The sequence below is a fragment of the Gymnogyps californianus genome, chromosome 5, assembly GCF_018139145.2.
Source record: "Gymnogyps californianus isolate 813 chromosome 5, ASM1813914v2, whole genome shotgun sequence".
Classification (NCBI taxonomy): Eukaryota; Metazoa; Chordata; class Aves; order Accipitriformes; family Cathartidae; genus Gymnogyps; species Gymnogyps californianus.
The window spans coordinates 27,532,964-27,795,999 of NC_059475.1; the positions used below are offsets into that span (position 1 = coordinate 27,532,964).

General features: G+C 46.6%; 8 protein-coding genes across 20 annotated transcripts; 4 read left to right on the top strand and 4 right to left on the bottom strand.

The window, feature by feature from the left end:
* Positions 1-326: 326 nt before the first annotated feature.
* F2 (coagulation factor II, thrombin) lies at positions 327-10,980 on the bottom strand. Its single transcript, XM_050897946.1, has 14 exons — positions 10,902-10,980; positions 9,797-9,960; positions 8,762-8,786; positions 8,504-8,554; positions 7,880-7,985; positions 7,670-7,800; positions 5,098-5,394; positions 4,605-4,718; positions 4,187-4,313; positions 3,510-3,677; positions 3,010-3,183; positions 2,665-2,843; positions 1,027-1,097; positions 327-613 (listed from the first exon to the last, which is right to left on the bottom strand). The coding sequence occupies exons 1-14, from the start codon at positions 10,978-10,980 to the stop codon at positions 470-472; spliced, it is 1,830 nt and encodes a 609-aa protein (XP_050753903.1). The 3' UTR covers positions 327-469.
* Positions 10,981-18,191: 7,211 nt separating this feature from the next.
* On the bottom strand, positions 18,192-21,269 carry ZNF408 (zinc finger protein 408). Its single transcript, XM_050897051.1, has 3 exons — positions 21,109-21,269; positions 20,653-20,951; positions 18,192-20,162 (listed from the first exon to the last, which is right to left on the bottom strand). The coding sequence occupies exons 1-3, from the start codon at positions 21,267-21,269 to the stop codon at positions 18,247-18,249; spliced, it is 2,376 nt and encodes a 791-aa protein (XP_050753008.1). The 3' UTR covers positions 18,192-18,246.
* A 5,158-nt stretch (positions 21,270-26,427) lies between these two features.
* On the top strand, positions 26,428-47,204 carry ARHGAP1 (Rho GTPase activating protein 1). Of its 3 annotated transcripts, XM_050897525.1 has the most exons (13): positions 26,428-26,734; positions 27,536-27,628; positions 32,996-33,025; positions 38,339-38,426; positions 38,670-38,801; positions 39,301-39,387; positions 40,021-40,119; positions 40,842-40,949; positions 42,191-42,267; positions 42,669-42,746; positions 43,298-43,426; positions 43,602-43,705; positions 44,394-47,204. In XM_050897525.1, the coding sequence occupies exons 1-13, from the start codon at positions 26,596-26,598 to the stop codon at positions 44,571-44,573; spliced, it is 1,344 nt and encodes a 447-aa protein (XP_050753482.1). In that variant the 5' UTR covers positions 26,428-26,595; the 3' UTR covers positions 44,574-47,204. The 3 variants fall into 3 exon arrangements, with proteins under 3 accessions (XP_050753482.1, XP_050753484.1, XP_050753483.1); XM_050897527.1 differs by lacking the exon at positions 32,996-33,025 and having other exon boundaries at positions 26,428-26,749; positions 27,548-27,628; XM_050897526.1 differs by lacking the exon at positions 32,996-33,025 and having other exon boundaries at positions 26,430-26,734.
* Positions 47,205-50,998: 3,794 nt separating this feature from the next.
* On the bottom strand, positions 50,999-75,175 carry ATG13 (autophagy related 13). 6 transcript variants are annotated; one of them, XM_050897045.1, is made up of 18 exons: positions 75,094-75,175; positions 69,153-69,234; positions 68,235-68,315; positions 67,461-67,580; positions 66,971-67,017; positions 66,253-66,393; positions 65,139-65,179; positions 64,505-64,601; positions 64,057-64,155; positions 63,420-63,510; positions 60,905-61,003; positions 59,674-59,784; positions 58,452-58,585; positions 57,124-57,241; positions 56,334-56,411; positions 55,911-56,027; positions 55,320-55,448; positions 50,999-54,085 (listed from the first exon to the last, which is right to left on the bottom strand). In XM_050897045.1, the coding sequence occupies exons 2-18, from the start codon at positions 69,219-69,221 to the stop codon at positions 54,008-54,010; spliced, it is 1,650 nt and encodes a 549-aa protein (XP_050753002.1). In that variant the 5' UTR covers positions 69,222-69,234; positions 75,094-75,175; the 3' UTR covers positions 50,999-54,007. The 6 variants fall into 6 exon arrangements, with proteins under 6 accessions (XP_050753002.1, XP_050752997.1, XP_050752999.1 ...); XM_050897040.1 differs by lacking the exons at positions 60,905-61,003; positions 75,094-75,175 and adding an exon at positions 74,858-74,938; XM_050897042.1 differs by lacking the exons at positions 60,905-61,003; positions 64,057-64,155; positions 75,094-75,175 and adding an exon at positions 74,858-74,938.
* An 818-nt stretch (positions 75,176-75,993) lies between these two features.
* HARBI1 (harbinger transposase derived 1) lies at positions 75,994-78,224 on the top strand. Its single transcript, XM_050897828.1, has 2 exons — positions 75,994-76,841; positions 77,432-78,224. The coding sequence occupies exons 1-2, from the start codon at positions 76,172-76,174 to the stop codon at positions 77,806-77,808; spliced, it is 1,047 nt and encodes a 348-aa protein (XP_050753785.1). The 5' UTR covers positions 75,994-76,171; the 3' UTR covers positions 77,809-78,224.
* A 3,047-nt stretch (positions 78,225-81,271) lies between these two features.
* AMBRA1 (autophagy and beclin 1 regulator 1) lies at positions 81,272-220,333 on the top strand. 6 transcript variants are annotated; one of them, XM_050897088.1, is made up of 19 exons: positions 81,272-81,332; positions 92,304-92,559; positions 92,814-92,872; positions 93,609-93,792; positions 94,460-94,632; positions 95,420-95,486; positions 96,070-96,216; positions 96,439-97,523; positions 114,860-114,946; positions 122,316-122,498; positions 135,983-136,063; positions 136,623-136,723; positions 165,436-165,546; positions 174,085-174,273; positions 174,727-174,881; positions 191,688-191,827; positions 208,231-208,323; positions 209,948-210,141; positions 218,735-220,333. In XM_050897088.1, exons 2-19 carry the CDS (start codon positions 92,425-92,427, stop codon positions 219,223-219,225), a joined length of 3,675 nt encoding a protein of 1,224 aa, XP_050753045.1. In that variant the 5' UTR covers positions 81,272-81,332; positions 92,304-92,424; the 3' UTR covers positions 219,226-220,333. The 6 variants fall into 6 exon arrangements, with proteins under 6 accessions (XP_050753045.1, XP_050753047.1, XP_050753042.1 ...); XM_050897090.1 differs by having other exon boundaries at positions 97,369-97,523; XM_050897085.1 differs by having other exon boundaries at positions 96,070-97,523.
* A 30,989-nt stretch (positions 220,334-251,322) lies between these two features.
* On the top strand, positions 251,323-253,411 carry CHRM4 (cholinergic receptor muscarinic 4). Its single transcript, XM_050897296.1, has 2 exons — positions 251,323-251,367; positions 251,934-253,411. The coding sequence occupies exon 2, from the start codon at positions 251,939-251,941 to the stop codon at positions 253,409-253,411; it is 1,473 nt and encodes a 490-aa protein (XP_050753253.1). The 5' UTR covers positions 251,323-251,367; positions 251,934-251,938.
* Positions 253,412-255,315: 1,904 nt separating this feature from the next.
* On the bottom strand, positions 255,316-260,819 carry MDK (midkine). Its single transcript, XM_050897297.1, has 5 exons — positions 260,737-260,819; positions 257,030-257,113; positions 256,768-256,929; positions 256,498-256,659; positions 255,316-256,070 (listed from the first exon to the last, which is right to left on the bottom strand). The coding sequence occupies exons 2-5, from the start codon at positions 257,106-257,108 to the stop codon at positions 256,045-256,047; spliced, it is 429 nt and encodes a 142-aa protein (XP_050753254.1). The 5' UTR covers positions 257,109-257,113; positions 260,737-260,819; the 3' UTR covers positions 255,316-256,044.
* Between the last annotated feature and the right edge of the window lie 2,217 nt (positions 260,820-263,036).

Consider the following 263,036-nt stretch of genomic DNA (forward strand, 5'->3'; position numbering starts at 1 on the left):
GTATTGGTGTTTTGTGTAATGTCACAGTTACTGTAGGGTGATTATCTCCAGTACATTCTTGGCTCAATTTCTAGAACAGAAAATGAGTTGAATTGCAGGGAGGGAATGGACAGTGCCTGAGGGCACAATCGTGCTTACTGTGACTGACTTAAGGCCATCATCTGAGGTCTAAAATCTGTTGATGATTATAGCTGATAGAAGGGAGGAGAGTGTTTGAAGCACAACAGGTAATTAGCAGTACAACTAGTGCCATTCCACTCGTACTCCTGGCTACTGTGATGGCTTAGATTCAAGTGCAGCATGAACAAAAGGAAGAAGATGGGTTTGAGAACTTTTATTTTTCAAGGGAGAACACTTTCCTTTGTCGAGTTGTACGGATAGAACTTTTACTTCAGGATCTTCTATCCTTATGTTTTTAAGAAGTGGAGCATTGTAGCAAAACTGAGAGTAAGCAAGGTAAACGCTTCCTCTATCGCCCGTGTTTTTCAATGGCTTTTCGCATCCACTTTTTCAGGCGGAATACATGGGTATAAAATCCATATTTGCCATCTCGGTCACAGCCTTCTCCCCATGAAACTATTCCCACTTGATACCAACGGTTGTCGTCTGGGTTCTAAAGCAAAGAAAAATGGGATTGGCACAAGGAGCAAGAGACTTTCAGACGTAAGCCTTTTATGCACCCCAGCCTGTTTAGTGATGGATATTGCTTTGGAATTCAGATTGGCATCCACTAGATAACATAGCTTGTTGGAGTAATTTTGTCTCTACTCTTAAACCTGTAAGTGAGAATTGGCCATCACTCATGCATTCTGCAGCTGATCTCCATATGTGCTGAGAACTTAGTACGGAAATGGGGCTGGATGACTGCAGGATTCATCCCTGTTGCTCAGCTTGGGCATGGGATGGGTTTGCTTCAGCCACTCAGCAGTCTCCATCTCTGCTGCCGTTTTTTAGACTATTACAAAAGTTCAGCATAGCACAAACCTAGCTCCATATGTTTTACGAGCTTGAACTTGTTGAACATACCTTCATTACAAAAGGTCCCCCACTGTCCCCTTCACAGGCATCTCCTCTCTTTGAGTCTTCAGGACTGTAACCTACAGGCAGGAAGAAAGTCGGACATTTGGCTGGTGTTGGCCGTCTTTTCCTTGAAGTATTGCTGCATAAATTTTCTGAGAGCTGTGAGATTTGCTTACTGCTTCTGCCAACTTATTGGACTTAAATTTAGAAAACTGCTTTGTTTTTATATGTAAAACAGCTAACTCTGCTTCTGTCTTTGCAACATTCCTGAATCCACCATATTCTTCCACCCTCTGCTCTCATTCTTCTTTTCTTTCATGAGAATTGCTGTTAGTGTCAGCTGCCACTGTGTTCAACAGCTATAGTTTGAGCTACTGTGCCTTTCTCTTGTCTTAGAAACTTCTGTGTGTGTAATATTCCATGTATGTTGTTCTTTCATTCTATTTATTATAGAGACACATTGCCGTCCTCACTTTCACCTTCCTGTCATTCTGCAGGCTCTGCTTTCTCTCCCCCAACTGTCTTCCTACAGTCTTGCTATGAAGAGGAAAGGGATTTCACTTTAATTCCTGATAAACTAGACAGTATCTTTGCATTTTGCCATCACTTATCTCCCCTTTTCTGCTGTATGTCTGCATCTCAGCTGTTTTTCAAGAATGTTGTCTAGAAAAAGAAACCGTAAGAACACTACATTGTCAGTATACTCATTAAATTGGCTTCCATCCTAACTCAAGCAATCGTATGCATTATTAGATACAAGCAGCACAAACTCAGTCAAAAAATCATTGGAGATTTGTGTGTAGGAACTGATAAAGCCTGCACAAATGAAGAATACAGCAGAAAGTATTAAACCGGTACATAAATCCGTAGTATCTTTGTATCTTGAATTCTGTGTTCACTTCTACTCTCTCTCAAAAAGGGTATAGTGCCAGAAGAGATTTAAGAAGGTACAACAAGGATTATCAGAAGTACACAATGCCTTCTATATTAGGAAAGATTAAATAAATGCTTCTCAGCTTGGAAGAGCAATGACAGAGCTGTAAAGGGTCCATAAAATAGCATATGACACGGAGAAGAAATATTTTTTCTTAAGTTATGAGTATAGAGTTTATGTCTTCAAATTTATTAGACAGGAAATTTAACAGAACATGAGGAATTACATTTTGCACACATGCCTAACTAATCTGTGGAGCCTGTTGCCGCGGAAGTTGTGAGCGTAAGTATGAATAGGCTCCAAACAGTTGAGACAAGCTAGTAGAGAAGAAGGGGTGGTTTGGCTACTGCATAGGATAACTAGTGTGCAGCCTTGAATTTAGGAAGTCACTGAACTGTTCCGTATACTGGTGAAAAGATAATTTTATATGTGCTTGGTTCTCACACAGCTGTTGCTGATACCTAGCAGAGTGGTGCCATTAGGCTAGTTAGCCTGACATAGCACGGTGTTACAAACTTTATTCATAGCTTTAAGTTCTCCAGCCTTCATGTTTTCTGAAAGCTGAAAAAGTTCTTATCATAGGAAAGTTATTCTTTATGGAGGGCATTTGCAAATGTATCAGAAAGTAACCTTGCTGCATGAGCCCCACCAGGAGCTCAGAGCCCTTGTCTTCTGTGGCAAGTTGGCCTTGTCTCTCCAGTGCTACTTACCTGCACAGAACATGTTGTCAGTGACTTTAACTTTGGTGGATGCCTTGCAGATATCTTGGTCTACAATGGGCACATTAAGCTGTTGCAGAACTGTGGGGAGGTTGCTTGGGCTAGTGGCCCATGTTTCTTTCAAATTTCCCCAACCAGTTACCCGCCCTTTGTAACCTGCCAGCATCAGCCTGTGGAAGGAAGCATGAGTATAATTAAATGTATTGTAACAGCTTTCTCCTGCCTGGCCCTCTTGCTGCAAATAGCCTAAATAAGGCATCTTTTTCTGTCCTTTTTGAAGGCACAAAGGAGGCTTTTGTAGCCTGTATTTTTAGGAATGTGGGACAGTCTCCTCACCTCTGCACGACCTCTTTGGTAGGCAGGCAGACAGGATGGATGTAGTCACTGAAGATGATGGGTCTCTTCAAGTGCATGAGTGCAATGTCTCGGTCCATGTTCTCTTTCCAGTTGTACTTGGGATGGATGATGATTTTATCCAACAGAGCAAGCCTCTCTTTATTCTTCTCATATCTGAAATAGTCATGAAGGAAAGAACTCGCTGTACAGTAGCAACTGAGAGTCATCTGGGGTTCGTGATACTCTCGGGTGCTTTGTACCCTCTGAGACAACAGTCTTTACACTGGAGCACCCCTTTAGATTTTGCTTGCTTCTGCCCTCCCTTTCACTTTAACCTTTAGGATCAGCAAGAGCAGCAAATGATGGCTCCATTAGATCCCATTATTGAGAGGCATGTGACCTTGGCTATGTATGTTTCTTTGGATACTGAATGATAGCCCAACCTCGTTGTATCTCATTACTCCAAGAGGAAGGTGAGTTCACTCCATCCAGGCTCTTACTTTGCCCTTATGTGCTTGCCAATCCGCACCAAGATGTCATTTGTAGTTAAGTTCTTGTCCCAGGGTGGATAATAAAGACAATGAGCAGCAGTCAAGACCCAGCTGTCACTGATGAGGCTGGCACCACACAGCAGCTCTTGAGGACTCTTTTTGTAGAGCATCACCTGCCTGAGAGATAAGGAGGGAGGAAGACTTAGCAGGACTAAAGGCGTGGCCGGCTGAATGTGTCTTGGTGTCATGCAGAAAGAGCAGAATTTGCAATGAGCAGGGACGAGTGTTGCGGTATACTGACAAAGACAACTGTATAAGTGGCTCTCTAGCAAAAGTCTTCCCTGGACTTCCAGGGAATATACACGTAGTAGGCCATTTACCCTATTTCCTTCACCTGGAGAGGTTTCTCATCCTCTCTGCTCCAGCAAAGCTGGAAAGAGGAAGAGACAAAGATGAAACGTGCCAGCACTCTTGCTTTCCCAGATGGTTGCATACTTGGCTCAAGAGGAGAGTTTCTTTCTAGCTATTTTAGTACTGCCCCGTCAGCCGCTTGGAGAAGCTTTGATTAGAAGCCATGATGCCCACATGCTGCCTGAGATGGGAGAGCCCTTTTATTTCCCCCTGCTTGAACTGAAGAGAAGGGAGATACAATTCCCTATGAAGGACTATGCAAAGATAATGCTTACCAGGGGGAGCTGCCAACTTCTGCGTCGTCCCCATGGACAACTCTGCCTCCTCTGTAGGACTCCAGCAGCTCCTTCTCACTTTTGTCCGTTACCTTTTTCTTCTCAAATAAAGGACGAGTGCCGCAGTCTGAAAAAATAGGCAATCTGGCTTTGTTACTCTACCTGATACTCTGCCAGTGGAGAAATGTTGTCTGCAGTCAGCATGCTAAGCTGGAAGTGCCTAGGAAGGAAGTGCTTACTAGCTCCATGATCATAACTGGCGATTGACTTCTGAGGGTCCTTCAAGGAATTTAAATATCTCCCCCTGCTTTTGACAGCATTGGGCAAGCTGGTGTTTCTGAGGACCAGTGAGTGCCCTGTGGGAAGAAGCTGCAGCCTTTCTACAAACTGTGATGCTGTATCTAGTGTTTTTGCTCACCTGCTTCACCTGAACCAAAAGTTTTGTCATCAAAGAAGGTTTTAAACTCTTGAGAAAGGGTAGTACGTCCTGATAGTCCCTCCAACTGTTCGTTCCCATCCTCTAGCGAGCTGTCTGAGAGAGACAGAAAGACAAACATAGTAAAAGGCCGAGCTGCTGTTTTCCATAATTATCAGTAATGTAAATGTTCCTTTCCACACACAGTGGGTCTGATGAAGGAACGATGTTTTAAAACCACTGCTTTTTTTAATGCTCCTTGTCCACCATTGTGAGTTTTCAGGGAGAAGAGAACACCTGAGAAATGTAACAGGTCTATACATGTACGGCAGGTTAGTACATATGATATTTGGACAAACAGGACTTCCATATGCATGGTGCGCATACTTCCTTGTCTATGTGTCCCAGGCCAAGCACTTCACCCTAGTTGCACATACTGCTTTTGTTTGCCACTGCCTCACAAGTGTGCCTGCCCAAACCAATGCAGGCTTCTCACCACAGTAGTGCAGATCACAATATTCAAAGTTGGGTGGTTCATCTGTGACACACCAGACACCCTCGTCATCTCCATCGGGATTCCGACAGTAATTCTCCAGCAGCTTCACCTCTGGGTCAATGTGTTTTCCGTGGAGCACCTCTTTGGCTTTTTCAGAGTTCCACGGCAGGCACTTAGCTCCAGACACGGTGACCGAGAGGGTCCCAGTGTAAAGCATGCCTTTCTCTTGTTCACAGGGCTCCACCGGGGCTGGTGGTATGACCCGTGGAGTAAATTCAACTGTCGTCCTTTCTTGACCTGGAAAGACAGAGAGCTGTGATTTAAGTCATAGCTTTGCACTCAGAAGTACTGTTAGCAAATAGCACCAGAGCCCCTTTACTAAAGTCCAGAGTTCCACGGGGCATCTCATTTGTCATGGTTTAACCCCAGCCAGCAACTAAGCACTACGCAGCCGCTCCCTCCTCCCCCGTGCCAGTGGGATGGGGAGGAGGATTGGGAAAAAAAAAGTGAAACTCGTGGGTTGAGATAAGAGCAGTTTAATAACTAAAGTAAAATAAAATATAATACTAACAATAATAATAATAATAAATAATAATAATTGTAATGAAAAGGAATATAACAAAAAAAGAGAGAAATAAACCCCAAGAAAAGACAAGTGATGCACAATGCAATTGCTCACCACTCACTGACTGATGCCTGAGCAGCGATCCACCCCTCCTGGCCAACTCCCCCCAGTTTATATGCTAGGCATGATGTTCCATGGTATGGAATATCCCTTTGGCTAGTTCAGGTCGGCTGCCCCGGCTCTGCTCCCTCCCAGCTTCTTGCACACCTGCTTGCTGGCAGAGCATGGGAAACTGAACAATTCTTAACTTAGGATAAGCGCTACTTAGCAACAACTAAAACATCAGAGTGTTATCAACATTATTCTCACACTAAATCCAAAACATGCTCTACCAGCTGCTAAGAAGAAAATTAACACCAGAAACGGCACCATTATGTTTGGGAGCTCCTACCATGCTCCCATGCACGTGGTGGCCCTCTACAATATTGCAGTGTCAGAGGTGGTTCTATCAACAGGAGGTAAGGTGCGGCTGGCACTATTCATCACACTTCTCTTTGCCACTAAGATGTGAGGGACAATATTGTGTTCCTTTCTGGGGTATCTTTGAGAACCAGCTCAAGGGAAGGGTAGGTGCCTGAGGCATCATAATGCTGCTGTGTTAGAGCCTCCAGTGCCTTTTTCTCAAATGCGTAACTAGACCATATTTGGGGGAGCCTTTTACCATGATATGCTACTGAAATAGCAAATTTAACTTTTGCCAATGTTTCTGTATCTAATGATATGAGAAAAATTTTCCTACCAGACTTTCCACGCTTCTTCTTGCAAGTGTCCTAATGGCTGCAAGCTTTAAGCAGCATTTCCTGAGTGGGCACCAGATAATCTGTTGTGCAGCAGTTGCTTGGCCTCAAGCTGCCTTCTCCTTGTGCACTGGGGGAATCCCCATGTGAAGAGACACCCTCTGTTTGACTGCTCACCCTGGGGCACAACAGCCACTGGGCAAGCAGCATTCACCTGAATCGGTGAGGCTGCTTCGGTGTGAGATTGACTCGTGTCAACACGATCGCAAAGGAACTGTGCACAAAACCAAGGCTTTTCTAGTCCTGCCATATCCATGCACGTGTAAGTGTAACAGTAAGCGACTGTAGGTCAGAAACTAACCAGTGAACAGAGATAGTACAGATGCCTGATCACCCCAAAGCAGAGCAGTATCTCTTTCCAGTTTGCCATATTGCAGACCAGGGTTATGGTAATGATTTTTAAAACTTCAGAACACCCTGTGGTCAAAATGGTTGCTGACCTCTCTGACTTTCACTTATAAGAGTCGTTGCCTCTAGTCTCTGCTTTTGGAAGAGAAACTTCTGCTGTGAGAAAATTCTCTGCTTTCTACCAGTTCTTCTGAGATGGAGGCCAAGCCCCAGGGGAGACAGCTCTGTATTGTGGAGAAGTGGGAAGGTACAAGTGTAGGGGGATGGTTCTCCATCCTGTCAAGTGCAATGACGAGAGAAGGGCATGTTCTCTTTTCTTGAGATTGTGGGTATTAAACTGCACCCCTCCGTATGAGTGAATGTTAAAGCAAGCAGTCAAGCACAAGCTGTAGTGGTTTTGTCCTAAAGGTGGGAATTCAAACCAAGAAAAACAGTATGACTCATTGCTGTCACAAATTAGAGGCAGCTGAGCCAGGATTTTGGGGTGCTTCTGACTGGCAAAACTGTAGTAGATTCCAGGGGACTGCTGACACTGGATTTAATATAGATCTAGATTAGTGTAGTCTAGAGAACACAGAACATTAGAGGAATTTAGCCAAGGTAGCTGTATGGGCAACTCAATGACTTTTCCTCCTCAGCTCCTTTACCCTTTAAGACACAGCTCTTCTACTCTGACTGACCTCTGTTCATGTAAGATGCCTCCCTCCTAACCCTCTCCCCTTCCTTGACACATTTAGTATCAGCCTCAGTGCAGTGTTCCCTGCCAGTGGAGGGTTTGCTGGGGCGTAGTGCTGAGGCATACCACACACTGGGATGGGACACTCCTCCCGTTCCACCGTTGGGTCTCGGGTGTAGCACCATGGGCCTTCTGAGTTGTTGTCTGGGTTCCTGCAGTAGTTCTCAATGAGGTTGGGATAAACGGTGGCATTAAATCTATGAGAAAAAGCTGGTTAGGCTAGGAAGGAAGGACACCCTGGAGAACCCTTCAGGGGTATGCGGGAGATGAACTTACTTAGGTATATGTGGATATTTGCTTGTCCACACTTGACATTCAATCCCTGATTTGGTGTAGCTAATTGTTCCCTGATAGTTCTGGCCAAGCCCAAGAGAGCAGTTACCTGTGAAAATCCCAGCACGGTGTAAGCCAGGGCCAGTGGAAATGGATGTTGCGTTTGTCACGGTCAGAGGTACCATGCCCCAAATCCCTTTAACTTTTGCTGCACGTATGAGCCTGCACAAGCACAAGCATTCTCTTCATGGGGTGGGAAGAGCACACAGCTTAAGCTCTGTCTGCCTCATCAGAGGGAGCTCGCCCTGAGGCTCGGTGCTTTGCTTTGGCTGTAGGCGCAGGTCAGAGCCCTTCTGAGAGGCTGGCCTTGGGGACACCTGACTGTGTCACAAGGAGAAAGACATCTACCCCATGCTGTTCCAATGGCGGAGTTAGGCTGTTTGTGAAATGGTTAGTGGAGAAATAAAGAGGAAGAAAGGAATTTCAAACTCCCCCTCCTGCTATTTTTCTTTCTAATCAGATGGCTTCACCAACTTTAGATTATTTTTTTTCCTTACAAACTCTGCAGGAAGCAAGTTCCTGGCACTCACTGTATCTGGGAGATAGAGGTCAACATGAATTTCTTACCTTCTAGACAAGCGTCCAGAACTGCCCTGGACTGTCTCAGGCCCTGACATACTAGCAAAATAAGAAGAAAGAAACACATTATATGAAAGGAATCCACATAAGCCTCATAGTTTGAACCAGTTTATCATCTAGGGACAAAACATAAGTGCTTTGTCCTGGAAAGTGAGCTCTTGTAAGAGGGTGGGGAGCCATCTCTCCACAATGGGATAGTGCATCCTAAGGGATAGCATAGCACCTGAAGGACTTGAAGCAACTTACCTTGGTATTTTGACCAAAATGCCTCCTGTAAAAAAACAATTTAAAAAATTATATATTTAAGAGTAGAGACACAGAACATCAGACCTTGCTTAGCTGCTGCAATTCAAACCAGTAGGAGAATGCCCCATCACAACAAATGGAACAGACTAACCTAGCTCTGTTGATATCAATTACTACAGAGTCCAACAAAGCAAAAAATCTGATATAAACCCACATTCCCACTCATCAGACTCAGGAATCGAGAGAGTACTGTTGTTTCTAAAAAGCCCAAAGATGCTTACAACCTTCATCAACCTGCAGAGGAAGCAGAGCCTGGGCTACAGTGGAGAAGTCCAAGGAGCTGAACCTAGAACTTAGGCCACAGATCACATGTAGGTATTGCTCAGCTCTTTGGATCTACATCTCTGCTGTGCAGCCTTGGGGTGATTGCTTTAGAAATACCCCACAGAGGTTGTATCTTGCTGGCTTCGACTCCTAACTGTTTATCTGTTTACTGTTGTATTCTTGGGTGTGGAATTCAGCATGGATACTGGCCTTGGGGCTAGGAGCAAATCCCAAAAGGATGCAGAACAAATTTAGCAGAATGAGTGAGTCTGGAAGCCAGAAAAAGGGACAGACTGTGCTAAAGCTTCAGCTCAAAGGAGCTTGAGGCACCTGCACTCAGTGTTTGGTTGCTAAGCCAGCTCTTCTCTGAGTGTCTGGGACTGCGACAGTTCAAATGCGTGTGGCACCACGCTGAACTAGTGGAAGATGCAATTCAGGACTGATGGGAAGACTCTCTCCTTTTCACTTCATGCTTAAAATAGAGAGGGAGGGAAAAGAACCTGAGCTTTGAGCTGCATTCCCTGGAGTGGCTCCAGGAGGGAAACTCCCTAAGAAAGCCTGAGCTCTCCCTGAGGCACACACCCATCAGGTTCATCTTTGGTTGACAGAATTCAGTCTTACGACCCCAGCCCCTGGCTGTACGTGCGACCTGCTGGTCTCTCACTACAGGGGTCGGCTGAGGGAATGTTTCCTGGGAACACCCGTACGTACTGTGTCAACGTTGGATTCCAGGGCTTCAAAAGCCTCCTCGTAACTGCATGTCTCCTCCAGGCACTCTCGCTCCAGGTTTCCGCGAAGCATCTCTTCCAGAAATCCCTTGTTGGCACGTCGTGGGCGCTTGAGCACTGACAGTGCCTGCCCCTTTTCCAGGAAAACTACCGGGTCAGAACACTGCCAGTCAAAGGGGTGCTCGCAGCAGGAGGGCCCCTTTGTCTCCTCTTGCGGTTTCCAAAAATCACACAGCTGACGTGATGATCCCACAGCCCAGCCTCCCCCAGCGCACCATACAGAGAGGAGAAGCCCTGTCAGGTCTACACCTGGTGATCAGAGCAGGCTCTCTACAACTCATCTGTCGGGGCTCGCATCACTTAGGCAACAGAAGCAACAGGAATCCTCTGCTATCCTCGGCAAAGCTGCTCTGCTCATTTGCAGTTAGGTAGAGGCTTGTTTGCTTGGAGCCTGCTACTGCTCCCTGCCAGTCATTGTATTTCTGTCTTGCCAACCTCAGACCACTGTGACAGGCACAGCTTGTTTCCATCTTCGTGTTCAGAGACCCTGATTTGAGACCTGTAGACAGGTCTTCCCCTACACAGCAGTGGGTCAGAGAGGACCTAACCTCATATTAAGAAAAGATAGATGAATAAGAGGCTCTGACAAGAGAAAAGGAGCAGTGAGCAGGAAGGTGGCATACTGCATATGACCTAAAGTTTGGATAAGGGAGAGCTGGGGAGGCAATGGAGAATTGCAGCCACCCAGGTCAACTGAGGAACTCTAGCCCAAAAAGGCCCACAGTTGTGTTATACATGGTCCTGGACTGAGCCACATTCCCCTTCCCCACCGTCTCCCAGGCGACACACAAAATCCACTGAGCTGTTGTCACCAGCTGCTGGATGCTGCTGCGTCCTCCTGTATAGTAAAGCCCTATGCTGTGTTCACTCTCAGCACCCTTTCACTCCCAACTTCAAGCTTGTAGAAGGTCCTCCTGCCTTACCAAGAAAACCTGCCACCAGCTTTACCCCTGGAAAGAAATAGCCCCATCTTTCTTCCTCCTGTCACCCACCAGTACTGTCATTCTCCCTGTGCCATTGAGTCTTACCTCCAGCATGGCTCAGTGTGAGGTGCAGAAGGCTGAAAAAGAGCAGGCCCCTCAGTATGCTGGTTTTGTTGCGTGCCATGCTGTACAGCCCTGGCTGCAGGGGAAATGCAAACGGAGCAGAATAAGCGGAGTCACAGCCCCGCTGGGTTAATATTGAACCAGAATGAAGAAACAGGACTCCAGAGGTCGTGGTGTGTCAGGGACAGTGGGACTGAGGCTCCTCTTATCCCTCCTCTCTTGGCATCTCTCCCTCCCTTCAGGGCATCTTCATTTTCTTACTTAATTGGTGGAAGCCAAGCACAATGTCTCCGGATCCCCACAGGACTAAAATTAGCATCCCATTTCATAACAGGGAAGATGGCATGAGGTGCGAGAGGACAAGCTTGTCCCAGGGCACAGGGAGAACTCGGGCTGGCACGGAGAGGTCTCTGCCAGCTCACAGCCACCCCAGCCAGAGCAGCTCGCTCCTTTTCCCTCAGTGCCACTCCGCTTCCATCCAGCTCTTGGCACCATCACTGCCTCCCCACCATGCTGGCTCGGGTCCCTGCCACTAGTTCTTCTCAGAGGCTGTACTCTAGTAGCCTCGCACGCAGCAAGACTTTGAGAGCTCCTTAGCCATTCCCAGTCCTTATCCTCTTTTTAGCTGCAAGCCCCCCCGCTTTTTCCCCCTGGAGTCCAGTTGTCTTTTCTCCGTGCAGTTACCAGCAAGCTCAGCCCCAGCTATTTTGGCACCAGAATACACAGTTTAAGTCTCCTCCTTCTCCCTTGGCCCTGCCAAGGAGCAGAAGGGGTGCCTGCGACAGCCCGTGTGGAATTTAAATTTTCCTCCCAGTTAGGTCAGCAATGCCATTGGCAGTGCATACTTCCCACTGCACTACAATTCCCAGCAGAGTGGAGGAGGGTGAAGTGGCATGAAGTTTGGGTTCCCCCTTTTGTTCACATCCCAGTGGAACATACAAAAGTACATCCAGAAGGCAACAGAAGCTCTGATGAGCAAGGAGCTAGCATGCCAAAACCAGCCAGGAAAACAAGGGCTTCCAGGAACAGGGAGGCAGGAATAGTCTGAATGTCATGACATCAGCTAATAAGTCAAGAACTGGGCTACCAGAGCTGGGAAAGCTCTAATGATTCCTATAGCAAGCAGAAAATTGGCAGAGTGAGAAACCAGCAGAAAGCAGGGCAGGGTGGGGGTAGTCTCAGGAACTGCCACATGGCATGAAAGGGCTTTCTGCCAGCAGGGAGCATGTTTTGTGCTGTGCCTCTGTGCAGCAGATACATCTGTAATGTTTATCTCCATAGAAGGAGTGCAAATATTAGCATTAGGGTGGCTGAGGAATGACTCTGTGGCCACTGGTACAAAGAGCAGTTCCAGAGGCTCCCTCCCTCATCTAAGAGTATCTCCTGTTCTCACCCACACACAGCTCCGGATTTTGAAGAGACACCTTTAGGAATGGCTGGGATGCCCTGGGTGGAGATGACCTGGGTGGAGAAGTGCGTGCACGCAGCATTAGGCACAACCCTAGAAACACCCCGTGTTACTTAGCAAGGAGAAGCAGTGTTTAAGCGGAGTGCGCAGGCAGGGACAGGAAGGAGGCATAAGGGCACAAACAGGTTTTGGAAGAGTGGTGAAACCAGAGCCGCTGCCATCCCACGCAGCAGCCACCACTGCTCCTCACTGTGGGAGGAGATGCAAACAGCCCCACATTTGAGCAAGTCCAGCTGGCAAGCAGAGGGCCTTGCTCAGCTGATGGGGAGAAGAGGATAGCAACAAGGACAGTTTCTTTACTCTCTGTATGATAATTTGGTTTTGGTCTCACAATGCAGGTGGGACAAGGGACCTCAGGGCTGCTTTCACCAGGCATAATTGAGCAAGCCCATATGGATGTGCATGCAGGGAAGAAATACCACTGCAGGAAGACTGCCGCCCACCCGCTAGTTGGAGTGATGAGAGAGACAGATGCTGCTGTGTTTTATGGAGCTGTAATGCACCTGTGCAAGTGTTCATTATGGATCCCAATAAGAAAGGCACCCAGATTCTGTAAAGTATTGATTAAAATCCCATTTGTTGGGGATAACATTAGAAGGCAAAATGGGATAGCATTAGATAATCTTACAGCCCTTCAGATGCTGGGAACACCAAGTAGTACAGCATCAGCCCATGCCATGCTGCACAGATAGTGCCTGTGCTGAAATTCAGCAGTGTCATGGTCTTTAGGGTTTTTACAGGATTTTCTTGGAAGTAAACAACTCTATTTGTCATTTCTGCTGTCAATCAAAAGGATGTTCACATAAGAATACGCTGCTTCACTCTAAAATAAAGACAAGGACACAGTGGTGGCATGATCACCAGGTGCCAAGCGGAAGCAACCTGTAGGCTCCCCAGTTAGGTTTAGACGGCTAAGCTAATCCTGTGGCCAAGTGGTATGTGCAGCACTGGCCTGCACCTTCTCATGTCAACTTGTTATGTGGATCACCAGAGTATTTCTCTTCATAAGAGCTTCCACTATTCTCAGTCACTTCTTTTTTTTTCATTCCTGCATCTCTGTCTGTTCTTTATAATAACCAGGCAGCCTTTACACTGCAGCTTAAGTCAACATTGTTATATTTATGCACAGATATTTACCATCTTCTTGTCTTTCCTTTAAAGGAAAGGTGTTAGCACCTTCCATGGTATCATGCATTATATAGGGTTAACTTTAAGCAACACTAGAATACAGCAGTTAAGCTTGGTTATCAGACAGGTATGAATATCCTGTAATATTTACCTATGCCATCTTCCTTTAACGTTACTTCTGTTCTGGTTCCTACATTCATTCTGTTGCTTAAGCACTTGTTTAAAAAAAACCTTACTGAAACAAACCATTCTGTCACTATGTCTGGCTGCTTCTTTTACCTCTGTGGAACAGGACAAACCCACCTACCAGGGCCATTAGGTTGTCAACTGTAACTGCTGAAACCTTTTATCTCAAGATTACTCAAGGTTACATCCATCACTTAAGTTTCAACTATTTCTTTACATTGGTTTTGCTTTATAATTGGAGATTTTCACTACATCCTGGGACATTTTCCAGCCCTTTCTGGTATCTTACAATAATGTTAGTAATTAAAGAAGCTGGCTCTTCACATTATAGCCTTTTCTTGTTCTGTAATGTGCTTCTAGGGCTCCTGTTTCTCCCATTCTTGTGGTTAGCCTCTGCAACAGGACAGTGTGCATCAGCTATCGCCTCTCCAGGGGCTTTGACTTCCACCCTTCAAACATTTAACTCTTCCATCTGTTCACCATTCCTGTAAGCAACTTTTTATCATTTCATTTTCTTTCTGCCTTCACCCACCCATGAGCGATGGATGCTATTTTCTTTCTTAGGGTAAGAGAATTAAGATTCATACCTTTACCCTCCCAGAGTTATGGCTTTCAACACAGCTGGGAGTTTTGATCTCTTTCCCTCTATGAGTTGACTCTTCTTTTTAACTGAAGAAAGCCTTTGGCAATTGTTTATTTCCTATGTAACTATTTTTCCAACTTCCAGGGAGCAGAGTATAGAGGGTTTGGCCTTGGCCTGTTTTCTTGGGCCTTTGTCTGCTCTGTGACAGATACAGTTTGCTGGTTCAATAGTTGGGGTATTTCTGAATATGTTCCTGAAGCAAGTTACACAGTTTGATCACCAATTGTAACACTTTGGATACAATCACAAAGGATGAATCCCCCGTCCCCTCACACAAGGTTTCCGCTGTCCCTAAGGACAGGGGAGCCACCGAGCAGGGAGGACTTCAGGACCCAGGGAATCATCCCCTTCCCTCGCAGCCTGCTGCTGCCTTTTCATTCAAGCACCTTGGTCAGGTTTAAGCCAGTTTACAAGTTGGCCGAGGGTTGAACCCTGGCCGTGGTGTGACGTTTAAGTGTAACACTTAAGTCTACGTGCATGCCTGATACCTGATGAGGCCCTGCCAGCATGAAGGACCCCAACCATCCGACAGATCTGTGCGCTTGTCACCCCGGAGCGTTGCAGCAGCACCCCGAAGCCCTGGTGAAGCCCTGCCAGCATGGTGGAGCCCCACCAGCCAGGAGACCCATGTGCTTGCTGCCTGAAGCTGTAAGGGTAACAGCTGCACAAGATCTCCAGCCAGCCAGGTGGTCCACGTGTCTGCTGCCCCAAAGCATAATGATTATCAGCATTATAATGCAGCATACTGTGTGACCATTCCCCATGCCAGCGTATGGGACCAGGCAGGCACCCATCCTTTTCTTCGCTATCCTTCTTCCAGTAAGGTGTTTGTCACCAGGATCCTGCCAGCTACACCAAATGTAATGCAGTGGTGCAAGTGTTTGTTATGGATCCCAGTAAGAAAGGCACTCAGAGCCCATAATGTATTAATTAAAATACTGTTTATTGGACATAACACAAGAAAGGGTATAGCATTAGATAACTGTCGTGGTTTAACCCCAGCCGGCAACTAAGGACCACACAGCCACTCGCTCACTTCCCCCCCCACGGTGGGATGGGGGAGAGAATCAGAAGAGTAAAAGTGAGAAAACTCGTGGGTTGAGATAAAGACAGTTTAATCGGTAAAGCAAAAGCTGCGCGCGCAAGCAAAGCAAAACAAGGAATTCACTCACCACTTCCCACCGGCAGGCAGGTGTTCAGCCATCTCCAGGAAAGCAGGGCTCCATCACGTGTAAGGGTTACTTGGGAAGACAAACACCATCACTCTGAATGTCCCCCCACTTCCTTCTTCCCCCAGCTTTATATGCTGAGCATGACATCATATGGTATGGAATATCCCTTTGGTCAGTTGGGGTCAGCTGTCCCAGCTGCATCCCCTCCAAGCTTCTTGTGCACCCCCAGCCTACTCACTGGTGGGGTGGTGTGAGGAGCAGAAAAGGCCTTGACTCCATGTAAGCACTGCTCAGCAGTAACAAAAACATCCCTGTATTATCAACACTGTTTTCAGCACAAATCCAAAACATAGCCCCATACCAGCTACTATGAAGAAAATTAACTCTATCCCAGCCAAAGCCAGCACAATAATCCTACACCCCTCCAGATGCTGCAAACACCAAGCTGTACAGCATCGGACAGATACCTAGTCAGGCCATGGCACGCTGCACACATCCCATCCATGTTGAGGTTCACCAGCATCGTGGTCTTCAGGGGTTTTATAGGATTTTCTTAGGAGTAAACAACTTTATTCATCGTTTTGCTGTCAAGCAAAAGGTTGTTTACATAAGAACATGCTGCTTCTAAGATAAAGACACGGTGGTGGCATCATCACCAGGTGCCCAGTGGGAGCCACCTATGGGCTCCTCAGTCAGGATTAGCCAGCTAAATTTATGCTGTAGCCAAGTGATACGTGCAGCACAGCACAGACCTGCCCCTACCTACTCAGATCAACAGTTAGGTGAATAATGTTTCTGTGAAGACCTCCTAATTCATAATTGCTCCTACTTTTTCTCTCCTGTTATCGCAGAATAAAGAAGGTAGTCACAGGTCAGCAGATTAAGCAATAGGGGCCTGGATTCTCCCCTTCCCCCAGTTGCTCCCCCTTCTCTCCTGGTTCTGCTGTGACAGAGGGCACATGCTTCAAACACAGCACACGAGCCCAGCTCCAGTGAGAACACTTTGCAGCTGTGTCAATATTTGAAAACAGCAAGAGTTAGGATAGGCACCAAAGGGAGAGCAGTGGGAAGCACTGCGGCTTCAAATACAAGCCCCCCTCATACGTCTGTGCTCCCACTGGTCTGTGTCCAAGCACTCAGGGCTCATCTGCTGACTGAGCTCATCTGCCCCCTGACTTTAAAGAAAATGGCTAAAAATAAGGACACTCAAAGGTTTATTAGCTGAATTCATCTTCTATCCTCACTTCCCATCAAAGTGTCATGGATCTGACTCTAGCACCTTGTCTGCAAACCGGTTGTAAAAGTTTATGGAAAAAGTTGAATGCAGAAACCGCAAAGAGTGGCTTTTCAGGTTGTCACATTACTATGTTCATAGCACCCCAAAAGGGAACTGTGCTACTGATGATTCCCCAGTGACACCATGCCCTCCTCCTCTTGTGCAGTGGGCATAAAAAGCCCAGAGAATTTAAGACCCTAAACAAAACTTTTTTGGGGAAATGTAGATGTTAAGAGAGGCGCAAGACAGAGAGCAAGAATATCTAAAAATGAGGATGCAGCAAATGAAAGCGGTGTTTGTATAACACGTGAAAACAGAGTCCAGAGCGGGCAAGTCTGAAAGACCTCTGTTAGGTCTGGTATTGTTGGTCTCTTCCTATGAGGTCAAGTTCATGTGGCACTGGGAACTGTGCACTTCCCGAAATGGGACCAACTTCCTTCAGCGTGCCTCAGTTGGCAAATGAGCACTGAAGAAAACGGAGCAGTGGGAATATTGGGGTGTAGTTGTGGTGGTGCTGTCTTTTAGCTTTTTTGTGCGGGAGCAGGAAAGAAGTGGAAGAGAGGAAGCAAGAATGTGAGAAAAAGAACAAGGCAAACAGACTAATGAACCCAACTTGAACGTGCAGAGGAAAGGCAAAATTTTCTGAGCATACCGAGATGAACTGTTGAACCCTTACCTGGAGAGGTGAGGAGCCTCTCAGCTGGGGACAGTGAAAATTGCACTGTACAATGCTATTCGCATAGTGAGACATGAAGCTATCCTTTCATGTCCTCAGACAGACCGTCCGTAAGGCCAGGAAGCCGACAGCAAGCAAAACAGGTGACAGTGGAGAAGGAACGCTCAGCCCTAGCTCCAAGGCAGGACTTTGCTTCTGCTAATTGTGAAAAATGCTCTTCAAAAAACCCACAACAGAGACACCTTGTAAACACTTGGGAAGCTGCTTCCCAACAATGTCTGGCATCAGCATCACCTTCAAATGATCAGAAGTGCTGCTGATCTCCAAGAGTAAGAGCCCAGGAAAGTGCCTGAATAGCAACAATTAATTAGAGAAAGAAAAACTTGAAAGGAAGGTGTTGTTCAAAGCCGCTGCTTTGAGACTTTTCCTGCCTTCTCCATGGTGCGCTGTCACCCACTGACAGCGTAACAGAGGCAGAGCAGAAGCACTGCTCATTAACGCTATGGGTTTCTTCTCTAAGAAGTTATTCCCATCAACAGCCAATGCCTTCCCTGCACTAAACCCAGCATGTGGCACGTGTAGGCTCATAGCTCCAAGGAGCAGCTACCGAAAAGACCCAGGTCTACACAGGCAGTTACCTCCAAGGCTGCTAATTCTGCCTGGCGCTGAGCCACAGGGCCTCACTGCCACAGAGAGACAAGACAGCTAGGTTTTTTGTTGTTTTTTTACCCCATTTTAATAAGTACAGAAGAAGATCAGCCACGGCAGGCTGGGATAGTCAGGTCCCAGTCTCAACCTCCACCACTTCTGCCACTGCTCCGAAGCCCACCCCCTCCTGGATGATGACCACGTCACTCGGTGAGCCCTCATCCTGCACTATAATGCATTTGTCCTCATGCTCGGAGATGGTGATTTCAATGATGTCCTTTGCCGACGGCAAATGCCCAGTGGGCTTCCCGTGTGCCCCAGGATCTGGGGGGCTGCCTTGAGACTGGTAAGTAGCAATGCAGTGACCGCTGGCTGTGATCAGCAGCTCAGCCTCATTTGCTGGCCCTGGCACCTCCACCATGAGCAAGGTGGGCTCTGCCGCAACCTCCTCCTGGTGGCCTTTCCTCTGAGGCTTTTTCCTTGCTGCCTGGGGTAGGTCCACAGCAAGTGAGGCCACTGCAGTGGTGAGTTCCTCAGGGTCCTTTTCCGCCTTGTGGGTGAGCACATGGCGCGCAAGGCTCTGGGGAAGGGTGTAGCCCATGCCACAGAGCTCGCACTTGTAGGGCTTGCCTGCCAGGTGGGATTTCTGATGGCGCCGCAGCTTCGTGGCCAGGGTGTAGGACTTGCCGCACTGCTCACAGCGGAAAGGGCGCTCGCCTGTGTGCAAGCGCTCGTGGGCACGCAGCGTGTGGGGGTCCCGCAGCGCCTTGCCGCACACGGTGCACAGGTGGGCCTCACCTGTGTGGGAGATGAGATGTCGCCGCAGCTCCGGCAGCTTGGGGAAGGCGTCGCCGCAGAAGCGGCACTTGTAGGGCTTCTCGCCCGTGTGCAGCCGGAGGTGCTCGCGCAGGTTGCTCTGCTGTCGGAAGTCCTTGCCGCAGTAAGGACAGGCGTAAGGGCGCTCCCCCGTGTGCAGGCGCATGTGGTTGCGCAAGGAGCCGGGGTTGGCCAGGTGGCGTCCACATATGGCACACTGGCATCCCTTGGGACCAGCTGGGCCAGTCCCAGTGGCCAGGTGGATCTTCCTGTGAATGCGGAGAGAGGGCCGGCGTGCAAAGGCCTTGCCACACTGCTCACAGGAGAAGGGGCGCTGGCCGGTGTGCAGGACCTGGTGCTCCTGCAGGTCTCGTTTGGTGCGGTAAGCCTTGTCACACTGGGTGCACTGGAAAGGCCGCACACCCCGGTGGGCCAGCACGTGGGCCTTGAAGCTCTCCTCTGAACTATAGCTCTTGCCACACTCCGTGCACAGGAATGGCTTGTGGCCAGCATGGACAAAGTGGTGCTTCTTGAGGTGGCAGAGCTGCAGGAAGGCTTTACCACACTCCCCACAGCGGTACCTGCGCTTGGTCATCTCCTTCTGGGACAGAGCTTTTGGTGGGGGGCCTGGGCTGCCAGAATGACCCTCCACCAGCTCCATATACTCCTCCTGCCCCTCAGGCACCTCCAGTGGGCCCTTTCCCCCATGCTCTGGGGATGCCAGTCTGGAGTCTTTCGAAGCTTTGCTCTCTTTCTCACAAGTCTCTACACTGTCTCCTTCAGAAGGACTGGGCTGCTGCGATTCCTGCCCAGCTGTCCTGCCACCACAGTCCTGCAGGCACTTCTGGGGCTGGCTGGCCAGAGCATGCACCTTGCATGGCTTGCCAACCAAGTGAGCACTGAGTCGAACCCTGCCTGACGGCGACAACAGATACAGGTCTCCTGGACATGCCTCTTTATGCCCCATCTCCACTTCTTCTGCTGCAGATCCGGGATCCACACCCTTGTCCAGTTCTTCCTTGCACCTGCCATTGGCCTTAATGGTTGAGATGGTCTGGAGGTGCTGATCCTCAGTCCTCAGCACCTTGGCATGCCATGGCTTATGTTCGGAAGCTGTGCTTTCCTCTTCTTGCAGCCTGTGGAAATGTTTGGCGGCCAGCCTGCTAATCTCAGCAGGGACATCAAGGACTGTGGTTTCATCAGCTGCCACCTTGGAGACACTGGGATCCCCTGCACAAACACAAAAGCATAGTGGGTGAATTAACGCTAGCTGTTGTTATATGACACGATTGCTGCTGGATCAGAGGAACGTGAACGTTGGAGACATGCTCTGCTATGCAGTAATCCCGGGGCTCTGGCATGAAAACCATTATTTTTATGACCTTTTTTTTCCTTTTAAACTGGGGAAGATGGGGGGAATCTCTGTTCTCTCACCACAGACAGTATCCGTGCGGTATTTCTAGTATTTCACGGGCAGTATTTCTAAGAGATATCATCATGACTGGCATAAAACAGGGCGGCATGCTCCTTTCTCAGCTGGTAGCTCTTAAAGGCGACGCAAGGTCAGGACAGCCATCTCGGAGGGGCTGCGGGGCCAACACGCCAGGGCACAGATGCCGGGGACAGCTGAAGGCGCCGGGTCGCCAGCACCCGCAGCCCGGGAAGGCCAGGCCGCTCATTTCACCCAGCCTGGGACGCGCCTCCCCGGCGCGGCACCTACCTGCGAGGGGCTCCGCCGCCGTCCCGCCGGGAGAGGCCCCGTCCCCCTGCACCGCCACCGCCGCCTCCGCCTCCGCGGCGGCCGCCAGCCGCCCCCTCGGCCCGGCCTCCCGCGGCGCCGCTATCCCCTCGCCTCCGTCCGGCCGCCGCTCCTCCGCCGCGGCCCCGCGGGCCTCCTCGGGCCAGTAGAGCAGCTCCGCGCCCGCCGCGATGGGCAGCCGCGCCCGCAGCTGCAGCCGGCCGCCCGCCCGGCCCAGCGCCACGTTGGCCTCCGCCTCCTTCGGGCTCCGCTGCACCAGGCTGCAAGGCACGGCCACAGCGTCGGCCGCGGGCACGGCCGCCCGCCCGCCCCGCCGCCCCCGGTACTCACCTCCTCCACCCCAGCCCCGCCGCCTCCTCCCGGGCCCCGCCGGGCGGCCCCAGGAGCGCCCCGGCCGGCAGGGCCCGGCCCACGCACCACACGCCCGTGCCCCGCGCCCGGGACAGCGACGGCCCCAGCGCCAGCCCGGGCGGCAGGCTCCGCAGCGCCGGGCAGACAGCGCCGGGCGGCTCCTCGGGACCCTCGGGACCCGGCCCGCCGCCGCCCACGGGGGACAAGCCGGCGCCGGGGCGCTCCATGCCGGCGGAACGGTGCGAGGGAGCGGCGGGCGCGCCCGGACGGCGTCCGGCGGCGGGCGGGGCGGGGCGGTGTTCTCCCGGCGGCGGGCCGCGCTTCCGGCGGGCGGCGGATGCCGGCGGGGGGGTTGACAGGCGGGCGGGCCGGGCGGCGGCCGGCGGCGGCGGCAGGTACCGGCGGCAAGCACCGGCGGCAAGCGGGGCGTGGTGCCGGGAGAGCGCAGCCGGGCCCTTCGTGCAGCAGCGGCGGCAGCGGGGCCCGGGGCGGGCCGCGCCGCGGGGGCACGGCGGCCTGTCGTGGCGCTGCCGGGGCGGGGCGGGGCGGGGAAGGGGCCCGGCGGCGGGGCTGAGGCTGAGCGGGCGGGTCGGGGCTGGGCCCGGAGCCCCGACCCCCGATCCCCCTGCCCGGGTGTTGCCGAGCCCGGGGGGCGCCGGGCTTGCCCCGTGCGGGGAGGCGGTTGTTTCTGCGGGAAACGCCGAGCCCGGGTCCTCGCTGACCGCCCCGCGGGAGGCTGCGGGGCGCGGCGGGAAGAGCCCGTCCGGTAAAGCGCCGCGGGCACCTGGGCGGGGAGAGCAAGGGCTCGGAGTCCGCGGAGTTTTGGTCACTTCTTTGGTGTTGGCGGGGTAGCGTACTGCCGGAGCCGGGGCACGGGGCCGGGCCGGATCAGGCTCTAGCCCTCGCTGCTGGCTTGTCCCGTCCCCAGCGGCGGGCACTGGCCGGTGGCTGCAGAAGACGGTGTAAGAGCGCTGCGGCAGGGGTGGGGGGTGGCTTGCCATCCCTTTTGGTGCCTAACGGCAGGGGCTGTGAAATGTCCCTCCGTTATGCAGTTGGCATGTACTGTGGGAGCTTGGGATTTTCTTTTAACAGCGTAAATAGCAAATCTTGGAGTCTCTTATTTGAATTTTGAAGTTGGCTCTGGGTGGTCACAGGAGCTCAGTCTAAGGGAATGGGAGAGAATCAGATGTATGGTGGAGAGGAGGAGGAGGAGAGGTGCAGCCCCTGTAGGGCTGTGCATGCCCCCGTTTCCTCACATGCTCTGCATGTGATGGGTGAATCCTGCACGGCGCTGATAGCAGCCTCTGTACTTTGTGCTACGGCTCCAAGAGAGGAAGCAGAGCTCAGCACTTTTGCTCTCAGACCCTGCAGAGAACCACTATGAGGAGGTTAATTGCTAGCTGGGATGGATTTCCAGCAGGCACGGAGGTGGCCTTCAGCAAAGGGTTTGACATGACTGGGGAAGGAAGGCTGCTCATTTAAAAAGCTGTTACAATAATGAAGGACCAAAGAGTTTCCCCAAGCAATAGTGTGTCTGTCCTGAGTTAGTTGGTCACGGTGAGCCAGGCAAAGCTGGTCTGGCTCTTGACCCTTCGGTTCTTTCAGGGTAGTACCGGGGTAGTGATGCTCTTGGTAGTATCGTCAGTCTTGATGTGAGGGAAGACTTGGGCTGGACTTTATCGGTGAGTCTCAGTCCTGGAGCTCATTCACGCGAGTGAGTACTTTGAAGATCTGCTGCTGAGTAACCACTTCCTTTTTTCGCAATGTGCTTGATATTAAGACTATAGCAAAGTGCAGGGACTTGATTGACGTGTACAGAAAAATAGACATTTGTGCAAATGAAACGAAACTGAGAGGAGGTGTAGATGGCAGCAGAGTCAGGAAAATAATGTAGCCACCCCAGAACTGGGATTCCTTTGGGTCTGAGCATTGCTTATTAATCGGGCAGGGAAGAAGAGGCCACTTGGCTTTTGTAATTCTTTATTGTGTGTAAGTACAGGCCCAGGGCATGGTAATACATGCATGGGCATATTTTGATGTGTAGATTTACTTCTGAATTAATAGCACATCTGGAGGAAAAACAGGAAAAGGAAACTGCCGAATAAGTGCAGCTTAGAAATAAGTGATGGAAACTGGAATTGCAGAAAAAAAACAGTCTGTGTGAACAGCAGCCACCAAGACTTCATAGATACAAGTGAACGGTCTTCCCTGGGTAAATTCTGGTGGGATCTTGTATAAGGAGTCTCCAGCTCAGAATTTGTGTGAAAATTGTATTGTAAAGGGCTGAGGTTTCTCTCCTTCAGCAGAATGTGCCGTTCTCCAGCACGTGTCTCTGTTACCAAGAAAGTCAATTTTTATTAGACAGCAAGTGTTCAGGTCAACTAGTGTAGGTGCAGAAAACATACTTAAATGCTTGGGAAAATGGAAACAGTTGGCTCTTTAGAGTCTCGCAGTAAGTAAATGCTTCTGATGTCAAGTGTGATTCTTCAGTTTTTAAATGTTTGACTAGGCTTTTTACTTTTTAAATCTAGGTAAGTCATTTTTCTTACCTTATGATTGGCTATACAGGGTGTATCACTTGCATCTTGTCATGACATTCATCTAAAACAAGTGGGGTTCTTAAATTGTGTTAAGTCTAGTGAAATGCTGTTTTTTGACAACCATTTCACCCTTATACTGATACAGATGGACTTTCTGTTCAATGTCAGGTCCTGCTTACGGGTCATTTTTGAGTACACAGGGAAAAATCTCATGCAGCTGCATTGTCAGGAAGTGAAATGTACACCCTTATACTAAGATTCCCAAGTGGTTTCTTACATCCTAACTCCAGGTCTCTCTTTCTCAGTGCCTGCTAGTTCCCAGGCATTTAGAGGATTATATTTTTCTAAACTGTTCTAGGGTTACCTGATATGAGACCCTGTGCTTTTGTCTTTTGCACTGTTGGGAAAGGGCTGGGGAAAATTCTGCAGAAAACCACCTGGGGCTCTCTGGGAGCTACAGTCTGGTTCACAAGAAGGAACCGAAATCTAAGAGGTCTTTTGCTCTGGATCCTGCTTCCATTAACATTTCTGCCATGGAGCCCTAACCTAGAGCCAAGGAGTGGAGCTGCCTGCCTGGCTGTGGAAAGCACGTGGAGGTATCTGGGGAGTCTGGTCTTCCTTCTTCCACATGGTACCACACTAGGATTAATTTTATGCCTGAGGGGAAATCCTCCAGCGCTGTCTAATAACCAGTTCTTCTGCCTCTTATCAAGTGCTGCAAGTTGACTGTGAAGCCAAGTCGTGATCCGTGTACGGACAAGTGAGGACGCTTGGTGTCTTGCTGGCCTATGGCAGTACCATCACTGCTCTGTGGGAGGATTTGGGTTGGTCCCTAAGCACTTCAGGACCTCGCTTTGGGGACACTGTTGCTACTGGGCATCCCCAAGAATCTCACATGAAAGGCATCTCAGTGGATGGCAGCAGTTGAACGTAGGTCCTCTGTCCCCACCGGGGCCAGGAAGTCCCTGGGAGCTGGGAATGCTGAGGGGCTGCCCTGGGGGGCTGTGGATGCTTCCTCAGCGTGGGCTGCTGGGTTGTGGGGCTGCTGAGCTGCAGTGAGGAATGCTTTAAGCATACTGAGTCATCAGAGTTGGTGCCTGGCGTTACCATAGAAATTGGATCAGCTGCTAGGGGTGGGGAGTCCTTGTCCCTTGGCTCCGCTGTGTGGTTCCAGCATGAGCTCACGGTGCAAGGGAACCTGATTTCTTGCTCCTTGTCCCTTCAAGATCAGAGGAGGTCAGGCAGCTCTCGCAGCCCTCACCGGAGAGCAGGGAATAATTTTGCTTGGGTCTCTGCCTGGGTGCAGTGGTCAGACCTTGTGTGTTTGCCGTGCTGTCTTGGTGATCTGCTGCCCATATATATCTTGCTCTTACATAGTTTGGGAAACTTATTTCATTTGCTTAGCAATAGCTCCTAGCCCTTTGGGAGCCCCAGAGAGGTGAAAACTGGTTGTAAACTGGTGAGTAGCAGATAAGGGAGGAAAGGAAGTAATAAGCATGGAGTGATCCAGAGGGAGGGGACAAACACTGAATATCCAATTTCCTGTACTCTCAAAATGCATCCCCAAGCTTGGTCATGAGTGTTGCCCTGAGCATGGATGTGATGCCTTTGAGTGCTCAGTCTCTCACATGTTTTGTCCTCTGTGCTCACAGCCGAGTAACTGTTTCATCATCTTCTCTGGATAAATACACACATTCAAGCTCTAGGGATGGAAGATGCAAAACATCGTTGCCCCCCTCCATTCTGCTAAAGGAAATAGCTTTACTGTGAATATAATCTTTCCACACAAAGGCGTTGTGCCTCCTCAGATCATCTTTGAACCCTTTGCTCTCCTCATAATGCAAAACAAGCACAAGCCTGTCTGAGAAACAGCGTTACAGAGAGTCTTGCTGATGCAAGGTGTCATTGTTTTGCTACAGTTCCTCTTGGCTTGCTGCCTGTTGGCCACTGAACTACTGTCCGTGTGGTCTGTCTGAGCAATCCAGATCTATGTATTTGTCCTTTCCAGTGTTTCCTTGCTTACTTCCAGGACACTGACTTTAGAGGATAACAGCTGTTTCCTAGGGGTTATCCCTAAGAATTGGTACCCTTAGGAGGTGATGTATGCTGTGCTATCTCAGTCCTGGGTTTGACGTATCTTCTGCTCCAGGTGAGAGTGAGAAATATTTGCAAGCAGCAGCAAACACACTGAGCTGTCTGTTTCTTGGACCCTCTTAATTCGTTGGTCTCCTCAGTATTATGGCATGCTTGGTGAAAAATACTCATTCTAGCAATATGGCTTTAAATTAAAGAGGTGATTCCTTGCTGCTTGCTGTCATGGAGGAGAAAGGATTTGCTGGGTGATGCTGAACGGAGATGAGGGTTGTATGTGTATTGTTCTCCCTGTCTTACTAGCTCAGCCTACGAAATCCTGTTTTAAGAAGCAGTTCACTTCTGTGTTCAGATCCCAGCACACTAAAGCACCCACTTCAGTGTTGTTGAGAGCTCTGGCCCTCCCTTATGGGGAGAAGGGGGGGTGATTCCTGGGAAAGCTTCCAGGACTGGGCCAACTGTGGAAACAGCTGGGCTTTGTGCCAGCCCTTCGGAGGGAGGGGGAGCTCAGAGCTGGTGCAGTGAGTGTATCAGGCAGGGGCTGGTATAGCCTGTCGCCTTCCTCAGCGTCTTGCTGCTGCTCCTGTTTCAGGAGAGAAACTACTCTGTACAGAGCTGTGGTCAAGCAGAGACTCGCTGAGAGGGTTGGTACAGGCTCCTGATGGCCTTTTGATAGCAATTGGCGCGAAAGAATCTGACATATGTTGGTGCTCCTGGCTTGGAGGAGGAGTTCCTGCCTGCGTTAAGGGGGAGGGGAAGTATGATCTCTGGATAAGTAAAGATAAGGGAGGATTTGGGGACGATCAGTGAGAAGAGGAAGAGCCTCTATGGGGAGGTAAACTTGTGATCTCTGTATCTCACCTAGCAATCTCTGCAGTCTTCATTCTAGACGCTGCAAAATAAACTGCGGTATTTGGGGACCATGGCTACAGACCCACTCTCGGAGCTTCAGGATGACCTGAACTTGGATGATACCAACCAGTCGCTCAGCCAGCTCAAACTGGCCTCCATAGATGATAAGAGCTGGCCAGCAGATGAAGCCCCTGCTTTTCCCAAATCAGGTAAGTATCCTGCTTGTTTGGGGTCTGGGTTTTGGCCAAAAAGGAATTGTTTGTCCTGCAGCATTGTGGTCATATCTGCATACACAGAGAGCCCCAGCTCCATTTGAAAGCTTTATAGACGCATTAGTCTTGCACCACACCCAAGTGAATTAGCCCTGCCATTGAACAGCACTAAAAAGCTCAGAGCCAGCTGATGGAAATATACTCTTCTCAGTCCTGTGGCTGGCTGCGCTTTGGTGCTGACAGTACAGACATGCTTTAAGTCCTCGAACATCCTCTATTATGGTCTCTTGCAGGATAGTTTGGTCTTCCTGAGTGGAAGGGTCTTGAACTTCCATGTGGGAGGTGGGGCTGGAGATCTGAGCTGTTGCTCTGAAATCCTGTGCTATGGACTGCTGCCCAAAGAGGTCAGGGAAATTAGCTCAAGGGCATATAGGACTGCCATCCATCAAGGGACAATGTTAAGATTCTCCTGCTCTAAAAAGCCATGATGGTGCCCTTGGGCACTTGGGTTTTGGTCTTTGTGAATGTTTGTGACACATCTGAACAGTCATTTTTGAGAAGGTGTACAGTCTGAGTGACATGTATGGACCTCATAGGACTGACAGGTCTCTTCTGAAGTCGTTGCTGCTCTTGCCCACTCAGAATTTCAAAGGTAGATTTCCAAGGTGGACAGGTGCATACATTAGTCCCTCCCATGTTGAAAAGCCATTTTTTCTCATCCCTCTATCTCTATTTTACCCCTCACCAAGGTGCTCCAGATCCCTTCTTCTAATTGCTTGTTCCTTGTGTTTTGTGCAGAGGACTCCAAAGGCTCCCCTGAGCCCGTCACTCACCTGCAGTGGGATGATCCCTACTATGATATCGCCAGGCACCACATTGTGGAAGTAGCAGGTAGTGGTCTTTCTGTTTTCTCCTTTGATGTCTTTGTAGCTGGGCTGAGGAAGGGTCTTTCTAATAGGTTTGTGGGGTCATCTGCTGTATGCCAGGCCCAAGTGGCAATGACAGCTGGCACCGTAAAGAGAAGGAGCACCAAACTTCTTGAATGTTTGCAATATGTGTAATTTTCCATTTACCTCGGTTAAACTTGCATTCCTTCTTGGCTCTTACTGTCTTGATTATATTATTAGCAGGATGTGGTTGCTTTTGCTGAATTGTTTTAGGTATGGTCCTTGACTATATCCTAATCACAAGATGTGATTTTTGCATGATAATGCCACAGAAATTACCTAGTTATGCAGTACAGCTGCAAGGTCCTCAGGTGACTGAGTAATCCACAGTAGGTCTGGCAGCTCTCTTACATCTGAATGGCCAGAGCTTGCCATCCTGTCCAGAAACAGCATTTACAGAAATCTGAAATAGGGGCAATAAGCTCATGGCCCACTGCAAGGAAAGACCTGATCATTCAGGGTCACAAGCATTCGGATTTTCTCTGTGTGGTCGTCTTATCCATGTTATTTTAATTACGCTAACCCTCAGCGATTTACTGATGGGACGTCCATAAGAAAGAGTTTTGGGGGTAGTTTTTAGGTTGCTGTGGTAAGTCTGAGGGAAGGGTAATCCCAGTTTGTCTTTCTTTGTCTTTCCTTGTTTTAAAAAAAAAAAAAGGCACCTCTTCAACCTGTTGTGACTTGATTCACACTTCCTCCTTGATTATCTGTAGCCAGCTCCTGCCCCTCCTATTGCCATTTCTCTGTGCCTTGGTCCCTGCCCCACATGTGCATTTGCAGTGAAGCAGAGGCACAAGCTGGAGTCCTCCTGATTCAGGGTTGTTCTGCAGCAGGGTTTGACCACAGAGGGAAGATTCTCAGGCACTTACCTTGGTAAGAGTTGTCCTGACATCATTCTTTTCTGGGCTGTGTTCTAGAATGAGCCTTCTTTCTCCTAACCTCTCATGTTACATCTTTTTGGGAACAAAATGATAATGGAAAACTCAAAACTTTGTTGTCCTTTGTCTCCTGTGTGCCTCTGGCTGCTCAGGTTGACAGGCCAGGTGTTTAGCATTTGGGCCATTATGTCTTGTAGATTTGCCACAAGTGCTTTCATTTGCAAATGTGTTACTAACCTTCTTTCCCGTGGGGCTGGAGTTTCAGGACTGGGGTTTATAGAGGTCTGCACCCTGGTCTCCGTACTGCTGTAACTGGGAAGGGACAGATATGTGGACTCCACCATTTCAGTGATAATAGCTAGAATATTTGGAATGCGAATGGCAGAAGTAACTGGTGTTTCTGGACTCTGGGAGCTGGTGAGTTAAATGATACTGTTGTTCACTTCAGACAAAGTGCTTAGCAGAGAGTTTAGATCAGAGACGTTGATAAGACTGGAATGTCAGCCCAAACCAAGGATATACTTTGTGTGCTGCCTACTGACATAAGCACCAGTCTTTCTGCGGGATTTCTGTTCTGAGGTAACATGATACTTTTTTTCCCAAGCTCTCTGAATGGAGTATCACTCCAGTGGAGGTGTGTCTCAGCGGCTGTTGGAATGCAGCCATTTGACGCGTTGTCTAGGATAGCAAATGAAGAATTATCTAACTTCGTGAAAGGATTTAGGGGTGGTATGATGGCTGACTGGGAGGTGTGCCTGAATTCTGAAAGAGATCTCTTCCCCATCATGGTTTAAATTTGTGTTTCTAGTGAGCGCTCTGTCCCTGTCGTGTCTCTCTATAGTGCAGAAGCCGCTCAGAGAAGCTTCCTGGCCAATTTTCACCAGTAGCTGGTTTATCTGACAGCCTTTGATGGTCCCACGCACAGAACGTGGTGCAATGCCTTTCTTGGCATTGGAAGAGCTAATAGCGCAGCTCCAGATAGTCGGTTTGCTGCCCCGTAGTTTTGAGACTCGCTGGTGTCTCATCTCCTGGAAGCAGGATTTATGAAGTTGATCAAAGGGGTCTGAGTTGTAATCTGGGCTCTGGGGTGAAGCTGTTTGTTCAATTTTCTTGGTCAATAATTAATAACGTTAACTGTTCAGAGAATCAGACAGCGTAATGTTCTCTGGGCTGTTGTTGGAGGCAAACAATTTGGGAAAATCTGGAAAAATCCTACTAGAAGTAGCCTGGAGAATCAAAATCTCACTGGAGGATTAATATGAAACTGTTTGGATCTGGCTCTACTGACAAGTTGTGCTTGTCAGCACCTTCAGGTGCAATGAACGCTTACCACGCTAAGCCTGAAACAAAATAGCTCCACCCCGGTTCTCTTGTAAATATTAGCAAACGGCAGCAGATTAAGGGTAGTTTTATCCATTCTGCTGATTTATGAGCTTTCTCTTCCGTGTCCTTCCCTGTTCTGCACTTCAGAGCAGAAAGCATATGGCTAAGTCTGTTCCTGCCTTCCCTGAAATATATTCTGGGATGATGATGCTATTTTGAGACAAAAGCAGAATGCTAGTTCCCATCCTCGGGCTGAACTCCATGATCCCAGGGTTATCCTGTGTGGTCAGAAAAGTAATTGCTTCTTGCGGGATGGGTGCATGGTGTTAATAACTTATTAAAAGCCCAGTTTTGATGACAAAAAGTTAGCGCACTCATTTTCTAGCTGACCTTAATTTCTGATGCAGTTCAAGGCATGCTGGATTTGAACATCCTGGCTATCTGGCCTAAAGAGGGAAAATAACATTGAAAAACATTGTGCAGAATTTGCTAGAAAAATAAGGTTTTTGGTTTTGGTTTTCATTTAAAAATAGTGCAGCAGTTTCATGGAGACTCTCCTCTGTGCCCTATGCTCCTGTCTCTTCTGGGGACTGGGATCTTCCTGGAAGAGGCTGTCCATGGGGAAGGAGCAGGCATGTCATTGCTGTCCCGTGTGGTGGTGTGTCACAGGAAGATGGCAACAAAAGGCATCCAGGCCGCAGTTCCAAGGGATTACCGTGGCATTGTTATGCATCAGAATATTTTAGTTTTGGGAAACCTTCTTTTGGTTCCGGGATTCAATGCTTTTCTGAAGGAAAGAGATGATACTCTGCCTATCCTTTCAGACCTGCCTTACAGTGTGTGTTTCTGGAGTGTTTTATGTAGGCTCTGGAGAGGTCTGCGTGATTGTGCTCTTCTTGACTCCGAGTTCCTCTTTTTGTGAGCATTGCAGCAGAGAAATTTGTCTTTACGTGTGGCTAGAAGTTGGAGCAGAGGCAGCTCAATTTCACTGCACAAACCACTTCTGCAAAGTGTGGTTTTTTTCCTTGCTCACATCACATAGCGTTCGGAGGAGACACAGGCTTCTGGTTGAAGACTGTTGAGGAACTATCCCAAATTTCTGTTATGTTTAGGAGTTTCTGTATCCTCCTGCTAATTCTTATATGGCAAAGGTGCTGCTTCCATCTCCCTTGGGGTTGAGGCAGACTAGGGTGACATAATCTTGGCCCTGAATTTCAGCAGAGGCTGAATTGCAAGAATATGGCAGATAATTAATAACAGTCTGAAGGAGGTCTCTGGAGATTGCAGTGCCTACTGGAAACCTGGGGCTGTGTGGGAAGAGCAGGGCTCTTGACAGCTCTCTGGCAATGTGTTCCTTCCTTGTTCTTCTGCCCAGTCCGAAATACTGGTCTTGCCTTTGTGGTCAATGTGCAAACCTATAGCTATGAGGTGCATCAGCATTCCCATTTCACACAATAACTGTCTTTCTTCCTTTTGGGATAAGAAAACTGGGGCTTAACGTACGATTGGCATATGAATTTTCCGCTGCTGTGGAGGCTAGAAGTTGGTGTAGCAGTTGTCAGGAGAGTGGCCATCACTATTTACTTCAGCTATGTAGTCCCTGCCCAGTGACTTCAAAGCATTGCTGAAGCTCAGAGCATGTTTCTGCTAGTTTTTGTGGGAAATCTGCTGCTTCACACCATTAATTGGCAGTCTGCAGGGCTGCGCTCGCAGAGAAGGCGTGATGCTAGTGTGTGTAAGACCTGTGATTGAAGTGAGAAAGCAAGGTGGAGAGCTGGGGGTGTACCTTCTTGCGTGTTACTAGATTGAAACTGCAGTTTCAACAGTATCTTTTTTCAATGGTGAATCTGGTACCACACCTACCTGAAAAGCATTGTGGCTGGCTGTTGGCTGCAGGTTGTGGCTGCTGTTGGCCAAAGTTGTTAACTAGTGCTGATGATTTGCTGTTGCTGTCAGTGATTGATATGGGGAGGCAAAATGAATCTTGGAGCACCAGTAGCTGTTGTTTCACTAAGCAGGCAAAGGTAGAAGTTGCAGACAAAACTTGTGCTGAAAGTATGTTGCAGTGTGACTTTGGTGGCGAACTGGCTCGGCAAAGGCCTCTGATAACAAGGGTCCTTTTCCCTTCCAGTATGGTACATTATTATTGGCTGCATTAATACAGGGTGCCTGCATTTCTGTTGCTTTTGGATCTAGTTTCTGGCTTTGACTTTTTTTTTTTTTTTTTAAAGAGTATTTGCATGATACGGAATGATGAGTTGCTTCTGTAGAACTGGGCCCATCCAAAGCAAGCCCAGCTTGTGCACCATGTTTTGACATGCGAGACCAAAGGAATGGAGTTTCTAAGGGATTCTAAGTTTCTAAGGGAGACCAAGGGAATGGAGAGTTTCTTTCTAGAGCCCTGCTCTGCTCAGGCTCCTGTCTTGATAGGCCCATGTGGATCTCTTGAGTACATAGCTGTGAGAGTGATGGAAAGGGGCTGGGCATGGCAATAAATGCCTCCATAGACCCCTCCCTGCCTAGAGAAACCTTTTTTCTTTTTTCTACTTGGCAGTTTATTTTTTTAATTCAGAATCTACTAAATTTTTTTTTTTTAAAACCTATGGGTGTGTTGAAGATCTAAATTGTCCCCATCTTCAGCTTATTAGTGAAATTTAGCTTGTTGCAAAACAGTCTGTTGGATGTGTTATTCATACGGTGTGATGCCATTCTCTGTATGCTTCTGAAGTTGTTCAAAGGACCTTGACATTCAGAATTAGTTGCATTTAACCCTTTTAAAAGTGGCAGTATGGCAGTTGCCATTTTGGTGGTAGGGGAAGCGTAACAGTAAGGGCCAGAAATTTGACTATGATTACAGAAAATTAGTTGCAAATTCAAGAAAGAGATTTGGGAATCATGGGTTGCTGTTACTGCCTCTAATTGTTAGATAAGGTTGCTTTGGAGAGGAGCATGGGAGAAAGATGAAACAGAAGGAGCTTGACTGCTGCAAGACAGGAACTAAATGCATCCCAGCAGCAATCTGGCTAGACTCTGAGACTTTATACTCAAGATTACTTTCTGGGAAAGGGTGCGAAGCTTGGCTTGCTATAACTTTGTTTCTGTTCCTCCAGACCAGGGTGCACTTGATGGGGCCCAACCAGGTAGGTAGATTTTTTTGTGGCACTAACATTTGGTACTGTAGATCATGGTATTCCTTTAGCATGACTGTGGCCTGTAGCTGGACTGTCTCAGGGGAGCCCAAACTTTGCTCAGCCTTAGGCTGCACTGGCAACTTTTCAGGAGTCCAAAGGCTGCACAAAATTGTCGTCTGAGGGCTGCACCTCTGCCTCAGGCACAGCAGAATCATCTGAGCCAAATTTGGCATGTGGGCTTTACTTAGGGTACTTTGGGGCTCTTGGGTCTCAGTGTAAATCCTGTTCTTCTTCTGTCATGGTGGTGGCCTGCTTGGACCAGTTCCGTTTGAACTCAGATTTGCCTCGTTGTCATGTGTGCTTTGGAAGTTCATCCTAGGATTGCTTCCTTTCCTTCATATGATCTGCTGCTGTGCTCATGTGCGAAGCAGCTGGCGCTTAAAATGGATTCTCCAGCTGAAAGCAACTGTTATCTATTTCTTCTCCATTTGGCTGCAGAGATGTTGTGTTTCGGTAACTTGTTCCTCATTCTGGCCTGAAGCTGTGCTAGACTGCTCTGTGCTTGCTGAGCATTTGTTAATACTCTCTGGACTTCAGTCCCAAGCCTTAAGAATTTGGCTGTCGGTGCTTTCACACTTCTCAATGTAAATGAAAACTTCTTTTGGTGTGAAATTCTTTCTGCTGTTTCTGAACAGCAGGCCAAGACCTTCACACAGTCCATGGAAATGCTGATCCTCACTGCCTCATTAGGTGGGCTCTTCTCCACCATTTGCCATGCTCTCAGGCATCCTCCCATTTTGCATTCTTTAATCTGACCCTCTAGTATATTTTGTATCAGTTAGAGCTGTAGTCACTTGGTAAGGCTTTATGATTCTGGCAGTGTTTGGATATTGGGAATATCTAGGTGGAAGACGTCATGTATTAAAATACTTCTACTTTGAGCTCCTTATCTTCTTTTCCTGAGGGGCTAAATCCGCTTTGGAATTCAACAGGCAACTAAAATCTACTATGCTTAAACACTGCCCAGCTGTGTCATAAGCTTGGCAGGAACCTGAAATTACATTAGAGAAGTTTTTTACTGACAGTGGCTCTGATAAACATCCTAAGCTTTGTGAAACTTGTGTAGTAATGTTCCAGAATTATGTAGTGGTGTCCTCTCCTTGACCCTGAACTCTGTTAACTTTGCTGTTTTACCAATAACACTAGCTTTTGGTGGCAAGTTTTATCCGTCTGCATTTGCTAACTATCAAAGTACCAGGATATTCCCATTTGAATCTTTCATCGAGGTGGGCCCTCATCCTAGAGTAACTGATGAACGTAGGAATGAGCAAGGTCCCTGGACTGCAGTTATGCTGCCAGTGAGTAGTATGACAGCCTCCAATCATGGCATAAAGGCTGATGGATATATTTCAGGAGAAATACCTAGAAATACATAGCAGGATTTGCAAGTCAAGCATGTATTTTCCACGTTGGCTGTACAGATTCATTTAATAGAGTGTCCTGTCTCAGGACAGTACTGCTACCTTGATATGAATTTCTTCTGTGATATGTTTGTATTGCTGCAGGTTTCAATCTGCAACATTAGCCTCACTGTTTAAACTTCAGCCCCTTTAGAAGTATGGTCCTGCACTGATGGCTTGGAACCACAGCAATGATGTTCCTTGCCCCTTGTCTCAGAAGTGCACTGGAAATGCTGTTCTTCAGGTGAGAGGAAAAGCTGAGTTTGGGCCTTAAAAGCACCATAGCAATGTTCAGGAGAATTAGCACGTCCGTCAGTGCTACTGGTTAATATCTCTTAGATGAGCAGCTGTCTTGACTGGAGAGACTTTGCATATTGGCTACTGTCTTGCTCTTTGTTGTTAAACTAAAAATAATATCTGAATTACATCCTATAGGGAGGTAGTTTAATTCCAGTGTAGACTGAAAATATTTTTATGTATGAACTTACTCACAAAGGTATGCACATTGTTGGGGTGCTCTGTGAGTACTGATGGTATATAATTGCTTCTTGGTTGGTTTGTTGTTAACTATTGAGCATTCCTCATCTGGGAGAGGTAGGAGATAGCCTGAGAAGCTGAGTGGTTACTTCATGGTCTATAGTTGTGTTCAATGGAAACTTTAGCTATTTGCAGTTGCAAACAAGGGGTGAAAACCTAGATACATAAGATTAATATTGCAAACAGGAAAGCAAATAGTACAAGGGATGGAGCATCTGGGAAAGATCAAACGCGATAAGAATCTGTTCGGTCGGAGGCAGAGAGGCCACCTGCAGGCAGTTTCCTCCGACAGCCAAGAATGCATGAAATGGGCTTTAGGTTCTTGTTTATAAATTGAAACAACTGATTGTTCAGCTTTGATGCTGAATTTTGAATTTTGTCATGTATGGAGGAACCAGACTGATCAGATATATGTCAGGCGGAAACAAGATTGGCAGTTGGTTGTTTTGAAAGTGTCTGTGTTGACAGGGTGAGCTCAGTGTGATGAAACTGGAGTGAAACCCAGAACTCAGTAATGGGCATGCTGGTTCCTGTGTAGGTCTCATGCATAAATTCATTCTGATTTGGAAGGCAAAATGGGCCACTCCTTTTTCAGTCATCCAGGGGACTATAGGTTATCTTTTGGTGTACTTGACCCTGGAAATTATCCAGGGGAAACATGCCGTCTCCCCTTTGGCAGAATCATGGATTGTCTGTTTTTTCTTTACCAGCGATCCCAGACCTTTTCACGAAGGCTATATAAGGAATGAGATTCTAGACTTTGCACAGGCCCTGCCATAGGCTTTCATGTCATTGCAGAGGAAGATGTGGTTCCTGACTTGTGATTTGTCAGGTCTGGAAATCAGTGCCCAAGAGCCTGAGCTGAGTGTGTGGCCACCCACAACCTCACTTGAACATGATGCTGTACTGCAGTTCTTCACAACCAAGGCCTGCCTTAATCAAGCTTGCAATCTGCTTCTGGCCCTCAGACCATCCACTCTGGTGTGAAATGCAGCCTCTCAGTTAACTGAAGATAGCACCTATTCTGACTTTAGCACAGAGCTATGATCTGCAAAGATCTGTAGTCTTTCTGACCATTCTCTTTCATTACTACAAAACTCAACAGATTCTCAGATGCTACCATCTTCTCTGTGCAGGCAGGACCCTTTGTCTTCCAGATGGAGACATACGAGTGGCTAAAGACCACTGGGAAAGTCACAGTATGCCATATTCCCTGCCCAGGACTTTGTAGCCTGCACTTTTGTTTTATAGACAATGTAAGTGCTTTAGACCCAGCCCTAAAGCTCATAGCAAGCTACCAAGAAACTCTGGGCTAGGCAGAGAGTGGGCTACCGTGGGATATGCAATGTCATGTTGGTCTTGTGGCCTGGCTGTGACTGTATCTAGGTGTTCCAGATGAGCCTTGCATCACTCTCTCCTAGTCCTGCATTCTGGGTCATGCATCCTCCCTAATTGCCCCTTACTTCCGCATGTGTATGTCAATGTGATGGCCTATGCCGCCCCTTTCCTGGTCTGTACCTAGTGCTGCCTCAGTGTCCCTAGCTTTTGTAGAGGTTCTGGCTTGTGTGCATCAGTAAATTCTGTCTCTTGTGTTGTCTGGTGAGTGACTTGAAAATGGGACTTGCGAGGGAAAAATATAAATGAACAAGTAGCAAGAGAATCTGTTCTTCTGGCCAGGATGGGGGTAAAAGAGGGTTAGTGGCACCTTAATGTCATGGCTGGTGTATGTGAGTTCTCTGGCTGCCATTTGCAGCACTAAGTGGTCATCTGTTACTAACAGGCAGTGTTCCCAGAAACCTCAGGTTTGCTGTTCTGGGGTTCAGTTTGAGATCTCAGTTGCTGCACAGCAAGTGTAGCCAAGTGGTAGTTGAGGGCCAGAGCCCATGCAAATGTGAGAAAATGGCTGCATGCTCTGAATATTGTAAATCAGTGTGGGGAAAAGGATATATTTCAAGAGGAATGATGTGTTGCAGGGCTGTCCTGCATAAGTAGCGATCCTTGCTGCTTTTCTGTGCTGTGGTCTGTACAAGGTGGTTGTGCTGTAGGGGAGGAAGGAGGGTGTTGTTGAGTATAACCTCAGTAGCCCCTTCCACTGCTCCATGCTCCTCCTGCTTGACAAGAAAACATAGCTCTCGGAGCAGGGTGAGTAGCAAGAAAGATGGAAGACTTTAACCCTTCACACTAAAGGAACCATTTCATCTCCACTGGTGCTAAAAAGCAAGTCATCCTTATGGAAATGGATTGGGTGTTGTGTCTGGGAGAGAACCAGAGTCTCCCTCAAACTCCGTATGTCCAGAAGATTTGTGACCTGGTTCTTAGTTACCTAAATCTCTCAGTTCCCCTAGCATGTCTGCTAAGCTTGTCCATGCCCATCTGCTCAGGCTTTGTTCATGGGGCTGAGATCGCTGCTGGCAGAAGTCCACCGACGTATGAAGACTTGCTTTGGGGAAAACTTGGCTTGTTGTCTCTGAAGCCTCAAGTGGTGGCTGGGAGTGTCCTCCCCGAGATGAGGGTGTTTTATGGGTTATTTGGCTCCAGTGTGATGGGGACTGTTTTCTGCTGGGTTTTTACACAGAATGCTTTGTTGTGCCGCACTTTGCAGCTCCTTCCAGCTCAGGCTGGAGAAATATCTCTGTGGATGGAAAATCTAGGAAGCAGTGAACAGCTTATTCTGCAATCCCCCTGGAGAATCCAGCAGCCCTACGTGGTCCATCTGTAGAAGAGGCTTATGATGATGCTTGCTTCTCATCTCTGGGATGTGGCTGGGACTGCCCTGTTTCTAGGAATTTCTTGGTTTCTTGGCTTTGTTCTGTGTGCAGGACTAAGCTTCAGGTGAAGCAAGAAACAAATGCACCAGACCACAAGCAGTTAGTCTGGGACTGTGTGCAGGACAGAAGGAGTGGTTATTGTGCCTGTGAGGGGCTGTTTTCCCTGTGCCTCCCTGGGCACACGTGCATCAGGAGCAGTGACCAGGGGCAGTGTTGCAGGATTAATGCTCTGAGCACTCTGCTCTGTACTTGAGGCCTCTATCCCTATGTGCCCTGAGGCATCCTAGCTTCCAATCATTCCACTTCTTTCAGGGCTGGAGCATGGACTCTGTTCTCCATTTGCATTGTTGACTTACCAGGCCTTTGGTGTTCAGGTTTCTGCTTCCATACTAGGCCCGTGGTAACTCTGCTGAAGATCAGGTTTAGCTTTGCTGGCAATTGTGGCAATCCAGACTCCTGCCTTGTTATGGCGGTTTCCCATTCTCTGTTTACCACTTGCTGCCAAGACCGCAATGTAGTCCTTAAACTCCCTGTAATCTCTGGTATTTCATCTGCAGGTGATGACAAATATGGAAGGAAAGTCATCTTGTTCAGTGCCTGCCGGATGCCCCCAAGTCATCAACTTGATCACGTGAAACTGCTGGGGTGAGTAGTGTCTTAGGAGGCTGCTGTTAACTTCTTAAGCCTGTCATAATTCCCAGGTGCTGGATTCCTGGGGCCAGATATATCTGCAGTAACTCTTTTAGCTGGATATGTTCTCCCAAAATGCTTACCTCCATTGCTGGGGATGCAAATCCTCTGTTGTGGCACACAAAAATGAGTCTCAAAGGGAGGAAGAGCCTCTCTGTGGCAGAGCATAAAGTGAGTTCAGCAGTTGTCTCTTCTCAGGTACCTGAAATTCACACTGGACCAGTATGTGGAGAGTGATTACACACTGGTGTACCTGCACCATGGCCTGACCAGTGAGAACAAGCCCTCCCTGAGCTGGCTGCGGGATGCCTACAGGGAATTTGATCGCAAGTGAGTAAGGCTGCAGCAAGCAAGGATATAATGTGCTGTTCTGTAGCCTAACACAGATGATCTTCCCCAGGCACCCCATGTAGCTTGGTGATTGTAATTTACTATCACTTATTTCTGCTGCTTACGGAGGTGAGTTGTTGTTTAATGCAGGCTGAATCATGGGATAAACAGCTCCTTCTGTAGGTACATCCTTTAGGCCAAGAGGCAAGCAGCAAAACCAGGACCCAGTGCAAGCATGTCAGCCCCATGGTATAATTGTTGCTTCCTGGTAAGGCTGCTCACTGCTTCTTGGTGAATCTTGGAATACAGTAGAGCGTGCCCTTAGGCTGCTGAGTGGCCTGACACAGCTACAAAGCATGGGAGAGCAGAGGCTGTGGGTGCTGGGGAGTGGTGAGGCTCAGTGCAAAAGAAATGGAGCACCCAGGGTGCCGTAATCTTGTGGAAAGCTTGGTTCCTCTGCTTAAAGTGCAGCTCATCCTTACTTAGCCTCTCTTGGCAGGTACAAGAAGAACATCAAAGCCTTGTATATTGTGCACCCAACCATGTTCATCAAGACCTTGTTGATTCTCTTCAAGCCTCTGATCAGGTAGGAAGCACTATAGGAGGCTCACCCACATCCTCACACTGCAGGGGAATAATGGAGCATTCTCAGTGGGGCACAAGATGAGCCCAGGCTGCTAAGGCTACCCTGGAGTCTCTCACGCTATGCTATCTCCTCCTGTTTCTGAGCTCAGAAATATTCCGATACAGGAAGTACTGCTTTGGGAACCTACAGAGTTTGCAGCTCTGTGCTGCTCCCTTTCTGTCCAGCCAAGTAGAAGTAAAGTGTTGCAGGCTCTGCTAATAATGAAAAAGGAAGCGAGAGATCAGTCCAAATTATATTTAATTCATTGTGTTGATGCTGAAATCCTAACTCTGTAAAATAATTGAAAACAAAACTTTCTCCAGCCTACTGCTGAACTTAGGAAGGAGAAATCCAGCGTTTTAGGGAGCCTGCTGCTGCTAGGGCTTCTAATTTGACTTGGAAAGTCTTGGCATCTTCTGGTAAAATACATGGAGTTGGAGAGCTATGTGGGTGACATCTCTGTTGCTCAGCCATACCTGCCCCTTTGCCCCCTTGATGTCTCTTGCAGACCCCTGCTCTCCTTGCCTGTAAGAAGTCCGTTCTGATACTGAATTTCCTGATTCCTCACATACCTACTTTTCTCTTGTTTTTCAGCTTTAAGTTTGGGCGAAAGATTTTTTATGTGAACTTCCTTAGTGAGCTGGAGGAGTATGTGAAGCTGGAACAGTTGGGGATCCCAAGCCAAGTGCTGAAGTGAGAATGCTGCCTATCTCCCATTTGCTTAGGGCTCTGTGAGAGGGGGACTTCTTGGAGGAATGGCAAGGGGAGGAGATTGTTCCACTCAGGCAGTGGTTTTGGAGGGAGTGGTGACAAATCGCCTTAAAGACTATTGTTTCTCTCCATGCTCCTTCCTGTGTGTCCTTGGCCCCAGTGCCCAGTTCTGTCCTTGAGTTAAAAATCCTCCTCCAGTGGAGCACCAATCCTGCCTCTCCCACTCAGGGGCTTTCTGCAAGCTGCTGACCTTAACACTGACCTGGAGCTCGTGGTGCGTGTCTGCTGCATCTGAGCACCTGCTTTGCTCACTCTGCACAATTCAGCTTGTCTTTGGGGCTTCTCACAGTTGCCACAATCTCGGTCCTACCAGATTGATTCCCTGTCCCTCACATACACATGCAACTGTCTCATCACAAGCATGGCTGTCCTGCCCTCCTGCCCACGCTGTCTGTCATCCTCAGCTACTCCAGCTCCTGATTCCAGATAGATATTCCTTTCTCCCTGCTTTTTTCTGGCAACCAGATGTTTGTTCTTGTTGTCCCTGTGCTCCAGAGCTGCCTGTCCTGTTTTTGCATAGGTGGAATCAACTATGCTAGGCTGGAGCTGTTACCAGTGGGTGTGCAATGGGTCACGTGCAGTGCTGGGTTCATGCTCTTTCCGGGAGGTGGAGTGGCTTTTTACTAGTCTGTGTTTTGCCACAGATACGATGAATATCTGAGATCCCTGCAGAAACCTTCACAAGTGCCCCAGAAGCCAACACCCCCACGCCCACCACTGCCAAACCAGCAGTTTGGAGTCTCGCTCCAGCAGTGAGTACCTCTGGATTGTGTTGCTTTTGCCCTGACTTGCTTGATATGAGGTCACTGTATTTATATCTGAACAGCAGCAAAAGTGGCTATAAAATTTCTTGCAGTTCAGATTTCCTGCAAAGCTTTAATCATTCTTCTGAGGAGCTCTATGCTCATGTCCAGATCCCGGCTGACTCAGTTCAGTTCCACCCTCTTGATTCCCCGGCTAGATGGTATTTAAATTAGGATGAGATTGTTTCTGCAGCTAAGGGTCACTAAGGGAGGAGCAAAATAAGGGCCATGGGGATGGCTTTATGCCACTAGAAACTTCCTTTAAGCAAAGGAAGTCTGTAGGAGGCTGATGGAGGTGTCTTTAGGGCTATGCTATTTTGATTGAGCAGTGCTGCAGATCTGTTTCTTAGTTTTTTCCATATCATAAATTGTATTTTAAAAGCACTTCTATTCATCCTTGTACTGATTCCCACCCCCCATTTCTGCACAGTGACGCAGGCAAACACAGATACTGGCAAGGGCTAGTGATACTGGCTAAGTGTTGAAGGTATTTTTAACTTTGAGTGTGGTTTTGCCTCCCCAGGGAATGAGGTACGAGCCAGTAGTGTGGCCAGACAGATCCTCTGACGCAATCTAGGACCACATTCCCCAGCTTCAACACAACATTTCCAAATGTAACCCCCGTGGTGCTGTGTGCCTGAGCTTGTTAGCTCTCAGTAGCCTGAGAGCGGTGAACAGCTCCATGCTATCAAGTGGTATAGACAATCGAATGTGAGGGTGGGAGCGAACACCTTGGCATCACTAGGTCTTCCCTGACAGTCATTGGGTTGATATATCTTCCGTTACAGGAGTGGGGTGGGTAAACTTCTCCCATATATATTTCTCTCATGTGTCAGCTTCTTTCTGCCCTTCCTCCTATGGGGAAGGAAAAGGGAAGCTTAACCCTTTTCACCCGATTCATAACTAGCAGCCTTGCCTTCTGGGAACCCCTTTGCCCTGGCATCTACAGGCTATGATTTTTACAGAAGACAGAGAAATATTCCTGTGGTGTAACAACGAGCTCATACTTGCTCCAGTGAATGATGTAGCAACATGGGTGAAGAGCAGAGAAGGCTGGAATAATGGCTAAACCAGGGATTGGGATAGCAAGGTCCTATGTGGTAGAGCTTGTGTGGGCAACTTCAAGACTCAGGGGCTGCATGTAGGGCAGGGAGGATCAGTCATTTGTAACCTTCTGTCTCTTCCTGCAGTCTCAGGGAGAAGAGCCCTGATCAGCCTCCTGTTCCTCTGGTGGTCAGAGACACCATTGCTCATTTGCAGGAGCATGGTAAGTGTTCAGGGGAAGCTGCAGCCCCTCTTAATTCCATGTCAGTGGCCTCTCCTCCACCCAAGTTCCCATCCAGAGTGTAGTAAGATAAAGAAGAACAGCAGTCTAGACTAAGGTGTAAAGGCCTGAACTAGGTGAGTTAGCCTTCAAGAGAGGTTGTGCAGGGCTTAGGAGACCTCTTTCTTCCAGTCGTCCATACTCCCACTTGTATAAGAGTAGCAAAATGCTCCTTGTGTCCTTTGCCTGGTAGTGGAAGCAGAAAGGATTGCCATACTCTAAAAAAGGGACTTGTTGATGTCTGTCTGAACACACCACAGCATGGATTTATGATTGTTAAGACCAGCATTTTTAGAGACTCTCACATGGCTGATCTTTCTTCTCCATCTGCTCTCACTTCACAGCTCTTGCTACAGAGGGGATTTTCCGGAGATCAGCAAATACACAGGTTGTCAGGGAGGTCCAGCAAAAATACAACATGGGTAAGTACCCAAACTCAGCAGAGCCCCTCTCATTCCCTAACTACTACTGTCCAACTGGAACTGTGTTGGAACTAGTCCATCATGGCTCCTCTCCTTCTCTGATAGGCCTCTAGGTGAGGCCCCATCAGGGTATGACCTGAGTTGCAAGGGAGAAGCATCTGATACTTCTGCTGTGTGGAAAGCATGTTCCTTCCCACTCACCTTCCCCTTGCTGCCCTTTTCCTTCCTGAAAACTTCCCTGTTTCTCAGGGTGGGATATACCATCTTAGTCTGGTTATACTGGAGGGACTGAAGATGACCAGGAAGAAACTTGGTCATCTGTTTCATTTGATGACTTCTAAAGATGTAGTGCTGGATTCAGCAGTGCTTTGCATATGCTTTTGGGACACATTTTTCCACTCTGCTAGAAGATGTGCTGCTTCAGTACCCTCTCTGTGTTCTTTAAAATACTGCTTCCCTGTTTCTGGGCTCTGACCACCATGTCCCATTCTTTGTCCAGAGGAGGTCCTGCTTTGGCCAGTGAGCACTGAGTGTCTGCTCTACTTTCTCAGGTGTGCCTGTAGATTTCCAGCAGTATGAAGATGTCCACCTCCCTGCTGTGATTCTCAAGACCTTCTTGAGGGAGCTACCTGAGCCCCTCCTCACTTTTGGCCTCTACAGCCATGTTGTCAGCTTCCAGAGTGAGTTGTAACAAGAGCATGATACTCCCTGAATGTTGCACTGGCTAAGGGCAAAGATATCTTCCGGGGGAGCAGTCCTGCATGGGATACCCTGTGACTGCAAACAGAGCTTTCATCAGGGTGGGTGCTGAGGATTCCTCATGGACCTGCTTGTCCTGTCTCTCTTGATTTTTAGGTGTGGAGGAAGTGAATCGTGTGGATGTTGTTCGCAAAACACTCCAGACTCTGCCAGAAGAAAACTACGAAGTGCTCCGTTTACTGACAGCCTTTCTGGTGCAGGTGAGCTGCTCCAAAGGTGGGCAGTCGTATTCTAGTTCAGTTGCCAACGCCTTGCATCGGCTTTTTGACTGCCTGCTCCCTCTTTTCCTTTGAGAGGAAATGAGTCTCAAGCTAGGAAATGTCTTTGCCTTATGTTCTTGTTATACAAAGATCAAGAATGATCACGATGAACTAGCCTAAGCAGTTGCTTCTTATAATGCTGAGAGGTGCAGGCGGGCATTAAGCCCATGTGGTCTGTACCACGGAGGCTGAAAGCTCCCCATGGTGGAGGTACAACTGCAAAATATCTGAGTAGAAGATTAGACTAGAAGAGCGGTCTCGGATCCGCCCTACAGAACTTTCTGCTGCCAGGGAAGCCACTGCAAGGCTATTCTAGGAAGAGGGAAGATCACTTTGTTCTGAGTGGTGATCTGGACTGTAGAGAGATTGGCTGACTGTGCTCTTGGTCCTATTATTATGATATGTCCTGGTGGTTAAGCCATAGTGGCAAATGGCAAGATATTGCTCCTTACCTCCTGAATGCTGGATATCATGTGTGTTTCCCCCAGCTGCCTTCTGGCGTTTGGCCTCCAGCTTGTCTCCTCCCATTTGCCCTTGGGAGTCTGTCAGCTTTGGCTTTGGGGAGGGTAGAGGGCAGCTGCTGTGTTGTTCTGTAGGATTCACAATTGTCTCTGTCCTTCCCACATAGGTCTCTGCTCACAGTGACAGAAACAAGATGACAAACACCAACCTGGCAGTTGTGTTTGGCCCAAATCTGCTGTGGGCCAAAGATGTAGCCATCACCTTAAAAGCCATCAACCCCATCAATACCTTTACCAAGTTCCTGCTGGACCACCAGAAGGAACTCTTTGAGGATGTGGAGGCCTGAATCCAGGCCAGCCCACAGCAGCACACTGTGCCCACCTTCCCACCTTCTTTCCCACCTTGTCTTGGAGCTGTGACCAAGCTGTCTCCAGTGCAAAGGGACCATTGATCCTCTGGGTGATGAGCAGAGCGAGGGCTGTGGAGATGGTGGAGAAAGGGTGTAAGTAAGTGAGCAGGAGACCTGCTGCTCCGGATGGGGAGGGGAGCTGGTCTCCCAGCTGCTGAGAGTGGAGTCCTAACCCACTTGCCAGTCTGTGCAGCTCCTCCAGGGCTCATCACCAGTCTGCTGCCCTATCAAATGACCTGCCTTCCTTTCCTCCTTCCCTCACATGCAGTTTTTCTGCCCTTCTGGTCCCTTCCTCAGCAAAGATCTTTTTTGTTTCAGCTCCCAATAGCCCCAGCTCACCCCCCTTGCCTCAGCTGGGCTGTCTGGGCTAGGGCAGGCTTGCTGGGTTTTGTGGCAGAGATGTTCTTGCTGCGAGTGCCATCTCTCAGCACTGAACATGCATCCTGCCTTTCCCCAGAGGCACCTAAAGCAGGGAAGGGAGCCAGGCAGCCCTTGTGCTTCAGGTAGCAGCATGTCCTGCACTTGCAAACACCACTCTAGACCCCATGCTTTTGACAGGCAAGTGAAGGACAGGCTCACGGCACGTGGGCTGTATTACCTGTCAGACTCCAATACAACGAAGCTGAATTTAGCCGAAACCCCTCTGGGGTCACCCACTCCAGATACTATTCAGTGTTTGCTGGGGTGTAGTGGGTGAGGTGCCTCCCATAGTTACCTAGCTCAGGCGTGTTTGTCCCTCCAGCAGCATTTCCAGCCCAGCTGGGAAGGTTCATGCCAGACCTGGCTGTGCGGTGGGGCTGGCTGGGGCCCTTGGACAGCTGGTGAGTCTGAATGGCAGGGAGTAAGTGCCCTGGTGGGACTGAACTGCTGAACACTATGAGGATCACTGCCTTTCCCTGTGGCAGCAGCACAAGGCCTCTTCTCTGTCAGGCATGTGTATCTGTGCTGACTGGCACAGACCACCTTGGCTAGTTGTCTTTTTGAGCAAAACTTTCCCCAGCACAGTATAACAGAGACCATGGCCTTGAGGGAAGGTCTAGGGACTGGGGCTGACACTCACCCTGGAGTGTGCCAGGCCTGGATTATGAATTTCTGCCCAGGTGCTGAGCAGTCATGTGCCAAACCTGTGAGAGAACAGCTATTCCATGCCAAGGGCCTTTGCCCCGTCTCCTCCTCGGTTCATACCTTCCTTCCATCCTACCATGGAAGCCTGCATCCTGTATGCCTTGGGCATGGCTGGAGAGATCGGGTTGTCCACAAGGCAGGCTCAGAGCGGGGTGGGCCTAGCACCTTCCCAAAGCAGCTGCAATACTGTTAGGGCATCACTGTTGGTTTTGGGTTGCAGCATTCCCGTTACCTGAGCTAAAAGAGGTCGCTCTCCTTGGCCTGGGCCCAGCAGGGTGTTAGTAGGGAGCTTCTAGCCTTACTTCACTGATGTATTATATCTTTCTATCTTGTGCCCTGTGTGCCTGGGCCAGTCCTCCCTGCTGCGTCTGGCCACAGCGACAAATCTTTTGGACCAAGCAGAACTAATTTTTAAAAAGCTACTGGATGCTAAATGGAATTTGCTTTTTCATATTTTAGCCTGTGTTTAAACACTGACCAAAGGTCGGTACCCCAGTTGTAATCAAAATAAGTGACATCTGCTGCAGGAATTACGGAAATTGCTCTTTTTGCTAAGCTCTGGAATGGGGATAGGCGTGAACATAGGCAGCTCTGCGGGGCAGCGCAGGTCCAGCCAGCTGGCTCGGAGGAGGCACACCAACACGTGGGTGGGAACAGTGAGCAAGAAACTGGGCATTACTAAGGCTGGAGCAAGAGATTTTCTAGGAGAGGGCTTGGTCTGATCCCTTCTAGATACTGGGGGACTTTGCCTTATGGAGGCTACAAGGCTGCTTAGTCTCCCTCTTCCAAGAGTAGGAGTCTTCCCTGTTTGGCCAGGGTATGAATTGTTTCAACCTGAACAGTTCACAGCAGTAACCAAATAAATATTTTGGAGGTAGAGATACTCGGCTCCTAATTCACCTGTGATCTCTGCTAGAGTAAGTTAGCAGGGCTGATGTGCTGTGGAGGAGTAATCTCCTGGGATGGACAGCGTGGAGAGAGGTGTACTTGCCCCAGTGTTTAAGAGGCAAGGCTTTCTGGACAGCCTGGGAGGAGCGTGGAGGCTGAGGGAGCCCAGTGCAGCCTCTCTTTCCCTGCAGGCACCCGGCTCTATGTAGGCTTCAGTATGGGAGGAGACTTAGTGTTCTGACTGTATCTGCAGCTGACACTGGCCTCGCTTGGACCCCCTAGAGGAAAGGCAAACCCCGCTAACTTCTCCTGGGACAAACAAGCCCAAGGTCGGCAACTTGGAACGGGAAGTGCCTGTGTGCTGGGGCACAAGGCCTTGGCCCTATGCGCAGCCCCGGCTCCCTGGGGAGGGTGGCGCGTTCCAGCCCTGCAGAGCAGCAAGGACTGTTCCCTGCCCAGCAGTGAGAGGAGCAGTGCTGGGGTGGCTTAGCTCCTTTCCAGGGGGAGAGCAGGGATTGCTGCAAGCATCCATCTTCTGGCTGGAATTTTTTTGGTGGGTGCTTTTTTTTTTTTTTTTTTTAAGTGAATTCTTGAAATAATGTTTCCTTTTTTAGCAAAATGGAGACTGGTGCATCCCCTGCAGGCAGGGATAAAAGCCTGCTCCAGTTCAGTGCCTGCAGGGAGCAGATTTGGAGGGTGTTCAGGAAGCTGCTACTGCTCATGGTGGGGAAAATGCTTGCAAATCCTGGAAGGGACCCAGTGTAAATATCCCCTTTCCTCTGCTGCTCCTCATGCTGGAGCTGCCAGGGGCCCTGGAGCAGGCACAGTAACCAGGGTTGCTTTTGCTTCTGCAGTCTGCTCTCCTGAATGCCTTGTATTGAGATATCCCTCCTGTGACTTGAGCAAGGAACTGGCCTGAGCCTGCCTGCAGCCTGCGCTGGGTGGGTGGCCACCAGAGCCTGCATCTGCCAAGCCCAGGGGGTTAAATTCCCTCCTCACCTGGTCAGCCTCCTCACACAGGCAGGGCAGGGCAGGGCACTGGCTGGGGTGGGTTTCTCTGCCATGTATAGGTGGGGGGCAGTATCTGATTAGGGTGCTGGTCTTTGTCAGTTTTCTCCTTGCTGTAGAGCTGCCCAAGGGTCTCTTCCCTGGCTCGTCTTTCAGGTTAGCTATTCGCCATTTCTCCCTGTGGGGGTACTTGTTCCATTTCAAACCCCTGCTTTTTAGCACCTAGACCATTCCCCTCTGCTAAGCCTCCTGCTGTCTTAATGGCCTCTGATCACTCCCTGCTCCCTGGCCCAAGCTACATACTGACACTAGAGCTTTTGGGTGGTGCAGGGGGGGCTGGGGCCATCTGGATGCCTTGTGGCAATGTTTGCTAATTTGGGAGAGAGCTGAGGGCCCGTTTGGTCCCTGTTTCCTCTTTTATGCACAGGGGCTCCTGTGCAAAATTTTTGGCTTTGCTTTTGTTGCTGGTGTTCCCTGCCTTCTTTTCTGTTGATGTTCATCAGATGCAGGGCTGGGGTTTTCATGGTTCACATTGTTTATTTCCTTCTAATCTGCACCAATCTTGTATTTCACAGTTTGCACTTTTTGTATTTCAATAAAAATCAAAATGTAATCCCAGATCCAGGTGTGTCTGTCAAGTGGCAGCAGCTGTGGCACATCTACAGGAAACAGAAGTAAGGCTGGCTACACTGCCAACCAAAACCATGCAGAGAGGGAGGAAAGTGAGTATGAAATGCCTCCTGTGTGAGTAACTCTGGGAAGAAATACTAGTTTGCCGGAGCCTCAGGCTGGAAACAGAATTCAAACAAAAATGAAGTATTGCAAGTTTGGCTCTTTCCTGAACAGGGCTGGGCTTCCATGTTACCGTCTCCCCGTCATGATGAGCAATCTGCCTAGGATTGCCCTTTCCCAGAGGCGGACCCAGGCAGCTGCACAGGTTGTGGTATCACCAGGTGCCAAGTGGGAGCCACCTGCAGGCTCCCCAGTTAGGATTAGCTGGCTAAGTTTACCCTGCGGCCAGGTGATACACGCAGCAGAGGCCTGCACCTTCTCATCTCAGCTTATGTGGATCGCTAACTCCTTGATGTACAGTAGTCTTCTGGTTAGGACCACTACACTCCACCCCTTGATCCACATACAGTTAACTACCTTTTCCTAAAGATGCTTTTATTTGCTGGTTACATCAGTAAGCTTTTTGACTAGTAGAAAGGCTTTTATATGCAAAGTGATTACTACAATTAATAATACAAGTGTAGCAACAAGTGAACCCAATAGCAGGTGCGAGAATAGGAGTAGAACAGAGAGCACTGAAGCTAAAAGCATCACCATCGGGCAGTAGCCTGAGCCCTGGCTACGGGCCTTGTCATCTGGATGATGTGTTAATGCTGATGTTAACACCTGCATTTCTAAAACTGCGTGCTGCTTTTCAGTTTTTATTACTGATAAGCCGTCCAATTAAGGGCTTCCCAGTGTTGCCAATTCTTCCACATGTTGACATTATTCAGCGTGACTTGTGACAAGCTGTCAGCCATATACCAGAAGGCGGAGGTATTTTTGGCATCTGTTCACAGGTAATACTTTGCATATGGTCCTTGTAGTCTGATTTATTAATTTATTTACCTGCTGTAACTTACTGGACAGTACTTCAGTTCTAGAGTTGAGAGGTTTACTACTTATTATTTCTCTGGGGCTTTTTCATGTGGATGGTGCTTTTGGCTATAGTCTATGATTTTCCACCCCTTGGACTGTGTTGGCCCCTGGAATGGGGCCAGTGTGGTTAATATGCTGACTATACAGCAATATCTCAAACCTCCTTTGAGTGCAGCAGTTGGTCCCATCTCTGGGCTTGGTCACAGTGACCTGCCGCTGCTGAGGCTGTGCTGTGGCAACATCTGCTCTGGCCTGCGAGGAGCTCGGGAGCAGGTGGGTCCGTCCCTGACAGGGTGCTGCAGTCGGCAGGACGTACGCTATGTGCAACCACATGGACAGTACTTAACACAGCGTAAACACCATTGCAACTGTATGTGTTTCCATGTGTAGCTGCCCTGTGGCCTTAAGGACATTATTCTGAGAACACTTTTCTTTTTATAAATACATACAATAGGCTCACAATTGGATGATATTTGATTGTTCATGACCTTGGTGATTAATCATCCTTCTATGACTCTTTACTACTTCACTTATTTGCTGATGGTTTTTCCAATTCCTTGTCTTACTGGTGACATGGTGAAGAGGGCAGATACTACAGGGCCTTCAGTAAGGCCCAGATCCCACAGGACAGTTTCTGGGAGTTGGCCAGCAGTTCATCTCTCCCACACTGTGCAGTGTCTTTTGTAAGTGCATGAAACGATACTCAAATACACACACATATACACGCATGTAATATAGATAGATCAGTATCTATAAGGTTGCAATGGGATACTCAGTTTACTATGTTACCTCCTGAAGATAAGATTGCTTTTAATAGTTACCCTTGTTCCCCAAGCTGGAATATTTCCCTTCATAGAAGCTTCCAATATATGCAGTCATTCTTCTTTTTTTTTTTTTTCCCATTCCTGCCATTTCATCCACTGTCTCTTCTTTATAATAACCAGACACTCTTTACACTGCAGCTTAAATCAGCAGTTGTTATATTTACACAAGATTTTTACCATCTTGTCTTCCCTTTAAAGGAAAGACATTATTAGCACCTTACATGGCATCGTGTGTTATATAGGCTTAACTTTAAGCAATACTACAATACAGCTGTTAAGTTTGGTTATCAGACAGGCATGAACTACATGCTGCAAGCAGCATGCTCCTTCACCAGTATTTTTTGCTGCTGGGATACCCACACTAGTTCTTTCCACGTCTTCTCTTCCAACTCTTCTATCAGATCAAAACATTCCCATGCTCAAGCATGTAGTAGCAACCCAGTACAATGCAAATTCTGCTGGTGTTTTTTTTCCCTTTTCCCACCCCTTTCTTTTGGAGACAAGTTAGTATTTCAGCTGGGGCAGGACATCCAGATAATTCAGTTTCCCAACTCACTGGGGAGGTCACCAGGGCCAAACACCGTGTGACTGTTCCCCACGCCTGCATTTGGGACCAGCCAGGCACCTGTTCTGTCTCTTCCTTGCTATCCTTCTCCCAGTAAGGTGGTCTCACCAGGATCCTGCTGACTACTCCAACTGTAACACACCAGTGCGTTTTACCCTCTCTGTTGGGAGCAGCAACCTGCTCCATCCTGCAGTCGCTGACAGGCAGCGCTCTGACTATCCCGTTTCCTGGAGGAGAAAGAGTGCGAGGTTGGGACTGCCCCAGACCTGTCAGTACACATGGAGAAAAGCACAGTGTTGCTTACGTAAAAGTTTTATTGGAAATTCTTTGAATACTTGAAGTACATTGAAGACTGTTTCCAAAACAATACAATTTAGGAGCCTTCACCTTCACCCAAAGTATCTGTAAATCAGCAGCTACATACATACTGTCCTTAAAATAGAATTGAGCAGACAGCTGCTAAAATAAACAGCCTTCATAACACAATCTGTGGCAGGCCACAGCAGCAGCTAGGTCTTTCCTAAAGCAGAGCATTTGTGCAGTGGTCAGGGAACTCAGAGCCTAGATGTAGCAACTACGTGTTGAAACTGAGGAATGTCCAGAAAAGAGGCACATAACTCAGCCCTAGAGAATCTCTTTATTGCTATGGCCATCCAGCTCAACACTAGCAGCTTATATAGGCAAATTTCCAGCCTTTTGAAGTAGAAAAAAAATGTGCCACACTGATGTTTTGCCTTATGAGATGTGGGAGCTGTAGCCATGTTAGGAACTGCATCAACAAATGAGCATAAGTATTTGGCTCAGGGGACCTTCTGGACAGGATCAGCAAGAATGGCGTGCTTTCTGCCAACTCCACAGCTTGTCAGTGTGAGAAGAAGACAGCAGTAGCACTGGCTAGATGAAGTTCAACCTAGTCTATTCTCCGTGAATACAGTGTGAACCACCTCTGCTGCTTTGCAGCCCAGATCGTATGTATCACCTTCCCAAGCACAGCCTGTACCTTAAGAGAAAGGTGACAGCAACCACCTGTCTGTGGGCCACTTCCTACAAGGTGGCAGAGACCAACTTCCTGAGCAGAGGTGAGAGCCAGCTGATTCATTAATTCCTTGTGTTCCTGCACCCTTCTGCGACCCTTTCCACCTGTAGAACAAGGTGGCTCTGGCTGCGGGGATCAAGTATTTGTTAAAGCCCATGTAACTTAAGCCCTCTTGTGAGCTGTTTATCTTGGAAGCTTTCTTAAATGTTTGTGCATCTTATTTTGCAAAGACTAAGCAATTTCTGTGTGAGGTTGCTGAAAAGCTGAATAAGCTAAAAAGGTTCTGGTGGGTAGCTTTCCTTCAATAAAGCTCTTACCTAGAGTTTTAGAGCTCGCATGGCCTCCCACCGAACACATCACTCAACAAAAAAGCTGGTAAACTTCGAAGCATTGTGTTGCTCTGACCCTACAATAAGCTCTATTCTGAACTTGGTTCCTTGCTCTAGCAGTGGCACAGAAATAGTGTTCTAGAGAGGAGGTGGGGTTCCCCCATCAGCTGCTAGCAATCTCTTTCAATTAAGAAAGCAGCTAAGTTGAAGAAGCTGCCACATATTGCACTAACTATAAGTGGCAGCTTAAGGAAATTAAGCCACTCTAAGGAAATTAAGATGGTTCCTCAGTACTGAGGCAACACAACCCCACTTCTGGAGAAAAAAAGAAAAAAAAAGTGGTTTAGGACAGTAAAGGGTCTTGCAGTTGCTCACTCTAGTTACACATGGGAGGAGGAGAGAACCACAAGAAGACCTACCTTATCTAAGTTTCTGTTTAGTGTCACTGTTTCTCCTCCCGTCCTTACATCAGGCAAAAGACACGCAACAGCCAAATCAACCATAGAGCACTGCCAGCCAGTCACACTGTTGATAGCCAGATCATTACAAAAATAAAATTTCAGCTAATCAAAAGCCAGCTGATTAAAAAGTACCATAAGCTCCCCAAAAATGTGCTTCTTTAAAGAAGCTGCCTTCTGAATGGCTGAAGAACACTGCAAATTCATCCATGCCTATCAGAAGACAGCTTTTTACCAAGTCCCTGCCACTCCACTACACTGATGTGTGCATTTCATTCTATCAATGGGCCCTGACTGGATGTAATGGACACATAGTCCCCAAAACAGAGTATTATATTAGAATAATCAAGTCTGTCTTAGAAAATAAATATCTTAGATATTTTCCTGCAAAGAGAGACCAGTCTCACTGGCCAGGGTTCCATGGCACACTTGCTGTCTGCAGTGATCCAGGGCAGAATGACCCGCACTACTACATGAAAACAGAACATCTTTTAAATATAGGTTTCTTTAAAAGCAATAAATATTTCTTGATTCTTAAGATCATCTATTAACCATAAAGCAGGAGGGTTTGCAAGGGTTAGAGGAAAGAATCTTGGACTAAGACTCCTGGTTACATAACCCTAAAGAAATAGGATTCCTAGTATTTACAGTTAGTTACATTTCAGAAGCAGAGACTATGAATTCAGCATCATCACAGCTGCTACGTGCAGGCTTGCCAACAGTCAACACTGGTAAACTCAGCACGGCCAAGTGTCAGTACACTCGGGAAGGAAATGTGGAAAGCGCTTCTGTAGTTTCATTCCTGCTTATCAGCCAGCATAACAGAAGGCCTCACACAAAACGACTGTGTACAGACCCAGTTTCTTAGAAGCAGGAACACAAAGGTAACTTGTATTACACAGGTCCCAAAGCTGATGTCTCTCCCTGGGCTCCAGGAACTCACACTGAAGTCAGGATGAAATGCCCCGTTCTGCGGAATGGATGTCCTGGACTTAAAACTGTTGAATCTGCTGAACTCACAGACCCTGGAAATGAGCCAAAGCTTTCTATGCTCTAACAGGATCGGAGACTGTAGGAAAAAGTCTATTAGCAAGAAGCTATACCTAGGGAACTTACACCATAGGACCTTTGGAGGAAGCATATGGCAACTTTTCACAAAGCCCCTCCACACAGAACAGAGACTGAGGAGAAAATAAGTTTCATACATTGGAGTTTGACTTCCTGTGTCCCTACTGAAGTCTTAAATTCAAAACTGACTGTGAGCAGGAAAAGCGGTCCAGAACTATGTGGTGGTGTAGTTGAGGAAAATCAGCAGACGAGCTGTACCTGCTGTTGAAGAGAGCAATCGAAGAAAGCTCATTTGATGGAAGGAACTAGTCAAAGTGAGACAAAAGGCAGAGCAGGGGCGATGACAGAGATATTTGTTGACATCATTCTCCAGGATGCCTTGAGGAGGAAGAACTGCTGCAGCAAAACTGGAAAACAGCTTCACTGCAAGGTTTCCACAAAGGCATCAAACTCTTTGACATTTTTCTCATGGACTGCCAGCTTCTCTGGTAACGAGTCCTGGAAGGGTAAAGAAGGGTGCAGATCAGGGCTCATTCACAGCAGATAAAAGGAAGCTTTAAACATGCACTCTAAGGTAAAAATCCTGTTTCTGAGTCATGCAACCCCTCTCCGCTGCTCTGGGCTCCCCTTCCAACGTGCACAAAACCAGGAGTCCTGTGGCAGCATCCAGCAAGTGACCCTGAGAAGGGCACTCTGCCCAGAGTGTGTTTGTTCTGCAGGAACAGTAGGTGCACTGGGGCCTCGCCTTGTGCAATTCCCGCCACCAGCTGCAGCACAATAACCTGCTCATGTCACTGCCTTCATTAAGTCACTTGCAGCTCTTAACCTCTGGTATTCATTTTTCCCCACAGTATGTTATAATGCCTGCGAGCCCAATACAGCACTCACCCAGGCATGACTTTCACTAGCCACACCAGGATTTCACCTCTGCTCAGGCTGCAAGATCAGGCCTAGTCTGCCGCTAAGTTTGACACACCAGAGGTAGGATTAGTTTTGGGGGTTTCAATGACAGCCACAGCAAGCATGCGGCAGCAGCTTTCAGCTTGAAGATAAACACAGCAGTTTCAGAGGGTCAGGTGTGCCACAAACAAATTTGCATTTGTCTGGAACATATGAGTGAGGGACCCCTTGGGGCAGGGTCTCTCTTCTGAGAAGTACAGGAAAGACATGGACCTGTTGGAGTGGGTCCAGAGGAGGGCCACAAAAATGATCAGAGGGATGGAACACCTCTCCTATGAGGACAGGCCAAAAGAGTTGGGGTTGTTCAGCCTGGAGAACAGAAGGCTCCAGGGAGACCTTATTGCGGCCTTTCAATACTTAAAGGGGGCTTATAAGAAAGATGGGGACAGACTTCTTAGTAGGGCCTGTTGTGATAGGACAAAGGGGTATTGCTTTTAAACTAAAAGAGGGTAGATTCAGACTAGATATAAGGAAGAAATTTTTTACGATGAAGGTGGTGAAACACTGGAACAGGTTGCCCAGAGAGGGGGTAGATACCCCATCCCTGGAAACATTCAAGGTCAAGTTGGACGGGGCTCTGAGCAACTTGATCTAGTTGAAGACATCCCTGCTCATTGCAGGGGGGTTGGAGTAGAAGACCTTTAAAGGTCGCTTCCAACCGAAACTATTCTATGAAGATCTGACTAGAAATAGTCATATTTCAGACTAGAAATAGGGAGAGCATTATAAAGTACGTATGATTCCCACAAACAGAAATTTCAGGGTTCCATACCAAATCCTCTGCCATGGACTGCGCTCCAATGTCAATGGAAAGGCTGCTGAGTTGAGGGGGGTTCTGAAACTCACGGTAAAATGTCCCCAGGTCCATTGGAAGAATGTCATCTTTTGAAAATGCTGGTTTCTAGAATCAAAGATACTGCTGTTAATTGCCATTCAGAGACATTGGCTTCCCTTTTGCCATAATCTCAGGTAAAGTCATTACCTGCTATCAGTATACATCTTGGCATTACAACTGTTGCTGCAATAATGCAGATTAAATAACTGAAGAACAGCCAAGATCTGTGCTTGGCCGAGCACTTGCAAGAGAGCATTTCCTTGGAATCTGGCTCCTTTAGGCATTAGAGAGAGGATGCCAAGCCCAGGTGTTGGTAGGGAACTGAAAGAATATTTAATTTGTAGCTGTTGGTTGTGAGTATCAGTGTCTCTGCAGTTTTGGGACCGTCAAGCTCTAGTTTGGAACCATGAATCATGGGTCTTTTCCACCCCCATTGAAAACTACTCTTCTATCATTTGCCATTGTACCAGCACCTGAAGCCCATCTAAGATGCAGGTGTTACGTGAGAGCACTGGTGAGGGCACTTACGAAGTCAATCATAACAAAGTCATCATGGGTGTTCCCTGTGCTGCTGCCACTGGAGCCCTCCGAGTGTAAGCTGCCTTGTAGAGGAGATTCAGTTTCTGGGGAGTCAGGAGGATTAACCTGCCCAAGAAAGCAAAGATGGTGAGCAGTGATCTTATGATCACATCTGTCTGTGTATTTTGACAGTGTGGGGGCAGTTAGGAGGTTGGACAATAGACACATGCTACAGCAGGGGCAGCAAACACATACTGTTATCTGCATGTCTAGAGAGCCCAAGACTCAACACGGGAGACTTCTTGAAACCAAACAAATCTGAATAACTAGTTCTTTGCTCAAAAACCAAAGTGTATTCAAGGTAGGGAATAGCATGGATGTTGCACAGGTGATGCTGAGAAGGCACATATTATACCTCTGGAAGAGGCTTACCATGGGGTCGTTATCTTCCAGCTCAACGTTCTTGGGAGCAAACATGGCAAAAGGAATGTCTAAGTTGGCCATGGTCACCTGAGGAGATTCAGCAAACAGAATTTCACTAAGATGCTCTGCTTACCCAGCACAGAAAAGGATACTGAAAGTCTTTGTCACGCCTGCTAAAAATTGCCCAAGATCACGTCAGCAGTTAGGCACGAGGCTGACAACCTCATTTAAAAGGCATAAAATAGAGAGATTGTACTCAGCTGACCTAATGCAGATACACACCCTGAGGTGGGATTGCTTATATACATCTATATATAGGCAAGGATTAACGAACTGCTACAAATTCAAGCAATTCTCCTTCATGCATGGCCTAGAAGAGCAGCCCTAGGAACTGGGCAGATCTCTAAGCTGCCCTAGCTGAGCTTAAATGCTTGCTTACTAGTAATGAACTGGTCTACTGCATGTCCCTTCAAGGAAGGGAGGCTTGCTACCAGCTTCCCCAGTTTATAAACCTGTGGTAGCGGCAGATGGTTGTGAAACCCAAATGGAGTATCAAGTCTTCCTTACCAAATTGGGTGTTGGCAAAGTGGGGCAAATTCAATGGCTGTCACATCCCAAAAGGATTTTATGAAAAACAAGTCTATGACAAGATCTGGTAGGGAAATGCAGCAGGCAGGAATATGCGCTCTCAGTCTCCAGCGTTGCCCTGGCATTAGGGTGCTTTTTGCTCCTCTGTGTAGGAACAGATGGGAGAAGCAGGGTATTATGGTGCCCTCTGAGAAGATCTACTGCTAGTTACCTGGTTAATGGGTTTGTTGACAAAAGCTCCCACCTTCCGGATAAAGATGGTCTCCAAAAGGTCATGTGGGGAGCCACACTTCCCGTCGCTGCTGTTTGATACTGTTTCTGTGTCCTCGCTGGGGGAGGAAAATAGACTAATTAGTGACTCATGGCACAAACAATATAGACAAATCACATGCCTTACAAGACTCCTTCATTTTTCTGGGTTTACTCCTAGTATTAGAAGAAGGGCAACAGAAATCTCTGTCCTTGTAACCACACTTTCTTCCTCAGTCATGAGCACAAAAGGGGAGTGGGGCACTTGTGGAATGAGATTTTTGTTTAAAGCTGGACAAAAACTATTTAGTTGAATGAGAAGTTGCTGCCAACTGAAACAGGCTTTTCTTTTTGGAAATGGACTTTTAACTTCACAATGTGCACATTCACAGCAATTCCTGTTCATCACTATTATTTTTTCAGTAATACAGTAGTCACAGATCTGTCAGGAGGTGAGGGGAAGAACCAGAATTGTATCTGTCCCTCAGGTTACAAAGGCAGCAGTCTAATACATCACAACAGCCACTGCCAGTATGATTGATTCACTGCGTGGCTATTAGTTATTTCTATGACCTGTTTTTCTTCCTACCACAGGTATTCAGAACTTTAAAACAAAAAAAATGGTTGAGTCTTCTGGAGAGAGGACTACTTAGATAACATACCCAGGAAAGTTCTAGTGCAACTATGATTTTTGGTCTCCTTATAGCAAAACCTCTGCTTAAGATATTTGACTCAGAACTATGTGACCCCAAGAGAGACTTCACAGGAAATAAATATGGTGACCAAAAAAAAAAGAAGTATTTAATTAGCTGAGAGGGGGGTGATTTAGGACAGTTTGAGCTTGCATTCTTTCCTTTTAAGTAACTTTGTGCCTAAAGTTTCTTAATAAAATAGTGAACAGATATGCGGTAACTACAACTGGTTTTGGTAACAATTCACATTAAGTCTCTGGAGAATTTAAGACTCACTTGTGAACTTACTTCATCTTGTTGTTTTACAATCAGCAAAAACAGTAGAGAGATTTTAAAAAGACAAAACTGATAATAAAGTTGACATAACAGAAGTTGCAAGGATGTTACAGTGACTAGTAGGTCTAAGTAGATGGGCAAGATCATTGTTTGGAGAGAGGCTGAAAAAGCCCCATCAGAGAAAGCTGCTAGTTGTTTTGGGGGGTGGAAAGACAGTAGTTATGCTACAAACAATAGATAAAAAGGGGAAAACAGAAAGTTTTATCTTAACAGGATTATAAATGGGCTAGCACAAGTGGTGGATCATCTAAAACCAACCTACCTACTAGAAGGAGTAGCTGCTGAGTAGTGGACTCCATCCAGTGGGGTGCACATCCTCTCTTGGTCAGCTTGAGTGCCATGTGCTGGCTGGCTAGGGATCGGGGGAACTCCCCCCTCTTTGCCTGGACCAATCAACTGATACGGAGGGGAACAGTCAAGTTAGAGATCTCAAAATCAGGCCAACACCACAGTGCAATACAGAGCAGATTCCATCATATTGGGACTAAGTTGTGGGGGTTTTGGCATATGACTGGGCTCTAGCCCCCATGGGGCTGAGAGAGGTGTCAAGTAGAAGGTGATCACCACAATACAAACTCCTCTTTATTCCCTTCCTGCTCCACTCCACTTCAGGCCTGTTTTACACTGCAGAGCTCTCTGGCCATAGGTCTTCTGCTTCGAGGACAGGAGGGGAAAAAAAAAATAAAAATCATATCCTCTTGCTACGACCTCATTGCTCCAGCTTCTTGAGGAGGGGAACTGGAGAGAGAGGTGCTGATCTCTTCTCCCTGGTATGCAGTGATAGGACATGTGGGAATGGTTCAAAGCTGCACCAGGACATGAGGAAGCATTTCTTTACCGACAGGCTTCCTAGAGAGGTGGTCAATGCGCCCAGCCTGTCAGTGTTTAAGAGGCATTTGGACAATGCCCTTAATAACATGCTTTAGCTTTTGGTCAGCCCTGAATTGGTCAGGCAGTTGGACTAGATGATTGTTGTAGGTCCCTTCCAACTGAAATAGTCTAGTCTAGTCTACCATCACTGTGTCAGCAAAACTCTGGTGTAGCAGCAACATCACGGGCAGAAAAAGACTTCTGTCAACTTTGCTTATTTGTCTAATGAACGGATGCAAATATTCCGATACGGACTGTCAGTGTATCCTATGTCTAGGCTACAGTGCTGTGCTTGGACAGCTACAGGAGCAGCAGCTCTGTAAGACAGCCAAAGTTTGGTATCAGTGACATGCTGGTGCAGGCAAACAGGTCTGGTGCCTGCTCTCTTGGCGTAGTTTTTACTGGGGCAGGGGTCATGTGGAAAGTGAGGGATGCTGAGGAGCCAATTCCCAGCTCCTGTGCAAGTTGTGCTTTCTCTATATTTACCTTACATTCTTTTCATTCCTGACAGACAGGATACCAATGCATGCACTAGTTTCAAGGCCTCTCTCAGATGTACAAGTGACACAAATGGTTCCAATACCAGCCATGCTTGTTCTACCCTCTACAAGTACCTGGTGAGGGTGTGCAGCATTCAAGCCACCAGCAAAGACCACAGGATACCCCATGTCAGCTGATCCAACTCCCAGGGCAGCAGGCTGATAGGAAAGACGAGAGCTGGAAAGCTAAGAAAGAAGAGAAAAAACAAGAAGGGCAAAGGGAGAGGAGAGAGGAAGGGGAAGGGGAATGCCCCACAGTCTGAATAATCATCAGTCACTGAAGAAGGAACAGGAAAAGTCAGAGGCACGGCACAGCATTTCAGGCTGGCAGAAAGATGCTAGATTTTCATTGGAATCAATAATGACGGTTACTTTAAAAAGTTCTTATTGCAGGGGACTAAGTCTGGGCCTTGACAAGAAAACAAGACTGCTTCCCTACACACACAGGAAGAGGCTGTGCAAGGTATGACTGACATCCAGTCACAGGGAAGCTCTGCTCTACAGGCCTGTTTCACATACTGGAAAAAGCATGAATGCCATCATCAACTTACTAAAGAGCTAATATTTAGTATTTTTTTCCCCAAAGCAACTGCATTATCAACTATTTGAACCCATTCCCATTGCACATTAAAACAGCTGATCTTCAAGGCCTGTTCAGATAGCTTCAGCCAAAGAATACAGAGTCCCATAAATGTGCTAGGTAAAGAGAATTGGGAAGCTAACCCTTGTGAGATTGCTTTAGGAATGAAGTGCTGGAAGCAGTGAAACCCAGGAGAAGTTCCTTACACACCCCAGGCAGAAATCTAGCTGGTCGGATTACATAAAACTTTCCTGTTTTAGCTTGCTTGACCTAAAGAGGAACACTTCTTTCAGCACTCTGTGTGTGATACTCCAGCAGCGCCAATGCTGACATCATTTACGGGGGTCTGAATGATGAACAGCACTTTTATTCACATGAGGCTAGTTAAGCTGAATGGAGCACTAATGACTGTGCAGGTTCTAGGGACGCTGGGTGTGTTACGAGAAAGCACTCAGCACTGTGCCTTACTACTTGTGTCTTTCACTAACAGTCCTTGCAACAGCTGTTGTTTATTTAGGGGTGCTTGTCCTGTCTTTGGGAGACCTTCATCTACAAAGGCATTTAAGCAGCCAGTCTCAGTAACGTGCCTGGCCCATTTTGGGTTCACCAGCCTTTCCCATGCACAACAAACATTCCACATATTGTCAAATTTGTACTTTCCTGTATTTGTTCTGTCATGCCAGAACTACATCTGGCCATGTATAGGATATTCTATTGACAACTCACTTGATGTGAAAAGGCCAGTCCCATCACTGGGACCTTCAAGGTGTCCGTCACCACAGGAGGAGGGGTCTGAAAATGTGCCTTTGTGACAGTAAAAACACACTGTGCACAGACACAGACACACAGAGGAAACAAGGAAAAGAAAGAGAGTGAGAGAGGGGGAGAGAGAAAGAGAGAGAAGGACTTCAGAGAAGAACTATGAAGAGCTGGATGAACTGAATGCTAGTGAAGAGGTTTTGGCTGCAGCAGCCACACCTACACATAGAGCAGAAGTCTCAGTATTGCCAGAAGCACATTCATTTTGTAAAGAATTGACCGTTTTCCAATCTCAGTGAACCACTCAACACAGGTAATATTTTAGACTCTAGTGAACACTGACAGAAAGTAACTGCCAGAGACTCTGTTCCACAGTTAATTAGAATTGGTACCAGCCAATTAGCAAGAAGAAGGCTGAGCGGATGCCAGAAAAAGCCAACAGTAATTTTTTTTCGGAATGTACAAGTTACATGTATTTCAATACATACTCCTAATCTTCCAGCATTCTGAGGGATCATATCTTGGCAGGTCTGTGCTGCACCCTTAGAATAAAGGGGACCCAGACTAAGGTGCCGTTCAAACACATTGATGTGAAGAGAGAACTCTGTCAACAGGAGTGATGCTCCAGAAGTAAACACTGTCTCACAGAGAGTACTAATGCAAAAAGGGCAATCCAAACATGGTTCAGCCCCATACCTTCTCCCAGTCATTCTCCTACCAACAGTTTTCAGTTTTAGCAAAGCTTCATTTCTGGGTATTACCCACGGCCAGACTTTTTCCTGAATTTTGGGCTACTCCACAATACACACAGACATGCTACGCAAGCTCACAGAGAGAAGGTAACACCTATTCCCTTGTACCATGCAGGTTAGGCCTCATTTCTACTAGGAAGGCAGGCAGAGATTTGAACAATTCGCCTACAGAATCACACAGTTCCCAGTATTTTCCTACACATTAAGTTGTATATAGAAAGCTAGAGAAGAATTAACTTTTTTTTTTTCCTCTTTCTAATTTACTTTAGAGGCCACTCTGTCAAGACAGCCTTACAATTCTAACTGTGGTAACAAAGACTGGCAGTTGCTTTATAAATAAGCGCATAGCATATGGCAACTATGAGCCACAGGAAAAGCAAGAATGTAGGCTCCTACTTAATGTGAATCCTCAAGGTTCATCTGGTTTCATAAAGCTTTTCCCCTCAGTGACAGCAAAGCTTCATGTCCCCTGGGGAAACGTCAACTTCAATGTATTTACATACACTATTACTGTTAAGTAACACTGGCACGAGCAAGCCAGTGGAAATTTCCTTATGAAACCTTTTGCATTTAACCCGTTTTGTGAAAAGGCAGGACACAATTCGGCCACAAACTCATCTCCTGAGCTGTGTATCGCAGAATAAGAAAAGCTTTATTCCATCAGACTTACCATGAGTGCTGGCTGATTAGTTCAACATTGCCTGATGCCCTGTCACCCAAAATCCACTTGGCACAAAAATGCTTCCTAAGAAAAGCTCATTTATAGCTCATTCATACAGTAGAATACATTCTGCTAAACCAGTCATACTAATTTCCCTGAAGCAGTGGAAAGACCCATAGCAAATTCTTTCAGTTTGGAACAGCATTCCAATTATACTTCATTCTATGTTTCACATCAACAGCAAAAGGGATTTAGAGTCTTTAGATCGTCTTTAAAAATCAGTAGAGCCATCTGCTTGGCTGGATAACAAGGCAGGACATTCCTGAATATTTAAAGCTATAGGACAACGGCAAATCTGGCCAAGTCTTCAAAGTACAGAATTGTGGAGTCAGATATATAAGGACAGTAAAAGAAGGACGAATTGGAGTTTCTCGTTTTTGATATTCAGAAGGAAACCATTATCTATTTATTTTAAAATTGAAACTTAAATGAAATTCGCATGGGTAGGTGGAATTACAGAGTATTAAGTCCCTAGTTCAATACTATGACCCAAGTTGTTTGCTGATACTTATTCCTGCTGCCCCAACTGGTTTTAGATGGTCTAACAAATACAGCTTTTGTCTTTTTCCTGCTTTTCCATTCTGCAATGCAGAAAATATGACTCTGCTATAAGCATTTGCCTGATATTTCAGTGTTTCTTTCTCAATATCAGTCTATTACCTCTACTTACGCTGCCTGGCATCAATCTCTTGAATTCCCCTTCTTGCAGTATTGGTATGTGAATGTATAAGTACACTGCTATCCTCTTCAAGCACATCTCAGCCCAGCTACAGGAGTAGGTTCGTTTAACCTTTCTCAGTAATTCAGTCTTTCTAGTCCCCTAGCATTTTGTTGAAATCAGTATCTAACTAGGTTTTACTCAGAGTGTAATGATATAAATAACTCACACATTAAATTTTAATTAGCAGCAGGAGGCTGCCTGTTTGCACAGTAGTTGATATAGGAGTATGCACACTACCCTAACACTGATTGTTCTATCTAGGAGTAAAAAGAGCCTGGTTCCTCTTACCTGAGATGGAGGAGAGGTGGAAAAAGACGTGGTACACACTTCTTGGGAATCTTCTACTGAGGGGTATACTGCACCATTGTCCTCACCAGCTCTAAAGCAGCAAGAAAAGAAAAGCTTTCTAACTGGAAATATTCCTTAAAACAAACAAATAGTAAAACACACTGGGACAAACACTGCAGGGAGGTTGAGAGTATTTGGGGGGAGTTGAAAGGAGAATTATCTGAGTGCTCTCACATGCATTTTAGAGAGGACAAACCTCTCATCTACAAAGAGAAACTAAACTCTGGTCTTTCCCCAGTGGAAATATCTGGACATGCATGCCTCTGGACACATAGTTCTACAGCAGGATTAACTGTTACACTTTCAAATTCCCAAAGGCAGCCAAGGTTAAACATCCTTTGTGTCCAAGTGCTTCTGTAAGACATTTGGGAAAATACTGGGGCTTGCTGCACTCAGTCTTCTAGATGTGAGGAGAAAAATGTCACCCTTCCTCATATGCTCAACCATGTCAATATGATTGACACTAATCCTCCAGTCTCCCTTCCCATGCAGTCAGCAAATAGTGGAAAAGGCTCTGTATTTGGGCATAATTGATGCCTTCACCATGGCCCATGACTTCAACTCAGTATTTCCTCACCTGTAATTGCAGGGATGCATGGGTGAAGAGCTGGGATAGGGACGGTCCACAAAGTGATCAATGATAATCCCCATGATAGGAGGGGTCCTCTCAAACTGCCTGCAAGGCAACAAGCAATGGTGTTATTGGCTTTTTCTCTCTGTTCTCATCCCAGTTCATGGTGCCCTCACAGAAAACGCTTGTGTCTGTTCATGGGACCAGAGCATCTTTACAATTCAGCCCTGCAGCTCCAAGCATGCATCAACAATTTGGAGTTCTAGAGTCTGGCTCAGGGCTACCCAAATACTCCCCTTGCTGCAAGACTTAAGCATGAGAGAGAGTATTCTCCATGAAGGAGAATCTCAGCAGGAAAGGATAAGCAGAAGGGAAAGATTTAGGGGCTCATAATATGAGGGGTTTAATAGTACATTATTGTAAAACAGTTTCTGGCATGATCACATTTTCTCACCTGGTTGACATGAAAGCGAGGTTGATTCTGTAGGCACAAGACAAAGTGATGGTGCCCACTGGGGTACCCACTGTCCCAACACGGACTGACTGGAAACCTATAAGGTTAAGGAATGATTATTAGCTTCACTGATTATTTATGTTCCATACTTTTCTATTTTGAGATTACATTATCTTATTTCTATAGTGTTTCCGTTATCCCTTGCAATCGAACTCCAAAGACACACATAGAACCCATGACAAAACAGCAGCACTAGGTTGCCTTGCTGGTAGGCTCCATCTACAAGAATTCTGATGTTGCTTCCTATCTTGGTCTAAAACATTGCTCTGAAGTGCTTCTTTTTCCTGCGTAGATCACGACCTCCTTTACCAGTCCTGCCCCTTATCAACATACTTCCATATTCTTATTTCAGTTCTGGATCACTAGAGTCAAAATGGCAATTACCCTAGATTTTGTCCAAGTACCACCATTATACCTGTCACCTTATGACATGACCCTTCACTGGCAGATCCAGATAAAAAGCATATGTAAACCTCAGACGTAGTTTTCCTTATGGCACTTAGGAACAGTAATAAATGGCTAGCCAGTGTGGAAAACAGTTCTGCTCTAGTTTGTGTGTGTTGCCTAATCATACCTTCTCCCAAGCCACTCAGTTGCACTTCACCAAAATATATCCTGCAGGAAAAGGAAAAAGAAAAGGTATTAGGTCCGTTGGGGACATAATGCTATACATATCCTTATTCCTTATTTAATTGTATGAGTTGAAAGGCTGGAACTAGTTTTCCTCTTTAGAAAAAAAACAAAAGTGGCTAGAATGCCCATCTAAAAAAAACCTTCCAGCTACTTCAGAGGAAGACACGTCATGTAAAAAGAAAAAGGAAGAGAAAACAGTAGTCTAATCAGAAATTTCTCTTTAAGTTTTTTAAGCCTCTGTGGCAAGTTTACAGTTCAGAGCAAAAATGTGAAGTGATATAAACTTCACGGACAGCTCTGAGTCTAAAAGCTGATACTCATCACACAACATAGAAGATTAACTGTGCTGTAAAGAGACCTGCTCTTAGGTATATGCCAAACCAGCAATGGAGGCAAAAATGAAGAAATTGCTGGGATTTCTTTTTAAGTTCTCAGCTGTGCAAATGATAACAAACCTGAGATTTAGAATCATCTAAATTAGCTATGCAAACATGTCAAAGATTTTTCTCAAAGCCAGAAACAAAGACCGGAAGGTGATAACCATGAACCACAAGCCAGTCAGAACTCACACGCTAATGAGAGTTCAACTCAGTATTTGGATGAGTAAACTGCAAGACCTACCGGAAGTGGAGCTGAGGATGCATCTTTAAAATGGAATAGCAGGAGAGTCTGAATCTATACTGCAAAAGTATGCATTGCAGTTATGTGCAAGGTAGACAGGCATTTATCAAATACAGGCCAGACACTGAACAACTGGATGCTAATAAGCAATTTAACCAGTGCTTGCACGTAGGGTTTTTGTACTCTTTCAACATGGTAGGCAAACACCAATACTTCACAGCCTGTGCTTAGTTTTCCTTTCAGTGGCTCAGATGGAGGCTATAAGGTGATATGTAGCCCAAAGTTCTCTTCTGTCACTGATCAGTAGTATTTAAATCCAAATAATTTGAATTTATTATCACTCATCCCTTTTTACCACATTTGCAGCTGCACTGTGCAAGTCTAGAGTCTCTGCTGTTCATATTTCAAATGGGGAATTTCATATTCTGCTTTACCTGTACAATATTACATATTCATGGCCTTGTTTCCTTGAGAGTCTGTAGGCTGGAGTTACCCTGGTTATAGCAAGCAAAGACTTCAGCAGTAGAGACAGCCTGTTGTATACAGTGTATGAAACTTTGATTTCTTTGTCACACCTATAGAACACAAAGGAAAAAAATAAGTCTTTTGTTCCCAACTAAGTTTTTTGGTTTTGTTTGTTTGTTGTTGGTTTTTGGTTTGGTTTTTTTTTTTTTTTTTTAAAATCAAAATGAGTCCAGGCCATTTGTTTAATGTCAGTTTTATTGCCAAAATGATAAAATAAAGCCTTGGTGTGGCTACCTGTTATTGACCAACCAGCTAAGAGTCCCACTTCAATCTAGTCACCTGTTGTAGAAGTAATTGCTGAAAAATGCCATGCAGCCTTCTACTAGACAGAAACATCTTTTCAGTATTAAAAACATTTGTCATTACTGAGTACATGAATTCTTGTATCTGGGAAGCATACTAGTTGTAATGGAAGAATGAAGAAGGAATAAAATTACTCGTTTATTTTCCTGATACCAATATTAAACAGTTTGACTACTGCACTAGACAAAGAGGGGACTTCCCTCTGAATGGACCCAGGCCACACAGCCAATATGGGCTCATTCATCACCATGGATTGAGCATGCTTCCTCATTTCATCAGCTAAAAACCACACACACACAAAGAAAGTGTGAAGAATGCACTTACTTTTCATTCATTTCTAGACACCAAATTTCCAGCTCCATGGAGTCCCCCTGGATCAGAGAACGGATGGCAAACAAAGACTCATTTCAGAACATAAACCTTTTCACATCTCATTAGTGATCAGCAACAGCCACACCTCTCAATGAAGATGTTTCTCCTGGCTCCCACTTTCTTGAAATGCAACAATAGAAAAAGGTGCACTGGAAGTCTCACTGCACAATTAGATCACCTGAGGGAATACCTTCCTCAGAATGGCTAAGCTTCTTCATGGTCTAAGATGCTAGATTTTGCTACTCTATCATTTGTGTGTTTGGCCTCAGATATTTGCAGTGAATTGCTTCTGTTAAACAAAACATTTCTTTTCATTAGCATACTACCTAACTTCATAAATGAAGATATTTTCACATTGTCTTGGACTAAAGGCCAGGAGCTCTGGTAGGTGACCTTAGATTCAAGTAAAAAAAAATGGCATCTATTTTGACTCAGTTCTCACCTCTGAGGTTTTGAGAGAAATCTCCACACACATAGACCGTCCAACAGCAGGTAGTTGTCCTGCCAGGGCTTTCTTTGCTTCATGAGTAACCTCTGGTATATCTTTGATTGCCAAATTGAACTGCAGAATGAAAGAGATGATTCAATTTTTTTATTTCTTTGAAAAACTGCCTAATGGTACACTGCAGACAGACTCATAGACCCATATATAACATACTAGGTCAGTGTCCACTGAAATATTTATGAAACAGAAAATTTCCAGATGGGCTCAGGCTTTTCATATTTGCAAACATTTCCTTGGCTGCTAATTCAAATGTTTTTCTTGATCCTGCCATAAAAATCACGTTCCTTTTTCCTCACTTGAGTCCTATCTTCACCCACACAGTATTTGAGTCTCTTCAGTTTTAATAAAGCCCATTACTACAAAGTCCTGAACTGCAGAGTTGCAAACTTCTGGCAGAAAAGAACTCATCACCCCACCCCCAGCAGATCTTGGAAATGCGCCTTCGCTGGCAGGAGTTGCTGAGAGGTATCATTTAGCTCTCCTCTAATCAGCCCTTTAGAGCCCAGAGTGACATGTTGCATGTGAACAACAATAACAAGAAAAAAAACCCCAAAAACATCACCAATGAACATAATTGAATATAGTAGTTATTCTATGGATAGTTGTTATAATCCGCACAAGACTGTAACTACCACCTTGTGTTCTCAACACACACACACACACAAACAAACCCCAACAGTTATGGAGTTGCTTTAAAAAACATGACTTTACCCAGTCAGAGCCTGTTGGGGAGGATGATGATCGGGTACAGATTTTCTCTCCAAGTCGGGCCTGGACAATTACTTGTACCGTCTGGAATAGAAAGGAGAAGATACACACTCATGTTTTGAGCTCAGGAGAGCCCTCAGTTCAGAACCTGAGGCAGACGAAGTCCACGTAAAAAAAATGAAAAGGCTGACCAGGATGTAGAGAAGTCGAGTTTGCTATGCTAATCTTCAGGTCTAATAAATTTAAATTATTATATGTAACAGGCAAATGTATTTCAGGCAGAAAATAATTTTAAGCTGACCTTTCTCTGCAATAACATGAAGTGACTAAGTCAATTTTGCTATCAGGAGTTGCAGTTTTCAGTAATACTGAAACAAAATTTACAACTATATCCTGAACCTGGACACCTAAATGAAAGTCAACTGAATCTGTACATTTATAACATAGCCATTGTCAGAGTATCTACTTGCATCTATGTACCAAGAGAGGCCAAATTTTGTAATTACATATGAACATAATTCAAAAGAACATTCTGGTATTATTGCTTTTGGATGCAATATAAAAATTTAGCTAGGCTGAAAAGAAAGAGTGGAGTCTAACAGAAGATACTACCTAGCAGCTGGATGGTTAGATGTGTTGATAGGAGCCCAAAGCTGACAGAGGTGTGAAGTACCTATAACTGATTCTACAGCAGGACATTTCTGGGGGAAGGAAGAGGATTTGAAGGTAGAAAAAAGGGGAAAAGGTGTTTTTCTAGTTATTCTCAGGAATCTCCTAAATTTGACATCAGCTTTTTTTGCTTTGGTCTTTAGCAAAACAAAAAAAAACCCACAAACCCCAACCTTGTTACTCTAGCCACAGCAAGTATGGCTTTTCTTAAACAAGAAAGAAGAGGCATTTTACCACAGAAGAAAAAGTTACCTTTAAAGCAAAAAATTTGATGAACTTGTCCAGGTCCTTCCTGTCCTGGGAACTGAGATCAGTGTCCATTGCATATGGCAATCTGAAATATAGCACAGGCGTGGGAATGAAGTCTTCCTTCAGCTTTCTGTTTTGATTTCAAGATTTTGAAATATTTTGCCATTAGAGACTACCTGAAAAGAAATTATAAGCACCAAAGGCCTCTGCCTGTCAAAATCCTAACATGCTAAGAACTTTGGGGGGTCAATGTGAGAGATAAACGCGCATGAATAGTTTATCTGGTCAGTGCAAAAGATACTAGAAAAGAAACAACAAAGGGGGCTCACAATTAAAACTGGGTACAAGTTCTCCAATTTTGCTAGCTTAATTAAAAAAAAAACAAACAAAAACAAACCCAAAAAACCCCAAAACACCTCAACACCACACTGACTGGATTCTATACCAAGCTATCCATCAGACACGGCAGTCTCTGCTTCAGAAATAATATATCTTCAGTTATCAGCACTGATCAAAGCCAAGCCAACTTGTTTTCTTGAGCCTGAAATTCTAAAACCAGTATTCCAGTGGTATTTCAGCAGATATGAAATCTATATAATAAACCATTGCTGGAACGGGCTACACTGCTTCTTTACTTCCAACAAATAGTACTTGCAGTAAACCTGTACAGCTACAAATTTACCTACAACCAACATTTTTGCCAAGGGGTAGACCAAATTATCTGTTCACTTCTCTTGAAAGCTCTGTCAACAAATACTTAGCTCCCACATTCACACTGCCTTGTTTTTCAAAACACGATTGTTTCTAGCAATACAATGAACTTGCACAGCGCCTGAAGTGAGGCAGGCCAAGGCACTACTCAGATTTCTGCCACCATCATGTCACATGGCCTGGGATAAATCACAATTTTTCTGTCTCTCAGTTTCTTCATGTGTAAGTTAATAATCATATAGAGACCATGGGGAGGAATGCTTTAATTAGCAGCATTAATTGTACTTTTTGCTCATAAGCCTTCAAAGCATTAATTCACTCTTACTTCCTGTTGCTGTTTTTGTTTTGAGACAGCTAATCAGCCTGAAGCAGCTTGTCAAACATCATGTATTTATGGAACGTGCTGCTCATCACAGAAACGTTGGCGGTCTAAGGTCAGTGAGCACGAGCAGCTGCCATGCACAAGGTTACTCTACTCAGTGGTCAGTCTTTAAGCAAAGACTGAACTTGCAGCAAGGTACGCTATTCATACAAATTAAAGCTTAGCAGGACAAAGGGGCTCATAGCCCTGTTCACACAGAAAATATCATATAATCTTTAATGACTACGCACATCCAGAACTTCTATTTAAAATATCTCACTTAATAGCAGTAAATGCTTATTTTAAGTAATGCTTTAGGAGCATCATCCAAGAAGGGCTGCTAGATGAGAGTACTGCAATTTACAGAGCATTTTATAGAGAAGAGTGCTGCTTTCTGAATGACTTGATAAAAAGAAAGCTGGACATCTAATATGGCTGAAAGTTCCTAGGCTACATTCATACTGCATCTCCTAGCGCTGTACTATTCTCATTACAAATTATAATTTAATTTGAGAACTAACAACACAAGCGAATCAACATTAGATGCATTATCAAATTATCCTTTGGATATTTTAACCTCCTCATCAAAAGTATTATACTTTCTTTCCCTGACTTGACCTCCACTAGACAGAGATTACAGATCTTTTCTACTGTGGGGGGAATGCAAAAGGAAGTCAGCACTTACAGCACTAGATGTTTAACTGATGCAGCACACTAACTTAAAAAAAAAATTAGCTTTTAGAATAGACACTTCCCACTACAAAAAAATACGCAAGAATGACCTGTTATTATTCTTTTGACTTAAGTAAGTAAAGCACTGTAAGGGCTGAGGGGACCCCGAGATCTACAACAAAACCTGTCTGATATGGGCAATAAAATACTGCATTAAAAAAATACATCTTTTTCTCAGCAAAGAGAATGCTGACATTTAAATACCAAAAGAAATCAAATTAGCTTTTAATGTGAAAAGAAGTGAGAGGGCATTTCTATGCGACCCCTGGAGAAAGGTGCAAGGAAGTATATATCCTGATGTTGTAGGAGAGCTGTCAAAGAAAGCACCTACATTTGCCTTATGGGGCTGGGCAAGAATTCTGTTATCGACTATTGCAAGACATTCGGGAACTAATGGAAGGTGTTAGGCTCACTGGTCTGTTAGGAAAGGAAACAAAGCAGATCATCAGCATGGTTCTCTGTGCAGCATAGGAATTAGTTCTAATGACTACATACCCAAATATCTCTAGAGAGGAGAGAAACAGCCACCAGAGCCATGTCTTAGATTCAGGGTTCAAAGAATGAGAGCTTCACGGTTCTGCCCTGCTGCAGCAGAATTGGGATTCTTCCTGCAAGATCTCAAACTACCTGTAACATTCATGAAACATTTGGAGATTCATACTCTTACCTCTCAAGCTCCAAATGCCAGCAACAGTTGACTCACCAGAGCCTAAAGTAGAGCAGAAAGTATCAGGCAAGGCTTCCTGTCACGAATCTGTAATTTCAGGGGGAAACTGGGACCTTGGAACTCAGCTCCTGACATGTCTAAAGGCTGTCATCTCACGACCACCATCTCCTCATTTTTTCAGGAGGGCCTCTGGTGATTACCTGAGATCTGCTAAAGCTTAGGACAGTGTTCCCCTTTAGAATAATTCTTGATAAGAGTCAATATGGGCCTAGACTTACAGCAAACATTTTATTTACAAAAATGCCTCAGTACCCTCAGGTTAGCTGACACCAGCTGACCTGAACAGGAAGGAAATTCTTTAAACTTAGTTTCACCAAACTCATTCAACTTCTCAGGTACTGTAGGTTGCAATGCCAGCATGGCTCCTTGTGAAGTGCCAGTATCTGCGCATATGCTTAGCTCAAGGAAGACGCTGTCTAATTTTACACTGAATAACAACTAGAAGGAAATAACCTTTGGTCTAGGTTAGAAACCCACAGATGACTGATTCCCCCTCAACCAAGTAATCCCTTAAATAAACTGATACCTCACTGCTTTAGCCTTACACATAGGCTGTTCACAGGTAAAAACAAGCATCTTGGCCACACGGCTTTTTGCTTTGTCTCCCTCTTCCCGCAACATCCATTTTCATGCAATTGCCTTTATTTGCATGCCTTTGTCTCCACTTTCCTCTAAACAGAAACGTCAGAGGCAGATGTTCAAAGGAGAACTGCCACGTGTGGCTCTTTTGACTAAAGCCTTATTCTTTCTCACAAGGTTATGAGGCAGAGAAGAATACTAGGCTTATCCAACAGTCTAACATCTAAGCATTGTGCCTTATACACTCTACTGGTATTTATACTCTCCTTCTCCAAGGAGAAGGACACATCAGCGTAAGCTGATGGCACCCTATTTGCATGATGCAACGAACTGCAAGAGCCCTCCCCTTCATGCCTTGGTACAGCCCAGAGAAACTACAGCTACCAGCATGCCATGCTCCAGTCCGACAGCAGCAGCCCCGCTGCCTGCAGATACCTGTAACCCGGGCACACAACTGGTGCACAGTAACACCTGTGAATACTTGCATTACAGTATATGTTTCATACCTGGGAATTTAGTGTGTATGTCTGTTTGACACTGACGGACATAAATGTGAAAGGAGCCGAAGCACCTGACACATATCAGGCATGACTATTGCTGCTGGGGAAAGTATATACAGGCTGCTTCCATCACCTCCCTCCTCTGAGATTTCACTCTGAGCTATGGCTGCTACAACTTAAAGTCATCGTGCTTTCCTTTCAAACAGATATTTACCAATGCAAAATAATTACTCATGGTTCCCATCCCAGAGTGAAATTAAAAAGACCAGACGGAAGAAGCAAGAAGGGCTGTCATTGTAAGGAGAGGGCTGTGGACAGCTCTCATCCCAGCTGTATGTTCCCGGTTACCTGCCTGCGCCCCCCAGACCGGGCTTCTTGTCCCTACCACTCTTCCAGAACTTCTTTGTTAATACAGGACCCAAATCCAATCTCTGAGGATGTCCTGTGTGAAGCTCCAGAAAAGCCTCGTTGAATCATGCAGGTAAACAAGAAGCACATGGAAGTTTTTGAAGCTTTCAATAGAGTGCCTTTGATAAATAGGCTTGACTGCCAAGAAAGCTTTCCTAGAACATCCTCTTCAATGACTAAGAAGCTTCACTGCAAGCAGGTATTTTGAGCACATTAATAAGCAACTATAAAAAGACGTCCATAAAGACAGCACTCTGTTTCAAGGCTGGGCCTACAAGTCAAACTCCAGTATCCTACAATTACTTAAAATTAATCTCCATTTTGCCTTCTTAGTAGGTTAGTCAGAAACCTGGGGAGAGGGAGAGGGAGGAAACAGTTCTAAATTTTAAGGTGTGCCACTCTCATTCTTTAAAGTTTATGGATATTTTAAAGAGAAGACTAGAGTAGCTTCTAGCAGAAAAACTGTTTCACATAATATAAATATTCTGATGAAATCAAAGGCTCTGTAGTTCACTATATGGTTAAGTTTTGACTGATAAAGAGGCAATTTTTCCTGCTGATCAGGGAACAGATTTACTTCATAACCGATAAATGACTTCCCAGCTTAGGAAATATCTTACTAAAGCCAGCACTGCCAGCTCCACTGGCTTAAAAACAAAATTAAGTAATTCCTGTTGACCGGCAGTTACATTGTGTACTTTCCTAAGGTCTAAAAATGGTGTCAGTCCAAAGGTCCATCCTCTCATTTTGTTTGTCAGGCCAAAGTATACAGACTCAACCAGAATCTGCTTCTACATACCCTGTACTACAACCACCAATATAATCACCACGTCTCAACTTTTGTGTGAATACATGTTCAGAAAAGTTGAGATTATACAATACCATTTAAGCAAAATAAGGTGATCCTGTATGATCCTTCCGGACATCTAAACACAGCCTGGCTCATCTGAATGACTTATTTCTTGCCACAAGAAGGAGGGTTCCACCAAGTCAGGCCACTCCTGCAATAATCTGGAGATGCTCTAAACTTCATTTGCATAGCCAACTAATTTTCAGCTAAGGCAGTAATTTACCATGTTTTTCCCCCTTACAATGTGCCTAGTCACACCACTTTTGAGATTTTTAAGTAGGCAGTTTGTAGGCTTAGTCCAAAGTCTCCCTTTTCTACCTGTTCACTGACATGGAAGGTGTCTCTGCTCCCACCGAATCCACGGGAATGACTCTGGTGGTGCCCTAAGAGCCACAGCTCTAACAGGAACGAAAGATGCGATCAATTGTAAACCCCTCATCTTTCCTAACAGACAGCAAACTCACATGTTACAGCAAAACCATACAATGGACCGTGGGGTCTGAAGTTCTAGGATTTCTAACAGGCTCTGAAACATTTTGATTTTACAAGACACCACTTGGAGAGATTTCGGCGGGCCACATCCTTCCCAGTCCCACTGGCAGTCACCAGCCGTTAGGAAAACAAAGCCCAGCCGCCGCGCCCCGACACGGCTGCACCAAACCCTGACTTCAGCGAGCAGCGAAGCGAAAGTAAAACGGAGACACGAAGCCGCAGCCGAAGGCTTAAGCCCCACGTCCCGATCCCCTCCCCTCGAAGAACCGCCCGCAGGCTCCCGGAGCTCCCACCCCCTGCGAGGCCCTCCCCGGCCCCGGGACCCTCGGCCCGGCCCGGCCCCGGTACCTGCGCGGGGGCGGCAGTGCTGGCAGCGCGGCGGCTCATCCCGCGCGGAGGCCCGGCTGCCCGAGGGGGGCCCGCCGCCCCGCTCCCCCGCCGTGCCCCGGCGTCTCCTCAGCGCCCCGCCCGGGCACGGGGAGGGATCCCCGCGGCCCCGGGCCCGCTACCGGCGCCTCCAAGCCCCAGGGGCCCCGCGGCCGCCCTAGGGCTCCGGCCAGCGCCCCTCCTCCTCCACCTCCTACTTGGTCCGGGGCCCCGGCGCCCGGGCCGGCGGGGGTCTCGCAGCCGGTCGGCTCCGCGGCGGCTCGCCGCGGGTGTCAGCGCCTGTGGGGGTGCGGGGCCGGCGGCGGGGGTCGGCCTGCCGCTGCCCTCAGAGCCGCGGCCTGCGCCGCGCCGCCGCCATCGCCGCCGCTGTTTGTTTTCATCCGCTACGGGCGGGCAGGGGGAGGGAGGGAGGGAGGGAGGTGCCTGGGTGTCCGCGGCGGCACTTTCCACACGGAGCCGCCGCCGCCGCTCCCCGCCCACCCGCGCCACACCGGGCCGGCGGGCCGGCAGGGGAGGTAGCCGGGGCCGAGACAAGAGGGGCAGCGCCCGCCGCCGCTCCCGCCGGAAGCCCCTTGCTGTGGTGAATCTGCCGCAGCGAACGTGGGGGCCTCGGCGGGGTGGCGGTAACGGCGCCGCCCGCTCCGGGGGCCGGGCCGGCGGGCAGCGCGGCGGCGGCGGCAGGCTCCTCGGGGGCGGGGGGCCGCCTGGAAGCGGCCGCAGGCCGGTAAGGGCCGGGTCGGCGCCTGGCGGGGGCGGGGAGCTGGGCGCTGCCAGTGGGGTCGTTCCGCTGCCCCTCGGCGCGCAGGGTTGTCCGGCAAGGGCAGGGCCCGCCGGGCCTGTTTCACCCGCCTGACGGCGGCGGGGCAGGGGGACACACACGGCTACCGGCGGTTCGTGTCTCTGCCATTCCGGGTCTGAACGTGGCCGGGTCGGCGGTGACTGGGGACGGTTCCCAAGCCCGGGAAGCGGGCTGCTGTGATGCACCAGCCCCTTCCCCGTCACGGAAAGTAAATTGCTGTCAGCGCCAGGCAGGGCTGGAGAGTTGTCGGCTCCGCAGTGAGCCCTCCTGCTTCGACCCCCGTGTTTTTAAAGGCAGATACAAAGAAGTAAAAAGATTTGCTGGATAACCTGAGTAAAAGGAAAATGGTAACGGAGTCTGAAAGGCTGACCAGTAAAAACTGTTCTGAGTCTCGTTCCCCTTTGCTTTATGCAGGTGAAGGCTCTGGGAAAGCTCTGTAACAGAAGAGCCCCAGAGGACCCCCCTGGCCATTAACCATGGCCGTACCTATTGCAGTTCTTGACTGCGACCTCTTGCTTTATGGCCGTGGACACAGGACTTTGGATCGCTTCAAGCTGGAGGATGTCACAGATGAGTATCTAGTATCCACGTACGGCTTTCCCCGACAGTTCATTTACTACCTGGTGGATCTCCTGGGAGCCAGTCTCTCTCGCCCTACACAGCGGTCCAGGGCCATCAGTCCAGAGACGCAGATACTTGCTGCATTGGGTTTCTATACCTCCGGGTCCTTCCAGACTCGCATGGGGGATGCTATTGGCATTAGCCAAGCCTCCATGAGCCGCTGCGTTGCCAATGTAACCGAGGCATTGGTGGAAAGAGCCTCACAGTTTATTCACTTTCCTGAAGACGAAGCTACTGTACAGAGCCTGAAGGATGACTTTTATGGGCTGGCAGGCATGCCAGGAGTGCTGGGGGTGGTTGACTGCACCCACGTGGCAATCAAAGCGCCAAATGCTGAGGACCTGTCCTATGTGAACCGAAAGGGTCTCCATTCTCTGAACTGCCTGATGGTGTGTGATGCCAGAGGAGTCCTCCTGAGTGCAGAAACGCACTGGCCAGGCAGCCTGCCTGACTGCACGGTGTTACAGCAGGCAGCCCTTACAAGCCAATTTGAAACTGAGCTACATAAAGATGGCTGGCTACTTGGTAAGTCAATTTTTCATCGTTGTTTTCTGTGGAAAGTCTTATATATTGGCTCCTTATTGAGTCTAGAGCCTCTGGGCACAAGTGATACATTTACTTTTGATTGCTTTCCTGCAAATTCCTTGAGATTTGCGATTCAGTTTGGCGGATCCTTCTCTTAGAAGTCTAGAACAGTAACTTCCAATCTGTGTTTTATACAGTCTGATTATTGTATGTGTTAGTTTACATTCATTCTGTTAACAGCTTGTTTTCAGTATCCTACACCTTTCTAAGCTGAATTATGCAATTTTTAATTCTATGTAGGGTCTTAGTCCAGCTGTCTTTCACTGTATTATGTAGTAAATGAATTCTCTTAAAACTCTTCGTGTTCTTCCAGGATTTCCCTGTGTAAAACTGAATGCCTTTATTTTGTTGTTTGTCACATTTGTAAACCTGAGTTATTGTTGCTCTTCCATGCTTTCTCATGCCTTCTGTTTTAGCCAGAGAAATAAGTTATTCTGTATCTGCAGTACCAGAAAACCAAGGGTCAAGAGCTGAAATCTGTGGTTAACTGTAGGTATCTAACCTGTCCTCCTCCTTTTCACTGCTAACAGGTGACAGCTCCTTCTTTCTCCGAACATGGTTGATGACGCCTCTGCATATCCCGGAGACACCTGCTGAATATCGTTACAACATGGCGCATTCTGCCACTCACAATGTCATTGAGCGGACGTTCAGAACCATTCGGTCACGTTTCCGCTGCCTGGATGGGTCCAAAGGCACCCTGCAGTATTCTCCAGAGAAATCCAGCCACATCATTCTGGCCTGCTGTGTGCTTCATAACATCTCCCTGGAACATGGGCTGGACGTGTGGTCTTCGCCAGCCACAGGACACATGGAACAACCAGAAGAAGAGTACGAGCAAATGGAATCAATGGACTCGGAAGCCTGTCGTATTCGTCAGGAGCTTTTACTCACTCATTTTAGCTAATGTTGTGACAGAGAGAAGGCTTCTAACTGTTCATCTGGGAAGATATACAGAGCAAGTATGCCCCTTCCTCTTCTTTAAGTCTGTAAAGACTAAGCAGATGTGAGACCAGGAGAAATTTTACTCTCTTCATTTCAGGCAGTATTCTGAACTTCTCTTAGTCTCTCCAGAGATGCAATTTAATTGCTAAATTTTTACTGTTGTGATGCTTAGAGACTCCCCTTTCACCTGACTTAGAGAACAATGACTAATGTGCAATCAGTGGAGAAACTTGGGAAATTGTCTTTGATAATGATGAAAAATCTGTAAGCCTTGCACTGTTTTACAAAGCAACAATTCTATGCCACTTTGTAATCCAAAACACTTATGATTGATCTTTAACGAGTATTTCACACAAATTAAACTTCTGTGTGGGCTCATGTCTACCATGAATTCATGAACAGCAAAGCAAACATTTATCTTTTTGTTTGCAGGTATAATTTCTTGATTAAATACCATTTTGCAGTTTTGCACATCTCACAAAACCCAGCGATTTCTCTGAAAGCTGACAGCTGTGTTCTGGGACGGGTCTGGCTTTTTGCTGGGTACACACCAGTGCTTGCACGTGCCTAGAAGGTCAAGAAGGGTTGAATGTTTCTTCCTTCCCAAACAAACTGGAGAAGATGTTAAGCTATGGTTGACTCTGTCAGTTACTTAACAGATACCAGGAAATGGGCTAGTAGTGAACGCAAGTCTAGTTCTCATTAGGTATGTCTGCCACAACAGAAAACTACTCGTCTCGTTGGCTGCTGTAAAAGAAATGCCAGGGACTGGCTGGGTCACAAAAATTGAACTGATTGCAAAAGTTCTCCATTTAGATGAGAGCTGAGGTACGGAAAGGCTGCTCTATCACTGCTGGCAATCTGCCTATTCAGTGGGAAAAGATGACTAATGCATGCAGTTGTTGCTGGCACAAGACTGGGAAGTTTCCTGGCAATGTTCTCTTTCCAAAAGATGCAAGTGTTTCCAAGGAACTCTGGACAGCAGTCTGAGAAAATTTTGTTTCTTAGATTTTATTTTTTACTGGGCAGTAAATGAAACAAAAGTGGTAGGGAATGCAGAATGCTGCAAAAATGTAGCTAAAGTAGCAGTGCAGCCATCTGGCATGGCAGGTCTGTCTGTTCTTTTAGAGGAAATGAGCCTGGATCATGCCCCACATTTGAAGAATAAGAAAGTATGGGACACGTTCCTAAGTGTAGGATGGAGATGCAGGATTAGGTATAGTTCTGTCATGTTTGCAATGGCAGTAAGCATTTACTGGCTTACAGAAAACCAGGCATGCTTTATGATGCATAAGCAACATGTTTTCATAAGCCTTGATGAGAACTGTAAAATATTATGTACAACAATCTGAGATGTAATTCTATTTTCTTTATACATCTTCCCATGAGGTATCACGTAAGAACTGCTATTGCTCACTGTGGCAAAAACCCTGCTCCTTTTACCTAGGAAGAAGCATACAAGCATTGTTTTCTAAAAAAAAAAGCATTTTTAAGGTACGAGTTGCTGCCGTATATGGTGCCTGATGGCTCATAATCATATCTGACGGTCTATGCTAAAAATACTGACCTTTAGACCTAAACACCAGCAGACACTGAATGAGCTGCGTGGGTGACGCTAACGTCGAGTGAGACGTGGACACGTGTAGGTACCAACACTGTCATGTAAACGAGCTGGAGTTTCTCCACTTATGCTATGAATAGCTCTTCTCAGCGTGTGCAGAGACCAGAGTGAACTCAAAGTGGAGGCACTTCCCGGAACACGTTTGCTGCTGGGTTTTGTCTTCCTTCAGCCACTGTCACCTTTGGTAGAGTTTAATTTGAAAACTGATCTCACTGCTTATCAGTTTGGGCAAAAACTGCATCAGGCCATACCAGACAAAACCAATCCACTGAAAACTACTATTCTTCCTTGAGTCAGATGTCAGTACCCTTCAGTTCACTTGGAAAATGGAACTTCCTCATCTAGATAACAGTTTGCCCCGTGTACTCCTAAGCAGCTTCCTTCAAAACAATTCATCGAGACTTTTCTCTTTTCCCTTGGGTTTAGACAATATTTAAATTTGGCAGCTGAGACTCATGTTTCTTTCCTGCTTTCCGGCTCCTCTGTACTTTCACCTCATCTTGCCAGCTGCATTCTGGAGCACTTACAAGTTTGCGCATTGTCAGAGCTTTCAAAAGTCAAGTCTACCCTGACCATATAATGTCTGATAAATCTCGGTCATCTGTTAGAGGATGACAGTGACTGACTGTCCAAGGTATTGCAGTTTTCATTACTTGACTGAATTCCGTGTAAAATGTCATCATCAGCCCTTTTCAGTTTTCCTGTAAAATACCTCCTCGAAGACTGTCTAGGTATGCTGCAGGCTGCCTTTGCTCCCTCCAATCCTATGTATTACAGCAAACCTCAAGCCCTAAACTTGACCTGTCCAGGCCTTTTGACTTTTTTTTTTTTTCCCTTGCTGATTTACTGGTGCAAAGTGCCCTGGTTTACTTGGATTTTCCTTCCAACATCCAAGTCCCTCCCGAGGCTCTCACTTCTCCAATACAGATGAGGCAGCAAGATAAAGCAGCTTGTACTACTGCCTCCCTGGGGCTTCTCCTTGCAGGGTGCCCCTCTTCTGAAGGGGCTACGCACACGTTTTGTGTCTTCGCCGTCCATGATGTTGGAGATTAACACGTAACAATAAATATTAACACACTGCTATTTCAGGACAAGAATCTTTTCAGTTACATCTCATCTGATACTCTTATCTTTCTCTCTCTAAACGTGTTTCACTCTGATACCCTCTACCTTTTCTTGCCTGTTTTTAATGGCATTTCTATCAGTCTTGGGGTGGGGGGGGGGGGAAAGACACGACTTGCGGAGAACGCGCTGTAGGGCGAGATGTAAGAAAAACAGTCCAGGCGAAAGAGGGAGCGGGGCGCTGCGGGCCCAAGAGGCCTCCCCATCTCGGGGTAGCAGGCGAACACCCGCGGTGCAAGGCCCAGCCGCAGGCCGGCACAGTCCCGAAGGGTTTCGCCGGGGCAGGCCGGCACACCGTAATTTTGCCCTTGACGGGGTGCCTGGTACAGCGCGACTCCCGGCCCCGCTGGCTGCCCGCCCCGGCCTCCACCCGCAGCCGTCCTGTCCGGCGGGGAGGCGGCCGGGCCGGGCCAGGCCAAGCCAGCCCGGCCGGGCAGCGGCATCTGCCGCCCCCCCTCCTCCGGGCTCGACTCGTCTCGCCTGCCCTCCGTCGCCCCCGGGCGGCCGCGCGCAGCGCCGCACCGCACCTCACCGCGGTGGAAGACCTCGTCGCTCGGCTGGCGCGGCCTGGCGGCGTTCTAGCTTCGGCTGCTCGGGCCTTGGTACCGCTCTCGGCGCCGCTCTTCGAGTCCGGCTCGGCGCTCGGCTGGTTCGCCTGGCCGGAGCTCGGAGCGGCGGCGGAGGCGACGACCGAGCACTGGGGGCTGCTCCTTCCGGGCCCGGCCCCGGCCCTTCCGCACCAGGTAGGCTCCGGGCCTACGCGCTCGGTCCGGCTACAGGCCAGGGCCGCGCCGCCGTTCCCGCTCCCTGGGCGGGCGAGCGCGCGCGGCCGTCCCCGCGGCGGCGCCCCGGAAGGTGGCGGGCACCTGCCCGCGCGGCGTCGCCGGGCCGCGGCGGGCGGAGCGGGGCCGAGGCTCGCTGCCGGGGCCTTTGTTCGGGAGTTCCGGGACCGCGGCCTGCGACGGGGGGAGCGGGGAGGCCGCCGCGGCGAAGGCGGGCCCCGCTCCCCGCGGGCCGCGCTGCCCCGGGCCGGCCGCGGCCGGCGGAGGGCGAAACCCGCGGCGCTTGCCTCCCGCTGGCCGGCCGGCGGGGTCGGGGCCGGTGACCGGGAGGGAGGGGAGGGCTCCGAGGAAAGCGGCTCCCGAGTCCCGGGGAGCTGCCGGTGCCCGTGCCCGTGCCCGTGCCCCGCCTGCGCCGTGCCCGCCCCGCCTGAGCGCTCTTAAAAACCGGATTTTTATATCCGAGCTTGGGTGCCTTGAGCTTCCCTCTCCATCGCCCCCTTCCCTCCTGCTGCTCCCACGGAACAGGCCGGGGCTTCCAGGCACCCGCGGTCTGGGTAAGGTCAGGCTGCATTTTGGGGCTGCTGTTTTGAAATAATAAATATTTTTGTTGTTGTTGTTGTTTTCCGGCCTTAGCCAAATAAAATGTGAAATGTTGCTTCCTCTATCTCTCCTTCTGTTTTTCATCGTGTGTTGCAGAACACTTGCTTGTGTAAGTAGTATTTTGCATAAAATGCATTCGTGTGTGCCTCTGGTATGATGACACTTGATTACTTCTTTTCTTGTGAGAGAGCATACACAGTTAATTCACTAGTTATAGAAATGTTCTTGTTTCATCTACAATATTCCTCCAGACAACACGTAAATTTTTGTGGTGTTCGTTGAGCTTTTTGAGATTACTTCTGATAGTGCCAGTACCATGCTTTCTGCTGCCTTTGGAAAGCAATTTTTGCAACACAATTCTGGCACTAAAACAATGTTTCGTCTTCAAGAGATGTTTTAGATGGTTATGCATAATTTTTCCGAATACATGCTTTTACAGTATCATTCTGTTGTAAGAGACCGATTCAAGAGTAGCTATTATCTAGGTGCAAGCTAGTCCTCAGGAAGATCAGCTGTATGAATGTAGAGTCCGTATAAATATGTTCAGGAAGAGTGCTCAGTGCTGCTCCATTTTTTTCTCTGTATGAAACGTTCTTAGATCTTTATATAAAAACCCAATGTGTTTTTCTATATTTGTCCTTGTTTACTGCTCCACCCAGTTTGGTGTCCTCTGCAAATGTCATCTGGCTTCTTTGCCTTTGCCACTCCCATCCTCTTTCAAATTGCTAATGGGAATGTTAAAGTGGGACCTAAGAATGACCTGCTGGTAATGTACGCTTACTGCCGATCCATTACGGGACTGTTTGGTTTTGTTGTTGGGTCAGTTTTCAGAATGTGCTATGGGGTTAAATCCAGGCAGATTTGAATGCCTTATGGGTCACGTAGGCAACAGTACCTGAAATTCTCTGCTAAATTTAAAATCTTTGTTTGTAGTCTGAAAGGCTACTGTAATGCAATTTCTAACATTCATAACTCTTCGGTGTAGCTTGCTTATTAGTTCTGTAGTCCACAATTGGTGTTACTGTAGATAAATAACTTTTTTTAAAAATTGGTCCATTTGTGTTTTGATGGTAACAAATAAGTCTCTTGTACTTATCTGTTGGTTTGTGGCAGCGTGAATGTTAATGAGTATGGCAGTCCATTAGCATTTATATTTTTTCTAATACTTGGAATGAAGAATATATTTGGATCCAAATATCTGGACTTGCCTTTTCAGATTTAGTTACTGGGGAGTTTACGCAGAATGTTTACTTTGCTGACAGCCTCGTCTTAGTTTTCTTTCTTTTGCCCTTTTCTGAGTCATAACTGACCCTCTGGATTCTTGTTTGGTTATTTCCTACTTTTCCATTTTCTGTGCAGCACTTTTAACTTTTACGCAGCTGTAACAACCAGTTATAAAGAAGGCAAGCAACGATACTGTCTGCTAGTATCTCTTTGCCATAAGTTAGGCATTTGAATACTTACTCCTTTTTTTGTGTCATAATTTTTATGAAACTTCTGGAAAGTAACTTTAGTATCTTTTATGCCATGGTTAGCAAATTAACTGAATTCAAGGCTCTTACAAAGGTATTGTTAATGTTAATACTTATTAGTACTATTAATATAAATAGCATTAAGGTACTTTTTTTTTTTTCCTTATTGAGTTTGTGTTATTGGATACCTGATAAAGGGCATAGTGCATGTTAATAGTTACCTTGTGTGTTTTGTGTTAGGAGCCCTGCACTAACCTAGCAAGGAGGGTGATAGAAACAAAATATTAATGAGGTGAGGACAAAAGAATTGTTGTTTTCAAAAGTGAATAACGAGGTGATGTGCAGTGGAAGAGGATTAATATTAGAAATACTTTAATGGAAAATTGTTAAATGATATAATAGTCGCTTAATGAAAGACCCATTGACTGGGTTGCTTAAAAGAAGAGGAGACCTACTTGTCTGTTTCTCAGGATTTGTTGGTTGTTAAGAACTCTGACTAGGATTGTTGTCTAATAACTGTTTGTTGTCTCCAGTTTTTGTAAACTGTTGAAGGTGTGCAGGATGATGAGGTGCCAGGCCTGAGCGTGGAGAAAGTCGTCTTAATCTGTGTGCTTGCACAGCTCCACTTCGAATGTTCTCAGTGAGGTCTTTTGGGGTGTCCCGGCAGAGCGATTCCTGCTGCCCTCTTGCTGGTATGTAGCACTAATTCTCCACCTTGAGCAGCGTAGAACTGCTCAGAGGAGTCTCTGACCTGTGTTTCAGACACTTTCACCCCTCCCTTTATATTTCTCCCACAGTCTCAGTCCAAGGCCAAGAAGGGAAAGCATGTCAAGAATTGGCTGTGTTTCTTTGTTCAGAGTCTAAATCTTCTTTGTCTCCCACCTCTTCTTTAGTTCTGATACATCTGTGCGTGAAGACTTCAGCTTCTGTGTAGATCATTTTTGCTTTTTGACTTGTTACCTTATTTGATTATTTCCATGTGAGCAGGAAATTATATGAACTGCACTTTTAAAAATATGTTCTTGCTTCCAGTTGCTTTTTCTTTATTACTTGGATAACGTGCACATGCCTTAAGTGCAGCCTTGAATGCATAAAATACTTTGTCTTCGTCTTGTGGATACCCTGTGCTGTTTCTGCTACTCTGTAATGTTGGTGCTCCCAAATTTCTCTTGCGTGTATGATGTCACTAGGGGGCACTTGGCTGTGACTCTTGAGCCTGAGGAACCTTGATGTGACTTTTAATGTAAATACTGGGATTTTGGATTGAAAATTCCTTTACTTTGCTATCTAAATGAGAATAATTCTCTTAGGGGGTTAATCTGAATTGTGTGTCACTCTATTTGTTTCTCTCTGTGTTACTCTAGTTCTCTCTTCTCTCTGTCCCTCATTTCCTGCTGTGTATAGTACTTAGCAAAAGATGCCATGGTCTGAGAATGGAATTGGGGAAACCAACTCTTAATCTTCTGGATCTCAGTTCTGCTGTTTGAGTTATCTTACAGCTTTGTGAAATTACATTTATTCTCTTCCTATCTTCTGGATTGGAACTAATATCTCTCTTCCCAAGAATTCATTAAGTTTATGTGGAAACTGTAATAATAGTCATGAAAGTGCTCCATATTCTCATTGGTAAATGAAAGTGTCAAACTCCAGACACAGCTGATCACTTTTATTTTTATTACTTCCCTTTTTATATTTACCATTCATTTTCTGACCTTTAGGAGTTGATATCTGCAAGCTTCTCTTCCACTTCCTCATCATTTTGCTGTAAATAACTAGCAATTTAATGTACTACTTTTGACTGAAAAGTTCTCTTAAGAGTATTATAGCTCATTTAATCCGGACTGGGAGGACAAATTAAGATTCTAATGGCAATCAATTCCTTGTTGCAGTCACATAAGATCTGACAATGTACTATTGACATCTTTGTAATGTAAGTGAATCTCCTGAGCTGTTTGTAGTTTCAATTTAAAACATGGCATTGAATTTTTTAATCATGAAGCAAGTGAATCTCCTGAGCTGTTTGTAGTTTCAATTTAAAACATGGCATTGAATTTTTTAATCATGAAGCACTAATACAAGTTATTTTTCTTTAGGAATCCTGTTCCGATTTACGTGGAAGCGCTCAGAGCTGTGGATACAACTTAGAGCAGTGTATCTAGTGCATCCACAGAAGATGTGCTTTGGAATTACTTTCCAAATCTCTCTGGGCTTAATCAAGGGAAAACTTCAGCTTACAAAATAATACTTTGGGGAATATCTTAAAAACTTTGAAGACTAAAACCAGGGCCATATAATGAAAGTGCCTTCATGGTATTAGTTTTGGACTCCATTACATAGTTGCATCCTAAACTTACTTTCTCTCCTCCTAAGGCTTTTTTTGGTGGTTTGGTTTTTTTTTTTCCATATTTAGGGGCACTTAGTTGAAGACTGGCTCTGTGCTCTAATGGCAGGAATCTACATGATTCTAGTGTCTTAAATTAAGCTGCTTTTGTTTTTTTAAAAGCATAATCAAGGACACAGAAGTAGAAACAGAGTGAAAGAATGGATTCCAGTTTTGCTTTTTTCATTGTTTTGATTTATCATGCTTAAGATAATTGTTTGTTATACCTCTGTGGACTACTTTTGTTTGTGGGTTAGCCTTGTTTAAAGATTCCAGTGCCATGTGACTTTATTTCCAATTTAAATTTATTTCCAGTTTTCTCTTCATTTAGATATTGTTGCAAGATAACTTGAAGTCTCTATGCAAAACGTTTTCTGGGTTTTTTTGTTTGTTTGTTTTTAACTCACGAAGAGCTAGAACCTCTGAGAACGGTCATAAAGCTCATATGGAAGTACCACAAATGGAGTTAAGGGAAGAAAAATCATGTTGTTTGAGGAAATTTTAAATATGTAGTTGATCAGGTACATTGTCAGAAATTCATGTGGCCCTGTTGCTTGATACTGAACATAGTTCCATTCCTCCAACACTTGTCTTAAGTTTTGATCCGTGGAACTATTCTGGGTATGAGTCATGTCACCCTTTTTTTACTGATTTTGTTGTTGTTATAGCATTCTTCAAATTCCAGTGCTACGTAGTTCAATTACTTACCAAACTAGGACTCTTTGAGCTGTCTTGTTTGTTTAGCTGAGTTGATGCAGTGCAAAGAGGGCAAATCAGCTTTTTTTTTGGTTTTGCCTAAACTTTTAAGATTTTTCTCAGTCTTTCAAGTGGAGATGTGAAAAGGGTTAGTGGGAATGGCACTACACTTGGTATGAATTGAATCAATATTTTTAATAAAACTGCTAGTAGAATTCAGGTCTTCTATCTGGGATAGCATTTCTGAGGCTTCTTACATGGTATAGTTTCATGCAACTTAGGAAGATGTTGGCATCATAATCTCCATATTGCAGAGGTGGGGGAAAACTTGGAGTGTAAACAAGGAAGGGAACTAGAAAGTCCCTGGAGCTGTGTGATTGCTCGCAGGTATTCCAAATGATGTTTTAGGCACGTGGTTCGTTCTTGGAGATCTCCTGTCTGTGGGTCTCAGAACCAGGTTTTATTGCTTTATCAATGAAGCTCCTGTAAAAGAAGGAGGGGCTGTGTAGTCTGTAGTCATTGGCAAGATGATCTCTGACTGTCTTCTGTATGCACAATGTTTTCTTCTTTGCTCTTTTGAGCTTTTGAAAGACATAGGGGTCTTGATAAAGCAATTTGCCTCAAAATTAAACTGTGTAAAGTACAAGGGAAACTGATTTGTTGTAGAAAATACTTTGAGGAAATAGCATGTCTTGTGACTACAGCCTATATGAGGGTCGCTGGCAGTGAAGATAAAGCATTTGGGCTGTACCGCTGCATACACTGTTCTCATGCCTATCTGATCATCTTCTGATCGTTCTTGGAGAACCCACCCACACGTGCAATAGTGGGAATGCTAAATTATTACTAATATTTATTAAATTACTAGAATTTATTAAATACAATAAAAAATACTCTGGAACTCTTTAATATCTTGCTGATATTCAAAGCCTGAGATGCTGCAGTTTAATTTGGAATAAATGAAATGGCATGCTTTATTGTTAGCGCTGGACACTTCATGTTAAGAACAGACATTTTGAAAACAGAAGTTACTGGCTTATAAGATAGGTAGGCCCATGGCCAGAGCTGGGATAGTTCAGAGTACTAATAATCTGTTTCTCCTCTTTTCTAGAGACAAGTTTGCTTGTGTTTTTGCAGGTCAGTGACATGCCTCATTGTTCACAACAGTTTTGTTTTTTGTTTTGTTGGTGTTTTTTTTTCCCATCTGTGTTCTTTTAATACAAAGTATAGTATACAGGTTGCACAGGCCCATAACCTATGTGGATCATATCCATTTTACATTTAATGCATTCTGGAAGTCTTAAAACTTGACAAAGGGACTTTGAGACAGAAACTACCAGCACATGCTTTTTTCCTCTCTGGTCTTTTCTAGGGAAGCTTATACATGCATTCTCTCTGTGGATCCCTGATCGCAAAGCCAGAGAAAGCTTTATATTTCACCTAATGTTGCCTCTTTCTTCATCAGTCACTTGAGACGTCTTTGGGCAGCAAAATTGTCTGAAATTATTTGGACATTTGTATCTTTTGGATAGAACTCCCATTATAAATAGCATTTACTGATTGCAGCTGTTTTTTCAACACTGGTAGAGCTGTTTACACTGTTTCTGTATGCACACATCAGGAAAGGCTTTTAGTGTTGGGCTCAGCACACAACCAAGAAGTTCTTTGGAGTGGTAATAGATTTGTAGTCTGAGAGCTGAAGGCCACATGAAATAACTTTTTCCCCAATGGAGAATTGAATAACATGAGGTAGTAGTCCAATATTCTTCCTTGTATCAAAGCCAGCAGTGCTCCCAGAATGGTGGTACTGGAATCTCCACAAAATTAATAGCGCCAAAGATGTTGGGGGGGGCAGGGCATGTTAAGAGATGGGACCATCATCTCAGTAAAGTGCTAAAGTTTCTAATTGGAATGGTAAACCGCTGCATAATGCATAAAATATCTTTGCATCCTTTCTATATGGCAATTTGAATGCGCTTCTTTCTATTCCTCTTCTCTCCCTACCTTTTTGTCAGTGTTTTCATGGGGTCCTGTACCACTATGAAGTATTACCAATTTGCTGCTTCACTTTGGTTTTCTAGAAGTTCAGCATCGGTAAAAGTGACAATTGCAAGTGAACTTATATCGCTCTGAGGCTGGGAATTCTTAAGGCTTCTTTGAGGACAGCTGGCGCAGAGCAAGTAAAAGGCTTGGGGTTGGGCTATGTAATGCTCTTTCCAAAAGTGTAAACAGCCCAGCATGCTGTCCTGAAATGCCCTGAAGGGAGAAAACTGTTAAGGAAACAAAGCTGCCAATTATAGAAAAATTTCTGACTCTCCACTTTCAGAATTTCTGTGGTGCCCTGGACCACATCCAGGGCATCAGCTAATCTGCCAGTTGTTGAACTCCGCTTTTGGTCATCCTGATTAAAAAAAAAAAAAAAAACCAACCAAAAAATCCCCCAACAAGAAGAAAACAGAAAAATACCAATCCCTGAGCAGTTCCTTATTTTGGTGGTCAGCTGTTTATCAGTTGTGATAGCATGAGTATTTGTAATAGAAGCTGTTGCTCAATCAGTCCACCACTTGCCTGGACATGTTTGATCCAGTGAGCTGCAAGTTTTCTTTATGCTAAGGCCCGAGAAGTATTTTCAAACCCACTGCGTTTCATTTAAACTTCGTTAGTCAGATGGCTACTGAGTAGCTATAAATATCGTTGGTACTTCCATGGTCTATCTGCTAATGGTATTTAATAACATGCTGTCATTATTTGGCTTCTTATATTTGAGCAAAATGTTTGGAGTTGATGGGTATCTTTACTAGATTAGAGAAGGAACTGGCTCCTTTAAAAAAAACCCAACAGAAAAAACCCAACAACAAAAAAAAACCAAACCAAAACTGAACATATGATCCAATAATAAGGTTAAAAGCTTCCTGCTAAAGTGAGTGAAGGTAATGCCCATGTCTACACTGCATCTGTTTCTCCATTTGAAGGCTCTAATTTTTTTTGCCAGTCTGAAATGTTGCTGGATGTGTCGCCAGCTAGTGGAGAGCCGTTACTGTATTCAGGCTAATTCAGATAAAGGAGTAAACTTTCCCCTTTTGAGGCATGGATAAAACTTGGCCCCCAAAGGGATCCAGGGTAACACTGGAGTGCCAGCCCCACTCGAGAAGGATGTGTTCAGTGTTTTCTGAAGAGATCCCAACTTTTTAAAAATGTTGAGCAGGTTAGCAGGGTACTGTGTAGGCATTCGAGCCCTGAGTTGCTTTTGTTTTCTTTTCAAATGGGATAAAGAGGTGAGTCCGAAGAAGCTGAAAAAACGAGGGACAGTCCCTGAGGGAAAAACATCAAGTTCAAACATGCTTAGGAGGCTCACATATGAAGTGTTGGTTATAGCCAGATTAGTTCAAGAAATTAGTACACATCTGCAAAGATTTAGATAAGCTGTCTTAAGGTAGTGAGGATGACTTGGTCTTTCAATAAGGTGAATACAAGAGGTTCACTAACTGCAGTTGTAGGTGTTACCTGTTTCTTTATTTTACAATATATAAACTTGCCCGTGGCATAAATAAACATGAAGATGTTTGTTAAACCTCTTGATTTCCTTGTTGCTATTGTACTTCAGGGAACATTAGTCCTTCTGATAGGACTGAAACATTCCCAGGTTGTTAGAGCTTGTTCTTTCTCATGAGTAATTGGGTTATCCTGCTTGTAAATTATCAGGATCTCTTAAGTTATTTAGGTTGTTTGTCCTTTACAGCTATCGAAAGGCTATTCCAAAGCTTAATGTTTGAGATCTCTTCAAACTTCCAGCTTATTCCAGCTGCAAGTCTGGTCTTTCATTTGTGTCTGGTTTATATGTTTATTCTTGGGTTATTGTAGTCCTTCCTTCTTGAATGCACCCATATAGAATGTTCAGCTACTGTTTTCTTAATTTTACTAGACAAAACTACACTTACAGTTTCCTCCTGTAAAATAGGCTTTTTATTGCCTGTACCGTTCTGAGCTGTCCTTCACCTCCATGTTGCTTACCATCTGAATCCAGTCATTTCTGAACATGGGTGACTGGGGCTGTTTGCAGAATCCAGATGAGGATTTATTAGCATTTAGTGAAAAAAGATTTTTTTGGTTTAGTGATTCCTGTATTATACTGTGCTTTTGGCTGTATCTACTCCAGTTATCCTTGTTCTAGCTTTTTTGGGTCTGGGTTTTTTTAATCTCTACAGTTGCTTTTAAGAATCCGCTTGCAGCATGACCTCTTTAGTTTTTGTGTTGCTTTCCAGTAAGGCTTTTATTTTGTAGAATAATTCCTACCTAATGTTTGGCTGACTTTCATAGATTCTCGAAGGAAGGCTTATTTTACACTGCGGAGTTCAGCTTCTCTAAAATAGATGATCCCCATGCTGTTCACATTAAGCATCAGGGAATTTCCAGCTAGCTTGAATTTCTTTGTGGTGAATTTCTTTTCTAGGAAGATGGATGCCTTTTCTTGTTCATCACTTCAGTATCCTTTGTTGTACTTTTCCAAATGAAAACTGGTCTGCTTTATTAGAACTCAGTTTCCTGGCTTATCTCTTCAGACAGCTCCTCCCTGTAAGCAGCAGCTGTCTTAAATCATCTGCTCAGGACATTTTTTTAGGGAGAGTGGGAGGAAAGAAAGGTTTGCTAATGACCGTTCTGAGTTCTGTCATTTAACAATACATCCCTTCTTCTCTACATGAACCCTTTTTCCCCTGTATGTGTGTTTTTTGCTTTAAGTTGCCACTTCCTTCTCTATTGAATATTGATGGATTTGTTCAGTGTAACATGAACTGTGGAGGATTTATCTTTAGATCTTTACGTTCTAAAGAGATGACAGCAGTATGCGCGCTCTGCTGGGATCAAAAGGTAATAGCGTTGCAGCAGTGTTTCTTGGTTTATGTATTCTAAGAAAATCCTTGTTTCTGGAGAGCTTTTGGTGGCAAATTCCAATGTATGAGACCATTCAAAAGCCGTGTAACTTGGTTGCTATTAGGGTCGCTATATTTAGTTCTTTCAAAGAATTAACTGTTTTTCTAGAAAACAGGGATTAATGCTTTCCTTAACAGCTCAAAGTGTACTAAAAGCATTAATCTTTGTCACTGTGCATTACTTGGGTGAACTGTTGTTCTAAGAGCAATGTACATGGAAAGATGATATGCAGACAGGCAAAATGAATCGTCTTGATGGACTTGGCCAAGATGCCACTGCAGTGTAAGGTTTTGGTCCGATACATGGTGGTTTTCATACGTTGTAAGCTATTGTGATGGAGTTGCAAGTAATTCGGACCTGAGGTCTATCAATCGTCTGACCTTTGCAATGATAGTAATTACTATTACTGAAATTTGAATAATTCCCCATAGACTCTTCTGTCATGTTGTGTATTTTTTAACACTATTCCTCTAGCTATCAGTCACCCTTCGCAGATAGGACCTAAATCTTCAAGGTGTAAAGACTGTCTCTTCATAAATCTTTTTTTCTTTATTATATACGGCAAGAGATGGAGGGAAGGGAAAGAGTTTCAAGGCCAATTTTTCATTCTCTTTAGATGTGGTATGCCTAGGGCATGTGTACAAGGAAAGGGCTAGATGCTTTCAAAAACCTTTCAAAGTAATGTTTGGCTGCAGAAATGTCAAAATTGGGCCTCAATAGTGGAAGAAGGTAGCAAAGGCTGCGGGAGAGCATCGATTTTTCTCTTAAATCTAGTCTTTTGGGATTTAAAGCTCTTACTTTATCTAGGTGATCAAGGTAAAAGCTGCCTTCCTTATCATTCTCTTCTCTTTCTAGGTTTCCATGAAGATAAACAATTGAAATGTGGATAGCCTATTTGTAATTTGGTGGTGGTTGTCATCTGGAACCTGCTGGTGTCTCCTCCCAGTAGTTGGTGTAACGTTGGCTGCTGAGAGCCATGAAGGTTGTACCGGAGAAGAATGCTGTCCGCATCCTGTGGGGTAGGGAACGGGGTACCCAAGCCTTGGGTGCTCAGCGGCTCCTGCAGGAGTTGGTGGAGGATAAAACTCGATGGATGAAATGGGAGGGCAAGGTAAGGTTGTGCGATAGAGGTGCATAGCTTGATCTTGAAGTGGGGGAAGGGAGGCAGGGATTTGAAATAAATTGTCTTGTGATTGTACATTTGATGTGTTACACTTGATATGCTCTCTGGCTCTGTTCAGTTCCTGCAGTGATGTGATACTAGATATGTTCCTGCAGCGGGTTGCCCTTGTTGTCTGTGTGGCTTACAGTTTAAGTATGATCATATGACACTTGCAACACTTCCTGCTTTGTTGGCTTTTTCAGAAAGTTGAGTTACCAGACAGTCCACGCTCCACCTTCTTGCTGGCGTTTAGTCCAGACAGGTAATTAACTCCTAGTTCGTTCCCTGTTTCAGCAGTCTCCTTACACTTAAAAAAGTGATGGAGGCTTGTGCCCGTTGAGTTGTCCAGTCCTGAATAGCCGAGTGAAACTTCTGGTTCCTGACATGCATGGATGGAACGTGCGCACCTTCCTAATCTCACAGCTTCGAGCATAGTTGGTGTTTAATTTCTGAGGTACCCAAGCAATGCATAGTTCTAAGGAAAAAGGATCTGTGCGGCCACTGTGGGATTTCATAAGAAACTTGAGGGAGTAAAGGGTGTTTTAGCACAACATACCAAGTGATGTGGCACACCCGCTGGGATATCTAGGACTAAAGAACAGAGCAGAATCATGCGTGTATTGGAAGCAGAAATGGAGGTGGGCTCTCTGTTAGTATCATTTGATTTGACAGTGGTTGAGATGGTGTGGAGAATTGGGAATATTTGTTTGCCCTGAACTGTCACTCAGAAGTTCCTTCTGAGCTGCATGTTCGCTCTGACTTTCAAGGTCAAGTTTGTGCTTGCAGATTGGATGAGCTCATGTTTGCATGGACCCTGAAATCTGGCTACAGGAAGCTTTATGGCCATTGGTGAAACAGTAGCCTCTTACCCTTTGAGCTCTGTGTGGGAGAGCTGCTGGGTTAGATGTGAACAGACCCTGTTGAGATGAAGCTAACCATGGTCTGGTTTTGCTGTACTCTTCTCATGCTAATGTTTGCCCTACCTTCTGCATTCCCAGGACCCTAATGGCTTCCACACATGTGAACCACAACATCTACATCACAGAGGTGAAAACGGGCAAGTGTGTTCATTCCTTGGTTGGACATCGCCGCACTCCCTGGTGTGTCACGTTCCATCCCACCATCCCGGGCCTCATTGCTTCAGGATGCCTAGATGGGGAGGTTAGAATTTGGGATTTACATGTAAGTCTCTCCTGAAACATATGTGCCTTTGGTATTTGGTGGGTGGTGACTTTTTTGTCTGAGTTTGTTTCCCAAATGTTGCCTGGTAAGAGAGCTGTTTGGAAGCTTTGCTGGGACCTGTCTCTAAAAGTGTAGAACAGATCATAGCCATCCTCTTCTGTCTAGAGAGGAGGTGACAGATTCTTCATTCAGTCCCGCCAGGTAGGTCGTGCTCCTTAGCCGTGCATGTTTGAGTGGTACAGATAATGCTGGAGAATTCTGTGCAAGGTGCCTGTTTAGCTTATGTGAAAGATGTGCCATTTTTCATTCCACTGAGCATATCTGAACTCTTTCTTCATTAGAGAAGCTGCTACTCTGCCAGTTCTACCTAGTCTGGTGATTGGCACTGAGACAAAACATGTATACTTACCTGGTCACTTTGAAATACAGCGTTTTTACAGGGTGCTTGAGACACACTTACCCACAAAAATATATCTGTGGTCATTGTTGCAAGTAGTGTTGTGTTCTAGACATGACATATGACCTTGTATGAGAGCAGCTGTTGTTGCCAAGAAAGCATGTCACTTCTGTGCTCTAGGGAGAGTCTTGGAGAGATGGCACATACCTGGAAACCTAATGATCTCAAACTTTGTAATAAGCTGCTTGTGATTCTTGACTCCTCACTCAGGGTGGAAGTGAGAGCTGGTTCACAGATAGCAACAATGCCATTGCATCGCTTGCTTTTCATCCTACGGCTCAGCTCTTGCTGATTGCAACTGCCAATGAGATACATTTCTGGGACTGGAGTCGTCGGGAGCCTTTTGCAGTGGTGAAAACGGCTAGTGAAATGGAGCGGGTCAGGTGAGTTCCTGTTTCCGGGGGAAGAGAACACTTGTATGTGAAAAAATGGTCAGATTTGGGGAATCTGGGGGGTTTCTCTGGGATGCTGCACCCTCTGCACTGAGGCAGCGGAGGGAAGCGTTGCTTGCAGCTCCTTGACTCAGCTGGTAGAAAAACAGTTCTGTGGGCAGGAAAAAAAGCAATTGGAAATAATAGATCAGCTTGGTGGTTTATATTTGTAATCAGATGTGTGCCCAATAAATGCTCAGAATCTACTTCATGTTCATTTCTAAGCTTAGTAATTAAACTTGTCAGCCATAAGGATGAGAGAGCCCAGAAGTTGCTCACAGAGAGTGCTGAGCTATTACTTTGGTGTGGTTATAGAGGAAAATGCATCGCTGGAAACTTGATGCCTTCTTTTGAGTGATTTAAAATAAGACAATGATGTAACATTCAAGGCAAGTTAATCTCTCCCTTTGTACCAAATTCCGATTTGTAATATATATGTACATATTCCTTAAAATTTCCTGGCTATTTCAATTGATACAACAGTACTTGTTTCCAGCTTTTAACTTCTGTATAGTGTTGCTGTGGACTATAAAATAGCTGCAGTATTCAGCTAGACAAGTATGTTTTCTTCTTAATCCATAAAATTTTTTAACATCCTTCAGAAGAAGATGATGGTAAAGTAGTAATGTTCTCATTGCACATATTTCACGTGCGGTTTTCTTCCCTGCTGTGTCCAGCTTCCTGTGTCAATGTGGAATGTGAACTGATGATTGATACTCTGGCTCTGCTTTTGTTTTAGGCTGGTACGGTTTGATCCATTGGGACACTACTTGCTCACAGCAATTGTTAACCCTTCTAACCAGCAGGTAAGGGAAATGTCAGTACCTGAATTGACTGGCTAATTACAAGATGGTCTACATACATTAACACTAGTCTGTTCCTAAGCAGCCTTGTGCTTTTCTGAAAACCTGAAGTCCTTCTAAGCTGAGTTCTGTCTCACCTTAATTGGTCACATGAATATTCCTGTTATGTGCAGGGCTATTAAAGAGCTCTCCAAGGTGTGTTTGTTTTGCCCCCACTGTCTCATTAGTGGTGGGACAGATGTCCCAACGGCCCTGCTCTTTCAGTTCTGTTGTGACATTCTACTGGATTTGAAGCTACACGAGGTATTAACAATACTCCCCACAGCTGCTGGCCTTCAGGTGCTGATGCTCCTGTTTGTATGAACAGTGTATTGTCAAAGCTCACTGGGCTGTAGGAAGAGGTTGTCTGGATCTGTAAAATGAACTTTGAAATAGTCTCAGCTGGTTTCCTGCAAGTCAAGGCCTCTAGGACGGGACTTATCACATCCTTTCATCTGTCTGGGATGGTAGCTGACTTTCTGCTGTTTATTTGGTGGTGTAGGATTTTGCTGTGAGGTGACTGAACTTTGACCGCTTCCTTCTGCAGAGCGATGAGGAAGTGGAAATCTCCGTGGACAGCACAGAGATGCCGCATTATCGCCAGCGCGCTATCCTTCCGTCTCAGCCTGTGAGGCGCACACCCCTCCTCCACAACTTCCTGCATATGTTGTCCTCCCGCTCCTCTGGCATACAGGTGGGAGAGCAAAACAGTGTTCAAGACTCTGCTACCCCATCCCCTCCACCGCCTCCACCACCTCTGCCTCCAGCCAGTGAGAACACAAGGGCATCTGTCTATAACAGGCTCCGGGAGCGTGTCAGCTATCCCACAGCAGAGTGCTGCCAGCACCTGGGGATGTTGTGCCTTTGCAGCCGATGCTCTAGTGCAAGACTTCCTTCTTCTCTCTTCCCACACCAGGAAAACGCACCCTCCACGTCTTCTGGGGCCACTGGCACTTCCTTCTCCTCTGTGCAGACAGAGCCTTATCAACCCCCAGAGCAGGCATCCGTAGTGCAGGAGGAGCAGGGGATACTTAACAGGCCCTCTGCTTTCAGCACAGTTCAGAGCAGCACTGCTGGCAACACCCTGCGCAACCTTAGCCTGGGCCCCACGCGGCGGTCCCTCAGCGGGCCCTTGGCAGGCCACCAGTCCCGGTACCAACAGTCTGCGAGAGAGATGGCTTCGGGCTTAGGCGGGTCTGACTGGTCCAGGACAGTGCTGAACATGAGCTCTCGGTCAGAGCTGGAAGCCATGCCTCCCCCTAGGACCAGTGCCTCCTCCGTGAGCTTGCTGTCGGTGCTGAGACAGCAGGAGGGAGGTTCCCAGGCATCGGTCTATACCTCTGCAACAGAAGGGAGGGGCTTTCTGGCCCCAGGGGCTGAGGCGGACAGTGGTAGTAGCACTGGCCCGACCAATCCGGCTAGCATCCGTAATGAGCTCCAGTGTGATTTGAGGCGATTCTTCCTGGAATATGACCGGCTTCAGGAGTTAGATCAGGGGATTGGTGGGGAGCCCAGCCAGTCGCAACAGGCTCAAGAAATGCTCAACAACAACATTGAGCCTGATCGGCCGGGTCCCTCCCATCAGCAGACTCCACACAGCAGTGAAAACAATTCCAATTTGTCCCGGGGTCACCTGAACCGCTGTCGTGCTTGTCATAACCTGCTGACCTTTAACAATGACACGCTGCGCTGGGAAAGAAGCACGCCTAGCTACACACCAGGGCAGGTCCAAAGCACGTTTGAGGGTGTGCCTCCAAATACCAGCCAGGTGCAGCCTGCAGAGAGAACCGAGGGCAGAGCTCCTGCCTCTAGCAGGCTGCAGCTGGGCAGCTCTTCCACCCCGCAGGAGGAGAGGACCGTGGGAGTGGTCTTTAACCAGGAGACGGGGCACTGGGAAAGAGTTTACAGCCAGTCGGCTTCAAGCAGACCTGGGAATGTATCACAGGAGGCCTTAAACCAGGAAATGCCTGAGGAAAGCTCAGAGGAGGATTCACTCAGGAGGTAAGAGACATGCTCGGCCTTCCTCCTCTATTTTTTCTTAAACCTTTCCCATCTAGTCTGGGTTTTTCCATATTTTCAGAGTTAAAAACCTTTTCTCATGTGGTCATGTGCTGTTTATGTAGATGTAAATAGAGACGTATCGATGGTCTTTTATAGCTGCCATTGTCATGCTGCAGATAGGTTCTGAAGATTGTAAGGACAGAGACCAGACCTCTCAATGGGAAAGGAGGATGATAGTATAGACAGGCAAAAGGATGGGCTCTGGCAGCAGATCTCTGGGGTGAACTGTGCTCCTGGTGTTTCCCAGACACTGCAGAAGGGTGGGAACACAGGATGTGCTACGTTGTCCTTTGTGCCCCATACCACACACATGCTGCACACAGAGAATCTGCCCAGGGTAGGTGTGGAAAATTGGGCACGAGTAGCGAGAATTGCTTTCTTGAATGCTGTGTCTTGTTAAAGTTGTAGTTGTTAAGTTGGAAGGGTTAACAATCATTTCCTTAGTGTTGCCATATAGGGCAAAAAAAGTCAAAGCGCCGTGTCAGTGGTTTGGGCATATACCTTAGTTGCAACTGTTTGGTCAAACCCATGGAGTTTGCTTGCCTTTGATAAAGAGGTAAGTTTTGAAAGTGGCTCCCATTGACCCGAATCTAGGGTGAGCTGGTTGGGGGCATGCTGATCACTGAAAATTTTAGACTCTGCTGTATTCTTTTTTTAAGAAGGTGATTCTCTTTTGGAAGGATTTTTTTTTTTTTTTTTTTATACTTCAGATGTGTTACAAGAAACAGAATGAGCCAAATCGAACTTGCACCAGGAAGGACCTGTGCTTTGTGTGAAAGTGTCTCCACTGGCTTGTATGGACAATTCAGCTACATTGATACTTTGGATAGGGTTTCTCTACTGGGTTTCAGTTTGACATCCTCTCTGTCAAGTGATTTGTGCTCTTGTCAGAGGAAAGGTCCAGTCTTGCTGTTTCTTGGAAATGGATGCTTTGTGCTGTAGGAAAGCAAAGTTTCCAGATTGGATGCAGATGTAACTGACTGAGGAGGCTGTGTACACAGGAGTGCCTGAGGAAAGGGAATTCTTTCCTTCTTCCTGCAGATAAGCTGATTATACTCAGGCTGGAACAGTGGCTGCCTTTCTTGTTGCTGTAGTTGCATAGCAAATAAGCAGTGGTGGTCATGAAATTATTCATCTGCTTCTAAGTCCTTGCCCCAGTTTTGTTTTTTTTTTTTTTTTACAGCCTGCCATAAAAAGAGTCTGAAGATGGTTACATGGTAACTACTTCTTTCTTGGGCCTGAACTTAACCTGCCTTTAATTTAAATCAGTTATCCTCTAGTCCCCTATTAAAGGGCAGAGAGGTAAGAAGGAGCTGACAAATTTAGCTTTAAAATGGCACTTGAGTAAGTCTTGCATTATCTTTCTTTTGAAATAGCTGTACATGCTCATGTCATCTCCACTGTGTAGCTTGTTCTCTGGGCCGAGTCACTGTAGTGTCAGAAATAACGGGGGCAAATAACCTTTTTGTTGATCAGGCAGTTGGCACATATTTGGACAATGAGGTGTGGTGGGATCTGTAGATATGATCTGTTCTGTGGGAGTTGTATAATTTAAAAATGCCCTGAGGCATATAACTCGGTCCACCCCAGCGTGCAGGAGCGGTACGGGTTGCTGTCTAACAGCTGGAGTCCTGTGACTAAATCTCTGGGTCACTTTGCCTGTCGCCCATGGTGGTTGCTGCTGACTGCTCAGTGGCTGTAGTATCTGTGCAGGGTTAGTTGCCTACCTGGTTGCCTGTGCAAACAGGTGCTTTTTGCTGAGGCATTAATTTGGAGTGTGTAGTTTGATGCATGAGCTTAATTCCAGAGGAATTCCTGTAAGATGAAACCTTTAGTGAAACCCTTCTGGCAGAGGTTGCTGAGAAGCTCATAGGGACTCTTTTGTTTTCCCAGTCTCCTGCTTCTGTTATCAGACCTTTCTGAAGAACAGGCATGGCAGGAGTTTCTGCTTCCCTTCTAACTGAAGTTAAGATAACTGTGGAGTACTGAGGTAAGGAAGTTGGAAGCAGTGAGCAGTCTGGTATTAAAAGCTCATGGCAATTTCCTTGAAGTAAAACTTCATTTCCTTTCCTGTTAAACACATTGAGTGGACTTGGGAGCTTTATGAAATCTTTCCCCTTGAAAGGAACCCTGCATGTGGGATAGCTGTATCCTGCAGGTGTAATGTTCTGCCCTTCTCAAATTAGCTGTTACATTTTTCCTTATAGAGCAGTAACAAGTCAGCAAGCACCCACTTACCTAATTTTTGCATAGAATGAACATCCTCACATCCAGCCTTCTTGTCTCCCAGACCTAGGCTGTGCTTCCACAATGGGAAGTACTGGAACCACTCCTGCACAGCAGAGTCCAAAATGTCTATTAACCTTTGCAGCTGCCAGAAGCGTGCAAAGATGGTGGCTAAGGGTCATGAGATGTAAGCTATGTAATGCTGAAAGTGCTGGGGAAATAGAAGAGGGGAGGGTAAGCCTTCAGGCCTGAGGGTACAAGTCGATAACTGCATACACACTTTCAATCAATGTAATTTTGTGCCTGTGGACCTCAGGTTAGTTCTTGGCGTTGAACATCCATGTATTTGCTTGTAACCTGTCTTATATTCTGTTCTTCTTTGTCTCTCCATTAGATGTCCTCATCGGGCAACTGAGCTCTGTATTCAAAGGCTAGCTGAAAAACTTAAGCTAAAAATTGCATCTGGAAACTGTGTGTATATTCTCATTCCCTGTCCATGGGCAGGATCCATTCCTTGACCTGTGTTGCCTGGTTGAGAAGTAGGTTGCTGGGAAGACATTGCCATAGAGGGTCAATTAAGTTAATAGGTAGTTTAATGAAGGCTGTTCTTTGAATTCTGTTGATGCAGCTGTGTCAGCTGGGTAGGGAGAGAATTCTGCTCTTTCTAATGGTGCTGCGCTAATTATCTTGGGCTAATCACGAAGGCATTAATAAGCATGTAATGAAGCTATTCCTGACTAACAGCTCTGGCACCTCTATTAGGAGGAACTTGTCACTGGGAGCCTCGGCAGTACAGCAGTCCTGTCATATTCAGCTTGGCCTCAAAGCAGCATGGGCGTTGAGCTGTGTGCTTCTTGAAGCTGTGTCAGTGAGGTATGAAATTGGGGAAGGTTTATGGTCTACCTTAAGCAGAAGTTGGTGAGACTGAGCTTCAGCTTTTCTGAGGTTCTCCAGGCTGATCTCATTAATTCAAATGTAAGGTTTTTTCCCCTGTGGATCTATCTTTGCCTCACTTCCAACATCAAAGTGAAAAGAGCCTTAGAAATCCCTGAAGTTGCCATGTGAAATGTGCTGCATAAAATTGGTGACAGAAGCTATTGGCAAGATCTGGATGAAGGAAAGATAACTGAGCAACAGATGATAGCTAGTTTAATTTTTCTGTAACTTCCTGTTAATTAAAAAATGGGTTGAGGAATCATTGTGTTATTACTGTAATCTTAGTGAGGGAAAAGATCCTCTAAGTACTTTAAGCCGTTGTTGCTGCGTGGGCCAATTCAGGTTGATAATGAAAAGTTGAACAGGCAATGAAAGAGGATTCTTCCAGTCAGCTGCTTGTTTGAGAGGAGCTAGTGCCACCTTCTTAAGAAAAAGATATATAGAATCCTAGCAGTGGTCTCCACTGAAATATATTTCAGCTCATCAGTTAATGACAGGTACAGTGCAGTGCTGACTAATAAAACTGATCCAGATCTTCAAATGCCACCTCTTTGGCTATTTTAATATGACACAAGTGATATCTACAGAACTAATGTGTTATTTCACAAAAAAGAAAATCCTCTGGTTTTAAATCTAGTGTTGTTTCTGAGTTCTGGCATGTTACCCCAGGCCACAGTCTTTCTAGAATGGCTGCAAAGAGTAAGTAGTGCCATGTGTGTCCCTGTTGACATATTTCAAACCTTATCCTGTGAAACAATCCCTAGAAAGGGGGAAAAGGAAGATATACAAAGGGAAACTTGTCCTCTACGCATTCAAGATTTAGCTGCTCATAATATACTAAGGGGGCATTTCTGATATTGTTTACCTGTCTATTTTGACTAGAGATTTGAATGAATTACTGCAAATGAAGGATGAGCCCTGTCGTATTGCCAGGCAGGTTTGCGTGAAACCTGTGTTTCATGAGGAAACGCTTATTATCCTTATTCTTCCATTAAGAAGCTTTGTCTGGCAATTATGTTAAACTTCTCTAACCACTCCATTGCACTCATTCCAGAGGTCAAATTCTGTAGGCTGTGGTATGAGTAACTTCTGTGCCTGTGTCTTATGAATGCATGTTTTCACCTTGCCTCATCTATTTAGTTTGGCAGACAAGGTAGACTATTGAAGTTATCTGAAAATCTGAGAAGTCTTTTGACCTGTCCTGGGTGATGGTTTTGCCATGCACACAGGTAGGAAGGAGTGTATGTGAGGTGGGGGAGTTTGTATTGTCTGGGGACACTTGTATAAACTTCTTTATTTTGTTTGTGCATGTATGAAAGTGCAGAGTCCACAGTGCTGTGCAAATAATTGACCTGCCGAAGTTGCACAGCTTACTACAGGCATTGCTTGTTGATGTGTGTTGGTCTGTTGGATGCACTGTGCACAAGTGACACGTGCAGACCAGCTTCCCTGGAACCATGTAACAAGGTCCAGGGTCAAATTTCTGTCTTTCATTTTTTCAGCTCTTGTCTGACGACTGTGGTCCCTCGTGCCCGCATCTTCCTATGCGACGTGAACCCAGTCTTTTTTCCTGAGCTAAGATTATGCTGCACTCAGCCTGGTTGAGAAAGCTATATATAGGATTGTGAATGTGATCCGGGTGTCAGTGCTATACGTTGCAAGTGAGTTTGGCTGTGTTGTTTTTCCCTTAGAAAAGTTTAAATGCTCTACCTGTGGTTTCGCTTGTTAGCCAAATGTGGACCTTTGTGCCCTGCTCTTGTCAGGCATGTAGAGGCCTGACATAACACCAGGTGCAGCAGGGTGGAAGCAGTGGTACTGTTCTCACCTGCCTGGGCAGTTCATATCACGTCTCTCTTCAGTCTTGATGGCCTTTCTGGCAGCACATAGCTCTCCATACTTACAGCAGGTATGAAAAGAAACACCTAGTCTGTTCCCCTTTGAATTTCTGAGAACTTATTTCCATATTGCTTTGCTGCCACAAGGGGGTAATGTTGCTTCTGCTCCTTGCTTTCACCGTCTCCTTGCGGAACCAGAAAGTTTCTGAGTTCTTGTATAAAGAAAACAAGGTAGCTTGAGGACACGCCCCCCAGTCCTAAATCGCAGCTTACCTCCTTAGTTACCATACATTTGCAAGTTCTTCAGTGTTTGGGGAAAGGCGTGAATGGGGATCCAGAGGGGAAATGGCTCTGATACTGAATGCAAGCAAGGGAGGAGCTTATCCTCTTGGCTTTTGTAAGGGTTTGAAAGTGATAGATGTGGATCTGAGGTGAGGCAGGTATTTTGTTTTTCTGATATGCAAATACCCATGAGTTAGAGCTGTAAAGGACCTCGCCAACTTTGGAGAATTCATCTCACTTCTGGCTCATTGCCTGCCAAGCCTGGAGCAGACCTTTCTTTGCAGTCTGCCTTCTCAAAGGTTTTGTTTGCATTTAAATGGTTACTCATCCATCCTCGGAAGACTTCCCTAATATGGGGCTTATTTTCTGGAGGAATGCTTGGCAGATGCTGACTGGAGTCTGGGAGGTCACCTTTTCCACGGGGCTGTGTTTATTTTCTTGTTCACGTATGCCTTGAGCTATTACCTAAATTTTTGGGCTTTTCCATAAGAAGGCTGTGAATATGTTTGGGTTGGTTTTTTTCTGGTGCAAACAGGCATGGCTTACTCATGGCCTCTTCTGGTTCTAAATTGTAGATATGATGTTGACTTGTCATCAAACTGGGACCAGTCTGTGGTTAAAGTAGATTGACAGGGTAGGAACACCCCCATTCCTGCCCAGCATTGGTGAGTGCTGTATGTAAAATGGAAAAGAGTGCAGTCACTTTTACAGCTTGTTCTTGAGTTCGTGCTGGAGCCTGAGCTTCTGATGTGCTGCTCTGGTTTTTGATTTAAATCACCAGGCTGTTCAGGTCTCTGCATATATTGGCTTCTGGTAGCTTTCTCACTGTGTAAAGCACTGAATGAAAAGGTGCATGTCACTCATATCCTAGCCTTAAAAACAAAACAACCAGAACACTTCCTTGTCCCCTGCCCTGGGTACAGAGTTGCCTACTAGGAGACAGTTCTGTGACTGAAATTTACCATCAAAATAAGAGAAGAGGGTAGCGCTACTCCCTTTACTTTTTTTTTTTGGCGAGGGAACTAAAGCAGGAGGGAATTGCCATACCTAAAGCTACAAAATGCGTCTTGTGGTGGAGACAGAACACATACCTAGTGTATTCCATCTTGTTTTGTTTCTTATTTCACAAAACCCGCGTTGTTACTATTTTTTTCCTAATTGCTTACAGCAGGTGTGGCTTGCTTATTCAAGTATTTAATATCTATTGCAGCAGCGATGTGTTGAGTTCACTGCAGAAGGGGGACTTGAGCAGGAGGAGGGCACACCTCTGAGCTGTGGAGAAGAGAGGCAGCAGTACAGTGCTGGCTGCTCAGACTGCAGATCAGTGGGAATGTGGCCTGTGCCAAATCTGAATGGACCTATCCAATATCATTTCTCCCCACCCCTTATGTTCAGGCCTGTTACTTGTGGAAACCTTGCTAGCCTAGAGTCCTGGCATTTGTAGTTTGGGCTCAGCATTTTGTTTAGACTTATGGTGTCTGGACCTTACCTGTGCTATGGAAAGAAGGATTTTCTGGCAAACCTTGTAGCTTCCATGTGTAGTGTGATGGTTTTGGAAAAGTTTATGCTGTGCTGTTTTCAGGCTTGGTAAGAAATAATTCCAAAGATGCTTGTTACAATTCTTGAAAATGATGGTGATAGAGATAAGTAATATCTCAGTAGTTGGTGAGGAACAGTGAAGTAAATAGAAGTTACGAAGGGATTTGCAAGGAGAGACAAGAGCTTCAGGTTTGTGGTTTGGAAGAGGTGCTTGAGGGGAGAAGGCCAAAACGGTGGGGTGGGGGAACGATTTCTGGAAATGTTAGCCTGAACGCATAGGAATGAACGAAGACCTAATTTGTCAGTGCTGAACATAAAGTGAAGTGATAATCTGAAGGTGACATGAACATTTAGGCATGATAATTAGCTGTGTTTATGGGTGAGATGTGCAGGCTGTGGGCAAACTTGGCAAGTATTGTTTGTATGGCCTTTTCTAAAAATGGAAAATACCGATTAGCTTTATCATGAGAATGTAAACACAGCCTGAACTGTAGGAGAGGCTGCCATGATATTTAAATGGTCAGTTGATGTCTATGTGAGCTCGGAGGTTATTGCTGCCACCCTTCCAGCTTTGTGGTTTTTTCCAGACCGAGCCTGCTGTTTCTGTGTGGGCAGGAAAGACTTTGTTTTACTGATGTAGAAGTTTGAGCTCTTGAATGTGCTGCTTGTTGTTACGTAGAAGAACAAGTGAAAGAGGTGCCTGTTTTCTTGCACAGATGTTCCTCCCCCTGCCTTTGCTGGTTTCCTGATTTAAGAATAATGTAAGGTTGCTGGAGCCCTTTTACTTCATTACTGAGAGTTGGTGGGGGGAAAAAATGATGCCTTATGCTTTCCCTCTTGCAGTGACTAATAGAGGTCACTCCCTGCTGCCGAGCTTCCCCCAGTACTTCGGAAAGCTGAGCATGTGCAGTCTTCACCAAACTTGCAAAGGCTTAAGCCTTCTTTTCTTTTTCTTGGCCTGAATTTAAATATACAGCAATGACTGTAGCACACAAAAAGGGATTCTTTTCCCCATGTTACTCTTGCAGCAGCCTGGCTTGCAAATTAAGCAGGTATAGAAATAACTCTGCTTTCTCAAATACCTTCATGGTGTTTCCCCTGTTGAACCGCTGCCCTTCTCCCTCCTCTTTTTTGGTAGTCCAGGCCTAGCAATGAGGAGTTCACCTAAAAAAGAAATAGGCAAACTTTGTTTCTCTGCAATCTCCAGGAAACAGAGACCTGTTTCCCTACAGGCGTGTCTGTCTATGGGATTGTTCTGGGTCTTTGCTTTGTATTCACCTGCTCCAGCATGGCAGCAAGGGAGCTTGTTGAAATTGGATTCCAGTGATGTTTCTTAATGAGGATGGAAGAGGTACATGCTTCCAAACTGGCTTACTTTTTTGCTTCTACTGAGGAGTAATGAGATCTAGAGTTGGGTGGGTTGTTTGGTTTTTAGGGTGTTTGGTGTTTGTTTGTTGTTTGTTTGGTTGGTTGGTTTTTTTGAGGAAGGCCTGTATGAGATGACCATACAACAAAGATCTTAGGTAAACACAGATTGCTTAGAAGTTGAAAGACAACTGACTTCAAACACATAGCTATTTGAGGATACCATAAAACATATCCGTTCTCAGCTTTCCTACAGACAGGGAGGAAGCGTGAATAGGTTCCCTCTCTTGAAAGCTGTCCTTTGTTAGGCTGGCTGTCTCCTGTGCTGTCTGCACATGGCTTCCCTGCAGCCTTCTGATCCAAGTGCTGCAGGGTGGGCAGCATGTCCAGACAAACTCACTTGACCTGCAACAGTTGCTTCTGTTCCCATTTTTTACTTATGTGCATTGAGTTCACGTGCGTGTAGTATTCTGTCTAGGGGATGATGCCCAACTTATGATTAATGGTGGTCTTTGACATGCTTAAACTATCTAGCTGTGATTCCTAGGGCTTGTTGTCTGGCTTCAGATAAGTAATGTTAAAATAATCTCTTTTCTTTTGGTTTTGTTTTCCTTTTGCCAAGAAACAAGTTATGGGCAGGCCCTCAGACCTTCTATTTCAGGCCTGCTTGCTCAACTAAGAGCTCTCTGTAGCTTTCATGAGTGTGGGGAGGAGCTGGAGATGCTGGCAGTATAGTGTGCCTCTTATGCTAATACAAGCCCTTAATCATTAGATGTGCAGTCACTTACATATATTGTGTGCGTGCACTCATTCTTCACGCTCTTTATAAATGCACACAGCACAGTGTGCCTGGGGACAAAGTGCCCTCATCCAATTATTTGCTCCTTATTACAGAATCTGGGCTGGAGAACTTGCAGTACAGCAGCACACATCTACTCTCTGGGCCTGGAGCAAGAGGAGAGAGAGGGACCTGTGGTCTGACTCAGTAATACAACTGTAACCAAAATAGTGATGACTCTAGATTTCTCCACTTGAGCCGTTCTGGTCTGTTGAATAGCTAACATGCATTTTAAACATTTCCCACATACATATTTAACTGATTGTGCCAAATGGCTGTTTGTGTGATGATGTAACTGACCCCCTCCCTTGCTCTTCTTGAGAAAGCACCTGCTGGAACTGAAGGCTGTGAATAAACAGAGTTCATTATCTGCCAGGAAACTGACTCATTTTTCTGCTTGAAATGCATTAGTATCAAATCATTCCCCTGTCTTCCTGAAGTGGGAGGGCTGGGGTAAGTGGCTGAACTGCCCTGCCAGTCATCTGTTGACCTGACTCTCTTCATGACTCCAGCCTGAACAAGAGCATTTTAAAGGAAGTGATTGATGTGTGGTGAGACCTCTGTTTTTGTAGCCTTAGAAGCCTATGGAGATAACAGTACGGCTTCTGCCCCCTCAGGAAAGACACCTCCTCTTCAGTTCCCTATGGAGAAGCAGGAGCCCTATGTAATTATCCCAGAAGCTGACGCAGTTCTGCGTGCGTGGGTAAGCAGAGATTTCTGCTGTCCACACAATCTGTGGTGTTGGGAACTCCCAGAACAAGGAGAATTTGAAGCAGACATTATACATATGAAGGTAGGTAGAAGAGCCCTTAGAAGAGTAAAGTTGTCTGCAGGCTTGAGGGAGTTCAGTGTGTTGGCTATGTTCTGGCCATGCTTTCAAGCCTTTTATCATAACCATGATGACTAGGAACCGATGCCCTCTAGCTGAATTTCTGATATAATCGCACGTTGTTAAGGGTCTAGGTGGAGGAATGCGATGTCTGTCTTCAGCTTGGCTGAGGTGCCTGCCCCATTCTGACCACTGGTATAAAACTGCCACTGTAGAGCAAAATAGCACATGCGGTAGCTTGAGCTGATATATATTTCTTCTCCCCTCCCCACCCCTCAAGTTTTGCCCCTGCAAAATGAAAGTGCAAGATCTTTCATCGTTCTTTTCGTGTTGGAGTTGTTGCCAAACTAATCAATGCTGCCATAGCTGCTCTTGACCCTTTTAATGTCTGTCACGGATGTGTGCTTCCTCTTGCCTGTTGAAATAATGCATTAATCATTCCCTGGGTGCTGTATGATGAGGACCTCTGCATAATGCTCGCTCATCTTTTGTTCTGATGCATGGCCTTTGTCAGCAGGTGAAGTAATAGATTAACAGTGTGACCTTGGGCCCACTTAAAAAAATCTGTCATTTTCCTCAGAGCCATTGACCTTCCCTATGATGAGCTCCACAGGTGCTGTGTAGGTCCTGCAGCGTCAAGTGGTAAATGGAAGTTGAAGTTCCTAGTCCAAGAGCAGAGATGCAGTAATAGCACAATTCATCATGTGGTATTACTTTCTAGTTAAACTGAAGAAGGTAAACTTTAAAGGGTTAACCATGTTCTTCTTGAAACTCTGCTCCCTGCCTTGTGATTAGGAGAACTCAAATCCCAATGCTTGTTTCTGCTGTTTGAACTCTTACCTACAGTTCTTTGTTTTGTGTAACTGTGCTCCTTTTACCTGTACTCTTTCCCAAATGTACTCCTTCCCATCCTGGCTGAAGACCTGATGTGCTGTCTGTTTTCTGACTGAGAAATCCTTACAGCTTGTTTTCTACAGGATTCTTGCCCAGAATCAGTGAAGGGGGAAGAATGTTTTTTGTGATAACTTTTGTCGTATATCAAACCTGCTTCTCTGACAACCCCACACTTCCATCTGGGAAGGATGTCTTCTCTGTCCCTGGTTGCCCTTCAGAGTTAGCACAAGTTCTTTCTCACAAACAGGCCAAAATGTTCTACAAAGGCCACATTTGGAACGTATCTGTGATCATGTATTGCATCTTTGCTGTCACTGCTTTCCCTAAGGAAAGGAAATTTTCTTGCAAAGGGTGTTCGTTATGTGGAATAACTTTAAAAAAAAAAAAAAGGTGATGAAAAGAATGCCTAAAGGGCTTGGATACTCATAAGAAAGGCAGCCACCAACTCTCGTTCCTCACAGAGGATGAGTTGTATGGTAAAGATGTGAACAAGGGGATAGAGGAGCTAACTCAGAGAACTGCAAAAGTGAGTGTTGAGGTTTTCATCAGTAGTGGAGTTCTCAGGGTATTTATCTCTTGTAGATGGTTACAACTGTCTTAAAAGTTTGACTGTTTTGTTTGACTGTTTCTTTTCTTCTAATCATCTGCTTCTGACCTGTCTTAATTCAAGCTTGGTGCCAGGCTAAATATGTCAAACCATAGCCATGTGAAAGCTGAAACAGTCTAGAAATGTTAGTTTAGAGGTATCATGTTAAGGACTTAATTTTAGAAATCATCTTTTCAGGCAATCTTTAGAACTGCATACTGATTGCTTTTTTTATTTTAAGCTTGAATATGAAACTGGTGATAGCAATAGCGTTTTTCTGTTTGACAAGAACTACAACACTTTTATGGAAAATGAAGCTATGGAACAAAATGCTTGATGGTTTCTGCCTACATGATTACGATGTGCTCTTAGAAGGTAGGCAACACAATACAGAGATGTCTGAAATAATTTTTCCCTATTCTTCTGAGAAAAGGGAAGGGGAAAAAAACCAAAGCCAGTGGATTGGGTTGGTTGAGATTTTTGTTTAGAATAGTTTTCTAGTGTTTTATTGAGGCTATAAGTGATCTCCAAGACTGAATTGGGCTTGTTAACAGTTAATAATTGAGCTTAGGATTTGAGGGAGAGTAGCAGTGTTATTGGGCAGCTGGAGAACATTCAGCTGTCTTCATGCTTCGGCTTTCATGTTATCGTTAGGTTAAACATTGCCTTGCTGTAAGAGGAAGATGACTGAAGGGAATCTAGTTTTAAACTGTTGCTATTCTTTACATTCATGTGAGGAACTACAGGAGCACATCTGTAGGGACGAGTGCTCAGGAGAACTGACTGCTGGCTGTAAATCAGAGGGCTGAAAAAGGGATGTAGTATGAACTAGTGTGGTAATTTCACTTCCAAATGGGCAATAGGGAGTATAAAAGCCTTTCCAGGGAAGATACAAAACCAGAAGAGGGAACTCACAGAAGCTGCCAGAGTTGTCAATATACTTCTGCCTCAAAGGATAACTATGAATTGCTCTGTCATAAGCTCCCTTCATAGCTGAAGGCTGGGACTATGGGAGGGGTAGGTGTGCTTGCTGTCCTTAGAGTGCTTCATTTTACTGGTTTACTCTGGTTGTTGGTGTGCAGCAGCAGCTTAGGAGGATGGCGGCTGACTGAACACCCTTTTGATTTTAGAGGAAACTAAGCCTCAGTGCTGTTTGTTAGCGCCTCCCTTATGGATGGGGAGGAAAGCCCTTCCCGCAGTGTCGCTTGCAGTAGCGCTACTCAGTAATGCGCGTGCGGTGACAGCAGATGTAAGATGTGGTGTAGGAATTGCATATCCTTAGAAACTGCTACTGAGAAGTTAAATTTGCTGCATTTAAGTATCTTCTCAAAGCCTGCCGAGATGAATCACTCTGTCCCAAGAGGCTTTGGTGGTGATCCTCGCCCCCGTGGGGAGAGTGTGGGTATAGTCCAATGGCTGACGTGCTGTGAGGAGGTTTCTTAATGACTCTTTCCCCCTCAAGCTGCAGCTTCTGGCATTCAGCTGCCTCATTCCTGAGAAATTTCCCTTTTCTGCTTGTAGTGTCTTGTGTGTGTGCACGCTCTCTTTCTCTCTCTCTTGTCTAAAGCTGTCCTGTAACTTGGACCTTGCTTCCTTACCCCCTCGCTAGTGATTGCTGCTGTTTGCAGACCCAAGGTAAGAGAGTGAGTGTTGAGCGGCAGTTCCATAGCTACTGATGTCTCACAGAAAACGAGTCTGCTGAGATCTCAGTGCTGCTGAACAGAGGCAATTTATATCTTCTTGTAGTAGTTTTAATAAAAAAATAAACCAACAAAAAACTACAGTCCCCCTCCTCCTGTTTTAGCAAGCTGGGCCAGAAGCATCTCTCGGGGTGAGCAGAGTTAATCTTCATCATTGCGGCATTGACTGACAATCTGGAGGATGATAATGTGTGATATTTTTTTTTTTTTTTTTTTCCTGGTGAGCGGGGGAGGAGAGTGGAAATTGCAGTTTCTCTGCTAATTGTACTTTAGATGTCATTTGTGACAACTTCATATTGTCTAGACAGAGATAGTGGAGCAATTGTTTCCACAGAGCCTAGTGTTAGCCTGTTATATATATGGGTAGCAAAAATGGGGGGTGTGGGAGAGGAAGAGGGTGCTATAAGCTCCAGAAAGGATTCAGGAGTCAAGCATGATCTACTGAAATGTTTCAAAAGGAGATGCAAGCAATATGCATTTCTGTTCTCTCTTTGCATGCTTCTCTGTTGGAAACTTACATGTTTAGTGGCTAGCAGTTCCCTTTAACAGAGCTGCTTCTATTCATCCATGGATTATGTTTATCCTCCTTAACAGAATTGCTCCCAACCTCAGCATTTACCGTGGTAGGATTTTGGGCTACCTTACACTTTGAACTTACTGAAAACAAATGGTCTGTGTCTCTTCTGGGACTTTGGGTGGCAAAAGCTATGAATATGGCACCTAAGACTTGATAGAGTGCAGCATGACTTACTTCAAAAACATTTATCTGCGCCTTTCTGGGGGACAGTACGTTACACTGGTAGTGTCACAGATGGGACACTTTATTGATGGTTATAGCAGTGTATCTATTATTGAACCCATTTGTCAGTACCAGATGCATTTGGATCTGTAACTTGGGCCTCAAGGGCTCAGTCTAGAATGAGTTAGTTAAATAATAGATTTTATTTGTGTTTAGTACTCTGGTTTCAGTACAGATACTGTTATTCTCTGGAGCATTAAGCACGGAGATGGTCCGTCTGGATCTCATGAGACTGCATATTGCCTTGTTTTGTTTTTTTGTCTACTATATGTATTTATATCCACCTGTTCATTGCTCTGTGATCTGAGAGGGCACAGTTGTAGGACAATTAAGAACTACCAATCAGGCTTAAAATCAGCTATAGCTTTTAGCAGTTACTGTTAACTGAATTATCTTTGTCCATCTGATCTGAATGTGGCCCTAGTAAGTGGCTTGTGTGCCTCAGTGTGAGAGGGTACAGGGGCTGAGTTCGGCCTTGGCAGGCTTGAAAGGCTCTGCTGGAAAGGCCATATGAGCTGAGACTGTTCAACTTGGACAGTGCAGCCCAGCGCAGTGTCCTGGGGAGTGTGTTTAATGGAGTGCGTTTGTCATCCTGCTCTCCACAACCCCGTAACTACTGGTCTTCCTAGGGAGCCGTCCTGGTGAAGGAGGTGCTCCTAAAGCAGCAGCAGCTCCCGTTGCTTCATGGGGTGCAGTTGCAGGTTTTTCAGGTAAAATGACAGGGCCATGAACCCTATAGGAAGTTTGTTTGCCTGGGTACCTGGCCATCCTGTGGCTCAGGCAACTGAAGTAACACATATCAGTTCTCATCTGAGGTGCCAGGTACCTGGTAGAGCAAGGCTCGTCAAGTATTTATTTCAAGGATCAGATGGGATGTGGTGAGAACTGTAGATTCCTCGAAGGGCTATTCCCAAGTCAAGCAGAGGGACTCCTGGCAGACCCACACCAAGTTATTACGATGTGCCCTGCTCCTGCTTCCACACCCTTCTGGTGTCCTCTGGTTGGTAGACTTTTTGATTTCCTTCAGCGCAGCTGCTGGCTGCTTTCTGAAGGTGGTCCCTCTAAGTCAATGCTCTTAGGCAATTGCCAGCCTTTCCAACAGTGAGAAGAGAAATATGACTGGAGAATACCTGGAGACTCCTTTGTAACAGAGCCTGCTGGGCCATGCAGCACGTACTGGTCATCTTCCCTTGCGGCTCTGATTTTGCTGTGTCACTTAGTGAATAGACCCTGAAAGGCTGGGAAAGAGGGTGGCATGTGTAGTGTATAGGCGCCAAGACTTTTGACAGGGATGATGAGTTTGATGATTATTTGTGTGTGTGCACGTTATCAGAACACTGTAGGCATTGCAGGGAAATGGCATCAAACAAGCCACTTGTGTTGTGTGTAGGTTGCTCACATCTGTAAGGAGGCAGCTGCTGTTTCTAGGGTTGTGGCCCTGCCAGGATCTGTGTGCTGTGGGAGCTCTTTCTCCCCAATTAAGTCCAGTGATTAGGCAGGATGGTGCAGTAGGGTGGCAGCCTCAGCACATCCAGGCTGCTTGCAAACTGCTCTTTTTAGAGTGCTCTGCATAAGCAGCTCCGAAGAGCAGACTTCTAAAAAGCATATTGGCATTGCAGTGGCAGTAACCCAGTCTCTGAACTCTGAGGAAGTGGTTTAGAAAGGGGTTAGCTGACTGAATAGGTAGAATATCCCTTCTGCTAATTTTAATCTGTCTACCTTTCCCCCCAGAACGAGTAAAAGCAGTTTATATATGATGCAGGTGATATGAGGTATACCTCATAGGTATAGGACTTCAGGTATGCATCATAAAGCTGTTGCACCGTTTGTTCTGATTAGCTGCTTTTGCATATATTGACTTACATATTTGGAGCAGGAGAGAGGGTTTGGTAAGGCGGGATTGAAGTATGATAACTTTCTGCGGAGCCAAGGGATTCCTAATATCTAGCAGTGTTGAAGGTTAGAGCTTTTGACTCAATAACCTGGGGAATTAATTAATCTCAAAGTTTAAGAGATTTAATAACTGTTCTTGAATAAGACAAATGGTTGCCAAGCAACTTCATGCCAGAGCGGACAGGATTTCTTGCCTTCTGTAGAGTCCCAGTGCTTTGCAGAAAGTACTGAGTCTCTCGAGCTGACACATGCCTTTCCAAGTAACTGGTGCGATTTCTTGCTGTTTTCTGTATTCTAGATTTATAATGTAAAATTGAAGTAATTTTTTTTTTTTTTAATTGCTGGAAGGCAGTGAAAAGTTGTCTTGAGATCCTGATGGGGGGGCTGCTGCTGGAAAAAACATGGGCCATTTGCATTTCTACTGTCTGTCTGGCTAGAAATGCGAAGTTGGGCGTGGATTATATCTGGTCCTTCTTCCTGCTGCCTGTGTTGACGCTTGCTGTCCTGCATTGCAAATGCTAACTGTGAATTAGGAGTGTGGGGCTAAGACTGATAGGTTCAAATCTTTCTCGCCAGTTGTGTGGGGGGGTGAACAGAACAGATGTGGTGTTGGACCTGTTTGGCTTTCAAGCCACAACAGTTTTCATTAAGTTACAAAGACTGGAAAACAAAACTTAGCAGGAGTTCCGAGGCAAAAAGACTTGAAAAGGAACTCAGCAGCCTTATGAACTTTGGCAGTTGATTTTTCCACTTTCCACACCCGCCCCAAATCATCTCTCTTGTGTTAATCTAATGGCTGCAACAGGCTTGAATGAGTCAGTCTTGAAACAATGTCATCCTCTGCTTTATGACAAGAAGCTAGATAGAGGTGCACGTAGAAGCCAGGGTGGAGGACATGTTCCTGCTATATACTGCCTTCCTGACTCAGACTCTCTTCTCACGTATTCAAGCTGTCTGGCTGCATTTGCATACATTTACTTTTTGAGTGAATATTTGGTGTCTCTCCCTGTGGCTGATTTAGATACAGAGGAAACAAACGTTGGTTTTTGTAGCTGAAAACCTCTCCTCCTGAGCCTTGAGACTAAGATTGAATAGCTTACTGTGAATAAACACCAGCAGAGCCCTTAAAGTCCACATGTCGAGGTGTGTTCTTTGTCCCGTGCTCCTTGGCCCATTCCCTGTGTAGCCACCTTTGAGTAGGTAAGAATTTGACAGATGGCCAATGCAGCGTTAGTGTTTATGGACCTGACAAATTGGGATGGCTTGTCTCCAAAGGAGAAGTAGCATCTGCATCTTTCTCTTGAAACTTGGAAGTGGGTTTGGGTCGACTCTTCTTTCTTACTTGAGGTGTTCTTTCTCCTGTGCAGTGAGAATATTACGCTTTGAATAGCTATGTGGTGAAAACACTTATGCCATCAGTGAGTGGTTCAGTATGTTGCAGAATTCTCTGCACTGATGATGGAAATAGTCTTAAGAGGTTTCAGAAAGTAGGGCATCAATAGGGGGGATGTTCCTGAATGGTCTTTGACTTAGGTATTTGTTTTTCCTTTCTAGGAGGTTGCTGGAGTCTTCCCTCATTTCATTATCTCGCTACGATGGAGCAGGGTCCCGGGAACATCCAATCTACCCAGATCCAGCCAGGTAAGAGCTAAATGCAATCTAAAGGCATTTAAGTTTCATAGGCAAAAGCATGACTTCGGTATAACTCACTGAATCCTTTGGGAATGGTTCTAATATTGGGCCCATCTCCTCCTCAATGACTTGCCATGGGGGCAGGGTGCAAACCAAATGAGAAGATGCTTTTAAGTCTGGGAGAGAATGAGGAAAAGAGGAAGAAATTGCTGTTGAAGTAAGCACATAAGGATTCTTGAAATCATTTGGGATGGAGAACACTAGGTGGCAAGCAGGTCCAACAGTAAATGAGATGATATCAATAAATTCAAAATCTCTTTTGAATAAATTGAAGAAAAAAATAGTCTGTTCAGGAGTAAGGGAGAATGCAGTAAAGGCAGTTAGGAGCTGGTGTGAGCAGACAGCGTGCTTGGAAGAATAGAATGTCTCCATAAATGTATCCGTATGAGAGAGAGAGAATAACCAGGATGTTATGTATACTTAACTAAGAACAAAATACTGACAGTTATTTCTGAAGAGTCATGAATCATTGACATTAGACATAGAAACACCTGTAGTGCTGCTTAATCTCCAGAAGAAGTGGGAGTGTTTCAGAGGACTAGAAAAAGCAAACATGGCAGAGTTATAAAAAATGGAAAGGAGTGATCTTTGCAGTTTCTACTTGGTGTATTAGGAAAGCAACAGATGGGATAATGTGACCCACAGACTCTGTCAAAAGAAATGATAGAATAGTGAACAGCAAGCAGCTTTGGGAGCTTTCGAAGAATAAATTGTGACAAATAAGCTTTCTTTAGATGGATTTAACAAAGCTATGAATGAGGAAAATTCAGTAAATGTAAAATATATCTGATTTAGCCTCTTAGGGAACCTCTGGCATAGCTATCTGAATTGAAGGCTACTAGGATTTATCATAAAGGAGAGTACAGGAATACCAGTGTATGAAAATTAAATATCTAAGTTGCTGAAGGAGGTTTGTTGGTTTGTTTTTTCAATCTCGTTCTTTTTTACATCATTAACAACAAAATCTACATTTTTTATACAGATGATGTTCTATGTATAAGTTCTGAAATAAAAGGCTATGTTGCAAACGGGCCAGACAGTATAATTATGCTGGTAAATAACTCCTTGCTAACTATCTCTGTAGGTAAAGCCTTGTAGAAGTGAAATCTTATATTAGGCTTTTTTTCCATTTATTGTGAAGAAAGTTGCTTTATAAAGATAATTCAAAGGCTTAGCAATGATATAAATAAAACTGTTTGTAGTGAGGTGAAAGTAAGGTGGAGTGTGCTACCTATATGTAAGGTCATTGGGAAACCAACCTAGGTAGCTGCAGAAGGTCTTGGCAGCTGCATGTCAGAATGATGCTGATAAATGTAAAAGCTTTCTAAATGGCAATTGATTAAATGACAGGTAAAAGGGATTGATTTACCTGGAAAGATGAAAATGATATTTTACAAATGTTAATTAAAAGGTATTACTACATTCAGGTCAATTTATGAATGCCAAGAGCTGCTAAATGGCTGGAAGTGCACCATTCCTTATTTCTGGAATGCGTAATCCAAAGCAGGCAGATTTATTGAGCAGAGATTGTAAGAACTGATTCTGGCTCTCTGGGAGCTGCCTTTTAAAAAAGAAAAGGAGGAGGGCCTGCCTAGGTTACTGAATCCTTTTTTCTTCCTTCTGTCAGATCTCTGCTATGGTGAAGCTCAATAAAATGTATGAAAAGGGATCAATGCCTGAGACATTTCCTAGCATAAGGAGCATTGTAAAAAATATTTTTCTACTTGAAGCCATTTTTGAACTGATATGATGCTCTTCATGTGACAGTTCAATTGTTTTTACGTTGTGGTAGAAGCTATAGTAGCTTGAGTTTATAAGGAGCTTTGGAAGAAAAGTCCAGTGTTGAAACTTCTTCTAAGATGGTTAATTTGTTCTAGTAAGCGTCACTGTCCTTTTCAGAGGATGAGATTCATAGATGCATAATCAGCACAAGCTAGAAGTTTGAGTGGGGTAAGATTAGAGTCTTCCTCCATAAACCTTACTGGTATGCTAGGCTAAAGGGTGTTTTTAACTGTCCCTTTAACTTGTTAGAAATTGGGGATGTGATTAAAAGGAGTGTTATTGCATTTTAAGTTTTTTTTTTTGTAGCATCATAAGTTGTAACAAAGTTATGGCTTTCCCAAGTTCTTAAATAAAAAAGTGGAAAAAAGGTGAAATAAACGTATGTCTATATATGTCTGTGTGTGTATGTGTGTTTAAATATATATTAAAAATACGTATACCTCCTTAAGACCAAGCTGTCTCCAGTGGAGCCTTTTTTTTATTTTTTAAACTGCATGATCTGAAGAATTTATTTTTGAGAGCGTGTGTGTGTGTGAGTTTAGTTTCTGCATCTACTGTCTGTAATGGTGCTCTATTTGAATACCCTAGGTCAGGAGTGAGGCAGGGAGAACATTTTTTGAAATTCCCTCAGATTTAGAATGAATATTCTGATGTGGACTGCAGCAGTCTTTCTCAGTGGCCTTGCTGAACTTCCCTAAGGTCAGCTTGGCTGTTCTGTCATTCTCCACAGTTTCCATATGTACTGAGCTCAAAAACAATCTGCAGAGGAATCAAATAAAGCTGTCAAAGAACACCTATATTAATTTTTTTTTTTTTAAATAGAAATACTCAGAAAGATGCTCCCAGACTGTATATCTAAAGCATCACAAAAGTATGTGGTCGGTAGGTCTCTAGAAAAAATATCTAAGCTGCTAGAAAGTTACTGGGAAAGAGACCTTCAGGCCAAATGTTGCCTTTGAGTTGGAGGCTTAAGTGGAATGGAAGCAACCAAAAGTTGGTGTCCGCTACCAGCATTGCCTTCAGCTCAAGAATTGGTGGTATGTATGCCACCGTAGATATCACCAAGGAAATTAATGACACCAGTCAGGTAACCCCTTTAAAACATGTCTGCTGGCTGAGAGACATTTAGATGTGTGAGCTGTAATAATGTCAGTGAACATCAAGGCAGGGTTGATGAGTGGTGTCACTACTTCTGAAATGTTAGGAAACTTGGGGGTCTGCACAGCAGCATAGTGCTCTTGGATGCAGATATACCAGTTCTTGTGACTGTCTTAGGGAAACGGGTCTAGACGTTCTCCAGTTGATGTTCTTGTGATTTTTTTTTTTTTTTAAATTTACTTTCTTAGAAGATACTAAAATGGGGGAGGGTGAAGAGAAGCAGCCTTTGTGTAAAAAAATTTTCATGTTGTCCATAAGTACAGACAGCTGGTTTGAATATCTGGCTGTAGCTGAGGACACTGTGCTGTGTAGTAGCTTGCTCTTTAGTACTCATGGTGCCATTTAGAGTAAGATACCTGAACTTGACTAATGCTAGCAAAACATTTCCTTCCCTCAGTTCCACTTCTCACTGGCCAGCCAGTAGCACTGGGTGCCTAGAGAACGCGCTGCTTCTTGATGACATGGTTGTTGGATGAGACAGAAGCTGTTTGGTTCTGGTTTTTGGACTGCAGCATTTCTCCCACTCAATATCTTGTTCTGTGGTGGTCATGTGGCAGCATAGCCTCTCCTCCTCTGAACCATCTGCTCCAGTAAATGGGGTCCAGTCACCTCAGAGACTAGGTTAATTTAGCTCCTGTGGTGTTATCAAATACAGCCTACTGTCCTGTGGACGCAAACTTGGTTTAAGAATTACTGGATAACCTCTATCTGTGTTTTGCCGCTGCCGTATTAGAAGCACAGGGAAGAAATAAACGTACTAGGCAGCCTGCTGTGACTCGTGTGTGTTTAGCCAGCTGGTAGACTAACTTTGGTCAGGGACTGATTTACAGTTGTGTTCAATAGCTGAATGAACTGAAGAGTGATGTTCAATGTTAATTGGTGTTTCTTACGCTGCTTTGCAGCCTTCTCCTCCCTCCAGGACAGCTAAATCTCTTATGCTGGCTCTCAGCTCTGGTTCTGATTTATGTCATAACTGTATTCCAAAGACAGATACAGCTTGACAATTTCCGCGCCCCGCCCCCCCCCCCCCCCCCCCCCCCCCCCCCCCCCCCCCCCCCCCCCCGCATGGACTCGTCTGCAAAGATTCATTCTTTAGCCTATGGATTTTAATATGTTTTTCCCCTGCCCTTCTGTATTTTATCCCTCGCACCTTTCTCTCTGTCTATCAGACTTAAGCTTCTTGTCTTCTCTTTGGAAATCTTTTTCACAGTCTATCCAGTCTACATACCATGTGCTGTCAGGAAGCTGAATCTGGCATCTCATCATCCATTATGGCCAGTCTTTATTGCCTACTCTTTCTTGTTCTTCTAATGAACATCATTGTGTTTTTTTTCTTGTGATGTGCTGCATAATTTGAGAAGACTGAATGTCTGCAAAACTCATTCTTCACATTCTTCTGTAAAACTCTCCCTTGGTGTGATAGTAGCAAAGAAAAAAGTATCAGTGGTTACACTGCTGGACTGCTGAGACCACTGTTCATGTTTTCCAGTGTTGCCTTGTTTCCATGTTCCTTTCTTTCTCTATGTGCACATATTATGCCGTAGACTTATTTTTAGGCATACACAGAGGCTTTGACTTATGGAAAAGGCCAAAGAAGAGAACAGCTCCTCATTTATGAGTGCACTGCTGTAATGCCTTGCTTTTTTATACTTGGCCTATTAAGTCTTCAGGGGAGTAGAGAGAAGTGCTGTGTTTGTACAGCAAAGCCTTCTACGTTATATAAGCATGAACAGCTTTAATTCATCAAACAGTGCATAAAAGATCCGGGAGGAATCCAAAGCAAACTGAGTGTGTGGTTTCCCTTACCCTTTTGCTGCTTATTCACTAAGTTTTCAGACCCCTGAGCCTGTAGTCTCTCCTAAACTTGCCTCTTTACCAAGATGGCAGCCTAGTAGGGTACAGGGAGTTTACCTTGGGGAAGACGCTCTCTCTTTGTGTCTACATGACTTCTAATTCCTTCTTTCTTGCCACCTTCTCTTTTGCTTATATGCCCTGAATGTATGGCGGAATGGGAGATTGAGTGCCCTTGATGGGTGTCTGCAGCCAAAACAACATTAATACAATCTAACCCTTGAAGAATTAGTACATTTTTTTTTCGTGCTGCTCCAGGAAGCAGTCTCTAGAAATACTATTAAATGTAGTTTTCCACTGAAATATGACCTTAGGGATAGTAGCAGAGCACTTATCAGACCTGGTCTGACTGTTTGCTGCTCATGCTGTTGTGGATGTGAAACTTATCCATATGTAAGCAAAATCTTATTCCCAGTACATTTCCATAGAATCAGCACAGCTCTGGAAGGGAGTAAAAATAAAAAGTCTTCTAACAGTCATATTATCAGAGATGATTATGGAGTTGCATTTTTGTCCCTGGTTGTAGTGTAACGCAGTGAAACTGTGTGGTATTGGTCACTGAAGTTAAACGTATCCTTAAGAGTCTTCATGGCTGACGGTGAGGTCCACTGTAAAACAAATTTAGCTTGAAACTGTTCTGAAGATGGGTAGCATTCTGTCCTGATTTTGGCTGGGATAGAGTTAATTTTCTTCCTAGTAGCTGGTACAGTGCTGTGTTTTGGATTTAGTGTGAGAATGATGTTGATAACACTGTGATGTTTTAGTTGTTGCTAAGTAGTGCTTATCCGAAGCCAAGGATTGTTCAGTTTCCCATGCTCTGCCAGCAAGCAGGTGTGCAAGGGGCTGGGAGGGAGCATGGCCAGGGCAGCTGACCTGAACTAGCCAAAGGGGTATTCCGTACCGTAGAATGTCATGCCCAGTATAAAACTGGGGGGAGTTGGCTGGGAGGGGCGGATCACTGCTTGGGCATCGGTCAGCGGGTGGTGAGCAACTGCATTGTGCATCACTTGTCTTTTCTTGGGTTTTATTTCTCTGGGGTTTTTTTTGTTATATTCTTTTTTATTACAATTATTGTTATATTTTATTATTCTTAGTAGTGTATTTTATTTTACTTTAGTTATTAAACTGTTCTTATCTCAACCCATGTGTTTTACTTTTTTTTTTTTCCCCGATCCTCCTCCCCATCGCACTGGGAGAGGGGAGGAATGAGCGGCTGCGTGGTGCTTTGTTGCTGGCTGGGGTTAAACCACAACACACTCCTATAAGGCAGACAGGCCACCTCTCTTTGTGATTGCAAATTAGTATATTTTCATCTCTAGACTATCACCTGGACTTCACTGTTCATTTGAGATATTTTTTGTTTTATTTTTCTTTGTTTGAAACTGTTCACGCTTTCATTTGTAGACTAAAAATTAGGACTGCTCTCTCCATTATTGGTCTCTTGCCTGTGGTGCCTTTGCAGGAAATGAAATTATATTTTCATCACACTGGGAAGTACCAGTCTGGTAACTTCAGTTGAATAAAAAAGAACAAAATCAAACACATGTATGGAATGGGGGGTGGAGGGGGTGGGAAGCTAGAAGTTAAAGGAATAGACATCTTAACGTTTAATTACTTGAGGGGGGTTGTTGTCATCTCCCCTCCTACCCACCAAATTAGAGTTCAAGCCTAATCCAAAGAAGGCTAAAGAAATGATTATTCAAGTATCTGAGGTGTCTGGACTTTAATACTGCGTAACTGTGTCACAGAAAGCATATGCTAGGAGCTGTGGATATATGCAGGGTAGGAAGAGAATGTGTTTTTTACCTGTCTAGCATCAAGGAAGGAGGTAACACAGGCATGTGATAGCTGATGCAAACAAAGGCCAAGTTATGCATGAGAGAGAATTAAGAGTTAATTGCAGAGGAAGGTTTTCCTTTCAGGTGGGATGCAAGGCTTTTAATGCTCCTCTTAACATACATCTAGTGGATCAGATGAAATTGCCACTATATGAAAACTCTACCATTTGGATTGCAGAGTAGTTAAACCTTTTTTTTTTTTTTTTCCTCCTGCTTGATACTTTATGGTGCTCCGTAAGTACCCTCAAAACAACAGCACCTTCCTTCAATGTTTATTTGAACACTGCTGCTGTTTGGCATTGCAGGCAGAGTTCACATTGGGGGTGGTCCTGATTCTTATCAGGGATGCTTGCTGGGGTTAGTTGTGTGAACTGGTAATAAATGAAACACTGAGCTCCAAAGAGTCCTGAGAAGCAGACTTCTCTGTGCTGTGGATAAGCTTTTTGTCCATAGGTACTGTGTAGTGCTTCTGTTTGCACAACAAGGGAATCATGTGGAAGTGTAGCGTATAAAGGGAAAATTACTTCTTCTTGCTTGCTTTATTTACTCTGTCTTACGGATAAAATGCAAACAGCCAATTTTGTGATATGCTGTTACTGTCCTGACACTTGGAGCTCAAAAGGAAAAATAGGACTGACTGTCATTCAGTACTTGTGTAACGAGTGTCTGTATATCTCTCTCTTGCTCAGGTTGTCTCCTGCTGCATATTATGCTCAGAGGATGATCCAGTATCTTTCCCGGAGGGACAGTATTCGACAACGCTCTATGCGATACCAACAAAACCGTCTCCGCTCTTCCTCCTCCTCTTCTTCCACTTCAGAGAACTCAAGCCCATCTGTAGAGGGAAATGATCTGGAATTTGAAGATTTTGAGTAAGTGTGCATGCTGCCTTGCCCTCTTGCTTGAGTCTATTGTCAGCACAAGACTGTTTTGTGGCTTCCTACTCTTTACCAATCAAAGACATCTCAGGCTTCCTGTAGGAACAGGTTAAGTCATTCAATCAATAATTAGAGCAGTGATTGCTACAAATGGGTCTTATCATTTCTGTTATGAAGATTAAGGATGCTTTAGGCTACCTTCAACACATCAGGCTATCTCAACCAAATTTAAAAGACTGGTTAAATAAAGAAAAGGAGAATCTTCTCCCATGGAACAGATGGGGAGCCAAGAGTTTATTAGAGCCTTCAAATCTTGAGACAGAACAGGAACCACTAAGAGGCTTTGCATGACTTAGTTCTTTGATCTGAGGCTGTAGGAGACAGCCAAACATGTTCTGTTACTTTTACGTGTTCTATCTGTAGAACTTTGTCAAAATAGCTGAAGTTCCTGGGATTGTTTTTTTGGAGACTTGGTGATTGTGCATCTGTGTTAAGTTAAGGCTTAGTTTCCTCTAAGGAGAGCAAATGGCCGCTTGTGTCAAAGTGAGGAATGACTCTGCATCCAAACCTTAGAAGAGCACTCCTGTAAGCCACTGTATTTCCTTCTGAGTGGTTCTCCTGACAAACTTTTAAAGTCTGCTCTCCAGCATCTGCTTTTGGACTTCTAGTGATACCCAGTGTAATCCCAGCAAACAAATTTATTGCAAACCCTTTCCAATAAATGGAAGTATAGTAATAGATTGTTTAGATGACCTGGAGACCAAAAGCTCAGGAATTTAGATTAAAATCCATTTTAGCAGAAAAGAGAATATGACCTTTCTAGTCTGTCTTCAGTAATTCCCTTTTAAATATGGGATTTTCCCGGGGTACTTCAAGTATTTCAATGAATTTTTTCCCCCTTTGTGTATATTGTGGTTAAAACATAGGATGATTCTGAGCATGGTCATAGTAGTCGTCTGCAGTGGTAGTTTAGTAGGGAGCTGTGTTTGATGGGAGCTGTGAACTCCTCAAAAATCTGGGCTTTTGTGTTGCTGCTGCCAGTAGAGGATGCTGTCAACTTTGCTACTATCATAACTTTCATGTTCACTTGCTGCAGTGGCACATACTTGAGATCGCATATTGTTAAAGCTCCATGTCCTTTGTGTCAGGGTGAAGTCCCTTTATGAAGGACACTGGTAATACTAGCTATTCCCAGAAAAGCAAGGTATTAATCCCTTTCTGACTTTAAGTGGTGGTAGACTTTTTTCCTTAGAATGTTGTTCTGTGAAGCTGTCATTTCATGCTCCAGCAATTAAATATTCAGAAGTACAGGGTGAGTGAATGTCTTCCCCTGTCATTGTGGCCTTGTTTGTGTAAGATGTAAATGAGGGGAAATAATGCAGAAGAGTCACTGTCTAGTAGCTTTTCCCAAGCAGCTTTTTGGTCTGGAAGAGCGGAAATATGGTGGCTGCTGGGCCCATTTTGTGAGGCAGGTGCATTGCAAGCATAGACCCTAATATTTCCATTATTCCATTTCACTTGTCTGGGGCGGCTTGTTCTGCTGGGAAAATAAAAGATGGTAAGCTCTTCATTGACAGAGCCAGGCAAATGCCTGCGGAGAAGTGTGTTCCCCTGCAGATAATGTTCACACAGTAAGAGCACCCAGTCAGGGAAGCAGTTCAATCAGCCATGCTAAGGTTGTCTTTCATTTCGTACTGAGCAAAAAGTGTTTATTCCTTACTGTGCAGTGGCTGAATTTGTTGGTTGAATATTTCGTATTGAATTCTGGTCTGTGCATTTAAGACATGCTGTCTTTTTCCTTCTCTGCTTCATTATTTCTCCTGGCTGATTAGAGGGAGCTGCTGTGCGGGGGTCCTTAGAGCTGGAACTTGTCTCGTGACTCATTTGATTTCTTCTGCTGACACGTCACAATGAAATCTCTTATACAGAGTTCTTGCTTCTCCTTTTGGCTCCTGTATCCCTCCTTCCTTGCTTGCTCACCTGAGCAGAGTTGTGTATTTCTTCATGTACTTCTTTCTTGCCCTGATCTACATGCTCTGGTCTCCCTGCTTTTCCAGATCTGATGCAGACAGCGAGTTGCTACTGTGTCTAGCTGTCTGCGGCTCATGCTTTTCTCCTGGAATCCAGTGAATTTTTTTTTAATGTAAAAGCCATAGCAAATTGCCTTGATGCTTTATCTTTCTAAACTGGTTAATGTAATTGGTAAATATTCTCTCTTCGTTCATTTTCCTAGAGATCAGGAGAAAGATGTAAAGGGCGTTGAACACCAGTTGGTTTTAGTATACATAGAGCTCTGGGCAAGGAGTGAGCCCTGTGCTTGTGCAGGGTGCCTGGGAGACAAGCCTTCCTCAGCTCCATCTTTTGTGGGGTTCTGAGGTTTTTTCTCCTCTAAGATTCATTTTGTATCTTTTCAGCTTTGCTTACCTAATGACCTAGTAAGAGGCATGAAAAACTTGGCCTCTTCACTGTTTGTGTGGATATGGCCTCTAAATTTAAGCTAAAGCCTCTCCTCCTGTGTGTCAGTCTAATGGTATCATTTTCTCCATGCAGTTTCCCCAGAATCTCATTTGAATTCATTCATAAATACATTTAGTTTGTGATAGCAATAGCAGTAGTGTTGGTCTAAGAATGTGAAGTAGAGTGTTTTTTATAGGTATTGGTAATATCCTTCTATTACAGCACCTTTTATGGACAGGGGAGGAGGAGGGAGACACAAGCTATACCTGTGTTATTTGGTCTAATAAGATGTTATCTCTCTACATGTGCTGCCTGTGTTTAACCTGTCACTGTTGTCATCTTACTGCTTATTGAATACAACTGACAACTGTAAACTTAGTCATGCCTGCATGAAAGCATTTAATACAGTTTGTAATATATATACAGATTGTAATATTAGGTTATTAACAGATAAATTGATATGAGTGGGTTTTAAGGTTAGCTTTAGCAGAATCCTAAGCTAAAATGAAAAGGCTTGTATTCTGGGATAAGAATCTCTGAATGGAGAATGAAGTTGCTTTAGTCTTCCAGTATAACTGGTAAAATAGATTCTTTATAGACAAGTCATAGATGTTGAACTTTCTAATTTCAAGGTCTTTTTTGAGTGTCTTATGTTTGGATCACATCGTAAATTTTGATTTTTAGAGCTAAACTATCTTTTCTTTTGACTTCTTCAGGTTTGACTGGGTCTCTTCTAGAGACTTCCTTTAGTCTAGAACAGCTCTGATGCTGGAGACTGTGGGTGATGCTTCTAGGACTCCTTGGGTAGTGCAAGCTACTTTTTTTTTCATGTGTAATTCTAAATCTGTCACCATAATCAGAATGTTAAGATGTTTCTGCAGATGAATTCTGGCCATCTATGTCCCTTTTTGTCTGCAGTAAACATGGGAAAAAATACATGTTCGTTTTATCTGTCAGACTGAAAAGCAGATATATAGGACAGTGCACCAGCTCGCTGTCTGAAAGCCTTGCTCAAATCCTTCACTACAATTCTATAAAGGCTTTCAAGCCCAGGCTAAAGGTGTGACTGTGACTGACTCCTCTGTCTGCTTTTTGAGAGTGGGCTGCCTGGTAGAATATAGATATGAAGGAGCTTGGAGATTACACTCTTTAATGTCTGTAGCTTTTCCCCTTCCTATCCTCTCCTTTTTCCTTCCTCTCAGGAGGATCTGTGCTGAGGTGGATCCATTCAGTTGTGCTATTGTCACAGACTAGGAAGGTCTTTATTGTGTCTCTACAACAAGAAGGGCTTTACCTCACAGGCCTGAAATCTTGTTTTCGTGCTTTATCTCTTTAATTTCTTTTGAGACACCACTGAGCACCCAGACAGAGAATATGAGCACTGTAGGCACTGTTTTACTGAGACCATAATGGGCATTCTGGTTTTGTGGAAGCAAGCTCTTGCTTTGCAGAGTTGATGAATCACTTACGGAAAGCTTACAAGAGTCAGGGTGACATTATTTGGCTTTATTTGTCAACTTAAAATCCTTTCATTTAAGGCATGTTCTGGACCAAGACTTGGGGTTTCTTAGATGGGCATCTTCCAGGAGTCTCTTCATAAGTGCATAAGATACATGAGTGTACACCATGCCTGTCTTCTGCCATTTTTGATGCTTTATTGACACTGTCACGGTAAGAACTTCCAACTGTAAGTTCCTCCAATAGCCTCTTGCCTTCAAAGGGTCTAAGATCGCAACCTGCCAGCTGACTGCCAGTGCGTTAAAGCTGCAAGTCTCACTTCCAGTTTCTTGAATATGATTTTCATTTATTGCAGAGAATGGTATGGTAGATTCTTTTTGGCCTCTTCCATAGGCGAAGTGTTTGGTTTGGGAGTCTGTTTTGTGTCATAGTCGGTGCTCCACTTCAAGCTGGCATTTTGGTTTAATTTTTTTATGTATTAAGGAGAAAAGTGCACAGCTGATTAGACATTCATGTGAGATATCCAGGCAATCACCCTTCTTTTGGAATGTCTTCATTTAAAGCACCTTTTCTTGTTAGCTTCTTTAAGAACCTTGACTTGTGCATTGGTACCTGAAAATATTAATTGGAACTGGCTGGAAGCAATTGTGTCTGAACTAACATTATGCAATGAGAGAGAGAAGGGGAGACAATGGCTGTGGCAGTGTGGTTACTCAGTAGTGTGCACTTGGGTAGTAGGTTTGGTTTTGGATTCTGTTCTCCCTATTGCTTCTCAAGTGGAATGGTGGAAGTGGGTTTTGGGGAGGGAGTTGTGTGTCATGGTGAGAATAAGCATGTGGTTTGCTTAATGGCTGAGGCAGAAAGAGATTTTGGAAAGTATGAGTGAGGGAGGAGAGAGGTTGGAGATTACCAGTTACTGAAATAACTTCTTCCTTACCCTTGTGAAGGAATTCCATGCTTGTGTTTAAATCCAGTCTCTACCTTTTCAGTCTGACTCTATATCATTGTTTGCTAGAGAGACAGAGCAATGGGAGCACTGATCTGCAGAAATGCAATCAATTCACAATGCACCCGCTGTTTTTCCTTAGCGCACCAACTACTAAGAGCACATGAGTAGAACTCGGACTCTTTGTACAGCCAGTCTTGGTCTTTACTGCCCTCCTTCCCAGCTGTTCATTGTGCATTCGTGTATTTCAGAGTGTTTTTTCCTTCCTGTGATAACCTTCAACTTCTGCAAAAGAAACTCCTTCAAATAGGAGCCAGGTTTTCTTGGCAGGAGAAAGGAGAGACAGGAATGGCTAAAGGTTTTTGTGAGACTTGAAATAAGTATGGAGCTTTTGATCTACAGCTCCAGAACAGCGAGACAAGTTCTGTCATTGTGGAGAGAGAAGCGTAGGGAATCCCAGAGGTAAGGAAAGAGGTTTACTCTGTAGGGTGACTACACCCTACACCTCAGTTGTCAAGTTGACACCTCAGTTGTTGGCACCTCAGGATGGATGGGATGCCCAGTGCTAGGTTCTGATAGGGCATAGTGAAGGTGGGTGAGAGAGATGACTTGATCAATTGTAGCCTTTTGGTGTAGCGGTAGAAAGATAGCATATCTGAACTGCAAGGTGTCTAAAAGCAATTAGGCTGGGTTTTTTCATTTTCTCTGTACCATCCTGATGTTTACGTTTGAGGTTAACAAAAGACATGGTAGGAGATGTGAGAATCTATATGGGCTCTTCACGTCACTTAAATGCTGATGGAAATGGATTTTTAGGATCCATGAAACATCAGTATACTGCAGAAAAAGCAGCAATTTCTTTCTGGAAGTCTTAGATGGGACAGTTTGTTGTCTGTCTCTCTTGCTTGAGCAGCTACAAATAATATTCTTGTTAGCAATTTGTTATTTGAGTTTAGATAAAGACATTAAAAGCAGGATTGCTATTTGTTGTACGTACCTGCCTTTGTTTTCTTCCCAGAGCCCCTTTATCTGTGGTTTTGATGCTGTTTCCTATGCCTATGTTTCTTGGCTCATATGACTCTGTGTCATTGTTTTTGATGAAGATGGACCTTCTCAAAACTGGCTTTCATGGCAGACCTGAATTTTGTGGAACTTGGTGGTCACTTTCTGCCTTTTTTTCCCTCTCTCTTACAGGTTTCTGGAGCAGTTAGCACTGGGATGTTGTTTCCAGATACGCAGCAATTTATGTTAATTATATTCATCATCTTAAACACAGTTGCAGGCTAAGAGTGCTAACAAGTCCTGGATGAATGGGAATGATTTTGAATCTACTCTTTGAACTTCATTTTTCAAGGATTAGTGAGAGTCTTAGCTTGGCTTGTGATCTACTCATAGTAGCCTGCAGCTTCATTTTCCCTATTCTTTTTATCTTTATCTTTTGTGACAGTCTTTTATATTCTCCTTATCTTGGTCTTAATGCTTAATAATACTGCCTGGATGCAGTGACAGGCAATGACTGTTTCCTTGCAGCAGTGCTGCAGGATATTGCTAACCTCTCCAGCATAATGTTGTTTCACTATTAAGTCACGTTCCAGCAAGGCAAGTATCTTCATAGCAGGGCAGTGAAAGAATGAATGCCTTTTGAAAGATGACAGTTGCCAGAAAAGTTCACATCATATTCCATAATGTTGGTTGACTGGGCTTGTAGAAACAGTTTTGATGTCAAGATGGTATATCTGAGTTTTTCTGCTACTTATGAACTGTGTTCATTGTTTTGCTTTTATTTTGTGTCTGTGAAAGTCAAGTCAAACTAGGTCACCTAGTAGGTGATGTCTGGTGTTAGTGAGAGTGATTAGGAAGGAAGCTGTTTGTTGCTGGCCATGCAGAGCAGGCAGTGGTTAGCATTCTTCATGCCTGTAGGTCTAACAGATTAGCATTGTTTGTGCAGTTATGTTTTCATTTCTGTTTCCCTTGGAAGAGCAGTAGCATAACAGTGCAATATATTAAAAAAAAAAAAAAAGAAAGAAAAAAGAAAAAGTTGGTGCTTACTTTTGACACTTTATTCCAGTCTTGAAGCCTGATGGGGCAGCCGATTGTATGTTTGCACTATGAACTGTGTTCAATGAGCACCAGTTGTGAAGTTTCCAAGTGATTACAATTAGCCATAGTGATGTTTTCCCTAGTCATGCTTATGTTTGGATGAATGTTTGAAAATGGCTAATTAAGGGGTCTCAAAGGAAGGGTAGGTGTAGTGCTGGATGCCCTGTTTTTTTATAAAACACTGAATACAGTGGTTTCCTTAATACTCGTGTACCAGGTCTAGGCTGGGGAGTAGTGATTCTCTACCTTTGTCTGGCCTTTGATGTTTCTGTTTTCTAATGATTCACTGTAGCTGTGGAGTGTATCAGTCTTATTCTAAAATGTGTCATCAATTTGTGAACCCACCACACAGTGAGGTGATTAAAATAGAGACAACTGGATACTGCACCTAGATAAGAGCGAGTGCTGCATTCTGGCTCCAAATCTGTCTTTCTCTGAAGCAATTAATCCTTGGCATTTAACAGGCAAGTGCTGCTGTTTCTCTTGACCAGGTGATAAATCCTCTCTTACGTGATGATTCTCTGAAACACTTGATCTTCTGAAGTGCCATTTTTAATCTTGTAAATACATTTTGCCGTGAACAGTCCTCTGAGAGGTAATCAAGGCTGGGGGGTTTGTTTCCCTCTGGTCAGGAGAGCCATTAGTAACTCAGCAGTCTGCTGTTTTATAGGAAGTTTTAGCTGATAAATAGGTATAAGTTTTCCCTGGTGTTCCTTTGAAAAAGCTGCTAGTGGAAGACTGGCACTTTAGCCTTTAAAAGAACATAGGAAGATGGAAAGGCACCATGTCTTGGGTGACTTACCTAACTTCTTTATCAATCACTGTATTAAGTAGCTATGCTAAAATCTATTCTTCTAGTTCCTGTCTCTCCAGCTGGGCAGCATTGCTCTTTGCAGTTTCTCTAATATTTTTATTCTTCAATTTTGTTTGGCTTCCAGTGTTATACTTGAGAGTTTGCTCCATGGTCCGAATACATTTAGTGCCAGGAAAGGCTTTTTGTGTAGCAGATGCTTCTTTTTGCTTAAATTTTCTTATTTCTTGTTGTCTCCTTCTGTTCTGCCTTAAGTACTTCACCTTCAGTAATGGTCATATCCTTCAAAGATGGGTAGATAAATTTATATTTATACCTTTCATTTTTACCAAATTATGTATATTCTTTTAAATCAGTGTTTTCGTTATTTTAATGTCTGTGAATGTCAATACTTGTACCCTTTTTGATAGGACCAGTGCTCCTGACTTGCTTATTTCTATCTGCTTGTGGAAAAAAGTCTCTCCTCAGAGATAAGTCAGTTGTCTTGAATCTTTTCTCTTAAACATAATCTTGTTTTTAGGTGAGATACCCTTGTTTTCAGAGCCATAAGTAGGGTGGTCCCCTTTTCCTGGGTTGAGTTTACAACTTCTCCGAGACCTAAGGACTGTGAGTAAAGTAGCATATACTGGATAGAACCTGTATTTTTTGATTAAGAGACTAGTCCTACTGATCCAGGAGATGTTACTCCAGCTACTATGTCTCTCTGCGGAGTTACACCAACTTGCAGTGTGGCTTTTCCCTTTGTCTTCTAGGATACCTGTATCTCACTGAAATATTCAGAATATCAAGTTTTTATTTATTTCATGTTTACCTCTCTATTTTGAGAGGCTTATTTCCTGGAAACGCTCCCAGTTTTCCCTAACTTCATTTGTAGATGCTCAGGGTCTTGCAGGATCAGACAGAGGAAAAACTAAAGTTTTAACATCTTCTGGTATTTGCTGCTCCTCTCAGTTGTAAAGCTAGTAGTTAACTTTATATCATAGTGTTCCCAACACTGTTATGTCCCTTACTCATCAGGACGGTGCTGGAAAGTGATGGACACGTTCTCAGAATCTCCAGCAAACTTAATGTTCCCCTCACCACCTTTTTTCCTACTACTATACCCTTTGTAAAACATAGTACACACTTTGTCTTGTAGTCCTGTGCAGCTCCTGTGAGTACACCCTTCTCAGGATGTATGTCATCTGTTTTCATCTAAATCAGCAGTGAATCCTGTGAAGTGAATTGCAAGATTTCAGGATCTGTTTCTTTAGTATGGCCAGTTTAATATGACATTCTCCAGATGCCCTCTTTAGAGGACCTGGGGTCAGACTTGACCAGCCTCTAAAGCCAAATAAGTTTGCAGTTTCTGGTAACCTCCTCTGAGCTCCTGATATGATCTTTGTGCTACTCCTGCTGCTCTTGCTTTGTGCTACTCCTGCCCTCTGTGCTATTTCCTCTGAAGTAACCTCCTGCAGTCTTAAAAAATTGATAGCAAGTAAGTGGAGATACTTAATCTTTGAAGTACCGAGAAAATGTTACTGGTTGGTTTGGTTTTTTTTTTCTGTTACATCAAGGTGGTGCAACTGAATCCAGTGCCAAGCCTTAAGGATATTAGTGGGTACCACTTAACCAATTATTTAGCATTTCTATTGTATGTAAGTGTCTAACCTCTGCAATAGAAATTGATTTAGCATTTTAAATTGGATCACATGAAACACGATAAAATGCTGAAAATATGGAACAATTGGCTTGATCTGATATAATTTGATTCTTATGAACTTGCATGGCTTACTGGTGCTGGCTCTGATAATTAAATGGCTTTTCAAAGTGGTCATTGTTGACCTAATTCTATTGGCAGTGTAGTCAGTGGGAGTTTTAATATTGACTACAATGGGAACAGTTAGACCAACAGATTGCATTAGAAATCCCATGCTGTGTGTTTAATTTCACTTCCTGATACAACAATCTCTAAATATTAAAGACAATTCTTGCCAAGATAGAAAAGCAGAACGTAGCTTTTTTCCTTTCTGGCAGTCTTGACTATCTTCTGTATCCACTCAGTTATTAATGTGGTAGCCAAGTTACCAGATGAAAAAGCAAGCCTTTTTCTCCAAACTTTAGGATGCAAAGTTTTGCATCTCCATCTCTGTTTTCAGAGCTGGCGTTGCCGCTCCATTATATTTACATTGGTCAACTTTTCTCTCAACAAGCAAACAAAACAATAGCAGAAAAATCCAAGGAGATTTGACTGTCTTATCCAGTTTGGGATAAACTTTCATCCTTCTTATGCCCTATTAAAGGTCCGTAAATCTCCTGAATGTTTGGGAATTGCTTTCTTTTCCTGCTCCATTCTGTGTTAGTGTTAATGCTATTTTTCCCCTACCAACTCTTATTCTCTATATCACCGTTTTGATTTGTCCCACACTGGTATCTGAACAAATTATGAATAACCTGAATTTTCAGCCAGACCCTTAAAGTTGTTTTGACCATTTATTGGTTCTTGCAATTTTCCTCCTGAGACAAATTAGTCTGTTAATAATTATAGTATTAAGTCTCCCATGTCACTTTACATGCTGATTCCTTCTGATTCTTTCCCTGCGTCTTGCTCAACGGATTGCTTAGTTCCTTCATTATTATTTTTTCACTGCAGAAGTTTCCCTGTGCTATTCATATTTGCTGGTGCACTTAAAGAGCATTGCAGGACACCTTTTTAGCCCTGTTACAGCACTTGCTGGGGCACATTTTTATTTAATTTACTTTTGCAAGGTTATTGAGTTGCTTTATAGAAGAGGCTTTTTTTGTGCAGACACACACACTCTGAGGGGTCTGCTTTTGCAGGTTATGTTACTTAAACTATCCACTGCAAATCATTACCTAATGAGCCTGTAGGTAGTTGACACTAAATAGAAAGTAGAGCATTAGATCTTCACCAGTACTTTCGAGAACTTTGGAAACTTTTCATTTCTTGCCGGAGTGCTTCACGCTGGCACTGCAGTCATGCTAACATCTGCTCTCCTCCCTCTGTCAGCAGGCTGTATGTGGTACAGAAATAACACAAAGTGCCACCCATCTTCACTGATCTGTAGGGGTTTTTTTTAATTTTCCTTTTTAGAAGGTGCAGAAATAATCTTCAGCTGGCACCAGGGTAATATCAGCTGTTCTAGCTTTTCAGCACTAGATGCTTAAAAACACTCTTACATGTAGTTGAGCATGGGAGTTTAGATATAAATGACTCTGTAAATTAGTGATTCAGAGTAATGTTTAGTAATATTCCTCTTTAGCACAGGGGAGTGTATCTTACACTTCCATTACAGTAAATAGGAAATCTAGCGTTCTCAAAGGACAGTCACTGTTTCTCATTCCCAGTTCTGCAGTTTGAGTTACAGGGCAGTGGCAGTTGGGGTGTGGTGGTTTTAAAATTATTTTTTTTAAGGGGATGTTAAAAATAGATTGCTGTCTCTTGAATCAGTAGAGGCTGTGTCTGTCATGGTGAAAACTGAAGAAAAGTCTAGTCTATATTTTTTCCCTTTTAGGCTTTTTGTATTGGAGGAGGGTTGTATGCACAGTGAATGGGACAGTACAGGATGGGGTTCTTGCTTCAGAAAGTCTCATTGATTAGAAAATTTGTGTGCTGAAACGTTTTTGTGGATGCTAAGAACATTGGCTAGCTCTGGGTAGCATTAAAATGCCAATAGCATTGGCATTTTAAAACACTTGAACAATTAGTTGCTTAAGGTCTCTTGATTTGGACTGCAGGAGACTTTACGCCTTTATTTTCTTTTGTTTGCTGGAGCTAATTCCTTATTCCTTTTGAAACCTGCTGCAGAGATTCTCTTCAACTGGAGAGTTCTGCAGGGTGTAAGTCCTGCTGTTGTTCCTCTTGCTGATATTTGTCCCTTTCAAAAGCATCTTCTAGTAAATGTCCAAAGCAAATGCAAACCCTGAAAACCATTTTGCTGCTTTTCTCCCAGGGCTGCATATCAGCATCGTTTCAAAAACTGGTACACGGGCTTTTAGAAAGTGTATTTCTTGTCTGACTCTCACTAGCTCTTAGTGTGTGTGGCAAGATCTGGAACATGACACTTTTCCCTTTGGCCTTTTCTCTTTAGCAGGAAAAGTTGGTATGTCAGCACTGGAGTTCGCAGGATTCTTTCTGTTATTGATCCGCATCTTAATAGGCTGGAGGCCTCTGATAAAAGAACAGTAGTAGCTTTTACTTTGCTGATTTCAGGAACCTTGCTGGTTACACAGAAACCTCAAGCCGAGGTGCAGCTTTGGCTGTGAACTGCAAATGCTGCGTCTGCAGTGGGAGGAGAAATGGAAGCTTTGAGCTTGGATTTAGATTTGGTTTTGGTGAAATGGCTTGAAATGCTAACGAGCTTTGCAGAACAACCTCTGCTTTTGTGTTCCTGGTTGCTCAAGTGTGTGGGAAACAGCCACGTAATGGACTTTCTTCGCATCCCACGTTTCTTGCTCACTGACTTTAAAAAAGCAAAACAAAACAAAAAAAAAATGCACAGCTTGCTGGAGTGGGTTAGGAGTGTGCTGCTAGTGTGTTGCATAAGCAATATTTAGTTTCCTAATGATTTCAAGGCTCTGCAAGTAATATTCTCCCCACAACTGCCCGGGAGGGAGACAAGTAGGGCTGCAATTACAGATGGGGATCTGGAATCCAGGGAGAACAGACTTGCTACTTGTGCAAGGTCGTGCAGAGAGTAAATTTCTGAACGGAGAATAAAGCACTGCGGAGGTCTGTTTCAGAACTCCAGAGTCACTAATGGAGTCTCATTATTTTCCTTGCAGTTTTAGGGCTGTATAATTACAGGTCCTCTTGTGACCTATGAATACAGTATCAGGAATTTTGTTTGCTGGGGACTCTGGAGGTTCTCCAGTTTGGCCTCCTGCTTGTTGTAGGGTTGTTATTGCCAAAATCAGACTGGGTCAGCCATGGCTTTGTCTAGCTCCTGTCTTGAGACTTCCAAGGATGACAGCTCCGCAGCCTCTCTGGGTAACCTGTGCAGTGTTGCACTGCCCTCCTGGGGAAGAAGACTTTCCTTTGTCTGCTGTAGGACAATAGATGCTAGACCCTTTCCCCTCATTCCCCAAGGCCCAGACATTTATTGTGAAACAGAATGAGAGGTTTTTGAGGAGGTACAGTTTTGTCTGATACCACCTAACATTTCTGACTTCACTGGAAAAGCTTGTGAAAGGTGAGATTATCTTAAGCTGTGATGGCACTTAAACTGGACCTTGAGCGAAGGAGTGCAAAAGAATAGTCTGCAGATTATGCTCTTTTGCCTGCACTTCTGGGAATGAAAAAGTGAAACTTAACAGATCTCTTTGACTAACAGAAAGTTCTCAACAGGACTGTGGTGTGCCTGCTTTTGCTCTCCTAGTCCAAATTCTAAGGTTTCTTGTTCATTTGCTCAGGTGCTGACATCGGTTCATTGACTTTGTGGTTTTGTTAATACTTCTGAGACATTGTCAAACAATGAAGAAAGTGGACATTAGGCTACCTATGTGTAAAACTGTCAGGAGTCTTTGGTACAGTAAGTTGTATGAATTTGGAACATTAGAAGCATGTGACTTATGCAAGACAACCATTAAGTCTTAGTGGCATACTCAGGATGACTAGGTGATGTTGTTGGGTTTTTCTTTTCTTGGAGAATACTTTATTACATAGTATTTTTAATGTACAATAATTTTTTTTTTCTTTTGCTGAAGGGACAATGGAGACCGATCCAGGCACCGAGCTCCCCGGAATGCCCGCATGTCTGCACCATCGCTGGGGCGCTTTGTCCCAAGGTAAGGCTTGTACATGTAAGAGTAAAAGGGTGTGGAAATCCTGGAGGTACCAGTTGCAGTACAGTTCTCTGGTGCTTTCAGATGGACTCCTTTTCTTGCACAGGGCTGCTGTATTCTTGGTTTGCAATTTGTGGGACCCCTGAGATGGCATGTTAGTATGATCAGCTCATCCTGTGACATTTGAACGACAGCATGGTCTTAGTGCTTCTTGCCTGCAGTTTGGGGCTAGGGTGTGAAAGCAGAATAGGAGGAGAAAAGAATCTGATTGGAGATTCTCAGCACAACGTGCTGGTTTGAGATTAGGAAGCTGTTGTGGGAGATAAAGGGTTTGCTTAATGCTGATCTTCACAGCCACATTGATCAGAGGAGGATCTAATCTGTAACTTGCCTTTTGTTTGAAGCAGTGAAGTGGTTGGCTAAGCGGAGGAGTCCAGCCTTCCCTCTACTATAGTCTGCTGGAATATAGTCATGTTTCCTCAAAGTAATTGCAGTTGCTGTCCGGGGCTGTAGTATACTGGGATGTCTTTCTCCATGTAAGCTTACTCTCTTTGTATTGCAGACGCTTCTTGCTGCCAGAGTACTTGCCTTATGCTGGGATTTTCCATGAACGGGGACAGCCTGGCTTGGCCACCCATTCGTCTGTCAACAGGGTTTTGGCAGGTAATGAGATTTCCTTGTTTGCAGTAGTCATGTATATTAGTGGTATTTTTCTTGTGAATCTGAGCAGAGGAAGATTGATGAGGAAAAGTCTAATTCCAACTTTCGAGGTTCTATTTAAGTTGCCTGAAACAAGAGAAAGGACTGTTGGAGTGAGGTGGTAAGCTGTCATTCAAGTGCTTGGGCATTGCAGATTCCACACTTCAAGTATGTGTATGGGAGTCTCTGCATGAATTGGGGAGGGGTGCTGTTAACAATTCTCCCTTTGTTTAACTTCCTCCCCTATTCCTAGATGTCTTTTTCTTAACAACCTGACAGACTAATGATCAGCTTGCTGCAGGTCCTTCTAATTGAATTACAGGGTGCCTTGTTCGTGTTCCGGCTGGCAAGACGCACACAAGGCAATGCGGGATTCAATTAGGATCTTAATAAGTGCATATTAAAAAACTCAGCTGCCACCACATACAGCACACAGGCATTTGGGAGCCTTAAAGGGCAGGCGGAGGTGGGAAGGGAGGTGGGGGAAAGAGGAGGAGTATGGCACTCTGGCAGTTCATGAATGAGATGGTTATAGATGACACATATTTTGAGGGTGGGTCTTTTTTGGCTGGATCTGAGTTGCTCTGTAATTAACCCCAGTGCAGGCGAGTCATCTTGGAGCTTGGGAGAGAACAAGGGATGATGGGGAAGAGAACGAGTGTTCTCTTCCTTCCTGTAGGTAATCACAGGACCACCACTGAAAGGAGTGCTGAAAGGTTTCTCAAGAAGCTGCATGACCCTTTTCCTTATCCTAAGGCATGATTAACTATGCCTAAACCATTTTGGACAGGATTTATCTAACCTGTTCTTAAGAGTCTTCATTGGAGTTTTCCCAACCATTTTGGGGTGGAACTGTTGGTTTTCCATGGCTTATTTAGTATGGCAGCGGTCTTGTCTTTGATAACAGATTTCTGGCATCTCCCGAACTTTTGTCTCCGTGGACATTTTGGTTTGAGTGCATGGTTCATAGACCTTGCTGTGGCAGTAATAATAAGAGCTCAGTCAAAGGCTAGCCTCCAAAGCACCTCTGCTTTTTTTTCCTCAGGATAGAGTGGAGCTAGCCTGTAGCTTTAGCTGACGCATGTACTTTCCCGTGCTTGCTGCCTGTGTGGGCTTTGGCTGTTGGCACGTGGAAACAGCACACTGGCAGATAATTACTTGCTGCCAGGCAACACTGCAGAACTCTTGTGTGGCCCTGCTTTGCTGGAGACACCTGCCTTCAACCCTCCTCCAGCTCTCCTCGCAGTTTGCCTGTTCCTTAGTGGCTGGGAAACAGCCTGGCTTTTTCTCCTTGCACGTTTTAGGGAATTTGAGTCCCAAAATACACGTGCTTGCTGTTTGTTGTGTGTACGCCAAGATGAACAAAAGAAGGCAGAAATTGTAATCATCTTCAAAAATTCAAGATCAATCTTTTCTGTATGACGCTGTGCTGAGCCTACTTAAGGCAAGGTTTGTTGGCTCCTACAGTGTCATGGAACCTCACTCTGGAATGGCTGGGACTCCACAGTAGTAAAGGCTTTTATTGACTTAAATATAAAATTAATTCTCCTAATGCAGCAGCTGCTTGTGATACGTTGTTTTAATATTCTGTTTATTTTAGTCTGTACCTGTGCTTTTGGCTTTCAAAATGTTTTTTTTTTTTTACATTTATGCTCAAAAACATGTTAATGTGTTGCAGAAACCAGGAGAGTTGAAGTAGATGTTAGGTGGAGGCATGAAAGATGAGAACTAGAAAATGAGGTTGCAATTGTGGAATAGTCAGAGAATTTCTTGTGTTCGTTATGTTGGCCAGCAGCATTGTCATTTTCAATATTATATTTCAGAGCCATTGAAAGTTGCAGTGCTGATAGTATGCTTTCCTTTTTAGTTAGCCTGTGCCAAAGCTTGTGGTAGTTCTTTCTTCACTATCAGTGAAAAACCTCTACTCAAGCTCAGAAGTACTTTAACCCTGGCCTGGTAGTTATGGGTGGGGTTGCCAGCCTTGACTGAGGGAAAAATCAATCATCTGTCTTCCTATTAACACAGGCTAATCTAAGCTTGAGTGCCTTAAATTGCTTTATGTATCCAGACTGTCATTTCTGAATTATGTTTAAATGCATAAATGCCAAATGTATTTCTTATGTAACCTGTACAGCATTTGAGAAAAGATGCCAAAAAACCCCCATATTCCGAACCTGACAGCTTTCTAAAAACTGACAATGGACTTCTGTGGTCAAGTATGAGTGAGAGCTGTTGTTTGGGAAAATACACCCAATTACACTTCTGCTCCTGTTCCCTGCCCGACTTACTGCTGTATGCAGAGAGGAAATCAAAGCAGCAGACATACAGCTTATGGGTGTGTGAATTATTGGCGTGCTGACTAAATTTCTTAACGTCAAAGCTCTTGCTGCCAGGTTCTGTCCACGTTTACTTTCAGCTGCTTTATATGAACAGCTCTCTGTTGTTTAAGTATTGTTCTCATGCAACAATTGTAGACAATAGCTCCATGCTAGGGAAGAGTGCCTTGTGAATAAATTCTTAGAGCAGTCTGGTTTAATGAACCACTAAAAATTACAGGTTATCTAAGCAGATGCGCTAGTACAGCAACACAGTAGGTTTGACAGAATGGCTTTGACATGCTAGGCAGGGCTTAGATCAGAATTAGAGTCCTTTGTACTAGTCAGGGACTGGTGGCCATCCCTGTGCCAAGGCACTTCCAGGCGAAGTATAGGAAAGGTGGCAACAGATGGGTAGAGTAGGTGGGAGTTCAGGGGGAGAACAAAGCGATACTAGTCAACATGACAGACAGAGATATCTCCATGCCAGCAGCCTAATTTGCATGTAGCACTGGAACAACAAGTCCCAGTAGCACCTTCCTGCCTGACTCCTCATCTACTGGTGCAGTTTAGACCTATCAGCTGATACAATATGCTGCATCACTGTGCTTTCTGGCACCAAGTAAAACATCATGTGAAAATATATTACATCAACATTGCTACCGTTAGCGTTCAAACTTGTAATCACACCAAAAAGTGTTGGTAGTTTGACAAGTTATATTTTCCTGTAAAGTCTATGTTGATTGGCAGTAATTACACTGTCCTCCTTTAATCCTTTATTAACTGAGTCTTATATCAGCTTTTTCATTATTTTGTCTGGAATCAATGTCAGGCTGACAAGACTGACATGTCTCATCCTATTTCAACCTTTTAAAATACTGGTATAACACTAGCATATTTTTCAGTCTTCCACATTCCCCTTTTATTTCAAGACTCATCAAAAAACCTGAGAGTTCATTTGGCAGCTCTTCTAAGGCTCTTGGTAGTGTGGGCTGTAAGCTACCCTCTGGACTCTCTTCTCCTTGGTGAACTGCCCTAAGTGATGGGGTTGTGGTCTCGAAGGAAACGTCCATACAGTGAAAGCTGGGTGAAGCGGTTGTTTGCTAAAGTGATGATGAAAGCAGTAAGTACATTTTGGCTTCTCACTTGATAGGACTGGCTGGCTGCATGTGGCAATACAAGTGGAATACCGCATTTTGGGGACATTTCAGTCTTCTAGTTTCTTGGGTTCCCTGCCATTTGCAGGCCAACAGAGTGGGGTATCTTCTTTTTTTTTTTCTTCTTCTTTTTTCTTTTTTTTTCCTGTGCTTCCCAGGAGATACCAAAGAGCTGTTCTGTGGGATGAGGTTACACCTTTTGTAATGGGAGTTAGCACTGCTGCAAAGTCCAGCAGTGTTAGCATGCCTGGCTCTGAATCCAAGGAACACACAGCTCAGTATTGTGTTAACCACCTCCTACTGCTTTTTTTTGTTTTTCTTCAAGCTGAATATTTCTGCCCACTGTTTTGTGGTTTGTTTGTTGGTTTTTGGTGGTTTTTTGTTTGGTTGGTTGGTTTGTTTGTTGGTTTTGGGTTTTGTTTTTTTTTTTTTTATAAATTTCTTTGTCCTAAGTCACATTGAGCAGGACACTGCTAAGTAATTTGAGGGCCAAGTCATGGATATTTTTTGGCATCTGGTAGTAGACAGATGTACATTTTAATATCTTTTTAAAAATCAGTAAATACATTTAAAAAAAGATCCACTTCCTTGCCACTGAAGTGCTTATGACCTCTTGTTCGCCGAAGTGAACTTTTCCTTTAGGCTTTATAGTAATTGACTACTTCAGGATGGACAGACATATGCTAATGGTATAGTGGAACATACCACAGAAGGCTTTAGTTTCAGTTCAGTGGAAGTTTGGAGGAAGAAGAAAATCAGTGTTTGCCAAGGAACTTTGCAGGAGGCTTTAAAAATTGACACAGATGCCAGTTTGTTGACATTCCTGTTACTCAGCAGGAGACCTGCAGATGAAAGTTTACTGGTTTATGATAGTTACCTAGCTTTGTGAAATGCTTCTGTCTCACCTCACTTTGTTTTAATAGGCATCTATTCAGTTATGTGCATCTCAACAAACAAAATATTTTTCCTTGCATGAACACAGATCGTGTTTGTCTGTTCTGTTTTTGCCACCAGACTTCATCTGTTTAAATGCAATCCAACAAAGTTGCTCTGAGTCCTCCACCTCATGGGGAGATCCAGACTCAGCATGGCTTAAGGGCTGAGTGATACAACACTCTACATTTACAGTTTTTGAGTGATTTCATTGCTATTTCAGGGTAATAGATTCAGACCAGAGACTGAACACTTACATGTATTCAAAGAACGAGCTTGATATTACAGATTTTTCCATAGCCCACGCCTATTCAGAGTATGACCTGCTACAAGAATAATAATGGTGTAGCTTTGGATATCTCCGCTGGGGTTGCGAAAGCAAGCTGTCTGTGGCCTTGTTACACTGGGGTAGGGCTGAGGCTATAGATGAACCTAAGAATCAGTTGATAGCCTGCCTTTAATTGGGATGTAGGATTTCAAAGTGTAATGTTCAGCTGCTGTTTTCCCAAAATCACGTAAGCTATCCCATTCTTCAAAGCTTGGCTCCCTGGGAGAATTCTAGGTCACGTGTCTGAATTTCTATACTTCAGCCACAAACTGCAAACACACAATTGTTAGAGCATTTGAAGTTTCATCAGGATGAAAATTAGCTAAGATAGTGCATAAATGTTGTCCTCCTTCTGTGACAGGAAGATTTATTTGAGCATGTGATAGTTCCCCTAATAAGAATTAGGGCGATGACCTTGAACCAGACCCACTAGCTAAGGTGCCTCCTGGTGCATGTTCCCAATCTGTTGATCATTCTAGCTGTGTTTAGGCCTAATGTTCAAATACAAGTGAATGGCTTTAACCTAAAGCCAGTTAAAATGAATGTTGATGAGCCTGTGATACATACAATTGGATAGAGTATTGGTTGCTGCTGCAACTAGAATTAGCCCAGTAACCTTTCACTTCTGCTCTAATGATGAAAGTGATCATGATAAGAGGCTGCTTTGGTTGCCTTGGAAACCATATTGCAGGCAGATTCTCCAGTTCCTCTGGCATTGCAGGTGTGATTGCCTCCCATGGCTCAAGTCGTCTTGACCTAGTCCTGTTCTGTCGCGTACAGTGTCAGTGAGCTGTGAATTCTGTTCTGAGATGCCCCATCCTTGAAATGTGCTTGCAGTGATGAACAACTGTACAGAGTAGGACTAAGATGACTTGAGAGCTCCAGAAGGCCAGCAAAAGTTGATGGGAAAACACATCCCAGTTGTCTCTGATGTACCCTTGTTTTTCTCACTATTAGTAGGTATGTATTCTCTGGCAAGGCTTTCTGTACAGTTGCCTGAGACTTGAGTGTTGTTCTGAGTCTGTACCTTCAGCTATACATTATTGGCTTTTTGCTATTAGCTTGCTTCTGCCTTTTCATCTAAGACAACTACATGAATTTAGATTAGTATCCTGATCTAATCCTGCTTTTCACAATAGACAGATCTGTAGAGTAATATGATCAATGAACATAGCTGTGGCTTTCTGTGCAGTGTGTTTCTGTTATAAGTCTGTTGGGTACTGCTTAATATGGAAAGATATGAACCTTTGAGTAACCTCGTTCTCTGGTCTTTCTGTGATCTACATCAGTGGACACTAAATGACATAAGAGGCTTAAAATATGCCTCAGGTTCTTCTGCGACTTGAGAGCTATAGGTATCTGTCACCTTCATCACAGACTTGAGAACTGTTTATAATTTCTGTGAAAGTGCAGCCTTTCATGCAGAAATGTAAGGAAGATAAGAGGCTGTAGTGCTGGATTGCAAATGCACGAACTCATTACAGTGGGGAGTGGAAGGTGTGCCTTTATGGAACTGGTGACGTTGTCCCAAAAATCAGAATTCTTTTACCTGGTGTGCAGAAAAGCCAATTAACACACAGAGTTGAGATATTTGTTTATTTCATGTCTGCGCAGAGATGGGTGCTAGGTGGTAACTCCACGAAGCTAGCACACTCGGTTAACACACAGTGGACATTTTATACTGTTTGACCATTTGTTATCAGGGCAGTACTGTTTACATGTAATCTTTTAAGATTCTTATTAGTCCCAGTAGTCTTTGGTTTCATTTAAAGGTACAGAGTTTCCTTTTTCTACCACGCATGCTCAGAGAGGAAGGGGCTTCTGTGAGTAAGGGGCTTCTAGGTTCGTGGGTGTGATTCTAAGTATTCTAATGAGACAGTTCATTTAAAGGGTAACTTAACTCCACAATACTGCCGAGTCTGTTTCAAAGTTATCTAAGTAATGTTGATTAACTACTGTCAGTTTGCATCCTCCTTCAAGATGCATCAGATATATTGGCCTTCAGAACATCCTGAAGTGATCAGCTGTCCTTTTGTAATTCTCTACATATATAGAAGATAAGATTACTTTACATGTGACGGCTTACGTATTACAGAGGTATCCTCGGAGTTGCTGATTTCCTCAACATGGTACTTAAGCTTCTGAAGACAGTAGGATTTTGGAATTGTAGAGAAGACTTTAATTGTGTGACATCCATTTAAGTGTTCGCTTACAAACTTGCTTCATGTGTTCTAATAACACACTTGCAGCCCATGAGCTTTCATGAAGGCTAGCTGCTGGACCTCAGCTCTCATCTGCCTTTGCCTCTCTCCAACTGCTGTTTCCCTAGCGCAGCTTTCGGCTATGAACGTTTTTAATGTTGCTGCTCGATCATAGTGGAGTATCTCATAAATAAAATCTCCTGGTAGCTTGGTGTCGTAGATGGATTGGATGAAGGCAGAATAAAGTTGTATACTGTGAATTAACTTCATCTTAGTATTAGATCCATTGTTGACTTCTACTTCATAGATTCTGTAGCTGTGGCTACAGGGTTATACCACATCATGACTGTGGTCAGAAGGTGAACTTCTTAGCAAACGTTCTTCAAATTAAATCCCTCTCCCAGAAGGCAGAAATCAGTTTGTTAATGCTTAAAAAACCCAAGCCTAGGAACCAACTGGTAATACATAACTGCTTGTGGCTACACAGGGATCGTATAGCTGATCCACAGATGCTACATTCTCACTAGCAGGTCCATCTTTATAGTACATCAGTTATTTTTCACTGTATTGCAAGACACCAGTGAGTTTGGTTTTTTTCTGGCTCTGTGCTTTAACTGGCAGTCCGGCTGTCTTTTCTCATGCTGTAATCTGTATCATCCTGTAGCATTGTACCTTGGCACAATGAAGGCTGATAGGTAGTTGATGTCATTAGCATTTGAATGACCCACAGGCCATCTCTTCTGAAATACTAGTCCTGTGCAAAGACCCCACAAAAGTTCCCAAGCTGGTGGCATTAGTTTTGATGCAGATAAATGCTCCTCTGAGCTAAAGAGGGTTTAGTTCTCCTGTCTAGGTAGATGTCTCCTGAACATGGATGGTAGGTAGTGTTGAGAGAAAGCCATTAACATATGCATTTATGTGATGGAAAAGGTTGTGTGTGTTGTTTCTAGTTAGCCTTTCCCTCCCATCCAAAATATCAAATTCTGCAGTGAGAATCTGTGTGGTTACTCATCCTCGTTTTGATGTCCGCTCCTGCTGTACACTGTCACATACAAAAAGCATAGACAGCTAGAAAGCGTCAGAGTACTTTGTGTGCTGGAATGGAAGAACGTTAATCTGACTCTGCTTATAAAGTCTTGCTTGCTCTATGCCTCTGTTTGCTTGCTTCTTCCATTTAGCAGCAAAGGTGCTCTGTGGGCACAAATGCTTCTCTGTTGTCAGCTGTGAACAGATCCAGTTTGAATTCTTTGACTGGGACACTAAGAGTGCAAAGCACTAGAGATTGAAGGGCAGAGGGAATGAACTTGCATCAGAACCTTTGTAAGATGCTATCCCCTATTTGATTCCAGAGACTAGAGTACTCTCAAGGCTTGAGTGACTCCAAAACCAGTTTAATTTCTAAAATAAATTTGTAATAGTATTTTGTATATCAGTGTCTTTATATGGGAAGAGCTGCCTCTTCACACCTAAGAGCTGGAGATGGTCCAAAAGTCTCTTAAATATTGCACAATAAGGGTGAACTAGAGAGTCAAAATAGTGCTATTAGCGCTTTAAAGCCTGCTCTTGCTCAGTCCTTTTTGTTCTTGTCTTTCCTTTATGCTTTTGCAGCTCAAGCCTAGTTCATCTCAATCTGCTAACTCTGGGAATGTGTTAATTGAGCGGGATGTGAGTCAACTGGAAATAAGAATCCACAGCTATGTGCACTATGGGGGGTATTTACACTGTAATTTTTGGGGCATCTGACTTGGGAGGCTAAGCTTCCTGTATAGTTAGCAGAGAAGAAGCAGCTTCTGCTCTGATTCATCACCTGAAGTGAGCTGAATTTTGGTGCTCTGAATCTTCTGTGGAGCTTCCGGTCTATTTATCACTGATTATATAGGGAGCTTTGGAAGAGTACCTTTCTGCTGTGGATACCTTAGATGCCTAAAATTAGGCAGGTTGCATCCTGCCCTGATGGTTGAGTGCAGAAAGGACGATACCTAGAAGAGGAGCCTGAGCAGAAGGGATGAAATGAAAGCAGCAAAGGTGGTATAAGAAACTAAGAAACCAGGAACTCTGAGAGGAGGAAAAGCAACAGCTGTTTGGTTTGTATGGAGGGTGTTCTTTGCTTGGAGGGTTACTTGCTTCCAGAAGTAAACGCTGCTTGGCAGAGTGGCAGTGCCAACAGCTTTACTGTTGATCAGTGCTGCTCACCTGCTTTCTTTATTTTCTACATTTATCCACTGAAAAGGTGGAGTTGCTCTCCATCTCCCCCCCTCCCAGTACACAAATCCTACCGCTGTCTGCAGCAGGTAATCAAGTTTTCTTAGGAGGGGCTGTACCCTTTCTCTCTTTCTGCAGCTCTTTGTTCTGGGTTTTTTGAGAATTTTTTTTTTTAACTTATTCTGGACTGCAAGTATTAGTGGATATTTTGAGACCAGTCAGACAGCACATGCTTAACTCACTGCTCAAGATAAATGAGCCTTGTGTGATAGGGATTTTTTTTTTCTTGTTACTGCCTGTGGACTTTGAAGCTGGTATTGCCACCATCATTTGGTGTGCAGCACTGTTGCAAATTTAATTCTGCTAGCCAGGAGTATGGAACTTGGTCTTATAGTGTGAATGAGTGTGCCTGCTGCAAGAGCCCTTTCTCGGACCACATCAGTCTCAGATACACAATAAAGACTCGTGTGACTTCCTCCTATGTTATGCTCCTCAACGTTTATGCTTCCTATGTAGCACAGTGCTGTGATCTGTTTATTAATTTCTTGCCCTTCCTACTCCATGTCCCTTCTTGCTGTGTGTTGTGCATTGACGTGACAGACTGAAGACCTGTCAACAACCTGTATTTAATGGAGTAGGCAAGAAGCTCTGGTACTCGATCAGAAGCTGTGCTAGATGTGATATACGAGGAGACTCATTGTAGGTATGCTCCTTGTTGCTACTTGGTGCTGTGTCTTTTCCGCATTTCATACTCAAAACATGCCTACAGGACTCAGCAGGTAGGGTTTTGGTATTATGAGAAAAAAACCTTAACATCTTGATTTCCTATATGTAGGAAGATAATGCAACAGTTTTGTTGATGCAGCAGAGTTTTTTGCAACTGTTTTGCAGCTCCCGGATCCATTTAAAATGCTGTTTCTTGTGCCTCACAAGCTAACATGTTAGCTAAGCGAATGCACAAGTACTGTAAACAAGTTTTATTTGTAAGTGAATTAGCCTTATGTCTTGTAACTGGATGTTTTCTGCATCTTTCATCATGCCTTGCTCTTTTGGTTTCATGCCTCAGAATGGGTAAAAGGGGCCCACTTCGAGCATATGCAGATAAATAAGGAAGTATCTACAAGACAGCATTATGGGAAAAGCTCTTCAGGAAGAAGACTTTAGCCTGTTCAGGGATCTGCCTGGGGCCAATACATACTGTTTAGCATCTTCATTCGTCACCTGGGTGATGGGTCAGAGTGCACCCTCAGCAAAACTGGGAGGAGTAGGTGATGAACCAGAAAGTTGTGTTGCTATTCAGAGGGACTTTCATAGGCTGGGAAATGGGCCAACAAATCTCATGAAGTTCAATGAAGAGAAATACCAAGCCCTACACCTTGGGAGGAATGACCCCATCCACCAGTACAGGCTGTGGACCTACTGGCTGGAAAGCAACTTTGCAGAAAAGGACTTGGGTGTCCTGGTGGGCAACAAGTTGAACATGAGCCAGCAAATGTGCCCTTGCAGAAAAGAAGGCCAACAGTATACTGGGTTGAATTAGGAAGAGCATTGCCAGCAGATTGAGGGAGGTCATCCTTCTCTTCAGCCCTGGTAAAGCCACATTTGGAGTACTTTTTCCAGTTCTGGGCCCCCAGTGCAAGAAAGGCATGGACATACTGGAGTGAGTGCAGCAAAGGGCCACAAAGATGAGTGAGGGATTGGAGACTCTGACTTGAGGGGAGAGGCTGAGAGCTGGGACTGTTCAGCCTGGAGAGGAGAGCGGGCTCGGGAGTGGATCTTGTCAAGGTGTATAAATAACTGAGGGAATGAAGACAAGAGAGCCAGGCTCTTCTCAGTGGTGCCCAGCGAAAGGACAAAAGGCAATGGACAAAAATTGAAATTCCGTTTGAACTTAAGAAAACTTTTTTTTATTGTGATAGTGGTCAAATGCTGGAATAGGTTGCCCAGGGAGGCTGTGGAGTCTCCATCTTTGGAGGTACCCAAATTTGATTAGAGATAGTCCCCCGTAGCCTGCTGTAATTCACTCTGCTCTGAGCAGGGGGGTGGACTAGAGCATCTCCAGAGGTCCTTTCCACCCTCAGTCTTCAATGATTCTCTGAATTGTGTGAGTGCACAGGGGCAGTGACATGATGTTTGGGTTCAGTGTAGGTGAGAGTGGAGTTTGTTTTAGCTGAAGCTATGTTAAACACTGTATTTCAGCAGTAGGTACAGCTGCTTCTGGTTGCATGTATTGGCATTGTCTGCTAAGTCTATTGTAAAACCTTGTGATGGCTGTTACTGCAGAGGACTTCTGGCTCTTTCAAGGTTTGTCTGAGAGAGCAGATGTTACTGGAGAATGCTTTGTTACTAGCTTTCCATGAGGATACTTATTTTGTGCCTTGAGTCTCTCATTTTCAGTTCCTTTTGGTAAGCTGAACCGAAAGCTGAAAACCCCTCAGTCACCTACTTAGGTAGCATAAGTGTCCATAGAAGGAGTTGGTGTGGATTAGTGGCTGTACGTTATGAGCATAATTTACAACTTTATTCGCAAGTGAGATGAGACTGAGCACAACTTTCCTGGTCAGAGTGAGTGCAGACCACTTTGTTTTACAGGATATGCTTGATGAGGTCTGAGGTGTCAGGGGATTTTTGGCTAGTATCTGGAAATGTGACTGCACTGAGATTAGCAGTAGTTGGAAAGATGTGCATTTACTCAAGTGTGCCAGACACTGTCTGTGACTGGCTGCATTTCAGGAGTTGTGGAGATGTTTGCAGTACTGCGGTACATTGTCCTTGGTTGTGCTGCCCCATGAGAGAAGTTCGTTAGAGGAATGTGTATGACTTTGTCCTCCACATGAGAAAGCCCTATTAAAGGGTTAAGAGGTCCCAAATACAGAGCCTTGAAGTGCTAATTACAGTTTTACCATTGTGTTTCCCAGAAGAGATGATGGTACAATTGCAGGGTTATTGTTGCCAGCCCTGGTACATAGGCTTCCATATGCATTTGTGGAAGACTGTTCAGATGGGAACAGAGTGGTACTCAAAGCCTTGAATTAGGCTGAAACAATAGGGAAGATTTTGGACAGTTAAAGGAAGCAGTTTTATGGAATGACTCTGGGCCAGAGGCAAGATGTATTTTAAATAAGCCAGCTGTTAAGCACTCTTAAGAGCCTGGAGTTCAGTGTTTACCACTCTATTGCTGTTGGCCTTTCAAAGAACCAGGTGTTTGGGGTCTGGGGTCAATCCATTTGTGTCTGTAGATAGTAAAATATGGAGTTGGGACAGTGGCAATCTCAATCTGTTTATTTGGAGGGCAGATCTTTCCTGCAGTTGCTTCATTCCCAGTGATGATCCAAGCAATGGTACGTTGTGGATAAGCGAATATTATTACAGCCCAGAGTGAGATTAGGTACCTTGGGACAAGTAAGGTGTATCCCATTTGCAGTTGTGAAGGCTTGTTTTGGGCAAAGTAGTGACTCTGAAAATGTCTTTGGGGAATTGCACTGTGAACCAAGGGAACATGAATTCCTGTCATGATGACATAGCTCTAAGACCTTATATAGGCAGGCAATATCAGGGAGTATGAAACTGCTGTTATCTTTTTATATGGTCTTATTAACACCATTCCAGATGGCGTGCAAATCCATGTGCGACTCTTGTGTCTGCACTTCAGAAGGGTGTAAAGTAGCTGAAGGAAGAATCAGCTAAGGAAAACTTCAGCTATAGAATGACGTAAGCTTAATGTACTTAGCTCATCAAAGAAGCAGTAGGTAGTTGTCGTTACTTGATTGGTCTAGATATATCTATGTGGGGGAAAGATTTCTGATAGAGCACCCTTTAATTCAATAGACAAAAGAGATAGAAAGATGCAGAAGCTGATGTCAGACCAATTTAGACTGGAAACAAATGGCAGATAGTTGAGTGGTGTTGTTAGGACGGTTTTATTTCTTGAAGTCCTGCTGCATAAAGTTCACCACTTACCTTATGGTAGCTAATTGCTGAAACAGTTGGGTTTTTTCCAGTACATGGAGTGTTTAAAGTAGCAAAATTGTTGTCTGGGCTCAAGGGGAAGTTTATGAGCATAGTACTGGTCCCACAGTTCCGGGTGTATGTACAGGATGGGATGTCTTCAGTGCTCCCAGTGCAGGAGAGGTCCTGCTAGTCATTTGCATCATATCACAAGCTGTAGTCTGTTCCAGTGGCACATGATGGAAGCGAGCACTGAATCTGAGAAGGCTTGTGTATTATATTTGCTGATGCAGACTGTCCCAATAAGCCTTTCTTTGTATTGGTGGCTGGGAAGCTAAAGCTGGCTTTGAGATTCAGAAAGGCATTGGAGAGAGACGATGAAGTTCTTAAAAGTGAAGGGTGCAGGCTGATTCCTTTTGTGTGCATTGTTAAAGCGATGAATTTCTAGATATTATATTAGAAGGGGTAAGGCTTTGCAGAAGTGCTCATCATTTTGTGGGCGGTGAGGGCCCCTTGGGGACCTGTCTCTTTGTGGGTGGTAAAGCTCACTTAGCCACGAAAGTATTTTCCCACAGCTTGCTGCCTCTTTTTTTTCTTTTGGGGGGGGGCAGGGCGGGGAGGATAATAAAAAAGTTACCCACGCTCTAGAGCACAGAGGGGAGGCAGGGACCCGTGCAATCTGCCGTGCGGAGGGGTAGGAATTCTCAGTGGCCTGCCGTGTTTGGCTGTCATCTTTGAAGAGAATAGTCATGATTTTTGCTTACATGTTTTACATGGGGGAAAAAAACCCAACACCACGAAGCAAACCCTGAGCCAGATTTGCTACACCCAATATAGAATATCTTCATAGACATTTTTATAGCCACCCTGGCATAAAGATGGAGGAAGCTCTTGCTATGGCAACATAGTTGTATGTTGTATAAGGGATCTGATAAGGATGCTGTGTACTGATCTCTAGCTCCCTTCCCCAGGTAGATAGGATTGTACCATTGGACCCTTCTGCTTGCTACCCTGGAGGTTGTTTTTTTTTTTAATAATTAAGCATTAACGTATCAATCTGTTATCACTTAACATATACAAATCAAAGGTTGTTACTAGCTATTAGATTCTGCAGTGATAGTTTTCCCTCCACATAGTATTGTTACCTCAGCTTCTCTGTTGGTTTTATGCTTCTGGTCTGCTGGCTTTCCTTGATTACAGAGGAAGATGTATGGGAAGGTATTGTAAGGTTAGTCACAACTTGCCTGCCTCTTCGGAGTTACTTGTGGCTATGTTCATCCCAGGTGGGTTTACCATACCTGTGTGGTTTACCTTAATGTGAGCCACACTGAGAAATCGCCCTCTCTGTGTGGAGGCTGGAGGAGTTTTAGAACATGCCCTTGCCAAGGGCAGAGCCCAGGGAAATAAATTTAGGCTGTGGACTCTTCCCAAAACATAAAAGCTGCATTTGTCAGTGGTTTTGGGGTGTTAAACATGTGGAAGGTGGTAAATATCCTGCATGAAACAGAAATTCTTAAAGAAAACCAAGCAGAAGATCCAAACAGTATTTGTGCAATAGCAAACACAGGCCCTTGTCAGGATGAGAGCACCGTATAAACTCATACCAGCTTTTTAATTTGTTGCCTCAGAACTCAATTAAAAGTAAATGCAGACAGCAGGAGATTTTGTACACTAACAAATATGAACAGGAACCAAAGGTGGAGGTGTACTTCATATGTATGTCCCCCTCCCCATCCTCTGTTTTTTTAAAATTAGTGTACCACCACCTCTGGAGTGGGGGAGAAGAGGGAATGGTCTCCAGTGTCTGCAGGAGCTCAGACAGTTGGTTTTGAACTAAGCAGGAGCTGCAAGTCAGTGCTGCTAAAAGAAGCTGTATTTTGCTTTCTTGAGCAGTAGGTTGACACACTCTCCTGCTGAGCTTGGTGTAGGCTGTAATCCAGCAGCCCTGGCACACAGGAGTTATGTTTCCGAGAGTTCAAAATCAGCGGGAGCTGTGAGCCAGCCTCTCTACGAATGTAATTGCTCTGCTCTCAAGTCCTGCTGAGTTCCCTGGTAGCCTGGCTTCTGAGTCCAGATCTTGCTGATCTGGGAACCAGGTTCACATCTCTTTCCCTTGCTTCAAGTGCTGCCTGAAATGATGTACAATTTCAGCTGTATCAAGCTGCTTCAACCCACCTGTTTTTGCAGCAATGGGTGGGAAGGAGTACGTAGGTGTGGCTTATGACCCATTAGATAACTTCAGAGCTGGCAGCAAGCAGAGATCAATGTGGAAGAAGTTGTGGTGATGTTCATAATTGCTCATTTGTCTCCTTCAGCATCTTTGGGGGTGGTGAGAGTGATAGCAGTGGAAGTCATTCACAGAAGGCGAGGGAGGAGTAATCCAAGAATCAAAAATGTTAGCACCTTTGCTAGGTAAGAGATAATGATGATGGTTAGACTACGAGTTCCAAGCTTTGACCAGGAAGGGGGTTACTAGAATTAGAGCAGCTTCAGTAGTATTTGAGAGGTGGAAGGTAGGCTGGAGAGGATCCAAACTGGACTTGACAGAAAAAGAAAAGTGACTGCCAGGAGTTCACATGGTGCAGTTTGAGAGCTAGAGATGAGAAGAACATGGGGGTGAATGCATTTCCCCTTCTCACCCTAGACATCCAAACTGTGATCCAGAGTCTCTGAGGAATTTAGAGATGCAAAAAGTTAATGCATATTTGTATTGTGAGAGGCGAGAAGAGCATACAAATGTGCACTGTCAAATGGCAAGGGATGGAAATTGGCACGAAATAGGGAGATGGCGATAAAATCATAGAGGCAGGTGGAGTGCTTAGAAGGGTTGGGAAGATGCTTCTGTATATGATGGGAGGAATTGCAGGAGGGGAAGGGAAGGTTGAAAGGATGGAGGAAGTAATGTCGCTTTGTAATTTTCTTGTAAGTAACTGAGAGTCTGCACAGAGAGAAGTGGAGGCTGGAGGAGGGGAGGGTTTGAGGAATGAGTCAAAGGTGGTGACGAGGCAGCTGGGATTGCAGGCGTGGGTTTCAGTTAATCTGGAGAAACACTTTGTCTTTCAAACAATTGTTCATATTAGCATTGGAGTGGGCATGCATGCACCCATCCATGTGATGTCTCCTGGTGTGCTGCACACACAAGTTGTTTGAGGATCTGTCTTTTGGTTCATGACAAACCGACCCAGTCAAATCTCTCTGTCTTCCCTGAGGTGCCATAGTAGCAGTAGAAGAGAAAAGTTGTGTAGTGGAGGGAACTGGTCTGGTGACAGTTTTCATTGGAGTTACCTTGCAATAGATGGTGGAATGGGAACTGGTATCAGGGGTGGGTCAGGCTCAAAATCTGGTGGGGAGCATGACTGGGGGAAGTATGCAAACACTCACCCCCAACACCCCACCCCCCACCCCCCCCAAACACACACACGTGTACACACCCCTATACCCCCATTATGAGGACACTGAGAAGCATGAAGGAAATTCAAAACTACTTTGACAGAGTGGAAGGGAAAGACAACACAGGAAAAAGAGGGCTGAGGGCAGACAAATAACTAACAGTGCTTATAGACTGGAAATCATATCAAGATGGAATGAGAGAGAAGGGCTGATGGTAAACACTGGAAGACATTAATTTTTGGTGGGGAGGGAGTCAGTAACAGAAGGTTTAGAGAAGGAGCTCATAGGCCACGTGGAATGCACAGATTTGTGAAGATTTTGAAAGGTGAGGCAAGAAAGTGTGTCACTAAGGACTTGATTGGCTTCTCTATGTGGAAGGCACGGAAGGGGTCCGAGGGGAGTGTTTCTATCTTTTCCTGGCCCAGCTTGGCCACTGAGGTTCCACAGAAGACCCCTCATTTGCTAGGTACATGCATGTCTGTTGACACAGGAAACAGTGAAAGCTGAAGGCAAAGCCCTGTCATAACTTCTCTGCTTGCAATGAAACTAGCTGTAACTGGATGTCAGTCTCCCCCCTCCAGTGATTTTTAGTGAGCTACTGCCTAACTTCTGCTGTCCTCTGAATTGTGAGACCTAATAAAATTGTCCTTTGGGACTGTAATTTTACACTGAGTCCTAGGACTGAGAAGCTGACCTGGAGTGCTCATCATCTAGGCTGTACCACTGCCAATTCTTTGATCTGGTAGGAGCTGGACCTCTGGCTCTGCTGCTGGGAAGATAAGATCTTGGAGCCTCTCACCACAGTTTCTTTTTAGTTTGTGACCCCTACCTCCAGTAAAGGATGGCCTGCTCCAAATCTCGATTGTGTATAATCTAAAATCTTACCACAAATGAGTAAATTGTGATTGCCCTATTTTCATCTGAATTTCCCTCCACTCTTGCTTATAAATGCCATGTGGAGTAGCTGTGGTGCTTATATTGTATAGCAGCTTCTTGGACAGGTCTGCTTAGTATCCTCTGGAAGTATTATAAGCTAATTCAAGTTGGATTAAGGTCAAGTCTGCCCTAAAAAGAAATAAAACCCATCTGAAGTATCCATCCGTTGTGCAGTGCAGGGCCTGCATGCTGAGTAGCTAGGATGTACTTCTGCTGCCTTGAGCTTAGGTCTTAGTTTTTCTGTGTGTGGCTTTGAGTTTGACTTTTAATACTTCTTAAAATAATGGGATAAAGTGTTATTCTCTTTTCATCTTGTAGTCACTTTTGTAGTTGCAGTGGATCGGACCTGTCTGGGTTGAACTCAGCTGTGGCATGGATTTACAGAAGTCACTGCAAGGTTATGAGCTTGGCTGAACTCCTTGGTGGAGTCCTGCTGCCCTCTGGGAGCTGTGATGCTGCGTTACTGTTCTGAATGTCGAACCGTTACTTTCACGGTGTTACACAGTGGTCCATCAGGGTGTGGACCAGCGGACTTCGTCAGTCCTGCTCCGCATACTCTGGGATCTGGGTCACCCATTGAGCCTGAATCTCCACATTGGTTCTATGCGGAGATGCCTGTGGATTCGCTGAGGTGCTGGAACCTGCTTTGCGTGTTAAAGCTAGTGGCAATAAGGAATGAGTCTTGCTTCCGTTGCTGTGATCTAGGTCATGCCAAACCGCCCTCAAAACTTCCTCCGTCAGAAAGTATTCAAAACATTGTGAGAGCCAAGTCCTTTATTTGCTGTAGGTTTCTTTTACTTTGTTCTTTTCCAGTTGGAACATTGTGGTCTCCCCATTGTGTTCTTCCAGCCTGGGCTTCCTCCTTTCCGTCTCACCATCCTTTAAATTTAAACTGTCTTCCCATTAGTTAAACTATTGTTAGATTTTGTGTTTTCCCAGCTTGCTCGTTTTCTGCTTTTTTTGATTGTCTCCCTGTTCACCAGTTTACCCAGAAAACAGCGAGCCCGGCTGCTTACTTCCCAGTTCCTGTCCTGCCTTCTCTTCTTTTGCTCATCAGATTGGGGATACCTCATAAATTGTTCCCTTTAGCAATGTTTAGCGATGTCTTTCCAGCTTTGTATTCCCTGTGCAAGGTTAGTGCCTGTTTTCTTTGCAGACACAGCAACTGTGCAGGACCCACCGGTCTGAGAAGAGGCTCCTAATGAGTACGGTGCACCCTTAAAATACATTTCATAAATGCCACCTGTCAGCTCTTCATTTGGCCTAAGACACTTTGTTAGTTTATTATATGGAGTTTGTTTAAGTTGTCAGGATCTGTGTTCTTATTAATGGAGGTGCATTTTTCTCTGAGAGCATGTGACTTCATCTTAACTTCCCTAGACAAGCACAGATTCAGAACAGACAAGTATTTCCTCAACAGACCTATCCTGCTCACAGGATATTATGACTATGAAATGTAATCAACCATTGAAAGTGTTTAGCTTAGTGCTCTGTATTGTGGTGGTAGCTCAGTCCGTGTCAGTAGGCTGACACAGCATTTTCATTGCAAGTTTGAATGCACAGGGCTTGTGCTGTAATATAGCAGTCCTGAAATGTGTTTAAGGATAGTAAGAATTCTTGCAAGTCTTCCATTCACTGACAAGTACAAGGCTTTGAATGTGTTTCTGTGCTTGGAGCTTTTATTAATACTGCGTACTGCTATTTCCACAATGAAAAGAGGCTCCAGTGTGGAAGCGTGGTGGTGTACTGATACACAGTTAAATCTCAGGAATTCAAACCCTTCTAGGGAACATACTGCTTCTTGGATTAGTGAAAGTTTGTATTATTGCAATGTGGTGGTTGATAAGGCGTGCATGTGCTCTGCGAAGATACTGCTGAGGTTTTTTTTCCACTGCAGATGAGTGTTTTGGCATAAGACACACACATTTAAAGTTGTGCTAAGCACACATTCTTGCAGTAAGCGCTGCAGAGGCGGTAGCAGGCATTTGGCTTGCTGATTTGTTTGGATTAATAGGATTTCATGTAGTTAAAATGCACACTCACAATGAAAAAGGCTCTTACTGTGTAAAAGCAGTTTCACTTGTTATTTTTGCATCTATCTGTTGGCGTAGCTATATTGGTTAGATGGGAGTGCTGTTACAACACTATTTGAGCCTGTGCTCAGGAGAGGAATTATTTGGTGTGAACTGAAACTGTGGCCACACTAATTTATGAGCTATGGAGTTGATGATAAAGTATAACCTCTGTGGAATAAGGGCTGAAGTTGGCAAGTGTCTTGGCAAACAGCCCCTACAAGAAAGTCTCAAGAAATTGCAGGAGCTCTGAATTATCTAAAACTGTGTACAGTAGTTCTGGCAAGGCTGGATTAGTCTGATACTGCGTTAGTGTCTATGTTAGACAAGTGAACTGTAGTAGACCTAGCAGACAGTGTGGGTGGTGTGACAACTGTGGAGGACACAAGCATTAGCCTTGGGTGGTAAGGACGTTCTGGTTAGGCAACGACAGCAACGCTGTGAAGGAGTTTTTTGTTGCTGCGGTGGAAATATTCCTCTGAATCCAGACAAACTCTGCTAGACCAGAAAGTTAACTTCTTTAATGATTGTTGGAGGCAAAAGTGTCTTAATACCATAACGATTCAGTTTCTCAGTGCCTGTGTTAATGGCCAAGGCACTGCTAATGGAAAGGCCGGCTGTGGATGTGCCAGTGGGACCTTGCAAACTTTTTCTTTGGTAAGAGAGCTGGTGCTGGGATGCAGACAGGCAAATGACCCTTAAAAGTCAGATGTTTAGCTTTTTTGCTTTGACATACAGCACCAATATTTGAGGACTCTGCCCAGCCTGAGTCACATTGCACAGTGAGCTCAGATGGGCTCTTCTGCTGGGAGGGCCATTTAAGGAGGAGAGGGGAGGTCTGGGAAGGCAAGTCCCTGTTCCCGGTATAGCTATTTGGGGAAGTTTGTCCTTGTGTTCTTCAGAAATGTGGCAAAGTGAGATGGGAGCTCTGGAGACTTGAGAGCTTAGAGTCTGGTGCCTGCTCACAGCTCCATGGTGGAAGGCTGCCCCCTTTGTCTAGTCTCTGCAAGACTCTCCATCCGAGGCAATTAGGATTAGCAGGCACATTTCATGCTCTGAAAAGTCAGAAAGGGAAAGAAGAAGGAGTTTTACAAAAGGAAATGCCTGCCAGGCACAGATTTCACTCTGTTTTTGTGCAGAGAATAAACACAGACGTGAAGGTTAAAAAGCAGACTTCCAACAGCATTTAATGAAGAGCTTGGTAATGATGCAAGGGACTTAGTGACGGGAGAGAGTGGAGGCATTGCAAAGGGCAGAGTTGGCAGAGGGAGGAGCCCGAGCAACACAGCACAGATTAGCTATTGAGACCTTCCTAGTTCACCTTCACCGGGATTTTGTGAAACTTAAACTCTGGCAGGAGAGATGTGGCATTTTGATTTGGAGAGTCACCTACTGTTTCTGGAAGCTTAGAAGGGAGGAGGGCTGTGAACATGCCCTCCTGTGTGGGTTCAAACAGAGGAGAAGGAAGAGAATACATGTCTCTTTAGAGACTGCAAAGTTCGGCTCTCTTCTGCCTTTTTATCTAACAGTATGTCCTGGCCTCATTTGCTTTCCCCCCCAGTTTAATTCTGAAAAACACTTCTCTCTTACAGTGTCAGTTGCTTGGGAGCTGATTTCAAATATATTATCTTACTGATTTTTTTTAGTAGATTGATATGGACCTCCAGATGGAGAAATGACTATAACCCAGATTATTGTTTCTCCTCACACTGACAAGGTAAAGTTGTCTTTATTTCCCCAGTATTTTCCAATAAATAGGTTTCTGACTCCCGTGCCAGGGCAGTAGCTGATGGCTCTTATAACTGATTCTGTAAGTATCAGAGGATTTTATGATGTATGGAATAACAGAAATTAGGAAGAAAGCGCAAACCCCTTTCTCCAACCCTTTACTCATTGTTTTTTGTTAGGGCTTCTTTATGCATACAGACAAAATCATCTAAAAGGCTGAAAACATGCAGAAAAGGTCGAAACAAAACATTAGTTAAATAAAATGCAGATTGGAATGTATTTTTAGTGCTTGGATATTTTCCCTAAAAGGCTATACTGTAGGAAACGTGTTTTACTGCTTGAATCATATGGTAGTATGAGGCATGCTTTTAACACATGCTGCTGCCACATGGAAGTAAAGAAATGGTCTTAAAACAAGCAACAATGTCTGCAGAAACTTCCTTTAACAGCTCCAGCAGTTAGCTGATTGGAAGACTCTAGCCTTGACTCCCCTTCCCAGCAAGGGGCCCAAATGAGAAAAGGGAAAGCTTGTTTGCCCACCCACTTCTCAAACAACTTGTGAGTTGTTTCAGCCAACGGTAATAGATGTTTCTTTCCGTTTCCATAACCTTTTCCTGTCAAGCTCTTTTAATGATACAGCATCTCTATTTGCAGGAAGATTTCTCTTGACTGTCTAGCCTGATAACATTTATTTCTACCTGCATGCTTCATGGAGCACCTCCATCTCTTTATACACCATTCCAGTACGGTACTCAGTATCAGAATTCCAGGAGTCTCATGGTGGTCTCCAAACAAATGGAGTTTTGCTGTTTAAAATGTCTGTGCACGTGTGCCGTTACATACTGTAAAGCAATGAATATAGTGGAGCCTTCCCATGGAACTTTCCATCCACTGCAGCTAAAAGCATCATAAATGACAAACGAGTAAACAAACAGCTGAGCTTAAACAGTCCTTGTTTGTAAAGGTTTTCTTATAAAGAAGAAAATCGCACTTACCAGCTTTGAGTTGTACAAATGTAAGAGCACCACTAAGACTTGCAGCTCTGCTTCTTTTGCAAGCAGGATTTGAGGCTTCGGTTCTCTGGTGAATTGTACTTACTACCCTACAAGAAAGAACTTTTAAACTATGCAAACGAAGTATCCTCTGAAGCATAAGCTAAATAATTACGTATCAGTAACAAGATACAACTATTACTTTGTGTTCAGTTGCCAAAGTCAGGCTCTCGCTTGTCTCATTCATCCCTTCTCCTTTCCAGCAGTTGTTGAGCAGTTATGTTGCTCTCCACTCATCAGTAAGGTGAGGCGTGAGTAAGACACTCTGGTATGCCCATGGTTCAGATGGTATTTCTCTTTACCTTTTTTTTTTTTTTTGATGGCATGAGAGATTATGAATCTTACAGATAAAAAATAGAGTGCAAAAATTGTTTTAAATCCTGTCAGACTTTCATTGTGGCAAGGCTGTACTTGAGGTGATGATTGGTAGTGATTTAGGAGGTAGAAAGAAGGAATTCCTTCCAATTTATTTGGTTGGGCTTTTTCTGTTCAACACTGCATATCTGATATTGGATGGTTGCAGAAAGTTCTTGGTAAGTTGGAGACTTAGACCACGATCTGTCACTGACAGTAGCTGAGACGGTTGAAGTAGCTACAGCAAGGAAATGAAACTGCTTGTTCCTTATTCATCACCCTGAGCAGGATGAGGACTTCCTAAACAGTGACATTCACTTGCTCCAATGTGTATATGCAAAGGCTATGATAAGATACCTTATTTGCCGCCGAGGAGAGTACAGAGTTTTCTTCATCTGAGAGATTCTATGTGAATATTGCTGGCTCAACTCTTGCTGATTCTGGAAACTCACCATGCTGTTTCATATCTGATTTTCCAACTTCCATGTGTAACAGGGTGACATGAGCAGGGGCATTTCTATGAGGTGAACAACAACAGAGAAGTGGGAATTCTCTTAAGGAGAAAAATTATCAGCTTGCTTGAAGTGCAAACAATTCAGATAAGAGGGGAATGCATTTGAAAAGGACCTTAACCTCTTCTAGTTTCCCTGAGGGAAAACTGGACCCTACCATCAAAGACAAATGCTTCCCAGATGCATTTCTATATTAATTGTTATATGATCAGACAAAAGAAGATCTCTAACGTCAGGAAGGTAACATGTCAAGGAGCGGTCGTGACTGTACTGGGGATGGAGTCTTCGGGCAGGGCATCCGTTCGTTGTTTGTGTTTCTTGCAAATAAACTCATTTCCTTTTGAAGTCTGAAACTTGTGGCTGGAAAATTCCCTTTCCTATATGATGCTTGCATTGTTCACAATGTGAGTGAAGCCCTTGGGCACTTGACTGAGCTCCTATTAGGACGGTCATCTTTACTACCTGCAGCTGAGGCCTGCTCAAATTCCCTTAGCTGATAGGACTGTGGAACTCGGCATGCTAAGCATTGCCCCTTTTAAAAGGAAAATTTTGCAATAGGAATGAGCATGAATGGGAAATTGCACTTCTTATTTTGTAAATCTGGGGTAACGGAAAAATAATAGCCTTTTGAAGGGTTCAGCCTTCAGAGAGCATAGACCTCTTTGAGGCTTTCTCCGTTAACATCGAATCTAAGATCCCTTCAGTGCTTAGCATATGCTGAACTACCCTTAGTAACATTTTGTGCATCCATTCATGAAAATTGTTTTGCCCACTTCCTATTTACAGCTTGCTGGTACATTGAAAAACAAGCAAAATAAATCCTTGAAAATACCAGGTTGCTATGTGTACTGTTTCTACAGCATTAACCCAGTTTTAGATAGTTAGCTTGGCCACTTCAAAGGCAATGTCTTTGTGGTAGCCTGGAACAGAGATTTGCTGGGACTTGTCAAATTCATATTCAGGATTTAATATATTTCCTGTGATCAAAGGTAGTCCCCAAAACCAGGCTGCCCTATAAAATACTTTAGGGTCGGAGATGTGCAAGAACCTGTTACATCTCCACTAGGCTTCAGAGATCAGTAATCACATTTCAGCTGAACTCACATTGCTTCAGAACTGGTTGAGAGAATCTGGTGTATTCTTGCAGCAAAGAGCTTTATCCTTGCTTTGTCAAATAGATTTGTCCTGTGTTTTAGGCTTCCTGGAGCCTGGATTATAATAAATCTAGAACTAGTAAATGCAAAACTCATCAGCTGTGATAGATCCTTTTTGCAAGTGTAGGATAACCTCAGTATCGTTAGCTACAGTTACGAACGGGCTCATAAAGAGGTAATTACTTTTCAAAGGTACTCATGCTTAAAGATGCAAGTACTAATCTAGGGGGAATTTTATACCAGGGCCTAATCACTGTCTCAAATTGAGTCACAAATTAGCTCAGGGACTTCTCCAGCTTCCTCAAGCTTATCTGTAAGCATCTTAATAAATTTTTCTCTTACTATGAGGGGACCTGCCAGACACTAAAAACTTAAGAGTAAAGGATCTAGTCTAGAAAAGAAATTGAGCTCTGGTTTCTGCTAAATACCTGGGAAAGAAATTCCCATAATATGTAGATGTTCCATGTTCCTGAAACTTGTACCGCAAAGCCTGTGTCGCTCTAGAGTATTAGCTCTTCCTCTGAGAGTCTGATAGTAGTAGTCTGGAAGTATCCTGCTCTTCACTGAGGGAGTGCTGGAGTGCCATGGAACGTCGTTTTGCACCACTTTTTTCCCTTTCAGTCTAAACTCAGACATTGGCTTGCATGGCTTGATTCATAAATGAGCAATAGCTGACTGGCAAAGGTTCATTTCTCCACATGCCAAGATGAGTTGGACCCTCTGAGGGGATTGAGACTGACAGATAAATATCTGTCACATGTAGGTGGCCTATAAGAAAGGATTTGAGGATTTTTTTTTTAAGTCTTTGTTAACACTTTTCCCCCCCCACTCCTTAAACTCTTGTCATGTGCTGAGTGGGGGTGGATGGAGATCGGGGTGGTGGGGGGAGAAGGAGGGGCTGCTGAAAGCATTTATCTTCATTTCTGCCATCACCCAGTGTTTATTACGCAGTGATAGACAGATGCAGGAAAGCTGCCAGTCAAACCTACGTTCACTGCATTTCAATTGGCCTTCGCTTTGGATTTCAGCATTTTGAAATCTACATCATCTCTGCAGTAAAAGGTCGTTCTGTTCGTGGGGATGACAAGCCCAAGACCCTCGGGTACCCACTGCAGCCACTTGTGATCCCATCAAGTAGTGGAAGACCCAGGAATCAGGACAGACTTGTGCTTGGTGAGAATTGCTGCTTGTAAGAGCTCATCTGCTGCCGCCCACATTTAAGAAGCTGAAGTGTGTTGGTTGCCTCCAGGTTACACTAGAACTTAAGAGGCAACAGCATGTTCTTCTGCTGTCGCCCAGGCTGAAACCCTCACTGGGCAAAGCCAGCTGAGAATGAGTTCTCACGCTGCACGGTGAACAAAAGCTCTGTAGTGAGGATTTTAACTTTCTTAAGTTTTCCACCCATGGTCTCAAATCTTCCCTATCAACTAATGGAAAAAGCAAACAACAAAGGTTAGGATAGCATAGTTCTGTACTGGGGGGTATTTTCCTTCCTAAATTGGATGTCTGAAATGTTTGCATGCTTTTAATCATCTTTACTGTAGGACAGTGCATGTGTGCATGTGGGAGGCTTCTGGCAGGACTTGATACAAATGTTATTCCACTTTGTTATATGTAGCTAGACATAATTTAATAATTACACTTCTCAATTACGTAATTAGTATAAGTAGAGGTAATTACTTAATAAAAACATGTAGATCATGGATTTGCCATTAGTGTTAGGCACACTGGTTTGGAGCCTTTGAGAAATGGACCAAATCCTTCTGAACATGCACCTTTCACTCTATGAACCTTGTTCCCTGTGTCCTAATCTTTTTGATAAAGGTATCTGTTACCTGAAGCACTAGCATTAGTTTAGCATTAGCTTTTGCTGGCTCTGAAATTTGTGCAGGGCTGTCCTGTAGATGGGGTGGTACTGGTTTTTTCCATTGTTAGCTTTTCCGTGTAGGATGTGACTGCCTTTGGAGGTGAAAGGGATGTGAGGTTTAAATGAACACTGTAACTAACCTGAAGGTTCCAGGGAAAGGGATGAGAAGACCAGAATTTTTACAGAAAAAAAATTCAAAACCATTTGCCAACAGCTTTTTTTATGGTACTTGTAGCAGGAGGTGCAACAGTTGTATGAGCCAGATGAACTTGCTGTTTGTGGAGCAGTTAGTGATGTTGCTAGGCTTCTGTGATGCAGAGGGAGCGCACGATTACTCTCCTAGGGTATGTTATTCTCCAGTTTATATATTACTTGCTATGCCTACAAAAGTGGTTCTCATTGCAAAACAGGTGATGACTTTGTAACATTAATCTGTAATAAGATCAATATTCTGGAATTATGTGCCCTGAGTAGTACTTCTGTTGCCTGTCTTTGCAGAGTGTTTTCCTTGTCTGACTCAGTCCTATAAGGCAGTTGCTATCTGGTTGGTGATGTTAGTTACTGTTTCCCTGCAGCAAGTCACACTGCTTGAAATTTGTACAGAAACTAGTTTTCTGTTCTCCACCTGGTGGCTGGAGGCAAGGCAGCAGAAGAGCTGCCCTTGTGTGCCAAACCCGGGCTTGCAATGAGGAGACTTTTAAAGATGAAGCAACATAAAATTTAATTGTCCTTCTTCCACTTCTGGTTGCAAAACGTAATTTCATTAATGCATTGAATCTGCTTTCTCCAGTGCATATCTTTTGTTCAGAGGAGCCCTTTGTTTGGGGGATATGGAGAACAAGGCCTTGGGCATATGTAAGAGCAATGGAAATGTTCTTAATTCTGCTCTCCAAGTGATATGTGCGCGTCTGACAGAGGCAGATACAGAGACTGAGCAGACGCACAGTGGAGGTTTGTCGATTGCTGGAGGCCTGGCACAGCTGAGTACACAGTGTAAAGCTGTCTGCTCAGAAGTCTTGCTCTTGGCATATTTCTGAGCTTTCTCCAGAACCAAAAATCAGGACTTGGGACAGCTTATTGATGAAAAGAGGACTAGCAGCAGCCGCCTTGGTGTCTTTATTTATCAGCACCGGTCTAGAATTTGCTTTCTTACTTTGCCCTGCCCACCTTGTTGTTTACTTTGCAGAGAAAACATAAACCCTGTTAATGTGTGTCCATGTGTTTTCAGGCCATTTTTTTACAAGCCTGAGTGTTCTGCTGGGATTTGATAAGAAAAGTAAAAACTGCAGCCACCCTAGTCTCCTCCTCTTCTTCCACACTGCTTTCATTTACTAGCAGTTAGCAAGCTTTTAGCTCTCTGCACAGGCAGGTGACCTGCTGTGTACTGGATACAGAGTTGTCAAAATGATGTCTCTTCCACTATTGCTGCTGTGGCAGCAGAGTCCTGAGCCAGCCCTTCTGGGAGAGAGAAGCCACTGACTTTTCCGTGTGCTTCCCACCGGAGACAGCGTGGACATGCTGAAATAGAGACTGCGTAGACTCTGGAGGCTGTGCTTTTCCTCATTTGTGCTTGGAGATGATCTTGTTTTGCTCTCCCTTATCAAATTCTATTACCCTTAGTTTCTCTGGGTGCCAGCATGTATACGTAGTACAAGGGCTGCGTGTATATGAAGGCCTTAGAGACTGCAAATAGCATGAGATTTTTGACTCTAGTACTATTATGGGAGAACTGTTTCTTCTCTCCGCTTGTCTCCCTAGGGATTGCATTTAATGCCTCTGAGCTTTCTCAAATGTATGCCGACTTGAGTTACCAGTGGCAGTTCCTTTCTGCCTGGAAAATTATGTTCTTTGTGCTGGTTTCTGAAGTATTCTGCTTAGCCTTCTGCTTTGGGCTGTTGCCCAAATCCTTGGGTGGTTAGCAAGTGTCATGTCGTTTGCCTGGAGTCACGGCAGCCCCTGTCTGCTGTAGGGTGAGCCACCCAGAGCAGCAAAGGGCCAGCTCGTAGGTCCTCCTTGCTAATATTTTGTTACAGTCCTTGCTGTGTGGCAAATATTGTAGGCAACCTGTGTCTTCTGAGTGGAGTTTACAGTAGTAGCAGGGATTATGTCCACAAATGTGTGTGATTTGCCAGGGCAACGCTTTTCCTTAGTATGTATTCTGGTCTGCCTTCATAGCTGTACTAGAAAAGTTTGGGTCTGTGAAAATACAGCTTCACTAGTACCAATAAGTAGAATGCATTTGCACCAAATGAATTGCTTAGGATTTCTGCCTTGTTAGTGTGGGCAAGTCTTATCTCTTATCAACTTTTCTTTCAGAAATGTGTTGCAGGGAGGTGCTTTCCTATTAATTTCCTGTGCTCTGTGGCTTATTTAGGAGGTGTTGCCATTTCTGTAAATAAGGTTTCTTTAAGAATCTAGAGTTTTGTGTATTGGATTTTGAAAGGTTTTCTAGGTTTTTGTCTCCCCAGCTCTTTTCTGGATAATCTTCTGGAGGTTAAATTGCTAATTTTTTCCCCCTTTTCTGTAGGTGCTGTGATTGGGGATGGACAGTCAGCTGTGGCCAGCAACATTGCCAACACCACCTACCGGCTCCAGTGGTGGGACTTCACTAAATTTGATCTGCCTGAAATCAGCAATGGTAAGCTGGAGGAGACACCAGTACTTTCTTTCAAGTCTGTACCAATCAGAGCTACCATAAGCTCTAGGATCTTTGAAAGGTAGCTGTATGTTGCAGGCCTTGGATTACTTGATTGTCGTCTTGCATTGGGAACTGTAAAACGCTTAGCCTTTTGAGAAAGTTGACTAAAAGCATGCAGAGCTGTTCCTGCTCTGTCTAGCTTGTGTATTCTTGCTATCAGCAAATCCATGCATAAATGAGGCTTTTTTTGTGAGCGTTCTCATGGGAATATACAATCTTCTAAGAAGAATTCTGTATCCAATCTCCTCATTCTTTTACCAAAAACTTTCTAGAGGGATGTTGTCTTTATACCTTTACATTAGAACCTGCTAATGAATTGGGTCTGAATTCTCCGAGTTATTGACATTGGTGTGGGTTAAAGTGCTGCAATACGTTTTGGGAATCAGGGCCCTGGTCTGTTGCTTACCACAGTGTTGCAAGCCAGAGGGAGTAGATGTAGCTTCTAACCATTTGCAAAAGGAGTAAATTGTCCCATATCTCAGGTGAAAGCTGCTCCTGGGTCAAGAATATGAGCAATATTGCTGATTTTATTTATTTATTTTTCTCATTCACTTTGTGAAAATTAGACCATAGTTTTACGTGTGTTCTATGGCATGAGCTAGCTCTTGCACTGGAAGAGACTTCCTTATGCAGGCACAGGCATATTTGATGCTTGTGGTCAGCTGATCAAGGAATTACTTTTTCGGGGCTAAAACTAACTTGACTAGAAAGGCTATTTTTAACCCAGAGTGGTATCCCGATATAGCTTGCTGCACAGCTGCAGAAATGTTTGTGCAGCCTGGGATGAAGATAGGAGGTAGATATTCATGAATGTTTCTTTGTACAGTGATTTTTAGCTTAGAGCATCTCTGTGCATATGTGAAATTCATTGCTTGACTTCTCAGCAAAAGCAGATTGGGTTCTGCTTTAAGGCACTGACTTTTTTAGGGAGAACAGGGATTCTGTTTTGAGAAAGACTTCTGCTTTCAGAGGTAGCCATTGAAATGAAGTAAGAAAAAAGTTTTTCCCAGCCCTGTCTGTTCTGCAATTCGAGAAATTACATATCTGACAATAGAGGTCTCTGTGGGGTACTGTCCTGTTGCTTAAAGAACCCACAAAAGGAGCACGTGTAGTGACACCATAGCAGAAAAGATGTGGGGAATTGAAATCGTAGAATCACAGAATGGTTTGGGTTGGAAGGGAGATCCTTAAAGATCATCTAGTTGACCCCCCCCCCCCCGCCATGGGCAGAGACGTTTTTCAATAGATCAGGTTGCTTAAAGCTCCGTCCAATCTGACCTTGAACATTTCCAATGATGGGTCATCCACAGCTTCTCTGGGCAACCTGTGTGGGGCCATTTACTTCCCAGTCCCTGGGAAATCGGAGGAGCTAGGGGAAAGCCACCAGTAGCCCATCCCATTACAAAAAGCTTTCTTACTGTATCATTCCTACAGATAAAGTATCCGGTGTTTCTGTCTCATCTCCTTCCTTCACATTGTATAGAATATTGTGGTGTGATGTTTATAGCCTTGTGGGAAATAAAAGCCCTGCTTCTAGACGGTAGCCCTTGACATTGTAAAGGGGAAAGATGCTTTATATTTTGTCCTTGAGAACATTCTGTCTCTTGAAGGAGCATGCAGTATCATCTTGAAAGTAGAACACTGTGGTGAACTCGTGCGCCAGTGCTTTGACATGTCTTGTCAAGTGCCAAACTCAGTAGTACTAGTGTGAAGTTGTAGGCTGAGGATCAGTGCTCAAGGCGAAGTTTTGCCACGTGGTGGCAATACTTTCTGTGGTCCAGCCAGACTCTGGAACAGAATAAAGATGAAGTCAGAGGGGGAAGCATCTTGCTGCTGACTTAAGTTCTTTGGGACTTCTCTGCAAGCTTGTAAAGTATTTGAAGAGTGCTACAGCTACTCATAGCTTTTTCTTTTTTTTTGCCTCATCTGGCTGCTGAGAAGACTGCTGATTTAAAAAAATGAAAAGGCATGTTTGTTTATAATTTATGGAATCCCATAGAAAATAAGAACCATCTGCTCCTCAAGACATCAATATTTCAATCTTCTCCCCCTCCCCTACCAGGACACTTCCATTCTGAAATAGCTTCCAGTTAGCTGGAAATTGGGCTACTGTTTCTGTTGTCATGCCCATCTTGCAGGCAGGGTTCCTGCTACAAGCTCATCCCCAGCCCTTCTGACTCCTCACTTTGTGCTTCGTAGTACTTGGCTTGTCCATCTTGATTTATTACCATTTGGAAATGTTCAGTTTTACTCTGCTTCTTCCTTTTTACATGTTGAGCCCAATTCTGGCATTTCTAGATTGTTAGCCGTATCTCCCTCTGCCAAGGTCTAGTAGGGATGTATGAAGATGTAGCAGCTGTGCTCATCCTAAAACAGGTATTTGCCAAGCTTGCCTAGGCACAGAACAAAGGCAAGCTGCAAGTTTGCCAAGGTGCACAAATCTATAGAGATATTGTGAAGCTAAATGTGTAACAGTGGAGTGGTGGGTTGGAGGAGTTTTTTCTGACTCTTCATGATCTTGGAAATAAACTATTTTCCCAGTAAAGCATGTGACCTCAATAGCTCCTTTTTTTCCATTGTTTCCTATAAATCAGAGGTGGTCATGTGAGAGAGTCTGCTTACACAGAGGGGGCTATTGCACTTCCTGGGACTGACTTGAGCCACAAGTGGTTTGGGAGTTCAGGCAGATGAAATGATGCAGCTGAAGTTTGGGACTGCCTGCCAGCTCCACTCTCCATCAAAGAAATGACTCTGTGGCCAACCTCCATCTCCGAGCAGCTCTTCTTCCTGTTACAATTAAACAAAGAAAAGATAGTTTGGAAGTAGGATGTTTTCCACTGAAGCGAACGCATCTGAGCAAGTGACAGCAGCGTGATTAGCGCAGTCCTGTGATCTCAGCAGCTAGGCCCCCGCACCCTTCGGAGCTCTGGGCTCAGGGCTTGGCTCTGCGGCAGCGACCTCACTGATGCTCAGTCCAGCAAGCGCACGAAAGAGGACTCCGGCAGTCTTGGGGAAATGGCTTTGCAGGGACTTGTGGGATTTTAGGCTCTGCCCTGTCTTTCTCTATTAATTGCAAAATGGAAAAAGATGGCTTCAGATTTCTTCTTTCCTTTTTTAATGACTCTGAAATGAACATGACCTGGTCTTAACTGTAATTGTCAGTCGTATCAGCATTGGGGTGGGGAATTTATTTGGCAGCAGAGACAATGCTATCTCTGGCATTTATTTAATATTCTTCTAGTAAGTGTTGCATATCCTTAAAATTTCCTACAGCTAACAAGTAAGTATTGAATCGGTGAACAGTGTAGAACAGAGCCTTTCCACAGGTAAAATATTTGAAGGTTTTATCTTGTGTTTATATCTCTTGAATATAGTTTCTCTCATGCTACTCACTGCTCATTATTTCATTTTCTAGCCATTGTGGCTGAACTGGTCTAGTTCTTCCACATTTAGTCACATGTCAGGAATTTGTCCTGTTCTAACACTGGCTGGGACTTGAGGAAGATGATTTGATCAATACTTACTGATCCACAGTGGGATGCAGAAGAACTTAAAAGAAGAAAAGGGAAAAAAAAAAAAGCATGCTAAACAATATATAAATAGGAGCAGCTGTTAAGAAAGTGTTGTCCTTAAGGGTGGCTAGGAGCGGATGGTGCGCCCAGCACTATTTTCCTTTGGCAAACAGCGCTGTAGCTGCCGGCGTTCCAGGCCTTCCCCAGCTTCAAGCGTAATTATGCTGTAGGTGTAAGCACTCCAAGTTGGCACAACAGCTTGATTAATTTGTTCTCTGATGTTTCTTTTGATCTCTTCTGTCAGCTCGATGGCTGCATTAACAACAAAAGAAAACAAGAGATGAAAGGGCAGCCTTGTTGTAAATAGTTTTCCAAAAATAGCAATATTTTTCCCTAAAATTTTCTGTATTGGCTTCATTTTCATAATCAGGCCTCGGGCTCAAAGAAATCAAAGAGCCTGTGGCTTTGTCAAATGCATGGGTATCTTCATCTTCCTCATGTCTTGGGACTCTCTTAGATGCTGTTCCTTAAAATGAAACCTTGCTGAGATCTCCACCTCTCACATTTAGACTTTTTCTGCTGGCACAGTAGGCTCCCTTGGTTCTAGGTGTAAGTGCTACCTGAGTCCCTCATCCTTTGTAAATGAGGGAAGAGCAAAGAACCATAATGCTAGCATGAATCAGATATTTGAAAGACTGAAATAAAGGGCGCTCTTTCTTGTTCAGCTCAACTTGCATCTGTGATGTTCTATGTTCCAGGCACACATCAAGGGGGAAAGATAGTTCACTTCTGGCAGGGGAGCTCACAATCTGTTTTGCTAAGAGGCATTCACCATATGCAACAAACTTTAAAAAGACCAAGACACGCAGTCATGTTGGCCGTCATTGTGGACTGCTCACCAAAAACCTCTGTGCTGTGCTGAACGGGGGGCGGGTGAGGAAAAAAAAAAGGAAAAACCGTGTAGATAGAAAATGAGTGAACATGTGCTATATGATAATAGACTCTTGGTGACTGGTGATCCAAATCCAACATTGTTTTAAAAAGACACATAGTAAATGCTAGATGAGGGAGAGGATTAGAGACCTGGAAAGGAAAAAAATAACCGTGTAACTGTGAGGATATGTACAAGACATGGCAATGTCCCTGAATCTGTAAATGGTACAGAAGAAATACAAGCACTTCTTACCTTAGAAAAATAAAGATGTGGATTTTTTTCTTATGAATGTCCAAGGTTGCATTAGGTTAAAAAAACTCCAAACTTTAAAAGCTGAGAAGAGACATGGATTCTATAGACTGTGATTTTCAATGGTTATAGGAACAAGGAAGAAACATCGCCTGTGCCCAGAGAAATCAGTATCTGTCCTCTAAAACTTCTTGCACCTCTTTGAAAAGCACCAGGAGTTCATCAGTACAGAAGGGTCCCTGGGCTAAATGACACCCATACCTTTGGTCTGATGAAGCAAGTATGCAATCTCGCTACTTCCAATATTGAGCATCAAATGACAGTAGTTAACATTGTAGAGAAACTGTGGCTACCTCATGGAAACTGCATCCTGAGCGCAGAGATGCAGGACAAAAATTTAGATATCTAGCAGAATAGGAATGAGAGAGAACAGTTCTTAGACCCCAAAGAAAGGGACTGCACTATTTTTTTCTCTTCTAATAATCAAAGTTTTTTGCAGGGGTGGTAGTGGGGGCATGTTTCATAGTTGTATCTCTGGCAAATGCTCTCCCTATGTAATGTGTAGTTTTGCTCTGTGGCTGGCCTTCTTGCTTAACTCTCTTAAGTAGTTAACTTGGGTTTGGCTGGGAGAGTCCCAATATTCACCAATAAGTTCCCATCCCCCCCCCTTTTATTTTGCAGTTTTTTAGATCACTGCTGATTAGAGCACAACTACAAAGGAATTTGTGAGAAAGGACCCCATTAGCCACTGAGTCTAGCTCCCTGCTGTCTTAGGCAAGCACAGCCTATAGTTCCTCTTATTCTGTCTTAAAATTGGTTAAATTCTTTGCCCCTTTCACTTCTGGCTATTCTGGTAGAAATCTTCTAATTTCCAAACTTAATGGCTGCTTTTACCCACTTACTCACCTATCAACATTATTTGTGAAGAGAACTGATGTATTTGTGGCACTTACTTTCTGGTATTTTTTGTAAATACAATCCCATTTCCTCACAATCTTTTTGGTTTGTTTTTTTTTTTTTTTTTAAAAACATGAAATACATGTTTCATTTTCCCCAGTCATCTTCCTAGCTCTTTGCTGGACTTGTTACCATTTAGGGTTTAATCTTTCTTGAACATGGCTGACCAACACTCTGCCCAGTATCCTGCATGTGGTCTCAGCACAAGGTTGTATATTAGCACTGATATTTCTATTGTAAGTGTGCTCCCAAGTGCAGTTTAGGATTGCCTTCTCTTTTACTGTTATGCTGGGTGGATGGCTCAGTCTTTGCTATGATCACCAAAGTTGATTCTCTCTTGTTTCCAACTGAGAAGCTCCTAGGTAAAGCAGAAATTTATAAATGTTAACACACTCTAGAATTCTTTCATTTCACTTCTGTTATGACTGTGTGTACTTCAGTTCACTGTGTGGTCTGATCATGCTCTGTTAATGAAATTACCCAACTTTATCAACAGAATTCATCAACCAGCTCCACTCTGTGCCTAGCCCATTGATAAAGCTAATAAATAGGACTAGTTTTGAAATGAGTCACTGAAGAACTCTGCAGGAATCCTCCTAATTTGACAGGGATTACAATAGTGCAACCTGTTGTCACGTATCCTTTAGCTAGTTCAGAGCATATGCTGCAGTTCTTGTGTTGATGCCCATCTTCCCTTGTGATGACATAATGAGTACTTGAGAGAAGCCTAGATTTAAAAAAAAAAAAAAAGGCAAATTTTTATTTTACCTTTTTTAAAATTAGGTAGTGTAGTCTTTAATGTTTATTCTGTTTTCTTTCTGTTCAACTAGCTTCAGACTAAGCACTTGGGAATTTTGTCATCTTTTGGACCATCTATTCTTTGAAGGGCCATGTGTATTTTAGATTCTGTTATTACAGCACTGACAGTGACTACCATTATTTACCTTTTTCTGTTCAGCACCTTTCTGTTTATGCTAGGCTGAAAATTACTGTTTTTAGCAGCTTTGAGACTGAAAAAAAATGGTTGAATAAATTTAGAGTACCAGTGTAGGTGGTTTGGTACAGAATGAAATTACATAGTCCACTTTTTATCCTCGTCGTCTTTTTCATCGGAGTTTCTTAAATGGAACAGTAGAAGTTGATACTCAACCATGCAGGAAAGCAGTTCACAGGAAAAATGTCTTTGAGACCAGAAGAACTAAAGATGGGATTCAGCAAGTACTTTAAATCAGCAATGCTGGAAGAAGGAGCGGTCCTGTCTGCTTCCCTGTCATGACTTCTTTTTCTGCTGCTGCAAGTGTCTATGTGGCCATGTGGCATACCAGGTTGGGAAACTGTTCTGGCTAAAAAGTGACCTAGACAACAGTCAGTAATTTCTCAGCCATATCAGTTCCCTGATGTAGGTTTCTTTCCACAGAAGTGTTGGAAACAAAGGGCAGGGATTGTTTCTTCTGGCAGAAGCGCCAGTTTGTTAAAGCATTGAGTTACAGCCTTAATTTGATTTGGAAGTTCAGACTTTCAGAAGTATGCACAAAGCATTCTTGGCACTGTTCTTTTGTTAAACTAATAAGGAATCTAGCCCAAGAAGTGCCTTCATAAACTCATCTGCAATTTTAGCTGAACAAACCAAAGCCACTTCTAGGCTGGGCATGGTCTGACGGTTTAGAGGAGAATTTCTGGACTGTAGAAGTTGACATAGTGCTTCACATGATGCTGTAGCTTCAAGCATGTGAGATGGGGTGTTCAGTCTTCTAGCATGCAAAGTTTTTGTGTTGCAAATGTGGGCTTTATTTCTATTTTTTTATATTTCTATCCCCTTGAGTTTGAAAATACTAGGATCTGAAATTTCCCCATCCCCAAAACAGCGTGTGCAGTTTCAGCTCCAAACCTCCTGGAATAATTGCAACGGTTTTAGTGAAAAACTGGAGCACATTTAGGTTAGGCCAAGGGAACGAACATAACTCCAGCCTTGTCTTATCAAGCCACCATTGAATTGCTGGTGATGACGAAGCTAAAAGGCCTTGGAACCTCATTGTACTAAGAATGGCACAAGTGCATAGTACGGTTCAATAGCCCAAAGAGCTTGTAGCCTGCATATGCAAGGCATGGAGGGGAAAAGATTTGTACAAGGTCACCCAGCAATGCGCCAGCAGAGATTGAAGTAAAACTTGTTTTGTCAATTGCTGCTCACTACCCTGTCTGCTGAACAGTTACACTGATTACGTGAGTGTCTCAAATACTGGAGTAATTAAATGGAGGACTGGCTGGAGAAGTCTCTGCCCTTTCTCACTTGCTTTATCCAAGATTGGTGTAAAAATCAGCTGTCAGAAATGAGTGTGTGTATCTGCAGGGAGAAATTTTTCTCTCATCTCCTGTTTATTGGAGATAAGGGGAGCTGGAACTAGGGGCTTCACAAGAGAAGGAGAAATGAATTAAGGTGTACTGTTTCTGATGATACCACTGCTGGAGTTTGTCAGAGTGTCACGATTTGAGACTTGTTTAAACTGTGCTGTCCTTTGCAAAGGATGGTGTTATGCTCAACAAAGGAGGGGGTTGATAAAGTGCAATTGCTGCTATTTCTTGGCTGAAGGCTCCAGGAGGTGAGTAGATTTCATTTCCTGGGCTCATTGCAGTGTCTTATCTCCGTTTTAGAGCAAGTTTTACATTAATCAGGGTATTAACGTTTCATAAACTTTTGGAGGAAGCTGAATGTCTTGAGTGCCTTTTGCATGTGCTGTCCAGTCTCCAGCATTAGGTTTAAATCTTACTTTATTCTCTGTTGAACCTGAGTGCTTTAATCACTGTTCCTGTCTTTCTTCTTTGCAGCCTCTGTGAACGTGCTTGTTCAAAACTGCAAGATTTACAATGATGCTAGCTGCGATATCTCTGCCGATGGGCAGCTGCTGGCAGCCTTCATTCCCAGCAGTCAAAGAGGCTTCCCTGATGAAGGAATACTGGCTGTGTATTCTCTGGCACCCCACAACTTGGGCGAGATGCTTTACACAAAGCGATTTGGTAAGCATGTAGCAAGAAGTCAGAGTGAGTGGGGATGTGAGAAGTTACCTCAGAACTCAGCCTTCAGTGAGAAATGCTATGGTCTGAACATCAGTGATTGTAGTAACAGGGAGTATTTTATTGGCCTTCCAACCAGCCACAAATACAGTACTGCTGGGGAGAAACTTGTGGTATGCTCTGGATGTGTAAGGTGCTGGTACAGGGGAGCTGCTAAGAGATAGTTTTTTATTCCTTAAAGAACTTCATTGTCTTAGTGGGAGGACGCTTGCAGCAAGGAAGTGTCTCACAAAATTTGTACTTGTGCAGGTCTCCTTATTCTTCTCTACCCCTTATAAGAATGAGCTTAGTATGCCATACATATGGGAATGCTGGAAGGGAATGAAGAAGCTATGAGGATGAAGCAAGGGGAGGGATGTCAACCTGTGAGAGAAATAAACCCTCTTTTCTTCATAGGCCCTAATGCCATTTCTGTGAGCCTGTCTCCAATGGGCAGATATGTAATGGTGGGACTGGCTTCCCGACGTATCCTGTTGCACCCCTCCACAGAACACATGGTTGCTCAAGTCTTCAGGCTGCAACAGCCCCATGGTGGAGAAACCTCTATGAGGGTGAGTGTATGTGTATTCTGTTTCTGTGTGTTTTCATCAGTAATTTTGTGTTGCTTTGACTCTAGCCTAGTAGTTAGTTGCTGGGTTATGATAGCAAAGAGGTAGCCTGCTCCAGGCCCACTGAATAATAAACATGTGAAGGAGTTTATTACAGAGGTATGCAAACATGGCAGGAGAACATAAATATAACAGAATTGTGAAACTTTACTCTGGTTTCAAATATGATGACAAACAAATACATTCCATGTCATGGAATACATTCCTAAGTCTAGATATCATTCAGAATATCTAGTAGGTCTTTTGTACTTCTTTGGGTAATATGCATCTTGCTTGTGGTACTGCAGTTGGCTTTGCTGAGGGAGTTTTTCAGCTGAGGCTTCAGGATCATTTCCTAACATTCCTAAAAGTGACTAACCTCTAGGAGAGCAGCCACCAGCAGTTTTAGGAAGGGTAGGAGCCAAGCTTCGTATCATACTTGCAGACTGAAGGTGAGGCTTACAATAGTTTTGCCAAACAGACTTTTGCTGGCTGTTTATTCATGAGCTTTCTATGTACATGTAGGCATATTTTGGCAATGGAATTATCTTTCTGTACTTCTGGTTTGTGGGAGAGCTGAACCATGACCCACTCTAACTCATTTACTACCTGAGGGAAAACCTTCATCTTTTTGCAAAATGGCAAATAGAGTTAAGAGAACATGTATGTCTTGCTTTGTTCATCAGTGGAACACAACAGCTGTTCAGTGACAGTTTAGGATGGGAAAAGCCATGTCCAGTTGATAATGCACAAAGAGAGTTGAGGAGGCAGAACTGGGTAATTTCTAAAGCTGAAATTTGGACTGGATTCAAGTTTTAGGCCATATATTCAGGTGCAGGAGATGAAAAATAGCTATTCAAACCTTTTCACTTTGGGGGATCACTTGAACATAGTGGAATTTGTTCCATCAGCAGCTTTTTTTCCCCTCTATCTCTCTCTTTTTTTTTTTTTCCTTTTTAAAATTTTTTTCATTTTTAAAAGGCCCTCTGATTATTATTACTTTTGGCAGAGCTTTCCCAGTATACAAGGGTTGCAGTGAGCCATTTGTCTAGTGGCCTGGCACTGGGGAGAGACTTGTTTCTGGGAGAAATTGCTTGATTCACCTTTAGACTCTGTAGTTGCTCTCCAGACTGCTTGTGATTCAGAGAGGGTCATCTCAGTTGCATCATTACATGAGCTGCTTTATCAGCTGATATAAAACTCTTGTTTATCGTCATCATCTGCTCCATGTTATAAGGCAAGGGAAGATCAATGATGAGGATATTCTTTGGTGCACCAGTCAGCACTTTTTCAGCCCTGGTTCTGAGCTACCATTCTGGTATGAGCTTCTTAAGGTAAGAGACAGAAATTAAAATGTATTGAAAATGAAAAAGCGCAATTTGGTTACCAGGTACAGTTGGTGAAAGCTGTGTGGATATGGTAAGATCACTAATTACATGGATTTAGTATCCTGTTAGATCCTTTTAGAAGTGTAGTTTGCCCTGGTACTGTTTCTTTTTTTCAGTCATTTTAAGATCCTAGTGAAATACATAGCTTTTACTGCCAGATACAGGAGTATCCCTTCCCACGTTCTTTTTACCATATCATAATAAGTTAAGATAGAGAAGTCCTATTAGCTAAAGTCATGTCTCTTCCTCTCATCTGTCCTTTACGTTTGCTCTAAACTCCAGTTGCTATGGCTTCTAGCCCTTCCTTTTGGAGACTTTTTTTTTGTAGCCAGCTAAATCAGTAAGCTTCTGTCTAAATCTTCCATTTATATTTCTTCATCTCCATTTCAAACATATCTTCTTTCCCTATGGTGTGTTATACTCTTCAAATGCTTGTACCCTTGCTGTTAGTCACCATTTAGCGAAGTAATGCTTTGTATTCCCTTAATCTTTTCTTGTAATTCAATCTTCCAGCTTTCGGGCTTTTTCTCTTCTGAATTCTCTTACCATAGTCTTACCAGAAGCCCACAGAGGGTATTTTTTTCTGCCTTTTTTGGACTACAGGGCTTTACTTATGCAGTCAAAAACTGTCGGTTTTCTTCTTTTTTTTGCTGTTATGGTGCACTGAAATTTTGTACAGTTTTTCCCAGTCTTGCTTTTTAGACTTGCTCCACATCCCTGTGCTCCTGTCTGTCTTATCTGCTGTAGCTCCAGATTATATTTCTCCAGATGGATTCCATGTATTCTAAAGGTTGCTTTTTTCATCTTTCTTGCACATGTATTTTTAGCTTCCAAAACCCTTTTCCCCACGTTTTTAAATCTATCCAGTCTAGCAGGATTTGCTAACTAATTTGCTGTTTTCCCCTTTCCCACATCATGTTTAAAGATGTTAAAAATGTCTCATTTCTGACTGCTTTGGACTTTCAGCTTTCTGCATATGTGACAGGGTCACAACTAGACCAGTTTGAATTAATTTGGTTAAAGAGCCTTCCTGTCGGATGATGTTGACTATTGTTTCAACATTCTGGTGTGTTGTTAGTCATCTTTGTGCAGTCTGTAGGACCAAGCTTGGAAAACATAAAACTGTTAATCTTGTAAATATGATTCCTTCATCTAGTTGTAAAATTCATAGATCAGCTACAGGTATTTCTTCTGTCTTGAGTTTTGCAATAAGACTGCTCCATAAGTTTGTAATACTTTTCAAGACATGCAAAATTAAAATAGAGCTTTAAGTGGGAAACTTTATAGTATTCTTAGCACACTGTCTTTACAGTGGCTGACTTATTCATATTCAGTTGAGTAAAAACCTGTTTGCAGCTTGGCCAGCATGCAGTAGAAAAAGGTTTAGGAAACAAGATGAAACTGTATTCTTCAATCTCTAATTTAATACGCACATTAAAAAGAATCAGAAAGCATCTTTGTTGCCTCTGTGCCGACAGCTTGTAATACAAAGCAATTGTTACTCAACTTCTTAATTAAAAATAAGTCATAGCCATGTTCTGAAGCAATGCTTTGTGGATATTTTAATTTTACATTACTTGCAAAACTCCCAAGAGAGAAATTCAAGATAAATGCTACATCAGATTCTGTGAAAATTCTTGTAAGTTGTCTCACAATTGTTCCTTCCTTCCCTGACGCCTTTTGATTTGCAATCAATGAACTGGGAGAGTAGGGCTTGGCAATGTGGCCTATAAGTCACTGCAAAAGCGTGGCAACCTGCTGAGGAGTGAAATACGGTGATTATTTCTGCTTCCAATTAACCCCTCCTTCACATCCTTGACTAGCAGTCAGTAGAATACAGGTTTCCATTCCTCAGAGAATTTCCTCCGTCTTGCTGTTGAAATAGAGGTTCTGAATATGCAATTAATTAGTTTTGTTACGTGAAACTCTAATACATTTAATTGCACCTAGAAATCCATTGGCTGCTGGTGTAGTTTTCAGAGCTGGAGAGAAATGTTCTCTCTGAGAACTACAGCACTTTTGGATTGTACTGAGGAGCATCCTTATTATACAAGTGTGCACCATCTATATACATCTCGCTCCTAATATTTCGGAGGGATTGGGTAGAGTTCTACAGGTCAGGGCTGACATGATTTGACAGTTATGAATTGTGTTCAGAAATGGAGTAAAAGTAGTGAATTGTCATCAAATATAGTAGTAATGAGCTAGAGGTTCATGCTCTTTCTATTCACTCCCTTCAGATTGATCTGCTTAGCATTTCAGATGGAAACCTGGTTTTGCTAAAGAACAAGTTTGTTTTTCAGACTGAGGCTTAAAAAGCTCTCCAGTAGTGTTGACTTTTAACAAGAGTGGTATGCATAAGCTTCATTTTTTGTTGTTTGTGTATGTGGTTTGGTTTTTTGCAAACCTAGCTAACATCTCTGAAGTTTATCTGTAGCTGGAGAGTACAGGGAAGGAATTGCTTTTAGCAGGTCTCTAGCTTGGGGTGGTACAGGTAGCAGTGGTACTGGGAATTGTCTGGAAATATTTGAGTTTCAGAGATGGGAAGTTTGGAAAAAGGACTCCAAACATGGAGTAAGAATAGATTTTGCAGCCTATTTTGAAAGCGTAGGTGGAGCTGGTTTCCAAATAAAGAGGATCTGTTTTCAAGCTGCTTCAGTCTAGGGTGATTTCTGAATTCCATACGATTCCAAGAGTGTACAGAGGTTAAAGAACTTAGAAGAACGTGAAATTAGAAACTTTGTCGGAGCTGAAGTTCCTTAGAAACATAGAAGAGTAAGGATCATATTGCCCTGGATCTGTTAGCAGTGGATATTAGTGAGAAAGGCGGCCAGAAGGTAGTTTTATTTCTGGCATTCACAAATTCTGATGCCCTTGGAATGTTTAATGTTCTTCATTTTACCCAGAGGAAGCTAACTCTGAAATATCAGAAAAAACATGATTACTGTAATCCAAATTAAAATAGAACTTGGAAAGGAGCTTTTAAGCCGAGGATACAAGATGTGAGGTAGGTGATAGAAACATTTGATTGACATGAAGCTGAAGAGCAAATCATGCAATTTGTGGGGATAAGGTGACTTAAGCCCCATCTCAAATACTGCGTTGTGCTTTGAATCTGGAAGAAAATTCAGGCTGTGGAGATCTGGAATTAGCTCTTGACAAGACTACTGGTATTTGGGAAACATCCCAATGAAGTGGTCGGTCAGTAGCCTGGATGGAACAGAATATGTGTACGCTTCCATTGTAAACAGATGGGGAATTCCAAATACTGCAGGAATAAGGGCCTGAAGCAGAAAGGCACTTGGAGTTTTAGCACAGAGCCAAGCTTTTTTTCAGCATATTAACTCTTAATGAGGACAATGCACAGAATATGTAAGAAGATGCACAATTTTATTGAGTGCTGTTGTCTTCTCAGCTTTGTGCAAGTGTCAGTAGGATGTATCCAGTGTGGTCTGCAAAGGTCACTGCCAGACCTCACTGACTCACTGGATGAGCTGTGAATTCTCCTGCAGCCATAAGCGAAGGGGCTTTAAGCCTGAAAGCAAATGGCCATGCACATTTGCTTCAGTGGGGTGCAAGTTACAGTTTTGTCAGAACCCTTGATAATGTGAAAAGAAAGTTCATTAGGAGAATATGTGGAGATGGCTTACTGCAACACGTTACCTCCAGTGGAAAAGCTCATATGAACTAACGTACTTCTGAAAACAAGTGTAGTTTTCAAGAAAGAGAGTACCAACCTCTTGCTGTGTTATTGAAAAAGCATGCTTATTGGTGTGGTCCCTTGTGTCTCCTTTTAAGAGAAATTTTGACATCTTCAGGTCGACAGGGGGAGCTTGTGACACCTCTGAATAGAACTGCAAATAATACATCCAATTACTGCCCAAAGAAACTTTTCACTGTTGGCAGAAGTTGAACCAGGTAGATGTTTCTTAGACTACCAAAAGTCCAAGCAGAGTCACAGACTGCATGTACTTGTTGATACTAGGAAGAGGGCATGGGGACAAAACCCTTTTCTGACTGATATGGGAAATCCCTCCTTTTAATAAAGTTGAGTGTAATAGTCTGGTTGAGGCCAAATGGTTTTATATGCTCTGTGTATCAGCAGATTCTGGCACATATCTTTAGAAAAACAGAGCATATCCAAAACCCATGTTGGCAAGCACTGCTTATGTAGGGTGCTGTAAGAAAGATCTGTATTCAACATCATTGGAAAATGCAACACCACTTTGGTGTTGTAGATGGCCTGAAGATTTGCATAGATGTGCACATTTGAGTATAGGTGCAGGAATGGTATGTTGTAAGAGTTAGTTAAATTGCTATCTTGACCGATTCACCTGTGGCTGCATGAAGGCTGCTAAGACAGAACTTACAAGAAACTGTAAAAACTTAAAAGTCATTAGGATCCCTTCATAAAATAGTGTGTTAATATCTCATGCGATGATTAAACATGGGAGCAGTGTCAGTTTTAGCAAACTGGTGTGAAGAAAAGGCAAATGACATCTATTCAGGATGTTTTTACTTCATAGGATGTGAAACTGAGAGCCAAGACCTTTTGTTTAATATGGGGTCCAGTATTAGGAGAGCTGGGCTCTTGCAGTTCAGGTAAGGCCTTGAGCCCTTTTGCCCCACAGTAGCTACTGTTAGCTTTGGTGCAGTTGGGTACATAGTTTTAACTAGATAGAAGAAATTATGGCAAAGATGGTTCCACGTCTGAGATTATTTATGTGCAGTCATTTTGCCCAAGTCAAGTAGGGGGAAGGGAGCCAAGGTGAATAATTACCAGATTTGCACTAAACTGGCCATGGGCTGAGGTTTGCAATTTCATGAACTGCATCAAGGATCACCTCCTCCGGGGATCAAGGATCACCTCCTCCAAGCTCAGGAGTGACGCATCCCAACAAAGAGGAAGTCAGGCAAAAACACCAGGAGGCCTGCATGGAGGAACAAGGAGCTCCTGGACAAACTTAAACACAAAAAGGAAGCCTACAGAGGGTGGAAGCAAGGACAGGTAGCCTGGGAGGAATACAGAGAAATTGTTTGAGCAGCCAGGGATCAGGTTAGGAAAGCTAAAGCCCTGACAGAATTAAATCTGTCCAGGGATGTCAAAGGTAACAAGAAAAGCTTCTATAGGTACATTGGTGATAAAAGGAAGACTAGGGAAAATGTGGGCCCTCTGCGGAAGGAAACAGGAGACCTGGTTACCTGGGATATGGGGAAGGCTGAGGTACTCAACGACTTTTTTGCCTCAGTCTTCACCGGCCAGTGCTCCAGCCCCACCATCCAAGTCACAGAAGGCAAAGGCAGGGACTGGGAGAATGAAGAACCCACTGTAGAAGATCAGGTTCAAGACCATCTAAGGAACCTGAAGGTACACAAGTCCATAGGACCTGATGAGATGCATCCATCGGTCCTGAGGGAACTGGCAGATGAAGTGGCTAAGCCACTATCCATCATATTTGAGAAGTTGTGGCAGTCCGGTGAAGTTCCCACTGACTGGAAAAGGGGAAACATAACCCCCATTTTTAAAAAGGGAAAAAAGAAAGACCCGGGGAACTACAGGCCAGTCAGTCTCACCTTTGTGCCTGGCAAGATCATGGAGCAGATCCTCCTGGAAACTATGCTAAGGCACATGGAAAATAAGGAGGTGATTGGTGACAGCCAACGTGGCTTCACTAAGGGCACATCGTGCCTGACAAATCTGGTGGCCTTCTATGACGGGGTTACAGTGTTGGTGGATAAGGGAAGAGCAACTGACGTCATCTACCCGGACTTGTGCAAAGCATTTGACACTGTCCTACACAACCACCTTGTCTCTAAATTGGAGACACATGGATTTGACAGATGGACCACTTGGTGGATAAGGAATGGGCTGGATGGTCACACTCAAAGAGTTGCAGTCAATGTCTTGACGTCCAAGTGGAGACCAGTGACGAGCGGCGTTCCTCAGGGGTCAGTATTGGGACCAGTGCTGTTTAACATCTTTGTTGGCAACATGGACAGTGGGGATTGAGTGTGCCCTCAGCCAGTCTGCCAGTGACACCAAGCTGTGTGGTGCGGTCGACATGCTGGAGGGAAGGAATGCCATCCAGAGGGAGCTTGCCAGGCTTGAAAGGTGGGCCTGCGTGAACCTCATGAAGTTCAACAAGGCCAAATGCAAGGTCCTGCACATGGGTCGGGGCAATCCCAAGCACAAATACAGGCTGGGTGATGAGTGGATTGAGAGCAGCCCTGTGGAGAAGGACTTGGGGTTGTTGGTTGACAAGAAGCTCAACATGACCCAGCAATGGGCACTTGCAGCCCAGAAAGCCAACCATATCCTGGGCTGCATCAAAGGAAGCGTAACCAGCAGGTCAAGGGAGGTGATTCTCCCCCTCTACTCCACTCTCATGAGACCCCACCTAGAGTACTGCATTCAGCTCTGGGGCTCCCAACATAAGAAGGACATGGACCTGTTGGAGTGAGGTCAGAGGAGGGCCACGAAGATGATCAGAGGCCTGGAGCACCTCTCCTATGAAGACAGGCTGAGAGAGTTGAGGTTGTTCAGCCTGGAGAAGGGAAGACTCCAGGGAGACCTTATAGCAGCCTTCCAGTACCTAAAGGGGGCCTACAGGAAAGCTGGGGAGGGACTTTTTACAAGGGCATGTAGTGACAGGACAAGGGGTAATGGCTTTAAACTGAAAGAGGGTGGATTTAGATTAGATATAAGGAAGAAATTCTTCACTGTGAGGGTGGTCAGGCACTGGAACAGGTTGCCCAGAGAGGTTGTGGATGCCGCCTCCCTGGAAGTGTTCAAGGCCAGGTTGGATGGGGCTTTGAGCAACGTGGTCTAGTGGAAGGTGTCCCTGCCCATGGCAGGGGGTTTGGAACTAGATGATCTTTAAGGTCCCTTCCAACCCAAACCATTCTATGATTCTGTGACTTTTTTTCAGTACTTCTTCCTACCATCTTTCTTGAATTAGATTTAAGCCAACTCTTTCCTCCAGTATTTATTCCTTCCAGACGTGTAGGCAGCTGGATGACAGCCTCTTTTCACCTAGATGAGGATGCATGTAGCTCTGTCATCAACATATTGTTGACATTTGATCTTGTATGCCGTTCTATTGAGGCTCAGCAGATGGAGAGCGGGGTGGAATGGCAGCTGTGCACGAATCCTTTGCTCTTGTCATTAGATCTTTAACATATTGTAGATTTTTCTGTTACAGTCTCAGCATGACATTTAATGGGGAATTCACAGGTACTGCTTTTGGTTTGCAGTCTGAGTTAAGAGCAAAAATGAAGAAGCTTGTCATTCCTTTTGCCATAGAAGTGACCATATTTTTATTAGATTGTTCCAGCATTGAGAGCTGTTGGTGATTTTTGCAAGAGAGAGCAATAGCTGGGGGCACAGTCCTGTTTGCACAGTTCAGTTCACTTGTGCATCTGCACTGAATATATACGTATCTATCTTCTGTCACGCTAACACCCCCTTTGGCATTCCTGTTTCTCTCCTTTCATCTGTTCCAACCACACGCATGCACAATTGAAAGGACAGTTGTTTTGTTTCGCATTTTCTTGCTTACTCAGCCCTAGGTTTCAGATCCGGGCTTGGACCAGTCCCCTAAAAGCTTTTTGGAGGTATTACCCTGGTTTTGCAGCCTTTGGGAGATCAGTAGTAAATTAATGAGCCACTTCACTGCAAGTGTGTTATTTTCCTGAGTGAGAGCTTTGTTACCTGAGATGATCCATTTCTTCATAAGACCTAGTTCTTTTTAATGTGTTGAAGTTTCCCACTAGTTATTTTAAAGCTCTTTCTCATGTAGTAGTTGGCTTGTGAGATAATGTACCAGCTGGTAATGCCAAGAGCTAGCCTAAAGAAAGAAAGGGTTAGGTGTGCTGTAATGAGACTTCTCCTGATTTGAAAGATCAGCAATAAATTACATGATCAAGTATGGTCAGGAAGAACCAACAACGTTTTACCTTTGCAGAAAGTTTCTCAGTCCATCCAACAGAAACTTCTGGTGCTGACCTGTTTTAGGAATTGAATCAAGTATCCTCAGTTAAGGTTTCAGTTATTGCTGAAAATTAAGGATTAGATCTCATTTAATTCACTGTGGCTCAGAAAGCAAAGCTGGGGCTTTCTGCACTGACAACAGGTACAGAAAAAGGCAGAAAGAGGTTGTTGTATTGGTAAAGACTGAAGAAGAATTTAATATATGATCCTATTGCATCTGGGGAAGATAAATGGAGTTGAAAGAAATTTTATTTGTGCTGAGCATTGGATGATAAGATCCATTTGAGGATAAGACTGACAAACCCAAAAAGATAAGTGCATTATTTTTTGCTTCTTCCATTTTAACAGAGAAGATCTAATGGAAAGACGTGTATGTTGTTGGCAGGAATCAGCGGTGGGGGAGGGGCTGAGAGCAGCATAGACCAACCTGCCTAATAAGGGGAGACTGGGAGCAAAAAAGCAAATTTTTTCCCCTGTCTGATCATGGGAAATGCATGCCTTTTTCTTTGCATCTGCGTATAGATACAGAAAGGAGACTCCTTCCAAACAAAGGGGAGACTTGCCTTGTTTCAAAATACTGATATACATTGTCTTATGAATAAATGTATTGAGCCATTAGTCAGTTATCCCGAGGAGTGTTTGTTTTGCTTTGTATTCAAGGCCCTCTGGTTTAGACAAGCTAGACTTGAATTCTGCTGCAGAGGGCTCTGGGGTTTGTGGCAGTACAAGGCATAAGCCTGAATTTCAGCAGCTTTTGTGAAATTCATTAATAGAAGGCAGGGTAAAGAATGTAATCTAAGCAAAAAAGGGATAGCGTTATTTATTAAGATCAAGTTAGGGTTGTTTGTTTCTTATTATGCTTCTGGACCTTAAAAAGCCACAGACTTGTTTAAACTAATTGGCAGCATTATAGAAGTTAGTGATGCAGGTGGCTTCCTGGCAGCTAAGCAAAGGACATACAGTGCTTTCAGTAGAGTGGTAGATGCTTTGTAGCAACTTATCTGATACCCTGGTGTCAGAGGTGAACTAGTTAACATGTTGACGTTAAAAAATATACCAGGTAAGATCTTTCAGTGGCATCACGCTATTGAGATCAGTACGGCAAAAAAAGATAATGAATTGATTTAGGTGCTGTTCAGTCTCAGTAAGGTGCTTGCAATCAAAAAAGATGAAGTGAAACTTCTGAAACTTCAAGTTCTTGTTCAAGATCAGATTGTGGAGCAGAAGATGAAGGGCAGGTGGGGAAATGCAAACTGTGTGCAGCCCTAGTTGTACTGCTGTTGGTTTGGCTCTGCTTATGCCTTCATCCTGTCACTGCACCTCATCTGCTGCTCGGGCAAATACAAGTGCAGTTTGTAGTTTTCTGCATTTGTTTTAATGCTCTTTGAGTAGTTTCAAGTGGTGCGTAGGCTTTCCTTGGAGGTATGCTTTCAGTGAACTTAATACAGTGTTGTGGATTGGCTGTGCTTTTAGGGCTGCATCTGTATTACGTACTTCATGTAGCTTAGTTTGCTAAAGTGTGTTACAAAATCAGGTACCTGCGCTGGCCAGAGGCTCTGGTGTAGCTGCAGTTACATTGGCAAAGCTGTGCAGCCTCTACAGTTACTTTGGTGGTATAACCTGTATCCATATATGAAGAGCACTTTGTTTACCAGCATAAACCTTACATCTGTGCAGGCATGAGGTACAAATGTTGACTACCATTACAGCTATACTCATCCAGGAGAGATCAACCCTCCTTTCTGAAGCTCTTTTCTGTGCAACCCAGGTCAGAATAGCTGTGAAACTGTTGATTTTACCAGTCCTCCTAGCAAGAGGTTTCTATTGGGTTCAGCACATTCGATGTTTCTCTTCCTGTGTGTTTTCATAGTCAGTCAGCCTCTGGTGACAGCATTGATTCAGTTGAAAATTAATAATTACATTTTAGGTGGGTGCCTGATAAACCCTCCTGATCTGTTCCAGCCTTTCCTCTCCCTTTACCTGTCAGGATGGAGCTTCACAGATGACAAGATTTCCCCATGTACACAAGAGAACATCCGTACCCCTTCCCCACACAGTCTTTATCAAGGCTGATCTAACAGCCCAGCTTACTCCTTGGGCTAAGCAGAAGTAATGGCTTGAAATTTATTGGCATCTTGAAAGGCGATGCATCTAGTCAAGAGCAGAAATGTCTCTATTGAATTTAAAAAGATAAAAAGCAAGGGTTCCTGCTGAGTTTCCTTACCCGCTTGTGCCAACTTTCTCTTCTCCTCCAGCTTCAAAACATGTTTTTTTCTTTCTTGAGTGCCAGAGAGGAGAAGAAAGGTCCCACTCTGGCAAACAAGCAGTGTTCAGCACTCCCCTGCTTTTCATTGCCCTCCTTAGAGGTGGGAAGGCCTTGAGCAAAGAGACGGCTGTGCAGATGACGTGGTGCCTCTGCTTTGGCCAGGCACGGTGCTGCTCGGACCAGGCAAGCGGTGTAGCACTGTTGCCAACTGGCAGCAGTAGCACAGGCTTAGGGCAGCCTGCTGCTACTTTGATGACTGACAGGATCCTGGCGATTACCCCGTCTAGCTTTTTAATGTTGGCACACCCCAGAAATGGAGGGGAAAGGTGGAATTTGAAGAGCGTTATTAAATAGCAGCAGCTTCCCTGGGACAGAGCGGGAGGGGAAGAAGGAAGCACTAGGTCAATAACTAGGACTTTGCAGAGCAGAGGCTTTTAGCAAAAAGTTTTCTTACCCCTCCAGGGCAGGTACAAATTAACCGTCTAGCTCTGCGCTTATGTGTTGTGCCCTGGGCCCCCTTCTTCCCACGTAAGTACAGCAGCTTGACGTCGAGGAAGAGATCATCGGGAAAGATTCCTTGAGGCTGTTGATTGTTATGCAGCCTCTCCTGGCTCTCTGCCATAAGTAAATACCTAAGTTTAATACCTAAGCGGTGGCTGTGACAGGTGCTACAGTACTGATGTGCCAGCACTGACAAGTTGGAGGGGGAGCAGCAGCAGTGGACTTGAGGTGGCATTTGCACTCCACATGCAGCTTGTTTGCTGAATACTTTGAGGGCCTATTTTTCTCTTTTCCTCATGCCTTACAGCCCTGCTTTCTCTGAGCCATCTTCTCCCCTGCTGAATTCAACATTGAAGAAATGGCTGTGAAGTGATGAAATGAGCTTTAGGGAGTTCAGTAGATGATGTACGTGCCCACTCCTGTTCAGGGAGGATGGAAAAGGCACACCAAAGAGATAAGTAGTTGCTTCTAGTGCGGTCTTTGAAAATAGAGAAGTGCAGACATCAATTACTCAACCAAATCTTTCCCCACACTTCATGGTTACAGGGATGTAGAATGGAAGCAACCAGCTGTTTCTTTAGTGAGTATTGCTTTCCCTTTGTATGAGAGTCACCTTTTGTGTGGAAGCTTAGCTACCTACACAGTTTTGGTGTTTCTAGAGGAAGACTTCTTATCTTGCTGACATTCCCTGAACTGAGAGGAGAGATGGAGTCCCTGAAATGACAGAAGACTTTTGGAATCTCCTGTGAAGTGTGGGGAGATCACGAGACAGGGTTTTCTACAAACGTAAGCACAGGTGAAGCAACTGTTCTGTGTAATCCAGGCTGGATTGTGTGGCCCTAAAGGGAAGGGGTAGGACCTTTCTTGCCTACGGAAATGACATTTATATGTTTATGTTGTTGCCAAGAAGAGAACAGCTTGCTATACTTATGTTGCCTGTTTGGGCTTAAGCTTCCATAGGGATGTTCTGAAGCTCCCACTCCTCAGACTGCACAGTGTTTATAGTTAGAGGAGCATACCATTCATTCAAAACTCTATTTCAGAACAGCATCTGGAAACAAATGCATCTGCCAACTTCATAAAATGCTGAATCATCACATCTAATGGTGTGGCTATATATTACTGAATTAGTAGTGTAGTGATGCTAAGAGCAAGTTTGACATTGGTTATGGTGAAGAGCCTGGAAGCTTGCTGTGACTGCTGGTGGTAATTATGGGCTGATAAAGTGTGATGCAATATGATATCTCCCCTATATTAAAATGCCACCCTATTAAAAATAAACTCTCTGGAAGCTGTGGTAGAGCGTGGTGGGTACCTTAAAGATTAGTGGACTTTTACAACAGTGATTCTAAACTGGTTCCTGAACCCTTGGCCATCAACATGGCTGTTACACATGGCCTGCAGACCACCAGTCGGTAGACCAGCCCTAATGAAAGGGAACTGGTGAATTATCAACTTTATGCATTTGTATTGCTAGTTTTAAGAGTGTTTGAGGGTTGACAGCAATCTCTTGACATAGAAGCTGGAGAATTGTGTTAGTGTAGGATTCCTGTAATAACTTGAATATTTTTCCTAGAAGTTTAGAACTACAAAGCATGAACAATCTCACTGGCAAAGAGGTGTGGTCACTCTGTGGTATGTTTTCAGGCTGGCTACTTTGGTTGAAATATCTCAGTAACTTTATAAGGTTTAGCAACGGAAACAAAAAAGACACACACACAAAAAAATCCTAAAGGAGTTAGCTGTGATCTGTGGAGAATAATGCTTCCTGGCAGGCTTCTGACCTTCTTTGAAGACAGGGACCTGCCGATGTTGAAGGAACTTGAATTTTTTTTCCACTCTATGGATAGAGTAGGGGGTCTTGCTAATGGATGCAATTGCAACAGACAGTCTGTATGACTGCATCAGATTGATTAGCTGGGTCCTGGTTACTGCTGTGAGTGGTGATTACGCCAGTACAGCTGCTTTCTCTTTTTATGTACTAATTACCACATGCACGGATGTCATCACCCTTAACACTGCATGGAGTTGTCCCATTAGCGTGGGAGTGGGAAGCAGCAGGGGAGGGGAGCTCTTCCGTGTGACAAGCTGTTTAGAAGTGAATGGAGTGGAGTGATGAAGCGATTATTCTTACGCAGAATTTTTAAGCCATCTTGTCTTTGAGAGTCTGCCCTCAGCCAACATTTTTGCAGGTTGTCAGAACCAGACCCATGTCCTTGGCAGCACTTCCCATGGGGTGCTATTTACTGCAAAGCACCTGGATGCTCAGCTGTAGCTAGTATGTCTCCCCCCTTGGTGTGGCCGGTTGTGGAGCCTGTGGGACAACGGCTGTGCAAACTGACCTGCCAGTGGAGGAGAGCTTGCGGCTAGCCCAGGAAGACAGCTTCTCTAGCTGTGATACCTTGCAAAGCCATTCTCAGGAGAAGAGAAACCGTTTGTTTCTGACTTGCCAAAGAAGGATATGATGGAAAACTCTCGCAGTTCTTGAGAGATTTGGAATGCTTATTTTATGAATTTAAGCTCCCAGCTCTGGTGGACCCCTCCCATCCCCTCCTTCCTCCTCCTCCTCCAAATCCAGTCTTCCCATCTCAAGAGTGCACCATAATCTCCATAGCAACAAGTGTTACCATCGTACATCTGATTTTTTTTTTTTCCTCTTATTTTTCTCCCCCTGCCCACCCCCACCCAAGCAAGCAAGACCAGGACAGACGTGACAGAGATGGGTGAGAGCTGGATAAATGCCTAAGGGCTTGTTCCTTCCATCCAAACACCGAGCTTCTCTGAATACACTAACTGCTGAGTGATAGCCAGGGCGAAGAGTTACCAGCTTCTGTCACACAGAAATCCTTAAGGACGTTTTCTCCTCTGATGTGGCCTCCTCAGAGGAAAGGTTAAATGTGTTCCTGATAACAGGAAATAATGTAGCTATATTGTTTTGCTCTGATTTACTTTGTTAGTGTTACGATGGTCAAGATGAAGATTCTGGGTAGTAGCTTTTGGAGGGCATACAGTTAAGTGGTCTCTGCCTCAGACTTCTCAAATTGTCAAACAGACAAGATGTGGGCTAGGCAGTAGAGCTACAGAGAAAAACCGCCCCAGTTTGTTATGCTAGCTGATGAGTCCCACCCTAATGAATTATAATTATTACCCCAGGCTGTCTCAGCAGTGCAGTAGTGGTTTATCTGCATTCCCATCTACCTTTACCCTGTTGTTCCAGCACATCCTCTTTCCCTTCCCTGCTTCCTGGTCCAGCACCATCCCCTTTTCTGGGGAGTCTGGAAGAAAGGTTTTGTGATGGATGGATGGTTGCCCACCAGAAAATCTAATGAAAATGTATCTTTCACCTGGGACTTATCCCATTGAAAATCTAGATTTGCAGTCTGTGTTACCTGCAGTGATTACAGGTTTAAATCCTAGGTAAATTTCTGCAGAAGTTCTGTTAATGATTTGGACTTGTAAATGCAATCTTCAGTCCTACCCTTCTGAAGCCATGATGGAACGTGCTCTGATGGACCAGTACACTGAAGCAGCTTGTCCCTGTCTCTTCCTAATAGCCAAACCAACTCATTACCCCTCTTTCCACTTCCCATGCCTTTGTTCTTATGATCTACATGTGTCATGTTTTCTGGCTAAATGGAGTGTTGTCAGTATACCCAGTTCTGGTTGCTGGATGGCAGGACGTAGGAAAGGGTTGTGCTGTACAAAAGACATGAGCTTCTTGGAGTAGAAGGAGAGTATCTGCGTAGGTAAATCTGTTCTGCTTCATCATTCTTGCTTTTCAAGCTCATACGGTTCAGAAACCAAGCTAGTGCAGACCAGAAAGCAGAGCCTGCTATTGGTCCTGTGTGTGCACAGGGTTTTCGTTCACCTGCATTAATGCAGCATTTGGGAAGCACTGACGTGCAGCTGTGCTAGCTACCTGCAGTCTTAGCAGCTCTTCAGCTTCTTACCTTACTGCAGGTAAAATGGGTAGTGTTGGAACGGGACGTGAACTGAGGCATTTGTTACTTGCATACTTGTGTGATTCTCATAATCTCTGGATTTTGATATTCCTTTGTGCACTGTTGGTGTGGGGGTTGGTCAAACTCTGAAATGTTTTCAGGAGGCTGTTTAAATGTTTAAAAAAGGAAATAATTGTGTGTTATTTTTGCATAAAGTTTGGTTTCCTTAATAGAAATAATAAACTTCTGATGCTGGAAGCCCATGTACTTGCCAGTTTCCTGTTCCACTCTAGTGAGTTAAGATGAGAGGTGAAGGCCGGAAGAGTCCCAGTTGTCCTGCTTTCTGATGACTGTACCACTTGTCCCCATCACTTTGTTTAATTAGTTTGAATAGAAGGACTGTGCAGCCCACTGAGTGACATGCAGATTCTCCTGGGGGCAGAATTTCTTCTGCTCCGCAGCTGTGTGCCAGTCAGTCTATTAAACACTTAGGGGCACATGTATGTGCATTTCTAGCAGCTGCTTACTCTTGATGCTGGATTAGTGGTTTCTTGCAACATCCTGTAAAGTGACATGTCTCCTTGGCCAGCTGCACTGCTGCAGGGAGACTGAACGTTTGTTTGAGCCTCCTTGGCTCTCCTGCCTTGTATTGTCCTGTCAAGTAATCTCCTGTTATTGTTTCAGAGAGTTTTCAACGTTCTGTACCCAATGCCTGCCGACCAGAGAAGACACGTCAGCATAAACTCTGCTCGCTGGCTGCCTGAGCCAGGCCTGGGATTGGCGTATGGCACCAACAAAGGGGACCTGGTGATTTGCCGACCAGAGTAAGTGCTTGCTTTACATGGAGATGTAATTGCTTTGACTGTTCTGTTCTTAGGGCAGTGGGGATAAGATGGCTTTTCACTGCCTAGGGCACTGTGCTTGAGGGACCCAAAAAACCCAACTCCTGATACTTCTTTTGGACTGCCACAGGGTTTACCCGAGTCTCTTACAATCAATGTTTGTTTTGCTGATTATAAACTTCTGAGGCTGTTTGAAGTGCATCTCATTAGCTCATTTTATTTCCCATGTCTTTCTAGGCTTTCTGGATCCTTTCTTTCATGTATGTCTAGTGCAGTCTTTTCAGTCTCTCTGGATTTATGGGCTTCTAAAAGTTTCCAATGAGAACAGCAAATTTGAGCTGTTAGTGATATGCTTGCTTTCCTGAGCTTTCATGGACCCCTTGGAGTCCCCCAGCCAGGTTGAAAGCTGCTGACCTAGAGTTATCAAATACTTGTTACAGTGTTCAAGCATAACATTCTATGAACTGCAAAGATTTTTGTCATGATTATGAGCAAGCCAGTGAATTGTTTTGGTCCTCACTTGTAAGCCCAGTGATGGGCTTTCGTGTAGACTTTAACTCTCTTTTACTTATACAGTGCCATGAAGGGTGTAACTGTCCCTTTGTAAACTTGCAATTAAACACAAGCTAATTTAGATGTGGTGTGACACAGATGATGACTGAGTGTCTGAGCAGTGAAACATGTATTGCTTTCAGTGTTCTTGGGGAGTCTCTGCACCATACTTTGTTGAGACCCTTTTCTCCATTGTGTTGTGCAAGTGCTTCTTTTGGAGCAGTGTTTCTTTTATGCTGCAGGAACACTTCAGGGATTTCTCTGCTTCAGTTATTTCCTGGTACTAAACTACCTTGGTATTCTTTTGGGTTATGCTTCACATGTTGAAGTTCCTTGTAACTTAAAAGCTGGCAGCTAGAAACTTGCAGCACTGCTGGTGATCTTACCACATGCATGTGGACTCCATCTGTTGTGCATGAGATCAGGCATGTGGTGCTTGAGGAGAGTCATATGATCAGTGTAGAACCACTATCTGAAATCAGAATAAATATATACAATTGTAATAGTGACTAATTCAGTACAGCCTTCTGGTGAAATCTGTGGTTGGAATTCAGATTGGACCAATTTCAGTAGTACAGAATGCCAGTGCTCTTCAAACAGCCCTCTTGTTCTCTTGAACATAATCTTTCATCAAGGCCTTATTTATACATGAAGTTCTATAAGATATTATTATGGAATAAGCTATAATCATTCTCTTCCAGGATAAGTGGTTTTCTTCAAGAATAGTTGCTGTACTTTCTAAGCAGAAGAATTATTCAGGAATAATGGCTCTCTTCTTGAACTCGAGAGTTATTCTAAGTTATTTTGAATATAGAGAAGTGATAAGATCTAGTCTACTGATTATGGTTCATGAGATGAACTTGGACGAGAACCCAGGGAAATGAAGTCTCCCTGAGGGTGGATGCTTTGATTGAATGCTGCAGAGTTGAGCTTGGTCTGGCTGTCCTGACTTGCCACACCCCACATTAGGTATCCATTCTGGTGCTTGCAGTAGCCCCAAGCTAACTGGCCTGTCACTTCTTGGCACCTCACTAATTAAAGACACAGCAGGAACACTTTCATGTTATGTTATGGAAGCACTATCAGTCCTTCTGCAGCATTTCTCTGAAACCTTAGCTCACCATGTTGCCAGGGCACTCTTTTATCTCCTTACTTCTGTCCCAGCAACAATCATGCACAATTCCAACAAAAATAAACTTTTTCTATACGAACATGAAACAAGGTGGCTGTAGAGGTGGGAGATGTATTGGTGGTTTGACAGAAATGCTTCAAGAGGTTTACTGCTGGTGGATTGGAGTGACTGATGCTTCTGGTGATTATTGCAGACCTCACATGGACTAGTGGGTTCTTTTTGGAGCAGGACACCTGATATGTTCTGTTCTCAACTGCACCATTTTATAGACCAACAACAGCCGGAGTGACTTACAAATCTCTGCATGAAGGTGTAGATATTCACCGAGCTGAATAATTTGCACTGGGGCTCTAACATCAGAACACACGAATGAGTGAGGCTCTATCAGAGCAGAAGTGGCTTGGGGCTCTGATGTGTGCCCCAGATCTACTTGGAAGATCCTCGGAGAAAGGAAAAATCCTGACATGTAGATGCCATCTCAGTAGTTCTTGGCTTAATAGGCTTGGTTTGAGGTTGGCATATCTGTTGCCTTTAACTTGAGAAGTGAGGGAGAAAGATGAAAAATATTTGTGTAGTTTCCATACACAGTAATACAGAGGAAGAGAAATACTAAATAAAGGATTTGGCAATTGATAGAGTACTATATGGGGGATAGCGTAGCAAACAGCAGGGATCAAGAAAACACTGTATTGCTGAGAACACCCCCACTGTTCTAATTTGGCAAAGAAAACTGGTCAGTAGCAAACAACAAAGATGGTTATAATTCCCTGGGTCTTTATTCCCATGTACAATGGAGGCATTTGAAACCAAGTACTACAGGGATCACATAAACAGGTTGAAATAGCAGCTGTGCCTCAAATTCAGGATTTGAAAAGCATGTGCTTAGGGAAAATGAGATGAATAGACTGGAAGTACAAGCTGACCAAAAAAAAAGGCATAACTTGAAGCTCCATGGGCTCATAATGAGAGCCTATGCAAGTAGTCCTTCCAGAGTTCTAAAGAAACAGTAATTAAAATCAAACGTTTTGGGCTATATTGCTAAGTTGGGGTAGCACTGATGGCAGTTTTTCTTGCAGATGAAAATGGGGAAGGTCAGGTTATGTTGGCAATCCATAATGTGAACTTGGTACACAGATTTATGGGGTATATTTACAAGAAAAGGAAAATTAAAACCATGGAAAGCGGGATCAAATGCATTGTGATTTAACTAAAGTGAAGTATAGCAGGTTGGGTACCTGTCCTTGAGAATTTTATGTATTTATTTTTAATTAAAGGGTCAGCTAAGGACTTGGTCCAGGTCTAATACCTCTGTGTTTTAGTAAGGCAGTTCCCATGTTGGAACTACAATAAATCTAGTTAATTTGTAAAGAATTAGGATTAGAACAAGATCTGGTAAAGAGCAGGTGAAGGCCTGGCTAAAGGAAGAAATACAACATGATTGAGAGCTGGACTCTGTCACAGAAGAGGTCATCGATGGACTTCCTTGAGAACCTGTTCTGGGGCTAGTTATTAATACTATTTACACTAATGCATTGTAAGGGTGTACTGAATAAATTTGCAGAGGATGTGACATTAGCCTTGTCATTGCAGAGAAATATCAGAGTATTGCACAAGAAATGGATTGCCTTGAAAGTGACTGCAGCTATAGAAATGAGAATTTAATAGTACAAAGTGCACTTAGTGACTAATAACACTGAGCTCAGTAGTTAAAATGACAGAGGAGGAGAAAGACCCGAGGTTTTAGTTGATTGTAGGTGATTAAGGCATCAATACGTGAGGCTGTAAAAACAACAAATTTAGTTCTAGGATGAGACACAAGATGCTTAACAGCAGAGATAGCAAAATGTTAGTATCACTGTAGAAGAAACTAGATACATAAGCTGGAACAGTTTAAAATTCACATGTCCATGCCTTTGAACCAGTACAGTGGTTAAGAAGAGCTGTTAGTGGGGTCAGTGGAGCATTTTTATCTAAGAAAACCTGCAGCTTGGGGTCTTTAGCAGGGCTAAAAAGGAGGGCTAAGGAGGGGGTTATATAGCCTTCCATAAATCTCCAGGAAAGGAGAACTATTTAAATTTGTGTACTTTTTATTAGAGAACAAAGAGGCATAAATTGACTATGACTAGGCTGCGAACTAGAGAGAGGTGGCTAACCAGCTGATTTCTACAATAGCCTGTACGTTGGTTAGGTGGATGCAAAAGGCTTAGCTGTTTGGAGATGCAGCTTGGCTGGCTTGCAGAGACAAGTGTATGACTTGGATACTTGTGACTGGGAGTGGGACTGGACTGCTCAGCCGTGAGGCAGTTTTCAGAATTTTAAACCCAAGGTCCATGTCTAAACAGGTGTTGACAAGTTGGCTCTCAGAGCTGTTGGCCTGTAGGAAGGTGAGGTGGTGACAGCAGTCTTCATCCACACTTGGAAATGCACCTAATGGGCCTGAAAGAAGCCTGTAAGAGACTGAAATTCATGAGCCAGTACAGTAGCTATGAGGATAAAATAAATGTTTTTATTAGCCAAAGATATAACCCCTAGCGGGGTTGCATTCTGGTGAGTAAAGGAAAGAAAAGACATTGTGTACCTGCTTCCTTAGATTTCAGGGTGACACCCAGCTCACTAAATTGTGCTATTGAAAAGCATCAATTTGTTTGCTCTGCTTTTTACGTGACTAAATTGGAAGAAACTTTTAATGTAATGTCAGGGAAGTTCCTCCTTTCCCAAACACTCAAAGGCCGACCAACTTACATTGTTTACTAATATGTTAGTTTGAACATGCAGTATTAGATACAGACTTGTATTGAAAACCCAGAGATCCCAATTGTCAGTGAATAAATATTATTCCGAGTAAGGATAACAAATAGCAAAGGTGGTGGAGCTGGTGTTCAGCAGTGTCTGTCTGTCCTTCGTATGTTCTTTTCTTTTGCTTGTTTAGCTGCTGGTTTCACTTGGTTGCAAATAAACAAACTATCCATCTTAGAGCAGGTCTCTATGACCTGTTAAAAACTTTGTCTACTTTTCCTGCTGAATTACTGTCCTTTTGAGGAATGGCCTGCGTGAAAGAACCCAGGGGACTGGGTTCCTGTGGGACAGAAACCCAGCTTTTGGAAACAACTTCCTCTGCAAGTGGCCAACAGGACAAGCAATTTACTTTTCACGAGTCTGATCTTTCATTTTTGTTTGAAAAAATCATCAGCCACCGTGTAAGAGAAGGAGTCACTGAGAGAAGGTTCATGGAAGTGACCACTGGGGACAGAGCACAAAGTGCAGGAAGCTGATATGAAGAAAGGCATCTGCAAGTCCTGAAGATGCATAGAATAATGAATGGAACCGAGTAGATCGTAGGCAGTGTAAGTGTCTTTGGGGGATGCTTCATGCTTGTCTTGTTGCTTTTTAACCAATTGCAGTGATGATAGGGTGGAGCAAGGGTACTCAGGTCTGTGGTTCACAGGCGAGTCCTGCTGATAAGAGAGTTTTGGTCCTCAGATGTGGATTGGAAACAGGTTGCAGTCTGTATGAGGTTGTGACAGCCTGTTCCTTTTTTGAAGGTCCTGTAGTTCACTCTTGTCATGATTCAGTGTGTAGATGGTTGCCAACTGATGGACTTGCATACGTACTAGATCACGAGTCTGCTGTCTGCTTGCACATGGCTTCACATTACCATGTGGTAGTCTGTGGTTTTTGGATGTAAGTTGAGTTTGCGTTCAGTTCAGAAGTGTGGTATTGAAAGGCTGTGAGGCTGCCACGTTTTAAAGGGTGGACACCATTGAGCTAAATCAAGACACTAAATTCATGACACTAATGTTCATGGGGAGAGCCGTGCCGTGCCACATGAAAACAGGAATCCCTTTAGGCACACCACTTGAGGTATTGTACTCCACTTAGCAAATGAAGAGAACTACCATGTACTGTGGCCTGGAGGTCTGTCGCAGCAGGTGGTACAGAGCAGTGTGAATTCCCCCCACCTCTCTGCTATCCTGCTGCATGCTTACTTTTCTTTGTGGCTGCTAGTGCTTTTTTAGCCACCCCAAGGCTGCTTCTTCCCCACCACATGCTGCCTGTCATCCTTTGTAACTGTGGCCAGTGCTAACGCTCACTAAAGCTTTGTATATTTTTTGGCTCTGCGTAGTTCAAGGTTTGATTCAGTTCCTGCATCTTTGGTTTTTGCAGCATGGAATGAAATCCACAGTGTCTTGTACAGTAGAAACACCTCTACTGAATTAAACAGGAATTTGTTTTTTAGTGCTCATAACCTTTCCTATCCTGTCACGTCCTAATAAGAGCTTTCCCATTCAGAAATGCCACTGGTGGGGCTTCTCAAACATTAATTGTCTGTAGAACATGAACAGGTGAGACCAAAAGTGAGGAGGAGCAGACTGCATGCTGCTTATTGCCCTTTGCTGGCTTCTCTTGTAGAGGACTGCCATCAGAGAAAGGCAGGGGATCCAAGCAGCAGTTGTTCGTCCTTTCATCTTGAATACCCCCACCATGCTCAGGAGCAGGTTCTGGAAGGGCTCAGTGCTCATGTGTTTTGAAAATACTAATCCAAAAACTTCAGTGTTCTGAGAAAACTGTTTCAAAACCAAGCACTCAAAGCACCTTGTCTAGGGCTAGCTATGTAATGCAGGCATCCACAAGAGAGGAGGGATTTCTTCAGCAAACAGAGCATCTGGTAATGGAATTAAAATACCCCCTGAAGGTGCATCTGGTTCAGAGGCGGCATCCTTTGGAGTTCTCTCGTTAAGAAGTAGGTGTGGAGAGTCTCAAACTGATTCAGTGCTACACAGTGTGCATATTTTAATTCTTTGTGGTGAGATCTGCCTCTAACGTGAAATTATTCTGGGAAAGTTCTCTTCATGATCAATTCCTATGCTTTGCAGAGGATCATTGCAATTGTCTGTCCATGCCAATCCAGGGGTTTTTTTTCTCTCAGAATTGCGTATCCTCTCATCTAGTAATGGGGACAATGTGTCTGCATCTAGTTATCAGCATTTGTAAAGAGATGGTAATCTATCCAGCTGCCTGGTGCGTCATGTCTCTCTGCTGGCTGGCTCCATTCCTCAGGCTCTTCAGCCTCTAGCAATGATATCCCCCAGCAGCATAAGCCCTGGTGCATTGTTTGCCTTTTAAGAATAGCTTCTGGAGGATGGAGTAAACAAAGAGACAGAAGGAGGAGCTGTCTTCCTTCATGTGTAACTGAGGGATGTTAGCACAACTGTTAACTGGGGCAGCTAGAGATACTGGTTATGTCTGAGTCCTCCCTGCAAACGGCCTCTTGAAAGGCAGCATCTGCACAGTGGCCTTTGACCATGGCCGAGTAAGCGAATGCATGTCCTGGACTTTTGCTGCCTGTTAACCACAAGATACACTGAATTTTCTAAATGAGGGTAAGAGATTATTTTGATTGATAAAAGGACTGGAAAAGGTGGAAGATGGCCAATTTTGCACTAAAGATGCATCCTGAAAGCTTATATTTGGATTTTGTTATTCATGCATTTAAGAAAAAACTGAAATGAATTATTTCCAAATTGTGCAGCGAAGCCTTAGGTATCCTGAGTGCTGAGATGTTCAGTCATTGCAGATGCAAGAGAAGTAGAGTGGTAATATGGAGGCTTGAAACAGTATCTCCATTCTGATATTGTTTTTATTCCATTTCTATTTCTGTTTCTGTATTTGAATTTGATATCCAGGATGAATGATGGCATTAGGTGGAAGATGCCCTCATAAAATTCCACTTAATATGTCTATGAATCCTAGAGAGAAATTTTGAGAGCTCCTTTAAGTCTTCAGTTATTAGCAAGTTCATTTCCCTCACCCAATTCTTCAAGATATGCTAAAGCACTGACTAGTTAGTGACATTTATTTTCCACCATGAGAAAGGGAACTTGGTACAGAGCTCAGTGTTAAAGAAACTTAACCTGCTGCTTACCAGTTTGTGTACTATTTCACTGGGCTTCTGCAGGTCCTTACTGGTTCTCATATTGGGTAGCAGTCTTTCTAAAAGCACTGCCACATACTCTAAGAACAGTTACCAAATGCTTCACTTATATCTATTCAGATCACACCTGCTGCCTTTTCTTCCTTTACTTTTTTCTAATTCTATCTACAAAAGCAATTAAATTTCATGCAAGCAATTATTTGACTTACTGCCTACTGCATGTGGCTCACTCTTTCATTGTTTTCATGTATCTTCCTTTTTTCTCTTTGTTATATTACTGTCTTTAAGGATAAAAGTTACGCTTAGGAGAGAGTAATTGTCAATTTAAGTATGGCTTTCTTTTTGAAGAATGCTGCAAAGTTGGCTTTTTTGGCCTTTTGATACTTCCTCAGTTTTTTGTAACATGTTAAAAATCAGGTGTGAATGGCTCAAAAAAGTTAACTTTTTTTTTTTAAATTATTATTTTCTTAATGAGTGCAACTAGCTGCTATGTCTGGCTTCTTTTCTTACTCCCTAATTGCTTAAGTACCCTTCGATATATTTTTAAGTGGCGACTTCAGAGAGAAAATTCAGTATCTCGGCCACTTTGAGTCGTCATTGATTTTTGTCCTTATTCTCACTGATGAATAGACCTTTTTTTCATTCCAGTACCATTTTCCTCCCTTTTATTTTTAGATTGTCTTTTCCCTCCTTGGCAGCACCAGTCCATCCTGCTTTCTTATAGCTTTTCTTTTCTCAGCAGGTCTATACTAGACCTTCCTTGTTTGGTTGTTTACTCTCTTGGCTTTCCAATAAGATCATCTTTAATTTTCTGGTCTTTGATCCAGTTTATTTGTGGAGTTTCATTTGTTGTCCCTTATGCCTGTGTTTTCTAGCAGGACTGTAGTGAATCCAGCTAGCAAATAAAGCAGCCAACTTTTTCGTCATTTTCTTTCCCTTTTTTAAATCCTCAAGCTATCTGGTTTTGTAAATGATCTCAACTCAACGGCTACAAACTGTGAGTAATTGGAGTAATAATTGTGGATTTGGGTTTTTTGACCCTTTTTTTTTTTTTTTTGAGCAAGTTTCCCCTGTGTGCTAAACAGAACACTTTTTAGTTGGCTAATTTCAGAGCTGCTGAAGATTAAAAATATAAAACCTGGCTTGCCCTGTGGATCTGATTGAGATTAGACCAAGCCAAGATCTTGGTTCTGGAGCTTGGCAGCTTTGTGTGTGCACATCGCGATGTTCTATTTAAAAAAAAAAAAAAAAAAAAAAAAAAAAAAAAAAAAGCATTGCTATGCTTGCTAATTTTAAATATTTATTTTGAAGTTGATTTCTCCCATTCTAAATGCTTTTTCCTGGTTTAGTTTGTTGGCATAAGAGCTACAAAACAAGGCTACTTCGAAGTCGCCTTTGAATCAAGGTAAATATTAGTTTCTGCTAAAATGCTAGTGAAAGTTCAAAGAAGACTAAAGAGTGACTTTGGGCTCGAGACTTGTAGCAGTTTAAGATGTTTAAGGCCTTAGAAGGCTTAAGCAATTTGCGCTCCCCCGAAGACTCCTAACATCCTAAATTGTCTAAGCCACTGGAAGAGCTGATAGATCATAAACAGCTTAAGATATTCTGAGGGTTCAAAGCTTATTTGGAGTATAGTCTGCCTGTAATCACTTTAAGCAATTAACAAGCCTTTAGGTTTTTTTAAGCAAGTTATCCATCTTTAGAGCTTGGTTTAAGGTGATACCAAACTAAATTGTTCTTATTTAAGGAACTTAAAGCTCCGTGTTCGGGAATCTGTTATTTATCTTCCAGAGGATCCCTACCTGCTACTTGGTGTGGTTGGAGCCAGATAAGTGAAGGATATCATAGAATACTGGCAAGACTTTGAGTGAGAAGAAAATCAGTGAAAATTCAGGAAATTCTTATTTGGTTTATTTCTACCTTGTTTATTCCAGGCTATTTCACCTGGATGGTATGTTCTTATTCACATAAACATGGATGTTTAAAATAGTGCTAAAACTACTGTGTAGTGCAGTATATCACATGCAAAAATCTTACCAGCGTTGTAGGAGCAAATCTTAGCTCTGGGCCCACCTTGCTTGAGTGTTTTGTCCACTGCTTACAAATATTTTGCATTTAATGGTGGCCTCATTATGTATGAGTATGCCCCCTACAAATTGGGATATATCTCTTCTACATGTCAAAGTAGCTGATGTCTAGTTACAACATCAGTATTACGGGAGTCACGTTCAGGACTAAAAGGGTTCCTCTTGTTCTCTCAGATGCGAGTTACAACTTCCTATGTCACGCTGAGAGTGGTGTAAAAAAGCTATGGGAAAAGCTGCTTTAAAAAACTGCTGTGGCATTTTGGTAGAAGAATTGGCATGGGCATGAATGCTGTTTGTGAGGGACTTCTTTTGTCTTTATTCTCAACACAGGTTTTGCTGTGTAGCTTTGTGTCCCTTAAGGGCAGCACGCTCAACCTCAGTATTGGTTCTTGAGTCCCAAGATAATCGAACATCCAAATTTTCATACAGAACTCTCTCCTTCTGCTCTGTCATTGTCTTGGTGCTTAAGTTTCATTTATCACTCCTGTTGAATGTGTTGGAAGACTGATTCTTAATTTAAGACTTTCTCCCTTGGAATGTAAGACAAATTCCTCTTAAGCTTTCTGTTGGTGTGTCCTCCATGTCATGAGGCTGCTCATCTGCTACATGCAAACTGCTAGACAGGTATGTTACAAATGCTGACTCCTGGAAGTCACTTGGATTTTAGCTGTAGTGACCCTGTGGATCAGAAGAAACCATCGTACTTGTGTTCTTCCTCCTGTGTTAATCTCTCTTCTCTCTCTCTTTGAGGTATCTAACAGCTTAGCTGACAGATGACTCGCTTCCTTAGCTGCGATGTCACATTTTTGCCCAGGGAAGATGACTGTTAGAGGTGTGCCTTCTATCTAAAACTTATCTGCTGGCTGCAAGAGCCTGGACTGTATCCAGCTTTAGTTGCCTGCTGGTGGGCAGAACAAACTTGTGCACGTTCACACTGTTGAGACAGAAAAGTGTTATTAGCTATTAATGCCTCCAAATTTATAAGGCTGACCTCATTTAAATGGTGTGAGTTTGAATAGAGCTTCTTCAAAAATTCCACTGTTTAACCTAGCTGGCAGGACTACACAATCAAATAAATGGGGCCAGTCATCTTGCATAGTGTTCCGAGTTGAGTTGGCATCCTCCCTGAAGCAGGCACGCGGCTACCAGCTGCACCAAGCTGCTTGCTGTCCTGCTTCTGCAGTAGGTGTCAGGATGTGTTTCTGCATGGTTGCTGGTTTCCAGGCAGGCAAAGCTTGCAGGATTCGGGAAAATTAGCGGACTGTATCAGTATAGGGAGTAAAAATGCACCTGCTGCTAGTTGCGGAGAAGGGGTGACCTTTCCATTGTTCCTCTGAATGTGATGAACAGGATCATTTCATAGGTTTCTTAAATATCTGTGTGGTTGTTAATCGTAAACTGCAAATCTTGTGTTCTGTACGACTTACCTTGTTAGGAATTCTTGTACTTGGTCTCATGCTTTTCCCCTGGCTAGTCATACATGGGCTGTACTCCGGGGGTGTGCTCTGAGAGAGTCCAGTGCCAGTGAAGCTGCCACCTCTTCCTTGGTCAAAGGGAATTACTGTCCAGCAGAGCTATTCCAGGAATCCCGTTTGCTAGTTCCATACAGTTTGCACTGCAGCCAGTTTTCACTTGGATTTGTCTCTGCACGTGGTTCATCGCCTGCACAGAAAGCTAAATATTTATGAAGTAGAGTGTTAGAAATGATTGTTTTCCTATCCAGGCAGCTGCTGGGAGTGCCAAACTTTGCCTTGTACTGACAATACTGTTGCCTAGCTAATCATGGGAGCCAGGGATGGGCTTGCTGTGCTGATCATCACATGCCAGCAGAAGAGATAATGAGCTGCTGACAAGGATGCATCTGGAATCCGGCCAAACATTGCATTGCGTGAGATACCATGTGCTGCCGCTTCCTTCCCAAACAAGGACAATGGATTCCTGTTCCTTGGCATAGTGTCACCTTGCTCTCTGTAGCTCACTCTATATTTCCTTAATACAGTTTCAATGGTTTAAGAATGACAAGTTGACACAAAGGGAGGAAAGCACATCTTGGGGAATTCAAATCCTTTGTAAACTAACCTGGTTTTGTATGCTTGCTCTTAGTGATCCTGAATGGACAGTATATTTGAGAAATTGGCTTTAAAGAGTAATTTCTTTTGTGGAGAAAGCAAACCTCGGCAGCATGAAAATCAGATATTCACCTAGCTGTGTGCTCCATGGCATCACTTTGCAGCTAGTCTTCTCCATGTTGGGCTTGCCACAGTCTTCATGGTAGTAATGGGGTTGTGCTGATATTTTTAGATGGGATTGCAGGCAGCAATGTCTTAATCAAAATTTAATTCCGTGCTGTAGCAGGCAAGTGTGCTACTGTTGGGCCTTTCCATGTGGCAGGATTTGAAGGAGGAGAGCAGTGCATTTGCCCATTGCTGCTACCTTCTTCAGTATTGGGGATGGTTTAAGTGAAAAGACAGCCAGTGTTATTTATGCCTTCCTGGACATGCATACCCTTCTTCCAAATTTTTTTTTTTTTTTCTTGCCATCTTTCTACTGAGCTGTATTGTTAGGTAGAGTTGGGGAACTTTTGGCCTAATCCCTCTTCCTCTTCAACTCCCAATTTTGGATATGCCACCTGGGGGGTTACCCAGATGTCTAAGTCGTTTTGTGCTGACCTGTGCTTTATCAGTTTACTTTTCAAATACTGGTTAAGCCAATGCAGTAAATCATATTTCAGCTTTCTTGTCATGTATGAGTAATTTTGTCATTAATTCCTAGAACTTGGTCCTAGTTTCTTCAGGGGGACATACCTGAGCTGTGTAGGTAATACCTCCATGTAGAGGGAGAGGCTGGGCTGCCTAAGTTGTTGGCTCTCTGTACTTAGCAGGCTCCACTCTGAATCCTTATTTGACTTTCAGCAAAGCATGCAAATCTGTGCCCTTCATCCTCTCCAAGCTCGTTAACAATGTGAGCTGGACACAGGCGTGAAGGAAAAGTCCATCTCAGAACAGATCCCTGCTGGGAAAGCCAGGCTGTGAGCAGCTCTGTATCTAACAAAGCTAATGGAAATTTCCAGGGAGGGCTTAGAGAGCTTAGTGACAGCCATAAAAAGGAAGAAAATAAGAACTTGACTAAGTGGACTTCACTGTCCATGACTGACGCAGTGTGGAGAATTGCAATTTTTCACTCTGAAGCCCTGGGCAACAAATGTCCTCCTTGCTGCACCCACATCCAAGTGGCAACATACTCCATGCTACACAGAGCTTTTACCTTATGCCTTGGAAAATGTAAAGTGCTTCCAGCATTTCCATGTCTGGAGTTTGATGGAGCAAAAGTTAAATGCTTACATTACCTGAAAAATATTCATTTCTCCAGTGTAAGCTCTGCTTCTGTGAAGTGAATAGTCAGGCCTTGATTTGCAAATCTCCTGGGAAACGTGCTGTGAAAGGCTTGCTAATTTACAAAATTCAAGCAATATTTTGCAATGGGCGTTAAAAAACCTTTAGGCTTTCTGAAAAGGGAGATTGCACTGTTTTAAATAGGTGTGCTTAAACCAGTGCAAATCTTTAAGCTTAATTGAAAATCTGATTTAAACCAAGGTAATTGTGGTTGTCACACACATCTTGTTGTGTACTTAAGTTGGTTTAAGGTGCCATTATGTGATCAAGTTTCTAATGCAGGCATGTTCTTAAAACCGGCACTTAACACATACAATAGCCGCATTTCTTTGATGAAATCTTTGCTTATTAAGAAGGGAAGTTATGATCTTCATATAAAAGATAGTGCCTAACCAGTTCCCTTTGTTAAGTTCAGACATTTGTTTTCTCCACTGTACCTTGATGCAGTCTGAAACATCTCTTCTGTACCCTCAATCATCCAAAGGCTGGAAGACCTAAGTGGGAGCAAGCTGGATATTGGTATTACAGCTGTGGAGAGGCAGATGAGATGCAGATGCATGCAAAAGAGAACAAAAACGTGCTAAGGGTTTTATTGCTTCAAGTCTTTTGCAAGAGGTGGAGTTGGGAGAGGATAAGTTGGTTAGCTGACCCTGGTGGGGGAAGAGTCTGCTGAAGGGTAGCTGTGAGGTTGCTCGCTGCTGCAGTAGGGAGTGCCAGCTGTTTATTCTGAGCCACTTTTCTGGCCCTGCAGGGAGACGTGCGCAGTCCCAACTAAAAAACCAGGTTAAAGTGGCGCTGAGGATCTTGAACTCCCATCGTGGCCAAGTCTAGTGACCTTGGCTTAAGCCTGTTCGTCAGTGTTCCGAGAGTCAGCAATGGGAGCAGTGGCACCAGCTGCTACAGGTCCTCCTTCTGGGAAAGGAGAGGCAAGTCCTCGATTCTCTGGCAGTAAGTGAGTAGCTAATAGGACCCTGGCAGTGAAACTCAGTTGATAAATGGCAGTATTTAAAACCAATGTGCAAAGTCATGTATTAAATGGAATGGCTATTGATTTCGCAGTCCAGGGAAAGGTGCAGATTGACGGCGTGGAGTTAGAACGGACTTTCCTGTCCAGCAACCTGAGTGCACAGTAGTGAGCCTCTGCAGAATGGGTAGGAGCAGGGATGGGAGTTTTTAACCTGGTGTACTGCATGTCAGCCTGGTACCATCATGCTTTTGTAGAAGTGAGATGAATCAGACTCAGATGTGTGTGTGTGTGCACGCAGGAGCTGAGCTTTCTGTGTAGCGCAAGAACACAGTGTTTGGGGGAAGAGAGGAAACACAGTATTGCCAACTCACATTTTGGCCTAGGGAAAGCTTTGCAGTCTTCTAGTTTCTAGAGCTGGCAAAGACAAGTAGGGCACACGGAGCACCTTGGCGAGGAATACCAGTCGTGTAGGTGGCTGTGGGGACCACGCCTGCACTTTGGAAAGCATGAAGAAGTGTGGAAGGAGGGGGAAAAGTGCAGACAGCAAAGTGTGACAGCTAAGTCTCAGTATGCTAGGCAGGGGATGGAGCATCCAGAGGGACTGGCACAGTTTTAGTGACAGGTTACCATCTGTCAATAAACTCTGAAGCCTTTGTAAATCAGCATCTCCCTGGCAGCTGCTTTCATGGGGTATAATGCAGCACAGGGCTAGCTCAGCACGGAAAACAAAAAAAAGTGATGACTGATCACTTCCTCTAGACTCTGTGCGTGGTTTTGTTCACCTAATTTTCTCCAGCTTTCACCTGTGGTCCCAACCTGGGGCGCTGTCACCCCAGCAGCCTAGCCCAAGGCCTCCAGCACACACAGCTCTCCCATTGCAGCACATCTGACCTGCAGCGTCCTCTAAGCTGGGGTTCTTGCCAGTTCTGCTGAGGCATCTCGTTACAGGGACAACAGCTTTTGTATATACATGAAACACCATGTTTGTGCGCAAGCCGTAACCAGCTACTTGCCCCGAATCCTTCCTTCAGATTGTGGGACTACCCTCAAGCTCTGAGACTGCCTGCAGTGTGATGCTAGTCCAGCCTTTCAGACACAATTCCCTTTTGTCTGCAGAGAACCTTTTTTTCGCTTTTTTTACTCGCCTTGTGGTGACCAATGCACAGCACTGTTAACTCTCCGCCTAGCACCATCAGGGGCAAATCTGCAATCCAGCAGCCATGTGGTGGTACACAGCACTGTTTCGAAACTCCCAGGCCAGCTCACAGGGAGCTGGCGTGTCAGCATGGCATGGCAAAACACTGTACAGAAAGTCTCTTCCATGGCAGTGCAGCCTGTAGTGCTTCTGGAGGTGGGATGCAGCAGTAGGTGGGAGATCTCCATGCTGCCTTGGACTGCACAGTGTGTGCCTGTCCTCTGACATTTCTGTGTGGCACAGAGTAAGCTGGATTCGCTCTTATCCTCTTCCAGTCTAAGAGCTGTTGGGCCTTAGAAATAGTGGGAGATGAACTTACAGTGTTATGATTATGGTGGTTTAGTTTCTGTGATTGCCGGTAGTCTTCAGCAACAATGTGATGATTAGCAATACATTGTTAACCTTGCCTGTTCCTGTGAAGTGATTAGCCAGCCCTGGCTTCGCATATCTTTTTGGGAAATGCACTGTGAAAGGTTGCTAGAGCATTGGCTGTTCTGTTAAACTTAGTAGCATTAGCTGTAAAATTCAAGTTTTGGACTTTTCCAACACACAGGTAGTTGATCCAGTACAAACTCTTTTGTGGAAACTTACTAAAATATCCTCTACATCTGCCCTTGCTCCACAGTGACTGTCAGTGAGAGGGCTGCATAGAGATTTATTTATAGGTAGAATGAGAACCATTTGCAAAGAAACTTAATGTCAAATAAGAGCAGTGTTTTACTCGCCATTACCTAGTGCAGGAAATGCTGGCAGGCACCACAGAGAGAATTGGCCTTCCCATTCCAATTCTTTGTTTAGTCACTTGGAGTTAGGATAACCTGATTTTATACAGACAGTTGTATGTCTTCATTTCCTGAAAATTTCTCTGCTCCTGTTGCTGTGCCTCAGTGCTAATATTGAATGGAAATGAACAGAATATTCCAGAGCAATCTAGGTAATGCAGTGCTCCATGTTTGCAAGGCTGTTTATGGTGATGAGCCCTTCTAATGAAAACATGAACTGAGCTAGATCTGCAGTTTCTGTAAGGCAGGAATCAACACTGTCCTTCGTGTTGTGGGGACGTAATGTGTGCTGGCTGGAATAGTGTCCTGCCATAATAATATTTTTTTCCTTCTTTGGTGTTTCAAGGGCCTTAAACTCTGGAGTTGAATACCACTGGGACCAGCTGAATGAGAACGTCTTCGCTGTGCATTCCAGCAGCAGGAGCACTGAGCGGCCTGGGTGAGTCTCCTGGGTGGTAGGTTAGAGACAACTGACCCTTTCTGCTGCTTTGGTACATTTGACAGCACCACTTCTTCTTTGTTCCCTTAGCACTGGCAGATTTATGCAATTTTTTATACCTCTGGCACTGCCTAGTAGGGCCACCTGGCCTGCTTACTGGAGTAAGTGACATTCAGTGCCCAAAAGTGCTGCCAGTGATAGTGAAGTACATGTGTCATCCATGGCCTCAGTAACATCCTTGAGCAAGCTGCGGGAGGAACATGTGGGGCTTGATGCATCAAAAACACCATGCAAAGTAAATGGCCTTTGGAGGATAACTGAAGAACAGGGGGGTTTCACAGAGATGGGTGCAAATCCGTTGGCCAGTCCTGGTGACTGATTTTCATCCCTTTGGTTTCTGGTCGTGGGACAGTTGTTTCTCAGCAATAAACTCTAAAAATAAAGCTAAATCCCTTGACAGCCCTATTGGCTGCTTCATCCAGTCTGTCTGGTGATGCACGCATTAGTTATTCTAAACATGAGGGTGATGCTGCAGTCCCTTGCTTCTTGTCCCAGTGAAGAGTACTTCTTAAGCCAGCTGTTCTCAGCAAGAGGGTATCAGTCTTGTTTCTGAATTGTGAGCTCCAGGATCCCAAGGAAGTTATGAGCTGGTGTACAGGGCAATGTCTGTGCTGTCCTACAGCCTTGGACTGATTGAGAGTGAAAAATAAGCAGTAGAGATTCTTTACTCTGCCATGTGAGTGGATATTGCCACTACTTACGTTTTTTGACAGCACATATCAGTCTTGCATGATAGGCTTAGGAGCAGCTTGAAGGCAGAAATACTGCTCAAGAATGAACTAGCTCAAAGAGAGAGCAAGAAAAGTGTGGCAGGTTTCAAAACCTTATGAAAAAAGGTTGTGAATGCAGCAATCGTTCCTAGAATCTCTTTACCATTCCCAGCACTTACAGCCAGAGGTCAGTTTTGGAAAGAGCATCCAGGCATTGTCAAGATTCAGCTCTTGTAGCGTCATACACTTCAACTGTTCAATTCTGAGAAAAAGCTAATGAGCCTTGAGGCGGTTCCTGTTGTTTGCTCTTGAGAACAGAGAATTTCTCTTGTCCGACTGGAACGGGCAGAAATGCCTGCTGGTGTGCATTCATGTGTGATGCTGACAAACTAGGAGGTCCAGAGTAGGGAAGGGATAGAGGCTGCGTCCTTGGGAGTTAAAACCGCCCTGCCGACGTGCAGAGGGAGGTTGTGTGTGTGTTTATGGTGCTGCACTGCATGTCGTGTTGTCTACTCAACTCAGTGACCCCGAGACAGAGTTGTTCTGCAGGCTTAGTGATGCTGCAGGGATATCTATCTGTGCCTGTCAGACACGCTGCTTCTGTGGAAGGGTGAGTGGACTGTAAGACTCTGTTGGCTTAAAATTCAAGAGACCGGCCAGCTGAGGCTGGAGAGGGGTGTCTGTGTGTGTGTAAATAAGTGCAGGTCACAATTCCCTCCAGCCCCATCTGCACAGTGGCTAGCAGGTGCCTGGTTGGAGTGGAGGCAAGAAGAGGCTCAGGTGGATGCTTCAGTCTCGCTGGGGCACATTGCCTCCAAATGGTCCTGGTCTTATTTGTTTTTCTCTCTTTTCAGAACCAGCAGAGCCACATGGAGGACAGACAGGGACATGGGCCTGATGAATGCCATAGGCCTGCAACCCCGAAACCCCCCTACCTCTGTGACTTCGCAGGGTACCCAGACCTTGGCGCCTCAGCTGCAGAATGCCGAGACTCAGACAGAGAGGGAGGTACAGGAGCAGGAATCCGCCTCTGCAGGGACTGGGGAAGGTAGGAGCTCAAGCAATGATTTATGTGACAGAGCTTGCCTGGTGAGTGAGGAGTTTCCGCATAGGTTCCACATCCTGTCAATGCATTTGGACAATCCTGTTATCTCTTCAGCAAAGATTTCTCCAGCCTAATTTGCCTGTAGCCAGGCCAGGATGATCAGGAGGGTGAATCTCTGTCCATATGAATAGAGAAGGTGTCTTTTTCACATACTTTTAGAGGGCAAAATGAACTCTTCTCCAGATCATTGTGTCTTTGTAGAATCAGCTGTACTGGCATCACTCCTCACAAATCTCCTGAACTCTAACCATCAGTAAGGCTGCAAACTGCTAAGGATTATCCTTTCTGCCTCTGTGTTAGAGCTTAACTTGGTCCTTCATCCTCTGTATCTAAAACCTGTGCAGGCTTCACAAGCTCAGCATCTGGATACCAAATAAAATACTGTAAATCACTTCTCACAAAGCAGGTATGAGTATTCTGTAGTCTGATCGATGAAGGCTGTGATGAGTGTCCAGCTCAGCTATTCAAAAATGTCTCTAGTGTTTTCCAGTCCAGGAAGACTTACCAGCATGTAAAGAGCTGGAAGCAGCTGATGTGCAATTCCTATGTGATGATAAAATCACTGATCTTTTGCAAGCATGGTGATTTTGCCCAGGCTTCTTGTCTCTGTACTGTAGCATTGTGCTTGAATCCAACTCTGACGGCTTGGCTAGGAAGGAGTTGGGCAGTATATACAAAGGAAAGACAGAGAAAATCAAGGAGACAGTTTTGAAGGTGTTGGTTCATGATGAACCCACTTGGCTTTGGGAAGCAGCCCATGACATGCCTGTTTGTGCCTGTATGCTTACTTGTGCTCTGTCACTCTGAAAGACGCTTTTTGGCATGTAACTCTTCCACAGTTTCTGTTGTGCAGCATCCAGCGTGTGTGATAAGGCTTTGTGTTTCTCTGATCTCGGCTCTTCTGTTCAAAGCTAAGTGGCAAATTCCTGACCTGTGGAGTTTCCCATCTGCTTATCTCAGCAGAGCTGGGATTAACCTCTCTGGAAGGTTAGTACAGTTGAGGGCATGTGAATAAGGCTGAAATGTAGGATGTCTGGACAAATGCTGAACTTGTGAGAACTGGTTCTTCCACTGAATGTGGTATGCAGACTAAGAACAGGGTACAGTGTGAGACCTTCTTGCATCAAGGCCATGATGGCTGATGCTGCAGGCTTGGGGGTCTTTCTCTGCGCTGTTAAACCAGTGGAGTTCTCCAGTGCTGCTTCTCTCTGCTGCTGTTCTGCAATCATCTGAAGGTTTCATTATCTTTCTTTCTAAATAACCTTTCAATTTTCAGATCTAGATCATGGTTTTTAACTAGACCATTAATGAGATGGGGGAGGGTTGTCCTTTACCAGTGCCTTGGGCAGGGTATCTCTATAAAGGAGCAAAACATGTAGCATTTGGAAGAAAAGGAGTGTAGATAACAAGCCTAGGACAGAGACTTCTCTTTGTCTCCTTTTCTTGCTTGGAAGAAGATTGGTGGGTTCCACATCTGGTGTGATTTCTGGCTCAGACGCTGACTTATTGCATGTCCCCTTGCAAGTGGCCTCACCTGCAAAATGGGCTGTCATGCTCCTGTCTACTATATAAGGATCTTTAGAAGAAAGGGGTTATTCCAGTATGGACGTATGCGCTGGAGATGAGCAAGGCGGTCTTACCCTGTAGTTGATCAGTTCTTGTGCCAGTTGCATCCTCAGTGGAAGTTCCTCTGCGAAGGCTCAAGAGCAGCTCAAAGCAGGGAGCTGTCAAGAGATTAACTATCAGGAGCATGTAGGATCCAAAAAACCTCTGTAATCCATGACAGAGTACAAGGACCTATCATGAAGCAGAAAGACCAATTTTCAGCTGCTGTTACCAACACCTCAACCAGTCAGCCAGGGACTTGTGGCATCAGTGATCTGGTTCATTCAAGAGTCTTTGTGCTTCACGTTATACTTGAGCCCCATTGCACTGCTTGTGGCATTAAGGTTACTGTATTTCCAGCATCATAAACTCTTGTGATGCTCGTCCAGTGTGTTCAGGCAGGCTAGATTAGATGCTGTGTTGCTTTTCTGATGGTTAATTTGCCCACTGTATCTACCATAACTCTTTGCCTGTTGAAAAGGAAACAGTGTTTCCTAATAGCAGGATCTAGATGTCAGGGACACTAAGGAAAAAAAAAAAAAGGAAAAAATGTGCTACCAGCTACCACTAACTTGGTGTGTGACCTAGGGCAAATTATTAATCATCTACCAAATGGGAATAAATCTTCCCATAGTACAGTACACCAGGGACTGTGAAGATTAATTAGTGTTTTGTATGGGGCTTTGAAGATGTAAATCACTACGTAAAGGCTTAGCAGTATTATCAGCAGCAGAATGGATAAATCAGATATGATTCTGAGTAATGTAAAGGAACGTGTTTTAGTTGTCACCTTGTCATAAGGGGGAAAAAACCAAAACAAAACCAAAAAAACCCCTTGAATGTTAAAAAAAAAAAAAAAAAAAAAAAGTAAAAGAAAGGCTAGCGCTACCCCCAAGAGTGGGTTTTTGTCCTATGTCCTGTCAGCCCCACTGTTGTGGGGAGTTCTGGCTCAGGGCATTTCTTGCAGATATGTGCTTACTGTACAAAAAAAAAGTATGCAGAATTGCATCAGAAATCTAATTAAGCTCTGTGCGGGTATAAATAGTTTCCTTTTCTCATGCAAAGCTCTGCGGGGACTTTGCTGTTCTGATTATCTTTCTGCCTCTTTTGGAGGAATGAGTATATGATGACTTTATTAGAAGTGAATCCCTTTAATGTCTGTATCTTTTTGTTTTGCAGCAGTTGATAGCTGCCTTGTGAACTCTGCTCCCAAGCCAACACATAAACCAAAGGAAGTTAGAGTTGAGAGGAAACTAGGAGAGGTACCAAGAAATGCCTAAAACAGTGTTTCAGCTGTCTCCTACTTTCTTTTAAGCTGATGTAGTGGAAATTGTGATGGAGTTGTAACTTTGAGGCACTCTTAATTAGAAAGTCTGTTGGGAGTTATACTATGCTTTCCCTTGCAAATGGGCAAGCATGATAGGGGAGGGATCTGTATTCAACTGGCAAATTAAATGTCACTTAAAAAACAACAAAAATTCCTAATGATATTTAACGGCCCAAAGCTTTAACCTTTAGAAATTGTAATTCTAATTCCAAACTGGGTCAGGTTGTGGCTGCCACTTGTTCAGGCTGCTGGATCTGTGGAGTAGGGTGCAAGTGACCCTAACTGTCAGGGACTGCAACTGTGCGAAAGGTGCTGCAGGCTGAGGGAAAGGGACCTTTGCAGAGTTTCAGGACACTTATTTGATTGTGTGCCCATGCTGTCCTCTGGCTATTGACACTATATCAATACATCTTTCAGGTAATCCAGTTGCTTAAAAAGAAAAAAATAACCCACAGTCAAAAAAAACTTGATGGAAATAACTGAAAGGCAATTGTAATCTCAGTTCCTATCATTTGCATTGTCTTTGGGGCTTAAAATTCAGATAGCTAGCTCAATGCTCATTGTGCAAGTAGGCACGTGTTATGAACTACTGAAATTGTAGCCGTCGGAAGACTTGCTGTCAGCGGATTTCTACTTTGCCTGTCTTTGGGAGAGCAACATACTGACTACTGCCATGCCATATACAGTTTTTAACCTATTTGGTTGAAGTGTTTCTCACCAGCCAGTACAAATTTCTGTCCCATCCAACGGCTTTCAGAGGTTGCAGCAGATACTTTTGAGAGGGAAAAGGGTTGTAAAATGAAGGCTTGGGTTTGTGGGATTCAGTCCCTTCAAACTGTTAGTAGTGAGAAGACAGCACATGCAAGTGAAACTTTCCTGGTATAAGCAAAGCATCCTGAGGATGCCTAAGGAGCACTTATAAGCAGAGTCAGTGTGTCTGCACGTGATGTAACTTATTTAATCTGAGACGTGTGTCAGGGGGCTGCATGGGCAGGAATACCCTGTCCCCAGCCGAGCCTCATGAATGCTAAAAAGAAACATGTTGTTTTACGTTAGCTGAACACATTCTTGAAATGCTCTTGTCAGATGTGATGTGACTTTTGTGCGATTAGTGTGGAAATGGGAACTAGGACACCAGGGATCAGCTTCCAGATCTGCCTCTCATTCTCCAAGTAGAAACGTGGGTAGATCCCTTAGCCTTTCATCTGCCCGTCCATCTGTAAAATGTGCGTCATATGTCCTATAGAACTGCAAATTTCGTTTTCTCTTTAAAGCCCTCTGAAAAGCACTACTTAAAAAATAGAATCGGGTTCTAGAAGCATGTACTATGCAAGCCTTTACAGTGTGAGCTACTGCAAGTACCTAGCTCTCTTGGGATTAAATTATGGGGGCTACTTTAAAACTCTCAGTACAAAAATAAGTTTCACTCATGCAAATCACCAAGATGAGATATTGCTAAGAAATTTGTTACAAGTCAAAGCAGTTGTGTCTTTTCTGAGTTCTGTGGAGTTGTTTGGATTAGCTACCTCAGAAAGGAAGTATGAACATGCTTCTGAGCTTGGTTGGGGAGAAAAGTAACTGGTAGTATTTCTTCTGGCACTAAAGGAGATGTGATTATTCATAGCTGGTTATGCTGTGCTGTGACCCTCCCTTTCCTATTCTTATGCAAGGAATGAATTAATTTAAAAATGCTGATATTTTTATCTTTGAGCATCTGAATTAGTGGGTCAGCTCACACCTTAGAGCTATTATTCCATGTTCTCTGAAGACTTAGATATCTCTGCAGTGCTTACTCTTAGTCCTAATTTTGAAGCTTTGTTTGCAAGTATGACTACTAACTACTGCTGGTTTTAGAAAGAGGAAAGCTGAAAACAGGAAAAAATTCAAGAGCGATGTCAGTATGTCACACAGCCACAGAGGAGCCTGATCTCATCCTTGCTTCTGTGGGCTTTGCTCTTTATCAGGTGTGTGCCGTCCATGCCCAGAGATAAACAAGTTGTACTCCCTGTAAATACTTCAGAGACCTCTTCATTTAAGAGTGGAAATGCTTCTGCCTTATGCCCAGCTCCATTGAAAGTTTGCCAGATGTTTCGCCTTTGTAGTCTTCTGTGTCAAACTCTTGTCTTGCTGGAGTAGTGTGGCAGAGGACTTCTAAAGACAGATGCTTTAGCTAGGGAGTATTTCGTTAAATGTTGGGGCCAGTCAGCTAGATTGACAGAAATCCCCTGATCTTTGGGATAATTACTCTCAAGAGTAATGTTTTGTGTCTGTGTTTGGGATAGATGGGGTTTTGGACCTCTGGAAAGGTCACTTCAGTTAGAGTAGAAAAGGTTTGTAGGAACACTGCACTGTGGACACAAAACTAATACTTGTATTGCGGAAGGGAACCATGAGTGATGCTTTTCTGTCCTGTCAGGACAGAACTTGTGTCCCTGTCCAGAAAAAGATGGAGACTCTGTCTCAAGATTGCTTCCTGCTCTGTGGTGGATTCTGATACAGAGACAGCCTAGGTGGAGGACGAATTGGCAGGTGTTCTGCTTACACTGGTACTTCACATAACTGTAGCTGGAGCTGGTTAGCTCAGTTTTCTAGGTTTTGTCTGTAGTGCTCTGGGAGGTTTTTCTATTTTTCTGATCCTAGAAGGTAGGCTTAGAAGAATGAGAGCTTAAGATAAAGGATTTTACAGAGCCTGGGAGATCAGAATGTAGTTTTGAACATAAAACGAGAGAAGAGGAATTGCCTTCTCCGTATGGACAATTAGATGTGCTGTCACTTGGCCTACTCCTGCACAAGCTCAGGTTCATGCTCTGGATATGCCTAAACCCTCTAGAGTCGGAAAAAAGTGTCACGAGTATGGGGTTTCTCTCTGTCCTGGTTTTGTTCAGCTGGTGGCACAGGGAATGGGGTTTGGCCACTGCAGCAAGTTGAAACTTCTAGCAGTGTGAGGTGTGGGGTCTATGGCATTGCTGTTGTTTTGTGTTAAGTGCCTGTGCGTGCACTCTGAACCTCCACCAAATGGAAGTTAGCTTATTTCACTTGCACTGAGTACTAATGTAGTCTGCATTGGCAGCCTGGTGAAAGAACGTGTGTGGGAGTCACCAGGCAGTAGAAACGGGCTGTATGTGAATCTGTGCTGTAGCTCAGCTCAAGGCAAATCGCTCAGGAAGCTTTGCTCTGAACCAGTCAGCCAAAGTCATTGTCAAAACCTGAGGGGGGAAAGGGGAGGACAACTCCCAAAGCAGAGATGCTTGTTGGCTGCTTGAATGGTGAGGCTCGCTTCTGGCCCTTGACAGGGTGTCTTTCTGGAATTTCCAACACTGCTGTATCTCTGTGCTTGTAATCTGAAGGCTCATGACTTGTTGATTTCTGCTGTGGCATCAGCCCTTGCCTGTTTTCTGAGCAAGCAGCTGCCTCAACTGGAAATTCAGCCATGGCACATGGTAATTAAGGGGCAGGGAAGAGCAGGGGGTGCTGTGGCGTGTGCTGCCTGCACGGACTCCTCTGGTGAAGCACATGTTTGTAATGCTGAGGAGCATTGGCTGGGGATCCTTGCTGATTCGCTGTTCCAGTGCTCCTGTATTGGGCTAGTTTATAGTAAGTGATCTGTCAAAAGCACACTACCTGCTGTTTCAGGACTTGTGTAGATAGGGCTGGCTGGCATGTCTCTAAGCCAGGTTGCACATCTTGGCTTTCTCACGCTTCCTCTCTGGCCTGGCCAGATGGTTGGTAACGAAGTGCTTATGACTATGCCCTCAGAAGGAAGCGATGACTGAATCCAAAACCATGCTTCTCAAACCTTCCACTTACTTCTGCTCATGATTAATGCTTCAATATCCCCTGGCATGCGTGTTTTTCACAGTGAAGTTTCAAGTCTAATAGCTGCCTCTGTCTGTTCTCAGTCTTTGTGCTGGTCAGCCAGGTTCCTAGTTCATGCATCAACCATATCCTAGTTCATGCATCAGCTGCATCCTGAACAGGATTTCTCTGCTAGAGTTGTGGGTCAGGCTCTGCCCAGGGGGTATTCTTGCTTGCTCCTCTAGGCTCTGCTCCAGATTGTCGTGTGGTTGCTGATGTCTCTGTGGTCTCACTGATGCTCTAACCAAGGAGCTATGCAATTGCTGCGTGTATAGTGGATATAGCAGGCTTACTACATTCCTAGCAGAAAGGGACTTACTCTACTTGTGAGAATTAAATTTGCCCTTGATGTCCATAGTATTTCTACAGCAGGGCAGTATGTCAGCAGACTTGCTTGAGGATGAAATTAGCCGTACCGTGTGGTGGAGGAAGCTGGTGGTGTTTGATGCAAGTACCACTGAGCCCATGAGGAAGGAGAATAAGCTGTCACTGACTGACTGTGTAACATGTTAACAACTTTAACTATCTTTCTTTTTTTAAAAAATAACCTCTACGGTGGCATGGTGTAGACCATGCTGAATACCCCAGCTCCCATGCTGGATACATGATCTCCCCCCCACAGCCCCAAGCAGTTTTGTCTTCCTAGTCAATGTGGCATTTTGTTTTTTATTGTGTTTTAACTCCTGCCTACATCTAGCCTCGTTGACATTTGTGTTCATTTCTGTGGTGCCAGGAGAGCTCATAGCTTTCTCCTCTTCTCTAATCAGCACTGCGATAGCTTCGTGGAGCTGGGAGTGAGATTTATCTCTTTAATAAGAATCGCCAGGATCCCACTGTGGAATGATTCTAGCAGTTTATGATTACGGATTGTTTTCTCCAAACAGTCTGGCTAGGGTTTGTAGCAAAAGGAGGACACTGGGAAACAGAAATGGGCTGGACTTGCCTGCCGTGGGGATTTAATCTCCTACGTGGACTATTTTTCTGTGAGACTTTGTTCTTCAAAAGTAATCTTCAGCAACCAAGGCATCTGACGATGGTTCCCTCAGAGCTCAGTACAGCCTGACTATGAAGGGAAGGCTGTGAGATAGACTAGACAAAGACTCTAGATCTTAAGAGATGTTTTTTGCATTCTTCAAAAGATATCAGTCAAGGGGAGCAGGAGCCTACACACTTGATCTTTCCTTGATCATAGGTGATGTGGAAACACAGACCGTGTTCTATAGCTGCTGTCTGCTCTTGGCCAGCTGCCTATGTCCTCCCTGATACTGGGGAGATTGCCATCATGTCATCTGCCTGGGGTGTTCTCAAACAGGTGAAGTAGAAAAGGCCACAGGGCTCTCTAACACCATGGTGAAATGTTTGGTTTATTGCAGTGCAAACTGAGGTTTTTCTTCCTGCCCCTGTGGGACTGGCTGGACTGTCTCTGCAGCTGTGAGAAAACACACTGCCACTTTGACTCCTCTTTTTTCCCCACCTGTATGGCTAGATAAGAGCTGCTTCTCCAAGGCTTGGACATGCAAGTCTGTGAGGAATACCTGTGGGAGTGGCCAAGAGTTTCTTGACAGAGTTCAGTGCCTTTGTTTGGCGCTTCACCGGAAGTTACAGAAATAAAATGTTGGACTCCCTCTGGAACAAAACCTGTCTTCTGTCCCAGCACATGCACACTGTATGATGCATCTACCCAGCATGCTTTCTCTTTGTGTTGTCGTTTGCCATGTGCACCAAAGTTGCTTCTGCTTTCTCTTGCAGGTGAAGGTCCAGAATATGGGGCCAGTGGGGAGGATGCCCTGAGTAGGATCCAAAGGCTCATGGCAGAAGGTGGCATGACTGCCGTGGTCCAGCGGGAGCAGAGCACCACCATGGCGTCCATGGGTGGCTTTGGCAACAACATCATTGTGAGCCACCGGATCCACCGCAGCTCTCAGACTGGTGCAGAGTCCACCGGAGTTGAGGGCACATCAGCACAGCAGTCCACCTCACAGCAGCTGGCAGCCGAGCTGGAGGGACGGATCCTTTCAGAGTCTATGCAGCTGTCAGAGCATGGCCTGAGCCCGCGGACAGCCCCTAGCGGGAGTGAAGGACAAAGCGCTGGTGATCTGGACCTGCCAGAGCAGGCCCAGTCCTCCATGGACACTGAGGGACCAATTGAATACAGTGACCTAACTAATAATAACCATCTTCCTGACAGTACCAACTTCTATAGTAATGACAGCACCAGTGGGGAGTCGCGGAACAGGTAGAGATTGAGTTGTGTGTTGGTGCTACCCTTGTACTGCTCAGCAGAGACCTGTACCTCACAGCTGGCCAGGAGCTGGAAGAGTAGGGATGTGTGGCTCTGACAGGATGCTGGTGGTTCAGAGGGCTTCTCTATCCTGGGTGAGTGGGAAGGGATAAGGACTGCAAGGGAAGCCGTGGGGAAGAAAGCGTACTTAACTTCCAACATTCCCACTGCTGAAGAGTTAACAGGAATATGAACCATACTGGCTGCACATCATGTGGATTTTGAAGCCCCATGGGATCCCCTGAGCTCAGCCCTAACCCTGCAATTCGGTCAGTGTCATCCTTTGTAAAGCTTCTTTCCTTCCTTCCCTCTTTCCTGCCCTTTTATGCCCAGGGGCTGATCAGTAAAGTGAAGAAAGGGAAGGGGGCCTGCAGCATCCTTCTGGAGACAGGCAGGCCTGCTGGGCAAACCTGGGCATGATGCTCCAGCTCCGTTGCTGGAGTGGAGGAGTCTTCCAGGCCACAGTCCAACTCCGTGGCACAGCACTGCTCCCCCCTCAGAGTGCGGTGTTCTGAGACCCGTCCTGCCTGTGCTGTGGTCTTTTCTGGGAAGAACTGGGCTTTGCCAAAACCTGCATGGCTCAGGATCTGCTCCCAGGTGGGGATCTTTCCTTTTTAGAGAGTTAGTTTAGTACTTGGCAGGAACCTAAGCAGAGCTGCTGTAGAGATGGGACAGGGGCTACTGCTCTCTAGTCAGGATGCAGTTCACGCAAGGATGTTCTAAGCTGTGCCAATATTAACATGAATGAGCCATCCCAGTGGTTTCATGGTGCCAGGACTGAGCTACACTTCCTTGGCAGGGGGCAGGAAATGTCTTTCAGCTCCAGGCCAGGGTGTGAGGTATGAGTCTGTGATGTAAGGTGTTGCATGTGAAATCTTGACCTTGTACATGTAGTTTCTAGTGGAGAAATCAAGGCTCTGATATTTTGTTTTTAGTCTCAAATGTGATTTTCCTTTTCGTTTGTAACTCTCCATCCCTAGCAGGCTTGTGGAGGAAGGACAGGGAGAGCGTGAGTGCTAACGAGGGAAACACCAAAGATCAATGTCATTAAAATATGACAAACCCTTGCTTGACCTACTGTCTTCATTTGTGTGATGGTTGTCTCTGTGTTCGGCCTTGGGATAGGTACATCCAGCTCAGAAGCTCAAGGTAGCTTACAAATGTCAGATGATGACCACACCCTTCCCAGGAGGAAAGCAGGCTCAGCCTGTGAGTTGGAAGCCCAAAACTGGGAAACGGGGAGGAGCATTCGGGAGTCTTGATTGCAAATCACCTTTTAACCAGTCTGGAGATGAGCAGGCACTTCTGTGTTTCCCATCGTTCAAGTACTGCATTAGGGAGAAAGGGGAGCGTTTCTACTACCCTGCTTAAAAAGGTATGTAGAGATGCAGCACTGTTTATCTTAGGCAAGCAGAGAGTGGTCTGTCTTGCTGACCTCTCACAGCAGAAAAGGGGTGCAGTATCTGCCTCTTCTGGATAAAGGAATGCATGCCCCAGTGTTACTGCTCTGCAGTGAGGGATGCTTCCCCTGCTGTCTGAGCACCTGCCGGCAGCTGCTGCGCTCCTGCCCGGCTCCTCTAGACTCTGCGCTGCAAAGGCATTACAATAAATAAGGCTGTCATTAGGCAGCACTCAAGCTCCCAGTCAGAAGAGTCTGTTAGAGAACATTAAGCAAATCTTCTCTTAAATCACAGCCTGGAAATGAACCTTAAATCAAATCAGCTGCTGCCAGGCCTCATTGCAGAGTGTTAATGAGGCTCTAAAACCTGCCCTGAGCCAACCACATCCCTGATCTGACAGGAGAGCAGCCTGAAAAACGGGATTCCCTTGTGTGGTGAGGAAGGTTTCATGCATCCCTGTATTGCCCCAGTGTGGGGTGGCTTGAGGATGTGCTGGCACTTGGGAGCCGGAGGAGCTATGTCTCAGCTGAAGAATTGGGCAGACAGGGCGGTGCAGGTCTAGGCAGAGCTGTTTACTGCTCTGCGTGAAAACAAACTAAAACAGAGCCTGGAAAAAAACTGGTTCAGCTCAGCCTGGCATCTCTTCTTCCCTCTCCCTGCACGATTCCTGGAAGAGTCTTGAGGCCCATTCTTGGTAGATGTATTGCAGAGCATTTACAGATGTCCATTTCCGTAGCCAGAGCCAAGCTACCTACAGAAGAATTTCCATCATGGTTGGAGAAGAGACTTCTGGGATGCCTCACTCTAGTGTTGGCAGATTCTCAAAGGCCTGGCGTGCACCATTGCTGGGCACTCTGGCCAGATGGCTGTGCAGAGGCCTGAAGCCTGCTCCGCTGAGGACTTCCCCTTGGTCCAGACCTGCCCCCATTGGAGACAGTGGCAGAGCGGGTAGTGAGCTCCAGGGGGAGCAGGAGCAAACCACAGCTGCTGTCTTTGACACCGACTCAGGACATCTCTGAAGCTCCAAAGCAGCTTTTCATTTGAGGCTTGTAGGGGAAACTCTTCCAGATGAGGTAAGGATGGAGGCCCGATCAGAGCAGGCAGCTTTGATGTTTCTCCTAACCCGCTTTGTAGCTCTGGGCCAAAGGCTGGTAACAGCTGCAGCCTGACTCCTGTGTTCGTACAGGCTTTAAGCGGGAACAGTGGGCAGGGTGGGTGTGGGTGGCCTTAATCTTCAGATGCTGCCTTGGACATGCTTTGTAGATGACCTGCTGTGGCCACACAACTAACCAGGTGCTCTCAGTGGTGGTGGGCTTGTATGTGGAGAGAGCAATGCCTTTTTTTTTTTTTTTTTGAGTTTCAGACCTAGAATATGCTAAGCTCAGTTTCTGTCCCTGCCTGAGACCTGATGGAGGGAGGTGGGTGGGTGGGAAGAGGGAGGGGGGCAGGAGGGAAAATTGAGCACACTTATGCCATGGGCTCACTTTTTTCCCCCCAGTGCAATTTATTTCTTATGCCTTCTGTGCTTCTTGTGGGACAAAGCTCTCTGCCTTGGACTACCCTGTTCTGGCCCAGCAGTCTTCCTTGGTTGGTTTGGGCAGGGCTGAGCTGACCTGTACCCTCAAGCAACACCCCTGAATCCGCACAATGACCTGAGGCCTGGAGCCCTGCACAGAACAGGAGGTGGTGGGATTGCCCGCGTCCAGGACAAGCGCGGCAGCGGCACAGGGCTTCTTCCCCAAACCTCGCAGTTTACCTGCTCACTGCAGTGTGAGAACACAGCGCTGAGGCAAATGCCCTGCCAGGAGCAACGTGGAAATTCAACAAGAGCTGCCTGAGGAAACCGAACCAGAGCCGTGCATGCTTGCTGGACCAATTTAGGAGGCAAAATGAGAGCTTTGCTGCGTAGGAGCAGGAAATAATCTTAAAAACCAAAAGCTTTTCTCAGCCTTAGCCTGTCAGGAGCCCTTAAATGTGCTAACAAAATCCTGGGGAGAGGAGAAATACAGTGCAGCGAATTTTATTTAGCTTTCAAAAGGCTTTTGATAAAGTCCTTCACAAGAGGCTATTAAAGAAACTTAGTCACCTCAAGGGTGAGGGGTAGAGTCCTCCTGGAGATGTAAGCTGTTTGAGGTGGGAATTGGAGTCAAAAGTAACAGCCAGTTCTTGGCTTGGAAAGAGGTTAATGGTGGGTTGATCGGGTTTGGTAGGAGCCACTGTTCTCTAAAAGCCCTAATGAGCTGGAAGAGGAGGGGAACAGCTGAAGATACGAAATTATTTAGGTTAGCTCGGAAGAGAGAAGGTGCCAGAAGCCTGGGGCAGCGGGAGGAGGTAATGGTTGGAGCTGCTATGCTAGAAGGGGGCTTCTGTATGAATACTTCACAGCGTTAACCTGCATGGGCACTGCTGCAGCTGGTGAATGCTCCAGCACCCTGGGCCTGGGACAAAACCAGCCGGTGAGCACTGCCTGGAGGGGACACCTGGGATCCCACGGGGGGTTGCCAAAGCCCTAGCAGGTGGTATAGCAAAGGGGTGAGACCCACTTGTCCCTATGAGTCCTGTGTTTTCTGCCCTCTCTCCTTTGCTGGCCTGTTGCTACGTCTCCAGCACCTCCATTTGACTCCCCCTGGAAGTCCCACACCATACCGACATGTGGCCGGCGTGGGGTGTCTGTGGGGTGACCCTATAGCTGGGTGGTGCTGGGACCCCAGCTCTACATGACAGCCAGGAGCTGTGCTGGGCAGGGAGGAGAGGGCAGGGACCAGGTCACAGCTGGGTGCACAGGGAGGAGTCTCTCTCCCCCGGCACCACCGGTGCCGAAGCGGAGCCCCATAGCCAGCCCCTCTGCCCGCTGCTCAGGCTGCTGGCCGGGGAGCAGCTGCCCTCTCTGCTCGGTCCCAATCTGTCAGAGAAGCTATTCTCCAACAGGAAAAGGCAAATTAATTAAAGCGTGCAGCATGTGAGCCATCCGCCTCTAATTGGGATCTCGGTGTGCGGCGCATAAATGTCATGCCGCTGCTGCCTCTGCATGGAGGGGGCCCTCGGCACACGAGGGGGCCCGGGGGGGGGCAACAGCCTTTCATTTCCAGCTGCCACCCTCTGCCAGCCAATTAATGTCGGCGCCCCTTTCTCCTCGCCCCCGGGAGCAGAGGCCTCTCTCCTCCCTGCCCTGCTGCTGCTGCGTGGCTCCCACCGTGGTAATAGGCGGGAGGCTCGTTACAGCCTGCTCAGTGCACTCCGGTGAGCGCGGGGATTTGTTTCCCCACAGCGTCTCGAACAGAAGCGCCTCTCATCTGTTCTTGGTTAGCTCCCTTGCCTCCTGTTTGTTTTGCCTTTCAAGCAGTTGTTCCTGGCACGTAGCACCAGTAGGAGCTGGCGGGGATCAAACAGTTCTCCCTGGGACACCAGCCCCAGGCATCAGCTCCCTCCCAGGCAGGAGCTGGCGTCCTGGAGAGGGCATCGTGAGGCTTCCCTTCTGCCTCCTATCCAAAAATCAACATGCTGTTGCTCGGCCTCCAAGCATCCACCTTCTGTGCTAGGGTCTTGCCCACCAATTCGGGCCAGGCTCCTCCAGCTCCGTGGTGCCACATGGGAGGGACTGGGGGCCCCAAGCGCTACGTGGGCAGGGCTCAAATGACTCAGTGGGACAGGCAAGGTGTGAGCGATGGGAGATGTGAGCCCAGCAGGGAGCAAGTGCCACTGCTGGAAGAAGCAGCCAGACACCAAGGTCTCCAGGAGGACCCATTGTTGAAACGGGACCACCGCTTGTGTGGAGAGTTGCAGCTGGGCTCTGCCGCCCCACTGAGCCTCCGCTTCAGCTGTGGCTGGCAGGATGATGAGCTCCGGGCTGGTACATGGTTTTTGGCAGCCACTGAGGTTTCTCTCTGTCCTTGTGTCCAGCCCAGCTCCAGCTTGGCTGGTGGAGTTGGACTCTGGAATCCCTCCTCTTTCCAAGCTCAGGAAACACCTGAGGCTCCCTGGCCCTCCACTTTTACCCTCTGAGCTCCTAACTCCAGCTTTACAGAGGCTGGGGTAAATAGCAGGCACTGTGCAAGCTGTGCAAAAACAGGAGATGTCATGGTAATTTAGGCTTGCTCCTTTCTATTTCTTAGGCTCAGCTACATGTCGAGATCAATATTCCCACCCACATGGGTGCCATGGGTACACCACTGCTACAGCTTTCCCCAAACCCTTTCTCTGTGCCACGCGAATGGCAGACCAGCAGAGCTCGAGGTTAGGTGCGTGTCACTTTGAGCATTGCTTGGCACACACGGCAAATGCTGCCCTCCTGTCTGCACTGCTCCTTGCAGCTGCTGGGGGAGAGGGAAGTCTTGAACATCTGGGAGGAAACAGGAGACAAGGACAGGTTACAGTGGGGCTCTGTAGATGCTCTGTTATGAGTAAATTGGGGAAATGGAGAAGAGGGTAAAGGGAGCAATAGGGGTTCACCCGACAGTTCCTAATGTGCAATGGGGCCCAGCACAAGCGTGGCTGTGAGGCTTGTGCTCTCCAGGGCTCACTGCTGTGTGTTAAATGAGTTCCAGCATCCTTTACCAACACACATGAAGTGTCCAGGCTGAGCCCTACCTTACATTGGTGCGTTCTCCTTTTTCTTTGAGGACAGATCAGGTTGCCTGGAGTAGGAGATCCACTGCAGGCTGCCTGCCTCTGCCCTGCCAGAACCGCCCCTGCCTGGAGCACGGGGGAGCAGAGCTGGGGTGCGGGGCTGGCCCCTTCCCATGCATCCATGTGACTGTATGCAGTGGTGGGCTCGGGGGCTGCTCTGGGCCGGCAGCTGCTGGGGTGATTTCCAGGCGGAAAGGAGGGTGCCCAGGCAGGGGGTCTCGCCGTGCCCCCCGCCGGCAGCAGCCCTGTGCTGCTGGGACTCTCCCATGAACCTGCGTCTGTGAACTGAGGGACAGGTGCCCAAGGGCAAGGGTGTTCTCCTGGGCTATTTGAAAGGCTGGTGCTTGGCAGACATAGGCTTATGCCCCCCACTGATGGCTTTCATGTATGAACCTGCATTAATTTGGTTTAGAGATGAAAATATTTTTATCCTCAAGAATTTTGTGGCATGCGATTGCTGCCTCAGAGGAGGGAAAGCACACAAAGCCATGGCCCTTCCTGGAGTACAATGCTGGACACCTGATACCATTGTAGCTATTAAAGCCTGTCCCTCAATCCCCAGTTCAATAATAGAGTAATATCCTGATAGGATCAGGGGCTGACTCTGATGGCAGATGGGCTCCAGTCCCTCCTCAGGCGCAGCACGGGGCACTGCCATCCCATCGCAGGGAAACTTTAATTCGCAGATTATTTGTTTTTGTGGCAGGCTTTGGAGCGGGGGGACGAGCGAGTTCCCGTTATCAGGGTGGTGGTTGCTGGCTGCTGACCAGGCACTGCTGAAAGCCAGAGCCCTTTGCTGGGCTCTGTCATGCTTTGCTGGCTGGTATCCAAACCCAGCTTCTCTCCTTCCCCTGGGTCCTTGTCAAACCTCCCCAGGGCGATGTGGCCATGGCTCTGCCCTTTCCCTGAGGGTCGTTACCCCTGGATTTGCTCGCTCCTGCCAGGCAGGGCTGTACCCCCACCGAGGTGGGCACCCACCCACGTGGTCCCCCACCTCTGCTCCATGCCTGGGCAGGTGCTGCAAACTCCATCCCGCTTCGGCCGCAGGCAGAATTAGAAAAGGCGCAAAGGGGCTAATGAAGACTGACTGGCAGCTAGCAGGGAGGCTGATATTAAAGCGTTTAAGTGCTACGGCAGTACGGAGGGCTGCACTTATCTGTCTGCCCACTGCAAAAGTTCCCAAGGAAGTCCTGCCAGCAGCTGCCTGCTAATCACCTACATCAAAGCAAACGCTAATTAAAACAATTATTTAGGGAGGGATTGAGGCTGGTCCTGCTGCATTGCTGAGGTGGGGCCAAGCACAGCCATGAAACAGCAGCTTTTGGGTTCTGGGACCCAGTGTGACCGGCAATGACAAGTGGCACTGGGAAGGACAAGGTGGTTTTGTAATGCACAGGGAGCACCTGGGCCGTGGGGAGCAGTCTTTGAGGAGGAGGAGGAGAGCTGAGCATGCAAAGGCAGCAGTAACCCGGCACAAGGTCCTGCCCTGCATGCAGCCTTTCCCACCCTGCTCCATCTCCCGTGGCCACTCACAGGGTGGGAGTAAGGGTCTCGCTCCAAGGACCCTTTATTTCAAAGTCACGCGAGCTCCTCTGCAGTGGCATCTTGGTAGGGGGGTTTGAACTGTTCCCTGCAGAGCTGCAGCCCCGGGCTGAGTGGTCGGCAGTGCTTGGGGTGCAGTGACCCAGGAGAAGGCCCGGAGATGGGTTTGCTCTGGAGGCACTGAGGATGGCTAAACCCGGCATTGTTTTTTTGATGAGACCTCAGATTTGGTTGACAAAGGTAGCTGTGTCGGCATAATATGCTTAGGCTCCTGTAAGGTATTTGACATAATACTTCCTGACAGCCTGATCGGAAATTAGCCCTATACAGCACTCTGTGGGTTTAATGCAGCTAAGTGCAATGCCATATGTTTGGGGAGGCAGAATGTAGGTTGCAGCAGTGAGACAGGGCTGCACGCCGCAGGCGGCCAAGCGAAGGTCAGGGTGGCCTAGGTCCTAGGGGGACACGCAGCACCAGTGGGTCCCATCCTGCGGAGGGGCTGAGCTCATTGCCTAGAAGTTACTTTGGAAATCAAACATGGGGAACAGGTCAGCTAAAACCCCACCGGGACTCTGAGGTGCCACAAAAGAACTGGCTCGGGGACACCAGCAGTCAGTAAACCACCAGCGAGTGAAATTCCTATCCAGGTCCTGTGTGCTGCTCCCTGCCTCAGTGCTGTCTCGGCTTGCGCTTGCTCCCCGCAGTCCCTTGCTGTGGGGCTCAGCAGGATGGGGCATCTCCTCCCCCCGGGTTTCTCCAGGCTCCTGTCCCCTGCTCCATTCCCAGCCCTTTGGCCCTTACCCTCCTAGGTGATTTTCTCTAGCAACCTCCTCCTGCTCTTTTTCCACACCCCACCCCACCCCCTTCTGGAGTGTTATTTATCTTATGCTCATCAGTGAGCATGGGCTTTCCTTCCTAGGAGCTCTGCCTCCCACACAGTTAATGGGACTGATGGGAGCGGGATGGTCTGGAGACAATGCTCACCAGGGCTCGGGTCCATCCACAGGGACACCTCAGGGTGGTGCAGATTTGCGGGCTCTGCCAGCCGAGAGCAGAGCCAGGCTGCGAGTGCCCACGTCCTGCCCACACTGTGGTGGGGGGGACATGTTGGCCCTCTGAAGCGCTGCCCTCGGGCAGACCCGCTCTGCATTGACCCACCCTGATGCTGCCGGCCCCAGCCCTACTGCCTGCACAAATATTAGCTTAAGGGACAGCAAATGGCCCTGAAGCTGCTGAGATTCCTCCTGCCTCAAGCAGCCCCTGCTCCAGCTTCACCAAGGCTGTTTAAGGCTGTCCAGATGGCCTAATGGTCCTCATCAAAGTACAATTTGTATCGCAGTGCGCAGCTATTTGAAGCATCCCAGCTCAAGGCTGGCGGTAATGCTTTGGCTGGGCCAGTGGCACGTCTGTCTCAATTAATTGAGGAGGTGACGGATGGAGGGACTGTGCTCTGGAGCCCGGCGCGGGGAGGCTGACCCGGCACCAGAGGGTGAGGAGGGACCCAGGGGGGCTTCTGCATGGAGGCTGTGGGCTGATGCTGGCTGGGTCCCCCTGAGGGATTGGCAGCTACTGCTGTAGGGGTGGATGCAGATGCAACAGGTCCTGTCCTTTAGGAAACAGCTGGAAAAGCCCTTTGAGCCCCTGCAGGAGCACGGGATCTGTCTTGCCAGCTTCCCTGTCCCTGGCTTGCAGCCTTGCTGGTTTGGCACCAGCCCTTTGCGGTTCCAAGGGGTTGCTCCTCCCTGCCAGCTTCTTTAGCTCTTTGGGGGGATTTTGTTAAGCACTGCTTTGCTTTGCTCTATGCTCTCTGGACAGGCTCTGTGTGCTGCAAGGGTTCTCCCACACCATCACCCACAAGGGTGATGTGCTCCTGCCCCATGGCCGAAGCAGGAGAGGTCTTGTCACCTGTGCTGGGGCTGCTGCTGGGTTTCCAGGCAGGGTCTCAGGCCCTGAACAGGTGGAATAAATACGTTTTCATAAAATAGTTTATCCTTCAAACAAATAAGACCACAGCTGCTTGTTTTCCTCTTTTGAAATACTGTCAATGAGATAATGTATTTTTTAATTTCAGTGATAAAACCTATTTAGGATCAGGTACTCAACTGGGTATGAATTAATTCAGCTCATCAGAGTGCAGTGTCCCTCCATAGAAAATCTGCCCTCAAAATGTGTTGCTCTCACTCAGGTAGCTCTGAAAATCTATGAAAATAGATTTTCCTCACTTTACAGTAGCAAAAGGGGAACCTAATTTTTTTTTGCTGTATTATGGGAGTGCCTGCCATCCCACTCCACAGCAGTACCTGGGGGATGCTGGCATGCCGCAGGAGCTGGGGGGAGAGCGGCGTGGGCACGAGCAACTGTGTGGGCAGATGCACGAAAGGAGACTGGAGGAGCTGGATAAGGGTGGCTCGGCCAAGTACCTGCATGGAGCAGCAGCTGACAAAGGTAAAACCAGAGCGTGGGGAGAGGGGTGCTGTGAGCTGGGGTCTGAAGACCGCCCCCTCCTGCGGTGACCTTGGCCAGATCCCACCCAAGCGATGGTGGCTGTTAACAACCCGTCTCCAGCAAGGCAGCTGGAAGCACTTGCTCTCTGGAGGTGTTGGCAGCTCCTCTCCTCATGCTCCAGGTTGCAAGGCTGTGTGCTCGCTCCCCCCTTGGAAGGGGCTCGTGGTCCCTCGCTGCCCTTGGCTGTGTCTGGCTGGGGCCCAGCTCTGCCCGGCCGTGTCCCTCGCTGCGGCTCCATCCTCCAGCCTAATCACCCAGGGGCTGGAAATTAAGTCCCATCACAGGCTCATTTTCATTAATAAAAACACCAGGCTGGGCTGGGATTTTTATTTATTTTGCTGATGTGATTACCCACCTCCCACCCGTGGCTCCCTCAGCCCCTGCCCAGTGGGGAGGGGGATGCTCCACGCAGGTTAGTGGGCTCCCACGGGTGCCTTTGCTCTGTGCCATGCCTAAAAAATCCTAAACCTCCATCATCCCTGCCCCATGCGGCTCCTCAGCCAGACCCCGCTGCAGCTGCTGGGAAGGGAAGCTACAGCGCTGCGCTGGGGAATCCCCCTTGCCACGAGCGAGGGTCTCAGCGCCAGGTCCCTGGGGAGAAGCACTTTGCCCCCCGCCCAGCCAGGGCTCGCCAGCCGAATCGCTGGCTGGGGGCTGGCGTGGGGCCAGTGCCGGGGCAGAGCAGGAGCTGGCCTGGCTGCGGGGAGGAGGAAGAGGAGGATGGCTGCGTGCGCATGTGTGTGTGTGCACATGTGTGTGTGTGTGCAAAGGAGCGCCCGTGGAGGGGAGAGGGGCTGCAGCGTGGAAGGATAGACAGACAGAGCTGGGCTGGCAGCCTCCTGCCCTCCTCCTCCTCCTGTGTTCTTTGCCCTGAGAAGCCTTATTTAAATAAATGATGCAATTACTGGGAATTAAGGGGAGGTGAGGGATCGATGCCAAAACAGAGGCTGCTCATTTCCAACTTCCCCAGATCCTCCAGGTTTTTCTGTGCGCCCTCTCCCCCTCTCTCGAGGCTTCTCTTCCTCCCCGTGAAATCGTTGGAGGGATGGAGACCCGCCTGGCTGGAGGCTGGTTCCCTCCTCCCTCGGTGTCTTCTTCCCTGACTGCGCTGGTTCTTTCAGTGACTTTTTGACTTTTGAGTCCCCTTGCGGGGGCTCGTGCCCTCATGCCTCCACCTTCCCCAGGGCCCCCAGCTCCGGGGTGAGTGGTCCCGGGGCTGCAGGGCTGCACCTTGCAGGCGGCCCTGGCCCTGCCACCCTCCTGCTCTGCAGCAACCCCCTGCTCGCCTCCCAATTCCCCGGCAGACACAGTAGTGAGATTATCGTAATGATGTCCGACAAGGCAGTCCAGGAATTACGCTGATAAATCTAAACAGACAGCTTATGAAAAAAACCCAAACGAACCACAACTGAACCCAGGCCTGTAATTTAATGCAGGGTTATTAGCCTGGCCAGCAGAGAACAGAGCTCTTGCATCCTGCAGCCTCGAGTCTCCTCCATCCCTGGCTCTGCCTTGAGAAACGGCCTCTTGCCGTAACAAAGGACTTCAGCCAGGTTTTTGTCTTGGCTTGGGGCGGTGGAGTCTCCTTGGCAAGTGCTGGGGCTGGGTGGGGGGTACAGACCTGGGGGTGAGTGGGAAACCCCAACGGCAGCGGGCTGCCTTAGTCCCCGCAGCACATGGCGGCAGCTCGGTACCCATTGCCAGCCCGTGCTGGACCCTGGTGTGGGGTCTTCTTCCTGGGGTAAATTTCAGTGGGAAGAGGCTGAGGAGCAGGGGTGAGGAGGGGGGCAGCCACATGTGCGGGAGGTATGAATGCTGGGGGACTGCCCGCCATCATGCTTGCCACCCGTGGGATGAAGGCAAGTGACTGGTGGCCAGGTCCCTGCCCTGCGGCAGCCCCACAGCGGGCCCAAGGCCCTGCTAGGTGCGGGGAGGTGCAGGGCAGGGGCAGCATCTTTCTTGGGAGAGAAAGGATCTGCTTCGTTCTGGCTGTATTAAATGCCTTCTTGACACAGCAATTGCTGACTGATTTTTTTACCTGCTGTGGTTTTTGCACACTCGCTGTGTTCCTCTTGGCTTCCTTCCCTGTGAAGGGGACTGTAGGTAGCATTAACATTAATGGGGACTCTGTGCAAGGTAAATATGTGTGTGGGGAGCACAGATCCTGTCCAAACCGGGGGCTGAGCTGGACTGCCTGAGGTGAGACACACACACATAGAGCACTTTGACCCGCAGCAGTGCCAGCGATTACCTCAAACCGAGGGAAATGCACCTTTTTAATAGGGATGTTTAAAAGAGTGGGTGCATTAAAGCAAATATTTATTAGGCTGCGTGTGTATTAGAAGGCAGGCTCCACCAAGCTGCTTGGTGAATTAAATCTGATGGCAGAGCAGCTGAGCTGCAGGCTGTGCTGCAAGCAGAGCTGCAGGCTCCCTGCCCCAGGGGGAGGAGAAGCCCAGGGGGCTGCAGGAAGCCCCCAGAGGGGCTTGAGTTTGCCTCTGTGCCCCCAGCGCAGGGAGGCTGGCAAGCCACGGGGCGGCTGTGCTGGTGGTTCAGTGCCTGTGTGGGGCTGGGGCTTGTGTCCTTGCTTGGGATGAGTTTCTCCTCCAGCAAGTGGCTGCCTGTATCAAGAGTGGCTTTGGCTCCATGAAGTTTGTTGGGTTTAGGGGCTCCGTCCCCACGTAGCCTGGGAGCTAGTGAACCGGTGTCTCCTGCCCTCTCCTGCAGCTCTGCAACAGTCACTGGCACCTTCTACAGAACCCACCAGGCTATAGAAATAGTATAGACTGACCTCCCGAGCTGGCAGACGTCAACACGGCAGGTACCCTGAAAGCCTTTGGGGGTGGGGAGGCAGCAGCAGCCAGACTCTCGTGCTGCCCGGTGGGATGCCGGGGACCCCGCACCATGCCGGGGAGGAAGGCTGAGCACTCTCACTGCTGGCGAGGGAACTGCTGTGCATGTAAGAACGCAGGTTAGTGAATTTGTGGGTTAGTGAATTAATGAATTAATGAAGTAGTGAATTAGAAAATTAATGAATTAGACTAATCTGTTAAAGGGGCTTGAGCCCCTGTTTGCTTTTTCCCTGATGGTCAGGCAGCAAGCCATGTGGGACAGTGCCTGGAAGAGGGGCCCGGGGAGCATGGCAGCCGGCTGCCAGCAGCGGGCAACTGCAGGCAGGCAAGGTGTTTTCCCGCACTCTGCCTGGGTCCGCGGGCCAGACCTGGCCCATGGGCACAACGGTCACAGGGGAGATGTGCCGTCTTCTGCAGTGGCATGGGAAACAGCAAGGGAAAAGTGCAAGCTTACATTTCCACTTCCCCCCCCCCCCTTTTTTTTTTTGGATAATAGGTATAAAAGAAGTGATTCAGAAGCACTTTCCCCCTTCCATTACCCAGAAAGCAAATAAGAGTTGCAAGAATGGGGACTGGAACAAAACAATTATATTGAAATATTTGAAGTCATGCTTATATAGCAAATGTGACAAAATTGAGCGCAACCTTAAAATAGCAGCAGCAGCGATCTTTTAAAACACAAAAAGCAGATGATTATTGACTGAAGAGATTGCAGCGCACCAGGCTGGGTGGCAGGCTGTTGTGTTTAACTCTCTCCACAGGTGCGTGCTCCCTGTGCCTCCTCGAAAGCCGCAGCAGGCACGGGCTGCGGCTGCCCTCCCGCTTTTGACAAGCTCAAGCAATCGGCAACGTCCAACAGCCAACTTTCCAAGGGCTAACATCAGGTGAGATGAAGTCTAACGTTTCACCTGCTGTGCCCCCTCACATGAGTTAAGGCACCAATATTTACGGTCAAGCCAAGAGCACGAGTGTCTGGCGGTCCCCTGGCATTTCAAGGATGCTCACAGGCTGGTGTGAATTGCATTGGTGTGCACTAGCCAGGCGTGGGAGGATGACTTTCTACATTAGTCACAAAAGTCTTCTTCACACTCACCTGGCTTCCCTGCACGGGCCAGAGTGGCCGTACCCCACTTTCCTGGCTGTGCCCTGCCAGGGACCCCAGGGCGAGTGGGGGCCATTGGTGCCACCGTCACCCCAGCCGCTGGGGCCGCACCTGCTGCGTGGCTAAACATAGTCACCCGCTCCCTGAGGCTGTGGCTCTGGCATCCTTCACTGGTGCTAAAAATGACATTTTCCAAATAATGAAAGAATCTTTCATTACCCTGTCTCTCCAAGCAGCCCGGGAGGCTGGGAAACAGCTGAGCACTAAGTGATGTGTCTAATGCAGCGTCAGCATCGGTATTTTTGTTCCTCCGTCTCTGGTCCAGGCATGCCGTGAAGCATGGGAAGATGTGGCTGTGGATGACCCTGAGGGCCTGGCCAAGGTAGCGGAGCACAGCCGGGTACCTTCGATCACCTCCTCTCTCGGGAAGGCTGCAGCAGCCCTGCTTCTCCTCGGGCCCTGCGAGTCCTCCTGCCCTGCTCCCCTGCAGCATCACTTGCTCTCTGCAGCATGGTTTTGTCCCAGCATGTTTTGGGTCCTGGCTCACCCCACGTCCATGAGTGACTGCCCTCCCGCAGAGCTTGTGTCCAGCGCACTCATGGGGCCGTATGTGCCTGCTGCCGCCCCCGGAACAGCTGGAATGAGGGGGAAAGTCTGTTTCCCTGGGGATGGTGCTTAATGGGGAAGAGGAGGACTTATGCTCACACCATCCTGTGTCTCCTCAACTGGGAGAGCAGCCGTGGGAGGCCCCAAGCAAACGTGGCCTGGGAGTGATATTTATTTCAGACCCCTTAAACTATCCTAAGCCCCTTTACGAATGTGCCATCCCGTGCCCTTAGGCAAACTATTAGGAGAGAGGCAGGTGACTGCAAGGTGCTGTCCCCTCTCCCATCTCCCACAGGGATGACACTGGCCCAGTGGAATGACCCGTGTACCCTGCGGGCTGCATCTCACCCACCAGCTCACGCAGGGCAAGAGCCCACCCGTGGCTGGCATTGCCCTGTTGCCTGCAGCCCTGGGCACGGGCAGGGAGACTGAGTTACTGCCCTGGCATGTAGACAGCTGCCTCCTGCCAGGCAATGCCAGCTCCACGGCAGCGAGCGAAGGGGCTGCGTGCCTGGGGGCTCCCCCTCCACCCCGGTGATCCCTCCAGGGTGCCCGGGGTGTCTCCTCGCTTGGCCAAGACCAGGCAGAGCGGCTGCTCCTGCTCCCTGTGTCGATGCTTTAATGCTCTCACTGACTGCTGAGTGAAGCCTTCACGCCCGTCTCCCTTGGTGGGGGGATGCTCGGGAGGGCTGAGCCTCTCTCACAGTCACTGGCTGTTTTTCCTCTCTCTGCCTCTCCCCTTCTGAATTGGGTTTATTTTGTTGTTGGGCTGATAGACGGATTAACATTTATCACCAGGCTGACTACCGGAGGGTTATTAAAAGTGATTTGCAATGTAAATACTTTCATCAACCACATTTTCTTTAGACTAGGGTTGACTTTTATGAATATTAAAGCCGTGTGGATGGGTTCAGCGGGTTTGTGGGAGTATGTCTGTCGGAGGGAGGGGGGCTGGCTGCCTGCACTGTGCTGGGAGAGGCAATCTGGATCCGCCTGAGGGCAAAGGGATCTGGTGCCAGAGGGAGGGAAGCGGAGCGTTAAAGGGGGTGTGTGAGGCAGAAAGAAAACCTGAGTGCCTTGGACAGGGACAGAAAGAAAGGAGAGGGAGCATGCGAACAAGGGCATTTCTTTATGAGCGGGATGGGAGAGACAAGCTGGGGCCGGGGCATTTTTGCTGGAGACCAGCGTGGGCTGGCGAGCGGGTTTGTCCCTGGCAGCACCCGGTGCTGGAGGCGTGTGTCTGAACAGGCACGTGCTCTGTGTGCTGCAGGGATGGGTGGTAACTTCTTCTTCACCAGCAGAGTCCCTGCCATGAGCGTGGGCCTGCAGGATGAGGGGCAAATCCCCCAAACCCCCAGCAGCCACAGGCTGGCATTAAGTTGTGTACCAGGAGCCGGTGCTGGCTGCTGCCGAGGCTGCTGCCTGCTCTATGCTGCGCGTGTGAGTACAGTTACTGGGAATCTCTCAGGGATAACGGGTGAATGTTCCTGGGCCTGTGAGGGAAGCCAGAGTAAATGACCCGTAACTGCCTTCTCTGCTCTTCAAACATACCCATCTCCTGAGCACCTGTGCAGTGGCGTAACCACTCCTCTGCCTCAGGATGGCTATGGATGGGAGCTGTAACAAGCCAAGATGGAGCATCAAGGTGGCCACTTGCCGCTGGCCCCTGCATCTCTCACCTCAGGGGCAGAGGGGAGAGGAGTGGCTTTGCCTGTTTCTAGGTGTTTGTGTTGTTTTGGTGTGCGGGCAATTTTTGAGATGGAGGAGCCTGATGGAGCATTGCCAACAGATAATGGAAGAGCAGCAATTGCTGATTAGACATCAGGCACAGCAAAGCTCATGGGCATGGCTAAAAAGAAAAAATAAAAAAAAAAAAGACAAAGAAGCCATCCAAAAATAGAGGATGGAAGTACAGTGATGAAAAAAAGGGAGGTGTGCAGTTACATGAAAAATGGCCAGCTCCAGGAGTATCCCAGATCCCTACAAGGTGACATGTGCTGGCTTTTACTCCCCAGGTACCTGCCAGACCAAGCTGTGTCAGTCAAGCAAGATGGCAGGAGACTCAGACTGTCACAGGTTCTGATCCAAAAGAGAATAAGGAAGGCCTGCCCTTTGCCTGGGCCACTGAACGTGAAGGCAGGTTAGCCTCTGACTTCTGATGTGGGGCAACCACAAGTCCCTCCTGTCCCACCTCACAGCCTGGCACAACGTATCTTGCCAAGGGAAGGGTTGGAGCTGGGGTCAGATTCTGGAGTGGAGTTACTGTTTTTCATGACCAGTGCCTACATGGCCTAAGAAGGAGGGTGATGTCAGTTTGGTGACAGCAAGAGGGGCTGGTGGAACTCGCTGGCAGCCCATGAGCGGGACATGTGCGAATATGTCAAGGCAAGAGAAGCAAGTGCTATCTTTAACTGGAATATGTATGGGGAGCCTGGGCTTTCAGAAGATCTACTTCTTTGGACTAATGAGAGTACATAAAGCTAGGCTAAGAGTTAGGAGTTGAGAAGTTTTGTATTCAATTTGGTTACACATTTTTATCTCCATGACTGATCAGCTTTGGAAGAAGTCTTCTCACTGTTCATTACAGTCTTTTGTCTATCCATGGGGAGCTGTAGTTTGAAACAAGAGTCCAATCAAATAACCCAACTCCAGTGCAATCAAATTGTCTTTGAGGCAGATATTTCCTCAGTCTGATGAGTTCACCCAGAGCATGGCAAAGGTTTTTTCACATTAATTTTTTTAGGGGGGGAGAAGGAGGAGGAGAGGGTGGTATTTATTTGAGGTCAGGGCTTTGGGGCGAGGCAAGAGACTCCAATTAACTGGCTGGAGTCTTTGACAGGTTTTGGTTGATGACTGCAAAAATGGTGTGGGCAGATGTTAAGCTGGCAGAAGTCAGCGAAGCCCCGCTGCGCTCAGTGCAATTGCATGGCTCTGCACCAGCTGACGCTGGGAAAGCTTTGTCTTCTTGCTCCTCAAAGAAGGCAGGAAAGAAAATGAATACCAGTTGACTGAACACTCACTAAAGAAATGCCAGGATCTGGCCTAGGGTGACCAAAATAAAGACGGTATATCTATCTGCCTTGCTGCTGCGGCAGCGGCCTCTCGGTGTGCAAAGGCAGCAGTTGAGCTGCAGATGCAGGTGCCGAAAGGCTTTAACCTTTTCAGGGTGCAGAGTGAAGCACTTGGAGCTGGAGATGTGTCATCAGAGACAATTATCTGAATTATCTTACAATGTTCTCTCTGCTGGGATTCAGAAATGTGTCTTCACCTCCAGGGAGAAGATACCAGATTGCAGGATCTGGGGAAAAGAGAGGTTAAATCTGTGAACTGGGCACATCTGGCTAACATTTTAGATGAGACACTGACTTCAAACACCAGCCTTTAGTTAAATGCTACCTCCCAGAGCAAGAGGTGTAAGAGAGGAGGGTGAGGAGGTGAAGGAGTGGATAGTGGGAACTTGTCTGAGACTGTAATCACTCAAAGGAGGGAGAAAGTGGGGCGTTTATTTGTTTATGCGTATTTATGTATGTATGTGTGAGAGCCGAGCAGATGGGGAAATGATACCCATGTGTATCTGTGAGACGGTACAAGTGAGAGGCAGAGGGTGGGTGAGAGTTGGTCTAGGTATAAGCAGAGAGAAGGGGAAAGGTGTAGAGGGAAGGGAAGACAGATTTTTTTTTCTTTTCATTTGTTTCTTCTTGGTTGACACTTTCTCATAACTATGAGGAAGGAGAAAGCAGAACCTGTGGGGCAGTCAACTGATTGTGAAACTGTCTGTTGATGTTTTTGTTCCCAGGGGCAAACCCCGATAGTGAGTATTAGCGACAACACGACAGAGAGTTCATAGTGCGTTCCAAGTTTGCAGATGTGTTCGCCAGGACCGGATTTTAACTGCATTTTGGGGGCCGGGGAGCGCGTCGAGGACTCCCTTTGTCCAGGCTGTGCCGGACCCCGCTCCGCCTCTCCCGGCGCCTCGCTCTCTCCCGCCTTGAGGCCCCGGTTCTCCCGGCGCTGCCGACTGCAGCGGAGCGGGACTTACCCCCCCCCGCCGGTCTCCGGATGGGGCTGGTGGGTGCGAGGGGGCAGCAGGGGCTCCCGGCCGCCCCCACCCGCCGCGCTCCGGCTGCGCCCGGGCGGGACCCGGCGGCGGGGAGCGGGCGGGGAGCGGGCGGGGAGCGGGCGGGGAGCGGGCGGCCCCGGGGCGGGCGGGCAGCGCTGTCCGCGGTGCTGCAGGGGAGCGCTCCCGCCGGCCCGGCGCGGGGGGCCGCAGCTGCCCGGCACCGCCTCCGCCCCCCCCCCCCGGCACAACATCTGGCCGGCGGGGGGGGGGGAGCCACATCTGGGACGGGGCGCGGGGGGGGACAGCGGCGTGGGGATTGGCTGCGGCTCCCTGACGTCGTGGGGGGTGTGTGTGTGTGTCCCCCGCCCCGGTGCGTCTTTGCGGCGGGGAGGGGGCGCACATCTGGGGGCGGCACATCTGGGAGCGGGGGAGGGAGGGGGCGGGGGGAGAGGGGAGGACCGGGCAGAGCCGGCAGCGCCGGGCCCTCCCCTCCCCCCGCCCCTCCCCGCCCCTCCGCCGCGCACGGCGCCGCCGGGAGCCGGGAGCCGGCCGGGGCCATGCGTGCCGGAGCCCCCGACGGCGCGGCGGCGTGCTCGGCGCTGCACCATGGCCGCTGAGAACCGCTCGGCGGCGGGCGGCGGCGCGCCCTGGGGGCTGCCCGGTGAGTCGCTGCCCGGGGGCTCCGTGTGCGCGGGGCTGGGGGGGGGGGCAGGGCATCCCCGCGGGCCTCCCCGGAGAGTATCTGCGGGGGGGGGGGGGGGGGGGGGGGGGGGGAGGGGGCGGGAGGGGGGCAGCATGGCTTGAGGGTGCATGGGGAGGGGGGTGCCCACCCCCGGGCGATGGGTGTCTCTCTGCCAACTTTCCCTCACTCCTGCGTCCCTCCGGGAACCCCGGGGGTGCCCCGCGGGTCGGGACCCCCGCACTGGTTCACCGCCCTGGGATCTGTGGAGTCGTGCAGGGCTGCAGCCCTGCCAGGGCACCGAGAAAAGGTCTGGCACCCCTCTTCCCCGCTCCCATCCAAACCAACACTGCTCCCAGCGATCCGTGGTCCAAGGCACCTCGGGTCCCTCTGATCACCTAGGAACTGGCCCTGTCAGCACCCTACCACAGGCATATGAGCAGCCTGCAGCCCTGGGGGCAGGCACCCCCACAGCGGGGAACCCAGGGCGGGCGTTGTTTGCTCCCCTGGTGCCTCCTCTTGGAAGGAGATTTGTTTTCTGGGCAGGAAACTACCTGCATGCTTTCTTTGCTTCCCTCTATATTCCAAGAAGAGCAGCAGGGACAAGATCCCATATCTTTCGGATACTTTGTCCCCGTGCTGGACAAAACCCCTCTGGCCCTTGTGGCCACCTCCCAGGAGATGACTAGGCAGAAGTCCCCCCATCTCCCCGCAGAGCCCTTTGCCGGGTTGGGCACTGCAAGTGGGACAGATCTTGCCCCCTCCTTCCCAAGGTGGGGATCCCATCTGCCCTTTAGCCCTTGCTGGCCCTGCTGCGCCCTCCCCACTGGTAACGGCAGAGCTGCCCTGCGGTCTCCGTTGGCCCATTGTGGGCAAGAGTCAGGCAGCCCCACCCTTCTTTTCTCCCCAGATAATGACATTGGTTTCAAATCCGGAAACAGTTCTTGTCGTTTTTTTAAATGAAAGCAACACTGGCTTCTCTTCTGTCCCGCTTTCAACCCCTCTGACTGTGCTGTGGCCGCATTTTCTAGCTGGTTTTTGCAAAGCCCAAGGCTAGGGAGATACTTCCCAACCTGAGGAACAGCTAGCATTCCTCTGTGCCCTGCTGGCAGCTGGCAAAGCTGGTGGGCTCTGCTTGGGCGTTTGGAGGCTCCCTGCTTTGTCACAGGTGCCTTGAGTGACCTCCGAGGGTGGCTCAGCTTCTCCTGCCACTACTTGCAGGGTGAGCAGAGGGGCTGGGAGGGCTGGTACCCAGCCACTGGGGTGGCTTGTTGATGCTGGCACTGCCTATCAAAATACTCAGATGCCAGGGTTCTAGAGCCCAGGCTTTCGGTGAAACATCATCAGTGACAACGCTCATGTTGAAATCACAGGTGACAGCAAGATGCTTTTCGCTGTCACTACTGCTGGGCATCACCTCCTGCTTCCTAACGCCTTGACTTCTGTGATCTGAGCACCTGCTGCTGCTCTCCAGCCTGGACTAGGCGCCCATGAGGCATCCAACAAAGAGCAGGGCATCCGAGGGGGCGATTTCACCCGTACAGAGATCCTGAGAAATAGTGACCCATCCCTGGTTCACCTCTCAGCCGGACTGGTGGCCAGTGGGCAGAGCCCCTGGGTGGGGAAGGTGGGGATGGGAGCAGGTATCTGGGAGGAGGTGGTGTCCCTGTGCGCAGCAGCCCCCAGTTGCTGCGGGAGCCAAGCCAGTGCGTCCTTGCTCAGAGCCGGCAGCAGGTTCCCAGGTCTGCCGGAGCGAGCGGCAGCAGCCCCGGGAGTGACCCGGTGAGCGGCAGCGGGAAGCTGGTGGGAGAAGAAGGAGGAGGGCTACCATTAAAAGTGGTTTGTTTATTCACACAAGGGGCATGCCCGTCTCAGCGGGTCAGTCTGTTTTCTTTCATAGAAGAGAAATGAACTGAAATGATTAATTAATGCTGTGATCCAATTACTCTGAGTTTGCAGAAGGAGCATGGTTTTTCTCTTTAAACTGTCCCCACGAGGATCCTATTGATATCAGGTTTTGTCATGGTTGGGGTTTTGTTGTTTTTTTTTTTTTAAATTAAAATGACAAACATCTCTCCAGGAAAAAAACCCAGACAAAAACAGAGAATAAAAATAGTGAGACCAGGACAAGCGGCTGATGCAGAGCAGCCCCTAGCACACCTTCACCATGGAGCCCTTCTCTGCCTGCCCTGCTGAGCCCCGGCCAGGAGCATCCACAGAGGTGAAGAGGGTTGGTGAGTGCCCAGCCGAGGTGGCAGATGCAGCTCTGCAAAGGCAGTGGGGAGAGCAATAGCAAGAGGAGAGGGAAATGGATGCTGTTTGCAAGGGGCTGCTGCTTTCTGCACAAACACAGCTCCTCTTTCCGCATGCACGTACACGCAGCAAGAGTTTCATGGACACAAGCTGACCCCTTCTCCTTGGCACGCTAAATCAGGGCTTTGATGGGCATCTTCTGGAGAAGCAGGCATTGTCCTTGAGCCAGTCTCTGCTGGGTCTGACACGGGGCTATGCCCTTGTTGCTCTCCAGTAAGCCAAGGGAGGAGGTTTGCTTTGCATTTCAGCATCCATTCTGGGCTAGCTCTAAAACTGCTTATTTAAAGGACATGTGTTTCGGGGAGATGCAAGGGTATGGGACCTGGCACAGCCAAGAAGTGGAAGTTTGGACTAGGTCGTTCCCATCTACTTTCCCTCCTCTCTTCATCTCTCTCCCAGCATCCCCTGCTGACTGCTCCTTAGCCTGCCCTAGCACCAGCACCCACCACAAGCGTGCCAGGCGCTGGTGGTGGTGCGGGGCTCAGCACCTGAGCAGTGTTAAAGCCTCTTCAAGCCAGTGTTTGCAGCCACACCAAAGCCATCCCTCTTCCAAGGGATTTGGGTGACCAGTCAGAAAACAGACGCATGTTTCTAGGAAGACTCACATGCTCTTCTGCCCAGGGCCCTGGCAGGCCAGATGGTGAGGGTCTTAATGGGTGGCTGTTGTCTAACTCATAGCCAAGTGGAGGAGCGTGCCAGCCTCGACTGTCCCCCAGGAGAGCACTGCCCACCACGACATCCCTTTAAACCTCTAGGTACGGGAAAGGCTCGCTGCATCCAGACACTTGAACATACAGAGGTTGGCCCTTGTGGTATATACAGACAAATTCGTTTGCTGAAGCTTCAAGGAGGAGGTAGGCATTTCCTGGACAAACGAATCTGGGGGGAGTGCTCCCCAGGCAGGCTTGCCCACTATGCCAGTATTTTGCTGGTGCAGCAGCACAGGGCAGGGTGTCTCACCTACAGGTCCTCCCCTTGATGTTTAGCAGCAGGGTTTTAGCAGCAGACACAAAACCAGTCCCCATCCCCCCTGGCAGACACCCGGGTGTCCCCACCCTGTGTGCTTGTTGGCATCCATCCCACCTTCCTTGCAAATGGGTGTGCTGGTCCCTTGGGACTTGACTCTGGTCCAGGACAATATCATTTGACCTGGCTTCAGACCTTGAGTCCCCCGGCACAGCGAGCATGAACAAACGAGGCTCTGCTGGAGACGCTCCCCAGCCTGGCCCCTCGTGTGCTGGGCATGGCTGCTCACTCGTTCACCCCGGGTCTGCTCCCCGGACCCTCCAGAGATGCCTTCAGCCCAGAGCCTGCACCACACAGAGGAGGAACTCCAACAAAGGCTCAGTTTATACCTTGTAAGATGTAAGTTTGCTGAGAAAATTAAATTCACCAGCCTGTCCAAGCCTTCAAACGCAGCAGGTACAGGCACAGAGCCTCGTCCCTTTGACAATCCCCGAAACTGTTGCTGGAGGTCCTGCAGATCAGAGCCGTGGGAGCGACACTGGCTCTTCTGTCTTGCTGTGACCCTGTCCCCATCACCCCTGCATGTCCTGTGCAGTGTGGGCTTCAGTCCTGCTCGGTGCATGAGGCAGCGGCAGAGATGCCCAAGTGCCCCGTTCCCTTCCCGGCCCCCCCGCCCCAGCATTAGGCAGGCTGAGACATGCTGGTGCAGAGAACCCGCACCCACCCTGGGCGCTGTTTCCGTGACTCAGAGAGGGCTGGAGAGGGACATGGGGAACCACAGGGCTGTTTGCTTGTCTTCAAGAGCCTCGCAGAGGAGTTTCATCCTAGGTCAGCTGGCGCAGGAAGAGCAGCAGCTGGGAAGTTTGTCCTTTAAAGGCAGGACTCAGTGTAAATCATGGAGCTCCTCGGATGCAGCGGGCAGACCAGAGCTATCAATACGGTACCAAGCTATCAAGGCTGGCTGCACTCCTCTAGCCAAGAAAGCCAGGCAGAGAAGCAGGCCCCCTGCTACCACAACTGCTATTAAATCAAATATATTTTATAGCACCTTACAGCTTGGCAGGGGGGTGGCACCAGGTGCCTCAGCTGGAGGCATCTGGAGGAGAAGGGTGCTGGGTGAAGTGTCATCTGCAGGTTTAAGGCTCATGGCAGAGTTGGTTTGTGTTGGCCAGTTAACGGGTTAACGTGTTTAGGCTCTTTAAGCAGAATTAGATTGATTCATCTGTGGGAAATTCAGAGCTCCAGTTGTGCAACACCGAGGTCTGAAAACATCACTCTGCAAACACAATGTCCCAGACCCTTGTGTCTGCTCCAGGTCACGGGGCGGCTCTCTAGAGGCATGCATGGCGCCTTGCTTCGGTGACCCCTTGCTCACAGACCCTCCCGATGTTGATGTTAGCTGGCCCCCCCCACGGGCAGCGCGGCAGGCTGGCTCTGCCATGGAAGGACAGGAATCCTTGTGGGATCTTTGCATGACTGAGATGGGAAGGAGCGCACCCTGCATCTTGCCGTCTCTAGTGCCTTCGGGGTAGTTTGGATCCCTGCTCTGCTGGCAGTTACATCATGTGCAGTCCCAGTTAAAGCCAAAGAAGTGCATGCATGTGTGCAGAGAGGAGTGGAGAGCAATGAAGCCCTACTGGCATCAGCTTTTGCCTGACAACAGGCATGAGTTGCCTGGGCTTGGGTCTGCCTTTCTGCAGCACTTAGGAGCAGCGTCTAGCACAGTCATCTCTAGGCTGCTTGCAAAGCTCAGATCACCCACCATGGCCCATAAGCAATGCCCAATTCATGAAACCCTCTGCTACCATGTGCAGCCGCAGGCAATGAGGTGGCTAAAACCCCTGCCCAGTGCAGCGGGGTGCTGCCTGCGGCGTTAGTGTAGGGCCATGACAGGCTGGGGACCACCATGCCAGTGAGAGAGGTGACTCCTAGGCGGGGCTGGGCTGCCGGAGCAGGAGAGCTGCAGCCCATGAAGGTTTCCAGCCCCAGCACGGCTCCTGCTCTGCCCAGCCAGGAACTGGTGGGAGCCTCCAGGGAAGGCAGCAGGGAGAGGTTTGCAGGCAGTGTCTCTGCGTGAGGTCTCTCCCTCTCAGAGGAGTTTCTTAGGGCTCTTCTGCGGGGGAGATATGTAATCCCTCCCTGGCAGACTGAAGCTATTCCCACCTCCTTCCTGTCCATCCCTCCCCTCCTCTGTTGTCACCATGGACCAGGGTTTCCTACCTGCTCTCCTCCCCACACTTCCCGTGCTGCCTGTCCATGCCCTGGGCTCCCCTGCCCACCTTCTGCTGCAGCTGCTGTCCTTCACTCTGTCCCCTTGCTCAGGCATCACCTCCAACCCCAAACCCTCTGGCAGGTCTTGTGGCCAAGTGGGGTCTAATATTTTCAGTTTCCTTTTTCGTTAGCACCCCAAAGATTCCCCTCTGCTGTCTGTCCCCAGGACTAGGGCTCTCCTCTGTCACATCCACATCCCTCCGGCAGGGCCCTTGCTCTTGCCCGATTTTCTGCCCTTGGCTCAGGGCATCAGCTCCCTTTTCTCTCACCCATTGCTCAGCTGGCTTATTTGTCCTCTCAAAGCCCCACAGAGCCTTGCCCTGCTCCATGGGGCAAGGGGCTTTGGTTCCCATTGCCCACTCTTTAAAACTTCAGATGAGCACCTTGGTGTTTCCTCTCTGCAGTGCCTCGGCTCTGGGAGGAGTTGCTTACAGAGAAACACAGCCCCCCCGCCCTCCTGACAGCTCTGATGGTTGCCTGAGCTGCATCCCCACCCCATGGCCCGTGGGGACGCCGGGAGGGGGCAAAGAGGGTGGGCTCAGGGTGCTGCGGCTCTCTGCATGGGGGCCAGCCCCCGCCTTCCCCAGTGCCAGCCCTGGCTCCTGGGGGCACTGGGGTGGGCTGGCGCCCTAGGTGGGTGGCAGGGACCTGGCGTGGGCAACCATGGCTGTGTGGGGCAGCGGCAGGGTGAGAGGGCTTCCCTGCAACTGGCTTCCCCAAAGAGGGGCTGAGTCCATCTCCCTTGCTGTCCCCAGGCAAGGCCTGTCCTTGTCCCCGGGGCAGGTAGAGCTGCTCTTCTAAGCAACCAGATCTGGGGTCTTGCAACTCCCTGCCCTCTTCCCCCTGGTCCCTCCTCCAGCACTGTCTCTCCCACAGGCATCTGATCCCGGCCACTAACCTCTCCCTGGGGAGAGCCCAGCTAATCCAGGCAGTCACTTGTTGCTGTAATCCTCTCTCTTGCTCCTTCCCCTCTGCTGGCTGAGCCCAAAGCCCTTCCCAGCAGCGGGACCTGTAGGTCCTATTAAAGCTTCAGCCCAAGGATATGAAAGAACGTGAGCATCTCTCTGAGGCAAGAGAGCATTAATGCAGTAGATGGGAGGGGAGAAGTGCGGCTCCAGCCCAGGCTCAGCCGAAAGCCGAGCACCTTCCTGGCTCAGCGGCATGGGCTGAGATCTGCCACCAGCCCAGAGCTGCAGCCCTGGGGGGATCAAAGCAGAGGGCACGGGAGGGAGGGGACGGTGTCCCCCCCCGGCCCCGCTGTGGGATGCTGCCACGGTGAGCCTTCTCCCCCCATGATGTTGCCCACGAGAGCTGGTGCGGGTGTGGGAGCTGCTAGGGAGCCGCTGGTGCCCGGGAGCCACAGGCTAGGCACAGCAGGGTAAGGCTGGGCTTTGGCTTGCATGGCATTTGCCGGGCATGCTCGCTATTAGTGTTCCACTGATAGGTCATTTATTGGGCCTAATAATTGGGTGACAGATGGTTAATTAATTGTCAGAGCGGCCAGCACGCTGGTAGGTTATTTATAGGAGTGACTTTTAACCGCTTAAAAACACTTTCTCACTGATTTGCTTCTTGTCTGGTAATGCTGTGGGTAGATGGTGTGTAGCCCTTTATGAGCTGCATATGGTACAGGGCACGTTTGGGATACAGGCAAGCACCGGGGGAGCCAGCTCGGGCAGGGGAGTGCAGCCATGCCAGCTGTGGGATGCTGGTGAGTGTGCTGGACGCTACTTAGGTGAGCGGCTTGTAAGCCACGACTCTGACCTGCAAGCGCTTCTCACGGCCGGGTGCACGCCGCCTTGGACGGGGTGCCTCGGTTTTGCTTTGAAACCCAGCAACCACCACCTAGTTACAAGCAGCAGTGAAGGCAGGGGAGGCTCCTGGCTTGCTCAGGGCAGGTGGTCAGGTTAGATGGCTGCAATGCTCCCTTCTGGCCCCAGACACAGCAAATTTTCAAAACCTGATGCACAAACACGTGCTGAGCACAGAGAGGGTTCTCCAGCCCCCTCACCTTCCCCTGAAAGCTGGCAGCTCCTGTGCTGCTGAGCTCACTGCTTCTCTGGTGGCTCCAGGAAAAGCCGTCAGAGACTCCCAGCTTGTGGGGACAGAGGAATTTGCTTTGCCTCATGAGAACCAGTTGAATAGCAGAGGAAGAAAGAGGAATAAATTATTCAGTGGAAAAATAAAATGCCCAGATCCACCCCATACATTACTGGCAAGAAGCAATTCCTCTGGCGCGATGGCTCAGATCTCTGGAGCAGGATAAGGACTTCAGGGGTCCATTGACTCTCGCCGTGCCGGAGGAGTGCCAGCACAGCCACCAGCTGGAGCCAGGAGGGCAGAGGGAGCTCTGACATCTTAACGCAACAAATCCCACTGGCCCCTCATCTCCTTTCTGTTTTCCTGGTTGATTTATTGCCTTCATCGGTCCTGATGCGGAGGCACGGGAGCAGCCTGACACCAGCCCGGCAGAGCCCTGCCCGATGGGGCAAACCCAGGCTAATACCCTGCCAGGCACAGGGCCCCCCCTTGATCCTCCCCCCATATATTGTATTTCTAAGGTGCCTGTTCCCAGGTATCTAGGAGCTCTATTTTCACACTCCTTGAGCGGTGTGAATCTGTCAACCAGAACAATCCTTCACTAGCTGTAAACTGGTGCCATGACTCAGGAACTAATTAACGGCTATTAGATAATGCGATTAGCACCACAAACTGTCACCGCTCCCTGAGTGTCCCTTCCCTTTGTGTGCAGGAGCCATAAACACAAGTATCCATTCAGCATCTTCTATCCCTCCCCTCTTTTTTCTCCCTCCTCTCCTCAAATTCTGGTTGTGGCTGCACTAACTGCCCAGCCCCGCATCACATCAGCAGTTTGACATGACGGAACTAATCCCATTAAGATTTTCACCCTCTTGGCACTTTTAGGAAGGCCAAGACAAGCAGGGGGCAGGGAGTGGGGCTGGGAGGGCTGGTACATGAGCTCTCCCTTCTTCCCCTGACTGGTGTGTGAGCGTGGAGCTTGGTTTCTGGTGGCGATGTTTGCCAAGCATGCTGGGTGCATGCACAGCCCTGCTCATTTCCAGAGACCTTGCTTCAAGCTGCACGTGGACCAGCCATGACTCTGCCCCCACCTGCCCCTGCTCCCCCCGGCCCTGAGGATGAGGATGGGGCTGGGACGGAGGCAGTGACGGAGCAGGGAGGGGGGTGGCTGGTGGTGGTGTGCAGTACAGGGAGCAGAGGCAGGGGACACTGGGGCAGTAGGGCTGCTTGCTTCAGGAGCTCATCCCACAGCTCAAGGTGCCACCATAACATGGGCATGCGTAAATACCAGCCTCTCCCCCTGCCTTTGCCACGCTGGTGGGGAGGGTGGCCAGCTCCTGGCACACGGGGAGCAACGGGGTGGGCAGGGGGGAGTGAGACCCTCACATGGGTTGAGTGCTCAGCAGGTGCTCGGTCACTAACTGCACCTGATGGAGCACCTGCCTCTAGTCAGTGCAGACTTTCTGGGTACAGGATGACCATCAGCAGTCCATGACAGGGCTTTCTCCTTTCCTACCTGGCAGCAGGCTGCAAGGCACTTTGCAGGGGCTGACAGGCTGAGAAGGCTTGCTGGAGTGGCACAGGAGGTGTGCAGCAAAGAAACAGCGGGAGCTTTCCACCGTACACTCAGATGTCACCCTGTGACCGAGGAGGGGTGGGTAGGACTGGCTTTGCTCTCTTGCTCTGGAGCTGTCTCCTCACCCGACAGTGGTGGCACCGTGATCTCAGGCAGCGATGGGGACCCTGCTGTGCCAAGCGCTGCCCAAAATAGGTGGACCCCACCCAAATTACAGCCTTCTCTGCTTGGATCTGCAGCTGCCTGTGCCTCGTGTCTTCATCCATAACATGCAAGACGTGGGGTGGGAAGGGAGAGGCGTTCCCTGTCTTGAGGACACGCTAGCTGAGCAGTGCAGCGGCCACAGAAACCCTTAGACCAAAAGATGCTATCGGTGAAGAGTTGGAGGCTCCTAATGGCTTTGATGGAGAGGAGAAAACAGCCATAAATCACTGCCAGAAGTTTTAGGGAGGGAGGAGGCCAGTGATGGAGTTTGCTGTAGCTGGCTGGTGAGAGCAGGTCTGAGAGAGCACCCACTGAGCACCACGGACAAGGGATGGTGTGTGCAGGCTGAAAAGCCAATTGGTGTGGCAGATAGGGGCCTCAGCCCCAGTAGCCCTTCTGAAGTGGCCTCTGGGCTTTGCCAAGGCTGCGTCTCCTCCCTGGCTGTGGTGCTGGCATGGAGGCAGGGGGCAAAGGGGGATGGAGACAGGGAGGGCAAAGTGGGACAGGGGGTGTGAGGGGAGGGAGAGGAGAAATGTGCTCCTGGAGGTGCAGGAGGAGAGAGATGGGTACTGGGGGGCATGGAGGACGCATTTAGTGGGGAGACCCCAGGGCCTGGAGTGGTCCCTTGGTGTCTGGGGGCTTCACAGCATCGGGGACAGTGATGCGGCTGGCGTGACAGTGGAGATGGAGTCGCACTGGTGAGTCCATCGCAGTACTGCAGCTCTCTTGCATGCTCCCTCCATCCTCGGGCACATCCTGGGGGTGCAGGCAGAGCTGGGGCTGCCTGAGGGCTGTGCCCCCACCCAGCCCCTCCCTGCACAGCCTGGGTGCTCTCCATCCCAAAGGCAAACGGCAGATCTATCCCCAGTGCCTATGCAGGCACAATGCATGGCTTGGTCAGTCGCCCTAAGGCCTGGCGAATTCATAGCATCCTTGGCCTGCTCCCAGCTCTGGACTGAGCTGCCTGCCCTGCTCAGGAAGACAAAGGCAGTGTCAGGCTGTCCCAGCGAGCTCAGAGAGGGTGTCAGGGGCAGAAGAGAGCGACGGCGGGATGGAGAGAGCAGAAGATGGGGAAAGAAGGGATGCCCAATAGGCTGGGGCATGGCAGAAAATAGCCAGGGTGTCTGAGGTGAGGGTGAGTGGTGTACACATCTTCTGGCTTGTACCTGTTGTTGTACGTCTGTGTTGTACGTAACTTCACACCCTTAACCATTTTCATTCCCCCTCCTACCCTCAAACGGAAGATTGCTTTATTTTGCCCTTCAGTGAAGGCTCATTTTCAAAATACCCGTTTAAGTCCTTCACTCTGAGGCTGCTTTTGCCTCTGTCTCAGCACACCAGTTTCCAGCATGACCTCTGGGTGGCATCCAAAGACATGCGAGTAGGGCTGCGCCAGTCTTTTCCTCCTTCATTTCTTGTGACCTGTACAAACAGTTTTATGGAGTGGGATGAGATGATGGACTTCTCTTACTTTGGGCAACTGAGAACACAAGCCTCTGTCAAGGCTGATAATTAATTAAATGCACTTAGAAGAGGATGCTGGTTCATGAACTAAAGTGAAAAAACTGAAACCTTCATTTTAGCAGAGACGAACGAAAGGTTTCTTTCCAAGATTTTCAAATTCTTCCTAGAAGAGCTGGGGTAGATGTCTGCTTGATTGCTAGCTTGTCTGATTGGTTTGATTAGCTGTTACAAGAATGACAGCTAAATCTCTCCATCTCACCAAAGCGAAGAATTTAAAACTCATTTCAATTGTACTGAAACCAACCCCCAAACTGCCACAATTATATATTTCTAAGCCATTTTATACACTTATCACCTCTTCTCACATCCCTGGCTGGGTGCCCAGGAAGGATGGCAGCAGAAACCGCTTTCCCTCTCCCTTGATGCATCCCTTGCGCTTGGAGCTGGGTGCAAAGCTGGGTAGTGCCACCAGCCTTCCTTGCCCCATCAGTATTTAGCGTTTAGTATCTACTGAAGGGTGTTGCTGTCTTTTCAAAGCACTTTTTGTCTTTGTGGGCCACGTGTAACAAACAGGCTCAGAGGATAATGGTACAGAGGTATTTCTCTGTCCCTCACCCACTTCTTTCCCCTGCACATGTAAGAAAAGCCCAGTCGCTATCGCAGCTGTAGCCTTGCTAATGCAGAAGCTGCCTTAATGGCTACTTTGGTACTCCGGCTTTAGCATCTCAGCAGCCATGGTTCCATTTTCGCACACCTGCATCTCTTTAAAAAGCAGTTATATTAAAACCTTGGCTGTTTGCTGATGGCATAAATCTCCTACCCTCACCACAAATGAACGGCAAGGGCATTTCTTTTCAAAGACTTTAAAAATAAGAACTGATCCCAAAGCCTGCCAAACCCTGTTTTGGAGAGGCACGTGTTAATGGTGTGTTTATACATTTAGCAAAATCAACTTCAGGAGTCTCAGGCGTTTGCATCCAGCACCATTACCCAAGCCAGCTTGCAGAGACACGCTGTGCCAAGTGCTCCCGCTGCGTGCACCAGCATGGACACCCACTCGCCGCGCTGACTCCCACTGGGCTACCAGCAGCAGCACCCATGGGGCTGGGTGGGCAGCCCGGGAGGACCCCGGCCCCGGGCACCAGGTAGAGCTGCTGGAGAGGCTGCCCTTGCTGGGCTGGTGGGGTCAGGATGCCCCCAGCACCCAGGGTGAGGCTGGTGAAGGCCCAGCAGGTTTTGGGGGCCTGGGTGGTGCGGCAGAGGCAGGTCTCATGGGAAGCTCCTCTGTCCAGCCCACCTCCCCCAGTGCCTTTGCTTCTCCTTCTCCTTCCAGGAAATCTCTCTTCATCCCAACACATCAATTTTGGTCCATTGATTTTTTTTTTTAAGGTCCATTCTCCTCTTACCTTGGGGGGTTAACCACAGGCATCTTGGTTTGGATGAAGGCAGTCTTTCTGTCCATGATTCTTGCCACCTTTCATAAATAATTCCATGTAGCAGGCTGAGATGGCTGGCTTCACCCCATATGTCTCCACGGCTGGTGTGGCTGCAGCTGCAGTGTGATGTGGGACTGGGGGAAGGGGCCAGCATTTCCCAGCATCACTGGCTGATGGCACTCGTGCAGCCTCTTCCCTCTCTCGCACCTGTTGGGGCTGGGCTGTGAACCAGGCCAAGCCAAATTACCCGGTTTCAGCCTTGTTTGGGTTTTCAGCATCTGCCTCCGAGCAGTGTCACCCCTTTGTCAAGGCCACCTCTGTTGGAAAGGTTGGTGCCCCCCAGTAAGATGTTGTGCGACTCGCACGAACTCTTTGGGGCTGAAGCTGTAGTGTAACTCGCTGTTTTCCCTGTCCCAGATTTCATCTTCCAGAAGGAGCTGTTTGCTGCCAGAGACACAGGTGAGCTGAGCGGACCGTGGCACGGGCTTTGTGGGGTAGCCCCCTCTTGGGGAGGTGCTTTCAGGAGGCCAGCAGGACATGCCTGGGGCATACCATAACCTGCTCTCGTCCCTGGGGCAGGGTACCGGCTCTGTGCCATGCTGTCCTTGCAGTGAGCGCTGTGCATCACTGCTTGGCTCCGCAGCCACCTTCCTCCTGCAGCCCCTCGGCCTCTCTGTGTGCCTCCCCGGGGTACACCAGGGCTGTGCTCCTGCTGGGAGGTGGTTCCTGGCCCTGCAGAGAAGGGACCATCGCACCCTGGCCAAAGGGCTGTCCCCAGCCCTGTCCCTGCTCCTCGCCTTGCAGCCCCGTGTGTCTCCTCCATTGCTAAATGGGGACACAACAAGTGCCTTCAAAGAGCTCCTGGGGGAAGGCTGCAGTGGCAGAGAGAAACCCAGTAATGCAGGGAGATTTTCAAGCACTAGCCAAGAGCAGTGCTGGCCTGGGAAACTGAGGAGGCAGCAAACACTGCCAGCACGAGCTGGCAGGTATGATATTCTCCCTTTCTGTCCCTGCTCCCCTTGCAGACCCCATGCACAACCTCTCTGCTCAGCCCTGGCAGGCGAAGATGGCCAACCTGACCTACGACAACTTCACCCTGGGCAACCGCTCCGAGGTGGCCATCCAGCCTCCCACCAACTACAAGACGGTGGAGCTGATTTTCATTGCCACGGTCACCGGCTCGCTCAGCCTCGTCACTGTGGTGGGGAACATCCTGGTGATGCTGTCCATCAAGGTGAACCGCCAGCTCCAGACTGTCAACAACTACTTTCTCTTCAGCCTGGCCTGCGCAGACCTCATCATCGGGGTCTTCTCCATGAACCTATACACAGTCTACATCATCAAAGGCTACTGGCCGCTGGGGGCCGTGGTGTGTGACCTGTGGCTGGCCCTGGACTATGTGGTGAGCAATGCCTCTGTCATGAACTTGCTCATCATCAGCTTTGACCGGTACTTCTGTGTCACCAAGCCCTTGACATACCCGGCCAGGAGGACCACCAAGATGGCGGGGCTAATGATCGCGGCTGCATGGATATTGTCCTTCATTCTCTGGGCCCCTGCCATCTTGTTCTGGCAGTTCATTGTGGGCAAGAGGACAGTCTCTGAGAGGGAATGCTATATCCAGTTCCTCTCCAACCCGGCGGTGACTTTCGGCACGGCCATCGCTGCTTTCTACCTGCCCGTGGTCATCATGACGGTGCTGTACATCCACATCTCCCTGGCCAGCAGGAGCAGGGTGAGGAGGCACAAGCCTGAAAGCAGGAAAGAGAGGAAAGGCAAGTCCCTCAGCTTCTTCAAGGGCCCCCTGATCAAACAGAACAACAATAACTCCCCCAAGAGGGCCGTGGAGGTGAAGGAGGAGGTGAGGAATGGGAAAGTGGATGACCAGCCCTCAGCACAGACAGAGGCCACTGGTCATCAGGAGGAGAAGGAGACCTCCAACGAGTCCAGCACTGTCAGCATGACCCAGACCACAAAAGACAAGCCCACGGCAGAAATCTTGCCAGCAGGGCAAGGACAGAGCCCGTCCCACCCCCGGGTGAACCCATCTTCCAAGTGGTCCAAGATTAAGATCGTCACCAAGCAGACTGGGACCGAATGCGTCACCGCCATCGAGATCGTCCCAGCTAAGGCAGGAGCCTCTGACCACAACTCCCTGGCCAACAGCCGCCCAGCCAACGTTGCCAGGAAGTTTGCTAGCATCGCCAGGAGCCAAGTACGGAAGAAGCGCCAGATGGCAGCCCGGGAGAAGAAAGTCACCCGCACCATATTTGCTATCCTGCTAGCCTTCATACTCACATGGACTCCATACAATGTGATGGTCCTCATTAACACCTTCTGTGAGACGTGCGTACCCGAAACAGTGTGGTCCATCGGCTACTGGCTCTGCTATGTCAACAGCACCATCAACCCAGCCTGCTACGCCCTCTGCAATGCCACTTTCAAGAAAACCTTCAAGCACCTTCTCATGTGCCAGTACAGGAACATTGGCACAGCCAGATAAACTGCTACTCAGGGACCACTTCAGCAATGTTACGGAAGCCCTTCCCTTTGCCTCCTTTGCCTCCTTTGCCGGGGGGGTGTCCTCTGCTCCCCACTCACAACAGTGCAGACTGTGCAGTGATGGCAGATGATGCCCTTCATCAAATGCTGACAAAGATCCAAGGTACCTCTGAGCTGCAGCTCCTTCCAGTCACCCTGGGCCTGGGGACTAACTTGGGGAGCCAGCGGGAAAGCCGGAGGCAAGCGGAGGAGATGTGGTCACCAGGAGCCCTCCCCAGCTCCCTGCTCTTGAGAAGCTGGCCACATGGCATCAGTATGTGTCCTAAGACTGGATGCCTCTTCTCCCCCTGGCTGACCATCTCCAGGGCATCAGAGGTTGTCTGCATGCAGACGGCCTAATGCTGGATGCTTTCAATAGGCTTTTAAACCGTTTATTACCCAAGAAATGAAAAGAAACCAGGGCCAAACATTTGCCAGCCATCTTGGACCAGGCTGGCTCGGGCATGCTCATGGGGAGTCCTGCTGGCCCAGCCAGGCCCCCTCCCGAGGCAGTCAAGATTGCACCCTAGCAGACATGGCAAGCTCCTTCCTTTCCCTTGAGAGACGCCATTGTACATCCTCACCCAGCGACCGGGGGAGGAGTTTTTCCCCGGGCTTTGGCTCTACTCTCCCCTTCATGCCCTTTCTGCCCTCGGCCAGCAATTGGCTGGACAGACAGACAGACAAACCAAGCGTCTCACTCCTGGGTGAGGAGTGTGAAACCCAGTCGCCTCCTACAACGATGGAAACTAAAACTGCAAAGAAAAGCAGTGGTGTGGTGCAGGACTTCTCTCCACAGCCCCGGGGGAATGTGGCCCCTAAGAAGTGGGCAGCAGTGACAGTGAAAATAACTGTCTTTGGGAGGGATGGGGGGAGCCGGGGGTCTTGGAGGGGGTCAGGAAGAGGGTCTGCAATGTGGCCGAGGTGCCCCGTGTCTCATCTGGGCCATGAGCAGGTCCCTGCTCTCCCCATGGTGGGTGTGGGAGGCCTGATGCACAGTTCCGGGGGTGGGAGAGGATGACGGTGGCCCCCAGCCCTGCTCCTGCCCCGGGTGCAGGGGGATGCCCCAGGGAGGCCAAAGGAGCCAGCTGCTGAGCTTTGTAAATGGACGTAACCCTGTCGTTGGTGTTGTGGCGGAGCCCTCAGCATGCGGGCTTCAGCCAGCATCTCCAGCCCCCTCCCAGCCCACCTGTGTATGCAGCCCAGACCACCCTGGGGCTGCTCCTCAGCTTCTCCCAAAGCCGGGTCTCTGCAAGCCTTGGTGGACATGGCCAGGTGCAGGTGAGGGATGGGACCGGCAAACTCCACATCTGTATGTCCTTCCCGTCCCCACGCTGGGGCGATGCTGTGCAACCTGGAGAAAGGCTGCCCCGGCCCAGATGGGGACACCCCCCCCCGCCACTGCCTTTAGGATAATTCACATAGCGGTGCCCAAAATGCCTGGCGGGCTTTTGTTTTGTTTTTTTTTTAAAACTGTACAACCACAGCCCAACCCACCCCGAGACAAATAAAGACCTCGGACCAGAAACCAATGGCTATGGCGCGAGGAGTGAATGAGTCATCACCTGGTCACTCCTCCCCAGCTTCCCAGTGTCACCCACCGGTGACATTTCCTGCAGTGCATGGGTGGCAGCCCCACCCCTCCTGCCGAGACTGGGGCGGGGGGGGGGGCAGCCCGAAGCACTGCTGAGAAGAGGCCGTGAGGTCTGACCCACGTGCCTTCTCCAGGACCATGTGTGTGGCACCCAGGCCACCACCACCACCCACACGGTGACCTCACTGCTGGTCCCGGTGGGGTCAGCAAAGTTGGGATTTGCTGGGGTTTCCAGCACAGCAGCACCTCAGGGGGATGACAGGTGGGTTCCGATGGGTTTTTTAAAAAGATTTTTATTGGAAAAGAAAACAAACCCCATTTTCCAAAAGAAGTGAGAGCTCCCACCCAGCACCGGTGTTGGCGCGTTGAAGGCAGAGGGGCTGCAGCCCTGGCATGGACACACACAGTTAGAAGTGATGGAGGAGAGGAGATGCGGTGGTTCCTGGGGGCGGTGGCTTTGTTTTCCCTGGCTGCTGCAGGGAAGTCATGCCTCGGCTGAAGGGATGCTGGAAGAAGCCCCCCGAGCTGAGAGCAGTCCTCACGTGAGTAAGGGGCATGAGTGATGGAGTTACTCAGGCATTCAACACCCAGCCCTTCCCTCTGGCACCGGTACGCAGCAGAGGAGCGAGGAGGCTCCCAGGCTTGCCGAAGGATGCACTAAAGGCAACTCATTTGTGCCAGAGGGTGCAAAAATGTGTGTTCCCATCCCAGCTCTCCAGGTGCATCCCAGTGAACCCCAATACCAGCCGAGAGGAGGCAAGCAGGACTCACCGGCAGTGATGGCAGGACAGCAGGGAGGGGGGCAGTCCCTCCTACGGGGCGGGTGGGTTTGCTCTCTACAACACTAGCGATTAAAACAAGGCATCTCAGTAAAAGAGGAGGTCATGGAAAGGAGGAAGGAGAGGAGGAGGAGGAAGACTGGACCGTGGGCCGGCTGCAGCTGGGCATCCAGCCCTGTAGGCACCGTGTCGAGGGGCCGATGAGGATGCTGGCTTCCTGCTCTAGTCCTTCCCCTTGCCCTTCTTTGCTGCATCCGAGAAGCACAGGAGACAAGAGTTAGTGTCTGCTGGCAGCTCACCAATCCCCCAGGCGCTGCCGCAGCAGAAACGTAGCCAGCATGGCCGGCTTGGCACAGCGCAGGGGCCGCATCCCTGCAGGCAGTCTCCCCCCACCATGCTAAGCCACGTTTTGCACCAGCCCCACTGAGGAGAGGGGGAAATCCCCGTCCCGCCAAAGTTGGCGGTGACTTGTGGGGGGACCAGGGTTCTTCGTAGCACACCTGCATCCCACCCAGCCAGCAGCTGGACTTTGGGGCTGTCACATGTGCTGATGCAGAGGGAAGAGCATCCTATGTGATCCCCCACACCACCAGCAAAGCCCAACCCCAATGGGCCAAGCCACCCCTAGAGAGCCCCAGCAGGACCCTTCTGAGGACATGAGTGGTGGGGACTGACCTTTGGACTTTGACTTGATCTTGGAAGAGCAGGGCTTGGTCACATAGACGATCTCCTCACACTGGGCATTGTACAGCGCTTTCTTCAGGATGCCAGAGCGAGTCTTCACGCCCGTCTGAGCACTACACCCCCCCCAGCTCTCAAATTTGTACTTGCAGTCGGCTGGAAGAGAGGGGCGAGGCATCAGAGCCGGCCAGGACCCAGCGTGGGCACCAGCCCCAGCCACCCAGCCCAGAGTGGTCCCCAGCGACCCCGCCGCCATGCACCCACCTCCAAACTTCTTCTTCCAGTTGCAGGGGATCTTGCACTTGAGCTTCTTACTCTCATCTTTGCAAGTTCCCTCACGATAGCCCAGGCCGCAGTCCTTGCTGTTGGGGACGCAGGGTCCCCAGCGCCAGTCCTCGCACTCGGAACCGTCCTTCTTTGCCTTCTCTGCGAGGGAAGGGGGAGCGAGTGCTCACTGCAGGGACACAGGAGCACGCCCCGGGCTGCCCCCCGCCCCACCAGCCCCCCGCCCCAGGCTGCCCCTCACCTTTCTTGTTCTTGCCAGCCTCGGCAGTGGCGGCCAGCAGGATCAGCGCCAGGAGGAGGAGGAGGCCCCGGACCTGCATCCTGCCTGGGGAGGAAGGAGAGGATGAGGCGGGTGAGGGGTCGGGGTGCAATGTAGCAGCGAGGAGGGGGCATGGCGGGCTGCAGGCAGCCTGCCTGAGAGTGAGATGGCAGCTGCCTCCATTGCACAGATGCACCTGCGTGTGTGCATATGTGTTCATGCGTGTGTACACCCCCATGCCCTGCTTGTTGCCACCCGTTAGACCATGTGTATTAATTGCAACAGGAAGGTTAATTCTGCATCTCAGCAACTGCCTCCGGCCAGGGAGCTGTTGGGCTGGGAGCTTGTTCCCATCCCTGCAGCCCCCCATTGCCCTGCATGTGGCCACAATGCTCTCCGTGGGGACCCCCGCACCCCGCACAACAGCTGGGGAAGGCCCTTTGGTTGGGTGCACCCAACACCAGGCTGCCCCAGGGCCCGTGCTGCTCCTGCCCCTGGAAAGCAAAGCAGCCCCCACCTGCATGCTGGCAGTGGGGCTCCTGCTCCCTGGTGCCGGTCCCCAGCCCCTACCCCCCTGTATTTCTCCATGGCTCCTTTACCCAGCACCCAGCAGGCTGCTGTCCCACACCAAAGAGCCCCGGGGCCAGGGGAGCGCAGCTACCATGGTACCTTTCTCCAGCTCCAGAGGAATCCAGGGGGGGAAAGAAAAAAGCCCAGCAAAAACAAACCCGCTGCCATGAGGGGTCTGAGAGCTAAACTAGAGGATTAAACACCGAAAAAAAAAGTCCCCACAGCGTGGGAGCTCGTTGGAGAGATGGAGCAGGAGAGCTGCGCCCACTGCTGGCACTGCGGCCGCCAGCACAGCACCCATGCACGCAGGGGGTGTGTGTGCATGTGTGTGCACTCCTGCTGGGAGCAGGTCAGGGACAAGGGTGCACGGACACAAGGGTGCAGCTCCTGGGGTCCTGCCCCCCCCCCCCCCCCCCCCCCCCCCCAGTGGCCTTGGGCCAGGTGACGGCTCCCCTCGGGCTGCCACCACGAGCCTCCGTGGGACACTGCTGCCAGCACTGGGGTCCCAGCTCCTGCTCCCAGCAGGAGTGCAGACGTGCAGAGCCGGCATCTCAAGTCTGGTGGCCCCTTACCTGCTGCCCCAAAGCCTTTTAGGATGGCACCCATATCTGTGTGGCAGCAGCCAGCCAGGAAATACATCGCACCTGCCCTGGCTCCATGATGGGCTTGGCGGGACCAGGCTGTAGAGGTCAGGACGCACCGCGTGCCCCAGGGGACATCAGTGCAGGGAAGAGCCAGGGGTCAGCATTTGCTCCCTGCCCCCAGGCTCCCCAGGCAGCGTGCCAGAGAGAGCAGCTCCCCGCATTATTCAGGCTCCAGCGCACTCACCTTTCATGCATCCGCCGCCACGAAGCTGCCGGCTTCGCTCTGCATTGAACTGTCACAGGGAATTACACAGCCCAGCTGGCTGAAGGCGCAGCCGAGGGGGTGAGAGCTGCCTTCCCCCTCACCCAGCCCAGTTGGGAGCCATCCTGCCGAGCATGGCATGGCTCAGCCCTGTTCCCACCCAGCTGCCTTCAAAGGGGGCAAGAGCTCAGCCTGGACAGGCCGGTTACAGATGGCAAGGCTGGGGCTGAGCTGAGTTACGGGCACTCCTGTCCCGCTTTCTGCAGCAGCTGGGATGGGGCAGCACCTCTGACACCCGCACTATTCACAGCATCCCCCTGATTTTAGGTGCTCTGTAAACTTCTTCCATCCTTTGCTGCAGAGCATTTCCCTGTGCTCCTGCACCCGCTTCCCAGCCCAGCACCTTCCAGCTCAGGTCCTGCAGACACGGCTTCTGAGCGCTGAGGGCAGACAGCTCCAGCTGCTGTGCTCACCCCTGCCTTGCCGCCAGGCATGGACACCCTCTGCTCCCCACGGCATGGGTACTGTGGGGCCCTGCCCATGTGTACACAGGGATGGGGGAAGGGGGGCTCCAAGAGGCAGCCCAGCTACAGCCCCAGGGACTCCTGGATCTGCTCCCAGGCTCTGCCCGGCACACCACGTCCCCCAGGCAAAGGTCTGCAGGGACTCTCAGCCATGGCTCATCCTAAAGCATTCATAAGGGAAAGGGAGTGCAGTTTTCCAACTGGTTTTCCAAACAGCCTGATCCTTTCTTTGCTGGTCAAACAAGAGTTGTTCCCAGTCAGGCCGCCAGTGCCTTCAGGCGTGTTCGCACAGCCCAGCTCCTCCCGCATCCCTGCGGGGCCCTGGCTCCTCTCCTGCTCAGATCCCAGCTGGCTCTCACACCGGGTTGGTCTCTCCCAGGAACGGGCTGCAGAAGCGGAGCAGCCTGGAGCCTGGCCACACCATGGCAGTCCCCATTTCGCCTTCCCGCCTCCTCCTCTAGCCGCCCTGGGTTTGCATAATCTAGGATCAGCTCTATAAAAAAAAATCGCCTGGTGATGCTGAAGCAGAGCCCAAACACCCACAACTGCAATGGGAGGGCCTGGACCCTTCTCCGGACACAGGTCAGGGCCAGGCAGTGCCACCAGCAAGTGCTTTTCCTAGCGTGGGCCACACCATCCTCCCCAGCTCCTGTCCCCTTGCTGCTGCCCCGATGCTCTCCTGGGAGCGAGGCGACTGCTGGGCTGTCAGCCCCCTCACAGCCCCTCTTCCAGCAGCAGGACCTCTCGGCTCAAATTGCAGCTGGCTCTGGCAGAGGTGGGCGCAGGACTGCTGCCCTCCCGCCGCAGGCTGAGCTGCTCCCCAGTCTCCGGGCAGGGAGCCCAGCGCTGGGGGAGCCTGGTGCTCGGGGAGCCCATGGCTTGGGGTATCCAGCACCCCACCAGCAGGAATTTCCCTGCTGCCAGGAGGGGGGAGATTGAGCTTTTGCCCGTGAGCCAAGGCGTTAGCATGACCAGGAGGCTCTGCTGGAGGTACTGGAAGGGAGTAGAGCCGCAGGGGCTGTGGGGCTTTCCAGTGGATGGCCTCACCTTTCCCTCGCAGCAAGGAGAAGGTGCTACAGGGGGAAGGGGTTTGCTCTGCGTTCTGCCTATGCATTGTGGGGCAGAGAGGGGAGCAGGCAGCGCCCTTCCACGCGGCTACCCTCTGCTCGCTGCCCAGGGCAGAAGCTGTGCCGTGACCCCAGTACAGCCCCTTCCCCTCTGGCCGGTGTCCCCCCTCGCCCCCCGGAGAGGCTGGCGATGGTCGAGCCCCGCTCCGGGGCAGCTCCCCGGGCTCTGGCCGGAGCATCTCCCACCACCTGAGCCCTCCCCGAACCGGTGTGGGGTGCCCCCCAAGGCGGGGGCGAGGGGGGTAAGATCCCGGGCCACTGCCTCAACCCCTGCCCGCTCTCCAGGAGCCCTGCCTCCCTCCAAAACTCCTTCCTCCTGCACCTCCAGGCACTTCCCTGGCTCCTCGCAGGCTAGTCCGCACCCCAATCGCCCTTCCTGCAGCTCCTCCCCAGCCAGGGCCATGTCCCCCACCCCGGGCAAAGCCCCTTCCCCCGCCGAGGAGCCCTCAGCCTGGATTACTGCCGCCTCCCCGGGGCGACGAGGGGGAGGTCGGCGCTCGCCTTGCCGGAGGCGCCCATCCCCGTGGCGTCGGGCGGGCGGCGCCGCCGTCTGCGGGGTCTTGGGGTGAGGGTGCGACCCCGAGTACCCGGGGCGGGGGGGGGGGGGGGGGGGCAGACTCACCTGCGGTGCGGTGCGCGGAGCGGTGCGGAGCGGTGCGGAGCTGCTGCCTTTGTGTGGCGGCCGCGTGCGGAGCCCCCGCGCAGCGCACAGCGGCCCCTGACGTCGGGCTCGGCTGGCAGCAAAAAGGTGGTTTTTTAGCCCAAAACTTTTCGCAAGCTCCTCCTCTGCCCCCCCCCCCCCCGGCCCCGGCCAGGCACAAAGGCAGGCCGGCCGGCTGGCGGAGGGGCGGCCCCGGGGGGGCAGGCTGGCCCCCCCCGGCCGGCGGGGAGGGGGGAGCGCTGGGCCGGCGGCGGGCCCTGCTCAGCCGGTGAGCGTGCTGGGCACGGGGAGCATCAGGCCCCAGCGGGGCACGTCCCCGTGTCCCCCCTGCCCTGTCTCACCTTCCTCCGGGCTCTGCCTCTTGTGTTGCTCTTCAGCCCGCAACCGGGGCGTGGTACCAACGAAGCCGTGGGGGTTCAGCTGACCACGCACCCCAGCATCACTGAGTGGCTGAAGGGGTGCAAGCTGAACAGCTGGGCAGGGGCAGGGCTCCCCTGGGGCCTGCTGCTCTGTGACCCACTGGAAGATGGCCCCTGGGGCACCCCTGGGGCTAGATGGAGTGAAAGGAACCACCCTGTGTCTCCACCAGCTCCGTGGATGCCTCCTTCCCCATCAAGGCCACTGGCATTGATGGAGCGACCTTTCATGTTCTCTGCCCTTTTCACCCTTCTCCGCTGGCTCTGCCCCTTGTGGGAGGGTACCAGGGAGGGGGTACCTGCTCAGCACCTGAAGCAGCACATCACTTTCATGCTGGCCCAGGTGTCTGCCCAGCCCCGTCCCTCGTGACCTGCGTGTCCCCAGCCCAGCCATGCTGTAGCCCTTCTCCTTGGACCAAGCAGCGATACGAGATCAGACTGCTGGCTGGGGATGAACGGACCTTGCAGACGTGACTGCTCCCTTCCCCCCATCCACCCCCTTTTCTCAGGAGATGAGGAGAGGCAGGGGCCAAGCCAACTCTCTTCTGGAGTTACCAGCCAGAAAGGCGAGTGTCATGCCAGAAGAATGGGGCTGTGGTGGGGAACAGAGCCATTTTTCCACCCCTTACCCTGGAAGAAGGCTGCCGAGAGCAGGGCCGCCACAGGTGGGGTTCGGGGGGGGGGGGGGGCATTTTTTATGAGCTGCTTCACAACCAGGAATCACTTTCCGAGAGATTGCCGCGTTTAACTCACACCCTGCCGGCAGTTTCCTGAACATCTGCAGAAGTTTCGAGGAGGGCTGGCAACCTTGGGAACATGTCATCTCCCCTGCCTGCTGCACACACAGCAATGGGTGCTGAGGGGTCTGGACATGCCAGGCTGTACCTTTGAGCAATGGGTCCTGACAGCTGGACAGATAGCAAAGCCAATAGCCCCCCCAGCCCCTCATTGCTGGGCCTTTAAACCAAAGCTGAAGAAAGCTGCTGAGACAAACTTCATGGTCAAAAAGAAGAAGGGCCTAGGTGTGCTGCTTTTGGCTGGGGTTCAGTGGCATCAGGTTTGCAGGTCTGAGTTATGGGACTGTGATGAGCAAACCAGGGCCTGGTGGAGCTGTGAAAGAGCTAGGTGTGGGGCAAGTGCTGCTGCTTTTCTTCAGCCGTCTCTGGCCAGGAGCCAGAGACCCTGCTGGGTTCCCTAGGGCTGAGCAGCCCAAGGTATGGTGAAGCCCTGTGCAAATTTTCACTCCTTCCTCCACTTCCAGCCGTTCCCATTCCCCTCCTGTTGCCTCCGTGGGCTGGGGACCAGGAGACAGGTGCTGGCCGCATGGGAGAGCAGACATGCATTGGTGCACATCACTCAGCAGTGGCTGTGCTTTGTCCCTTTGGGCCCTTTCTGAGGGATGTGGGGGGGAACGGCTCCTTCCCCAGCTCAAACAAGCAGCAGAAGCCTGTGTTTGCAGAAAGGGGCCTCATACCAAGGGAAGGAGGGAGCGTGACCAACCCAGGTGCGTTTCCCTGCAATTGCTTAACTCGAGCTTTTTACCTCTAAAAACGTCACAAGATAATTCATGGCATGTCGGCTCCGCATTTTCCATCCTCAGTCAAAGCCTGGCCCTTGGGGCACTGTTAATGCATGGTGCGGCAGTGCCAGCGCAGGGACACAGCTGCGCACGGCGGGGACGTTTTCCTTGTTCAGACTTGCGGAGGCAGGCGTGTGGCAGGTAATCATTAACAGGCCCAACTGCTGTCACCCCAGCTCTGTTTAGCTGGGGCTGGGCTTGCACGGCCTTCCCCAGCCTGCACGTGTGCACCCCGTGCACACAGCCCCAGGTGTGTTTCCATCCCA

Coding starts and splice junctions, on each gene's coding strand:
- F2 (XM_050897946.1), bottom strand. CDS start 10,980: ATGGCACGCAACAAAACCAGCATACTGAGGGGCCTGCTCTTTTTCAGC. Junction 8,787..9,796: donor TGGAATCCAACGTTGACACA/GTACGTACGGGT, acceptor GTTTTTTTACAG/GAGGCATTTTGGTCAAAATA. Junction 7,986..8,503: donor TCTGGACGCTTGTCTAGAAG/GTAAGAAATTCA, acceptor GGATTTTCACAG/GTAACTGCTCTCTTGGGCTT.
- ZNF408 (XM_050897051.1), bottom strand. CDS start 21,269: ATGGAGCGCCCCGGCGCCGGCTTGTCCCCCGTGGGCGGCGGCGGGCCG. Junction 20,952..21,108: donor GCGCGGGGCACGGGCGTGTG/GTGCGTGGGCCG, acceptor CGTGCCTTGCAG/CCTGGTGCAGCGGAGCCCGA. Junction 20,163..20,652: donor GGCGGCGGAGCCCCTCGCAG/GTAGGTGCCGCG, acceptor GTGTTTGTGCAG/GGGATCCCAGTGTCTCCAAG.
- ARHGAP1 (XM_050897525.1), top strand. CDS start 26,596: ATGGCTACAGACCCACTCTCGGAGCTTCAGGATGACCTGAACTTGGAT. Junction 39,388..40,020: donor CTCTTCAAGCCTCTGATCAG/GTAGGAAGCACT, acceptor CTTGTTTTTCAG/CTTTAAGTTTGGGCGAAAGA. Junction 40,120..40,841: donor ATCCCAAGCCAAGTGCTGAA/GTGAGAATGCTG, acceptor GTTTTGCCACAG/ATACGATGAATATCTGAGAT.
- ATG13 (XM_050897045.1), bottom strand. CDS start 69,221: ATGGACACTGATCTCAGTTCCCAGGACAGGAAGGACCTGGACAAGTTC. Junction 57,242..58,451: donor GCAGCTACTCCTTCTAGTAG/GTAGGTTGGTTT, acceptor TTCCTCCCCCAG/CGAGGACACAGAAACAGTAT. Junction 56,412..57,123: donor TCAACAAACCCATTAACCAG/GTAACTAGCAGT, acceptor GAATCTCCTCAG/GTGACCATGGCCAACTTAGA.
- HARBI1 (XM_050897828.1), top strand. CDS start 76,172: ATGGCCGTACCTATTGCAGTTCTTGACTGCGACCTCTTGCTTTATGGC. Junction 76,842..77,431: donor TAAAGATGGCTGGCTACTTG/GTAAGTCAATTT, acceptor CACTGCTAACAG/GTGACAGCTCCTTCTTTCTC.
- AMBRA1 (XM_050897085.1), top strand. CDS start 92,425: ATGAAGGTTGTACCGGAGAAGAATGCTGTCCGCATCCTGTGGGGTAGG. Junction 174,274..174,726: donor GCTTTACACAAAGCGATTTG/GTAAGCATGTAG, acceptor TTTTCTTCATAG/GCCCTAATGCCATTTCTGTG. Junction 191,828..208,230: donor CTGGTGATTTGCCGACCAGA/GTAAGTGCTTGC, acceptor TGGTGTTTCAAG/GGCCTTAAACTCTGGAGTTG.
- CHRM4 (XM_050897296.1), top strand. CDS start 251,939: ATGCACAACCTCTCTGCTCAGCCCTGGCAGGCGAAGATGGCCAACCTG.
- MDK (XM_050897297.1), bottom strand. CDS start 257,108: ATGCAGGTCCGGGGCCTCCTCCTCCTCCTGGCGCTGATCCTGCTGGCC. Junction 256,930..257,029: donor GGCTGGCAAGAACAAGAAAG/GTGAGGGGCAGC, acceptor CTTCCCTCGCAG/AGAAGGCAAAGAAGGACGGT. Junction 256,660..256,767: donor CTGGAAGAAGAAGTTTGGAG/GTGGGTGCATGG, acceptor CCTCTCTTCCAG/CCGACTGCAAGTACAAATTT.